General features: G+C 36.6%; 5 protein-coding genes and 2 long non-coding RNA genes across 12 annotated transcripts; 4 read left to right on the top strand and 3 right to left on the bottom strand.

Annotated features, from left to right (window-relative positions):
* Positions 1–12,797: 12,797 nt before the first annotated feature.
* On the bottom strand, positions 12,798–16,718 carry LOC121390904. Its single transcript, XM_041522765.1, has 2 exons — positions 16,360–16,718; positions 12,798–14,365 (listed from the first exon to the last, which is right to left on the bottom strand). Exons 1-2 carry the CDS (start codon positions 16,631–16,633, stop codon positions 13,728–13,730), a joined length of 912 nt encoding a protein of 303 aa, XP_041378699.1. The 5' UTR covers positions 16,634–16,718; the 3' UTR covers positions 12,798–13,727.
* A 25,698-nt stretch (positions 16,719–42,416) lies between these two features.
* On the top strand, positions 42,417–61,124 carry LOC121368288 (protein unc-93 homolog A-like). 2 transcript variants are annotated; one of them, XM_041492953.1, is made up of 4 exons: positions 42,417–42,799; positions 55,889–56,872; positions 57,291–57,558; positions 57,997–61,124. In XM_041492953.1, exons 2-4 carry the CDS (start codon positions 55,967–55,969, stop codon positions 58,218–58,220), a joined length of 1,398 nt encoding a protein of 465 aa, XP_041348887.1. In that variant the 5' UTR covers positions 42,417–42,799; positions 55,889–55,966; the 3' UTR covers positions 58,221–61,124. The 2 variants fall into 2 exon arrangements, with proteins under 2 accessions (XP_041348887.1, XP_041348888.1); XM_041492954.1 differs by lacking the exon at positions 42,417–42,799 and adding an exon at positions 50,499–51,443.
* A 20,858-nt stretch (positions 61,125–81,982) lies between these two features.
* Positions 81,983–86,871, bottom strand: LOC121390892 (G patch domain-containing protein 3-like). The gene is made up of 5 exons (XM_041522759.1): positions 86,535–86,871; positions 85,517–86,121; positions 84,514–84,688; positions 82,734–83,043; positions 81,983–82,495 (listed from the first exon to the last, which is right to left on the bottom strand). Exons 1-5 carry the CDS (start codon positions 86,869–86,871, stop codon positions 82,309–82,311), a joined length of 1,614 nt encoding a protein of 537 aa, XP_041378693.1. The 3' UTR covers positions 81,983–82,308.
* Positions 86,872–88,844: 1,973 nt separating this feature from the next.
* LOC121368287 (unconventional myosin-Ic-like) lies at positions 88,845–222,117 on the top strand. 5 transcript variants are annotated; one of them, XM_041492950.1, is made up of 31 exons: positions 88,845–88,965; positions 161,167–161,406; positions 163,123–163,238; positions 179,917–180,115; positions 182,652–182,732; positions 183,538–183,717; positions 184,254–184,352; positions 184,908–185,021; positions 187,330–187,401; positions 187,804–187,923; positions 188,332–188,399; positions 188,665–188,770; positions 189,713–189,793; positions 190,464–190,601; positions 192,729–192,824; positions 193,222–193,302; positions 203,956–204,061; positions 204,682–204,799; positions 205,401–205,514; positions 206,171–206,247; positions 206,963–207,031; positions 207,594–207,678; positions 208,609–208,768; positions 209,053–209,136; positions 210,002–210,095; positions 211,357–211,427; positions 211,856–211,997; positions 213,269–213,339; positions 216,284–216,384; positions 216,871–216,970; positions 217,538–222,117. In XM_041492950.1, the coding sequence occupies exons 2-31, from the start codon at positions 161,281–161,283 to the stop codon at positions 217,556–217,558; spliced, it is 3,090 nt and encodes a 1,029-aa protein (XP_041348884.1). In that variant the 5' UTR covers positions 88,845–88,965; positions 161,167–161,280; the 3' UTR covers positions 217,559–222,117. The 5 variants fall into 5 exon arrangements, with proteins under 5 accessions (XP_041348884.1, XP_041348886.1, XP_041348883.1 ...); XM_041492952.1 differs by lacking the exon at positions 88,845–88,965 and adding an exon at positions 138,435–138,667; XM_041492949.1 differs by lacking the exon at positions 88,845–88,965 and adding an exon at positions 144,979–145,032.
* A 7,408-nt stretch (positions 222,118–229,525) lies between these two features.
* LOC121368286 (merlin-like) lies at positions 229,526–251,571 on the bottom strand. The gene is made up of 15 exons (XM_041492946.1): positions 251,329–251,571; positions 245,736–245,864; positions 244,685–244,891; positions 243,533–243,684; positions 243,067–243,142; positions 242,575–242,709; positions 242,019–242,093; positions 240,690–240,803; positions 240,317–240,439; positions 238,932–239,063; positions 237,862–237,947; positions 237,171–237,288; positions 236,295–236,446; positions 235,593–235,752; positions 229,526–233,947 (listed from the first exon to the last, which is right to left on the bottom strand). Exons 1-15 carry the CDS (start codon positions 251,425–251,427, stop codon positions 233,897–233,899), a joined length of 1,809 nt encoding a protein of 602 aa, XP_041348880.1. The 5' UTR covers positions 251,428–251,571; the 3' UTR covers positions 229,526–233,896.
* A 3,753-nt stretch (positions 251,572–255,324) lies between these two features.
* LOC121390885 lies at positions 255,325–271,461 on the top strand. Its single transcript, XR_005960278.1, has 3 exons — positions 255,325–255,372; positions 268,021–268,140; positions 270,783–271,461. It is a non-coding gene; the product is annotated as an uncharacterized LOC121390885 (long non-coding RNA).
* A 151-nt stretch (positions 271,462–271,612) lies between these two features.
* Positions 271,613–274,322, top strand: LOC121390877. The gene is made up of 2 exons (XR_005960277.1): positions 271,613–271,843; positions 272,905–274,322. It is a non-coding gene; the product is annotated as an uncharacterized LOC121390877 (long non-coding RNA).
* The last annotated feature ends 14,036 nt before the right edge of the window (positions 274,323–288,358 follow it).

The raw sequence follows: 288,358 nt of genomic DNA, 5'->3' as shown, positions 1-288,358 counted from the left end.
AAAAATATTCCATTGGCTTAAGTGGGACACGAACCCGGGACCTACCAACCTCGAATTCGATGACAAGACAATTACACTACCGAGGAGTTTTGAGAATCGTCCATAATATCTGAACAGTCAGCATAATATTTTAAATCAAGAAACAAAGTTCACTGAAAATGTTTATGACTTATTTATAAAATGTTAAAACGTTATAGCTGTCCCATAGCAGGATTCACGCACAGTGGGATGGGTGAGTTTACGGCTATTTAAAAATTCTAAGTTTGAAACAAAATGTGTCACTGTATAAATTTGGTTTTTTAAAACGCAGTTAAGTCTGGCTTGAAAAATGTATTTATAAAAAGGTGTAGTTCCCTCGAAATGAAATGTCGTCGTCATCATTGTCGTTGTTGTTTCGTGTTGTTTCGTGTTGTGTTTTGTTTTATTTTGTTTTGTTTTGTTTTGTTTTGTGTAGTGTAGTGTAGTTTTGTGTTGTTTTGTTTTGGGATTGTTGTGTTTTGTTATGTTTTGTTATGTTTTGTGTTGTGTTTAGTGTTGTTTTGTGTTATGTTATGTTGTTTTGTTTTGTATTGTTTTGTGTTTTGTTTTGTTAATTTTCTTTCCTTTTGTATGCTGTGTTGTGTTTTGGTTCTGTTTTTGTTTGTTTTGATTTGCGTTATGTTTCTTTGTTATGCTTTCTTTTGTTTTATATCTAGTTCTGTGTTTCTATGCTTTTCTTCCAGCACATAAAACAGGTTTTTAAAAATACTAATACATTAGGACTTTGAAAATCCTTGTCATAGTCATAGTATCTATTTTGTAAACGGTATTATCATCGCCATAACCATCATTACAAAGCAATGTTAAAACGGTAGTATTATCACCATAACCATCATTACAAAGCAATGTTAAAACGGTAGTATCATCACCATAATCATCGTTATCAAACCAATGTTAAAACGGTAGTAACATCACCATAATCATCATTATCAAACCAATGTTAAAACGATAGTAACATCACCATAATCATCATTATCAAACCAATGTTAAAACGGTAGTAACATCACCATAATCATCGTTATCAAACCAATGTTAAAACGATAGTAACATCACCATAATCATCGTTATCAAACCAATGTTAAAACGGTAGTAACATCACCATAATCATCGTTATCAAACCAATGTTAAAACGATAGTAACATCACCATAATCATCGTTATCAAACCAATGTTAAAACGATAGTAACATCACCATAATCATCGTTATCAAACCAATGTTAAAACGGTAGTATCATCACCATAATCATCGTTATCAAACCAATGTTAAAACGGTAGTAACATCACCATAAACATCGTTATCAAACCAATGTTAAAACGGTAGTAACATCACCATAATCATCGTTATCAAACCAATGTTAAAACGGTAGTATCATCACCATAATCATCGTTATCAAACCAATGTTAAAACGGTAGTAACATCACCATAATCATCGTTATCAAACCAATGTTAAAACGGTAGTAACATCACCATAATCATCGTTATCAAACCAATGTTAAAACGATAGTAACATCACCATAATCATCGTTATCAAACCAATGTTAAAACGGTAGTAACATCACCATAATCATCGTTATCAAACCAATGTTAAAACGGTAGTAACATCACCATAATCATCGTTATCAAACCAATGTTAAAACGGTAGTAACATCACCATAATCATCGTTATCAAACCAATGTTAAAACGGTAGTAACATCACCATAATCATCAATGTTTATCAAACCAATCGTTAAAACAATGTTAAAACGATATGTTAAAATCAAACCAATGATAGTAACATCACCATAATCATCGTTATCAAACCAATGTTAAAACGGTAGTAACATCACCATAATCATCGTTATCAAACCAATGTTAAAACGGTAGTAACATCACCATAATCATCGTTATCAAACCAATGTTCACCAAAACGTTATCATTAAACCAATGTTAAAACGGTAGTAACATCACCATAATCATCGTTATCAAACCAATGTTAAAACGGTAGTAACATCACCATAATCATCGTTATCAAACCAATGTTAAAACGATAGTAACATCACCATAATCATCGTTATCAAACCAATGTTAAAACGGTAGTATCATCACCATAATCATCGTTATCAAACCAATGTTAAAACGGTAGTAACATCACCATAAACATCATTATCAAACCAATGTTAAAACGGTAGTAACATCACCATAATCATCATTATCAAACCAATGTTAAAACGGTAGTAACATCACCATAATCATCGTTATCAAACCAATGTTAAAACGGTAGTAACATCACCATAATCATCGTTATCAAACCAATGTTAAAACGATAGTAACATCACCATAATCATCGTTATCAAACCAATGTTAAAACGGTAGTATCATCACCATAATCATCGTTATCAAACCAATGTTAAAACGGTAGTAACATCACCATAAACATCGTTATCAAACCAATGTTAAAACGGTAGTGACATCACCATAATCATCGTTATCAAACCAATGTTAAAACGATTGTAACATCACCATAATCATCGTTATCAAACCAATGTTAAAACGGTAGTAACATCACCATAATCATCGTTATCAAACCAATGTTAAAACGGTAGTAACATCACCATAAACATCATTATCAAACCAATGTTAAAACGATAGTAACATCACCATAATCATCGTTATCAAACCAATGTTAAAACGGTAGTAACATCACCATAATCATCGTTATCAAACCAATGTTAAAACGATAGTAACATCACCATAATCATCGTTATCAAACCAATGTTAAAACGGTAGTAACATCACCATAATCATCGTTATCAAACCAATGTTAAAACGATAGTAACATCACCATAATCATCGTTATCAAACCAATGTTAAAACGGTAGTAACATCACCATAATCATCGTTATCAAACCAATGTTAAAACGGTAGTAACATCACCATAATCATCGTTATCAAACCAATGTTAAAACGGTAGTAACATCACCATAAACATCATTATCAAACCAATGTTAAAACGGTAGTAACATCACCATAATCATCGTTATCAAACCAATGTTAAAACGGTAGTAACATCACCATAATCATCATTATCAAACCAAAATTGAATTTAGCATATATGAGATCGTCTATAAAGTTAAAAACAAACTAATTTAAAACAAAAAGCCGAAAACAATTTGATACCTGTATCGTGTTATAAATGTATAGGCCAAAGGATTTTATTATGTTTTATCTGTTTTAAAAAACCCCACAACCACCACACAATGTAAAGGTCAATACATATTGAAAAACTAGTATATAAATATAAGTATATAAATCCATTCTATTTTATTTTTACCGCAGTTATGAGAAAGACAATATAGATTTGAAAGCTACGACAGCGTAATTGTTTATTTTGTCTGTATAAGATTGACCGTCAATAACAAACAACTGTGGTCAAACAGCGATAATTAATGCTTTTGCCGAATAATAGAACATTTGTAATCCTAAATGTAAGAGTAAACAATTGGCCGAAACGATTTGATCCGAGATATGACATGTACGTTTTGGACTGACTTGTGTTTAACCCCTGGCTGTCAACGAAACGGTATTGTTGATTAAATGGCTATTAAGCTGAGAGTCAAATGTGTTTAATAATAAATTCTATTTTGCATAGTACAGACATCTCGAGGATGAACTTGGTTTTGTTGGTGAAAATAGATACACAATGAAACCCGTGCTGTGCACTAACCAATAAGTGGATCCGACAATGGTCGTCTGGGATATGTTCAAGTTGTACTCTACTAGATGATTTGAAATATATATTTTTATTTTTATTTTTATTTTTATTATTATTATATGTACACATGTATATGTATATGTATATGTATATGTATATATATATATATATATATATATATATATATATATATATATATATATATATATATATATATATATACAGTTGAATCCCGTTGGCTCGAACCCTGTCGGTGCTCGAGAAAGTGTTCGACCCATGGGTAGTTCGACCGAACCAATCGGTCAACCTCGGACATTTCCGTAACATCAGTTAGAAAGTTGAATTAGATACAAATTGTGTAATACATGTAAATGCACTGAAATCAAATAAATAAATGGCAAATTCTTAATCTGTATTTAAATGAATTTATTACTAAACAATTTGAATATTTCAACAATAAAAAACGCAGCACTGTCCACTTTCCAGAAATGTAGTCGTTTTCAAAGTAACGCTTTATGCTGAGGCCCGTCTGTGCACTAATTGTTTGATTGGTATCACGATTCATTTAACAGTTGCAGTAACACTAGCTGTACTTGAAAGATCATTACCGATAGTCGCTTAACAAACAACATGACAAGTGTGGTGACGAAAGGATTGCATGGCTAGTGTTGCGATTCCCCGATTCATCTATGTCTGCGTCGTTAAATAAAACATTTCTTTCTTTCTTTTTATAGTTTGTTCCGCCTAAATAATTAATCCGAAGGTTATAATAACCAACTGTGCAAGCGCAGCAATTGTTAGTCTTGTTTGGTGGTTTACCATAAGGCCAAATAAAAAAAAGAGTTGGTGATCGTCCCCGCCCGTACCTGAAAAATGCGCCCGCCCCTGAAATTATTTTATTTTTTATTTTGTTAAAAACTATTAAAAATGCGTCGAGATAGCAGCAATTCAACTTTCGTAAGCACCGTAACGGGTTAAACCATCACCAGGTCCATCTGGCGGCCAGTGAAGTAATTACAACATCCAGGCGCATGCGCTGTTGACTGCTACTCCTGGTCTCCAGGGTTTTATAAAGTTTTTCACAGAAAAAAAACCCCAACCTCTCCCTCCCCCCTACCCTGATTTGTGTGATCAAAAGGACGATCACCAACTCTTTTTTTTTTATTTGGCCTAATTGATATTTGATGGATCACCAGTTCGAGGGAAATATAGCTATTAACATAGATGGGACCGACAATTTAGTTCGAGCGAAGGCTTATAGTCGACCCTGGACGTGTTCGACCCTTCAGCAGTTGATATAAGGGTTTACCGAACAAAAAACTCGGGACTTCGTTTTTGGTTCGAGCGTTGCGGTGTGTTCGACCCTTCCGAGGTCGAACCAACGAGATTCTACTGTATATATATTTATTTTGTAGAGATGAACACTCACCAGATTTTACGGGACGTAATCAATTCAATATCGGTATATAATTAACGCCTTTATAATTAGAAGGTTTTATTCTGTTTAGCAATAAGATGTCTTTTTACACATACTTTTTCTACAGACAGGACATCACATACAACGGTCCTTGTATAACAGTCGTGGAGCACTGGTTGACACAGAATCTTATTCAGTGAGTCGATCACAAATTCCAACACATCGCAGTTAACACGAGCACTCTTACCAATCAACCAAACAAATTTTTTAGTGACGCCTGGAACCGTAAACCGTGACATTTTTCTATAATGGATGATAGTAGTAGGCTTTTGGTTTTTATTTTGTTTTAAAATTCTGTTTATCTTTTCTTAGTCTTTTGTGTTTTGTGTTTGTTGTTGCTCTCTTTTTTTTTTTCTTTTCTTTTTTTTTGTCTTTGTCTTTGTCTTTGTCTTTGTTTTTGTTTTTATTTGTTTTTGTTTTTCCTATTTGTATGGGATTTTTAAAATGTTGTTCTTTGTTTTGTTTTGTTTTGTGTTAGTTTCTTTTTTCGTTTTGTTTGTTTGTTGTTTTGTTTGTTAGGTTGTTGTTGTTCGTTGTTTTTGTTTTGTCTTTTTTTAGTTTGTTTTGTGTGTATGTTTTTGTTTTTTTGCTGCTGCTGCTGCTGTTCTTATTGTTGTTTTCGTTTTACTTGAGGGGGGTGTCTTTTTTTCTGTTTTAACTGACGAATTGCGCTATTTTACAGGAAATGCACATATATACATTTCGTTAATATGCAGATCATGTTTTCTTCCAATGAGAAGTTAGGATCTATAACTGCAGTTCTATTTTATACTGACAAAAGGCGTTATTTTACAGGAAATGCACATATATACATTTCGTTAATATGCAGATCATGTTTTCTTCCAATGAGAAGTTAGGATCTATAACTGCAGTTCTATTTTATACTGACAAAAGGCGTTATTTTACAGGAAATGCACATATATACATTTCGTTAATATGCAGATCATGTTTTCTTCCAATGAGAAGTTAGGATCTATAACTGCAGTTCTATTTTGTAATAAACTTGACGGGGTTCACTGAATACATTAATACGTAATGTACTATGGTGTACAGAATTTAGATTTTACGATGCGATCAAACAAACCATGAAAAGCTATTTATAAGCTCTTTTTAGAACCATGACATGCAGAAAAAAACCTGAATATTGTATCCACTACTGTTGTCGATATCTCTATTAAAAATAAATCGAAGTATGGTATACAAAGCAATATAATAAATCTGAATGACAAAACCGTCAACCGCGATCAAAAAAGTAAAGTTTGTTTTATTTAACGACGCCTCTAGAGCACATTGATTTTTATCTTATAATCGGCCATTGGACGTCAAACATATGGTCATTCTGACATATTTCTTTAGAGGAAACCCGCTGCCGCCATATAGGCTACTCTTTCCGATAAGCAGCAAGGGGTATTTTATATGCACATTCCCACAGACAGGACAGCACATACCACGGCATTTGATGAACCAGTTGTGGACCACTGGTTGGAACGTAAAATAGCCCAAACTGCAAATGGGTCTACTGAGAAGGATCGATCCGATGACCGACCGCTTCACAGGCGGACACGCTACCGCTTGAGCTACTTCCCGCTCCATCGACCGCGATCGAGACCGTATCTCTACACTATGCAGAGTCGAATGGGCACTTGGCTGAATAGTGGTTGATTCTGTGATTCTCTATCCAGTACCTCGTCTATAAGAGGACAACCACTCTTGAGGCGATCCTTTACTCGACAATACATCGCTCTTGCACCGCCACAAAGAGGACTGCCACCCAGACAGTTTACTAAATCAAAACTGGCACAGGACAGAGCTCATTGTAATAAATATGGCTGTGATGACCTGCACTCACGAATCACTGTCAAAACAGTGGTGATATCAGGTGTTCACGAATTGTGAGTATATCCTACCTCACCGGTAATACTCCGTCACTTATATGTGCAAGAATTTCACCAGAGATGAAAAGGTATGGAACACTGGCGTAACCAGGATTTTATAGGGGGGGGGGGGGGGGGGTGCAACTCACACTATGTATGTATTGATATATCAATATCTATATATTATATGTATGTCGAGGTTGACTGTTTCATACATAATTAACGCTCTGTAGTATGGGGTAATTAAATCCTTTCTGGCCTTACAAATTGTTCCATGCCGTTGCTGGGACTCGAACCTATGACACCGGATCGCCCGCAACTTGCAGACTTGCCACGATACCTTTTCAGCTATTGAGGCATCCGTAAGAAAGGATGCTCTTTAACTCAACCACATGCATGGGGCCTAGAATCTATGCGGTTGATCCCGCTTACATGCATGAAACAGTGGGCAGACCTTGCACTGGCTAGTATGTATTGATGTATGAATATCTATATATTGTATGTATGTTGAGGTTGACTGTTACATACATAGATATTAACGCATTGGCGCAGGGGGATAATTAAATCCTTTCTGGCCTCACAAATTGCCCCATGCCGTTGCTGGGCCTCGAACCTATGGCACCGAATCGCCCGCAACTTGCAGACTTGCCACGATAGCTTTTGAGCTATTGAGGCATCCATAAAAATGATGCTCTTAAACTCAACTATATGCATGGGGCCCACAAGCTTCGCGGTCGATCCCGCTTACGTGCATGAAACAATGGGCAGACCTTGCACTGACTAGTATGTATTGATGTATGAATATCTATATATTGTATGTATGTCGAGGTTATCTGTTACATACATAGATATTAACGCACTGGCGCAGGGGATAATTAAGTCCTTTCTGGCATCACAAATTGTCCCATGCCGTTGCTGGGACTCGAACCTGATGCACCGAATCGCCCGCAAATTGCAGACTAACCACGATCCGCTCTGAACTAATATGTATGTATGTATGTATGATTTTATAAAATTTAATACAGTAAAAGAAAAAGAAAAAAAGGTTTAACTGGGAGGGGGCATGGTCCCAGTGCACACACACACCCTCGCTACGCCACTGGTATGAAATAGCATCAGTAATAATTTTGGCCAGTGGTGTATAAAATACGTTTATACCCATAGTCATCATGTCCGTCTGTTTTGAGGTATATAAAAAAAACCCTGCTTAATGACGCAGTGTTTAAATCTCGTGTGAGTGCGTGTGTTCGTTCTTTCGTGCGAGCGTAGGCGTCCGCGCGCGTGTATAAATCTCTAAGTGGTTATTTTATATTTTATGTATTTTTTAAAATGTCGTCATCGGATGTAAGGCCAATAGGCACTGGATTCGTATCCAACTCAGGATGACTGTACAGTTTCTGCTTGGTTGCTAAGTGCAATATCATTCCATTCCTGACCTGAGCAGACAAACCAGATAGCTGAGGAGTGTGCCCACCACAGCGTACTTGAACCTCATTTGGATATTAGCAATACAATAAATTGAAATGAATGAACGAATATTAAGTCAGCGTGCTTGGACAGTAGTTAGAGGCAACACTGGCCTGTGAGAACATTTCAACATTCAAGAATTGCGAACATTTGTGTAAGGGTTGTCGTAAAGTTTGTTTTGTTTAACGACACCACTAGAGCACATTGATTTATTAATCATCGGCTATTGGATGTCAAACCCGCTACATTTTTCCATTAGTAGCAAGGCACCACAGGCGGGATATCACATACCACGGCCTTTGATATACCAGTCGTGGTGCATTGGCTTGAAACGAAAAATAGCCCAATGGGCCCACCAACGAGGATCGATCCAAGACCAACAGCGCACCACTGTCGTAAAGAAGAAGAAGAAAATGTTTTAGTTAACGACGCATTCAACACATTTTATTTACGGTTATATGGCGTCAGACATATGGTTAAGGACCATACAGATATTGAGAGAGGAAACCCTCTTCATGGGCTACTCTTTTCGATTAGCAGCAAGGGAACTCTTATATGCACCATCCCATAGACATGATAGCACATACCACGGCCTTTGATGTACCAGTCGTGGTGCACTGGCTGGAGCGAGAAATAGCCCAATGGGCCCACAGACGGGGACATTGTCGTAAAGAGACAGACGTATAACTTATGTTAATAAGAGCACAACCTTTAATGCCACTGACCCTAGTCACGTACTTTTTTCTCATTTGCATAATTGATACAGAGAATACAAATAGTAACCATAAACCCGTGACATTTGCCAAAATGACAGTTATATAGTGGGATAGGCACCTACGGCAAAATGAGCAAATCCATCTGTTTTCTTTTTTTTATACTAATTCTAAGAACGATGTTCTGTAGTAGTTATACCCATGGTATATATTGTTACTGAATGGCTACATGTAACACCTATAGTGGCAAGGTGAACAACGGCAGGTGGCGCTGCTACCATGCGCTGTTAGCCAGTCTGCTGTTTTCTGAATGATTTAAGCTTCATTACACATGTGCATAATACAGCAAATTATGACCATCTTCAACACGGAAATAAACTGTATATATTCGGGAGAGGAACAATAGACCGGGAGCCAAGTGATATTTAATTATTGTGAGAGTTCCAAAAGGTTTGAGGTGGTTGAGGTGTAGAGGGACTCCAGCTGACTACAGAAACTCAATTCTTAAGTAAATATAGTGCGGGAGTAAATAGGGGGCACTACTGGAATTACCCCCAAAATGGGATTTAATTGTTGTGAAAGTTCCATCCAAAATTCCTTTGCTACTTATTAGAGGAATTTACATCTCACTGAGCCCAAATCCACAACTTAAGAAAAAATATTTTGCGGGAAAGGCTACTTAAGAAAGACTCTAATTAGTGCTAATTAGGGATTTAATGCTCACCCGATTCAGACAAGATAATGACTTATAGCATCAATGTGAAAGGTGGGTTTTTTTTTCTTTAGAACATGGACATGTAGTATATCAATGGATAGCTTTTGGTGAGTATTGTACAGATAAGTCAATATTATGTATGAATATGGTATACAGAGTCATAAAACATGTTAATAGCCATTTTTAATTAAATATAGTTTTAAAAAGTCTCTATTTTTCCTTCTAAAAACCTATGCGGATTTAGTTTATATTACCTGGTATACAATTTATATATGCCTAAATTATCTCTATTTCTTAGGTAAATTAAGGGAATATACGACATTTTGTATTATAGTGAGCATACTATATTACCTGCCCATAAATATTAGGTGTGCATTTCAACTAAAAGGTTTCGCTCAATATTAACATCATCATCCAATTCATCATCATCAAGGACAAAGGACAAACGTGTGTCTTTGATGATAGAAACATGCCATTTTGCATTTTAGGACATATCTTAGGAAATATTTTTGAAATAGCAACATTGGAGATTTATTCGGTGATTGATGTGGCAGCCATTTTTAAAATGGTCATTTTGGCTGCCATCGAATTTAACATACGGGTATTTATTGCTATATACACACTTAATAACACAGATTTACATATATAAGTCCGTTACACATCATGTAGTACTGCTTAATGACAATTTCATGTTGTTGTTTTTCTTTAAATAGCTAACATAGTTTATACTAGACTAGTATTTCAAGGGCAGCATCAGAATTAATGCCACCAAACACTATTTATTGGAGAACACCTCTTGGTCAATACCGATGCACTTTAGAAACAATCTATGGGAAACCAAATGTGAACTGATCAACACCACACAATTCATCGGGAACATACAAATCCTGATCTAAATTAAGAGCCGTAACCAACAGTGTTTGAACGCAGAAGAAGAAGAGAATGGTTATGTCCACCATATCTCTTTGGGGAAAGTGACTTACATATTTAATTATGTTGCGAACATCGCAGGATTCATATTACACTGGTTAGTACATATGCCCAGTGCACATATTGCAGGCATGAACCTCGTAGGTAATATGAGTCAATGTACCAGGAATAATTTTTGAATGGTATGGTTTTGACGAAGATGAGATTATTTCGTGGCTATATTCCACGATGACCATCAGCCAGGGAGTACCACCCCTGAGAGGAATGTGACTATCATTTCTCTTGTATTCCTGTTTTTGTAACGCTGCCTATTCATCACTCAATGTGTATAGTGAAAACGGAAGTTCGCATTCTAAATCCCAACCAAATAGTCATAATTATCCTGGACCACCCTTTGTATGCCAATGACAAACGTATTGAATGTATATGTCTATTAAGTCATAGTGAATATCACTTAATTGTGTTTCTCAGATGCCTTCATATGCAGATCTATATTCTTGATGGTAGTGAATTAGTGGATGTCCTAGTATATATAGGTTGCAGTTGCCTCTTCAGGATCGACAGACTCCTTTCCCAAAAGTCACTAATGTGACGCATCCCCACCCTCCTACAATAGAAGACATGTATGATTTATACTTCATCAGTCAAAGACTGCTGCAATCATAGAGATGAATCATGAACCCTGTTCCAATTTTGTTTTTCAGTTCTGCAGTTGGAAATAAAAATAATGCTCTGTCTTTATGCATTTGAAAAGCAAACTTCATTTTGCATACAAGTATTTTATCATGATTGGTTTCTTGAAATAACACAAACTAGGTGACTTTCAGTGCATTTGCAAGATTTGGCGAACTTAATGAATAAAATATTGATGTATATGCTGGTGCTTCACAATAAAAACAACAACAACATGATAACCATTCTTTGCTGTTGCTATTGACCAGGAACATGAGGAGAATAATGCTTCTATGAAAGGTGGTTGCAGAGCTGGAGTCATCTATGAAAATTGGTCAAAAGTTGAAATATCCCAGAAACGATGAATAGACCAAATACACACAGAATACATTTCTGAGAAATATCAGGTTGGGACATATGGAAAATATATTTAAAGAAAGCAGCAAATAGATGAGGCATTGAAGTCCAAGCTTTCAATGATATGATGAAATCCCACCTTTCACATTGATGCTATAAGTCATTATCTTGTCTGAATCGGGTGCATTTCACATTTGGTTCAAAGGATGGAACTTTCACAACCATTAAATCCCTAATTAGCACTAATTAGTCTTTCTTAAGTAGCCTTTCCCACTAAATATTTTTTCTTAAGTAGTGGATTTGGGCTCAGTGAGATGTCCTCTACCAAACAGCAAAGGAATTTCGGATGGAACTTTCACAACAGTTAAATCCCTAATTAGCACTAATTAGCATTTGACCTCTTCTTAAGTGCACTTTCCCGCAATAGTTTTTTCTTAAACTGGTCATTCTGAATCGGGTAAGCATACTCTACATTTTACATTTGGTTCCAAGGATGGAACTTTCACAACAATTAAATCCCTAATTAGCACTAATTAGAATCTTTCTTAAGTAGCCTTTCCCGCAAAATAGTTTTTCTTAAGTCGTGGATTTGGGCTCAGTGAGATGTCCTCTAATAAGTAGCAAAGGAATTTTGGATGGAACTTTCACAACAATTAGAATTGGGTTTCTGTAGTCAGTTGGGGTCCCTCTACACCTCAACCACCTCAAACCTTTTGGAACTCTCGCAACAATTAAATCTCACTTGGCGCCCGGTCTACAAAAGTTTGTGTGCGTTGTAATAATATACTTATTTTAGTTAATGGAAAATACATAAAATAATTAACAAGAACAAAACTGGAAGTAAATTTTAATGGCAATAAAACATGTGCTCTTGATTCAGAAAAAACACTATTATTTTACATGAACAATTTATTTCCATTCGTTTTCAATATTTTTGTTCAGTAATAATACTTTTTTAACACGGTTTTTAACTAAGAATATGGGATTGCAATGTCGCTTGTGTCCCTTGTCTGAACTCATGCACTTATTACGCACCGGTACAAATCAATTCCTATTACTGAAAACATTAAAATAATAAAATTGATATGATCTTTTCAAATTGGTGTTATCAATTTTGAATCATTAAAATGAACAGTTTAAATGAAACATGCATTGGACATGGTAGAACTTAAATTACAAAATATCAAATGTTTAGAGTTGCTTGTCACTGACTTAAAGGCCTATTTTCACCTGGTATAAACATTTAAAATCAATGATGAATAGTACCCATTGAATTTGCAACAGGTTATATAATTATTTATTTTTATGATGTAATATTATCATAAATAACGCCATAAAAAAATCGGTCAAACCTAAGTTTCAGAATTAACACGGCGAAGCGTTTTTTTTCAATTTTGTTTTTGTTTAAAGCATGGATTTTTAAATATACATTTTACTGTTGGTGGGCCTGTGGTTTGATTTGGTGTTATGTACCTCGTAAATAATGATTTCTCAATAACAGTGTAAAAGAAGAACTTTTTATTGCCGATAGAAAATTACAAAATTGAATAAGTTACAAAACTGAATAAATTACAAATTTCAATAATACAATGGCAAATGTTAACACACTAAACCATTAAAGTTTTAAACCACAGTGTCACACATACAACTTCAACATATCAAAACAATACATTTGTAGGCCTACAATGCTTAGTCCAACCATTACAACACTTGTTTTAAAACATGTGAAATACACACAAAAATAACCAAAAGAAGCTTTCCATAATTTTACTAGACCATTCTTGGTGGATGCTACTCTTTGTTGTTTACGGTAGGCCGACAAATGAACTGTTTGGGCCAAGCACTGACTGTGGGTAATATATTTTCCACAGACGCAGTGCGGCTACTGCCACCCCGAGTCGTTATTACGACGTCGGCTGTCAGACACATAGCGTAGGTCTTTGCCATAGGAGGCATCCCGTTAAGGATTTGCTTCGCCATTATTACTGGCAGTGCGTCTACTATTTCCTCATCTGCCTGATCTTGCTCTTCACTGCCACGTGTCCCATATAGTGGATCCCAGTTCGAAGTGCAGTTGTCTCCCTTTATAGAAGATGTCACGCTACAGTTCTCGTGCAGATTACAATCGAGTTTGGAAAGGTCTTCAGCTGGCCTTGATCTCTGTGGTGTTGCGGGCGAACCCTTGCCCGGAGCGGGTTTCTGCAACACACTGGCCCAGCTCGGGGCGATCACCTTGTTCTGGATTGGCTCTTCGTTTGTGAGCTCTTCATTTTTAGTGTTGAGCTCAGTCGAAGGGAGACAATCCCATTCCGGCTGCTTCAGCATATCCCAAATCGACTTGCTGATGTGATTAGGCAGAATATTTGTCATGGAGATCCGTTTGAAAAAATCATCCTTGTTGTCATATGGCTGATCATTGGTTGAGTGGCCTGTGGGATATAAACATGTAACTTTTACTAAGTATGATAATAGAAGAAGTAGTGTTACCAAATTAGTTATGAGAAAAAAAAAAGGATGGGACGGTTTGGGTTTTTTAAATTTTCGGTTCGATTTTCGATATTTGGTTCACTGTTTGATTCATTCACGATACTTTCCTCAATAGTACAAGCACGACAGTTATACATAAATTTTTATAAACTATTTTAAGAGCACGACACTTTATTTTTAATGGTCATTTTTAAAATAATTGTAAATATAAGACTATATCTTGACTAGAAAACATATTAGCGTGTTGGGTCTGGGATACTTGGGCAATGTTTCCCCTAGGATTTGAGTTCAGAGGGTTGGCAAAATAATTTGACCTGAACTGAGCACCGGATGGGGGTGACAATGCCAGGGAATGAATGAATGAATGAATGAATGTTTAACGACACCCCAGCACGAAAAATACATCGGCTATTGGGTGTCAAACTATGGTAAATGCAAAACAAATTTGAATGAATGAATGTTTAACGACTCCCCAGTACGAAAAATACATCGGCCATTGGGTGTCAAACTATGGTAATGCAAACAAATAAGGTGATGATCAACATCAATATAAAAAATCAAGATTTAAATAAAAACAGTGTAAAGAACTGTACAAAAATACTGACTTTTACTCAAAATTTCAATTTGTGCTGTATTAGCCATTCTCAAAGAGAATGTTACACCCCTGCACCACGGTGAGGAGTCCGGAGATAGTCTCTCCCGTAATTTTGTTTTGAAAATCCAGTTGACTTTAGATGCATTCTAGAGTACATAATATATTATAAAAGGCTAAAAGAAAGATATATTTCAAGACATATTTCTGTAATAATGTTTATTATTATTTTGATATGTCAAATCTTGAGAAGTAATTTGAAAAAAAAAAAGAGTATGGAAAACTCGATAAGCATAAATACATGTACGTAATATATAGGGCTACTGTTGATTACATAACTAAACACAGGTTACATAAAAAGGTATCACTGATTTTCATTTTGTAAATATAACTAAGCACAAGTAAATGTACATAATACACAATAGTGAATTATTTAATTAGTGTGTATGTTTGTTTTTGTTATTTTTGCTCATATTCAAAGTGAAAAAAAAAACATCTGCAAAGATTAAAAAAACCTACAATCGAATTTGTCCCGATAAACACAAATACATGTACATAATATATAGGCCTACTGTTGATTATTTAACTAAATGCAAGTTATATAAAAAGGTATCACTGATTTTCATTTTTTAAATATAACTAAGCACAAGTAAATGCACATAATATAAAATAGTGAATTATTTAATTAGTATGTGTTTTTTTTTTTTTTTTTTTTTTTTTTTTTTATTATTATTATTTTTTTAATCATGTTGAAAGTGAAACAAAAATCTGCAAAGGTTAAAAAAAAGAACTGCAATTGAATTCGTCCCGATAAAAACTTACGAAAATTAGCGATATTGAATCGTTTTAATATGACGGAAATTGGGCGCCATTTTATAATTAGTGAAGTTAATACGTGTTACGTTTTTAAATTTTGGTTACTGGGACGAAATATGCTTGGCTAAAATTGTTTTTCTATCGGCGGATTTACCACAGAGGTCAGTTCCTATTTTGGGAGGTTACAATTTTTACAGTACCTGCAAAGAAATTCGCAAGTTCAGTTCAGGATCCGAACTGGACTTAGGTTCATCGTCGCATGTCAGGTGAAAGGGAATCGAGCGCTGTGATTGGGCCCGAAATATTTTGTAGGTCATTAGGATTACCAGCAAGGTGCGAAAACGTGGGCCTAAAACCGCGATGTTCGTGAACCGTGATTAACCGTCCCATCCCTAAACAAATCCCCAACCAATTATGGCTACGTAGGCATAATTCATAATTCAGATAAATACTAAAATATTGATAACAATACTCTAAATATCTGAAAATTGGCTAAATTGGTCGATAACCCATCTTATAAATACATACTTGTGACTTCAATCTTCCGTATTTTTTGAATAGGAAGTCTGCATTGCAGTTTGTTTTGCGACGAGAGTTGTTTGTATGAGGGTGGGATGGTAAATTCTGGAATATTCTGGGGCGTGATGATTGGCGGGGCCAGTTGTTTTCGTAGTTTCCTCAGACGTTCGCTTGTTGTTTTCGCATCATCTATCGACACTTGCATTTCTTTTAGTGACATCTTCTTCACTTGACTGCCTGTGTTGATATCGCTGCGAATTATATAAAGTAAGTTAGCTTTCATTCATAGTAAAGTAACATATATCATAAAATGGCGTACAAAATAGTCTGTTAAAATCAAAACTGATTTTGCATTACATAAAAAAACTAAGTTTTTTTTATTAATACGTAATAGACTGTCTTTGAAAAAAGCATAACGAACTAGTACATATACATACATTGCAATAACGTTTGAACCTGATAACCAATATTTATGAAATAACTCAATTTTAAAGAGAATTGAATTGTCTGAAAGCCACTGTCATTTTAACATAAAACATGTTCAATACATTTTTACAACAAAGGGATGATTTCAGTGAAAATTAAAATGGAAATCTGTAACAACAAAAAGTACCCTAATTTGACCCACTAATTGACTCCGTGTACAATTGTTACTGAAATGAGAAACCTGAAATACTCCACACAGTTAGATGTGACCCATATGCACCAACACAAACCAAACAGCGATGTGTTGGGCTACAATATTTCATTGTAGGATAGCATAACACACTGAATCATGATTTGGTTCCTTTATTGTAAAAATGTGTTGGATTTAGCTCAGTCGGTTGAGTGCTCGCTTGAGGTACTTACGTCGCAGGATCGAATAACCTCAGTGTATCCATTCAACTGATTTTTTTTTTTTTTTCGTTCCAACGAGTGCACCACAACTGGTCAAAGGCCGTGGTATTTGCTTTCCTATCGGTGAGAAAGTGCATATAAACGATCCCTTGCGACATGTCAGAATTACAAAATATTTGACATCCAATAGCTCCAGTGGTATCGTTAAACAAAACAAACGTTTTATTGTAAAAAGAAGCCGTATATAACTCTGGTGTAATTAAAACAGTATATGCTACAAAAGTATGGCTATAAAATTATCTAGGTTATTCTTATTTTTATTCTTATTTTTATATTGATGTATTCACTTACAAACTCCATAACATTATTTTTCGTCAGTAAGTTTCGTCTACGACAATGTAGGAGGCTATAAAAGTATCTAGGTTATTCTTATTCTTATTCTTATATTGATGTATTCACTTTCAAACTCCACAACAGCATTTTTTGTCAGTGTGACGTAACATGCTCTTATCTTCCCGCCTGTGGCGATGTTAATTGTTTTAGATGGCTGTGTGCAACTTGGTTACGTAATACCTCCTCGCGACCGTACCCCCTAATATACACTTAGACCAGGTGTGGAGGCCATGTGGCCAGTAGTTACGTAATACCTCCGCGCGACCATGGTATTTCTGGCGAACTAGGCGACAGTAAGTCTGGCCATCTAAGAAAATATACCGTCTCTGGGAGTTGTTGAACTATCACATGATAGGTGAGGTACCGCGTGGTGCCCCCAGGCGATATTCACTGTCTCTGAGATTTTTTGAATAAATAGATAGGATTTTAGATATATCGGGGTGAAACATTGGAAGGCTCCAGGGGAACGTAGTCCGACAGGACTGGTAAATATATTTTTCTGCTCTGTTATATAACCTTGATGTGATTGATGTGACTTTAAATATTTTAATACTGTATTCTACCAATATTCTTTAGACAGTGTCTCCGGTAATCTGACGAAGTAAATTGTAGGCTTCACTGTTCTAATATTTTATACGAGTATTTGGTAAGATAAAGCTTAGCCGGTCATCCTAGAGGACCTAGGCAAACTGTAGGTTATTGTCTTTATTGTGATAGGTACCAGTATTAATTCTGTATTACAAGGTTACTGAATGAGTATTTAAGGGTTAATTAAAAATTAACCAGTTAGGAATAGAGTTGTAATTCCATTATTAATTAAGTTCCCCTGGCAGCGTTTCTCAATTATCAAACGTGTGTGTGTTGTATCACGGTGAAGTGATTAGAATATTGTGTAAACTAGACACCTAGTGATTAACTAATTAAGTGATTAGTTCTGGGTTGTTATTATATTGTTGTTAATTAACTACTGTGGCAAGTACATTTGTCAGCGTAGTGTTAATACAGATTCCAAAGTGTATTGTGTTTTGTTGCGTTTTCTAGTGAACTAAACGTGCTATATACATATATATTTATATAAGATCTTATCTCTGATCATACCTAGAGCCGAGCCACTCGGGTATTAGACTGCCCGATACAGAGAGATCAAATAGATATACAGTTAGGAGAGATATTTGGATAATCGTGTTTTATTCAGTTACGGGTATTATAGGATCCCCGTGACAGTCAGTAAGTTCCGTCTTCCACAATATAGAGCCTATAAAATTATCTAGGTTGTTCTTATTTTTATTCTTATTTTTATATTGATGCATTCACCAACAAACTCTATAAAATTATTTTTCGTCAGTAAGTTCCGTCTACCACAATTTAGGAGGCTATAAAATTATCTAGGTTATTCTTCTTATTATTATTATTTTTATATTGGTGTATTCACTTACAAACTTCATAAAATTATTTTTGTCTGTAAGTTCCGTCTACGACAATTTAGAAGACATGTTTGAAATACATGTTTTATTTAACGACGCACTCAACACATTTTATTTACGGTTATATGGCGTCAGACATATGGTTAAGGACCACACAGATACTGAGAGAGGAAACCCCCTGTCGCCACTTCATGGGCTACTCTTTTTGATTAGCAGCAAGGGATCTTTTATATGCACCATCTCACAGACAGGGTAGTACATACCACGGCCTGGTGCACTGACTGGAACGAGAAATAGCCCAATGGGTCCACCGACGGGGATCGATCCCACACCGACCGCGTATCTAGCGAACGCTGTACCATTGGGCTACGTCCTGCCCCCACGACAATGTAGAAGACAAGAATGTAAATTTTGTAAATACCAAACACTGAGAAGACGTCTGTTGTACGTCTCAGAAATATCATAGAATGGAAATGTTAGTCTACTTGACAAGGTAATTAATAGCTCAACTGGTCTGATCACAACTGACGTCTGTTGTACTTGTATCATTTCTCAGAAATATCATAGAATGGAAATGTTATAGTCTACTTGACAAGATAATCAATAGCTCAACTGGTCTGATCACAACTGACGTCTGTTGTACTTGTATCATTTCTCAGAAATATCATAGAATGGAAATGTTATAGTCTACTTGACAAGATAATCAATAGCTCAACTGGTCTGATCACAACTGACGTCTGTTGTACTTGTATCATTTCTCAGAAATATCATAGAATGGAAATGTTAGTCTACTTGACAAGGTAATTAATAGCTCAACTGGTCTGACCACAACTGACGTCTGTTGTACTTGTATCATTTCTCAGAACTATCATAGAATGGAAATGTTATAGTCTACTTGACAAGGTAATCAATAGCTCAACTGGTCTGATCACAACTGACGTCTGTTGTACTTGTATCATTTCTCAGAAATATCATAGAATGGAAATGTTATAGTCTACTTGACAAGATAATCAATAGCTCAACTGGTCTGATCACAACTGACGTCTGTTGTACTTGTATCATTTCTCAGAAATATCATAGAATGGAAATGTTATAGTCTACTTGACAAGATAACCAATAGCTCAACTGGTCTGATCACAACTGACGTCTGTTGTACTTGTATCATTTCTCAGAAATATCATAGAATGGAAATGTTAGTCTACTTGACAAGGTAATTAATAGCTCAACTGGTCTGACCACAACTGACGTCTGTTGTACTTGTATCATTTCTCAGAACTATCATAGAATGGAAATGTTATAGTCTACTTGACAAGATAATCAATAGCTCAACTGGTCTGATCACAACTGACGTCTGATCACAACTGACGTCTGTTGTACTTGTATCATTTCTCAGAAATATCATAGAATGGAAATGTTATAGTCTACTTGACAAGGTAATTAATAGCTCAACTGGTCTGATCACAACTGACGTCTGTTGTACTTGTATCATTTCTCAGAAATATCATAGAATGGAAATGTTAGTCTACTTGACAAGGTAATTAATAGCTCAACTGGTCTGATCACAACTGACGTCTGTTGTACTTGTATCATTTCTCAGAAATATCATAGAATGGAAATGTTATAGTCTACTTGACATGGTAATCAATAGCTCAACTGGTCTGATCACAACTGACGTCTGTTGTACTTGTATCATTTCTCAGAAATATCATAGAATGGAAATGTTATAGTCTACTTGACAAGGTAATCAATAGCTCAACTGGTCTGATCACAACTGACGTCTATTGTACTTGTATCATTTCTCAGAAATATCATAGAATGGAAATGTTATAGTCCACTTGACAAGATAATCAATAGATCAACTGGTCTGATCACAACTGACATCTGTTGTATCAAGTCTAAACCACGATGGGTTTAAATGTTGAATGTAGTAATACTTTGATGCAGTCAAAAAGGCGGAATGGATGAAAGAATGAATGAATGAATGTTTAACGACACCCCAGCACGAAAAATACATCGGCTATTTGGTGTCAAACTATGGTAAATGTAAACAAATAAAGTGATTATCAACATCAATAAAAAAAAAATCAACAGTTAAATTAAAACACAGTGTACAGAACTGTGCAAAAAAAATATATATATCACCGATAGATACAATTAAAATTTAGAATAAAAGTCAGTATTACGTCGAAATTCCATTCCATCACATTTCGTTGTCCAAATATATCTTTTCGAGTTTCTTTAAGATGAATACAACTCACCAAAATGTGGCGTACTGTCATAGTATACTGACAGTGGTCACATTGAGATGGAGGATCCTTCTTCAAGATAAATGAATGGGTCAATTAAGTATGGCCGATGCGAGCACGACACAAGACTATTTCATCCTTCCTGCACTGCCTATAGGAGGACTGCCACTCTTCCAAGTCTGGCTTGATAGTATGAAGCTTGTTCGCAACCACACCGTCCCAATCATGTTGCCAAATCGAAAAAATAAATTGGTTGATACCATGTTTAAAATCAGTATAAGGCACACCAACCCATACATGCGGCAAATCCAACGCAGACTTGGCAGCAGAATCTGTCTTTTCATTACCCCTGATGCCAACATGGCTGGGAAAAAGGGGGAAGTCAACTAAAAATGAAACAAAATGTCGGACTTTTCCTCGATCTATAGCGTAAAAACAATCGATAATGTTAGAAGTAAACCCAGTGGCAATCCCGTTTTATATTCCACAACATAAGCAACACAAATTAATTTGCTTTGTTCCCAACTAAAAAGCCCGTCTTTCCGTGATATTATATTTTTCTATATGTTGGGGGATTGGGTGAGTAGGTTTGGGGTTCCAACATTATAAAACGTAAAAGACAGTTTACTCAAAAAAATGTCATTGATGCTTAATAAATGAAAGCAATTTGATTCAAAATGTTATAATTAAATAAGAGACACGGAGGAATTTGGATATCGGAACTTTTGATAGTTTTTTAAAAATTATTTTTTATGGGTTACTTGATTAAAAAAAGAAAGAAATCATTTTAATAATTAATAATATGGAAAATATTAAATATTTACATCAGAATAATAATATTTTCCACACGATATCATATGGGCATTATCCATTTGTTATTTTAAAACAAATTCAATTATGCGGGTCGAATATCTTATAAGGAGTGACAGAATCAATTTTGCCTGTGAAAAGATGTAATGCCAGCGTCGTACGCCCTTTGAGTTGTGTATATTCTGTGCACCACGAGTTGCCAGTTTTTCACTGGGATGACACGTGTTAGTCAAATACCACCTGTCAGATGCAGGTAGCCTGTCGGATTACGTTTCCACTTATTTTCAATGAAAAGTCTCTAATATTCAGTGAGGTAACGAAGCTTGTTTTACTAAAAAAGGATGTGGAGCAGAAATAAGTTTCTTGAAAAAACTGAAAGATTATCAAGAAGATTAAACGTGGGACACGCTGTTCATCTTTTTAAGAAAACAAAACTAGGGTAGGTCAAACTTGAATCGATTTTCCGCTGTTACAAGGAAGGACGGAAATGTTTTATTTAACGACGCACCCAGCACATTTTATTTTCGGTTATATGGCGTTATACATATGGTTAATGACCGCACACAGATATTGAGAGAGAAAACCTGCTGTCGCCCCTTCATGGGCTACTCTTTTCGATTAGCAGCACGGGATCTTTTATATGCACCATCCCACAGACAGGGTAGTACATACCACGGCCTTTGATATACCAGTCGTGGTGCACTGGCTGGAACAAGAAATAGCCCAATTGACCCACCGACGAGCGCTTTTGCACTTGGCTACGTCCCCCCCCCCCCCCCCCCCCCCCCCGCTGTTACATGTACTCCAGAGAAGTGGCTTGTGTAATTTTATAAATTGGTGTATTACACACAAGGTGAGACATAAAACAATGTGTCTGTCTACATATTTTGACATGCAATATTTATCATGCGACTATTTAAAAAGGTTTCAACCTACATATTTGAAATTTTTATCTCAAATGAATAACATGCATATAATATCATCTGCACAATATTGTTTTGTTTTAAATATTTTCCAAGTTATTAATCAATAAAGATGGGTACAAGTTTTGTTTTGTCTCTCTACATATTTTGACATGCAATTTTAGTTATGTCAATATTTATAAAGCTTTCAACCTACATACCTGAAATTTGTATCACACATGAATAACATGCATATGATATCATCTGCATAATATTGTTCTGTTTTAAATATGTTCCAAGTTAGTAATCAGTAAAGCGGGGTACAAGTTTTTTTTTATGTGGTGGCCACCTTATATATTAAAAAGGGAAATAACGGAATAATAAACTAGGACTGGGGCGTGTGTATGTGTGTGTTTTATAACTTGTTCTAGTTGCAGCAAATGGATTAATTATTATATTTAGTTCGCACTTACCTTAATATGTTAGGGTGTCTTGAATCGGTTAAAATATGTCTTTTGGTGCCTTGAAGTAACTGTTTTGCTCAGATTAAAACAGTTACCAGTATTCTGCATTCATTCAAACGTATCTGCTGCATGGGTTCGTACGTCGTCTTTACATCAATTCAAATGTTTTTGTCCAAGTGTCTGGTGTATATTTGGTTAAACGACTTTTAAAATACCAATTCCGGCATCAGTTTTACTTTGTTCACGTAATATATTTGCTTCAACAGTTAATTTTTCTCTAGGATTTTTTTCTTTATTGCAAGAACAAAGTTTAATTCAACTTTACAAGAACAGAACATTTCAGCTCACTGCAGTCCGATTCCTACACAGATGTTTTTATTCAATCCTGATAGTGACCGTCTAGAACTACTTTCGTTCACCAAGGAAACGGCGTCGAATTATATATTACAGAGCCAACGTGTTATAAACATGCCAGCAAGCTCGCTCCTGAAGACAGAATATGACCATATGTGGATTAATGTTAATAAAATGGTTTCTATTAAAATGTATCTGTGTTCAGTCTTTAGTTATTTGTTGGTTGTAAAACCTTGCCAGTGTTGTTTCTTGGGTTTTATTTATTATTATTATTTTCATTAAAGGGACCGTCTTGAGTGTACTTCCATTGTAAGATATTTCTGACCAATATAATCCTTTTGGTGAGTAAATTTATTTTCTTGTTTATGTGTTTATTGTCGTCCTAATATTTGTAGTAACCCAAACCGGATTTTATTCACCAATAATGTCGTACGTACGAAATAAATAAATAAATTACGAAGTAAAATGGACTACATACAAACATTAGAATGAATGAATGAATGAATGTTTAACGACACCCCAGCACGAAAAATACATCGGCTATTGGGTGTCAAACTATGGTAATGCAAATAAATAAAGTGATGATCAACATCAATATAACAATTCAAGGTTTAAACAAAAACAGTGTAAAGAACTGTGCAAAAATACAAATACAAATATCACAGAATTTTACGGACACCGAATTTTACTCTAAACTTCAATTTGTGCTGTATTGGCCATTCTCAAAGAGAATGTTACACCCCTGCACCACGGTGAGGTTACAGCACCCGCAGGGGTCAAACATTAGTTCACAACCACAAACACATTGGATATAAAAGATACTGATATTCTACACAGGAAAATGTATTTAGTATGTAATTTTAGCCGTCAAAAAGACTGTTAGTCGAAATCATCATAGAATGGCTTTAAAGGGACATAACCTAGTTTTTAAAGACTAACGCATGTTTTTGACTTTTATACCCGTTTTTGATAACTTAAATCATACTTTACTTGGATTTTATTGTTTAGATTATCAATTTCCGTAGATTCCAAGTGTTTTGGGTCATCCTAGTGTTTTTAAAATCACAAAATGCATTTCTCGTATTTTTAAAAACGCACGTGCGTCTGAGAAGTAACAGTTATGGACTCGAGTTTTAGTCTATTTTTAGAGGGTATTTCACCATTTCAAAGTCACAGACTCATGTTTCACTCAATTGTAACTTTATCCAAATGTGTTACAGGTTTGTAGATTAACTAAACTTAGTGCAAATTTTTACGGGTTGAAATTAGGGTATGCCCCTTTAAAGTTTGGGCAGTCCCTTTAAATTATGTTTTATTTTAATATTATTTGTTTTGGGGTTCTCGTATACTAGTATTATGCTATTTTCGTGTAACAAACTTTCATAATAGTTCTGGATACTGGAAAAGGGGTAGGGTTGGAGAGATGAATTTTACACACATACCCAAACATCCCGAATTTAAAATGATACTGCAGAAAAATATTAACACCACGATAATGTGTTGCACCTATGGTAAAAACAAATCGCTACATACATAAAGAGTAAATCAAAGTTGCATGTCTGAGTGTGAAGATTACTCCCAATATTTTTTGAAATGGTTTTGAGTAAGAGTTTTAAAACTATCACTGAAGCTTGTTTTACTGAATAAGGATGGGGGAGCAAACGAATATTAAAATTACTTTTGGAAACTATGGAAGAAAATTAAAAATACTAGATGAACAAGACATTGAGGCCAGTGTATGAACAGAGCGGGGTCAGGGTATGAACAGGACAGGGAAAGTGTATGAACAGGACGGGGTCAGGGTATGAACAGGACGGGGTCAGGGTATGAACAGGATGGGCACAGTGTATGAACAGGACGAGGTCAGAGTATGAACAGGACGGGCAGTGTATGAACAGGACTTGGTCAGCGTATGAACAGGACGGGGGAAGTGTATGAACAGGGCGGGGTCAGGGTATGAACAGGACGGGGAAAAGTGTATGAGCAGGGCGGGGTCAGTGTATAAACAGGGCGGGGTCAGGGTATGAACAGGACGGGGAAAGTGTATGAGCAAGGCGGAGTCAGTGTATGAACAGGAGGGGCACAGTGTATGAACAGGATGGGCACAGTGTATGAAGAGGGCGGGGTCAGGGTATGAAGAGGGCGGGGTCAGGGTATGAACAGGACGGGCACAGTGTATGAACAGGGCGGGGTCAGGGTATGAACAGGGCGGGGTCAGGGTGTGAACAGGACAGGCACAATGTATGAACAGGGCGGGGTCAGGGTATGAACAGGACGGGGGAAAGTGTATGAACAGGGCGGGATCAGTGTATGAACAGGACGGGGTCAGGGTATGAACAGGACGGGGTCAGGGTATGAACAGGACGGGGGAAAGTGTATGAACAGGGCGGGGTCAGGGTATGAACAGGACGGGGGAAAGTGTATGAACAGGGCGGGGTCAGTGTATGAACAGGACGGGGTCAGGGTATGAACAGGACTGGCACAGTGTATGAACAGGACGGGCACAGTGTATGAACAGGACCGGGGGAAGTGTATGAACAGGGCGGGGTCAGGGTATGAACAGGACGGGGGAAAGTGTATGAACAGGGCGGGGTCAGTGTATGAACAGGACGGGGTGAGGGTATGAACAGGACGGGCACAGTGTATGAACAGGGCGGGGTCAGGGTATGAACAGGACGGGGGAAAGTGTATGAACAGGGCGGGGTCAGTGTATGAACAGGACGGGGTCAGGGTATGAACAGGACGGGCACAGTGTATGAACAGGACGGGCACAGTGTATGAACATGACGGGGTCAGGGTATGAACAGGACCGGGGGAAGTGTATGAACAGGATCAGGGAAAGTGTATGAACAGGACGGGGGAAAGTGTATGAACAAGACGGGCACAGCGTATAAACAGGGCGGGGTCAGGGTATGAACAGGGCGGGGTCAGGGTATGAACAGGACGGGGTCAGGGTATGAACAGGGCGGGGTCAGGGTGTGAACAGGACAGGCACAATGTATGAACAGGGCGGGGTCAGGGTATGAACAGGACGGGGGAAAGTGTATGAACAGGGCGGGATCAGTGTATGAACAGGACGGGGTCAGGGTATGAACAGGACGGGGTCAGGGTATGAACAGGACGGGGGAAAGTGTATGAACAGGGCGGGGTCAGGGTATGAACAGGACGGGGAAAGTGTATGAACAGGGCGGGGTCAGTGTATGAACAGGACGGGGTCAGGGTATGAACAGGACTGGCACAGTGTATGAACAGGACGGGCACAGTGTATGAACAGGACCGGGGGAAGTGTATGAACAGGGCGGGGTCAGGGTATGAACAGGACGGGGGAAAGTGTATGAACAGGGCGGGGTCAGTGTATGAACAGGACGGGGTGAGGGTATGAACAGGACGGGCACAGTGTATGAACAGGGCGGGGTCAGGGTATGAACAGGACGGGGGAAAGTGTATGAACAGGGCGGGGTCAGTGTATGAACAGGACGGGGTCAGGGTATGAACAGGACGGGCACAGTGTATGAACAGGACGGGCACAGTGTATGAACATGACGGGGTCAGGGTATGAACAGGACCGGGGGAAGTGTATGAACAGGATCAGGGAAAGTGTATGAACAGGACGGGGGAAAGTGTATGAACAAGACGGGCACAGCGTATAAACAGGGCGGGGTCAGGGTATGAACAGGGCGGGGTCAGGGTATGAACAGGACGGGGTCAGGGTATGAACAAGACGGGGAAAAGTGTATGAACAGGACGGGGAAAAGTGTATGAACAGGACGGGGACGTATTGGTGATTATTTAAAAGTAAAGTAAAGTAAGTTAATTTAAATCAGTTTTCTGACATTGCATATTATGACATGCAATTTTGATTATGTCACTGTTTAAAAAGTGTAGCCCAGTGGTAAAGCGTTCGCTCGATGCGCGGTCGGTCTGGGATCGATCCCCGTCGGTGGACCCATTGGGCTATTTCACGTTCCAGCCAGTGCACCACGACTAGTATATCAAAGGCCGTGGTATGTACTACCCTGTCTGTGGGATGGTGCATATAAAAGATCCCTTGCTGCTAATAGAAAAGAGTAGCCCATGAAATGGCGATAGCGGGTTTCCTCTCTCAATATCTGTATAGTCCTTAACCATGTGTCTGACGCCATATAACCGTAAAATAAATGTGTTGAGTGTGCGTCGTTAAATAAAACATGTCTTTCTTTTTCTTTCTGTTTAAAAAGCAAACAACCGGTACGTTTGAAATGTCACCACAAATGATATCAGGTGCAAAATATTAATATCATGGTGTACGTACTTTCCAAGTTATTTAGTCGGTAACGAGAGTACACTTGTTTTTTTGTCATCTGATATATTGTCTAGAAAATGGTCAATGTATTAATAATTTCTATTATAAAGCAAACATACACTGAACACAGATTCAAACTCAGATTCAAAACCATCAACAGTTGTGTTGAATTGTTAAAATTAACACACCATTCAAAATAAATGAACAAGATACAAGTTCTGCTTTTAGTTGCGTCCATTTAGCAGTCACTGTTACCCTGCAGTTATAAATAACTGTTCTGTCGTGACAGCTGTTGCTGGTTATTTATATAGTACTCATATTTCAGCGATGCGTGTATTTGATGAAATTTTATATAACATTATTTGACATAAATTTGTGCTCGCTAATTAAGTACGGAGTTTTTAGCAGAGGAGTTCGAAAATAGATCTTCTAAGAACAGTCTACTAGGTGACGTGTTTGTAAGTAATTCAGGAAATTTCTAAATAAACCAGACCCCCACTTCACTGTGTGGTTACTCGGTTACTGCGGGAGTGGACTTTGGACGACTTTTGGTTCGGTGTTTTGTTTATTTGTCACACGAAGTTTTGACATTTTACTGATTAGAGTCAAATTGAAGATAGGGTATCGCAGAAGATGATAAAAAAGCTAAAGAAGCTAAAACTCATATTAAGTTAACAATTAACAGTGAAGTCTAAAAGCAAACAAATGTCATACATATAAAAAAAATAACATAAAATTTAACATAATATATATATATATATATTTTTTTTTTTTTTTTGACATCTACTAACACGATGAATGCATTAATTTTATTTATTTATGAAGATTAGGTTTTTTAAAATTATTATTAGTTTAAAATATTTAACGAAACGTTAATGTATATATTGTATTTCGAAGTAGATACCACAATTATGACAGAAATATCTTATTTATGACTAAATTTGATTATTATAAATATTGAAAGTGCTACGGAAATATTACTACATAAATACGGAATTTTGTTGATTTAGAATGTAGAGTTATGGACTTTTTCCATGTTTGTCTCATGGTTTTTGTGTTGTTTGTTTCAGAATGAGACAACATGATGCAAATATATATAAATCATACACAGTTTATGGAACGAGTTTGGGAATTATTTTATTCCTCAAGCGAACACGAGGGACATAAAACAATTCCCAAATGCGTTCCATACATTTTGTGTGTCACTTAGCCAAATATTATTATTTAGTTCTTACCTACAAACTGTAATGTATAACAAATGTTAAGTATGATTGTAATTGCTACAGAATCGATGTTAATATCATCCCGGTTATGAAAACGCTGATTTACACGCATAGTTGTCATCTATATGAATAAAACAACATAAATCTAGGTACCATTCGTTTATTTGTTCATTAAGGAAGGAAGGAAATATTTTATTTAACGACGTACTCAACACATTTTATTTACGGTTATATGGCGTCGGACATATTGTTAAGGACCACACAGATACTGAGAGAGGAAACCCGCTGTCGCTACTTCATGGGCTACTCTTTTCGATTAGTAGAAAGGGATCTTTTATATGCATCGTCCCACAGACAGGATAACACATACAACGGCCTTTGATATACCAGTCGTGGTGCACTGGCTGGAGCGAGAAATAGCCCAATGGACCCACCGACTGGGATCGATCCCAGACCGACCGCGCATCAAGCGAACGCTTTACCACTGGGCTACGTCCCGCCCCTGTTTGTTCATTTAAGTTAAAAAAAATATATTTTCGTTGATGCAAGCCAGTGTCAAAGATACACCGATGATGGCTATTTCACCAACTGCATCTGCCGGAAGCTTGAAGCTGCTATACAGAATAACTACCTCAGAAGTGTATTATATCAATACTGTTATGGTTTTGTCGTTCAGAGTAAAATAATAAACATTATTTGAGAACACAAATAAACTGTGGTTTAAAATCATTCAAAAGCAACAGGAAATAAGCTTCTAGTGACGTGGGCACGATCTCTATTGGGTGCGTGTCGGAGGGGGGGGGGGGGGGGGGGCACAAGCCACATTTTTATCTTTATTTTATATAGAGTAGGAAAGAAACGTACATTTTCGTCAAGTAGGGGTCCTCTGATTCCTACGGGCCTAATGCGTGCAGATATGTGTACAAATAACACAGGATTCTTCTCCAAACAACAGTTCATGATCATTTCAGACAAGTCAAAATGCCGTAACCTATAAATGTAAATCGTCCAAATGCTGTAATATTTTTGTTTGAATTAAGAACAGACAACATGCATTTTATGACATTTTAAGGCAATATATTAAAAATACTTGCCAACATATAATGTAAACACATATTTGTATTACTGCAATACTGGAATTGGGCAGGGTAGTAATACTTTGATGTGTATCTATTTTAAAGGGACATACCCTAGTTTTTAAACACTAATGCATATTTTTGAATATTATAGCCGTTTTTGATAACTGAAATCATACTTTACTTAGATTTTATGGTTTAGATTATCAATTTCTGTACATTCGAAATGTTTTTGGTTGTCCTGTTGTTTTTAATATCACAAAATGCATTTCTCATATTTTTTAAAACGCACGTGCGTCTGAGAAATAACAGTTATGGAGTCGAGTTTTAGTCTATTTTTAGAGGGTATTTCACCATTCCAGTCATAGACTCATGTTTCACTCAATTGTAACTTTATCCAAATGTATTACAGGTTTGTAGATTAATTAAAGTTAGTGTTAATTTTCACGGGTTGAAACTAGGGTATGTTCCTTTAACATGCACTATTGAATGCCATTGAATAAAATAGTACTTTAAGCTGCCTTACACAATACTTTGCATAAAATGAAACATCCAGATACATGTAGTGTAAATTAAATCTAATATATAAGAGATTTTAATAATGAAATACGCAAATTACTTTTTATATTTGATAAATATTCCCTGGATATCAACCGAAGAGTTTATGAAAATTCGGAAAAACGCTGCAGTAACCGAGTAACCACACAGTGCACTTATTTCTCTTTACATCGCCAAAAGTGTCTCTTTTTAAAATGTATTTTTATAGATAATATTAACTCTGTATTTACAGATACTTACGAATTGTAATTATTAGTTATTATTGTATAGTACCACCTTGTATAATATGTTTTGTTCTACTGTGCGATAGTTGCCCGTTTATTATACTATTTCTGCATTTGAAAAACCATGTATTTTTATATAGATCATATTACTCTGTATTAAAGAAATTTCTAATTATTTAATTAAATACTACACGATATAACATGTTGTGTCCTTCTATGCTAAAGTTGGCAATTTATTAATCTATTTTTGCTTTACTGCAGCATAACAAAATGTTTGTAACTCGCCTCTGAGTGTACATAAAGTTCTATTCTGTTCTGTTCACATCGCTTTCTCACATGAACTAGTTCTATCTTGCATAACATTCATGGATGACAGAATAAAGTAATTTTATATGCATAGATAGTATACCAGTCGTGGTGCACGGACTAAGTGACTAGAACGAGAAATAGCCCAATCGGCCCACCGACGGGGAACGATCCTAGAGCCTTGATTAATTAATCATCGGCTATTGGTTATCAAACATTTGGTAATTCTGACATGTGGACATCAGAGGAAACCCGCTACATTTTTCTTAATGCAGCAAGGGATCTTTTATATGTAATGTTCCCCAGACAGGAAAGCACGGCCTTTGACCAGCTGTGACCGGCCTCGGTGGCGTCGTGGTTAGGCCATCGGTCTACAGGCTGGTAGGTACTGGGTTCGGATCCCAGTCGAGGCATGGGATTTTAAAAAAATCCAGATACCGACTCCAAACCCTGAGTGAGTGCTCCGCAAGGCTCAATGGGTGGGGTGTAAACCACTTGCACCGACCAGTGATCCATAACTGGTTCAACAAAGGCCATGGTTTGTGCTATCCTGCCTGTGGGAAGCGCAACTAAAAGATCCCTTGCTGCTAATCGGAAAGAGTAGCCCATGTAGTGGCGACAGCGTGTTTCCTCTCAAAATATGTGTGGTCCTTAACCATATGTCTGACGCCATATAACCGTAAATAAAATGTGTTGAGTGCGTTCAGCTATGGTGCACTGGTTGGAACGAGAAACAAATTCAATCAATTGAATGGATCCACTGAGGCGGTTCGATCCTGCGATGCAAGCACCTCAAGCGGGCACTCAACCGACTGAGCTAAATTCCGCCCCCTTTTATGATACAGATGCTTAACCGAAAACAATATAATACCTCTTCTTTTTAGTGTCTACATACACATAATTTCGAACGATCTTATTCTTGTTTATATTTGGTTTTGTTAATCGCCGGGAGATTTTGACTTTTGGACTTCAAGGGAGAAATTTAAATCAACTTTTAAAATGCTTTGAATATTTAATATATTTAAGTCTTATCCCCAAAGAAAAAACCATTGTGTTTATAGTTTAGTATGAGTAGCAAAATGTGACTTTGCTGAATGATACGGAAAAGAGAGAATTGAAAAAAAAAAATCTGACATATCCTTTGACAGCATACTACATCCAAAGTAAGCATATCTGAGGCAAACTACGGAGTTGCCTAGTTACCAATCTGCATGCACAAATGCTAGGCAATAAACCGATAGAGAAGCTATGTTATGTTGTTGTTGTTAGAAAACCACAATCTTAGTTATTGACAAAACAGTTTGCATATACGGGTCAGTGAACTATTTCATAACATTTTTTTTGGTCAAAATAAAAAACAATTCTTTTCAACTCCTTTACTAATAAATATTATTTCTTTTGGCTCAATCTAATCAAAGGAACGAAAACAATGAAGACATTCGAGTGAAAAAATTATTTAATTAATGAAGACACTAGTACGAACATAAAAATGCATCAATGAATATTTGATTATACCCCAGCATAAACATAAAAATTAATGAATTAATGAATTATGAATGAAAGAATGAATATTAATTCAATATGAATTAATGAATGAATATTAATCCATTACAAATGAATGAATGAATGAATGTTTAACGACACCCCAGCACAAAAAAATGCACATCGGCTATTGGGTGTCATGAATGAATGAATGATTGAATGGAGTCATAAACCGCACATTAAAGGCATTACGTCATATTTCTAAACTTAAATGTTGTTTTTTTTAATTAAAGGGACATTCCTGAGTTTGCTGCAATTTTTAAGATGTTATCGACTAACAGAGACTTTTTAACGATTGTAATTACGTATCAAATATATTTTCTGCATAAAATATTAGTGGCTGTATATTAAACGTGTTTCTGGTCGTTCTACTATTTGTAATAGGTTAAATTTCATTTTATTTCCTAAAATAAAAATGTTCGTACATACGAAATTATTTGAAGACAAAATCCAGTTTGGGTTTCTTTAAAGGGACTATCCTAAGTTTGCAGCGATTGTAAGATGTTTCCGACTAACAGTGCATTTTGACGACTGTATGTACATATTAAATATATTATCTTGTGTAGAATATCAGTGCATGTATACCCAATGTGTGCTCATGTCTGTAGCAGTCATCATAGGCGTACGGGCTCGCAATTTTTTAGGGGTCCAGGTTAGCTTTTGCCCGAATTAAACCAAAATGCCCGAATCTGCATAACAAAAATAATTCATATTAGCATTACTACCAAACAGGATTGCAAACGAACCACTACGCATTTTTACATAGAATACAACTAATTGTGAGGGTAGAATGATAAAAAGGTATCAGATTAGCACATTTTGGCCGAATAACTGTATAATTTTTGCCCGAATTTGAAGCTTTGCTCCAGGACTAGGGGGACAGTTGCCCCCCACCCCCGTCTCGTACGCTTATGGCAGTCACTGTTCATTTTCTTTGTAATTTATATTATCTTTTTTTTCGTACGTACAAAATTATTGGAAAGTAACATCTGGTTTACGCTGTTACAAACATTAGGACAACAACAAATATCTTGTTTGTGTAAATATTGATTTTCTAAACAGTAAAATATCTTTAATATGTAATTTCGGTCACCTTAAAGGCTCTGTTAGTCATAAGCATGTTATAGGGTGTATACTACCAAATCAAATCCCATAGACGACAATAGTAACTTATGTGGCTAAAACTCCTACCTGCAGCGTATCAATCAACATTAATACCACGGATATAAATACTACCACCCCTCACCCTTAAAGTGAATCAGAAAAAATAGGGGGTCAAGTGCTCATTTCAGAGATAACAGGTAGCGTCTATGACTACCCTAGTTCCACACAAAATTCGAGTACTTTGTTTTACAGGTACCCCATACATGTTTCAAGCACAAGGCTACCTAACACAGTGGTACTAGATGAAATACAATTGCATACATTTTTTGCTCAGATGAAACTTTTTTTTTTACAACCAACACACTCACATTTACCATCAATCACAGGACTTGTGGTGTTAAGTTCTCTATCAAAAGTTGGGTGCACCTCGAACTTTGACCCAGCCGGAAGTTATTTGGTTTAGTACTACCTATAACAATGGCAGCAAGTTCAGGATGGTCCCTTTAAGGGGAGACACACATCCAACACTTCACAACGGTTATCGACCCTGGAGTTGTGCTAACATGTTGGCGTATGTTATTTGACATTGTACCTACAGTTTTGTTATTACGTTTTTATTCTTCGGTAAAACACTCTTTATTCAAAACAAAGGTATATTTTTATTGTTCTTTATATGCTGAAAGTAATAGTTCTGTTCTCTTCTGTCCTCTTCAGTTCTGTTGTGGGTTGTTGTTGTTGTTGTTGTTTTTGTTTGTTTGCTTTTTGTTTGTTTGTGTGGGGTTTTTTTTTTAAAGCTTCCTGATATTGTGATGTATAGACAATTAATAAATCGGAATACAAAACTTCAATGTATAAATAATATCCCTGTATTTCTATAACAACCAAGTTCTTATATAAGATACTTCGAGTATGCATCCCAGTTCTTACAATTTCTAATACATGTCATTGTAAATTATTATATATAATATATATATAATAGAGTTTTGATTATGTTTAGTGATATTGTATTGACAATATGTAGTTATGACACTATATATATATGTTTTGAAGTAAAATTCTGTTTTGAATAATGTATTAAACTGGCCCCTAGAAGAATTTGTAATATCCAAAAAACCAACCGTTGTATATATTGATCGCAGCATTTTTGTTTCAATTCTTGTTTATTCTGGGAACCGAACATACGGGTACTTCGACCCTGGCCGCCATTGTTTAACACGTGACGCGGTGAAGCTTTTGCTTAGTTACCTATGGTTTGATAGTGAATTGAGGCAACTTTCGTCGATCATTTACAGCAGTTAACGGCCAAGATGCCTTCAAAATGGTGTGCAGTTGGCTGCATGGATCATAACATGATGTTAAAAAAATATCGTTTTATAAATTTGGCGAAAAGAAAATAGCATGAGACCAGACGCCGCTTTTGGGTAGATGCACTAAAACGTGACAAACCTGATGGAACGCCATCATGGCTTCCCACACAGAATGTGACTACGTTGAGTTTAAAGTTGTTGCTTTTCGACACTAACCGACACGCAGTGTTCGAAATAAGCACTTGTCCGTTTGTCCTGACAAGTGAAAATCTGCTCGGACAAGCAAAATGTACCTTAGTGGTTGTCCAGTGGACAAGTAAACATTTTCAATGCAGTTTAATTTTGAGAAATAAAAAATACGGTCCTTGTACTTGAATAAAACAAAACAAGTAAAAATATTGCTGGACAAGTAGATTTCTTCATGTTCTTGTCCGATGGACAAATGAAAAATTCTGCTTATTTCTATCGCTGCCGACGTTAATAGCAACCAGAATGATTAAAGCATGTGCAATGATAAAATTTCCACATTATACTATAAATAAAATACACAATTCCATCGACATCCATGAAAAAAAGAAACAGATGCATCTAGTTCTTAATAAAGAGTGTACTCGTTTTATCATCAAATTTGTGTGGTCTTCATTTTTCATTTAATCTAATTTTATAGTAACTTGGACAATCTCTGTACTTTGCCATACTTCGGCTACTACATCTTATTTATTTATTTTTAAATTTTAAAATAAAAGTATATACCATTAAATTACATATATATAATAATTATAATATTATAAATTCTTACTTAAACTTTAATTCTCTCTCTCTCTCTCTCTCTCTCTCTCTCTCTCTCTCTCTCTCTCTCTCTCTCTCTCTCTCTCTCTCTCTCTCTCTCTCTCTCTATATATATATATATATATATATATATATATGGCTTCTCCCCCACCCCTTCCAAGACTGTCCTTGCTACTAGAGATTTTGCCCCTCCCTCACTCCAGATATTGTTTAGACGGACGTGTAATAGCCCAAATGTATAATGTATTAAACAAAAAAGGTATACTTGTATCTCTGCAACTAAAATAATGCACTAATGTGTTTAGCATTTACTTGGTTCAGAGGGAAAATGTATGTGTGCCTTTGTGTCAGAATATATATATAATAAAAGAAAACAAGTGTACAGTATGTACATGTGTATGCAGGACTTCTAGATTATGGTAGCCATACTCCCATGGCTAGTGATATTCAATGATGGGATAGTAAACAACTAATATTACCATGCCAAACGGCTAGTGAAAACAAATGTTGTCAAATGCTGCATTTTAGTCTTATTTTGTAAATATGAATATCCTGTAACAACCCCCCCCCCCCCCCCCCCCCCCCCCCCCCCCCCCCAATCTTAGTGTGTTTAAGCTCCATCTCCCTCTTTAGGTGACATATCCGATTATTACTATTAATTAGTAAAGTTTTATTCACTTAAAGTAAAGTAGGACTAGTGGATTTTTAATCGTGGCTAGTAAATTTCTTAAATTGCTGATCCCATAGCTAGTGAATTTTATAAAAAAAATTCCCGAAGCCCTGGTGTATGTATTTAAAACAATTTTAAAGAAATAATTTTCTTTTACATGGATCATGTAAAAGAAATTATTTCTTTAAAATTGTGTTGTACTATATATATATATATATATATATATATATATATATATATATATATGTGTGTGTGTGTGTGTGTGTGTGTGTGTGTGTGTGTAATCTGCTTCAGCAATTACCTGCAATAAAATAGTCATCTGCCATATCTGATATTTATTTTCCTTTCTGAAAACGCTGTTTGACATGGAGAATAATATAGCATTTAACCATCTCATTCATACATTTTACATAAGTGCATCTATACAAGAGGTAATTTAACCCAGATTAAAAGCAACTTAGGTTAAATATGTGTAGTCTAGCAGAAGGCATATTGATATAGATCAGTTTATTAACAGTCATGATATTTGCCTCCATCTCCTTTCTCCAGTTGTATATTATCAAAAAGTAATTTTGTACGGTACGTATTACTTAAATTTTAATTGCAATAACAATTCCAATACAGCACAAGACTGAACAAGAAAATATCTGCTATATCCACTTTGACTAGATATAAAACAACACCAGTATATATATACTACTCAAAAGAATTTAAGGGTCAGACGATATTTTCGACATTATTTTCTGAATGTCAATTATATTAGCTAGACCATAATGTCACGCATGATATTGTTCCATTTTGACGAAAGTGGGTCTAAGCAACCTATAAATGAATTAAAATCCACTGTCATTGACACTGTCGACTAGTTCTAATGGCGAAAACTTGCTTACATTTGCACGTAAATTAGGGCGAAAGCGAAAGGTCTGCTAAGTGCCCATAACTTGCTTTTTCACAAAGCGCTTCATTTGCACGCTTTGCACGTGTATTCCATGTTCCCAATGCTGAATTTCTCTATAATTGGAGCTTGCGTTCGTGTACGGTGCACACTCCAAATTCGACAATGGTATGACTTCAACTGACTATCGAAGATCGAGGAAGGGCTATTGCTTGGCTTCAGGATGGCAATACGCAAAGAAATGTTGCTCTGAGACTTGGTGTCAGTCAGAGTGTCGTTGGCCGACTGTGGCAACGGTACCAAGCAACGAATTCTGTTCGAAATCGTCCACGTTCGGGAAGACCCCGAAGCACTACAAATAGAGAGGACCGCTACATCACCAATATGGCTCTACGTCAACGCACAACCACTGCACGCCGATTACGTGACAATCTGCGGACTGCGACTGGAACTCGAGTGTCTGATCAAACCATACGCAATCGTCTGAGAGCCAATAAACTACGCTGCCGTCGCCAGACTGTTCGACCACCACTCCTACCACGTCACAGAACGGCCAGACGTCACTGGTGCACGCTTCATCTGCGGTGGCAACGTGTTCAGTGGGGTTGAGTGATGTTCACTGATGAGTCCAGGTTTAGTCTCCAGTTCAACGACGGTCGGGTTCGTGTCTACAGACGTCCTGGGGAGCGCTTCGCTGACGTTAACGTTAGACAACGTCACCGGTTCGGTGGTGGCAGCGTCATGGTGTGGGCGGCATCTCTATCCACCACAGGACCCCCCTCTATGTGGTGGATGGCAATCTGAATGGAATCCGCTATCTGAATGAGATTATCCGGCCGTTGGTTCTCCCAGGCCTTCAGCAGATTGGCGGCGGGGCAGTTCTGCAGGATGACAATGCCAGACCCCACCGCGCCAGGGTGGTAATGGACTTTCTCAGACAACAAGGTATGAAGCAACGATGTGTCGAGTGTATTCGCGCCAGGGGTGGATTCACACACTATTAAACGAATGTTCTAATGTGTAAAATCCATGTTTGACAACCTTCAACTTTGACAGCATGTCATGTGACTTTCTTGTATACAATGACGTTTATTTGTGTTTTTTTGTAAATATGGAACAATAAATAAAAAATTTGGTGTAGTTTACATCATCAATCTAATACACTCTGAAACTTATTTGGTTATAAATTTTTGACCCTTAAATTCTTTTGAGTAGTATATATTAACAATTATTTACTCGGGTACGTTTTTGTGTTTTATTAATAAATATACTATGTTAAACCCTATTATTAAAACATTTGTATGTTTGTTTGATGAGGTAACACTATATTTTAGTAGGTTGTAGACCGTGACATGAAAATAACAAAGAGGAGTTATTAATTGCTCCCCTAACTTAGATTATGGGGGGGGGGGGGGGGGGGGGGGGGGGGGGGGGGGGCAATTTAAAATATTAATATTCACATGCCAAAGGGAGCTATATATTATTCTCCTTGAACTAATCTCAGGGGAGTGATGGGTAGCTAGAGAGACATATAACTCCCCTTAGAGGACAAGGTCTGAGGTTGACTATATTTTATTATTGCTATTTTCTTTTCACCTGCATTCAACCGGTAGCCCATGTAGTGGCGACAGCGGGTTTCCTCTCAAAATCTGTGTGGTCCTTAACCATATGTCTGACGCCATATAACCGTAAATAAAATGTGTTAAGTGCGTCGCTAAATAAAACATTTCTTTCTTTCATTACTAATACTCTAAATATTATGAAAATTGACACATGCCTTATATGCCGGACTGAATGCACGTGGCAAGCATCATGCAAGACTTCAAAGAATTTCATTTAGAGTCATTTTCCTCTAAGATACACACCCCCCCCCCCCCCCTCCCACTCCCACCCCTATATTCGAATACTTGAAAATATATACTATTCGAATATTTCGAATAGTAAATTAGCGAGGGAATATTCGTACCGAACACTAATATATACTAGAGGAAAAAAGTTCCTGTGCATAGTAAAAAGTTGAATAAAATCATAATCGCAAGTTGTAAAATAATAAAATTTTCAGGAGACATGTGCCCAACCATTATGTTGAAAACTTTATCCTCGATATTGCAATCGCACGTGTTGTTCATGTGCCGCACGTGCACGACTCGTAACCTGATTTGCTGATCACGTGGTACAGGTGCACATGTCCTTGTTCATTTTGCAACGGAAAACGGTAGAGGACAAAACCACTGGCTAGAAAAACAACTTTGATTAATTCTAAACGGCGTTGACGTCATGCCACGCCTATCTGAATTTGAACGTCACTGCGCGGTCGGTATGCTCGAAACTGGAATGACGCATAACGAGGTCCAAGACGTTTTGGCGTGCATCGAAACACGATACAAAATTATTGGTGACGTTACCAACAGCAGGGCAACATCAGAGACAGACCACGTTCAGGTCGCCCGCGTGTGACGTCACAAGCACAGGACAACCATATTCGGGTAACACATCTTCTGAATCGATTTCGGGCGGCAACTTTGACAGCCAGAACCATCCCTGGGTTGAGAGTAATCAGTGCCAGGACAGTTCGCAACCGTTTATTGGAGTACAACATCAGGTCGCGACGCCCAGTAATACGTCCTATTCTGCTACGACGTCACCGAAATGCGCGTCTAGCATGGAGTAGACAGCACTTACGATTCACCCGTCGCGACTGGTCAGGTGTGCTATTCACCGACGAGTCCAGATTCCATTTGGACGGTAGTGACGGTCGAAATCGAGTCTACAGACGTGTTAACGAAATGGAGAGACGCCTACGTCTCCTGCCAAACCAGCCGTTGACCTTGAACCAACTGGGTCGTGACCTTCTTCAGGTCTGGAACATCCCACAAGGGTTTCTGAACCATCTGGTGTCATCAATGAGACGTCGTTGTCAGGCCTGTGTGCACGCACACGGTGGCCATACACGGCATTGACATTGTGAACTCACTTTCGACGCCACCCCTGTTCATGACCCCAGAGATTGGTAACGACAATGCCAGACATTTTTTTTTCTGGATTTGGTATTGATCGTAAATAGCAAATAAATAATTTGTCAAATAATTGTGTTGATTTACTTACAAATAAGAAATTCACACCACTTTTAGTAATGCACAGGAACTTTTTTCCACTACCTATTGGATCAGCCAATGATGTGTAAGATATATAAGATAGCCAGTAGCCGTAGTTTACTGTGCTCAGAGGTCTAATGCACAAAGCGAGACAACGACACTGTCTCGGACTATTTGCGAACTCCGAGACTTTCACGTGAATGTCGGAATGCATGAATGTAGACAAGCCAAATAAAAGACCTGCTACAACCCAGGCGTAAATACAATAGTCTGACAGCCGGTTACATTCAGTATAGCTGAAGTTACATTCACTGATGCGTTCTATATATAAGCCTACTTGCGAATAGGGTTAACTGAATTTATACCCATATTTATTATAAAAATTATAAAAAGGGCAATTTCAGTTTGTCGAAGGCAAATTATCTGAGCTCCATTTATCAAAAAGGGCATTTAAAACGGAAGGAAGGAAATGTTTTATTTAACGACGCACTCAACACATTTTATTTACGGTTACATGGCGTCGGACATATGATTAAGGACCACACAGATATTGAGGGAGGAAACCCGCTGTCGCCACTTCATGGGTTACTCTTTTCGATTAGCAGCAAGGGATCTCTTATATGCACCATCCCACAGACAGGATAGCACATACCACGGATTTTGATATACCAGTCGTGGTGCACTTGATGGGACGGGGGTGGGGGTGGGGGACAATCAGATTATGGATTTGAATAAATATTTGTGTTATTTATTTTTCATAATGTTCATAATGAAACTGATTTAATACGACCAGAGTTGATTACAATTTAAATTATGTTTATATATTCACATTAATATATGACCTCACATTTAATGTCCCCCCCCCCCCATTTACCATCTTCCGATGCCTATGTTTTACGAGTTGTTTCCAAATATATCTAACTAGCGAAAACCTATACAATTATTTTTTACTAAAATATATAAAAATATTAAAATGTGTTCGGTAATCTGTTATATAATTATTTTAAGTCATAGATATATAAGACGCGTGATGCCAATGTTATATGCTTTACTGTATATATAACGCATGTGTTGTTTTAATTGAGAGGGGGTATCCGATTGTCTTCGATGTTACGTAAAGGGGACATTTAAATTATTATTTTTTGGCGAATTACAGGTATGGTTTAATAGGCAAGCGCAAATCTAGGATTTTTAAATAGCGTGGCGCTTAATCCTGTGATGGATTTTAATTTTAAAACTTATCACATCACAATTATTCAAAACTATATTAAAATGTTACTGCGAAACACTAATTTCTCCGATTTTATAAAACAGTTAAATCTTCATATATGTTCACCTTAGTAATGATTTGTCCCACAGTGCCACGATATTAATTTCATTAGCAATACTCACCAAAACCCCCAAAATATATCAATAGAAAATATTTTAATGTTTATTGCAATAAAATATTTTCTATTGATATATTTAGAAATGTCTCGGGATTTCCTAGTTTATAAATAGAAATACAACAAACGCTGTGACTAACGTGCTAAAGTCTCGAACTTCGTTGTCGTAGTCACACGTCAAGTCCATGCTTTAAAAACTGGCGATGGCCAATGTCTTGACATATTCAGTCCGGGACTATGAGTTGTTGGAGACTTTCGGTTGTCTCGTTTCATGCATCAGACCCCAGGTGTGGTCAATAAGCGAATTGCATTATTTGCTTCTCAGATCAATTGTATTCCGGGTTCCAATCGATCTTGGCTCGCGGAAGTCCACGGTCGTAAAAACGTTGTGAAGGGTGGGTACACGCGGCATGCGGTTTCAGTTGGTTTGAACCACCTGTACTTGTTTTCATTCGCGTACTGATCTGACACCTGGCTGAGGTTGACGCTGGTGTTACAGAATGTGCAGTGTCATTCGGTGCTAGCGTGACTAGACAACATATAAAACACTATGTCGATGACGGGTAAGTGTATAAATACATTATTAGTGTGTGTGTGTGTGTGTGTGTGTGTGTGTGGTGTGTTTGTGTCTATCTCTGTGCGTTTTCTGTTGTCTCTTTGTCTCTGTCTCTCTCTGTCTCTGTCTGTCTCTCTGTCTCTGTCTGTCTCTCTGTCTCTCTCTCTCTCTCTCTCTCTCTGTCTGTCTGTCTGTCTGTCTCTCTCTCTCTCTCTCTCTCTCTCTCTCTCTCTCTCTCTCTCTCTCTCTCTCTCTCTCTCTCTCTCTCTCTCTCTCTCTCTCTCTCTGTGTGTGTGTGTGTGTGTGTGTGTGTGTGTGTGTGTGTGTGTGTGTGTATGTGTGTACGTACATGTGTGTGCATGCATACATACATATATACATACACATATATAAACATTCAAAATAAATGCTGATACATAATTATTCAATGTTCATATTAATACAAACAGGAGGCTTTAAACATATACTGTGTACATTTACGTCATAATCTGAGACAGAACGTCGATACCGGATCAGCCTGAGACCCTACCACTTACGACATATGTACGCCTCCCTGCATGTTATAGGTCAAAGTTAAAGTTTGTTTCGTTTAACGACACCTCTAGAGAACATTGATTGAGTAACCATCGGCTATAAGATGCCAAACATTTAGGTAATTCTAGCAGTCTTAGAGAAGAAACCCGCTAGAATTTTTTTTTTCATTAGTAGGAAGGGATCTTTTATATAATGCACCATCCCACAGACAGGATAGCACACACCACGGCTTTTGATATATCAGTCCTGGTGCAGTGGTTGAAATGAGAAATAGCCCAATGGGGCCATCTATGGGGGTCGATCCTAGACCGACCGCGCACCAGGCGAGCGCTTTACCACTGGGTTACGCTCCGCCTCCACGACAAAATATTGTTCCACAGACTTGTCAGTCAAACCCACATCAGCGGCCATCTTTACTTATAATCTGCCGCACCCGGTCCATGTATATTAAAAACAAGATACATGTACCTGCGTTGACCAGCCTTTTGCAGATAAAGGGTCACATTTTGATGCTTTCTTTGGTGGCTGTTTACTGTGTTTGTTCATATTCGTATGCGTAACGATACAGTAGCGTAGAACAATGTGTAGGATCTATGTATAGAAGTATATGTACATGTTGATACCACGTGTGATGACAAGACATTTTTGACGACACGAATCGATTAATAAATAACACGAGCTCTTTATCGTCGTCAGTCATGCGTGCTCATTCAGTACAAGGTGTATCTAACAACCTGCAAACGACATGCAAATGAAGCACATTGTCTGGGCGTGGGTCACTTTTGGCAGGCGTCCGTCAGTCGGGGAACTGGTCAAACATGGCTGTTGTAAACCTGTGATTTCGCCAGAAAGTTCTGTCCAAGACAGAGAAGCAGATATGGCATGCATTGTATTATTAACGACAAGCAAATGCTTTTCTAATGTTCCTGTATTATTTATTTATGAAACGTTAAGGGTCTATTCGTGCGACCATTTCACGTTTTGGCGAATGCACGTGAAACTCGGGGAAACGATTGGGGTAGTGATGGGGAATAGGGGTAACTTCGGCCTGGTAACTTCGGACCCGAGTAATCTCGACCAAGGTAATCTCGGACCCCATCGGCTTAGTTAAGTGGAATTCCGATGACATTTTTCTACTGGTCTCGACGGCGCAGTGCCTAAGCAAAAGTCGGTCTTACAAGGATGACAGGTACAGGGTTTGCATCCCGGTACCGGCTCCAGCCCAGAGTGAGTTCTTAAGGGCACAACGGGTAGATGTAAGGCCACTACACCCTCCTTTTTTCTCATTAACACTCTCAATAACATATATCTATTAACAATTAACCACTGAGGTGTGCCATAACAAGTGTGCTTGAACCTTAATTGAATATAAGAACGAACATAGTTGAAATGAAATACGTTTTTTCATTTTATGGCATATGCAGTTCAAACGTTCATTTCAATACGCATATTTCTCCAAAAGTATGGGACATATACCCAGTTGTACATATATTCTATTTCTAGTAAATAAAACAAGACGTTTCAATTTCATATATATCTTTATTTTCTAAACATTTTAAAATATTTTGTTAAGACAGTTTTTACCAGTTGTATTTAAAATCCAGTTTAATAGTACATACTCTAGATATATCTGAGGGACAATTATCATCATACTTTACGCGTCGTGAATACAAAATATATACTAACCAACTACTAGTGTGTGTGTGTGTGTGTGTGTATGTGTGTGCGTGTGTGTGTGTATCTATATATATATCTATATATATATATATATATATATATATATATATATATATATATATATATATATACAGTAGAATCTCATTGGCTCGAACGCCCAATGGTCGAACCTACCGGTATTCTCGAACCAAGAACAATGTCCCGATTTTTTCTCTCTATTAAACCCTTTTATTTTGGTGCTGATAGGTCGAATACCCCTAGGATCGAACAGAAGCTTTCTCTCGAACCAGTTTATTAGTCCGAACTGTAAAATTAAACATATATAGCTCGAACGACTAAGTCTATCCGAAGAAATACAAAAAATAATTTATATTTATTTACGAATTTTTCATTGACCCTTTCACGTCAGTCACAAAGTAAGTTAATATAAATTCGGAAGTGGAACGAATTAATCCTAGATCATATGCCGGCTTCTCATATTGTTTATTTAGCACCTATCGGTAATTATCTTTCTAGTACAGATAATAGTACTACGATAATCGTGATCTGAATGAATCTTGCATATATGTATATATATATATTCCAAACGTATATATCTATATATACATTGTGTATATATATATATATACATTGTGTATATATATATATATATATATATATATATATATATATATATATATATATATATATATTCCAAACGTAAAAGTAAAATCCTGAATAAATAAATGTTGCGTTTTTTTTAAATTTATATGCTTACATCAATAAACTAAAACAATTTGTGATAACATCAAATATTATATAAACGATTAAGCACTATTTTTATTAATCAGTAATCTAGGCATACAGTTTCTAAAAGTAAACTGAAAGTTCACAGATGTCAGAGAATTGTAGACCACATGTCTCATTCTACTGAACGGGTCCATTTAATTTGGAACATGAACGTAGAAGCTGCAGCGCACTACGTGAGCCTTCCACATATTCTCCCCAGTAGTTAAAGATTTTTCTTTGAAGATCCCGGTATTTTTTTTCTTGGTGACGTTTCAGTTTTGACTCGCTCACCAATCAAACTTGCAAGGGTACCAAGCAGGGTAATCAGCATATAAAATGGCATATGTGGGCGACCACGTTTATTTAGTCTGTTGTGCCACCCTTCAACATCATTATTTGTACGGATACTGAGTCCGTAGACGCTCCAAGATGATGGTGGCCAAACAGCGCTCGTGATCCAGGTATTGCCGACATATTCAAACAGGGACCGGCCTCGGTGGCGTCGTGGTAGGCCATCGGTCTACAGGCTGGTAGGTACTGGGTTCGGATCCCAGTCGAGGCATGGGATTTTTAATCCTGATACCGACTCCAAAGCCTGAGTGAGTGCTCCGCAAGGCTCAATGGGTAGGTGTAAACCACTTGCACCGACCAGTGATCCATAACTGGTTCAACAAAGGCCATGGTTTGTGCTATCCTGCCTGTGGGAAGATCCCTTGCTGCTAATCTTTCTTCTTTCTTTATTCAAACAGGGCTTTTAAATTACAGTTCACATACACTAAATGGCCTCTCAATGCATTTTCACCAATGGCTAAATTCGGATTGTTTGATAGGTATTAAAATGCTTATATGCCAAGGATTCAAACATGCTTAATGTGGGCATAACATCTGATTAAAATCAGGAACACCTACCGAATCAAACCATATTAAGAAGGGGACGGGGTATGAGCAGAATAAATGTTTAAAAGTTAATAAACAAAATATACACAACAAAATGTACAATGAATATATAATAATGTTTAATTAAATAAAAAAACTCATCTTAAAATAATAATATCAGGTTGTTTAACAACAAAGTTTCGTTTGCGTATAACCCAGATATAAGTTGCGTTCATTAATACGGAGGCCGAGATTACCGGTCCGAAATTACCTGGGATCGAGATTACTCGGGTCCGAAGTTACTAGGCCGAAGTTACCAAAGTCCGAAGTTACCACGTTCCGTGATGGGTATTTAAAACTGCAATGCTCGCAATGATGCCTCATTTCCATTTCGACGTAGACGAGTTACAAGATGCCAAGACTAAGCCTGCCGAATCGAAACAAAAGAAAGAAATGTTTTATTTAACGACGCACTCAACACATTTTATTTACGGTTATATGGCGTCAGACATATAATTAAGGACCACACAGATTTGGAGAGGAAACCCGCTGTCGTCACTACATGGGCTACTCTTTCCGATTAGCAGCAAGGGATCTTTTATTTGCGCTTCCCACAGGCAGGATAACACAAACCATGGCCTTTGTTGAACCAGTTATGGATCACTGGTCGGTGCAAGTGGTTTACACCCCACCCAATGAGCCTTGCGGAGCACTCACTCAGGGTTTGGAGTCGGTATCTGGATTTTTAAAAATCCCATGCCTCGACTGGGATCCGAACCCAGTACCTACCAGCCTGTAGACCGATGGCCTAACCACGGAATCGAAACATTGCAATAGGCCGCCTCCAGTTAGGTGAATCGCAATCAGCAGTCGCACGCCACATGAACGTCCATCAGAGCACCATTTCACGTCTTTGGGACGGGTACCAGCAGTTTCAATCAGCTGAAGACCGGCCCAGAAGTGGAAGACCTCTCATATCAACTGCAGCACAAGATCGCTACATCCGGGTTCTGCACTTGCGTCACAGAACTGCCACAGCAACGAACACTGCTGGACGCATACCTGGTTTGAAAAAGGTGTCTGCACAAACCATTCGGAACCGACTTCGAGAAGCTGGTTTACGGGCTAGAAGACCGTATGTTGGCCCCGTCCTGCGACGTCAACATCGACATTTACGTATTCGCTGGTGCACGAATGTACAGGGGTGGAACTTGGGGAAACTGGCGGCGAGTATGGTTCAGCTACGAGTCACGTTTCCTTCTACAGCGACGTGATGGACGACAACGTGTTTACAGACGACGCAATGAACGTTTTGCCAACAACTGTGTCGCCCAAGTCGACAGATTCGGTGGAGGGAGCCACATGTTTTAAGGCATTCGTAATTCACACGAAACATGTATACCCTCAGGATAATTCGGAATATTTTCAAATTATTTTCAAATCACTGGCATGATTCTGCAAGTAAGGTTTTGATTGGTGGACCTGAGCTCCAACTGGCTGCTGTTAGATCTACATGTAATAGTGGAGCTAATTTTAATTAGATTTTTGTAGCGCACGCCTGTCTTGGGCACAAGGCCGGCTCCTCCGTCCAGGACAGGAAAGGTGGGGTGAGGGGGGGGGGGGGGGTGAGAAGGAGGGACCGCCTGCACTTGCAGGTGCAAGTGAGAACCAGCAGCCCGACCTAGCCCGAGTACTCTGACTGTAAGAGAGCTAGACGGACATTTGGACATAAATACGCTCTCATTACAATCAGAGACCAAGCTATGTATTTTTTTGGCAATTCCCGACAACCAAAAAGTTGGCAAAGATTTCCGCTCTAATACCACAACAATCCTATGTTTGACGTCAAATACCTTTACATCGATCATTTTCGAGTTAACTGATACAAAAAAATCCACATATTAATCACTAATATACACACTACAGAAAGAAACCCGACAGCTAATGGCTAATGGTGCTATGGAATTTTGAATGGACCAAGAATTATGCCAAAAGAGAAAAAAAAGAGTAAAGTTTGTTTTATTTAACGACGCCACTAGAGCACATTGATTTTTGTATCTTATCATCGGCTATTGGACGTCAAACATATGGTCATTCTGACACTGTTTTTAAGAGGAAACCCGCTGTCGCCACATAGGCTACTCTTTTTACGACAGGCAGCAAGGGATCTTTTATTTGCGCTTCCCACAGGCAGGATAGCACAAACCATGGCCTTTGTTGAACCAGTTATGGATCACTGGTCGGTGCAAGTGGTTTACACCTACCCATTGAGCCTTGCGGAGCACTCACTCAGGGTTTGGAGTCGGTATCTGATTTAAAAATCCCATGCCTCGACTGGGATCCGAACCCAGTACCTATCAGCCTGTAGACCGATGGCCTACCACGACGCCACCGAGGCCGGTACCAAAAGAGAAAAGGTGCGCAAGTTTGATTGAGGAATTTGGGCGCAATTTTGAACGGTCGGTCAAAAAGAAAGTTCCGGAGCTGAGCTAATATAGGTTTTGTCATCAGTGAATCGAGAGTAGCTCGTTAATTAGACCTCTGTGATGCTGTGGTGTCTCCCTAGGTTGCCCATAGGGCCCTTAAAAAGGGCCTGGCCGCTTCTAGTCGTTGCGTGACAATCGGTAGGCAAGGCGCTGTCGTTCCGGGTTTTTTCCAAATCCTGTTGTTGTTGCAGTTAACGACGTCCTCCTCTTCAGTGTCACCAAGTACCAAGTAGACCACCAGCAACAAGTATTTGGGGGTGGGATAGGGTAGGCTGGTATTCTTTTGTCCAGCTTCCCCTGGGTGCAGTGCAATTGTGTACTCGGAGCCGGTATTCTTTTGTCCAGCTCCTTATTATAGTACGTGCTGGGCCATTAAATGGGGGCGGGTGCATTGCTATATTGGGAAGTACGAGAACGAGAACGAGAAAGAGATTTACGTGCACATTCAGAGCAAGCTGTTGTAGCACACGCCTATCCTGGTCACAGGGACCGGCCTTGGCCGGTTCCCTCTGTCCAGGACAGGAAAGAGTTGGGGGGAGGGTTGTAGAGAGGGAACGCCTGCACTGACAAGCAGTTGGTGACAGGCGGGGGGTAATTGGTGCTATGGAATTTTGAAAGTCCCGTAGGATTATGTCAAAGAGGAAGAGGTGCGCGTTTACATGAAGGAAGTTTGGCGCAATTTTGATGGTCGTTCTAATTGAAATAGTGAAGAGAGCCAATAGGTTTTGCTTTTAGTATTCCGAAAGTGGCTCGGAAGTGGAACTTGGGAAGTTGAAACTGCGGCTTTAATGAATGAATGAATGAATGAATGAATGAATGAATGAATGAATGTTTAACGACACCCCAGCACGAAAAATACATCGGCTATTGGGTGTCAAACTATAGTAATGCAAATAAATAAAGTGATGATCAACATTAATATAAAAATTCAAGACAAACAAAAACAGTGTAAAGAACGGTGCAAAAACACAAATATCACAGAATTTTACGGATACTGAATTTTACTCAAAACTTCAATTTTGTGCTGTATTGGCCATTCTCAAAGAGAATGTTACACCCCTGCACCACGGCGAGGTTACAGCACACGCAGGGGTACGGCTTTAAATACAGAGGCCTTTTTGTTGACATTCCGCGGATTCGGGACATTCCGTCAATCGTCGTTTGAGTTGAGTAAGTTTATTGACGTGCCTCTGTCCAAACATGGTTCAAGCACGTCTGTCCCATGTCCGCTATGTCCAGTCTCTGGCACAGCCAGTGGCTGAGCATGGGACGGAGTATTCGTTTGGACTATAACCAGCGTCCGAGACAGACAACCTGTGTGTGTGTGTGGGGGGGGGGGGGGGGGGGGGTGCCTTTATGAATTTGTTTTCATTTTCGTGCTCGTGTCCATATTCAAAGACGCTACCTGAAGTGGCGCAGCAAGGGGAGGGGTACGGGTTCCATACCCCCCAAATGAAACCTTTTTTCCCCACTGTATTAAATTTTATAAAATCATACATACATACATAGTGTGGGTTGCTCCGTGGTATGTAATGTGCTGTTATATCTGTGGGAAGATGCATATAAAATATTCCTTGCTGCTAATCGAAAAGTGTAACCCAAGGAGTGGCGGCAGCGTCTTTCCTCTCTCGTTATCTAGGTGTAGCTGGGAGGGGGCATGACTCTCCCAAACACACATCCCCCCCCCCCCCCATCACTTTTCATATTTGCCTGTCGTCCCATAACACGCATCAAAACTACGTGCCCACTCCCCAGCCCCTAACTAAGTGCATATGTTCGACACCATATAACCTGTAAATAAAAATGTTGTGCGTCGTTAACTAAAACTATGTTTTCCCTTCCTGCCTTTTTACGTTCGCGGTCCTCGAGTATACACCATGCCGAGGTGTTAACTCCTTATACAAGCACAGCTTTTCTTTCGTTTCTCGGAACACTGCTGCATATTATGTGCCTGTTTGCAAAATTTATCCAACCTGTTCTTCGACCGTTCGCTGTTGAGCTGCACACTAATATATTGCAACTAGCGCCACGACCGGTGTTTTCAAGTGTGGGTCAAAGGTGAATGCTGGTCTGATGCAATTGTCTGGCTATCGGCTAAATAAACAAGATATAAAAATAACGGTGTAGTCAGTACTACGGTACTGGTGGTTCGATCGAGTTGGATGCCGAGTGTCGGGTTTGTTTTCATACAAGGACCCCGTGAAGTGTTGGCCGTCTGGTTATAGTGTTCACAAACAGTGATAGCCACGTGTACTTGGCACGGTAGATTAAAGCAATGACAGTGCTACACAGCCCGTTGTCCCCGTACAGGTATGTAATTAGTACTAATTTACTGTCACAGAGCCGAACCCTTCCTGGAATAATTAGGGTGCGGTGTTGAGGTGGGGGGGGGGGGGATGTGATGGGGCGGGGGTCATAGTAAAAGAATAATAATGAAATGAATATGGGGATTTAGGTTTAAACTAAAAAGGTACTTTAAGGAGATGTTCGGGGGCAGCGGCCCCTTGCATCCATCACAAGGTATAACAGCCGTGCTGTCGTACGAAGTGACTGTTGGTAAATACTTCCTACATTGTTTTCATACACTATAAGTATGTGTACTGAGAACATGTATATAGCTATTAGGCTTAATTAAACTACAAGCCAATACTCTTCTTTTTAATTTACTTCGTCTGACAAGGCGGCACGTAGCTCAATGGTACAGCGCTCGCCTGATGCGCGATCGATCTAGGATCGATTCCCATTGAGCTATTTCTCGTTACAGCCAATGCTCCACAACTGGTGTAACAAAGGCCGTGGTATGTATTATCCTGTCTGTGGGATGGTACATATAAAAGATCCCTTGCTGCTAATCGAAAAGAGTAGCCCATGAAGTGGCGACATCGGGTTTCCTCTCTCAATATCTGTGTGGTCATTAACCATATGTCCGACGCCATATGACCGTAAATAAAATGTGTTGAGTGCGTCGTTAAATAAAACATTTCCTTTCGTCTGACAAAACCATATATTATTTCTGTTTTTATTTTTCAACATTTTTATATTTTATATGTTAAATGCATGAATGCGTACATGCTTATATCATTTATAAGACTTGTGTCAGTTTGTTGATTTGGGAAGAAGACAACAATTGCCTTCATAAATATACCCATAAGTGTCCTTATTGTTGAGGCAGAATGCACTCCACCTGTATAGCTGTCTCATTGTACAACCTTATGATGCATAGTTTAACACTGAATTGTCAACAAATAAAGCCAGATACATTTAATGCAAAGATGCACGAATATCCTTTATTTGTAGTAGGTGTGTGAGGTACAAGAATGATCAGGAGTGGACAAAACAACAGCAACCCATTGGGTTATATGCAAGACGATACATCACCAGTCACTTCAGTGTTGGTTGGGCTATTTATGCTATAGTTTAAGTAAGAGTAGTGTTAGCCAATATTTCATATTTAACTTGACACTACAGAAGTCAGAATATAAGAACTCTGCAGAAAGAATGTATTTGCATTTGCACAGGTCAGCTATTGAACAAACATAACTGGCATCCCAGGTTTGAATTCGGCGGGGGATATGTTTGGTTTGTTAATGTTTACAATTTATTGTTATTTACTTAGGTGACACTTTTATATGCCAGGTAGAGAACACATTCATTAGGATATATACCACCAAATCAAATTGAAAAGATGTCATTAGTAATAAACATAATTGTGCATACAGCTGCTATATGTATAACCATTATTTTAATCAACATGTTACCATAAATATTAATACAGTGCACCATATCATCTGACCCTTAAAATTATTTATATAGCAGGACACATCTCTGACTTCTGACTGTCCTACTTCCACATAAAAAAGTTAATCCTAATTTTAGTGGCACTCTGTAAATGTTACAAATACAGTATATAGTAATTAACTGGTACACTGATACTAGCTAAAATCAAATGTACCTGTGTTTATTAAAATAACTGAAAACAAGTATGTGTCTATCAGTAATTATTAGTATAAAATATTAAATAAATGTGATGACAACTGTGTTTTATACTGGTAGCTGATATACTGACAGTGTGGCCACTAAGTTATCCTGTCGTCGGCTATGTTACTAAAGTGTCACGAATTTGCAGTAGGACTGCACTTTAAATATATATTATTCAGTATGCACATGTAGGAGACGTATTAACAGTAACATTTTAGCAGTAACTCAAGCTTTTGTTTTAGGTTTTGGTATACTTAACCTACTGTGTTGTATAATGGTCAAACTCATTCAGTATATTGGTGGTTTACTACATTGGTAACCTTGCAGAAATATAATAAAGGTACGACTGGCTCACGTTTCCAAAATTGGAAATAAATTAGAAATATGTTACATCTGATAAAAACATGCTTCTCATTACTGGCAGGGATTAATAAATAGGGACACAAAGTAAATCCTAAATAATGTCTATAGTTTCAACTGCATAATATATAAAATGATTTCAACACTAGACACTATCCAGAATAAAATGGTTATGAATGTAAAATAATACTACCTGTATATAAAGGCTCCACGAGTCTAAAACTATTGGACTCCGAGTACCCGAGTACCCGACACTTACACTAAATGACAATGAGATTAAGGAATAAAGTAAAATAGCTGACTGAGTTCGAAGACGCAAAGCAAAATTTCGGAGGTATGCTCCCCTATACAATTTTGACAACTAGATGTCCTTAAATACAATTTCCTGCCTTCTACAAGTAAAATTCACCTCCGCTTTGAGATTTACTACCAATAATATGTTTGATTCCATATTATTCCACCCGTCCAGCCCCCCCCCCCCCCCCCCCCCCCGTGTTCCGCCGTGCCTTCCCCAACGTTAAATGTCTCATGGTCTAAGCATCGATTGTACAGACTATCGCACTTTAGATAAGTTTCTATAATATTTCGTGCACCTCCTGCTACAATTGTAATTTACGAAAACGATACCTTAACGTGGAAAAACTTGATTTATTTTTAGTTATCATAGTCACGAAGTATGTTAACCGATGGGCAATGCATGCTATTGTCAGTGTTCACTGATAACTTGAACTTGATCTTCAAATGTGATGTAGCCAGCCGCTGTTAAAGTATACTACACGGCAGAACAAGGGGCGCGCGTTTTTAAATTGCCCCCCTGGAATACTCTCGTCAGACGGCTATAAAAAGGTAGTGCAAAAAGGTATTTCTTTTTAGAGAAAATTTACAAAAGCAGTAAATGCGAATTTCGAAGATAATTCGAAAACGTTAAAGTTTGTTTTTGTTTAACGAAACCTCTAGAGCTAATTGATTTTAACAACCAAAAAACCCCCGAATTATTAAGGCTATTAAATGTTGTTTTTGTGAGAAGGTGGTCTTAAGAGAAGACCTTTACATGTATTTACACACGGAAAACTATCTGATGAAAGATGGTTGTCATACAACGTGCTTACTTTCCTGTCCTGGGCCCCGTTCCACGAAGCGATCTTAGCTCTAAGATCACCCTAAATGCAATGCTGCCTGGTGTCTAGCGCATAAAAGGCCATGGCCTGTTTATAAAAAGTGCATATTGAAGATCCCTTGTTTGTATTATTGGAAGGAGCTACCAAAGCGGTGATAGCAAGTTTCCTGTATTTCTCTTATTCGACATGTTGAACGTGCCCATATATCACTAGGGTTTCGAACACGCCCATCCCGAGTGCGACCTTCCGATAAGATAAGTGGCCTGACTCGGGATGGAGGGGGGGGGGGGGGGGGGGGGGGGGGGGGGGGGGGTGGGGTGGGGGGGGGTGAAAATGGGCAGAATTTTGAAAATAGCAATTAGTAAAAAAGTTAATAGAATAAAAATAAAAAATAAAAAGTTACAAGCCAAAAATAAAAATAATTGACTGCTCGGCCGAATAATTATATAATTTGGAGCATTTTAGAAGGACAGTCCAAAATTAAATAAGAGAAAGAAGAGAGGATCGGACTATTTAATAATATTTAAAAAAAAGAAGTAATTTCGACATAAAATTTTGAACGCAGATCTAAAAGCTTAAAGTCCGATCGATATGTCCACGCGAGTGGCCTCATTAAGGCCGTTTGGGTGCACAGCTTAAAGGGACGAGATGGGTTGCATCCCGTCAAGAAAACCCCTAGATTGACAGTCGATAGACGTTGAAGGTGTAGTGCTGTGCTGAAATACAGATCTTGGGAAGCCGAATCCGTCTGAACGAGAGAGAGAGTATCAGATTAGGGTATAGTCCAGTCGTCATGGGTTGGTATAGTGGTGCGGACGGGCCCGACTCCGGAGGATACGAGATGGTATCACTATAAAGCAAGATAAAGTCTAGAAAAAGAGTAGTAGGGGCCGACCCTGCTTCCTATTTCTTCTTAGAGTGGGGTGGTCAATCTTCCAGTGCTGCTAGGACAGGCTCGGACATGTAGAGACTAAACGCGAACAACCGTTGAAACAACATGTTAGACGACTACTAGCGGTAGTTTAAAACGTGTTGAGGCTTTGTTAAACACTTACCTTTTGTGACACCCAATAGCCAATGTGTATGTTTGTGTTGGGGTGTCGTTAAACATCCATTCAATCATTCATTCATTCATTGTTAAACACATATTTCTTTTTTTACAACTGTAATTTGTACCAATTGGTAACATATATGCATGGTCGTACTAGCATTCCTGAGTACGAAGACTTTGTTAACCTATTTACAAGTTCATAACATAAAATTGAATTATTTCTTCCGGTTTTTTTAATAATTTTACAGATAACATCACATAGCATCAAAGAACCGCCATCTATCTGAAGTGTACCAGACGTGGTTTACGCAGGGTTAAAATTCAAAATGGCCCAAGTGACGCTGAATGACAAACTGGGTTTTGTAGACAGCAGCAGGTCTGAGTTGCCACCGAGGAAACCTCCGTCCATGAAGAAGCCATTCCGCCAGTCTCTCGTCGTGTCCTTCTCCTTCATGTTCGTCTTCGCAGCCTACCTCTCCATCCAGAACCTGCAGAGCAGTCTTAACCACGAGCAAGGACTCGGGGTTACCTCCCTTGCCTGCCTGTACGGCGCCATCATCCTCTCGGGAACTCTGTCGCCGTCTGTCATTCGGCTCATTGGCGCCAAAAGGTCTCTAGTCTTAGCGTGGATATGTCACATACTGTACACCGCCACCAACTTCTACCCGCACTGGCTGACCCTGATCCCGTCGTCCATCCTGCTGGGTTTCAGTTCGGGGCCGATGTGGACCTCGCAGGGCCTGTACCTGACGTCGTGTGGCGAGGCGTACGCCTTCGACCAAGGCAAGAGTCTCTACGGCATCCTCAGCACGCTCAACAGCATATTCTTCACGTGCTACGAATCCACAGATCTGTTCGGAAACATAATCTCGTCGGTGATTCTCACCCGGAGTTCGTACAACGAAACGTTTTTTAATTCCTCCCGAACGTGCGGTGCTCTGAGCAGTCCGGACGTTTCTTCTAACGCCACAATGGCGGTTACAGATCCAGTCAAACATATAGTGTACACCTTGCTGAGTGTGTTTCTCGTCTTTGATATTGCCGGACTCGCGCTGACAGCCGTGTATCTGAAGCCCCTCGAGAAGCGAGGGGAGGTGGAAGACAGGAAGGGGTTGTTACAGTCTGTTGTTTCCTGTTTCACGGCTCTAAAAGACATCCGTCTGCTTCTAGTCATTCCTTTGTTTATGGCGACGGCAATGAGTCAAGGAATTCTGTTCACAGCATACACTAAAGTGAGTACAATGTTAGCCATTTTGTACCACAGTAAGCAAACAAATTCAAAACACACACACACGCAAAAACACACACGCATACATACATACACACACACAGAGAGAGAGAGAGAGAGAGAGAGAGAGAGAGAGAGAGAGACAGACAGACAGACAGACCCCATAGGAACGGTATCTGAAGTGGGGAAGCACAAGCTCTAATGGGGATGGGATGAATTATCTCTTATTTATACAGAGTACAAAACCGTACATTTCGTCTTCGTGTGATCCCCCCACCCGCCCCTCGGAATTAACGAGCCTGTACACGGACACAGATATATACAATATGTATATATGTATTGAAGAAATAATTTTAAAAACTACATATTTGGGTTGCGTTACAGCAAACAGTATTAACCTTTTTTAAAATCTATTTCTTCAGTCTTACATTAGCTGCGCTCTTGGCATCTACAACGTGGGCTACATCATGGCGTCTCACGGACTTGTGACTGCCATCACGGCGCTGCTGATGGGGCGAGTTGCCAAGTACACGGGCCGGATCGTGCAGTTGGTCGTAGCCGTCGCCCTGAACATGGGGATGCTGTTGATGATGTTGTTCTGGAACCCCCTCAATCAGCCATACGCCATGTTCTTCATAATCCCTGTTGGCTATGGAATGTCGGAAGGAATCCTGAGAATGCAGTTCAACTGTAAGTATCAAGAGTCAGATTTTGTTTTAAGCTGGGATCTTTTCTATTGTTAAACATTTAAAACAGTCCGTAGCTCAGTAGCATAGGTGTTTATAAGGAGTGTCGGTCTAGGCTCGATCCCCGTCCACTGGACTATTTCTTGTTCCTGCCAGTGCACAAAGGCCACGGTGTGTGCTATCCTGTCTGTGGGATGGTGCATATAAAAGATCCCTTCCTACTAATGGAAAAAGACAGCTAGTTACCTCTCTAAGACCTTACGTCGTTAAACAAAGTCAAATGAGTGTGCTCCAGTGGTGTCTTGAAAGAAAACAAACTATTAAAAAACATCGCCCCACACACACCTCCCTCCACCCCTGCCATTCTCGAGCGTTGAAATATGTTAAAATGTCTATAACAATGCAGGTGTACATAGTTATGTTCTTTTTAACCATTTTCCAGCTTTCATTGGCATGGTGTTCTTCAAAGCAGCCGATTCTGCCTTTGCCAACTACCACACTTGGAATGCTGTTGCGTTCACCTTGACCTTCACGGCGGGCATGTTCCTAACTCTGACGACACTTCTCTATATTGCCATTGGTCTAATGGCGCTGGGATTTACAGGATACATCATTACTGAGCTGTTAATTCGCAAGCAGACGACAAGTGAAACAAGGGTACCTTGAATAGGCCATGAACGAGAAAATGTATTAAAACAACGAACATATATGATATGTTGATATATAGTATATATTGTAGCTTTGGTCAATCCCAAAATTAGGGTCTGGGAGCATTGTCATAAAAAACATGTAATACTTAATCAATCTGATTGGCTGCACCGGTCGACTGGTTATGGCACAACCGTCATTATTATTTATGTAGCGCTCATGAATAATCATTTCAACTTATTTTCTTGCTTATATCCAATTAAGGATACACACCTCAGCTAGCTGGGCTATGAGCATGTCTGTCCATAACAATGGGTTAGTTGTTAGTGAATAATTTGATTGGTTATCCTTTCTTGTCACATTTATTTAAGGTTGGGAAGGGGAGTGGCATTCCAGTTTTTTTGTTTGATTGATTGATTGATTGATTGATTGATTGATTGATTCATTCATTCATTCATTCATTTATACTTATTTATTGTGCTTTTTTCCCATTAAGGTTCAAGCACACTGTCCTGGGAACACACCTCAGCTATCTGAGCTGTATGTCCATGACTGTGGGTCAGTGGTTAGGTGTTAGTGTTAGTGAGAAAGAGAAGTTGATGTAGCGGGCTTACACCTACCTATTCAGTCTTTAAAACTCGCTCTGGGTTGGAGCTGGTACCGGGCTGCGAACCCAGTACTTATGTCGGATGGCTTAACCACTACACCACCGAAGCCGGTAAGATAAAGTGTGATTTCCTGCTCTCTTGGGGGCGATCATACGAATATCTTATACCGGGACAATAAGCGACTGTCACCCTATTGTATGGCGACAAAGAAAAGAAGAGGAGAATTAGGAAGAGGAAACGGCGGCCCGGGGGTGGTCTTTTGTTTAACAACACCACTAGAGGACTTTGATTAATCATTGGCTATTGGATGTCAAGCATTTGGTAATTCTGACATAGAATCTTAGAGACCGCCAGTTTCTATTCACACCACGGGGCGGGACGTAGCCCAGTGGTAAAGCGCCTGGTTGATGCGCGGTCGGTTTAGGATCGATTCCCGTCAGTGGACCCATTGGGCTATTTCTAGTTCCAGCTAGAAATAGCTTCGGACTTTAACTGGTATATCAAAGGCCATAGTATGTGCTATTGTGCCTGTGGGATGGTGCATATTGAAGATCCCTTGCTACTAATGGAAAAATGTAGCGAGTTTCCTCTCTAAGACTATATGTCAAAATTACAAAATGTTTGACATACAGTTGCCGATGATTAATAAATCAATGTGCTCTATAGGTGTCGATAAACAAAACAAACTAACGAACTATCCTCCGTTGTCCCCGAGAGCTCCCGTCCGCACCGATCGTGAGCTCTGGGTAGACATGGCCCCGTCTCCGTTGGTCTTGCTGCTACAGGGCTCTCGCGTCTTCAAGCCGAATGCACCCACGCCATGGGAGGTGGCCCTTGGGAAGATTCGGCCGAAGTATCACACCAACATCACACAGGAGAGTCACAGCTGGACCACCTCCCCATACGCCCGGAATCTGACAGATGGCCTTACGACAGAACCAACCTTCAGGACTCCATTCCACGAAGCGATCTTAGCACCAAGATCACCGTAACTGCATAAGGTAGTTACGCACTTAAGGTGATCTTAGGGCTAAGATCGCTTCGTGGAACGGGCTCAACACCCCTTTTACTGCTAGCACATTCAGAACCCGGCGTAAAACCATGTGTGATAGAGACTGTTCGTTGGGGAGACGTCTACTGGCAAGCCGTTCCAGACATCATTATGGATAGTTACACCATCCACTAACTGTTGAAAATCGTACTCTGAGTAGAATATCACCCGAGTAGAGCCAGCAACATCGACCAAGTGCTGCTGAGCTTGGTTCTCATTGAGAAGATCTCGTCACCGTAGCACGAACCTCTTCTGGGATCTTTTTTCTCCGTGTCTGGCAGGACATTTCGGACTTTAAACTATTTAGCCAACTGTTCTAAACTTAGGGTTAGTATCAGGGTTTGTTTTGTTTTTGTTATGTTTTTTTTGTTCCAATCACCTTCAAATCTTCGGCTGAGCACTCAAAGTTTATTTTTTTGGCCTCTAACTTTTGCTCTGAACATCGCAGGTTTTCAGGTTTCAGGATTCAGGTTACCAAATACCCATTCCAAATTCCGTCCACCTCAGTCTCGCCTCCCCCTTCTTCCCGGGACTGAGTCAGAGGATATTTTTATGTTTAACTTTTTTACTTTGGAGAATCCGAGGAATCCCCCCCCCCCCCCCCCCCCCCCCCCCCCCCCATACACACACACCTAAATACGGTTTTGCAATGCCTTGCGGTTCGTAGCCCAGTGGTAAAGAGCTCTTCTAGACCTGGTACGTTATCGGTCTAGGATTGACACCATCAGTAGTCAGTTGGATTATTTCTCGTTCCATCCAATTCTCCGCAAATGATGTTACAAATGTCGTGGTATGTACTATCCTTTCTTTGGGATGCTGTATATAAAAGATCCCTTGTTGCTAATCCAGTAGTACAAACTTAGTTTTATGCCAAATAATCGGGGAAATACGAACAAATATAATTGGAGTTACTGCAAACATTATCACGATCAGAAACGCATCAGATATACCGACATTAATAATTTCTGGACAAGAAAATGCCTTTAATATGTAAATGTAGTTGTATAAAGTAGTTTATTGATGGAACACAGCGTAACAAGAACAGACAAATCTGGGTAGTCTCTTTAAATGAGTAAAGAAGACACGGGTTATGTTTTTCTCGGTAGTAAAAAACTGTTGTTGTTTGTTTGTTTGTATATTTGTTTGTTTGTTATAATGTATAGTAAGATCCAGTCGAATTAATAATGATTTATATAAGTCACATTGATTATGAAGTAAATGACGAAAGGCCTATTATTTTCTAAATAAAATATTTTTGACATACATGGATATTTGGTTTTTATATATGCTTCGATAAATTTCAAAAATACATTCTTATAGGCACACACACACACACACACACACACACACACACACACAAACGTACACCTACACATAAAACACACACAGACGCCTACACACACACAACACACACACACGCACACACACACACACACACACACACACTTGAAACGAACATACTTGAAAAGAAAATTGCTAGCCAACAGAGCATTAAACATTTTAAAAATTATTATTAATAAAGACATTCCAAGAGGAAACCCGACACCCCTATTCGAAACACAGTCGCCTTTTGATGGGGTGTCGAGTTTCTTCCTGTAACGTTTGTGCCAGTCTCTAAGTAAGTTGAATGAGTAAACTCGAAATGGACAGACTTGCAGAACTGCATTAGAAATCGCTACAAGTCCCTGTGGATTAAACTAAAGGTCTGTGAGATTTAGGAAGATGTGTGTATTTTAGACACAGTATGTATATATATATATATATATATATATATATATATGTGTGTGTGTGTGTGTGTGTATGTATGTATGTATGTATGTATGTATGTATGTATATAGCCAGCATGATTTTTAAGCTTCAACCATACAATATGATCTTTGATTTTACGTTTGTCGTTATGTAATAATCAGATTATCTCTTTTTGTTTTTAAACAACTGGCCCTTGAGAACGTTTGATTTGATTTCTGCCTCAATAAACTTGTTTCCAGAAATAAAAATGGTTCCTCCTACACTGAAGATTAACGTATAACTTTATAATATTCTGTCTTTGTTTGTGACATTCATAACACGCGTTCATTAAATTAACCGAGACAGGCTGTACTGAAACTATTACACCACTGAATCTGTTGGAATAAACGTTCTCGAATAACTCGACAAACATGTAATATACTCCCGTCTTGATAATCCACATAGTCCAGCGGCTAAGGTCCAAAATTTGAGTGCATCGTTCACTTTTTCAGGAAAGCGTGAAACTTGACATAAGTGTTCTATGACAAGGTGGGATCAGTTTAAAAACAGGACACAATTAATTAACTCACTCTGGTGGCGGCCATTTTTAATTTCAAAATGGCCGCCATCAGCCTCATTTATATTGAAAATCTCGCATTCTAAGGCAGATAGAACCATGATTCCAAAGCCTATACCCATGTTTTAAGGATCTGTAAATTTACTGATGCATCTAAAAGTAGGTCAAACGTCCGCCATATTGAATTTAAAGATGGCCGCCATATATAACACTTTTTAAATAATATTATAAAACTTAAGCAAGATAGAACCATGATTGCGAAGCCTATACTCATATATTATATTTTAAGTACCTGTGTATCAAGTGGTACAAATAATAATAAGTAAATCATATGTCTGCCATATTAGATTTAAAGATGGCTGCCATATGGAAACATTTTCAATGAATATCTTGAAATCAAAAGCACCCAGAACAGTGGTTTTAAAGCTTATACATATATTTTTTTAACTTACAAAAAGATGGTTTCTTCAATGAAGGACCAAGCATGGATTGCTATAAATGATTATTCCCTTATTCCTGAATTACTGACAGATCATGGACTCACTGAATGTGATATAGTGGCAATATTCTTTTGGTATTGCAGTGTAGTACAGGCAGTGTTACAGTCTTGTTTGCATACCCTCAACTATTTAGGCTATATTAGCACACCTCTGTCAGATGTCACAAATCAAGCCAAGGTGTAACTTTAGCATGCTATGTTGAGTCACAGTGTTAGTCTACGACAGACGCCCGTCGTAAAATGTGGTCGTCAAACGTTGGTCGGAGTATGACGTGCACAAAGCTTGCTTCTATTTCATCCTGATGATTTCTTTGTTTTTGTCTAACGACACCACTAGAGCACATTGATTTATTAATCATCAGCTAGTGGATGTCAAACGTTTGGTAAGTTTGACATATAGTCTTAGAGAGGAAACTCGCTACTATTTGTTTTTCAGTAAGAGCAAGGGATCTTTTATATGTACTATCCCACGGACAGGATAGCACATATCATGGCCTTTGATAGTTGTGGTGCACTAGCTAGAACGAGAAATATCCCAATGGGCCCCGCGACGGAGATTGATCCACGACCATCCGCGCATCAAGCGAACGCTTTACGGTTTACCACCACGAGTTAGGGTCTCACGTAACAGTTTTGTTTACATTACGTAATGTAATTTCCACCATTTCACAATAGTAATTTCACTTGAAGGTTAGGTTGACACCCTGAAATGTTCTGTTTCAGGGATTTTATTGCACACATATCTACATTAGGCTGCTAAATACTAATTAGGTCCTACATTTAAAGTAAATATGACGTTATTTGTTAGAGCGATGCCATTAAAATGTGTTCTCATTAGACTAAAGCCGATTAAAACTCGTGTCATTGATTTAAAACCCATATTGAACATGCATCTGTTGTTATATTTGTGATATAACCATGACTACAATGGTAGTATTGCTTAAAATTGTATCTTTGTACAAAGAGTCCATCAAAGATACTACAAAAATTATAACATGACCACACCTAAATAGGTGACTCCACAACTTAAAAGATCATATTCAAGTTTACCTATTTACGGATTGCATTAATACACTAGTGTGTGATTCATCTGTATACGTTTCCTAAAATGTAATATTCAATGCATGAAAAAAATAACGAATTTACTTCTACATAAAAGTTGTATAAAATACTGTCTTTACATAACCTTTTATGACCTTTAATGTACCTTTGTCTGAAAAGGTAAAGGCAGTAAAGGTGATCTTTACACTGGCCTTGACGTTCCTAAAAGGCCCACTTTACAGATAACAAAAGGTGAAGTAAAGATGGCTGTCACGGGGATCCTATAATACCCGTAACTGAATGAAACACGATTGTCCAAATATCTCTCCTAACCGTATATCTATTAGATCTCTCTGTAACAGGCAGTTATACCCGCTGGCTCGTCTAGGTATGATCAGAGATAAGATCTTATATAAAGTATATATTATTATAGCACGTTTAGTTCACTAGAAAACACAACAAAAACACAATACACTTTGGAATCTGTATTAACCTACGCTGACAAATGTACTGCCGCAGTAGTTAATTAACAACAACAAATAATAACAACCCAGAACTGATCACTTAATTAGTTAATCTCTAGGTGTCTAGTTTACACAATATGCTAATCACTTCACCGTGACACAATACCCACACGTGTGATAATTGAGAAACGCTTCCAGGAGAACTTAATTAATAAAGGAATTACAACTCTATTCCTAACTGGTTAATTTTTAATTAACCCTTACTACTCGTTCAATAACGTGTGATAATTGAGAAACGCTTCCAGGGGAACTTAATTAATAAAGGAATTACAACTCTATTCCTAACTGGTTAATTTTTAATTAACCCTTACTACTCATTCAATAACCTTGTAATACAGACTTAATACTGGTACCTATCATAATAAAGACAATAACCTACCTAGGTCCTTTAGGATGACTGGCTAAGCTTTATATATATAGAACAGTGAGCCTACAGTATTACTGCGTCAGATGACCGGCAGCACCGTCTAAATAATATTGGTATAATACAGTATTAAAATATTTAAAATCACATCAATCACATCAAGGTTATACACAGAGCAGAAAATATATAATTACCAAGTCCAAACGGACAGCGATCCCTGAGAGCCTTCCTATGTTTCTCCCCGATATCTCTAAAACCCTAGCTATTTATCATAAAATTCGAATATCGCCTGGGGGCACATCGCAGTACTGAATCTTATCAGCTGAATTTCCACCACTCCCAGAGTCTATATATTTTCTTAGATGACCAGACATTCTGTCGCCAGTCCGCGAGCAATACCCCGATCGTACCGAACTCGCGGGGGTATTACGTAACTACTGGCCACATGGCCTCCACACCTGGACTACGTGCATATTGGGATGCACGGTCGCGCGAAGGTATTACGTAACAAGGTGCCCACCTGGTCTAAGTGCATATTGGAACTGCACACGGCCCTCTAACACAATTAATATCGCCACAGGCGAAAACAAATTTAAGTGCATTGTCCGTCACACACACACACCTCAAAAAGGATATTTCCTCTACTCTAGGAATAGGGAAATATACTACATTAAAACAAAAGGTGCGTTAACCGACGCATCCGGGCATTTATAACACATGTAATAATAAGGTGACTACCAGTAATCACACTGAGTCTCTGAGTCCCTGGTATACAAATAAAATATATAAAAACAAAACAGAAATCAAGAATGTCAACACATTATCATAACGTTCAACTTCGGGACAGGGCATCAGCGATTACATTGGATGTGCCCTTGATATGTTCAATGGTAATTGGGAATTCCTGCAGAAGAAGACTCCATCTCAAAACTCTCTGGTTGGTGGCTTTCATTCTGTGAATGAAAGTGAGCGGATTATGATCAGTAAAGACCACCACTTGATGCAATGCCGACTTCACGTAGATCTGAAAATGCTTCTCTATAGTGGAATAGTTCACCTGGTGTTTGTCAAACTTTTTGGAGAAGAAACTTACAGGATGGTCCAGTCCATTTTCGTCTTCCTGGAACAGCACAGCTCCAGCTCCCACGTCACTGGCATCCACAGCTAGCTTGAACGGCATTCGGTAGTCTGGTGCAGCCATCGCGGGAGACGAGTAGCGCATCTGCTTGAGACGGTTGAATGACTTCTCGCATTCACCTGACCACTGGAACTTCGTTTCTTTCTTTTTCAGTGTCGCACGTTTTCCAGGTTTTCTCCGATAGGCATGCTGTCGAAAGGGTGTAGCGTTGGGTTCCAAGCGCACATCCTGGCTTAAGGTATTGGTAACCGTTGGAAGGTCCTGACATATGGAAACATTGTCTTGTATCAGCGTAGTCAACTTTTCTCGCTGGGGGTTCAAGTCTGCTAGAATCTGGCTGTTGGTTAATTTGATCTCTGCAGTCTTGACGTCATCACAGGAAATTGAGTGACTCTCAATTTGGACCGGTAGTACTGGAACTATCGGCAGTCTGTCAAAATAACCTTTTAGCAAATTGATGTGACAATACCTACTTTTCCTAACCTTATCAGGAGTGTTTATCACATACCCTGTCTAATTAACCCGTTTGTGCACAACATAGGGACCGAAATACCTGTTCTGTAATGAACCCCGTTTAATGGGAAGGTACAGCAGCACCTTATCCCCTGGTTTAAATTCCCGACTCCTAGTCTTCCTATCAAACACTGATTTTATTTTGTTCTGAGCATGGCTCAGTTGCTTTCTAGCCTTCCTATCTCTAACTCTCTTATTCATTAATACTCCCTTGTCCATATCATAACCTGACCTCTGATCCTCCATCTCACCCTCTGTTAACAATGTAGTGCGAGCTGCCAACAAATTTGGATCAGCCCCCTGCTCTAGGATTAACTCTTGTCTATTACAAGGTAAGTCCCCTCTATCAAACACAACTGGTTCATTTAACCTCTGCGGGAGATCAACAGGTTCCACCATATTTAATTCCTCAGTTGACTTATCTACCATTTTACTGATAACCTCATCCACTCCAATTTCATGGCTCACACACGTATCAGACAATTCACAAATATCCTCTGGGTCTCGTGTTACCCTTCTGGACATAGCCCTAGTCTTTACACACGCAGGATATCTAATCTCATCAACCTCACTCTCTCCTACTAGTAAAGGGCTGTCTTTAATTAACAATTGGTCACATTTCGGCTGACAACACTGACTAGTCAAATCATTACCCAACAAAACTCCTATGTTTTCAACAGGCAAGTCCTTCACAACACCCATAATGACTGGTCCCGTCACAAACTTCGAACACAAGAAAACGTTATGTAACCGGACAACCATTTTTTCTCCAGTAACTGAGGTTAAGCAAAACTACGTCCTGTATCTGAATTTTCAATACCAGCTAAACACTTTGACGTTATAAGCGACTGACTACAACCAATATCTCGATAGACTGATATTGCCTTAGGACTCAATTCTTGTTTCACATCACAAACCATACCAGTGGACACATACGGGTTTACTTTCTCTGCCATGGGACTAACCATTAACTCTCTCGCTAACGGAGCTGACCTCACTAAACAGACCACTTGCGCATTATCGCGTTTCCTTTTAAAACAGTCCCCTACAAGATGGTTATCCTTTTTACAGTAACTGCAATGTGGACGAAAAGTTCGTGCATTGGCTGATAATGCAGGTTTATCCTTACTTTGCCCACCAGGTGCATTCCTTGCCTGACTAGCTGACCAACTAGATGACTCTCCCCGATAGTTACTTTCCCGGGAAAAACCTGGCTGAAATTTCTTCTTATCACCCTGTTGTAAAGAGCTACCCTGTACTGCCTGAGCTTTGTGTATTAACACGTAATCATCTGCCACTATGCCTGCCTCCTCTATCTTTTTGACATCACGATCCTCTAAATGAATACGTAAGCTAACTGGTAATCCATTTTTAATGTCCTGTAAGATCAACAACTCCCGTAACTCGGTATATGACTCTACCTGATGAGACACCACCCATTTATCAAACATCCCTGCCTTCTTAGCCACAAACTCACTATAAGACTGACCCTGCGTTTTTCTCAACTCGCTATACCGTAAACGATAATCCTCAGGTCGTAATTCATACGCCCTCAACACTGCCGCCTTAACTAGGTCGTACTGACTTGCTCGCTCATCACTCATTGAATTATAAGCTACGCTAGCCTTCCACTTAAACTTAGACACGGCTAACAATGTCCACTTAGACTGCGGCCAATTTATCTGCTTAGCGGCCCGTTCAAAAAGTTGGAAGAACATATCTACCTCCTGGTCATCAAATACAGGCACTGATCTATAAGCCTCCGACATGTTAAACCCATTTCCGGCTTCCCGTCTAACTTCTTCAGTATTCAACTTTAACTCATGTTCCACTTTTAATTTTGCTAACTGGAATTCTCTATCTCTATCTCTATCTTCTCTATCCCTCTCTTCTCTTTCTCTTTCTCTCTCTCTCTCTCTCTCTCTCTCTCTCTCTCTCTCTCTCTCTCTCTCTCTCTCTCTCTCTCTCTCTCTCTCTCTCTCTCTCTCTCTCTCTCTATCCTCTCTCTATCTTCTCTATCTCTATCTTCTCTCTCCCTCTCTTCTCTTTCTCTCTATCTCTCTCTATCTCTATCTTCTTCTTTTTTCTCTCTCTCTCTCTACCCCTCTCTCTATCTCTCTCTTCTCTCTCTCTATCTAATGCACGTTCCTCTCTTTCGTACTCAAGCTTTTTAAAAGCTAATTGTTGTTCCACACTTAACTCATTTATCTCTATCTCTGGAACAATCTCACTGTCTTCCATAACAGGCCTATCACCAAAAACTTCCTGGATAATAATTGTCTTTATATCACCTAAGGTTTTAGCTGATGTTAAATCAATTTCCCGCTCACTTGCGATTTTAACTAACTCGGCCTTACGTGCTCGCTTAATCTCCACTACACTGAGCGTAGGCCTATCCAGCAAATTCTTATCCATGTTTAGATATGACGCACTTATTATTAATTAATTTTCTAGTGAACAACGTGCTACTTCTGGTTAATTTGTAAAAATAATTTATAAAGCCCCCATTTACAAACAATACTTTTTTAAATATGCATGTCCCGTTTCAGATCCGGGACGAGCGCCCCAATTTTCACTCCTGTCACGGGGATCCTATAATACCCGTAACTGAATGAAACACGATTGTCCAAATATCTCTCCTAACCGTATATCTATTAGATCTCTCTGTAACAGGCAGTTATACCCGCTGGCTCGTCTAGGTATGATCAGAGATAAGATCTTATATAAAGTATATATTATTATAGCACGTTTAGTTCACTAGAAAACACAACAAAAACACAATACACTTTGGAATCTGTATTAACCTACGCTGACAAATGTACTGCCGCAGTAGTTAATTAACAACAACAAATAATAACAACCCAGAACTGATCACTTAATTAGTTAATCTCTAGGTGTCTAGTTTACACAATATGCTAATCACTTCACCGTGACACAATACCCACACGTGTGATAATTGAGAAACGCTTCCAGGAGAACTTAATTAATAAAGGAATTACAACTCTATTCCTAACTGGTTAATTTTTAATTAACCCTTACTACTCGTTCAATAACGTGTGAAATTGAGAAACGCTTCCAGGGGAACTTAATTAATAAAGGAATTACAACTCTATTCCTAACTGGTTAATTTTTAATTAACCCTTACTACTCATTCAATAACCTTGTAATACAGACTTAATACTGGTACCTATCACAATAAAGACAATAATATACGTTTACCTAGGTCCTTTAGGATGACTGGCTAAGCTTTATATATATAGAACAGTGAGCCTACAGTATTACTGCGTCAGATGACCGGCAGCACCGTCTAAATAATATTGGTATAATACAGTATTAAAATATTTAAAGTCACATCAATCACATCAAGGTTATACACAGAGCAGAAAATATATAATTACCAAGTCCAAACGGACAGCGATCCCTGGGAGCCTTCCTATGTTTCTCCCCGATATCTCTAAAACCCTAGCTATTTATCATAAAATTCGAATATCGCCTGGGGGCACATCGCAGTACTGAATCTTATCATCTGAATTTCCACCACTCCCAGAGTCTATATATTTTCTTAGATGACCAGACATTCTGTCGCCAGTCCGCGAGCAATACCCCGATCGTACCGAACTCGCGGGGGTATTACGTAACTACTGGCCACATGGCCTCCACACCTGGACTACGTGCATATTGGGATGCACGGTCGCGCGAAGGTATTACGTAACAAGGTGCCCACCTGGTCTAAGTGCATATTGGAACTGCACACGGCCCTCTAACACAATTAATATCGCCACAGGCGAAAACAAATTTAAGAGCATGTTCCGTCACAATGGCATTAGACAAAAAGGTAATTGGTAAGGAAAGAAAGCCTTTAGATGTGCGAATCCAGGTAATATGGCGGCCATTTTGAATTTTGTCGGCCATCGTGAATTTGACGTCAAATTCTAGGTGGCCCAGAAACTAATTTCAAAGTGCATTGGTTCAGGACGATGAATCCACTGAGAAAACTTTGACAGGAAAAAATGGCAGTTTTTCCTTGGCTGGGAGGAGTCTAACAGGAGTTAAGGGTATTTTCGGAAATTGCTTATTATAACCTTAGCAACAGAAAAAGTACGTGTACCTCAGAACTATGAAACAAGCTTGTTTTGTTTAATGACACCACTAGAGCACACTGATTTATTAATCATCGGCTATTGGATGTCAAACATTTGGTAATTTTAACATATAGTCTTAGAGAGGAAAACCACTACATTGTTCCATTAGTTGCAAGGGATCTTTTATATGAACTATACCACGGCCTTTGAAATAACAGTCGTGGTGCACTAGCTGGAATGAAAAATAGTTCCTTTAATAATTAATAATTCCCGAGTTTGCTGAATGTAAGATGTTTCCGACTAATAACATGTATCTACCATTAAACTTACATATTAAATATATTTTCTTGTTTTTAATATCAGTGTCTGTATATTCAATGTGTTTCTGGTCGTCTTAATATTTGTAAGAAGCCAAAACTGAATTTGGTCTTAAAATAAGTACGAAAAAATAGTTAATAGGAAATAAAATGAAATTTAACCTAGTACAAATATTAGAACGACCAGAAACACGTTTAATATATAGCCACTAATATTTTATGCAGAAAAATATATTTGATATAAAATTACAGTCGTCAAAAAATCTCTGTTAGTAAGTTGTTAGTCGATAACATCTTAAAAATTGCAGCAAACTCAGGAATATCCCTTTAAGCTCTACACAGACAAGTCAGTGACTTAAGTGTGTCGTGTCATACATGAGTGCGTTGGCAGTTTGGTTTATTTGATGTACACTGTGACCTACTTATATGTGTCGTATAACATTAACGCGGAAGTTGGTGCTAATGAACGGGCATTGCTCGCGAGTGATTTCTATAGTCCATGAGCCAGAGGGGTCGATCTGTACCATCTTGGGGGACGAACGCTCATTTCCACGACACTACGTTATATTTGTACAGAAATGCTAAAGGGTGACTATATTAAATAAAAGAATACAAAACTTGGAGGATTTAGAGATAATGGACTGGAGAGTTCAGATACGTTAACAATATTGAAATCCTTTGAGGATTATGGTCTCAAATAACACTTTTTCTATAACGTTACAAAATACAATTCACATAGTTTTATGTTTTAGTATAAATTTAACATAAAGTATAGGGTTAGCACTTCAAATATTCTCTTTAAAGATTCTAATTACAATAGAAGCTCATTTACTAATTTATAAATAAAGTTTTGATGCAGGATGTTTTGTGTAATTACACATTTTATAATTGTTAACAGTGACTTAATAAAACATATTATAAAATATTTATTAAGATGGGCAAGGCAAAAATAAGGGAAAAGCAAGTTAGTGGAATATAAATTTCAGAAATTGAAGCAATCGTGCCATCCGTAGAGGGTTAGGGTCTCACGTAACAGTTTTGTTTACATTACGTAATGTAATTTCCACCATTTCACAATAGTAATTTCACTTGAAGGTTAAGCTGACACTGAAATGTTCTGTTTCAGGGATTTTATTGCACACACATCTACATTGGGCTGCTAAATACTAAGTAGGTCCTACATTTAAAGTGAATTTGACGTTATATGTTGATGCGATGCCATTAAAATTAGTTCTCATACGAGTTAGCACTTGGATATTTGTCAACCACCATTTAGCCTAATACAGACGAATCTATCTTGGGACAATATTGATAGACTGAAGGTGGTTTTCACTGGTGGAGCAAATGTTTTAACTTTTATGTTCTGGTGATGAATGGTACCAATGATAAAACAAAACCCCAAACATTTAGCTAAAGTTGCTTGAAAACAAAATAACCTCATTTGGAGGCTAGCAAGGCAGTAAAAAACACAGATACTTGGAAAACCCATGGTTGGACCGAATTCAGTATGAGTACCAGAGACCATCTGGAAGATTCCTGCCTCAATACATCATGTTCAGAGCCGACGATTTTATTTGAAACTGTGAACCAGAGCATATCAGAATAAAACTACCTTTTAACAAGCCATTGTCTTAAATTATTCAAACAGTTTGCAAAGGCATAACGACGGCTATGTCATTATTATCTTAAGAATGGAATAATTCTTAATGCTGTAGGCATCATATGAAGGTGATTTCAAGGCTTGTATATAGGAATAGGATTATTGCTGAACACGTAGTTAGTTGAGTCCTTGACGTCATGATGTACAACCAGCCTGGTCAGTTTATTATTCTTTTTTCTTTTTTTTACCGGCCTCGGTGGCGTCGTGGCAGGCCATCGGTCTACAGGCTGGTAGGTACTGGGTTCGGATCCCAGTCGAGGCATGGGATTTTTAATCCAGATACTGACTCCAAACCCTGAGTGAGTGCTCCGCAAGGCTCAATGGGTAGGTGTAAACCACTTGCACCGACCAGTGATCCATAACTGGTTCAACAAAGGCCATGGTTTGTGCTATCCTGCCTGTGGGAAGCGCAAATAAAAGATCCCTTGCTGCTAATCGGAAGAGTAGCCCATGTAGTGGCGACAGCAGGTTTCCTCTCAAAATCTGTGTGGTCCTTAATCATATGTCTGGACGCCATATAACCGTAAATAAAATGTGTTGAGTGCGTCGTTAAATAAAACATTTTTTTTTCTTTTTTTTTCTTTTTGTCATATCAGAATATTCAGCATCACTGTTATATAACATGAACCTCGAGTCATGTTGAAAGATGTACTAGCAATGATAGATGGCAATTGATGTCGAATAATGTGCCTGTGTAACGTTCCTGAAGACCATATATTCTTTTGCTCTTTTGGGGGGATTTAAAAAATATATATTTCAATTATTTTTCTTTTCTTTTTTCTTCTTGTTTTTTAATTGTCCCTAGAACATAGAATGGCAGTGTCAAGGTTGGGGTGCTGTGATCTCAATATCTCACAATATTTTTGTTATTACATATAGTATACATACATTGCATGTTTTTTGTTGCTGTTGTTGTTGATTCGGTGTTTTTAAATGTATTATCTGGATCCAAAAAGGAAAGAAAAGGAAAATATGTCATGTATGAAATTAACATCGAGAAAAAAAGGAGTGTGAAGGAGAAAAAAAGTGCGAAGAAGGTATTTAAGAAATAAATATATCTCAATATTTGGTCAATTTAATCCGCTTTTTTGCTGCTTGAAATAAATTATACCACTGTTCCTTAAAATCTTCATAATTACCATTTTTAAATAAGATACATTTTTCAGTTTCCAACTTTTCTTTAATTACAGTTTTTAATGCAGACAAGTTTAATTTTTGTTTTTGTATTTTCATGGCATAAATATAATATTTTATGTTAATAATTAACAAATTTATTACATGTGTATTTATTTTTTAAAGCAGACCCAAAATGGCAATAATGTTTATCTATATGCACTCTTCTATTTTTTACTGTTTGTATTTATCAGTCTGACACCCAATAGATGATGTATTTTTCGAGCTGGGTGTCGTTAAACATTAATTAATTAATTCATTCTTCTACTTGTGCATTTTAGTGGAAATTTACTCGGGTGTTTTCGGGAAACTACGAGCTTCATCAAGGAATTGTGATTACCCAGCTAATCATAGTGTAGGATTATGATTTGCTGACCAATGAAAATGGCTCGTTGTTATTTAACGTATGTTGCATCTGAATAGTTTTAACCGTATTAATAGTAGACGTGTAAAATGTCTCCCCGTCGATGGGCCCATTGGGTTATTTCTCGTTCCAGCCAGTGCACCACGACTGATATATCAACGGTCATGGTATGTGCTATCCTGTCTGTGGGATGGTGCATATAAAAACATCCCTTGCTACTAATGGAAAATGTAGCGGGTTTCCTCTCTTAGACTATATGTAAAAATAACCAAATATTTGACACCCAATAGCCGATGGTTAAAAAAAATCAATGTGCTCTAATGGTGTCGTTAAACAAAACAAACTTTAACTTTTTGTAAAATGTCTCAATATTAGCAACTAAGTAATTATTTAATTATTGGGACTAATTGTTGGTTTCGAGATATATTTTTCTACGTATACTTTTGTATAGAGTACACTGTTATATTTCTTCAAAGCATCTATTTCTGGCTTTGTATGGTTTGGGTATATTTGCGTAGGTTAGATTAGCAAGGGATTTGCTTGCCAAATAAGCTAAAACCGGAACCAATATAAGGGTACCGTTATACTTTAAATAGAGAATAATACACGAGTGACCGTTAGATACCATTTATCTTATAACGAGTTGTTTTAAAATGTATCTAACGAGCGAAAGCGAGTTTGATACGTTTTTAAACAACGAGTTGTGAGATAAATGGTATCTAACGGACACGAATGTATTATTCTATTTCTTACATATCCGCAAATACCAGGTTTTAACATCTTTTTGGACTAAAAGTTATTTACAGCCGTTGCATTTGTAGCGAACTTACACGTCACAGACACATTATTGTCAGGTTAACTATACGTCACAATGTAATCGATTTCCACCGTGTTGCTTTTCACTGGCTGCTTGGCACTGGTGACCTGGTCATCACCTAGGAGCAGCCAGTCGTATGTCATGAAATTGTTAATACACATTCGTGTGTTAACAACCCATGTGTTACCAAAAATAATGCATGGTGTTCTCACCAACGGGTGTGTAAGAATAGGAAGTAACGTCAAGGGGTTTCTTTGGGATGGTGCATATTACAAGTTCCTTGCTACTAATGGAAAAATGTAGCGGATTCCTCTCTAAGACTACATGTCAAAACTACCAAATGTTTAACATACAATAGCCGATGATCAATAAATCAATGTGCTCTAGTGGTGCCGAAAACAAAACAAACGTTAGCCATATATGTAAGATATCAACCCTTCAAGTGTAATATTATGGCATACGGTAAATGACTAATATTGCACTGTTTCCATTCTACTGCAGTTTTGTTTTTGTTTGTTGTTGTTTATAAATTGATGAATATACCTGTTGTACAAATAATTTATGCATTTGTCACCTAATCCTCTTTCGCTAACAGTGTTGTATTATTACCTTTAGTAGCAAAGAAACAAACTGATTTTCGAAGTCCAAAGGTAGATGTTGTGTAGTTTCACTGGTTCAGCAACTTCACCACAGAAGAAATACATATGGTTTTGATACTGTAGACATCAGTTTTATTGTTTAATATTCACATTTCCATTGTGCTTGGACTTTTGTGTGAAAGCGGTCGCTGTGTCAGCCAGTGTGCCCCCCTCCCCCCCTTGCAGCATACGATTTTTTATGATTTTGGTAATGTTTTTTTTTTTTTTTTTTTTTTTTTTTTTTTAAAAGCCGAGTGCACTTGAGTTTGGCATTACTCAAATGTTTCCAAACGTTTTGGTTCAGCAGTAAAATCATTTATTTATATTACGTGTTCACCCCTTAATGTATTCTAGTAGGTCATGCCCCTGGCTATCCAGAGACAGGACCCGGGATAGTGGTATATGAGCATGTTAAAATTATCCACTCCGTATTCTGGTCGTGACGTTTTGGTTCATCTAGTAATTTAATTTCTTGTGCATACTACTTATTAATAATACGTCAACCTTCTGTACGTAACTTATTTAGTTAGAGGTCGTGTGAAGCATAAATGTGTGTGAATATTAAATGGATATTAAGACTGAATAGTTCTGTTTCTGTAAAGATGTATTTCATGTTTTATTTTATTTTTAATGATTTGTCTATTTTATAGCCATTAAAGATAAAATATAAATATAAAATGAACAAATCATTAAACAAAATATATGTATATGTATATATAAAACATGAAATAAAGTTTTACTGAGACAGAAATATTTGGTCTAAATGTAAATGGATATATGCTTGTTAAAATAGTTTCACCTATAATTCAAATAAGGTCTTTTAACAAAGTATGCGTATACCTCAGTTTTAAATGCTTTGACATGTTCATGTGCACGAAGGCTATATACTTTAACCTTTTTTGGAGACAGCTGAAAAAGGATATCTAGATTATATCATCATTATGCAATTTCATGTTGGCCTTTTTATAATGTCCTGTTGGAAAATATGTTTCTTACACACCCGTTGGTGAGAACACCATGTGTTCTTTTTGATAACAAATAGTTGTTTTACAAATGTACGTGTATTAACAGTTTCAAGACACGACTGGCGTATCCTAGGTGATGACCAGGCTCCGTATTCATATACGTACTTAAGTCAATGTATGATATTTATCGACATACTTAAAGTATGTATGTAAGTATCATACTTTGACTTAAGTACGTTTATGAATACGGAGCTAGGTCACCAATGCCATACTTACTTAATCCTCTTCGTGTGCGGTCACACATAAGACCGACACCAAAGAACGCCAATGTTGTCTGTCCGTTGCAAGCTTCGTCATCTGGCCCCAACTCCACCCAAGAGCCATCATCTGCCGCTCCATCTATCTTCTCCAGGTCTCCTTGAGTCTCCCCCTCACTCTCTTACCACCAGGGGTCCAGCGCATGGCCACTCTTGGGATGGAATGAATGAATGAATGAATGAATGATGAATGAATGAATGAATGAATGAATGAATGTTTAACGACACCCCAGCACGAAAAATACATCGGCTATTGGGTGTCAAACTATGGTAATGCAAATAAATAAAGTGATGATCAACATCAACATAAAAAATTCAAGGTTTAAACAAAAACAGTGTAAAGAACTGTGCAAAAATACAAATACAAATACCACAGAATTTTACGGACACCGAATTTTACTCTAAACTTCAATTTGTGCTGTATTGGCCATTCTCAAAGAGAATGTTACACCCCTGCACCACGGTGAGGTTACAGCACGCGCAGGGGCTCTTGGGATGGATGTCAGTGGCATTCTGCAGACGTGTCCGATCCATTTCCATCTGCGGCGTTTAACCTCGAGAGAGATGGGCTGCATGCCTGTCCTTCCATGGAGTTCCTTGTTGGCGATTTTGTTTGGCCAGTAGATGCGCAGAATCCTCCTGAAGCACCAGTGCCATACATCCAATAAAAAACTACACGATGGAAATCGATTGCACTGTGACGTATAATTAACCTGACAACTATGGATCTGTAACGCGCAAGTTAGCTACAAGTGCAACGGTTGTTAATAACTTTTAGTCGAAGAATATGTTAAAATTTGCTTAAAACATGGTTTTCACTCATTAGATACATTGTAAAACAACTCGTTGTGAGATAAATGGTATCTAACGGCTACTCATGTATTATTCTCTGTATACAATACATATAATTCATTTACATGCATTAATGGTTATTAAAAACATGTATAAGAGTACATGTATATGCCTTGGAACCACTGTTCTGTTTTCCTGTGATTTTCAGATATTCGTTGAAAATGTCTGAACATGGCGGACATCCTTAAATCCAGTATGACGGACGTATGACCTAATTATTATACGTACCACTAAATTCATACTCACATATTGTCTGCCTTAGATTTGAAGTATTTATTGAAATGTTTACATGTGCCAACCATTTTTAAACCCAATATAGCAGTCATATGACCTACTTTAATATGAACCGGTAAATTCATAGATCCTCAACAAATGGTTATATCTACCTTAGTCTGAAATTCTTTATGCAAACTGTGCCCAATGACTGCCATTTTAAAATTCAAAACGGTGACCACCAGAGGAGTTATTTTTAGGATACCATTTTCAAATTGATTTCGCTATGCCACAGAACAGCTGTACCAAGTTTCGTGTTTTCCTGAAAACGTGAATTATGGTTCTTTTGATATTGTAGGCTTAGCTACTGACTGTAAGAGGACTGCCATTTTATGGTGCACACAGGTATAGGCTCCGAAAACCTTTCTACAGCTTCCATAACAAAATGAGGACTAAAGGTGCACACAGAGGTGCATAGAATAATATTTCAACAAGGAACTTTTAAGTATTTTACAGAAATATTGCTGAAATTATTTTGAGGGTCAAGCACCTTTTAGAAAATTAACATTTGTAAATGTTGAACATTTTGTAAAAAGTGTACTCATAAAATAATTGTTTTTCCCCAAGTTTATGTGTTTGTTGCTTTTTAGTGCATGTTCATACTGGATATAGTTTGTACAGTGAAACGTGAATTCATCATTATATACTTGTGTGTCCTTGGTAGTGGATTACACCATAAAGCAATGCTTCCACTTCAGTATGCATTAAACTATAGCCATTTGGTGTCTAACATATGGCAGGTTCCGATACTTGGTCTAGAGTATAAAGAAGCCTTTTACCTTCACAAAGGCTGCTTCTACCAAGCAGTAAGGAATCTTTTATGTACACTTTCCCACAGATAGAAGAGCACACACCACAGTCTTCGATAGATCAGCCACAAGGCACTGGCAAGGCCAGAAAACAAACCAAGTCCATCAAGTCTTTCTAACACATAGTCTTCAGAGGAAACCCACTACATTTATAAATTAGCAGCATGGGATCTTTTATATGCACTTTCCCATAGACAGGACAGCACATACCATGGCTTTTGATATACCAAGGCTATTAGGAATGTTATGAGAATTGGGGATGGCACAAGTACATTTTTAGACACATTTTCAATGAAAAGAAAAGGGACATTTGTTTAACACAAGGAATCTTTTATGTGCACTTTCCCATAGATAGGACAGTACATACCATGGCCTTTGAAGTACCAGTCATGGGCACTGCTTGTCTGGCCCATAACGATACCACCCCCCCCCCCCCCCCCCCCCCCCGTGGAAATGAGAGTTCCACTCCAAGGGGGAAAATAATGCGGAATATCCACATAAAAGGACACGTTTCTTGTAAAGATAAAGCTATTAAGAACAGCAATAGTCTGTTATGACATCTAGTATGTCAAAATAACATAAATAGGGCAAATCCATCTCAAATATTTATGGTCACCCACGCACTTTAGTCAAGTCTCAGATTCACTTGAAATGTGTACCAAATATTCCACCCATCCACATGGGCTCTGTATTCCAAGCAGTTTTTGAGAAATGGTCATTTTGCTGACTGTCATCCTGTCTGTGCTATATTTCAAGTCGCACTATCTCAGGACATAATGTACATAGAAACATGAAGCTAGTAGTTTTTAGTAGTTACACTGGATACTTGGAGACAACTGAAGAATCTTAAAATGCCATTTTATGTTACGAGCCACCATTTTTTTTAGACACCACAAACACTATTTTACATTCAGTATTAAACACACTTATTTATTTTTCGTTTGTTTCTCTGTCAAGTCCACCTCAATGCTTTGTCAGTGCTAAAAGCATGCATAATTAAAGAATAAATTACCTAAAAAGACCTATATGGATAATGAAATCTGGTACACATAAACTACAATACCATTAGGTATAAAATGAGACAAGTTTCAGGATTTTAACAATCTACTCTCATTGTTTTCTGGATTTTTCATTGAAAAAACCTCCAAAACGATGCTTCCGATTTCATCAGGATGTTGTTCCATAATTAATCATCATATACTTGTAATATTTAAGATTTATTTACAAAAAAGTTAAATGTGTGTTGGTCTAATGAATATAAATGTTTTTGTTAAATAAAATGGAATTTTAAAGATTTTTCAGTCGTCTCTAGGTATTCAGTATGACTAATGAAAACTGACACGTCTGGTACATATCAGACCTTTATAACCTTTAGATTTAATTCCTGTACAAAATGTTAGATTTCTATCTGCATTATTTGCTCGAGTAATGAGATTTGAAACAGGATAGAAATGATGGCGGCAATTTTCTAGCTAATTTTAAACCTACTATTGTTATAAAATGACAATTTCTTTTTAAAATACTTGGAATACAGAGTGCATAATTTAGATTTATTCATGTAGATGACAGAGGCATATTTGGTCAAGTTTAAAGTGAATCTGAACCCGAAGAACGTGGGGCATTTGTTTATTTGAAATGGATTGACCCTATAGTCCGTCTCATCCTCTTACAAAAATGTTTTTTGGTTAATAATTTTGGTTTGGCTTGACGTAAGAAGAAAAGTAAAAGTCTTTTGGATATAACAAAAACAAAAATACTATTATTATGTGTAATTTGGAAAACAACTTGTTCAGAAATAGGCCTAAATAACGTGTAGTAAATTTCAAAGTATGAAAAAAAGGCGTTCCTTGTGGGATGGAGTATAAATGGTTACAATGTCTGCAGTTTATTTCACCGGATGAATCAAATAAATGTTATTAACGAAAACAAAAAGCCTGATTTAAAAATCCTTTGAAAGCAGCAGAAAACACACTAGGATAGCACTAAAGAGGGGTTAATAATCCTAAATTTTCTGGAGGAGGACCCCCATACCCCCCTCACAGGCTTCGCACATACAGCACTCACCTCATCGAGCAACGCCCTCCACACTAGTTCCATCTGATAAAATGTCGATCCCCCCCCACCCCCTTGACATACTAATTACATGCCAGCTTGGGACTGGAAAAAGAACGAAGTTCATTGATTGTATGATCCAGTGCACCTCACAGGTTTACTTATTATAAAATTGTTAACTATGAGATATATGGTTTAAATCTATTTTACTGTGTACTTTGTATTCCACAAACAAGCAAAAACATGAAATTTCTACTTTCGCTGTCACATAAGCTCCATAAAGCATCTTACAAAATATCTATGTTAAACATTGCACACTTTATTTGAAAAGGATTTCTATTCATACTTGGAAGTCATTCTAAATCATTACACTTACCATTATACACTATACAGCAGACTGGGAACGCGTTATCATTCATGGGAGCTAACTCTTAGTCCTTTTTTTCCTTTTAACCAAACAGCAATATTTTTAATACAAGATACAAATAGCCTTTATTGGAAATGAAAACATGTAATGTTGTCTACAACTTTGCAAAACATATTTTGTCTGGTTTTAACTTTTAATTTATTATAAAGTTAATCTTTAAGGCTATATCTGCTATAATTATTTAATATGACCCATCTCGTGATCAGTTTCGGAATCGTTTTCTTCAGTGGCACAGTACTACAGATGCATACATGTTTATTGCTATGCATGGCTAAAATGCCTACATGGATTTTTTTTCTCGGGTAGATTGTGCACACACGTGGATCTTATTTCTCTTCTTGTTTTCTTTTTTTTTGTAAAAATGTGACAATTGTGAACTGGAATGACTGTTAATTAAGGTGTAAAAGTTTTGTTTTGTTTGCATTTGTCTGTATTTTCCTTTTGTTTAAATACAAATAACCGAAAAAAATAATTACTGTAATTTTAAAAATGCGGGAAAAGTGTTTTTAGACTGGTTTTAACATTCTTAATATCAACAAGGCTGATCTACTTTGCGTTTATATACACGAAAGCAGGTGAATTATTTATTTTGAAATTATATATAATTATTGATAATTCTATAAAAATATGTTGATACTTGAGTGAACATTGAAAATGGAATTGAACTTTAATTTGTTAAAAACACCGACAACATGACAACTTCCTAAGCATACTTGAGCAAAATACCAAGTGTGCCAAATCACAGGACGCGCTGATACCCCGGACTCGGTTGTATATCAAGTTAATTTTTAACATATTGGATCCAATTTTATGAAAATAATTTTGTAAAACATTTTTAAAAACACATCTCTAGTCTACTAATGCCTTTTAGATCTACAAGATTTGATCATGCATGTATATTTTTTATATTTAAAGAATCAAAATTTGTGAATGGTGCATACAATCGGCTGAAATAAATCTGTTGCTGAAGAATTTACAAAACAACAAAAGCTGCAATAAAAATACTTTTATACCTCATGTATTATGTGCAGATGTTTTAAAGTCAGGGAACATTTTGACAGATTTTCTTTTTTTTAATTTTCATTAGTGACAGTCTCTAATCATTTGAAAAATTTATTAACAACTACTATTGGAATTTTATAATTGTATCTTGATCTCAAAAACTTGCATAACATATTGCGATGTGATACTGAACAAAATATTGCCTGGAATGCGTCATACTTTGTTTTTGGCACATATTGGTCCCCTCGAAACCACAATTTGTAGATATGTACCAATACTCATCATGCTTTTAAGTAGAATAAGAAGAACACATCTCTATGACTGTGTTTTGTATTTTGAGTTATTTCTGTATTTCAAGCCGTAAGGATTATTTCTCCTGAGCAGTGTTTCTGTTGGATCGGTCTCATCGGGGTTGTCATAGATACTTGTGATTATTCCTCCTTCATCAGCACGTTTTTGTGCAGCTTTTCTAACATACCTCGCCAGCTTCTTTCCTCGGTACCTAAAAAAATATAAAAATTTGAACTCTGATAACTGAAACTTTGGTCTCTTAAAAACATCAAACTGATGCACTGGCCTGGTGCTTATAAAACTTTTAGTCTAGATTTCTGAAACTATAAAACAATAATTAAAATGTATGGAGGTGCGTCATTAAAAAAAAAAAAAAATATTTCTTTCATTTTTGTTGCTACACCATCTCTGTCACATTATCATATCATGTAGACTAAACGAAACCTTACCCAAATCCTTTTTTGTCCCTAGGATGCTGACCCTCGTTTCCAAGGGCATCGGCTATTCCTGTCACCGTGGTTCCCAGACCTTCTCCTTCTCTCCAGCCCTGATGCTCGAGAATCTTTCGCCCAATTCCCTTCGTGTGCTTCTCAAACTTGCCGATACCTGCTGAAAACCGGTCTGTGTCCTCTGTCCCATCTCGCCGACGCTGTTCCTGACGCAGAGTCAGGTAATCTCGCGCGTCTTTGTCACCGGCGCCGTCTTCGTAGTAACCACTCATGTCCACATTAAGATCATCAGCAGTCTGTTCATCAAAATCTACAAAACCAAAGCAAAATATTCAATACACTTATGAAAATCAATCTGTACTTGTACTGGTACATGTACCTCATACCAAAACCGAAATATACTGTGTATTTCAATTTGGCTTCACATAAAAAAATATATATACAGTTTGTAAAAACATTGTTTGATACATAAATAAAAATAATACTCGCCCATAATGAAAAATATTATTTTGTCTACAGTTTAAACTTTTATTTTTGGGATTAAAGGGTGTGGTATGTGCTAATCTGTCTGTGGGATGGCGCATATAAAATATCCCTTGCTCCTAATTGAAAAATGTAGCAGGTTTCCTCTCTAAGACTACATGTCAAAATTACAAAATGTTTGACATCCAACAGCTGATAAATCAATGTGCTCTAGTGGTGTTGTTAAACAAATAAAACTAACTTTTACTCAGGTTGAGGATTTATCACCTATATTTCTAAACTCTGATAATCGGCATCATTTCCCACCATTCCCCAAGGGCTATGCCATTTTTTATTTCCAATTTTGGACTAAACAATTCCCAATCTGAATGTTTATTATTATTATATACTCAACATTATGTCATTTCAAACATTTACAGTTGAATCCCGTTGGCTCGAACCCTGTCGGTGCTCGAGAAAGTGTTCGACCCATCGGGTAGTTCGACCGAACCATTCGGTCAACATCGGATATTTCCGTAACATCAGTTAGAAAGTTGAATTAGATACATATTATTTTGGTAACTGCAAACTTAAAAATTTCATCAAGGTGTTATATAGCAAAATATCAGAGTGAAAGAATTTATTAGAAATTACTCCGATTGTGTGATGCTGAAGCCCATGTCGGTATTAATTAAATGTGTGGTTGCTGAAGTGATGACAGCTGAGTAACTCACCCATTGTTTTATTTAAAACTGGTCTTGTATACATGTTCAGAGTAAGGCTTCATGCTGAGGCCATTTTGTGCACTAATTGTTTGAATGGTATCACTGTTCATCGAACAGGTACGGTAACACTAGCTGTACTTGAAAGATCATTACCGATAGCCGCTTAACACAAAACATGACAGGTATGGTAAAGAAAGGATTGCATGGCTATTGTTGCGATTCATCTATAACTCGTTCCACCTAAATAATTAATCCGACAACCAACAGCGCAAGCGCAGCAATTTTTGGTCCTTTTCAGTGGTTTTCCATTTGATATTTGATGGATGACCAAGTCGAGGGAAATATAGCTAATAACACAGACAGGACCGATAATTTAGTTTGAGCGAAGGCTTATAGTCGACCCTGGACGTGTTCAACCCACCATCAGTTAATATAAGGGTTTACCAAACAAAAAACTCGGGACTTTGTTTTTGGTTCGAGTGTTGCGGTGTGATTGACCCTTTCGAGTACTTTGAATTATGACATGCCTCATCTGTATTCTTTATTGCAGACAGTGTCACATTTGTCAACTATATATCGTAGAAAGTCGATACCTCCTTCCTGCTGATGCCAGTACTGAGCATCAGTGTAGAACACGAGTCCGCTGCCTCCCTTCTCCCACTTGAGCTCAATGTCTTCCTCAAACAGCCGTTCTTTGTTCCTCTCCTGGTTCGCTGGGTCGCTGTCCACAGCCTCGTGTCTCTCCCACTCCTCACACGTGTCGTTGTCCTACAGTAAACATATTAGTTAAATTTGACCCCAAAAATGTAGAAAACACAAGATGTGAAATGGTTAAAATATATGCAAAATGGATAAAAATTTCATTTTGAAAGAGTACATGATTACAAGCACACAAAAAGTGTTAGTAGTAGTTTTATCACTACGACTTTAAACAGTCATTATAATTGGTTAATTTAATGTTTTGTTTATTAAAGTCTCAAATGACATTTAAATTTTAATTGATAAAATAGCACAATCCCAACATAAAACATACATGTATCATCATCTAGCCCAAACAGCCTTCTTAGACTTGTAAATAAAACATTCAGATTGTAATACATATAGCTAAAATAAAATATTACTTATTAAATACTGTAAAACTAAAAGTATACAAAACTTAATAATAATTTCGTTACCAGATAAAAATTTATAAATCTACCAATATCACTAACAAAAGTAACATTTAGTTACCAGTACATGTAGTTTTATATTTTGGAAAGTAGGCTGTTTGAGAAAAGTATAGCGCTATAGCTATATATGTGCAGAAGTCTATTTAACTGAACTCATTCAAAGTAAGTGGCAGTGGCAGCCACAAATTACAGGCAACTATTTACTAGTACTAGTGCACGATAGGCCCCAGGATTTTAAAATTTATGGGGAATACTTTTTCGATTCCATGCCATGCGATCATCAGAAACCATTCATTGGGATGTTTTTCAGTAATCATGGTTTTGGTGGATTATGCTACATAATAATGGGTAATGGACTTTCAATTCTATGACCTGCTACCAGAAATGATTGTTTCTGTTAATTCAGAGGCCTGACAACGATACTCACATTTCCTGTCTGTGCAGTGTATTGCAACTTGATTAATTTCTCCTCAATGTTTTCAGCCATTAGTTTCCTTGTGTGTTTCTTATCTCTCTTTCTCTTTAATCGAGCTTTCTTCGTATTAACTACAGAATTTTCACCACTGTTTTCACCATCAGCTGTCTTACTGTCATAGCTGTTTCTCTGCTTGCAGTTCTTGGTATTTGTATCTGTAACACTACCCTGACCACCTTCATCATTATGATCATCATCAGACACTGCAGCAGTGTCAATGAGATGACCTGAACCAGTTGTAGCAAAATGTTCAACTTCCTCACTACTGTCTACATATTCAATGTCAGCCCCATAGTCAAATGGAACGTTTCCATATTTACGTTGAGACCTTGTTTTGGGAAAAGAAAGACCAAGTTTTCTTATCACAGATGAAGGAAGTCTACATTGCTTAATGAAGTTCAAAAACACCAGTGTCGGTGTTCCAACATTTCCATTAGGCATAACATCAGGAGGGTGTAGCTCCTGTAATGTTAACAGGTCTTTCTCAGTAAACTCTTGTCTGTCAGGTGGTACAGTTTTCTGTTCATCCCTAGTTTTAAAGGAATCACTGACTGAATCTGGAAAATAAATAAATAAATGAAAACACAAACACACTTTAAAAAAAATAAAAAATAACAGATTGTGTTTTACTTGTCTACTTATTTTTTTATAAAAAATTTCAATAGGAATTCAGTCTTTTATTTCCTCATTAACAGTACACTTAGCTAAACATTTAGTATTCTTTATATATGTAATTTAAAATTACCGACAGTTTGGGCTTCTACAAACATCAAAATGCTATTGAATATACAATGACACTAATATTCTAAACAAGAAAATGTATTTAATATATATTTCTAGTTGTTAAAAAGGCGACATTAATCAATCAGAAATATATTACAACGGCAGCAAATTCAAGTCTCTTTTGCAACTTTTTTTTTTTTTTCGTCAGGGTGAGAATAATGTGAACGCAAATTATTAAAATTATTACCATTTGAAGAAACGCGTATTTTTGTGATACAACAATAACTGGATATTGAATCTCCCTTTTTGTCAAGCCAATGTTTTCGATGATACAGTTTCATTAACGATTTTAGATGAAGTTCGTCTAACTTTATAACACAACAAAACGTTTTTTTCACCGGAGGATTGATTGTGTTGTTTTGTGCAATTTGTGTTTCTGGTCGATGTCTGTAATGAAAACACTTAAATTTTCCACTTTCTATAAATTGTGAAAAATAATTCCTCAAATCTGCCGAATGGTATATTTCAGGTATATTGTTGATAATTGCGTGTGTAATTTCTCTACTTCCTTCTTCTGTTGCCATTTTGCCGTTGACTGGTTAATGGTTCAACTTTTAAAAGTGTACGTATGGCGTAACTTCAAATATAGAACTAGTGTATAAGAAAAAGAAAGAAAATCCCTGCTTGATAAAGCTATTTTTAGCACGAGGATATCTCATAATGTTTCACAGGTAAAAATCACTTTAAAGGCAATGTGATAATTCAAAAAAAGTTCAATAAATAATTCCAATTGTTAACTTTTATTTAATTATCATTCATACCGCATATAAATCTATATTTAATTATGAACTATATATTTGTTATAGATAATTTATATTCATTATTATATTGTAGTGCAGTGCTTCCACTACGTTAAAATACACTCGTCCATTAACTGACGTCAAATATCATATAATCTAGAAATTAGTCATATATTATCTGTTGTGTTTGTCGCTCTCTCTTTCTCTATTTTTTTGGGGGGGGGGGGGGGTTGAATGAAGAAAAAAAAATCCAGTAACTTAATAACGAAATGTCTGGACTGTAATACAAAAAGTATTTAATAATAAATTAGAACCATTTACGTCCACATACATTCATGCATGTTTTTCTAAGAATGTGAATTACATTGGCGTAACCAGGATTTTATATTGGGGGACACATCGAGGGGGATCATTCACTCTATGAGTTATGAAGCGACAGTCAAATGTCAAGAGGTGTTGGGGGCATGACCCAATGTTTTGTTTGTGTAATGTACAAGTAAAATATAATTTATGATAATAAACCAAAACCCCAGCAGATGTATAACTTTCATATCTAGACTTTAGGAATAATAACATTTAAAAGTACAATAGGCTATATCACAGTTACCACTGCCATATTTTGCTAGTTTTACATTTATTTGTGATAAATGACTACACATTAATCAATTCCACACATAATCTTTGCATAAATAATTCGGGAATATTATACATGTAGGCGTACGGGCGCCCATTTTTGTAGGGGCAGGCTGATTTTTGCCCGAATTAAATAAAAATGTTAAATTGGATAACATTTATTCAAACATCTATATAGGGTTGCAAACGAATCGCTACGCATTGTTATATTGTGTGGGTAGAATGATGGACATATACGGTGAAAAGGTGAAAAGGCAAATTAATTTTACCCGAATATTTCTATCTTTTTCCCCCCCAACGTTTTTGTCTGAATTTGAGGATTTGGACCAGCTCGGGGTGGGGTGGGGGGGGGGGGGGGGGGGAACCCTGTTTCGTACATTTATGGGAAAACAGAAATTGTGTTTTCACGCCGTGTAAAGAAAAACCTGGCAAGCTGATTGTCGGTAACTAGATAGGGCCGTCGGAAGCAGATGACTTGCACAAAGACAGCAAACTTGTCGGCAACTAATGTTATTGAATTTATGGAGTGTTTGCCTCGATTTTGACGTGTCCATACCAATTTCGTCTAAACATTCTCCAATTAAAAAATTAAAAAACAAAGAATTTTACTATTTTAAATATAAATTATTTGGTTGTAATTTTTTGAGGACATATATGTATAGTTTGCAAAAGTTAATAAATAATTTTGGCGAAAAGCTGTCGTGTTACATAATTTTGAGAATACCTTTAATATTTTCCACGGCAGTGGATTATGAATTGCAGATATATATGATCGATCGTCATATCCGTAGTTCAGAGGTCAGCCGTTAATAATGGATTAAGTATTGGAACGGTAGATTTATATTAAAAAAAATATATAGGCCTATATTTACTTACTTATACAATGTACTTGCTTATTTACAAACCTACTTATACCTTATTTATTTATTTATTTATTTATTTATTTATTTATTTATTTATTTATTTATTTATTTATTTATTTATTTATTTATTTATTTATATTTTATTTTATTTTATTTTATTTTATTTTACATTTTTTTTACATTTTTTTAAGTTGGTTGTTTTATGGACACGATCCGTAAACGAAACTAATAAAAAGAAAGTAGTAGCATTAGTCATGACAGGGAATCACTCACTACCTCGCTGACTTGTTTTCCCGGCACGCAAACTTTATGAATGGTGTTATGGTTAAATCGCGCAGTGTGCCATTCAGACGCAGTGCAGAAAAAGAAGTTACATCAATAGGTAAGGTTGCCTAAACGTATTATTAAATGTTTTTGATGTTGTTTGCCAACAGCGAGGATTGTTACTACCGTATTTATCCCAGTTAACGCTAATAACCCCACTCAGGTGAAGACAGTAAGTGAAATACAACAATTTGAACATTATTAAAAGTTAAATTGAATTATACAAACTAATAATAATAATACGACGACAATGACCATAACAACTAACATTCTAGAAAAGGTGAAATGAAATAAAATTATTTTGTATGCACCCATTGGTGAGAACATCATTTATTATAAATTTATGATAACACACACCAGTAACACACAAGTGTGATATCAATTTAAAGACATACAGCTCACTGCTCTGAGGTAGCAACCACCAAGCTAAGGGCTACAACTCTAAACATCTTTTATCATTTTGATAAAACGTGACCCCGAATACCTACATGGAGATTCCGGTTGTACGAACATTAACAACTGAATTAATTGTCAAAAATCGGTAGTGTTCGTAAACAAGGATGATGAATGAATTACTTTGCGTGACTCTAGCACCTTAGATGCAAATCGAAAGTGATGAAATTATTTTTTCAAATATAGGTTATCAATTTGTAACCCTTTATCAGCCATTAACACCATTTATATGGATATAATATTATGTGCAATATTTTAAAGAACCAATTTATGTCGCTAATATAAATTTAAACCACAGTAACTAAAATAATTGATTTATTAAAGTAATTACGATTGACGGGGATTTTTATACCTAGGGACATAACTTTTGAAATTCTCACCACTAATTCTGAGATTGTTTCTTTCATTGTTTACAAAAGAATCTCAAACTTGCATACATATTGCTATTATAAACAATACTGATTGATGCCAAAAATAAATTAAAAATAAATTGCAAAAAGCATTTAATGAGCATAAATCATTTTAAGTCTAGATTTTGCCACATATTTAACTAAATACAGTTATGGGCCAAATGTTTTCAGTGTTACAGTTATAAACCAAAAGTATAAATGTAATACATAGTCATGCTAACACTTATGGCAGGAACAACATATGTACTGTGGCCAGAATTAATGATGGTTAATGGGTTTTAAAGCTAATGTCTCCTATTAATTTAAAGCATAATAAAAAATGCACTTTCAATGCTTTCTGTATGTCATATTAAAAATATTCTCCACCAAATAGTTGTTTACCTACCCTTGGGCACCTTTTGATATATTTAGTTTTTATTACATACCCTCAAATTATTATCTGGCAGAAAGTTTGCTACCTTTGGCAGGGGTTGAAAGAATTTGTCATCTAATTTTCAGCTGTCTCCATAAAATAATATAATTAATCACTTTTGGCATCTAGCAATTTAGAGCAAAAGTTAAACTAGTTACCACTGGGAATAAGCATCATACTGTATATTATTTTGTTTTGTTTTACCTGTAATATCTTTTCATCAGGACTTCCTTCTTCCTCCATGAATGATTAAATAAAAATAACACTGTAATTATTTTTGTTTTATTCCAATATATAATAACAAATGTGTTTTATATCAGTATGTGGGGCAAACTACCTGAAACAGTTGGTTTGAAATCATGATTACAACATACTAAAGATAAAAGGAACTGGCTCTTAACCTCAGCCTCTACATAGTATCTACATTTGTACAGGCCTTTTGGAACGGTATTTGAAATGGGTAGGTGGGGTGGGAGGGTACAGTCTCTAGTGAGGGATACAAGCTAGATTTTCATCTTTATATCATCTTTATTTATATAGAGTACTGAGTAGGGAAAATTTACAATATATACTGACACACAATGAAAACGCAAAAACAACTTTTCATTGCAAATAACGACAAACTATTAATGAATTGATGGATTATGTAATATGACATTAATGACTGGTATTCATGAGATACATTCACATGGAAACATGGCCAGTTATCATCAGTAATCAAGTTGCATTCGTAATCGAAAAGTTCAACCCCCCCCCCCTTCCCCCCAATATCAAGGTCAGTATCTGGTGTGTCCACCATTGGCCCGTGAGCATGCGTGAAGACGACGGGGGCAGGATTGGCACAAACATCTCAAATAAGCCACAGAATGTTCCTCAACTCCTCCTGCAATGCCTGTGGTGGTTGGCGGTGACGTACACGACGTCCTAACTCATCCCACATGTGTTCAATTGGGTTCAAATCCGGTGAAACGGCGGGCCAGTTCATAACGGTGATACCGGCTTGTTGCAGGAATGCCTGGATAATTCTTGCAGTATGTGGACAGGCATTGTCTTGTTGAAACAGAAGGAGACCTCCTGGTCTTCGGTGACAGCGCAAAAGTTGCTAGAGAACTGGTCTTAGAATAATGTCAACATAACGTTGGGCTGTAAGGGCATTGTGGAAAATGATGAAATCACTCCTGAAATCACAGTTGATTGCCCCCCATACCATCAGATAACCACCGCCAAACCGATCATGTTCCCTCACACATCCGTCAGCGTACCGTTCATGGAGTCTTCTGTACACACGTGGTCTTCCATCGGCAAAGGAGACAGAGAAACGGGACTCATCTGAGAAAACAATGCTCTGGTAAAAGGCTGGTGGATGATTACCATTCTGGAGAGCAAACTGTAGTCTCGCAGAATGATGTCGCGGTGTCATGATGTTACCGTTGTACGGGTGTCTGCATCTGAGTCCAGCCGTTCTGAGTCGACGGATGACCATCATTGGATGGATATGCCTTCCATGACATCCTATCGTGTTGCTTGCTGTCATTGGCGCAGTTCTGAACCAGTCACGGAGGTGGTGTCGTCGAATCTGCCGATCTTGGCGTGGGGTCGTAACGGGACGTTGACCAGGTCAACGTCGATCACGGACACTCCCTGTCTGTTGATGACGTTCAACAAGTCGTCCAATAGTTGATGGATGGACTCTGAAGGTCCTAGCAACTTGGCTTTGTGAAGTCCCCCCTTGAATCATGCCCAACGCTCGCTCCCTTTGTTCTTCTCCGAGTCGTGGCATTCTTAATGTGACGAGGAATATGACACCGTTACGTGACTTTTTTGTGTCCATATACTGGCATTTCATGTGCATTGCATGCAGCATGATTGAGCATGTAGTGAACGCATTTCACACCATTTTGTGTGTTTCTGCTATTGTATGTGTAACGAGAAAAAACCCAGGATTAAAACCCAGACAAAAGTACCAATCAATGGCTTCCTCTCATAAATTGTTATTTTAAGTCCAATAAATATATTTTTTATTAATCACAACAAAATAGTAAAAAATATCTGTTTTGCGTTTTCATTGTGTGTCAGTATATATTTTCGTCCTCAAGTGAAAGAGGGAGAACAAGCCCCTAGCCCTGCCCTGCCCCCCCCCCCCCCCCCCCCAGTTCCTACAGGTCTAATTATTTTTTATAAATAAATACAAAGACTACATAATGATATTGTCGATAGGACATATTAGTTGTAAAGTGATTGTCAATATGTGAAAACATTATAATATTTTCCAACATTTCTGTTTCTGTGCCTGGCTGTGGACAATTTCGGCAGATGGGTAACATCATACATGTTTTCTTAATAATTAAAAATACATGGTTTAACCAAACACATTAAAACTTGGAGGATAGCTAGTTCAGATAACAAAAATAATTGTGCTAATTTTTGTTTTTTGTTAAATTATTATATCATGCTTTGGTGACAAGGGGATGCTTGTTTTGCAAATTTGCAAAATATCCACTGATGTGTCATGTTTACATCTGTGCTGAACAAGATTTATGATGAAATATTATAACATTTTGAGTGTTTTTCTTCTAATTAGGTCCATTTGCTTCAGTTTACATTAAAAATTAAAAAAGTTATAAAAAATTATGTTTGAAAAATGCTTGTATGTTATCCGAGGTGATAATAGGGTTGCTATAGCCATACAATATATCCAATGAAAGAAACACAATCAAAATCTATATATAGCTTTGTTACGTATAAGTTTGTGATGCATACTTTACCAAAAAGTGCAAAGATCAAAAAGTGGTTTTAGTTGGAAAAGATGTTTAATTTTATTTTAAACCTGTTTTGCTGTTTGTTCTTTTTGTGTGTTTTTTTAAGATAAGAAATAGAATACAGTAAAGTACACTTATAACGAACATGCTTAGAATGAACTGATCGCGAAGTCCCATTTTATTGCCCTATACATTAATAACCAACTTGTACAAATGTTCATTATAAGAGTACTTTACTGTAGTACATTCATATCCATTGGATATTATTTATCTTATATCTCATTTAAAAACATATCAATGTCACTTTCACTCATACGTTTAAGATAAATGTTGTTTAATGGCCATTAATGAATGTAGTACTTATTCTATATTTCCAATATTCACCACACCGGGTATGCAGGTACATGGTTGTAGTCCAGACTGACACTCTGGGGGGGGGGGGGGGGTGTGTCTTATGGGACAAAGTTCCCCTGTCCCCCTGCCAAAAAAATGAGAGACTCTGACTGTACAGGGAACATTTTGTTTGGTATCACGTCGTAATTCGCTATGCAAGTTTCAGATATCACTACACAATTTTAAAACATTAAACAGTAGTTGCTAATAAATTTTAATCTACTATAAATATTGCTAATCAAGATTTTGAAAACATAATGTTCCCTGGATGGAAATTGCACCTTTTGGAATATTTTTAACTGCACAAAAAAAAAAAAATATATATATATATATTCTTGATTATTTTAAACTCTTCTCAATCATAACACAAAATGTGGAAAAGTAAAATGTATTTGGGCCTATGTTTACACTTAGTGAACTTGAATTGTATGTATTGATACATTAGTATTCTTTACCTTTTTTATCAGCAGTATGTTACACCCTTTCACATTAGACCTACAATCCTAGCAGGATCCAGATACCCATGGTTTACTTTTTCACTTCCTAACTGTTTCCAAAGTGGAAGTAAAACCCTTATGTTAAACAGTTTTAAAAAACTAATTACACAGACTATCACAAAGAGAAGAGATAACACAGACACAAATTAATGCATGCCTTCTTGCTATGGTACACTTAAGAGGTTGTGGCAAAATGCCAAACACAAGTGCCTAGATAGATGTCGTATGTCGGCAGAGGAGTTGTTTCATACTGCAATTTGACAAAAGTGTAGAAAGCCAATTAAAACTCCGTAAGAACCCATTCTGTTGTATTGTGAGGAATTTTGTGATGCTAGTACACATGTAAGTAAAACGTTAAAGTGAATTACGTGTATTGGTTTCTTACACACTAATTAACAGTTTTTAATGGTCATGTTTTAAATTTTATTTGATGACTAGATCTATTTTATTTTTGTCAGTGTATAAATAGTACTTATATACATGCATACACATGAGACTTTATAGTTTGTAGGAGCATGTACATAGTAACCTTATTATATGTATTATTTGAATGATTGTTTGCTGGAGTACATTATTTTAGTAAATTATAGTAGTACATTATTACACATTAAATCAGTTTAAATGCATCAATATGGATCATTGCATATTATTTCTCAATCACTTCTAGGGGGGCATAGCTACATTCATTAAGGAGGGCATCGCCCACTCTAGACTTCCACATGTTGCCACTCATCCCAATATTGAATCTTTGGGCGTGTCTATACATGGCCTTAATTATAATTTTAATATATTTAATTTTTATGTACATCCGGGTGCCAGTTATGCTAAAATAAATGTTGATGATTATTCAAAAATTATTGGTAACAGTAATTTGGATGTAATAATTACAGGTGATTTTAATAGTCATAATTCTGTTTGGGGCTCGAAAGTTACGATTGCTTCAGGCCAAATACTTGAAAATTTAATGGATAGTAATGATTTGGTCTTTTTAAATGATGGCACCCCGACTTTTCTCTCAGATGCTTATCACACTTGGTCATGTCTAGACGTCACCCTTATTTCAAGGGGCATGGCAGCTAAGTGTGAGTGGGAGGTGCTCAATGAATTTGGTTGTGACCACCTCCCTGTTAAAACCGTTTTTAATAAAAACTGTCTTTGGGAAGAACCCAATAAACAAAAACATAATTGGAATTTTAGTAAAGCTGATTGGCCACGTTTTGAGAGTATGTGTGCCGATATTAATCCTGAGCAGATTATAAATACTAATATTGATATTTTTAATGATAAATTAATTAAAACTATAATTGATATTGCTTTAAAAACTATACCGGTAAGAGGGAAAAAAGGTAGAATAAACTCGGTCCCTTGATGAGTTGAATTTACTTAAAAAAGAAAGAAAGAAATTAAGAAATAAACTTAAAAAAGATAAAAATGAGGAAAATATAAATAAATTTAAGAATGCTAAATATAAACTTGTCCATACGATAGCTAAGGAAAAAAAGGCCTCATGGGAGAAATTTGTCAGCTCTATTGGCAAAGGCACGACTGGTGGGGAGGTCTGGTCTAGGATCAAAAGAATTCAGGGGAAACCGGGCAGTTTTTCTAATATTTTAAAAAATAGTAAAATATATACAATAAATCAGGATAAAGTAAATATTCTGGGAGCAATATTTAAAAAAAATTCTGCAACTGCTAATTTTTCTAAAATATTTCAAAAACGTAAAATATTTATGGAACAATATAATAAAATTCCCCTGAATTCTAAGTTCCGTGAAAGCGGGAACGATTATGACACTCCATTTACACTCCAAGAATTGCTCAAAGCTTTTCAGCATCGTAAATTTATTTATTTATTTTTTAAACATATGCCTACCAATATACAACTTTTCTTGGAGTTGTTTAATTTAATTTGGAAACAAGGGTACCTCCCCCTCAATTGGAAGCACACAGAAGTGTTTGCTCTCCCAAAGAGGGGAAAGGACCTTACGGGTCCAAAAAATTACCGTCCGATTTCATTGACATCCAGTGTCTGCAAGACCATGGAGTATATGGTTAATATTCGTCTTACCCACTTCCTGGAGCTCAATAAATTATTTACTGAGTTTAGAAAAAAACACTCTACCACTGACCATCTTGTTCGTTTACAGACCGAGGTAAAAAACGCCTTTAGGAGGAAACACAAGGTGGCCGGTGTCTTCGTGGACATGGTCTGGAGGCACGGATTGTTACAAAAAATATATAAAATGGGTGTAAGAGGATCTATGTTTAATTTTATTGATAGATTTATAAATAATAGAAGATCCTGTCTCCTTGACTCGGATGACCCTGTTTCTCTGTCTCGGATGACCCTGTCTCCGACTCAGATGGCCCTGTACCATTAACTCTGATGATCCTGTTTCCCTGACTTGGGTAACCCTGTCTCCGACTTGGATGGCCCTGTACCCTTAACTCTGATGACCCTGTCTCCCTGACTCTGATGATCCTGTTTTCCTGACTTGGGTGACCCTGTCTTCGACTTGGATGGCCCTGTGTCCTTAACTCTGATGACCCTGTCTCCCTGACTCTGATGATCCTGTTTCCCTGACTTGGGTGACCCTGTCTCCGACTCGGATGGCCCTGTACCCTTAACTCTGATGACCCTGTCTCCCTGACTTGGATGACCCTGTCTCCCTCACTCGGATGACCCTGTATCCCTCTCTCGGATGATCCTGTCTCCCTCACTCGGATGGCCCTAACTTGGATGACCCTGTCTCCCTGACTCGGATGGCCCTGTCTCCCTGACTCTGATGATCCTGTCTCCCTGACTCGGATGACCCTGTTTCTCTGTCTCGGTTGACCCTGTCTCCGACTCGGATGGCCCTGTACCCTTAACTCTGATGACCCTGTCTCCCTGACTCGGATGACCCTGTCTCCCTGACTCTGATGTTCCTGTTTCCCTGACTTGGGTGACCCTGTCTCCGACTTGGATGGCCATGTGTCCTTAACTCTGATGACCCTGTCTCCCTGACTCTGATGATCCTGTTTCCCTGACTTGGGTGACCCTGTCTCCGACTCGGATGGCCCTGTACCCTTAACTCTGATGACCCTGTCTCCCTGACTTGGATGACCCTGTCTCCCTCACTCAGATGACCCTGTCTCCCTCTCTCGGATGACCCTGTCTCCCTCACTCAGATGGCCCTAACTTGGATGACCCTATCTCCCTGACTCGGATGGCCCTGTCTCCCTGACTCGGATGGCCCTTTCTTCCTCACTCGGATGGCCCTGTCTCCCTCACTTGGATGGCCCTGTCTCCCTCACTCGGATGGTCCTGTCTCCCTCACTCTGATGACCCTGCCTCCCTGATTCAGATGACCCTGTCTCACTAACTCTGATGACCCTGTCTCACTAACTCTGATGACCCTGTCTCCCTGACTCGGATGGCCCTGTCTCACTAAGTCTGATGACCCTGTCTCCCTGACTCCCTGACTCTGATGACCCTGTCTCCCTGACTCTGATGACCCTGTCTCCCTGACTCTGATGACCCTGTCTCTCTGACTTGGGTGACCCTGTCTCTGACTCGGATGGCCCTGTATCCTTAACTCTGATGACCCTGTCTCCCTCACTCAGATGACCCTGTCTCCCTCACTCGGATGGCCCTGTCTCCCTCACTCGGATGGCCCTGTCTCCCTTACTTAGATGGCCCTGTCTCCTCTCATTCCTCTCTATGTCTGTATCAAAATGACCATATGTTTGACATCCAGTAGCCGATGATTAATAAATCAATGTGCTCTAGTGGTGTCATTAAACAAAAACAAACTTATGTGTATTTCTATTATTGTGGACTGCTGTTCACTGTTTATATTGTTATTTATTTTTAGAAGTCTGCTTGATAAGAAAGTGTTCCTCGGGTTATATTGTTACTTATATTTAGACATCTACTTGATAAGAAAGTCTCCCTCAGGTTATAAAACAGGTCGGCAGACCAGGTGACTTCTTGTACTTGTGTTTCCAACACCACTACTGAAATAATGGCTTAATGCCCAAAGGTCAGATACTGAAAGTGAGCTGATAAGAACATTTTAACTACTACATGTACAGTACACGAACCAACCATAATTGCGTCTAGACGGCGACTCCGACCAAGCTAGACAGCGTCTAGACTAGTTGGGGAAAAAATTGAAAAATTTCTATTAGACAGTTGATTGGTGGTCACTGCGAACGTGCACGAGGTACTTGATTTGAGCCTCTGACCTTTTTCTTGTTGTCAATTGCCGCTATATTGTTGTTACTCTACGCTATGAATTAAAAAAACAAAATTATATATTTATTTCACGTGGGTTTTTTTTCTTCAAAATCGCGATATACGTGTTTACAAGGCATTCGCACTACATTGAAAATAATAACTAAATAATACATTTATACTGACCATTAACCCTTATAAATCGTTTAAAGGGAAACGATTACAATAAGCAAACAATAAAAAGGAGTGTATGGAGAAGGGAGAGTTCTTTGGTTTACTAACAAAAGTGAAATCGAGGGGAAAGGGGGAAAAGAAAGAATAAGCTTGGTTTTGCGTATGTGATATTTGGCAGAGCAGGAAAGTTCATTTCATTTGTGAGGGGGAAGTCGAATCTGTTTTTACGTTTACTGTATTTAAAAAAATAAAATAAATAATAATGAAAACAGAAAGTGAAACCAATAAAATAAAAATGTTTTTAAAAGGATGGTGGTGGTGGTGGTGGGGGGGGAATACTGCGAGTTAGATGGGAAATTAAAAAATATATAAATATTTAAAAATAATAATGTCATGGGCAGCTATGGATGCTGTCTTATTTGTCTGAGGGGAGCAGGTTTCCAGGTCCGTAGGAACAATATCGGGGTGGGAGGGTGATTTCAGTGTCCATAGTGTGAAGACGGGACACAAAGTCATATTTTTACCTTTAACACACACACACACCGGTCCACCTCATTTCCCACAGGCCTGTGATGTCGAATCTGTTCGCCAGTGTTATAATGTTTTAAATTTTATTAATTTTTTTGTTTGGCCAATAAAATATGACATTACGTATACACTATTTGATCCACACTAAGTCTATTAGTATGTTTTATGATACTTTTCCATGTGCTGCCACAAGTTTTGGGGCAAGTAGTATATTGTAGTATTTACTTATTTTTTGTGTGTCTTCGTTAAATTTGTCAAGTCTGCTTTGAACTTGCCCCATGTCCATGTTGGTGTCCCCTACAGTGATTTTAAATTTCATATTAATCAATATATCTTTTCGACTTGACAAGATGATTGGGACGGTGCGGTTGCAAACAAACTTCATTCTGTCACACCAGTCCTGGGAGAGTGGCAGTCATCCTACAAGCGGTGCAAGAAGGATGAAGTAGTCTTGTGTCGTGCCTGCATCGGCCATACATATTTGACGCATTCATGTATTTTAAAGAAGGACCCCCCCCCCCCCCCCCCACCTCAGTGTGAACATTGTCAGTGTACACTGACTGTGCGCCACATTTTGGTCGAGTGTTGTCATCTCAAGCCGACAGTCTATATGTGGCGACAGAAATGTTTTAGGTTCTTTTAAACTCCATCCAGAATTAATTGTAAAGTTTTTAAAACACTTCTATACAAAGTTATACTTACCTTGATTTATGTATTATATTGTACTTTTCCCCCACAGTTCCTTACACAGTGGTTTTACGTAAATATATAAATAATGTTTTCATATACATGTTTGTTGTACTTACCATTTGTGACACCCAATAGCCGATGTGTATTTTTGTGCTGGGGCGTCGTTAAACATTCATTCATTCATTCATTAAATTCGTTAAATTGGTCAATAATAATAAAATGTGCCTACAAAACTATGTTTCATTGTATGTTCATCGCCGAATCTACCAATGATCCCAACTATCGCTAATCGTTGGTCCTTTCCTCTGCGAGCTGCTTTGTTAAATAAATGTGTGTTGCCGTGATTTCCAAAAGGCACATGGATACAGGTTTTATCTGTAGCTGTTTTTGTTGCAGATATATTCTCTCTAGCACCCATTTATCTTTTCATCCACTAACTATACCAATATTACCTGTAAACGTGTACCGTCGATTTGACCAACGATCACAACGATCGCGGGTTACATGTTGTTTACGAACTTTGTTAAATAAATGTGTGTTGGCGTGATTTCCAAAAAGAACTTCGGTACAGGGGCTGTTTGTATTACAGCTATATATATTTTTTCTTTTTCTAGGACTGTCGTTGTTGATATCTCTCTCTACTGTTGTTTGTTTTTTGTGTATGTATAAAAAAAATTTCAATGTTAATCCATACAATTTGATTTGGGGAAAATATTCCGTTTTTTTTTTATTACTATTTTTTTTTATGTCAAAAATATTTATATGCTAATTTTATCCATTCAATTTGATTTGGGAAAACACCCCATAATGAAATATGCCTTTTTTTTTCCCACCAGTAGCCATACCTGAACACTAGTATGTGTTTATACCGCCAACTTTACAAACGATCGCCGGTCTGTGATATGCTTAGTTACATAAATGTGTTTACGTGATTTGCAAAAGGAACCTAGGTTACAGGTTTTATCTGGAGCTGTTTATTTTGCATGTGTATTCTCCACTAGTTGTACCAATATCATTATACATGTATGTTTACCGCCGATTTGACCAACGATCACGAGTCGTTTCGTCTGCGAGCTGCTTTGTTAATATGTAAATGTGTGTTGGCGTGATTTCCAAAAGGAACTTTAATATAGGTTGTATCTAGTGCTAGTGCTGTTATTGTTGCGGACACAGTATAGTTAATTGATTCATACAATTTTATTTTGGGAAAACTTCTTAAGATTTATTTCATCCACGCTAAATCTTTTACTGGTTTATAATATTTTGATTTATTTTCTTCTTTTTTTCAGGCGTTACAATAAGTACAAAAACTAAATAATAAAAGACTACGAAGAAGAATCTGGTATATTTTGGATAAAATTCCATGTCAGTCCCATTTTTATCCAACGTTATATTACTATCAATGGAATAAATGTTAATATCCTAAAAGGTACCGACATAATAGTCCTCATTCTCCCACTTTTCCAGTTACTCTGTTCAAAAGGCCGGAAATGTGACATTTTAACACCTGAAATTCAAACGTTTCTCCAGGCAGCATGTTCAGACTGTGAAATACATTTATTTTCATCTCCCAGGCCAATGAACCGATACCATGCCCCCCACCCACTCTACCCCTTTCAAATACACCTCGCAGTCATTGTTATAGGATATATCCCCCCCACCCCACCCCCCAAAAAATCTAAATATCTCCACTTCAATTTTATTATTTATAAATATGCCCTCCCCCCCCAATGTTAGTACATACCCATGCCTTAGTAGTTGGAACGAGACATAATCCCACTGGCGGGGATCGACCACGATTCTAGACTTAAATGAATGCATCCGAGCAAGGCACAAGACAACTTCATCCTTCCTGCACCAGCAGTAAGAGGACTGCCACTATTCCAAGATTGGATTGGCAAAATGAAGCTTGTTCGTGACCGCACAGTCCTTGCAATATCGAAGCAACAGATAAAAAAAAAAATAACAACAAACAAACAAACCAAAAAACAACAACAATTTTTTTTTTTTTAAACCCGTATTCGAAATCCAGTTGACAAACTTGTTTTTATGTCATAGTCTGCATCTGCACATGCACATGTATGCAGGTGTTCATGTGTATTGCATCGCAACCAGGTGTACGTACATGTGTTCTTACCATCTCTCCATACAGACCACCAAAGCAAGTACAAAGCTACACAGCCAAGAGCCATACAACCATATTGCGTAATGTGTATTCAGTTCAAAGAGCGTGCATGTTCATGTAAAGTACGTAATTCTGCAGTATTGTTCTGCTGGCTAACGCTTGGTTCCTGTGTTAATGGTTATATAGTAGGAGAGGAAGGGGAAATGCGATGGACTGAAATATGCAATACATTTAGTCTCATTCAATCAAACAAGTGTACACTAGATTAAAAGTTTAAAGGGTTCACTGAAAATAAAACTACAGACAGTGGTCTCAAATTTTGTTCGTCATTAAGAACCAAAATTGTTCTGAATGTGTAATTTAAATATGACTTGACCTGACTGAAATTTTAAACGGAGTGCTTTCATAATCGGGTTAGGTCAGGTCATAGGGTTTAACGTGCACATTCAGAGCAAGCTGTTTTAGCGCATGCCTGTCATGGGCACAGGTGCCAGCCACAGCTGGCTCCTCAGTCCAGGACAGGAAAGGGCTGGGGTGGGTGGGAGAGGAGACTGTCTGCACTGGCAGGTGTAAGAGAGTAGCACATCCAATCGGTAGCAGGTGGAGGTGGTTTTGGTGCTATGGCATTTGGAATATCCCGTAGGATTAAGCCAAATTGAATGTAGGAAATTCGACGCATTTTTGAACGGTCCGCCTAAATAGAAATGGGGAGCTATATATATTTTTGAACTTAGTATGCCGAGAGTAGCTCGTTACTGGGAACTAGTTGGTGTTGAGATGTCTCCCAAGGTTGCCCATAGTGGCCCTTAAAAGGGCCTGATCTGTTCAGAAAAGGAAATATTCACTTCGTTTCACACACACACACACACACACACACACACACACACACACACACACCGATTGCCACATTCAGTAAAAATTGTAGGCATTAGGACAAATATTGTTAAAATTGCAACTGATTCAAAATTGTAAGTACAAAAATGCTAAATAAATTTAACAATAAAAGTGTACACAATATTTCAACTCAATATCTTGAGGCATCGGTTGAGTGCTCGCTTGCGGTACTTGGGTCGCAAGATCAAACCACATCGGTGTATCCATTCACCTGATTGGGTTTTTTCTCATTCCAACTAGTGCACCACATCTGGTCAAAGGCTGACATATGTGTTTTCCTGTCTGTGGGAAAGAGCACAAAAAAGATCCCTTGCTACATTAGAAAAAAACCTGTTGTGGGGTTTCCTCTGATGACAACGTGGTGTTTGACATCCAATAGCATATGATCAATGTATTCTAGTGGCGTCATTAAACAATATACTTTAACTTCTAACAATATAAAGTACAGATAAATGTTCATAAAAGGTAAATTTTTAAAGAACACCACAGTAAAAACTAGTAATATAAACAAATATTATGTACTGGCTTCGGTGGCGTCGTGGTTAGGCCATCGGTCTACAGGCTGGTAGGTACTGGGTTTGGATCCCAGTTGAGGCATGGGATTTTTAATCCAGATGCCGACTCCAAACCCTGAGTGAGTGCTCCACAAGACTCAATGGGTAGGTGTAAACCACTTGCACCGACCAGTGATCCATAACTGGTTCAACAAAGGCCATGGTTTGTGCTATCCTGTCTGTGGGAAGCGCAAATAAAAGATCCCTTACTGCCTATCGTAAAAAAAGAGTAGCCTATGTGGCGCTAGTGGGTTTCCTGTAAAAAAAAAAATAGTGTCAGAATGACCATATGTTTGACGTCCAATAGCCGATAAGATAAAACAATCAATGTGCTCTAGTGGCGTCGTTAAATAAAACAAACAAACTTTATAAATATTATGTTGTAACACGAAAATAACTGCGATTTGGCTGAGATGATAAAATGTTCTCAATTTCATGTCGGCTTTTTCTTTGACCTACAAGCCCAAATCAAAACTAAAACAATGTCTATTTCTCAAGCAGCTTGTGCGTCTTGTATCAGGGACAGTTCTAACAGATTGTCTGGGTCACCATAATGGATTAAGTACTAGCCAGTGCGCTGTTCGACGATTAGTCTTTGCAATAATTATTATCTTTTGGATATAAATTAATAAATTAATTGTGCTAAATAATACTAACTACAGTTTTAGGGGTGATTTTTAAAAGTCAATACAATAATTTGAATAAACAAAATCATGGGCTCCGTTTGTTTTGATGTTTGATCTCCCCGAGCAGTATGGTCTAATCGTGTGTGTGTGTGTGTGTGTGTGTGTGTGTGTGTGTGTGTGTGTGTGTGTGTGTGTGTGTGTGTGTGATCAGATGACGCCACACTGTTGCAGCATGCCACCTTCATTGTATGTGACAATCGGTTGAATCGACCGTTGCCAAGTATGCAAATTGGGCCAGTTGTTCAAAAATTAATCACTGTGTAACCATTAGTTAAGAGAAATTATTAAAACCAAATATTAAATGACTTCAAAGAACAATTAAAAAATATATTAAAATTTGACTTAGAACACAATAATAAAAAATATATTAGGTAGGCCTCTGCGAAGCTTCGTATAATCGATTTACCACAATCTAATTAAAATTAGCTCTACTGCATGGTCTCACCAGTAGATCTAACTGCAATGCATGGAATCCCATGTCCAGGTGACATTTCATCTACAAATAACAATTTAAATATCGACCAATTACACTTCACCTTTTATAACGTTATTCGGGAGCATACAAATTCTAAAAATATCGGTTGAGACTATTTATGCAATAGGCGAACTTGTTGGTCTATTTCAACATTGAAAAAATAGGGGGAAAAGTGCAGTAATAAACTCTGGATTGTATACTAGCAGAAACAGATTTTATGTCTATACCATCACATTTTTTGTTTGTTTTTTCATCTTGAAACAAATTTTATATAAAATTTTATATTGAAATTAGTTTCCGGCATACTTCGTAATTCACCCGAATCATTTTGTATACCCTCAGCATAATCTCGAATGTTTTCAAATTCTTTTCAAGTCAATGGCATGATTTTGCAAGTAAGGTTTTGATTGGTTGAATGAAAGGTCAACTGGACATGAGCTCCAACGCGCTGTTGTTGTAATAGTGGAGCTAATTTTAATTAGATTGGGATTTACTAGTGATGTTTAATTCTCCACATGTATCAGTATTTAAAATTTAATAAAATATGCCTCTCCTTCCCCTAAAAACCCCCCAACAAAATCCCTAACTTACATAGACCTTGATCACAGCTCCATTTCCCCCTTATCGTTACATTAAAGGGACATTCTTGAGGTTGCTGCAAGTTTTAACATAGACTTTTTAACGAGTGTAATTACATATCAAATATATTTTTCTGCATATAAAATATTAGTGGCTGTATATTAAATGTGTTTCTGATCGTTCTAATATTTGTACTAGGTTAAATTTCACTTTATTTCCTGAAACGTATTTTTTCTTACGTACGAAATTATTTAAAGACGAAATCCAGTTTGGGCTTTTTACAAATATTAAGACGATCAGAAACACATTGAATATACAGACACTGATATTCTAAACGAGAAAATATATTTAATATGAAAGTTTAATCGTAGAAATATTTTGTTAGAAACATCTTATAATGCAGCAAAGTCGGGAATGTCCCTTTAAAAAAAGACAGTCGTACAACTACTAATCAATGTTACATGTCTGTCCACAAATTATTTATTTATGTATTTATTTATTTACTGATTTATTTATCTTATTTTATTTATTATTTTATTTTCACTATCATTTATATCAGATACATACAACTTCACTTGAAATAATAGCAGATATTTACGAAGTTTTAAAACATATATGAGCTGTTAAACCTACAACTTAGCATGACGTTAGAAACTGAGTAAACGTGGCTGTTTGCGTTGTTTGTTTTGGAGAATTTAGAAGATGACATCTTCTTCTCTACATGAAGATCAGCTTGAAGTAAACATATATCTGTATGTACAATAGTGTTTGGTTACTACTTTGTATTTTGTATTTTGTACCTGAGAACATTGGTCGAGATCGTTAGAGATACCATCAGTACTTTGATACACATTTACAAGCATAGGGAGAAGTCCTATATACCGGGTATATCGATATGGTATGCAAGTATCACACGATTTTATAACGTACATGATTATACATAACAAAGTTCATCAACTTTTCCAAAGTGGTAGACCCATGCAACCCGATACGATCCTAATTTGATCTTTGGTCTAACTTATGAATATTGTATATAACTTCAGGCCCGTAGCCAGCATGATTAATGATTAGCTTGGTAGGGGGATTGAAATTTCATGTAAACGGAACTCATCAAATGCGAGCGCAGATGGCGCGGAGCCGGGGGGGGGGGGGGGGGGGGGGGGGGGAATGTTTCCCCATATATATATATATATATATATATATATATATATATGTACATGTATATATAACCCCTTGCCAAACAATGAGATGACGCCGGTTATTTGGGGACAAGGACTTTTATATGTAAAATCCGAATTTTGTTTTCATTTGAGCGGAACTCTCAATCCTGCGTGGGTGGATTGTCTGGTACCCCGATCCCCCCCTGGCTACGGGCCTGACATGGAACTTAATATGTTTGCTTCAAACATTCAAACGAAGTATCTTATGACTGGTACCTTATGACTGCGCATAATAAACCCTCATGAGTTTATAATAAAGAGACCATCCTGAGTTTGTAGCTATATTATCAAGCTGTCGGCTAGTCTAATATGTTATAGGCTAAATAAAACTTACATCTTTCTTAGGTTAAATAATCTTGCTTTGAATTTAAATAGCTGTATATGCAATACAGTTACATTTCTGACCATTCTTAGGTCGGTAGCAACCGAGACGTCGGAGGGGGGGACTATAGCCCCACTTTTATAAACCCGGTTTAAAATATGGCTTTTGGCCCCCCCCCCCCCCCCCCCCATTTACAGATTGTGCTCCCTCCCCTTCCCCAACTTCAGATATCGTTCCTACAGGCCTGATTCTAATGTTTTATAGACCATAGCTCAAATTTCATATGTATCGTTTAATTTTATTCCAAATAACGAATTTTTTTAAAAATAACTTGGTAAAAAGAAATCCCGACAAGAATCCTGAATGTAATCTGTATAATGCTTTATAAATATTTAAATCATGTTAAATACAATAAATATCTGCATATATACACGCGCGCACACATTAATATTATTTTAGCCTATATCCGATATTTATTGCGTACGAATCCGAACCGATGGTTTGTCGGGCGTTAACCAAATATTTTTTATTTCGTGATAAGCAATAATTCACAAATGTCTCCAATAAGTCTTGTTGGAAGTCGACAGAATTTTCGGGTTCCCTACTGATAGAATAATTAATCATGGAGATATTCACATTCCTATTGCGTGGCCCTCGCATTGTCTATACCGCCCCCCCCCCCCCCCCCCCAACTTGTCCACAGGTCTATTTTTGCGCGATCTCGCGTGAGTTCGCGGTTTGCGTCCTCAAGTTACCCCGCAACGGGCACATGCGCAGTGGAATCTGAAAGAGGTCTATTGGAAAATGAGGGACAAACTATATGGCCAACTGTTAACATTAATAAACAATAAACAAAGTGGAAGACAAAGCAGGGTCACGTGAAGTCTTTCCCACTCCTGGCTACAGTCGCGAGAGACACACTCGGCATTCAAGCTACTAACTTCTCTTCAGAAAGGGTGAATTCCACAGGCACAAACGTTATAACCGACAAACGACACTCTCTGTCTCGCCAAAATGCAGAGCACTCATATGGGGATATAAAAATGCTGATCTTATCCTATTCACACTGAATCGATAATTAAGTCGGTCAATAAACATTGCTTGACTTAACGAGTATATTTCTTTTTTAATTTTAATGTGCGAAGAATATCCACTGGTATTTAGTTTTGATCTCCGATTGGTGATGAGAGTTAATTTTCACTTGAATTATTTTGTGATCTAATTAAAAGCCAATAAATGATCACTTCCAAGATATTATCTCGTGTTAGTTCAACTGTTCAACCTACATACATGTTCAACCTACATGTATGTACACATTAGTACTGGTTTTCTATTTAGGGTGCTTTATTATTTAAACTTCAACCTTGTGTAATCATGTTAATCACCGTACGTACTCCCAGTGCAGTGGGTATTTATATTGTCTTTCTAATTTCCTTCACTGAGCTGAATATTCCTTCGTGAACTGCATCTGATACACTTGATTATTCTCCAAGGTATTCGAGATTCGAAATTCGATTCGATTCGAACATTTTCGAATATTCAATTCGAACGGAAAATTGAGATTCGCAGGGCCCTAATATTAGGCTAACCCAGCAGTGGCGTAGGAAGCTGCCAAAAGGGCGGAGGGAGCACACACACACACATATATATATATATATATATATATATATATATGTCATATAATATCTTACATTTTCAGTGCAATCAAAGTATGTGATATTTTTCAGATCACATACTTTAAGAATTTGATAACTTTGCAAATTAGATGTAAATTAGTCGAGGTCTCGGCACTAGGTTTATTGACATTTAAGCAAACGTACTTGGGTGACACTCCATGATTAACGTATACATTCATACATGTAGTCATCAAATAAAAACATTTCAATGGCAATTTGACACTGAAAGCTGTCCAGCGTTAAAAAAAACCCCAAAAACGTTAGGCATAACTTTATTTTGATGTAAGGACATCCAAAATGATGTCATTCGAGTTTGACATCATTTCCATTAAAAAATACACCGCGCCACATATTCCTACGTCATTTGAATATCTAGTAATGGCGGACTGGAATTAAAGTTGCGTGTACAGTTTACAAAAACACGTTGTATTAAGCTTGAGCTTATATGATAAAGAGATTATTATCCTCGTGTATTTCGGTATCGTCAATATCATATATTAGGAATAAAAATAATGTATTATGCTCGCCAGAGGCTCGCATAATACAATTTTGGTTTATGATATTGACGATACCGAAAAACACTGGTAATAACCCCCCCTCTCTCTCTCTCTCTCTCTCTCTCTCTCTCTCTCTCTCTCTCTCTCTCTCTCTCTCTCTCTCTCTCTCTCTCTCTCTCTCTCTCTCTCTGTATATGCATATGCATATGCATGGATCATCAAAGGGGAGAAACAGAAACTTGGATTCTGTTCCAAGTTTCGTGCAGGGCCGTATTATCCACACGGCTGATTACGCTGAAGCCTAGGAGCCCGTCAATTTTCATTTATTTCTTCTTTTTTGTTTTTAATTAATAATTAATTCTTTACTTTTCTTCTTCTTCTTCTTCTTCTTTTTTTTTTGCTGACGCACTGTAATGGAGTGAAAGATTGAAGTACCGGAAGGGGCTCGAAGTACCTTTTAAAACCTTGAGGCCCGACCATGGTTCGTATAATTCACTACAATACCGTTCGCTGGTATAATGCATTCTAAACAAAATAATATGCTGATGGACACTGCTTGTGGTTCAATCGAATACTAAATGTGATTCCAGTGAATTGCTGCAAGTTGTACTTTCCAGGAAAAAGTTTGTATTTTCAGTTAAGTTTCCCATAAATTAATCACAGACAATTTCCAATGAGTCATAGGGTTTTACCTGCATATTCAGAACAAGATGTAGCGCACGCCTGTTATGGGCGCAGGTGCCTCGGCCCAGGAAAGGAAAATGGTTGTGTTGGGTGGAAGAGGGGGCAATTTTGATGCTGTTGAATTTTGAATATTCCATTAGAGAACAACTGCACAAGTTCTTGAAGGAAAAAAAAAAAGAAATTTGTTTTGTTTAACGACACCTCTAGAGCACATTGATTATTATTTTTATTTATTTATTTACCAAAGATCCAGAGTTTTTTTTCTATCAAATTTAGATAACGTTATTCTTATCGAGTCTTACCCATTGTTGGTCCCAGCACGAGGAATTCACACCTCTAACCCCCCCCCCCCCATTAAAAAGCCAGCGTACGGGCCTGATATACTAGTACTTTCTTTATGTGATAGAACCAACTGGCCTAGTTGTGCCCCATTGCCACCCAATGACACCTATTTTCCCCCACCTTTTACAATTACTGGCCATCCCATATAACACATAGAAAAGAGGGAATTAACACTCGTGCACAGTGTGGTGATTTGCTTCCTTTGAGAGTCTGTATTCGAGACGTCTGGTGTAAAAGAGAAATCTTTTGCATAGTTCGGATTGTGGTTAGGTTGTGGAGAGCATGATTTCATCTGCCTTATTATTTTATTTTTGAACTTACTGTATTAAACACCGGGGGGGGGGGGGGGGGGGGGGGGGGGGGGGAGGGTCCAGAAAGTGAAAATATAAAACAAATATAGCGTGATGAATCCAATCTTCAGACTGCTGTTGTTTCTCCACTCCCGCTGCACTGTGAATTTTGTGTGCTTAAATTATTTTTTAAAATAAAAATGTGGGTTTTTTGTTGTTTTTTTGTTTAGTGTTTTTAATCGTCACAATATTATAAATACTAAACAAAGTCAAAACTGATATATTTGAAGAAAAAGACCCTAATAAAAATACAATAAAAGTAAATAACCCCACACCAGACAAACCTGCACCCAAATTCCTTTCGTAAACCGGGTTGGTAAACGCACAATTATGCATGTACGGTTATTGGAGAGAAATGGCATATTTTATGATTACACGTTTTTCCAAATCAAAATCAAATGAACATGTAAATGACAGCCCTATATAAAACCTGCACTCGATCCTTTTGTAATTGCTGACACGTTTTCAGTTATTAAAAAAAGCTCCTAGACAAAATAACATAGGACCGTTGGTAAAAAAGATAAAAATATATAGCCGATATTGCCACTTTGGTTGGTTCGCATACTGTATTTAAGACTTGCGCATGCAAATTTATAATAATTAAAAAAAGCTTGTCCTACATGTACTTCAGTCTTGTGCTTATAATGTAGTACTTTTTAAATGTTTAAATGTGCTGCACATAGATGTCATTGTTATTGACTCGCCTTGTCGAAGTCATAAGGCGAGATTTACAGGTACATGTATTACTTTTCTGTCAGTAACAGCATCTATTTAGCTCCAACATTAACTTTTCACCATTAACTTAATTACTTACAAACTGCATGCCTGTAGGGTGGATCTTGAAATAGGAGATAAAATTAATTTTATGGTAAATTGTTTTTTTTACCTCCCCCACCCCTCTCTCTCTCTCTCTCTCTCTCTCTCTCTCTCTCTCTCTCTCTCTCTCTCTCTCTCTCTCTCTCTCTCTCTCTCTCTCTCTGTGTCTCTGTCTGTCTCTCTTTCTGGGCGGGATGTAGCCCAGTGGTATAGTGCTTGCTCGATGCGTGGTCGGTGTGGGATCGATCCCTGTTGGTGGGCCCATTGGGCTATTTCTCATTTCAGCCAGTGCACCATGACTGGTATATCAAAGGTCGTGGTATGTACTACCCTGTCTGCGATGGTGCATATAAAAGATCCCTTGCTTCTAATCGAAAAGAATAGCCTGTGAAGTGGCGACAGTGTGTTTCCTCTCTCAATATCTGTGTGGTCCTAAACCATATGTCTGACGCCATATAACCGTAAATAAAATGTGTTGAGTGCATCGTTAAATAAAACACATTCTCTCTCTCTCTCTCTCTCTCTCTCTCTCTCTCTCTCTCTCTCTCTGTGTGTCTGTCTCTCTCTGTGTGTCTCTGTTTCTTCTGTCTCTGTCTGATAGGATTAGATGTTATTTCACAGTTGGTTGCAGTTTTTTAAATATTTATTAAATTAAGTATTTTATTTTAATTTTAAAATTGAGACATTTAATTCTATGAAATTATTATTAATATGAACAATTTTGGTAGCTTAATGAATGAACTTTTATAAGGGCTGGCTGTATTTAGAGATTATATTAAACAAAATTCAACAGCGTAGACTTGGCATAAACAATTACAAATTTGAGTCTTTCATTATTTTTTATTTTTTAAGTGTTTTTTTTGTTGTTTTTTTGCTAATATTATTTTGGTTTTGTAATGTAAAATTATTCTGGCATACAATTGTCTATGAAAAGCAGGTCCAGGCACAGCTATAGAATCATCAAATACAAAATGTCTGCTGTTGTATTTGATAGGCCTACTACTGTATACAAAATAACAATTTAGCATTCTTACACATGCACCCGTTGGTGAGAACATCATTCGTTATTTTTTATAAAATACTTGTTAACACACGTACGTTTGTTAACAATTTCAAGACATACAACTGGCTGCTCCTAGGTGATGACCAGGTCACCAATGCCATACATCCGATGAAAAAACAGCACAATCGAAATCAATTACACTGTGAAGTATAGTTAACCCGACAATCATTTGTCTGTGATGCATAAATTAGCTATAAGCGCAAGGGCTGTAAACAACTTTTAGTCGAAAAAGATGTTAAAATTTGCTTAAAACCTGGTTTTTGAGGATATGTAGGAAATAGAATACTACATTCGTGGCCGTTAGATACCATTTATATTACAACTCGTTTAAAAACTTATTCATCTCACTTTCGCTCATTAGATACATTTTAAAACAACTTGTTGTGAGATAAATGGTATCTAACGGCCACTCATGTAGTATTCTCATGTGTAGCATGTTAGTTATTCATGAAAAATTGATATCACTACCAGTCTGAATGAATTCCCAACATGTTCTATTACACTGATAATAATTAATGAAATTGGAATGTCACAAATAACTGCTCTCAGATTTATAACACTAGTGATGGCATTTGAGTATGTGTGTATCGAAATACACAATATTACATTAATTTGTTTCCTGGCAGTCCAAGTATTTCCCCAGTGATCACTGTAAAGACTGAAACTGCAGTTGACAATATACTGATCACAATGTGTTTAATTCAGCATAACTGACCGTGATTCCAATGACTGTTTGGCCATGATGGGTTTTCAGATCCATACTTCAGAAAATGTTCATATTGTTTATACATGTGTCGGGTTTTGTTCTCAGTCACAGAAAGACGTGATTTTCTGCCAATGTCTGTGTGAGATTGGGTTTGAGATTATTCACTCCCTGACCTGTAGTTAGCAGAGTTGCAGGCTAAATCTGAGACGATGGACATTTGTATTATGTCAGTGTATAGTGATGACTAATTTACTCAGTGAGGGCGAGCTGATTGATACAAAGTCTTTCCTAATGGATATCAATAGTTATGAGTCAGCCATACTCATCAATTTTAATAATCCACAGGATATTTTTTCCCCTCTTTTTCTAATTGGACAATATCAGCTAGATTTGTGGGAATGGCAGATGATTAGGAAAAGTACATGTGATTTAAAATAATTTATGGAAACAGTTTAGCTGTTATTACTTTCAGTAGCAGAACATTTCTGTTAGTTTTATTTGGTGTTTGGCTGTAAGCTTTTCTGTAATTAAAGACTGTCTCGTCCTACAGTTCTGATTAAATGATTTTGAAACTTTATGCTTGTAACAATCTCCAGGGATACAGTTGTGACAGTCTCCATAATGTAACTGACATGTTGAATTAAATATTTTTTTAATTTGAAATGAAATAAAGGCTTGAACATTTTGAATTCGATCATCTTCTACAGTTTTGGTTAATTGGTTCTTAAACTGATACCTTATAGCAGTATTCCCCACAAAACAATAAAGAGCAGACCTCAGTGTGAAAAACATGGAGGGGAGTGATTAACTGGTCCCCTAACTTAGATTATGCTGAGTCATTTAAGGTATTACTATATTGATACCATTTAAATTCACATGCTAAGGGGAGCTAAAATTCAGTAATAGAAATAAGCAAAACTGTTCACTAGTCCACCGGACAAGTACATCTACATATTATCTACTTGCTCTCCAATATTTTCATTTTTCTAAATAAATGTTTTGTTTCATTCAAGTGCAAGAAAAAATGTTTTTTTACTGCTCCAAACAAAACTGTGTTGAAAATGTTTATTTGTCCATAGGACAACCACTGGGGTAAACTTTGTTTATCCAAGCACATTTTCACTTGTCAGGACAAATTACAGACACAAGTGCTTATTTCGAACACTGAAAATGAATACTTGAACTTGTTTCATGGGAGTAATGGGGAGTGAGAGTAAGAGCTCCCCCTTAAATGGTGATGTCTGAAAAAAAAGACTTATACATTTCAAAATTTTAAAATGGAAATAAAAACATTGCTTTAAAGTCAATATTCTCCTACAGTTTTGATTAAAATATCCTGAAACTTTGCAGTCCATACAAAGTAATTTTAAATCTAGAATAAGGAAGGTGCCAAAAAGAGGGGGGGGGGGGGGCACACTTTTATATTTACACACTTTTACACTATTATAAAGCAAATATAAAGCAAAATATCTGAAGTGGGGAGCACATGCCCCCCTGGGCCCCCCCCCCCCCCCCCATTTCCTGCACCAGTGAATAACTAACACATTGTAATAATTCTGTATTAAATTTAAAAAACGAAAAAAAAAACCCAAACATCTGAATAGGATACACCATCTGGTTTTGTGTTACTGAAAATAAACCAGACAGAATTTACACCTGTAGTGATAGATGCTTCCATTTCATTACAAACAGCTAATGGCTGATGATTCAGACCAACCGCTGTGCCTCTTTAGTCAACACGCGGCTAGGTTTAACTATGGTAATAACTGTACTTGCTTACACGGACCTCTGTGGTTTAGTGGTTAACCATCACGTAATTAAAACTGATGGGTTCTGGGTTCACATCTCCGTTCCCTCTGCCTTGCTGTTCTTTACTGAGGTGCCAACATTCTTGTGGGTTTTTCTTGAGCAAACACATTCACCAGAATTTTAAATATACTGATAGAAAGAAATAAGGCAGTCAATCACACATTACATGCACATCTCTGTATTTTGTAAAGTTTGTTTTGCTTAATGACACTACTAGAGCACATTGATTAATAAACCATCAGCTATAGGATGTCAAACATTTGGTAAATCTGACATATACTATAGTCATCATGCTACATTTTTCCATTAGCAGCAAGGGATCTTTTATATGCACCATGCCACAGACAGAAAAGCTGCGGTGTCATTAAATTTGTTTAGGTACTCATTAATTCATTTGTTTGTTTGTGCATTTGTTTGTTGTTTGTTTGTTTGTTGGTTTGTTGGTTCGTTCGTTCATTGGTTCGTTCATTGGTTCATTCGTTCATTCATTCTCCATGCTGAAGTGAATATACTGTGTTATAATTGGACATGATTAATCTCTCTGCTAAACAGACAAGCGTAACAGGTGAGATGTATACCCAGGCAGGATGCTTGAACCACAGTTGGATTAACATCTAAATGATGAACACTTGCCTAATGACAATAACTTTGTATATATTGGCTTTTGTTTCTTTCTTTGTTTTTTGTTTTAAATTAGGAGGCCATGACATGAAAAATAAAGTTTGTTTTGTTTAACGACACCACTAGAGCACATTGATTTATTAATCATCGGCTATTGGATGTCAAACATTTGGTAAATTTGACATATAGTCTTAGGGAGGAAACCTGCTACATTTTTCCATTAGTAGCAAAGAATCTCTTATATGCACCATCACACAGACAGGATATCACATACCATAGCCTTTGATATACCAGTCGTGGTGTACTGGCTGGAACGAAAAATAGCCAGATGGGCCCACCGATGGGGATCGGTCCCGCACCGACCGTGCATTAAGTGAGCACTTTACTACTGGGCTACTTTCCACCCACACACTGTGGTTTTACATAAATATATACAAATAATATTTTCATATACTTACCACTTGTGACACACAATAGCCTATGTGTATTTTTGTGCTGGGGTGTCGTTAAACATTTATTCATTCATTCATTCTCGTTCCACCCCCCCGCCATGACATGAATGAAACAAACAGACTTTTAAAAGATACTTGTAATGATGATTCATGAGAGTTGTTTTAAACTTACAGGTACATGTAGGTAGGAAATACTTCAAATAGCACACTAATAACTCATCATTGTTACAAGTCACTGTGAATAGATAAATATTAATTTTAACTCTCTGTCTACCTTTCACATGTAATGGACTGAATTAACTTTGTATCTCGTTTATAATAATTGTCTGTTTGTTCATAAATTAGCTGACTTAATTTCCTGGTGTCATTGTACTGAAGACATGTATATCAAACAACACACCTGTACTTGCATGCAGTGTTAACTACAACACTTGCAGTCCGAGGTGGGAAAGAAACACCTTCAGCTGATAAGGATGTAACTTTTTAAAGACATTCTTACAACAGGGTGAACATGCATTCGGCTGCAAATGTCACTGAGGTGAGCCACAAAGTGCCACATGCCACGTGCAGATACCACATTCTGCACGTTTATTGTTTTCTGTCTGCAGTTATAAAATGTATTACACAATTTACAGTGTATGGCAGAGGAGCAATGGTGGAGTACTAACTCTATAAACTGGTTAACTATTGTGGAAGTCAGTTCTTACTGTCAGATTGCAGAATTATAGATCGTGCAGTTTGTGAATGTGTGGGTTTTGTTTTAAGAAGTTCAAGTCAAGTGAAATATTAGTTTAAGATTCTAATCTGAGCAAGCTGTTACATGTATATATATATATATAACGCATGCCTGGTGTTGGTGCTGAGTTTAATCTGAGATAACAAGTGTGCTAAGGCTTAAGTATGGTGAAGGTAAGTTATCAACGTACTTGTATGATAATGTATATACTCTAAAATTGTTCTTATTGCTTATCAGATGTGATTATTTGTGATAGATCATGACATGCATGTACATCTACCTATGTCCAGTTATATAATTTAATGAATGAATAACTATATTACTCTCCCCTCTCATTCTCAGTCTATCTATCTCTCTGTCTCTCTGTCTGTCTGTCTGTGTCTGTGTCTGTGTCTGTGTCTGTCCATCTGTCTATCTGTCTGTGTGTGTGTTTCTCTCTCTCTCTTTCTCTCTCTCTCTCTCTCTCTCTCTCTCTCTCTCTCTCTCTCTCTCTCTCTCTCTCTCTCTCTCTCTCTCTCTCTCTCTCTCTCTCTCTCTCTCTCTCTCTCTCTCTCTCTCTCTCTCTCTCTCTCTCTCTCTCTCTCTCTCTCTCTCTGTCTGTCTGTCTGGGCAGGATGTAGCTCAGTGGTAAAGTGCTCACTTGATCCCCATCGATGGACACATTGAACTATTTCTCGTTCCAGCCAGTGCACCATGACTGGTATATCAAAGGCCATGCTATCCTGTCTATGGAATGGTACACATAAAAGATCCCTTGCTACTAATGGAAAAATGTAGTGTGTTTCTTCCCTAAGACTATATGTCAAAATTACCAAATATTTGACATCCAATAGCTGATAATTAAGAAATCAATGTTCTCTAGTGGTATTGTTAAACAAAACAAACTTTAACTCTCTGTCTGTGTATGTCTGTCTGTTTCTCTGTGTCTGTGCATGTCTGTTTATCTCTCTTTCATTCTACTTTTTATCCTTTAATTTTTTACAAAGCCCTTTTTTTGTTGTTCTGGGCAAGCAGCCCAAGCTCTCTACCCGTAATTGCATCTGAGCATATTTATAGGATATTAAACAAGTTTCCATTTCGTATCATGTTTATGTCCCGAGTGAAATAATTTTCAATTGTCACGAGCTTTAGCAAGTGACAATGAAAATTATTTCATGAGGGACATAAACATGATACGAAATGGTAGCGAGTTTAATATCCTATTTATTACCCATAATCGATCTTAATTTATATCACTCATCACATTTTGTTGATGTTCTTGTAAGGTTGTAGTGTGCCAATTGATGACATCAAAAGTGTTACATCCCACTTGGCATTCTAGTGGGATGTATCACTTTGATATGTACCAAGATATTTTTAATAATAAGTCATACCATGTTCACAGAATATATTCGGAGTAGATTTTTTAAAGCTGTTGAAATGTGAAGAGAAAGTTATGGTAAAAATGTGTATATATAAAACGTTGCTACACCACTTTAAGACGTCTCACAAAGATCTAATTTGGTCTAGAACATCTCCATGAGGTGGACTATCCAGGTTACCCAGTTCTTTCCAGATTTGTAATTTAGCTAAGAACAACTGAGATGCCAACAGTGACCAGACTATCAGACAATTAACATTCAGACTTAACAGACATAGTTGTGTTGTTCAGTTATTGGCCTGTCTGGTTTGTTTAATGTTTGATAAGGTGCTCCAGTGGGCAAAACATGTCAAGATCAATAGCACAGAGTAAAACCCATCATCCGTGCTCGTTTAATGTTCTACATATTAGCTTGGAAAGGAAAAGGAAGGTAAGGAATGGAATGTGTTAAATTATACCCCAGAACATTGTTTATAATCATCAATTACTAGGTGTCAAACATACAGTACACCCATTTCATTTTAAAGGTCAACGTAAAATTAATGACTATATAAAAACACATTTCTCTGTTTATAAAGCAAAAGAAAAACAAAATAACAAGAAACAATTTTTTTTTAAAAGATTTCATAATTATTAAGTAGTGCAAACCTGCAATTACTAAGACTTGACAGTATGGAGAATATATATAGACAGCCAAGTTAGCCAGTTGTAAGCAGAAATTGTAAACAATAGGTATATTTTCATCAGTGGCCTTTTCTTTTTTCATTTAGGTCTATCTCTTTTTTTTATTCATTTTTTTAGGGCTGCATTTCCAGCCTTTAATTTCTTTCTTTAATTTTTGTCTTTCAGATTGTAACTTATCATTCATGCCTGTGTAAATCTTAATTTTTAAAATCATTTGTAGACTTTTGCTTACTGAGCTACCCTAATGTTTTGGGTAGACATGTAAGTTATTTAAGAGTGTTGAATAAAATACGTCCCAGCACATGAGTGTGTACCCACAATGGGTGTGCTTGAACATTAATTGGATGTAAGCATGTTAAAGTAGTTTCTTCCTTTTTTGCCCTTTTGATCAGTTTTGGATTGGCCTTCAACCATTTTAAAATTAAGTTAATGTGTGATCTCATGTCTTGACTCCAGTGTTTATAGACATTCTCAGACTGGTACATGTTGGTTGTATTTTGTGATGGACTTGCAGATTTCAATTTTTTTTTTTTTAAATTGAGACTTTGTTCAAGTCTTGTTCAAGTTTATCTAATGGCATTGGACTGTGAAATCATTTAATGGATAGCTTTCTAGGTTTTTTTTTTTTTTATCACTATTCACCCTGGGCGAGTCTTTCAACTAACCCCAGGGCCAAGTCAAGGTCATTTGGAACTTGAACTTTTTGAAGATGTTTTTAACTGCATTCTTTTAGTGGATGGCTTTCTACTTGGGATGATCATTTGACAAGAGAAGCTTTCATTTTCTTATTATGGTTCCATAAATGTGACCTTAATGCAAGGTTAAGGTCATTGGAAGTTCCATTAAAAAATATAATTTCTTTTAATGGATGGCAGTCATTCTTGGTATGATTGTTTATCAAGTAAGGTTTTGAACTGCATACCCATAGACTCCTAAATGTTTTTGTGTTTTAGGGATGGGTTTGTTTTCTATTCTTTATTGTATGTAAGGCCATAAGTCCATATATATACAAGAACTCATATATTGAATCTTCTAAATGTTACCTCAGTGTAATGTGAAGGTCATTTGGAACCAAACATTTTTATTATTCCTTTTAACTCAGAACCTTCTTATTGGGTGGTAAGTACACATGTATCATGAATGTAACTGCAATGTAAGGTCATGGCCATTTTCAAGTTTGTCATATGTTTTGGGGCCTTTATTTATTTTATTGTTTATAACTCTTTTATTGTTAAAATCTTATCATAGATAGCTGCATAACTGGTACATGTTTTCACCAACTGATATAGTCCACAAGTGATTAAACATTTTTTCTGATTGCTTTTAACTCAGAACCTTCTTAATGAGGATGGGTCATAGGTTTTAACTGCACATTCAGAACAAGCTGTTGTATCACATGCCTGTCATGGGCACAGGTGTCGACTTTCACCGGCATCTCCATCCAGGAATGATATGTATCACAGCTACATATAAGATGATGTATCCATTTCTTTGCTTGTCTCTCAGATATAGTTTATTATGTTTCGTTTGAACCGGTATATGTATACATGTAGGTAATTTAGTCCGGTGCAAGTGATTTGTGGTTTATAAGCTGTTCTGTACCACATACCTATAGATCTCCCACACACATATTTATATAAATACATGTAGATCTTGCCAGCCATGGTACTACCAGGTGTGATGGTGTATAGTGGGAGGAGTTAATTTAGTGGACATGGCACATGGCTATCATGCTTGATCAGTGTCATAAACTAACTTAACTGTTTCCTTGGCAGCTAATTACATTTCATATTTCTTGAAATAGCAGCCTGCAAAAAGCTAAGAGCAGCCCATTTTTTTAGCCCAAATGTAGCTGGTAAAATAGAAATTCATCTCCTACCCTTCCTTAAAATTTTTAAAAAATTAAAGATAATTTTTCAAGGATTATCTCATCTGCTGTTCAGTTCATGATTCTCTTATATACATATATATATTCTCTAAAACACACCTCAGAGACACAAATCCCAAACCCTCACCTCACCCTGTGCTGTTTTATTTATGGCTGCATAATTAATACACGTCAATTTGTACTATATTTGATGCTTTGGGACAAGTTACTAAAAGGTGAATTTTATAACAAAAGTATGAACTATTGAGTTGCACTGTTTAAATCTATTTTACTATTTTCTTTGTATAAGAATTGTTTGTAATTTTTTGCAAATTTATCGATGTATAACAGTCACAAATTGTATAAAATCATGTAGCGTAGAGAAGCGATTTTATACTAAATTTGTGACTGTTACACATTGATAAATTTGCAAAAAAATATGAACGATTCTTATAATTACAAACAGCACAACTTATTTAGTTAAAACTACACATAATTCATAAACCAGTTTCTAATGTTTTTTTCCATGATCTGCTTTACGTAATGACATCCCATTTGCAGTGATGACGTCATTTTCTGAGGTGTTTAGTTTAAAATCCTTAACTATGCCGGGTTTCCTCTAAAAATCTGTGTGGTCCTTAACCATATGTCTGACGCCATATAACCGTAAATAAAATGTGTTGAGTGCGTCGTTAAATAAAACATTTCTTTCTTTTTTTTTCCTTAACTATGCTGCACAATTTTATTCAGTTTGTGACAGTTGTACATCAGTAAGTTCATTTAAAAAATGACAAACAGATTTTATATAATTACAAAGACAGGAGCTTGTGCAGAGGGTGGGTTTCGGCAGTCGAACCCTCTCCTTAATCAAGCAGGTTTTCTCCTTTTTTTTCAATACTTTTCTGGGGAAGCATGTCTTAACCGCTCATAAATTTCGCTAGCCACAGTTTAGCCCCCACCCCCCACCCCCCACCCCCCTCTAAAATGTATACACAAGCGCCTGGACACACCATATTTAGTTAAAATACACACAAATCAGCTTTTAGTGTCCTTTCCATGACTTGTTTTATGTAATGACACCCCAGCTGGCATATTGACGTCATTTTCTGACGTTTATCAAAGGATAACATTCATTTTTTCTTTGACATTGTCCATTCAGAAATTTTGTAATTATATTCCCAATAAGAAGTAAAAAGTGTTATTCCTACAAAGTGTCTTAAAAAATACCACGGTTAATCTTTCCAAGCTTTATCCGAAAACAAGGACGCCTTAATCGTGATGCCATTCTAATGTTTTCAGTACATACATTATATAACAAATCAAACAAATTGTTTCACTATTCAAGAGAAAATCATACAAACTATGTTACAATTCAAGAGAGGAATCCATGTGTACATAGTGCGTGGTGCATCAACAGTTTATATAGAAATCAACTGAAGCACTTCCATATGTACTCAATGTGTGATGTGTGATGCGTGTTGCATAATGGATAATACACATGTACGTTAATTCCTGAACTCCACAGTGATCGTTCCAATATAAATTGCACATCACATGCACAATACATAGTAGATACACATGGATTTCTAGCTGGTTTTAATTTTGCTTTAATTATAAAGTTAATTTTTAAAACAGGAAGTCTGGGCAGACATTAACCTTTCCTGTCCTGGACAGACGAGCCGGCCGAGGCCTGCACCTGTGCCCAGGAAAGCTGTGTACTACAACAGCTTGGTCTGAATGACTAGGGGCCTAATTCACAAAGCTCTCTTAGGCTCTGCTAGACAACAAAGCATCCTCTTTGCAAGTCTTTAGCATTGCACTGTGAGATCACAAAGTTGCGAGAATTTAGTGAATTAGGCCCCTGACCTGCAGACATTAAGCAGACTCAGTCTCAGACGGGACACACAGTCTCAATTTATGATTGGTCAGAGTTAATCTTACAATGCTATTTGGGATATCTTCTTGTTAGGCTAATTAAAATAAATTACCATAGTTTTTTGGTGGGTTTTTTTTTGGGGGGAGGGGGTAACAGCAAATTGATTTATTAATCATCGGCTATTGGATTTCAAATATAGGTAATTCAGACATAGTCTTAGAGAGGAAACCTGCAACATTTTCCATTAATAGCAAAGGATCTTTTATATTCACCATCCCACAGACAGGATAGCACATACCAAGACTTTGATATACCAGTCGTGGAGCACTGGATGGAATGAGAAACAGCCCAATGGGTCACCGATGGGATCGATCCTACGATCATAAACCAACTGCACATCAGGCAAGCACATTGCCACTGGGCTATGTCCCGTCCCCACTAGGCTAATTATGACTTAACAAAAGGCTTGTACACATATGTCATGAAAACCTTGTGAAATTTACAAACGTTTAATCTTCTGATGAGCTAGTGTATGTCTAGCTTAACCAAAGGCTTGTACACGTATGTCATGAAAACCTTGTGAAATTTACAAACGTTTAATCTTCTGATGAGCTAGTGTATGTCTAGCTTAACCAAAGGCTTGTACACGTATGTCATGAAAACCTTGTGAAATTTACAAACGTTTAATCTTCTGATGAGCTAGTGTATGTCTAGCTTAACCAAAGGCTTGTACACGTATGTCATGAAAACCTTGTGAAATTTACAAACGTTTAATCTTCTGATGAGCTAGTGTATGTCTAGCTTAACCAAAGGCTTGTACACGTATGTCATGAAAACCTTGTGAAATTTACAAACGTTTAATCTTCTGATGAGCTAGTGTATGTCTAGCTTAACAATATTTCCTGTCTTTATTTTTTGAAACATTCATCTACTTGAGATTTGTTTGACAATTCTATGTGGAAAGATCTGTTAATTTTTTTTATTAAAATTAAAACTGATGGGCAAGGGTGATTATAAGTATATGAGAAATTGATTTTAAAATGATAAGTTGGAGGTTAATGTATAAAAAAAAGTAGCTAATGTTACATACATACTGTTTTATTGTTTTCAGTTTTAGATGTAGTAACAGATATTTGTAGAAAGTTACGTAATTATTAAAAGTTAGCAATAGTGTAGCAGGGCTAGCTCTGGCATTTGCCAAATTCACAAAGTGCAAATTTTCTAAAATAATTGGTGAATTTTATTTTATTTTGGCAAAATAATCTTAGGTAATAACTGATACAATATTTTGTTGAAAAAATAACTAAGTTTCTGAAAATGTTTTACGGTAGTTTAATTGATAATCTGGAGCTAGCCCTGGTATACCGGTAGTGATATATGTTGTTAATGTTAAGGTTAATCTGCTTGCAGGGCAGAACTTCTGACATATTTGTTCATGGTGTTGACAAATACATATGGGTAATATGTGACTAGGTCTCAAGTCATGTTTTTGTAACCCGATACACACACACACACACACACACACACACACACACACACAAACATTAACATAGTGTATATGTAAAAACAGTGTTGATAACATTATCAAATAGTGAATGTGTAAATTAAAAACAAATTCTATATTTTCTCCATTTTAAAGGCGTATAGACCCGAGTTTTAACCCATAAAAAATGGACACTAAGTTTAGTTAATTTACCAACCTGTAACTCATGTGGATAAAGTTACAATAGAGTGAAAGAAGAGTCTGTGACATTAAAACTGGGAAATATCCTTAAAAATAGACTAGAACTCGAATCAACAACCGCTACTTCTCAGACGCACATGCAAAATATAAAAAAAGAATTTTTTAGTATTAGAAACATCAGGTTGACCAGAAATACATCGGTTTTGCTGAAATGGATACTCTAAAGAATAAAATATAAGTAATGTTTGATTTCAGCAGAGTTTGAGATTAACGATATCCCAGGGATACCAGAATTTAATTTTGGATACCAGACTTCAAGAACCCAGTATCCCACCAGGATGTTGGGTTGTTTTTTTAATCCTGCGTTTTTAGTTTTCGCTAAAACAATGAAAGTCGTCATTTACTGGTTAGTTAAGTAAAAGTATTTTCGAGCTCGTACCCAGTCTAATGTTATGCCATAACAATATTCCCTCCAACCCCCCCCCCCCCCCCCCCCCCAACTTGTACCCAGTCTAATGCTACACTGGAGCAATAGCGGCATAGCAATAGACTGGGAACCACTAAGTCGCTATTGTTTTTGTTGGATGTTTTCTCCCTTCAAATTTTATTTGAGATATTGATTCCACATCTACAGAAAATTGATACAGGTAGGTTTATCATCAGTAATGTCAGAAACATATTAATTTATGTCAGTATTACTCAAAAATAAATGCAGCAAATCTTTTTGCCGATAGCGAATATCACGAATTCCACAATTTCAATTTCGTCCAAGTTTGTTACAATGTTATTTATGAATTTCAGTTAAGTGGGATACTAAATTCTCAGGTGGGATACCAGATTTGGAAATGTTAGTATCCATCTGGGATACTGCACCAACATTTTAATCTCGAACACTGTTTCAGTGATTATAAATGGCTCTAATAATAAAAAATATGCTTTAGTGTTTAAAAACTAGGGTCTGTCCCTTTAATTCATTATTCACTCAAATTAATGTTGTGTATACAGTATACAAAGCATACATTATTTACAACACAGTTTATTCTGAATCGTGTAGATAATATGTATACAGTATACAAAACATACATTATTTACAACACAGTTTATTCTGAATCATTTAGATAATATGTATAGTTTCTGAATCATGTAGATAATACGTATACAGTGTACAAATGTACAAGTCCAGAATGCATTGCCTGGTTTACATTCGGAAATGAAACTACCATTATGTTGAAAATTTTGTCGAGAACGAAACACCGTTTTCGATTTTTTTATATGTGGTAACCTCCCGGTAACATGAATGACCATTCTCGACTTATTTAGATGCCTGTGTATATAGTATACAAACCATTCAATATTTACAACACTATCTATTCTGAATCATGTAGCTAATATGTATACAGTGGACAAACCTTAAATTGTGTACATTACTTGTTGCTGTCAGGCCTACACCTACATACACATGATTGCGCATTTTAACTTGAAAACTTTCATTTATACTGAATGATCGACTGATGTAACACAGACAGTGGAATTCTAAAAGCAAATAAAGAATAAAATAATGATAGTGAAAACCCCCAAAACAATGAGGGTTTTTTTCTTCTTCAATTGTGAGGTCGAATGTATCTTGATGTTGCGGTTTGAGCTAATCACCATGTTCGGTACACAAGGACTTTGGGATAGAAACCACACCAAATTCTCGGTTCACCAGCCTGCGCCCTGTGTGTGGAAATACTTTGTCACGTTGGTCAAGCAATGGATTGTTTCACCAAATGGATTAGCAGTAAATAAGGTGTCTTTGCGGAGTTCTTCAGACTACACATGTCAATGTGTTTCTCTCGCTGTTTGACCAGCCTTAATGAACACTGTTTAGAAAGTATTACCAAAGAACGCCATCGTGTGTGCGGATATAATTGTTGTCGAATTAAACAGTTGTCTCTTGCCGATGTCAACAAATCCGGATGGCACTTTTCCAACGGTCCCTTAGTGGTTCACTCTGTTAGCAGTTCTCATTGGATGTTCAAAGACAGGTGTTGTTACTCTAATTATTCTTGGCTTATGCTTCAGTTGATCTTTGAAAAGTAAGTAAAGTGCTTAGCATGTCAATTTCATAGACTCTATGTATCATTTATTACACAAAGGAATGTCATTTTACTTCACGCACCGACAGCCTTAAATAGATTTTTGCTTCCCATGATTGTTTGCTTGGTGCACATATCATCAGTGATCTGTTGAAAGCAAGTAGTATCACAATTTTGATCTTGTTTTTGTTTACTATATAGTGTTCGAGATTAATTTTTTTAGCCAGTATCCCAGTTGGATACTAACATTTCAAAATCTGGTATCCCACCTGAGAATTTAGTATTATATGGCATCCCAGTGGGATACTGGGTTCTTAAAGTCTGGTATCCAAAATTAAATTCTGGGATATTGGGATACCGTTAATCTCGATCACTGCTATATGGCCTGCTGAATTGCCATTATCCAGTTAACATTGATTTGATTTGATTTTTTTCCATTATATATATGCAGGGCTTGAACTTAAGAATTTGTCACAAATGTTTTGGGTTTTTTAATTGCTTTGGTATAACGGCACACCCACGGCAATTTTGAACGTACTTACTGCAATGTTTAAAAAACGTTTGCAGCAAATAAATGTGACTAAAAGGTACATGTTAAATATTTCAAATGTACATGTTAAATACTGAGAGATAATGTACACCAGATACATTCATTTTTGCTGTTATTGAGGAATTTAATAGACGGCAGCAATATTTATCCATGGCAGTTTATGTCGGTGCTGTCATTAAGTTTGAACCCTGTATATGCACTGCAATGTTATGTTTGAATTTACCATTGATGTCTGTATTTGATTATGGTATCTATACATTTGTAGATATATTTTAAATAAGATCAATGCTAAGGATCACTTGACAATGATTCCGTTTTGCCAAGAATATTTTTGACAGACTTTTAATCCTATGTGTGTCAGGTTTCTGTTCATAGGTAAAATTATGTAATACATGTATAATAACACCAACATGCAGGTATTCTTACAATTTTCATTTCAATTCTAGCCAGTGCACCACGACAAGTATACTACTCAAAAGAATTTAAGGGTCAAAAATTTATAACCAAATAAGTTTCAGAGTGTATTAGATTGATGATGTAAACTACACCAAAAATTTAATTTATTGTTCCATATTTACAAAAAAACACAAACGTCACTGTATACAAGAAAGTCACATGACATGCTGTCAAAGTTGAAGGTTGTCAAACAAGGATTTTACACATTAGAACATTCGTTTAATAGTGTGTGAATCCACCCCTGGCGTGAATACACTCGACACATCGTTGCCTCATGCTGTTGATCAGACGTCTGAAGAACTCTTGGGGAATGGCCTGCCACTCTGCCATAAGAAGTTGACCCAGATCATGAAGGTTGGCCGGAGTGGCATGGTTATCCTGCACTCTCCTGCCTAATTCGTCCCAGGCGTTCTCTATTGGGGCCAAGTCAGGCAAATATGCTGGCCAATCCATCCTGGCGATACCTTGTTGTCTGAGAAAGTCCGTTACCACCCTGGCGCGGTGGGGTCTGGCATTGTCATCCTGCAGAACTGCCCCGCCGCCAATCTGCTGAAGGCCTGGGAGAACCAACGGCCGGATAATCTCATTCAGATAGCAGATTCCATTCAGATTGCCATCCACCACATAGAGGGGGGTCCTGTGGTGGATAGAGATGCCGCCCCACACCATGACACTGCCACCACCGAACCGGTGACGTTGTCTAACGTTAACGTCAGCGAAGCGCTCCCCAGGACGTCTGTAGACACGAACCCGACCGTCGTTGAACTGGAGACTAAACCTGGACTCATCAGTGAACATCACTCGACCCCACTGAACACGTTGCCACCGCAGATGAAGTGTGCACCAGTGACATCTGGCCGTTCTGTGACGTGGTAGGAGTGGTGGTCAAACAGCCTGGCGACGGCAGCGTAGATTATTGGCTCTCAGACGATTGCGTATGGTTTGATCAGACACTCGAGTTCCAGTCGCAGTCCGCAGATTGTCACGTAATCGGCGTGCAGTGGTTGTGCGTTGACGTAGAGCCATATTGGTGATGTAGCGGTCCTCTCTATTTGTAGTGCTTCGGGGTCTTCCCGAACGTGGACGATTTCGAACAGAATTCGTTGCTTGGTACCGTTGCCACAGTCAGCCAACGACACTCTGACTGACACCAAGTCTCAGAGCAACATTTCTTTGCGTATTGCCATCCTGAAGCCAAGCAATAGCCCTTCCTCGATCTTCGATAGTCAGTTGACGTCGTACCATTGTCGAATTTGGAGTGTGCACCGTACACGAACGCAAGCTCCAATTATACAGAAATTCAGCATTGGGAACATGGAATACACATGCAAAGCTTGCAAATGAAGCGCTTTGTGAAAAAGCAAGTTATGGGCACTTAGCAGACCTTTCGCTTTCGCCCTAATTTACGTGCAAATGTAAGCATGTTTTCGCCATTAGAACTAGTCGACAGTGTCAATGACAGTGGATTTTAATTCATTTATGGGTTGCTTTAGACCCGCTTTCGTCAAAATGGAACAATACCATGCGTGACATTATGGTCTAGCTAATATAATTGACATTCAGAAAATAATGTCGAAAATATCGTCTGACCCTTAAATTCTTTTGAGTAGTATATATCAAAGTCTGTGGTATGTGCTATCCTGTCTGTGGTATGGTGCATATACAAGATCTCTTGCTACTAATGGAAAAATGTACCGGGTTTCATATCTTTATGACTGTGTCACAATGACCATATGTTTGACATCCAATAGCCGATGATTAATAATTCAATGTGCTCTAGTGTTGTCATTAAACAAAACAAACTTTATACTTTAACATTTTGATTTTCAAAGTTAATGTTTTATTTCCATGCTTCTCTAAATACATTTCTTGTAGTTGTATATATAAAAGCATCTCATTTATACTTTTGTTCATTGAACCATCAAAATGTTGGGTGTAAATTCAACTTGCCAACTCAAGCTCAATCAGTAGAGTGCCTGCCTGAAGTGTGCCTGACAGGTGTGCCTGCCTGAGGTGTGCCTGCCTGAGGTGTGCCTGCCTGAGGTGTGCCTGCCTGAGGTGTGCCTGCCTGAGGTGTGCCTGCCTAATGTGCTTGTACTGTGTTGGAAGACTGACCATCAGTGGACCAGTCCTCTGATTGGGTTTTCCCCATCCTGTCCAGCACCCCCTGACTGGTTTGTCAGAGGCCATGATATATGCTGGTGCTGTTTTGGTGTCACTAAATGCATTTTAGGCTACACTTAAAAGGTATGTACCTAAAAACCAAGGGTCAGTAGCTCAAAGCCCCACCCATGCTTGTTTTATTACTCAGAGTTCACACTTTTCTACTTGGCTGTTCTCATGTAACTGTAATTTAAAATAGTCTACATAAACTGAGTTTTGTTGGTCTGTAACATCCACATATGCACAAGATTGTCGTCTTTGAGCTCATGGCCATTATGTAAAGGTTAACAGACATTTGTATTTATTTGAAGGGTCTATATTATAATATACTGAAATAGTTATTTTCAGTGCTTAAATTTAATAAGAAGAGCATATCTTTAAAAATTATTATGTTTAGTTTTTCCTGCAGTTACATTATTGGAAGGCATCTCCACAATTAGTAATTACCTAAAAATGTAAAGTTGGAAGTGTTTTTGCATTCACCTTTCATCATTTTGCTTTGTTATTTGTTGTGACGACATTTTTGAGGGGAAAGGGTTAGATGTGTGGAACTGCATTGGACCAGTTTCACAAAACATTCCACACCTAGATTTGAGCATTAATGTAAACCTACACATAAGACGATATAGTTTGAACTATACATACCAGTAAATAAATGTTTTTTCGTCTTAGCTAGGGTCTTTCGTAATGATATAATATTATATGTAAAATATATGCCAAACATAATACATGTTCCTGTATTATGTAAACATACGTGTACAAGAGCTAAGTATAAATGTAAACTTACATTTTTTTTTAAAAGGAGAGCAGTGGTTTGCTCCTGCCACTGAGTCACATCATACACTGTACATTCCAATGCCATGGATTTAACATGAGTCTATCCTTGTGCAAATCACAGATTTGGAATCTGAAGAGATAGATTGTGGGTTGAAATCCCACCAAGTTAAAGTTTGTATTGTTTAATGACACTACTAGAGCAGTTTGATTAATTATGGTAATCATTGGCTATTGGATGTCAAACATTTGGTAATTCTGACACATAGTCATCAGAGGAAACCCACTACATTTTCCCTAATGCAGTAAGAAATTTTGTATATGCACTTTCCCACAGGCAGGAAAGCACATACCATGGCTTTTGACCAGTTGTGATGCACTGGTTGGAATGAGAAGAAAACTGATGAGTTGAACAGATCCACCAAGGTGATTTGATCCTGCGACACAAGCACTTCAGGCAAGCACTCAACCGACTGAGCTAAACAACACCCCGAAATATCCCAAAATGTCTATATTACATAATTTTATGATTCCATTGCAATCATAAAAAGAAAAGGGAAAAAAAGAAAATCCGTAAATTCCAACCCTAATCAATGACTTTAAAAAACAATTAAAACAAAACAAATCATTTACTTGAAGAATTTAAATAAAAATAATATACAATTTGGTTTCACTGTCGGAACATCATGTTTCACCATTTGCCATATACCTGTAGTTAACACGTAATAGTGATTAAACAGTCTGCTGGGGGTGGGGGAGGGGCTGTTACATATTCATTTCCCTCAACCTCAGATCTGTTACATCCTAGCTTGTTTTGGCCATGAGCAAATACTGTAACCACAGTTGTAGAAGGAACAAAAAACAAAAAGAAGGTGTGATGCAACAACTTCTTTTCTGTTTTTGTGTGTATGCCAAAACTTTGAGACCACTGCAAATTGATGCAGTGGACAGCTTAGTAGTGACGTGTGAAATTACAGATTGAACAGAACTGTCGCTGCGTGAGACTTACCTGACTCAGTTAATCCCTGAACACACTTTCACAGATGTTTCCCAGAACCTTGGTGCCTGCAAGTGTCACCAGGTGTTTCTCTCTTTGGATCAGTATGAAATTAAAATTAAGATCTTAGACTTTAAAAAATCAGTTACGTTTATATTTTGAAGTTAATATTGATTTTTAAAAATGTTTTTATATTTTGAAATTAATATTGATTTTTAAAAATGGTGGGTTTTTTAGTTTTTTGTGTGTATCATTGAAGTACATTATATATTAAAAAACAAACGTACAATATATTATGACACTATAATTAGCATACTTAATATTCAGTTATATTTCAAGTATGATGTCATGGGGTAGGGTCTTAAATAACCTGGAATGTAAAAAAATAAATAATAATAATAATAAAAAATTAAGGAAAACTAAAATTAAAATGATAATAAAAATCTGAAAAACATGGGGGTTTTTGTGGGGTTTTTTATTTAGTTAGTTAGTTTTTTGTTTGTTTTAATTTTCTTTGTTCACATGGAAATTTGTTTAGTAACTTTTCAGTTGATGTTTTCTTCAGAACTGCATACACTTACAGAATGTGAATGAAGCCCCTACACCTTCAGATGTCGAGTTTCTGGGAAGGGTGTATATATGTAACTGGTGGCTTTCTTTCAATAGTCCTGATAAAACAAAAAAACAACAACAAAAAACATTATCCAAGGGACAACTGATATGTATCTGATATAGCTTTTCAAACTGCTGCTAATTAATGAGTTAAAGGTTAGTTTGTTTTGTTTAACAACACCACTAGAGCACATTTATTAATCATCGGCTATTGGATGTCAAACATTTTGTAATTTTGACATATAGTCTTAGAGAGGAAACCTGCAACATTTTTCCATTAGTAGCAAGGGATCTTTGATATGCACCATCCCATAGACAGGTTAGCACATACCACAGTCTTTGATATATCAGTCGTCGTGCACTGGCTGGAATGAGAAATAGCCCAATGGTCCCACCGATAGGAATCGATCCTAGACTGACAGCGCATCAAGCGAGCGCTTTACCACTGGGCTATGTCCCGCCCCTTAATGAGTTAAGACAGTCTGTAGATTGCTATTTACTAAGACAGTTCTCATATTTAGAAATACGTAATAAAACCGGTCCAGCTGTGCAGTATTAAGTGCTTCATTCATCATGCACTGGCTGGAACGAGAAATAGCCGATAGGGATCGATCCTAGACTGACAGTGCATCAAGCGAGTGCTTTACCACTGGGCTACGTCCCGCCCCTTAATGAGTTAAGACAGTCTGTAGATTGCTATTTACTAAGACAGTTCTCATATTTAGAAATACGTAATAAAACCGGTCCAGCTGTGCAGATGCACACTTGCTGTCAGTATTAAGTGCTTAATTCATCATCATTATTTACCTCTACGAGAAATTAGATTTTTTAATTTCATAGTGATTAATCATTTAGTGCAAAAAAACAGATGCTCTTCCTTCATCAAATATGCATAATATTTTATTTTCCCATGTAATTAAATACATGTTCATGTATTAAATCTACCACATAATACAGTTATAACAAATGTGCCATATAAGAGACTTACACCACAAACACTTATTATGGCCATTAAATGTTATATTTTCATTTTAAAACAAATTTCAAAATGGAGGCAAAGTGAAATTTAATTTTTAATTTTATATTTTCAGAACATTGGAATTAACACACATTAAGCCTTTTTTTTTTCTTTTTTTTTACAAAAAACACAGGGGCAGACCTTTATCTTTGGGGCAGTCCACCACGACTGGTATATCAAAGGGTGTGGTAAATGCTATCCTGTCTGTGGGATGGTAGTACTGGTAAAATAAAAATGTAGCGAGTTTCTTCTTTAAGACTATATGTCAAAATTACCAAATGTTTGATATCCAATAGCTGATGATTAATAAATCAGATATGCTCTAGTGGTGTTGTTAAACAAAATAAACTTTAACAAACAAACTTTATCTTTGGGGCAAGTAGTTATGAAAAATTAGTATTTATTTTTCAATGGTCTATACATGTACCATGTGAAAGTTCATATTAAAAAATTAAAATATGCCCATTATAGCATGTACTGTGGTTACTGAAAACTATTTGACTTTGATGAACAAACATCTGAAGAATGTTTCTGACAATACTGCTTTGTATATGTGCTTTGCATGTTAATGAGTCAGATTCCAGCATGTCTTGTCCATGCTTTCCAGCTTGCGCCGAGTAAACTGTGCGACATAGATTGAGATGCTCTGTCTTCTTAATGTGACGCCGGCAAACATATTGCACATTCATTTGGAGCCGCATCTAAACAGGAATGTGTACATCTTTTTCCTTAGCAGACAAACAAAGGCAAGTCTTAGGAGTTTGTGTCCATCTCTGCAAGTTGACAATACACTGTTTATCTTATCGTATTTTACTTCTCCGCCTGCTCCAGTTTATCAGCAAACCTCTAAAGTGCAAGCTGTTTACCCATTTATAATATGCATGTGTTCATGTCAGAACAAAGTTATTGTTTTTGTTTTTTTGTTTTTGGGGGGATTTCTTTGCTTCCTTTTTGCTTTTGCATGTGTTGTTCATAAATGTGTATCCTAGTGGTCAGGAAATGTGGTTGTCACGTGTAAAACTTATTTTATTGTTCGTATTTAGTAAAAGAGAACTGAAAAAAACACCTTTTTTTTTTTTTTTTTTTTTTTTTTTTTTTGAGCGATGTTTGTCGTCTGCTCCTTTGTTTTTAATAGTCTGTGTAAATCCCATAAGAAGTAGAGATACCAGGTAAGCCTGGTTTATTTAAAAGTACAGTGAAACTCTATTTAGGTTATTTTTGATTTTGTAAAAAAGGACCGTGTAGAATGTCCGGTTTGGGAGGAATTCCGGTTGACAGAGGGTCCGGTTTTGAGAGTTTTCACTGTACTAGAATTCTTAAGCAGACTAATTAAATTATAGTACTAGAGAACAAGAAACCCTCTGGTTTTGAATACGGTAGATGACACTTGCATATAAGACTTACTTCCTGTCTCAGTGGTGTCGTGGTTAAGCCATCGGACATAAGGCTGGTAGGTACTGAGTTCGCAACCCAATACCAGCTCCCACCCAGAGCGAGATTTAACAACTCAATGGGTAGGTGTAAGACCACTGCACCCTCTTCCCTCTAACTAACAACTAACCCACTGTCCTGGACAGACAGCCTAGATAGCTGAGGTGTATGCCCAGGACAATGTGCTTGAACCTTACTTGGATATGTAAGCACGAAAATAAGTTAAAAGTAAGAAAGACTTTATAAACTACATGAATTATAATAATTGTGATCCATGCGTGTTCTTGCCTCTGTAATCTTGTTTCTGTAACAAAATGTCAACAAAATGAAATAAATGAACCAATGAATTCAATGAAAAAATTAAAAACCAATTGTCTATGGAATATATAATGTTTACAATTTTTGACAGAACATTTTACTATTTTGGGGGGCTCACTTGTGAAAGTGATTACTATTTAGTGAAACAATATTTTTTTTTTTAAATAAGTAGAACTGGGAATTGTCAGATAATAAAACTTAAAGGTTAACTTTATAATAAATTAAAGCCAGACAAATAAATGTTTTGCCAAGTTGGAGTCAAATATCAGGAGATGACATTGTGTATGTTTTTATTTCCAATAAAGGCTGTTTTAGTTTTATAATATATATATATATATATATATATATATATATATTAATTTGTCAGCAATGGGAAGCCATGAATCAGTGCCTTACAATATGCTTTTAACTGCATCAAATATATTAAATTACTCAAATGCAACAGAATGTTAGTATTGATAAGGGGTAGTAAAAAACCAGCAAAAAACCCCACCTGCATTAAATTGCTTTATGGCAAAAAGGAAGGAGTGCCACTGAGTTAACGCCCTTGAATAGTGATGTAATTTGATTGATTTTCCCCATGTACAGCTGTGTAGTACAGAAAATGACTAAGAATGACATCATGCATGAATAATGATGTCATCCTTGTTTTCGAACAAAGTATTTCAGCCCTTTACATTGCGACCTAATGTTTTTCCATCTGACGACTAAAACATTTCATACCATCTATATAAAAATACAAGTAGGCGCCATCTGGCTCCTAGATGGAAAAGTTAATATAGAGGGCTGTAGTTTGTAAGATACTTTGCAATGCTTACATGAAAACTAAAGAAAGAATAAAAGTTTGTTTTGTTTATCAACACCACTAGAGCACATTGTTTTATTAATCATTGGCTATTGGTTGTCAAACATTTGGTAATTCTTAGAAAGGAATCCCGGTACATTTTTCCATTAGTAGCAAGGGATCTTTTGTATGCACCATCCCACAGACAGGATAGCACATGCCACAGCCTTTGTTATACATGGTGCACTGGCTGAAACGAGAAAAGAAGAAATAATACTTTCACTCGTTATTGGTATTACAAAGTATACAGTAAACTAAAGTTAAACTGTATAGCTCACACCGTAGTTAATAATTATTATTAAGTCATAGTGGATATTATTCTTTTGCATGCTACAAAATTTTGAAATTGATAAAAAAGAAAAATGAATTTTTTAATTAAAAATGTAATTAATTTTTAAAAAAATTTTTGTTAATAAATACATTGATTAATCTTGAATTTTACATCCAAAATATACCACCAAAAAAAGAAGTAATTTAAAAAAAAAACACTTTATTTTAACACCAAACCAGTGCATGTAATTGAGACATATTTTCATGAAATTACCTCTCTTTTTTTCTCTCTCCAGTTTAGTATTCAAATTATCTTTGTTTTGTAAAATATTTAATGACTTTGCAGACTCACTGTTGTCTTGCTTCCATGGCGGGAAGGTCATTACAGTTTTCGTATTTGTTGGAAACAACAATAGATTTTAAAGCTCATTGATTTGAGAATTCTTAGCTTCAGGTATTTGAATCATTTGTTTGTGTCATTGATGTGTTATCCTATTATGTGTGGAACCCTGACTTTGTGTGAGCAACATGTACTTGATAATGATGACAACACCTAATAATATCTACAACATTAGTGCATGTACACCCAAACTTGTTAACACTAACATCCATTCAGGGTTTCTGCCAGAGGGTAAAATGGGTATGGCACCAAATCCATATTTTTTTAGCAGATTTATTTTAAAGTTAACCTTTTGAAAAAATTAATTACTCTTATCATCACTGTGTGATTTTCTTAACCTTAACCCTAATCTTAACCTATTTTCTTTCTTGGGGAGACCCCCCCCCCCTGTTGACTGGTTGAATTCAATTCTATAACGCCATAATTATACACACAAATTTCTTTCTGGCAGAAACACTGCTATTAGTCTGTTCTTCTACTGTGGCATCTACCCATTGAATCGACTTTGTAACATATGTCACGTTGATGAATTCTGATCTAAAGAATTGATTTAAAGCTTTGTGATATGGAAGATATTAAGAGTATATATTACACCACAGTAATAACCAGTGGTTATGTTTGTGTGACAGACATGTACAATACTGGAGGGTTTTTTAATAGAGAAAAGGAATATTTGTTCAGCAACAGTTTAACCTTTACCTGTGGTGTCTAGCATGCAGTTATTTTGATGAAAGAGAGAGAGAGAGACACAGAGAGAGAGAGAGAGAGAGAGACAGAGAGAGAGAGGGAGGGAGGGAGGGAGAGGGAGGGAGAGACAGAGAGAGAGAGAGGGAGAGAGAGAGAGAGAGAGAGAGAGAGAGAGAGAGAGAGAGAGAGAGAGAGAGAGAGAGAGAGAGAGAGATCCATTGCCAACACATAAGCTACTCCTACCAAAGAAGCAATAATGGATTTATGATATGCAAGTTTTCCATTGACTAGACAGTACATACCATGACTTTTGATGCAACAGTCATGGGATACTGGTTAGGATGGGAGGGGGATCTGTCAAATCTTTTTTACCATTGAGTTACATCCAGTCTTCATCTTTCCCCCTTCATCGTCTTTTTTCAATAGATTTTGCTTTCTGTCCCCAAATTCGCTCATATTTTCCAAAAAGATATTTAATAGAATAAATTATGTTAATATTAGTTATTGCAGTCTGTTGTATTGTATTGTTGAATATTTGTGTTTTAAATGATGAACAGGAACCCGTTCCACGAGGGGAGGGATGAAGTTCAGTGGTAAAGCACTCGCTTGATGCGCGGTCGGTCTCAGATCCCTGTTGGTGGGTCCGTTGGTCTATTTCCTGTTCCTGCCAGTGCACCATGATTGGTATATCAAAGGCTGTGGTATCCTCTCTTGTGTGATGGTGCATATAAAAGATCCCTTGGTACTAATGTAAAAATGCATCAGGTTTTTTCTCTAAAACTATATTTCAGAATTACCAAATGTTTGACATCCAATAGCTGATGATTAATAAATCAATGTGCTCTAGTGGTATTATTAATTAAAATAAAACAAACAAAACCGTTCCATGAAGCGATTTGAGCATTAAAATTATATTATGGCTATAAGATCACTTCATGGAACGGGGGCCCTGCACTTGAAACAAGCTACCTGTACTAGTACTTGAATAGATATAATACTGTGTACTAGTACTTGAATAGATATAATACTGTGTACTAGTACTTGAATAGATATAATACTCTGTACTAGTACTTGAATAGATATAATACTCTGTACTAGTACTTGAATGGATATAATACTGTGTACTAGTACTTGAATGGATATAATACTCTGTACTAGTACTTGAATAGATATAATACTCTGTACTAGTACTTGAATGGATATAATACTCTGTACTAGTACTTGAATAGATATAATACTCTGTACTAGTACTTGAATGGATATAATACTGTGTACTAGTACTTGAATAGATATAATACTCTGTACTAGTACTTGAATGGATATAATACTGTGTACTAGTACTTGAATAGATATAATACTCTGTACTAGTACTTGAATGGATATAATACTGTGTACTAGTACTTGAATAGATATAATACTCTGTACTAGTACTTGAATGGATATAATACTGTGTTACTGACTCCTTTGAATTGGGGGTGAGACATAGCCCAGTGGTAAAGCGCTCACTTGATGCGCGGTCAGTTTGGGATCGATCCCCGTCAGTGGGCCCATTGTGCTATTTCTCGCTCCAGCCAGTGCACCACGACTGGCACATCAAAGGCCATGGTATGTGCTATCCTGTCTATGGGATGGTGCATATAAAAGATCCCATGCTGTTAATTGAAAAGAGTAGCTCATGAGGTGGCGACAGCGGGTTTCCTCCCTCAATATCTGTGTGGTCCTTAACCATATGTCTGACACCATATAACCTTAAATAAAATGTGTTGAGTGTGTCGTTAAATAAAACATTTCCTTTCCTTTCCTTTAAATTAAGCTTTAGAAGTTACGTTGCTTGAAACATTCTGACACTGCAATACCAGAAACATATAATGTAAACCTCCATCTTGGAGTATGATTGTAAAATATTTAGTTCACAAGCTTGGCCTTGGGGGGAAAAGCCACCTTGCACCTGTCTGGTAGGTGACTAGTGGGATTCACACCACATTTCACTCCAGGATATGCAGATAACCCGTATGTTATCATGTACTTTCCAAAACTGATATCATTTCTTAGAAAGTGGCTGATAACAAATAACGAAATCACAGAGCAAACAGCATTGGCTGTATGATCACAGCAGACACTGGAGTATCAAGACATGTGTAATATGCAGTTAGTATTGTTCTCTTCCTATCTTATGTGGAGATTGTAAACCTATATCCCTTCAGGTGTGCAGGTCTATTGTTATGCAGATTATGCAGCTATTCTCCCATGCTCATGTGCTGTATGTTTTGCTTGGATGAAACAGGTGATCTGAATATTTGTTGTGCACATACAGATAAGTCGGACATTAGATTGTAATATTCCACGTCCTACCCAAGAACTGACTTCAAATGAACTGAAAGGATGTAAATTATTTGTGTAATCGATCAGTTTCATGCTGTCGTCTTTTGGATATGTGCACCATTCAGGTGAAATGTTGATTATGTTTTAGCAGAAATGTGATTGCAACATTCAACTTTCCAAATCAAATGTGTGCCATTTACCTCTGGATACATCTGTATACGTATCAGGTAAAAGGTTTTAGCAGACAGTCTTGTCTTGATAAAGAGTTTAAATAATTTATACTCGCTATGTTCATTTCTTATTTTCATGCTTATATCCAATTAAGGTTCAAGCACGCTGTCCTGGGCACACACCTCAGCTATCTGGGCTGTCCGTCCAGGACAGTGGGTTAGGGGTTAATTGTTAGTGGTTAGTGAGAGAGAAGAGGGTGTAGTGGCCTTATACCCATTGAGTCATTAAACCTCGCTCTGGGTGGGAGCAGGTACTGGGCTGCGAACCCTGTACCTACCAGCCTTATGTCCGATGGCTTAACCACGATGCCACTGAGGCTGGTACTCTCTATGTAATATAACATGTTACTTAATAACACTTTATTCATCTAGTGAAAACAGTGTCCACAGAATGTTAACTTATTAAAATTTTAATTTAACATGCAGTTGATAAATTGATGGTATTTGCAGTAATGAAAAAGGACACCTATATATATATATAGGTCATATTATATTATTTTATATGGGTCATATTATGGTATGGCATTGTCTGTCCGTATGTCTGTCTGTTAACTTTTTCTTGTCCGGACCATATCTTGCATACACATGCATACAGGACCATCAAACCTCACATGTAGGAACAACTTGGGATGGCGGTGTGTCTTGTACTATTTCTAGGTCACTGTGACCTACTTTTCACGGTCTACTGCATATAACAGTAAATGCTTGTCCGGACCATATTTTGTATACAGATGCATACAGGACCATTAAACCTCACATGTAGGAACAACTTATGATGGCGGTGTGTCTCGTACTATTACTGGGTCACTGTGACTTACTTTTCATGGTCTACTGCACATAATAGTACATCCTTGTCTGGACCACATCTGACATAGAGGACCATGAAACCTCACATGTAAGAACAGCTTGGGATGGCGGTATGTCTCGTACTATTACTAGGTGACTGTGATCTACTTTTCACTCTCTACTCCACATAACAGTAAATCTTTGTCCTGATCATATCTTGCATACAGATGCATACAGGACCATAAAACTACATGTCGGAACAACTTGGGATGGTGGTTGCTCCAAAACAAACTGTTCATCCATCCCATTGCAATTTCACATAATTACAATTAAATCATACCCGTAACATATTCATTAATATAGATATGGTTTTCCATCAAACTCCTGATGGGCATATCATGTACCTCACCGGTACTCTTGTTCAAATTTATTTTTAGTCTAAATTGAGAATATATGTGTCGGCAGGCCCATAAAACATAGAATAAAAATGTCTGACCTTATGGGCTGTATACTTCATCCAGCATGGTATCTGATTTGTATAGTAGTTTACTACATGTATTATTGGTTTTATTGTAATTTTATGTCTATATAGATGATTTATAGTCACTTGATAGATTATTTTGTCAGTGAATATATATTGCATGTATACATGTTATTTACCAATTTGTCAGTACCTACATGTAGATTTAACCCAATTAAGGTGGAAAACTGTAGTAATTCTACTATCCGTCATTGGCTGATGTGGAGGGGTTAAGTGTATATTTTGCTAAAAAAACAAAAAATGAGGACAGAATAAAACGATTCTTGTAATTTAAGATGACCTGTAGACTTTATAGTAAATTGGTAGCTTTTAGTGGTAAATACCTTCTCCACTTCCAACTCCTCATCACAGTGATATTAAGGAATATACAGTGCAAAGGCTCAAAATTGACAGAAAACAAATGCTGCTCAAAATGCTTCTCTCTTCTTTTTTCTTCTATTTTTAGTTTCACAAACAGGTTTTGCTTTCCATTTCAATGACAGTATTTCAAATATATAAAGAATTCCTCACATAAACCGAAATAATGTAAATCTTATGTTTTTATTCAAATTTGTCTCCACGATGCTGTTTAGAAATGTTACACCGTAATTTTGAGATTAATTTTTAGAACTGCTTGTCACTTTCTAGCATTTACATCCATCTTGAAATTTGGAAAGAAAAATGGATTTCCAGCCAATGCAAATAACAAATCATTTATGTTCTTATGAAATTATTTTGTCTATAATAATGAGTATTTTAATTCATTATAAAATAAAATTCTGCTGTTTAGGAATTTTACGAAAACAAGCTCCATAAGTTTCATTTGGCACTTGCATAAGTGTGATAATTTATTTATTTAGTATTCACCATAAAATCTGTTTTCAGTGAAGTTATAGTTACTAAGTCATCTGCATACCATTACTGAATCTAATATCAGAGATATACTAATGACATAATTTTCACAAACCACAAGTTTGCATGTCCTTATTGACTACTGACATCACAAGTTTGTGTGCACCATGACATATTGCTGTGGTGCCTGCCAAGAAGATATCATGTAATATTTATGCAACTGATTTTTGTATGCCATATGGATGGATGCATGATAAATAGATTATTACATCAGCCTGAAATTTATGATGCTAACTGCAAATAGTTTTATTATCTGAACTATTATGATGTCAAGCAAAATAACTTATGAGGCTGTTTTTTGTTTATATTTTACCCTGACACTAAACTAGAAAATCTAACAAATACACTGGGAGTCCGTCTCAGTGTAAAGGTAAAATTCTAGAACAGTGCATTGTATATATGTATATTGCAGAGGTCATTCAAGTATTGAAATGTAATGTAAGTTGAGAACAGTCAGATTACCAGGAGGTTACAACATGTCAATAAAGTCCAGAATGGTTCTCCGGTACTTGGTTGTTGATAAAACTGGAATTTCTCCAGTGAAGGGTATTTCATTCACAATTTACTGGCTTCTTTTTGTATGAAAAGAAAGTTAAAGTTTATTTTGTTTAACGACACCACTAGAGCACATTGCTTTATTAATCATCAGCTCTTGGATGTCAAACATTTGGTAATTTTGACATAGAGAGCCGAATTTACAAAGCCTGTTTATGTCTTACAAGTGTGTAACTACATACATTTACAATGCTTAAACTCCTGTGTGTGTAACTACATACATTTACAATGCTTAAACTCCTGTGTGTGTAACTACATACATTTACAATGCTTCAACTCATGTGTGTGTAACTACATACATTTACAATGCTTAAACTCCTGTGTGTGTAACTATACATACATTTACAATGCTTAAACTCCTGTGTTTGTAACTACATACATTTACAATGCTTAAACTCTGTGTGTGTAACTATGTACATTTACAATGCTTAAACTCCTGTGTTTGTCTTACAAGTGTGTAACTACATACATTTACAATGCTTAAACTCCTGTGTTTGTAACTACATACATTTACAATGCTTAAACTCCTGTGTTTGTAACTACATACATTTACAATGCTTAAACTCCTGTGTAACTACATACGTTTACAATGCTTAAACTCCTGTGTGTGTAACTACATACGTTTGCAATGCTTCGTTTGCAATGCTTCAACTCCTGTGTGTGTGACTGCACACGCTTGCAATGCTTCAACTCATGTGTGTGTGACTACACACGCTTGCAATGCTTCAACTCCTGTGTGTGTGACTACACACGCTTGCAATGCTTCAACTCCTGTGTGTGTGACTACACACGCTTGCAATGCTTCAACTCCTGTGTGTGTGACTACACACGCTTGCAATGCTTCAACTCCTGTGTGTGTGACTACACACGCTTGCAATGCTTCAACTCCTGTGTGTGTGACTACACACGCTTGCAATGCTTCAACTCCTGTGTGTGTGACTACACACGCTTGCAATGCTTCAACTCCTGTGTGTGTGACTACACACGCTTGCAATGCTTCAACTCCTGTGTGTGTGACTACACACGCTTGCAATGCTTCAACTCCTGTGTGTGTAACTATACACGCTTACAATGCTTCAACTCCTGTGTGTGTAATTACACACGTTTACAATGCTTCAACTCCTGTGTGTGTAACTACACACACTTACATTGCTTCAACTCCTGTGTGTGTAACTACACACACTTACAATGCTTCAACTCCTGTGTGTGTAACTACACACATTTACAATGTCTTACAAGTGTGTAACTACATACAATGCTTCAACTCCTGTGTGTGTAATTACACACGTTTACAATGCTTCAACTCCTGTGTGTGTAACTACACACACTTACATTGCTTCAACTCCTGTGTGTGTAACTACACACACTTACAATGCTTCAACTCCTGTGTGTGTAACTACACACATTTACAATGCTTCAACTCCTGTTTATGTCTTACAAGTGTGTAACTACATACATTTACAATGCTTCAACTCCTGTTTATGTCTTACAAGTGTGTAACTACACACATTTACAATGCTTCAACTCCTGTTTATGTCTTACAAGTGTGTAACTACATACATTTACAATGCTTCAACTCCTGTTTATGTCTTACAAGTGTGTAACTACATACATTTACAATGCTTCAACTCCTGTTTATGTCTTACAAGTGTGTAACTACACACACTTACAATGCTTAAACTCCTGTTTATGTCTTACAAGTGTGTAACTACACACACTTACAATGCTTAAACTCCTGTTTATGTCTTACAAGTGTGTAACTACACACACTTACAATGCTTAAACTCCTGTGTTTGTAACTACACACACTTACAATGCTTAAACTCCTGTTTATGTCTTACAAGTGTGTAACTACACACACTTACAATGCTTAAACTCCTGTGTTTGTAACTACACACACTTACAATGCTTAAACTCCTGTGTTTGTAACTACACACACTTACAATGCTTAAACTCCTGTGTTTGTAAGTACACACACACTTACAATGCTTAAACTCCTGTGTTTAAGAAAAAACAGGCTTGGTTAATTTGGCCCAATGCCTTCATTCAGGGGAAACCTGCTACATATTTCCATGGGATCTTTTTTTATGCACCATCCCACACAGCACATACTACAGTGTTTTTGTTTTTTTTATAGATTCATGGTAATTTGTTGCTGACTTTGCATTTTGTTTTCATATCATTGAAACTCATTGTGTAACAGTGTCTCAGTCAGTGAACTTAATTCATGTAGTAAAAGTTATGGGGATTGTAAAGTTGATAGAGGTTACCAGGTATGTATATTGTGATAACTTGTATATATACACTCATATATGGGTCACAAGACACTGTTTATTTCATTGACTAGATCTGTAAGTATGTAATAAAACGTGTAACCATTAAAACAACGGTAGATAATAACTGAAGTCTTCAAGCCACAAATTCATTGGTTCGGTGCTGTCACTGTTGGTTATAAATGTATGGCATCTCATTTGATTTGTTTAATTCCATGTAAGATACTGATAAATAACAAAAGTATGTATTGGCTTAATTTATAGCCCTTAAGCAAATTTACATTCCTTATTTGTAAATATTTTGCAGCAAACATTGGAATGCCCGTAACCTCCTTTGTAATGCATGAAGAAACATGTGCAAATGGTCTTCATTTGCTTTCAGAAAATATTAAACAAACCATATAATAAGCACAGTGACTCGGTGTTAAGCCATATTAACTTTGTCCTTTTTAATTGCTTCATTTCTTCTTCAGATACAATTATTAAACATGAAATTAAAACAATCACAGCTAATATTGACCCATTGCTACCAGTAATATGGTGAGTCAGTTTACACAAATAGCAAATCCTTTCTTTTTTAATACTTTATGCCTAAGTGCTTCATGATGTATACAGTTTTCTCTTTAGTTCCGTGTCAGTAACCATGAATAGTAATTATTTTTAGTCAGCAGGTCAGGATCCAAATTCACAAAACATTGCAACTTTACATTTAGGGTTAAATGTCATATGTATATAAGTACAGTGTACCAAAAGTTATGTCAGTATGAAAGATGAGATATGGTATTAAAAGAGCAAAAAGCAAAAAAAGATATTTATCTAAATTTCGATTTGTATTATTTGTGCTGCTTATAAATATTTATAACAACAGTTTTAAAATCATAAGTTTATGCTTATGAGCAAAACTAGGATACTAAATCCATTGAATAATGCACACTTATTGTCATCAAGTTAATACTGTGCCATGCATGCACACACGCATGCGTGCATGTACATACGTATGTAAATGTATACCGGTACTCATAAGTTATTATCAGATATACCTACAGTGAAGGTCATATTATTATGTAGTCCGTGAAGTATATAAAGAAATCACTGGCTGCATAGGCTGCTTGTTGTTTAAGATCAGGAAGTGAGTTTTGAACAATAGTGCATGATATTTTACATGTTATTTACCGGGTATGTTTTAGAAGCTCAGTGTTCCGGTCTACAAATCTCTTTGAATCGGTCCATTCTTGTTTTCTAGGGTTAAAACTTTCCAGGTGAGTTTGAAGGAGAGCATGGGTGATCAGTCGAGGTCATTGGACACATGAACCAGAGTGAGTGAGAAAAAATAACACCCGTGCCCCATATGCTAATTTTATCAGTTAGCAGCAAGGTATTTTTGTAAGTTTGACAATATGAGAGAACAATAGCCGATGATAAGATAAAAAATCAATGTGCTCTAGTGGCGTCGTTAAATAAAGCAAACTTTACTTTTTTTTACTATGAAAGAACAGCACATACCACAGCTTTTGTATTGTACACTGGCTGGAATGGAAAAGAAAGAAATATTTGTTTAAATATGCAACACATGCATTTTAAACTATGGCTTTCTGATGTCGAACATGTGGTTATTTTGAGACGTGGGCCTATTCTCAAGTTTAGACTCAATTTTTTAATGTCACATTTGTAGGCATTGCCAGGATGTTAAAGTCTCAAGATGTTGTTTGAGACTTGAGTCTAGACTTTCTAAAAGTTTGTTTTGTTTAACAACACCACTAGAGCACATTGATTTATTGATCATTAGCTATTGAATGTCAAATATTTGGTGGTTTTGACTTGAAATCTTAGAGAGGAAACCCGCTACACTTTTCCATTAGCATCAAGGGATCTTTTATATGCATCATCCCAGACAAGATAGCACATACCACGGCCTTTGATATACCAGTCGTAGTGCACTGGTTGGAACAAGAAGTAGCCCAATGGGACCACCGAAGGGTATCGATACTAAACGATATCAGGCGGGCACTTTAGAACTGGGCTACATCCCGCCCCAGAGAGAGAAATAAAGACAGAGAGTGGGGGTGGTGGGGGGTGGTGGGGTGTGAACCTAGCAGCACCACATAACTTACTCTTGCTCAAAAGCAGTAATGGATCTTTATATGTACTTCCTTATAGACAGGACAGTACATACCATAGTCTTAGTCATAGAACTGGTTAGGATGAGAGAAAAAACCAAAACCATCTAGAGCAATCATTTCCACCACTCATTGCATCTCGGGTGCCTGCTCTAACACTGAGCTGAAACCCACCCACCCTGGCTACAGTGAGACACTCATTACATCTCGGGTGCCTGCTCTAACACTGAGCTGAAACCCACCCACCCTGGCTGCAGTGAGACACTCATTGCATCTCGGGTGCCTGCTCTAACACTGAGCTGAAACCCACCAACCCTGGCTGCAGTGAGACACTCATTGCATCTCGGGTGCCTGCTCTAACACTGAGCTGAAACCCACCCACCCTGGCTACAGTGAGACACTCATTGCATCTCGGGTGCCTGCTCTAACACTGAGCTGAAACCCACCCACCCTGGCTGCAGTGAGACACTCATTGCATCTCGGGTGCCTGCTCTAACACTGAGCTGAAACCCACCCACCCTGGCTGCAGTGAGACACTCATTGCATCTCGGGTGCCTGTTCTAACACTGAGCTGAAACCCACCCACCCTGGCTGCAGTGAGACACTCATTGCATCTCGGGTGCCTGTTCTAACACTGAGCTGAAACCCACCCACCCTGGCTGCAGTGAGACACTCATTACATCTCGGGTGCCTGCTCTAACACTGAGCTGAAACCCACCCACCCTGGCTGCAGTGAGACACTCATTGCATCTCGGGTGCCTGCTCTAACACTGAGCTGAAACCCACCCACCCTGGCTACAGTGAGACACTCATTACATCTCGGGTGCCTGCTCTAACACTGAACTGAAACCCACCCACCCTGGCTGCAGTGAGACACTCATTGCATCTCGGGTGCCTGCTCTAACACTGAGCTGAAACCCACCCACCCTGGCTGCAGTGAGACACTCATTGCATCTCGGGTGCCTGCTCTAACACTGAGCTGAAACCCACCCACCCTGGCTGCAGTGAGACACTCATTGCATCTCGGGTGCCTGCTCTAACACTGAGCTGAAACCCACCCACCCTGGCTACAGTGAGACACTCATTACATCTCGGGTGCCTGATCTAACACTGAGCTGAAACCCACCCACCCTGGCTACAGTGAGACACTCATTACATCTCGGGTGCCTGCTCTAACACTGAGCTGAAACCCACCCACCCTGGCTGCAGTGAGACACTCATTACATCTCGGGTGCCTGCTCTAACACTGAGCTGAAACCCACCCACCCTGGCTGCAGTGAGACACTCATTACATCTCGGGAGCCTGCTCTAACACTGAGCTGAAACCCACCCACCCTGGCTGCAGTGAGACACTCATTGCATCTCGGGTGCCTGCTCTAACACTGAGCTGAAACCCACCCACCCTGGCTGCAGTGAGACACTCATTACATCTCGGGTGCCTGCTCTAACACTGAGCTGAAACCCACCCACCCTGGATGCAGTGAGACACTCATTACATCTCGGGTGCCTGCTCTAACACTGAGCTGAAACCCACCCACCCTGGCTGCAGTGAGACACTCATTACATCTCGGGTGCCTGCTCTAACACTGAGCTGAAACCCACCCACCCTGGCTACAGTGAGACAACCCAGTGGGATTCTCTGGCACTAAACATCATTTGACCATACCAGGGAGAAATTTCACAAAACATTGTAAACCTAATGTTTCACTAAACATTAATCCAGAAGTAAAGCACAATTCATATTACATTGTACTATTAACAGTACAACTAATGTAGCTTGAAGTATGTACATATTTCATTTTCTTTTGTCCTTGAAATGATCCATCATCTGTAATGATGTCATTTTCTGCATGCCATCGATGCCAAACACATGTGACAGGAACAACTGCTAGCTAGTAGCAAAAGTAAACTTAAAGAGTTTTTGTGAAATAGGCTCCAGTTCTTGTTTATTTTCAGACATATAACTTGAACAATAAATACCAATGCTAATGAATTATGTGCATAGTTGTAGAATGAAGTGTGGTACATATACAGAAATATTATTGCATACTAAAGGAACCATGACCAGATGTGGCCCTGTCTAGATTACCATAATTCAGAACTCTTAACTGTAAACACACTCTGATAACTTTCAAGTTAGCTAGCACTTCAGGTTTTAATTCCAACATAAAACAATACCATGGAAAAAACCCAAACACTTTCATGTAAATATACATGTATATGTATGCTAGTCTAAACAGTTTAGGGAAGACATCACATATGTTTTCACCTGGAGAATAAAATAATTTATTACAATTTCATAATGTTCGTAATATCACGCTGATGTAATAATCTTGTGTATACATTACCTTGCATTACGAGTACTTGAGGACCAAAGACATGGGATATTGGGAAGAAAGAAAAGAATGTTTTATTTAACAAGCACTCAACATATACTGATGGAAAGAAATAAGGGAACACATCAAATTGTAGACAAATTTAATTCACTACTAGCGTAGTAATGTCTGTATTTCATACCAAGTTGTAATGTGGGATTGAATGTCTGTGGTGTTGAATGTGCTGCCTATATGTTCCCAGTCAACTTCGGACAATATGAATTGATTTTTGATGCAGTCATTATTTCTTGTTGCTATCTGTGTGATCCTTTATTTCTTTCCATCAGTATATTTTAATTATGGTTACATATGGTTAAGGACCACACTGATTATCGACTAATTACTTCGATATTTGTATAATTGTATTGTATTCTTTTTTCACAGCTCTTTACACTGTGTTTTTTCATTTAAGTATATAATTTTAATTTTAATGTAAATTATCATATTCATAATATTTACCTTTATTTGACACTCAATAGCCGATATGTGCTAGGGTGTTGTTAAAAATTCATTTATTATTCATTCATTCATTCATTCATTTATTCTCATTACTGGTACGTGTATATGTGTATGACAGCTGTGCAACATTTGTGGCCAATCTTCAAAAAATAAACCTTAGTATTATATGACACATAATAATCACACTGAAACATGTCTAACTGGCCTGGAGTTGGGTGGTTAGCATCATTTAACTTGTTCTTATACCCAAAACATTTCTACTCTGTTAGGGCGAGTGTTCATTCTTTCTTCTGTCTTGATAATAAAAGACGCCATGTAATGACCATGTTTTTTTCCCTCATTATTTAAACCAGATTAGCACAGGCCTTTGAAAATTGCGTGGATGATCGTTTCACTTGCAAGTCTAGTTTTGTGTGACCCATTTTTCATTCTTGCCCCCCCCCCCAAAAAAATGTTTTTTTTACAAAAATTAAAACATTTATATTTTACATGATATTTTACATATTTGTAACAGGTTACACAAAATGAAATGGGTTACCTGAATAAAATGTGCGTAACCCAAACTTTCAATTCTCAGAGGCCTAAAGCATATGAATTTAATTGATCTTCATATGAATTGTTTTAGACACCTGGATTTAATTGATCTTCATATGAATTGTTTTAGACACCTGGATTTAATTGATCTTCATATGAATTGTTTTAGACACCTGGATTTAATTGATCTTCATATGAATTGTTTTAGACATCTGGATTTAATTGATCTTCATATGAATAGTTTTAGACACCTGGATTTAATTGATCTTCATATGAATTGTTTTAGACATCTGGATTTAATTGATCTTCATATGAATAGTTTTAGACACCTGGATTTAATTGATCTTCATATGAATTGTTTTAGACACCTGGATTTAATTGATCTTCATATGAATTGTTTTAGACACCTGGATTTAATTGATCTTCATATGAATTGTTTTAGACACCTGGATTTAATTGATCTTCATATGAATTGTTTTAGACACCTGGATTTAATTGATCTTCATATGAATAGTTTTAGACACCTGGATTTAATTGATCTTCATATGAATAGTTTTAGACACCTGGATTTAATTGATCTTCATATGAATTGTTTTAGACACCTGGATTTAATTGATCTTCATTTGAATTGTTTAAGACACCTGGATTTAATTGATCTTCATTTGTCAGTGAAATGTGCAACTGTCACGTCATGGAATGTAGCTTACTAAACTACCATGCATTAGTACCAAATTGCTCAACGTTTTTGTCTGAGTATAGTTGCTGTCTAAATATGCTGCAATTGTTATTGCAATATTTCCCTGGTCATACCTAGCTTGAGTAGTATACATGTTACTTGTTATGAACCATCAGGTACATGTATTACCCTATCAAGTACTCAACAGAGTCATATTAAACATCCAACTGTTGACTGATGGGTAATAAATATTGTTATAACAGCTTGTACACATGTAACTACACATCTGTGAAAAGACCGGCTGATATCTGACTGGCTACATTTCAGATAATATTATATCTTTGTTGGTGCTCATTTCATAAAAGCCACCTTTATTGATTTTGTCAGCTGTTAAGTATGTAGGTTGTCTCATAAATCTCAGATGTCAATATGACTGAACTGAGGGGCTGGGAGAAGTAGATTTGTCCACTCTTGAGATATTGCGCTGCTGTGCCTTGGGTAATGTATTTAACCACATGCAGGCTGCTTACATATGGATGATACAGGTAATGTGAATGTATGCATTAATTTATGTTCATTCATTCATTCATTAATTTCCACTTATTTTCGTGCTTATATCCAATTAATGTTCAAGCACACTGTCTTGGACACACACCTCAGCTATCTGGGCTATCTGTCCAGGACAATGGATTAATGGTTAGTTCTTAGTTGGTTAGTGAGAGAGAAGTTGGTGTAGTGGTCTTACACCTACCCATTGAGTCATTAAAACTCACTCTGGGTGGGAGCCGATACCGGGTTGCGAACCTTATATCCAATGGTCTAACCATGACATCACCGAGGCCGGTGTATTCAGTGTATTTCAGTATCGGTAGGTTATGTACATGGGCAATACATTTTTGTTAAACAGTTGGTGTGCCTTAAAGTTACAGTTTTGTCTAATTACCTTGTTATAACATCATTTACAAATTCAAAATACAAACATACACACAGTTGTTTTTAAACTTGGGTGTTAATCGCTGTCAGTAGTTATTGTTATTTAATTAAAAGCCTCCAATTAACAAACAAAATGGTCTAATAGCATCCATGGAGTGCTAACATGATGACTGATGAAATTTCAGATTAGCAACTGCTGTCAAATGGAGGGGAAGGGGGAGGGGGGTGGTAGAGATGCGTGTGTATACATTTTGCATCAGTTTTGCACCCAACTTCAAGTCACAAAATTCCAAGCTGATTGCTTGTGAAAATTTACATATTGCAGATAACTATTATGCACTTAGGTGCATATTCACCAAACAAACCCCAATGAAAACAACCAAAACATGTAGCAATATTAATCCAGTTTACAGTGAGTCAAAAATGATATCAAAGAATAAAGTGTGATGGTAAAAACAATATTAATGTACATTAACTACATGTATTCTAAATGGTTTATAAAAATCTACTTAAGATTTTTAGATTTAAAATAATATAAATTTTAATTATTTTATTAATTTATTTGTTATTATTATTTATTTTGTTTAGAAGAAAATATTACCACCAATGTTTTGTTTGTTTAAAGGTTGGTCTCACCCTGCTATTTCATATTAATTCCATAGTACTTTTTTTTACTCTAAATCAGGGGCTACATTTGTTTTTGTATTAATTTTTTTTTTTGGTAGGTGAAGTGCACAGCATTCAATTTAAAAACAGAAATAAGGGCACCAAGGCAAACATTTCATTCTAAAGAGAGGCACTGGGTCAGCTCACATTCTGTCAAAATTGACTTCACACTTGTGCCTTGGTCTCTAGCAATGATAATTTTACTATTTATTACATATATATACCACAGCATTTTTCTTGGAGCACAACGACAAGCAAGGAACCTTGCTGTGGTACAGTTCCAACACTGTCTAATGGTTCATTTGTCAGTTTCCACAGTTTCTTTTGATTATTAATAATATAGAATGTGCAATATTATAATGTGAATTTATGTTTTTTCTATTATTGATTATAATCGTAAATTGATCGGCTAGGTTCCAGCAACGTGAAGATTGATTATGAATTATTACCCATATGGGATAAATATCTGATAATTGCAGTTTGCAGATTGTTTCTACAGTCACTGATTGGCTGGCTAGCTAGCTAAAACATTGACATTTGACTGACCTCAGTTTCACAGTGGTTAAGTCATCGGACTATAGGCTGGTAGGTACAGGGTTCGCAGCCTGGTACCGGCTCCAACCCAGAGCGAGTTTTTAAGGGCTTAGTTGGTAGGTGTAAGGCCACTACACCCTCTTCTCTCTCATTAACCACTAACCAACTAACAGCTAACCAAATGTCCTGGACAGACAGCCCAAATAGCTGAGGTGTGTGCCCAGCACAATGTGCTTGAACCTCAATTGGATATGAGCATGAAAATAAGTTGAAATGAAATATGATGTTTGGCTGATTGTTAGATGTGACTAGAGCTTTACTTTCATTCAGTGTTTCCATTCATGAATTAGATTACACACATACATTATACAATATACAGAGATTTACTAGCCTGCTCTGGTGCAGGTGTCGGCCTCAGCCGGTTCCTCTGTCCAGGACAGGAAAGGGGTGGGGAGGGTGAAGTGGGGGCCATCTGCACTGTCAAGTGCAAGGGAGCACCTGCAGACCAACCGTGATTGGTAACAGGCGGAGGGGTGGTTTGGTGCTATGGAATTTTGAGTCCCGAAGGATGAGTCGAAAGAGAAATGGTGCGCATTTATGAAAAGGAAATTAGGCACATTTTTTAACAGTCTGCCGAAATAGTAAAGAAGGGATCTACGTATATAGTTTTGGAATTTAGTAAGCCGAGAGTAGCTTGTTAAGGGGACCTAGATGGCATTGAAATGTCTCCCTAGCTTGCCCATAGGGCCCTTAAAAGGGCCTGAACTGTTCAGCTCGTGGCATGACAACCCAGGGGAGACTAACTAGCAATTGTGTATGTAATTAACAGTATACAAAATAATTAATTTTTAAATACAACCACAGTTGTATTATTTTGTATTGTAAATATTTGGCTGTAAAACGAATGCTGTTGTACCATGACGTCATTGGTATTACATCAAGTATAGTGCTTAGGGTTATGTGACATAATTGGCTGATGGATTGCTTCAATTAGCAGATGGATATTTATATGAACAAAAAGTTTAACGAGACCTGAATGAATGTTGTAAATCCTTGCCAAAGGCTCGTGTTTACAACATGAATCATTCATTTGACAGGTGATCCGTAATTACTTTGAGCTTGTTAGTTATTCTTTCAATCCATAATAAATTGTCATGGAAAATGTGAAAACTAGTTATTCGTACAATGTAGATGATGAAATGCCCGTGAAAGCTGCTAAAATTGAATTATTTGTTTTATGTAGGTAAGGGGCTGTTCAAATATTACATAACACTATTTTTTGTCACAATTAGACAACTTGTTCCCCCTGTAACACATACACGCACACACGTGCACACACTCACACGCACACACACACATGCACATACACACCACACAAACATTCACACTCAAACATACATACACACACACTCATACTCACATACACACTCACATGCGCACACACATACACACACTCACACTCATACTCACACACTCACACACATGCACACGCACACTCACTCATACTCACACACACACACACACACTCATGCGCACACACATACACACCACACTCACACACATTCACACTCAAACTCATACACAAACACACACAGGCTCACACACACACACTCACACACACACACATTCACACTCATACTCACACACACACACACATACTCACACTCATACTCTCACACACATGCACACACACATACCACACACACACACATTCACACTCAAACACACACACACACACACACACACTCACACTCACACACTCATACTCACATACACACACACACACATACACACACACACACACACACATACAAGTCAAGGGATGGATATAATATAATTTTAACACACTTATTTTAGTGTAGTTTTTATGTACATAACTATCATATTTTTTATATCACCTGTTTTAAGGCGTTACCAAACTGTTGTCATAAATAGATTTTGCAGTACTTATGAATGTGCACTAAATATAATGTGAAACCATTCATATCTATCTGTATGGATATTTGACATAACTATACTCCCAACTAAGAAATATGATTCACATGATATAGTGTTAATTGCATTTGCAATGACATAGATGACCGTTCTTCTTCACTTTATGGTACTCACATTTGTGGGGGGGGGGGGGGGGGGGGAGAGATTTAGCTCAATCGGCTGAGTGCTCACTTGAGGCGCTTTCATCGCAGGATCGAACCAACTCTGCGGATCCATTCAACTGATTGGGTTTTTTCTTGTTCCAACCAGTGCACCACAACTGATCAAAGGCTGTGGTATGTGCTTTCCTGTATTAGGAAAAATGTAGCAGGTTTCCTCTTCAAGACTATATGTCAGAATTACCATATGTTTGACGTCCAATAGCCTATGATTAATAAATCAATGTGCTCTAGTGGTGTCGTTAAGCAAAACAAACAAACTGACATTTTGGGCTGTTTGGCACAGACATGCATGTATTCTATATTGTTGACATTGTTAAAATAAGTAGACATTCAGCTGGGAAGATGATTTATGGAGAAAAAACCTCAAACTTTTAAGTTACTTAATTTTTGTGTATGGTATATTGTCGTACCAGCACATTTTAATATTTCTTAAGCAAACAAATTCAGTGCAGCGAAGCCATATGCTGAATAGTAATTACTTGTTATAAATATGCATTTCATGGGGAAAAACTAGCTTCCAAAATCCACCCACATATTCAGCATCAAGCCAGGCAGATTGTTTGATTTTTTCATCACACAGGTATATGCTTTTGAAAACCTCAAATAGGATTCATTAGACATTACACCACCCAAATTCTTTTAATAATGGTAAAATAAAATATAAAAAAGCTGATAACATACAATGTTACAGTGTATTATTATTTAATGTTTATATACATGTTTTGTTGATGGGGGTGGGAGTTTGTTTGTTTATTCTATTCTGTTCTGCTCTGCTCTGCGCTGCGCTGTGCTGCGCTGTGTTGTGCTGTGTTGAGCTGTGCTGTTTTTAATTTAATTTTTATTTAATGACCTATAAAGACAGCTACAGATGGCTGCCTAACAGAGGTGTCTGCTTAAATGAGATTTGACTGTAATCGGTACATGAGTGAACACACTGCAGATTGTTCATGTGACTGTGAACAGTTCTCCCCAGCTAGCCCCATGTGTGTCGGTCCCCATGTGTGTCTGTCCGCATGTGTGTCGGTCCGCATGTGTGTCGGTCTTCCTGATGAGCTTGTGGTGTGTTGCTAGTGGTGTGGCCTCCTACAGCTTCCCAGCAGACAGTCACTGTGGGAGAACACCGCCTGTGTGATGATAGACTGTCACTTGTGTGTGAGACAGAGAGGCCCACACACTATCAGCTAACACACAGGTGGCATACACTCTCACCTTCGTACTAGACTCCAGAATCACACCTATTTACAGGTATGTTCATGTTTTGTGTGTGTCTCCATCTTTAAAGCTAGACACCAGTTCTACGTGTATCTTCAGTAAGATTGTAATACTGCACTTAATGATACCAGTATATTGGTTCATGTACCTGTGTATTACGAGTGTGTGGACTATACTTACCGGTTTTCAAATATTGACTCGTCTATTTAAAATACAACACTGTTGTGGTAGGAAAGGGTATAGATATTGATTAGGTAAACTCCAGTTTAAACACAATATAATATTGTACCCCCTGTTTAAAATAGCATACCGATATGTTAAGAAATGGTGTGGATACTTATAATTCAGGACACCCATGTTTAAACAGTATAATTTTACACTTGAGATAAGAGATAAGGTGCAGTGTAGATATGTGTATTAAACCTTTTTTGGTATAAATGTTTTAAAGGTTTAGTATAGTGGGAGTTAGTCTGTTAAAATGGTTGTCTTTGTCAACGAGGCAGCCATTATTAGTAAAAAAAAAATTACAAATAAAAATAGCATCAGGTACAAAAAGTTTATGAAAACCCCCCAGTATGTACATGGGTATTATGTAAATGTATTAAAAACAGTGTCGTGGTGTGGCATCCTATTGTTGTTTATTACTGAAGGATTGATGGTTAAAGTTAAAGTTTGTTTTGTTTAACAACACCACTAGAGAACATTGATTTATTAATCGTCAGCTATTGGCTGTCAAACATTTGGTTAGGAAAAATATCCGGCCAGTCCCCCCTCCTTTAACCCTAACCCCTAAACCTAACCCTCACCCTCACTCTAACCATAGCCATAACCATAACTAAAAATAATAAAGAGGGGGGGGGGGGGGGGAACCAGGCGGATATTATACCATATTATGCACCATCCTACATACAGGATAGCACATACCATGGGTTTTGATATACCAGTCATGGTGCAGTGGCTGGAACGAGAAATAGCCCAATGAGCCCACCAATGGGGATCGATCCTAGACTGACTATGCATCAGGCAAGTTCTTTACCACTAGCCTATGACCTGCCCCTGGATTTATGGAAATTAAATTTCATGTTTGCTATGGAAACACCACTACTTGACGTAACAAAAAAATTGTTTTAAAACAATGTTTCAAAGGTAGTGGGAATTGAAATAAAATGATGGAATTTTTGCAATCAAGAAAGGAGTGATAAAATTGCTTTTCGCATTACTTGGTTTAGGTATGACATAATTTTATTTTTAACACTCGCACAAGTGCATTAGTATATCACATTTGGTTTGGTCTCATTATGTGTGCATAGTTTAGGCTTGTTGTTTGTTTGTTTGTTTGTTTGTTTGTTTGTTTTGTAATCATATCTTTATTCTTGCACATTAATATGAAACAAATGATTTACAATCATAGTGTATTGGGCAGAGCACTCTTCATTCAGTTCCGTTTTGTTGGTGAGTCATGTGATATTATGGATGTTGGTAAACTTTACACATGTCAGCTAGAGCAGTTAAAAGTATTGCTTGTTTCCTATCTCTGACAGTTCTTAAAGTGTGTATGTGTGTATTTTACAAGTACCTGTACTGGAGTGCACTGTATCTTGGTCCATTAGGCCAGTACCCTACATGATATGTGATAGATGTTCTGTCATCCTTTGGGCTAGTTAACACACTGGGTTTTTTTTTCTTTTCTTTGTTTTCTATTTCTTGTGAGAATCTGTAGTCCAGAACAGAACTTTATTTCACTCAAGCCAGTACACAATGACTTTTATGAAGAACATGTAACATAATTTTTTGTAAGTGACAAAACCCAGTTTACGGGAGATAATAGTTTAATAGATGTATGGACTAAAATAATACAAAAGTATGTCACATTTTGTACTTACTTCTAAATATACTAATATAAAATATGTATAATAAAACACACACACACACACACAGGCATGCACACACACACACACACACAAACACACACAAGCACACACACAAATGATGATAAATGTACTTTCAAGTAAAACGGTTAAAATAAACTGGTTTGTTCATACTGCTTGTCCATTTTCTACTATATAATCACTACCCATCCATTCCCATCCATTCACTCAACCATCCACTATATAATCCATCCATCCATCCATCCATCCAAACCCATCCATCCATCAATTTTTTCACCCATCCACCCCATCCATCCATCATTCCATCACCCCTCCATCCATCCATCCATCCACCCATTTATATTCACTCCATCCATCCATCCATATATCCATCCCATCCATCCATCCATCCATTATCTTCCATGCATTCCATCCATCTATCCATTTATCTAAATGCACTCACCCACCTATCCATCCACCCATCCATCCATCTATCCTTCCTTCCATCCATCCATCCATCCTTCCTTCCTTCCATCCATCCATCCATCCATCCATCCATCCATATATTCATCCATCCATCGAGTGGAAATATTCTTTCAACTATTAGTCCAACAATACATGAAACCCACATAACAGTTTGTACAGTGTATGTACCTAGTGGTTTTGTGAACACAGCAATCTGTTGTTTCTTATCAGTTCTGTATTACACAAATTGTATTGCATGCCTATTAACATTCATGAGTTATTTTCGTCTGACATTTATCAGTATGTGCGGTATGTGTACCTAAATGGATTTTTGTTGTCTCAAAAAGCGCCATATTATTTGACTGATCAATGGGACAAGTTACACTCGGGGATTATTATGACTACATTTGCATGTCATTTTGTGGTCACGCTTTCATACTGCACAGTTGGAGTTAGGTCCGTGTTTCAGATTCCAGGAAGGTTATTACATGACAGACTTGGTGTAATTTGTGTGTGTGACAGCTGTCAGAAAAACATAGTACGTACCTTTACTTTATCAGTTACATGTTTGACTACCTGATTTCAGATTTCAACTTACTGCTTCGACATACACATTCCTGAACTAAACTAAAGGAGACCAACTTTAAAAACCAAAATTTTTTTTGTTGTAGCATGATTCACTGAATGAGTTAGAATCAGTATAGATCTGGATTTCGTACTGTACATTTCCAGAGAACATTTTATTCAGTATTGCATCGTAATTCACTATGCACGTTTCAGAGGTTGCTACACAGTTTTAAAACATTAAACAGTAATTGCTAATCAATTTTCAATTGGCTAGAGTGATGGGGTGTCATTAAACATTCATTCATACATTCATACATTCATTCATTCATTCATTCATTCATTCATTCATTCATTCATTCAATTCTGGCTAGAAATATCACTAATCGAGATTTTGAAAACAAAATGTTGCCCGGTTCGAAACTAAATGAGGCCAACATATCAATGACAAAAAATTGCCTGGTGTTATCTGATTTACGAATATCAGTGTAAGTTGGTGTTTATATTTATTTATAATCAGTACTTTTTTAATTTCCATATATATATTTTTTTTAAATGTAATTAACCAATACATAATTATGTATACTTCTTCTTAATATATCTTCCTGTATGTTTATATAATATACCTATTATGTCCTCTTTGACAGACAGAAGTAACTCCACCCTAATTGTTTGGCTTAATGTATTTTACGATATGTTTATGTAGGATAATTGGGTTCTACTGTTGTTGGTAACTTTGTCCCTTACAGATCTGTCTGGGGAAGGAAGGTCTATAACCATACAGACAGGAAAAAACAGTCATTCAGAATATTCTGTTTTGAAGTTTAAACCCTTTTGTGTGATCAGGGCAGACTGTATAAAAATTTCTGATTAGTTAGACCATCCTTGAAAATGAAGGATGGTCCGACTAATGCTGTTTCTGCATGCTGGGCTGTAAAATACTACACTACACGTGCATAACATACAAATAACTGTACACTTATAATTGATTGCTTAAAAAAAAAAAAAAAAAAATATTGTTTTAGTATTTGGTTTTCATTTAGGATTGTGATAAATCTTGATATGCTCAAGTACGTCCACCATTAGACTGCCACCAATAATTTTTAAAACCCCAAAATAATAATAATAATAATAAAAAAGAAAGAAAAAATTAAAATTTCATTATGAAAATGATACCAGTTTAGTGTTGTGTGATGAAGATCAATATGTTTTACAGGTGATTAGATGTTATGGCATTGTTTTATATAGAGCAGATTCTTGGCTTCTAGAATGTGTTTATACAAATACACTAGCCATGGGATCAGTGATTTTAAAAATGTACTAGCCACAAGTAAAAATTCACTAGCCCTACTATACTTCAAGTAAATACAATTTCACTAATACCGTAATTGGTTATGTCACACAAAGAGGAAGATAGCGCTTAAAAACCCTTGATTTTGGCGGGTGAGGGTGGCAGAGAATATTCATATTTACAAAATGGACTTAATTAAATACAGCATTGACAACTTTTTTGTTTTCATTAGTTGCATGGCATGGTTATTATAGTAGTTATTTACTAGCCCAACACTGAATATCACTAGCTATGGGAGTGGGACTACCATAATCTAGAAGCCCTGAGATTAATATCCTGTGATCTGCTGTATGCGACAAGACTTCTTCTATAAACTATATTATAAAAGGATGGCCTTTAGAAAGAAATGTGAAATTCTGTCTTGTTTCATCAAGCAATAATAGTTGTACATATTATAGAAGAGGGGCAGGATTTAGCTCAGTCGGTTGAGTGCTCGCTTGAGGTGCTTGTGTTGTAGGATCAACCCACCTCGGTGGATCCATTCAACTGATTAGGGTTTTTTCTCGTTCCAACCAGTGCACCACAACTAGTCAAAGGCCGTGGTATGTACTTTTCTGTCTGTGGTAAAGTGCATATGAAAGATCCCTTGCTGCATTAGGAAAAATGTACTGAAGAACCGAGTCAGAATTACCAAATGTTTGACATCCAATAGCACATGTTTAATTAATGTGCTCTGGTGGTATTGTTAAACGAAAACAAGCTTTAATTTTATTATGGAAGATGATACCTTTTCTCTCTGGTGAAGCTCTTATGGCTGATTGTTATCAATAACTGGAGCTTGTTTTGTTTCCAGCAGACTGACCTTTCTAATTTTTTTGCATGGAGAGACAAGGTATCTTTATTGATACTGAAAGGTTTGGTAAGTGATAGGTAAAGTTGCAGGGATAAAACCAAGCTGCATACGTGTAAAGGCTGAAAGTGTCTGTAGATTAGTTATCAACAAGTGAAGAAAGGAAATCTCTTTCTTTAGTAACACCTACACATGTTTATTTACTGTGAAATCCTTTATTTTTGTTGGCTTAAATTTATGTTCTTTTACTGAAATACTCTTCGCTGGGTACTTACATTCATGAAATGAAAAGGTAGCATCATAAATTCGTATTAATACGTATATACTGGTATGTATTATATTTTTGTTGTGTTCTTAAATTTATTGACTGTACTAGTCCACGGATTACATGGAAATTAGACCAGCACAAATAAAAGTGATTTCACATTAATGTACATGTTTAATATATATATATAAAACTTGTGGTTATTATAACACATTATCCACAGTTTCACCAGTAGTAGACACCCAACTACAACACAAGTTTTGGGGGTTTTTTTTAGAGATTATTTGCTAGGTTTTTTTAATCCGTAGTCTCTGATATTACAGGCAAGCAGTGGCTCAGTGAATCGAAAGTGGTGAATGTTTTTTATGGTTACCTTTCAGAAGTTACTGCTCTTATTTGAAATTTTTCACCTGGAATATTTCCAAATGGAGAGGGCTAAGTACTTTTTAATACCTTATTAAAACAAAATTCTATAACTTTTACAGGTTTAAAGCAGTGAAGAAGTTTCTGATGTGAAAGTCCGTGATCTGCCCCTCCTATGAGCATACATGTGAACATGTTGTGTAGAAAGTATCACTTTGTGTGACTTACCGTAGACGATGGAACAAGAGCTTCACAGACGCGATCACTTCGGTGTGCAGGACTTCGTTCTGTTGGAGGACTACACCAACCATGATGCCTTCATCGAGAATCTCAGGAAACGCTTTCAGGAGAATCTCATCTACGTAAGTGCTTAAAGACACAATCGCTAGTATATATTTAATATTTAAATCCACATTATCTAGTATATTTTTAATATTTAAAAGCAGAATCTAGTTTGCTTTTAATATTTAAAGCTGCAATATCTAGTATATTTTTTAATAAAGCCACATTACCTAGTATATTTCAAATATTTAAAAGCAGAGTATCTGGTACATTTTTATTTTTATAGCCACAGTATCTAGTATATTTTTATATTTAAAGCCACAGTATCTAGTATATTTCTAGTATTTGTCTGAAAATGTAGGAAAATACACACTAGCCAGTGGTCTTTTTGGAATAATGTAATCAGGGCAGAACTGCAAATTACATGTAGATGTGACCACAGGAGGGTTGGGAGTCACCGATAGTGCTGACGCGATGGACTTGTCAGTAGGTGTCAGCTTGGTATTAAACTGATAGCTCTCCAGTACAGTTTTAATCTGCAAATACTAACAGTCTAACATACAGTCTATAGAATGAAAGAAGAATGAATTAATGAATTTAGGTTTAACACCTCAGCACAAAACTAGAGATTGGTTATTGGGTGTCAAACAAAGGTCAGTACAGTGAAACTCCTCAAAACCGGACATCTTCGGGACCAAGTAAAACATCTCAGTTTTTTTAGAGGTATCCGGTTTCGAGAGGTTCTCTTCTACACATATATTTTAAAAGGGACCATGAAAAACATCCGGTTTTGAGGGAATTTTGATTTACAGAGGGTCCTGTTTTGAGAGGTTTGACTGTATATGAAAATAATTAAAAACCTACTTCCTCCATGTGGCTACTTTTATTATCAATTTGCAACAAGAAGTCTTTTAAATGAAATTTCCCACTGACTGGAAATACCATAGGTTTTGATTACTAATTGTGAAGCACTGGTTGAAAGTAAACTCTGGAATGGAATTCCATTAATCCATGTTATTCATCACTTTGGTATTGTGGATCTGTTTTATATCAACCTGTCTATATTGCACTGCTTGAATACTAGACTTGCATCGGTCAGCAGTTTAACTATATCATTGTTTTACTAGTCTTCATCAATCTGTATTATGTATCTGTGTTACACTATGTGGGATGTGTTGTCCTGTGTAGATAAAAGATCACTTGCTGCTATTTGATAGGAGTAGCCTTTGTAGTGACAGCATGTTTTTGTTCTCACTTTAAAAAAGAAGTTTGTTTTGTTTAACAACACCAGTAGAGCACATTGATTTATTAATCTTTGGCTATTGGATGTTAAACATTTGGTAATTTTGACATATAATCTTAGAGAGGAAACCTGATGCATTTTTCCATCAGCAGCAAGGGATCTTTTATATGTACTTGTCCACACACAGGAAAGCACATACCACGGTCTTTGTCCAGTTGTAGTGCACTGGTTGGAATGAGAAAAATCCCAATCAGCTGAATGGATCCACCGAGATGGTTTGATCCTCCGAGCACTCAACCGACTGACCTAAACCCCGCCCTGTTCTCACTTTAAAGACCAAATGTTACAATAATGATAATTACGCTATATTTTTACTTTATTTTAATTATTAATTTTTCAACATTCAGCAATAATCCATTTACATGCAAAGTGATAAATAAATGGGGATATATTCATTGTGCATGAAATGTAAAAAAAAAAAAATTAAAAAAAAAAAAAAAAAAAAAAATACCTGGTAATATTAATAATCTCTGGACTTTTTCTTTGTTTTCAGACTTATATTGGTCCAGTTTTGGTGTCTGTGAACCCATACCAACAGTTGGACATTTACAACCAGGCATGGATTGAAACCTACCGCAATGTCAACTTCTACGAACTGCCTCCGCACGTGTAAGTATCCGACACCTCGGAGAGAACTCATTGTAATGTAGTGGTACGATACCTAACCATTGAACTGTACAGTCATTCTGGGCCTGAAGCCTTTACTGGGACGCGAACCCAGTACCTACCAGGCTTAATTACCACGACTGACTGGAATGGCTGTCAGAGCCTGTACTTATACAAAACTTTAGTGTCTAGACTCAGATCTCTAATGATTTAACTAGTATACAGTTCTTTTGGCATTGCCATGGCTTTAAAATCTCTCTATAAGGAAGGAAATGTTTTATTTAACAATGTACTCAACACATTTTATTTACGGTTAATTGGTGTTGGACATATGGTGAAGGACCACACAGATATTGAGGGAGGAAATCCGCTGTCACCACTTCATGGACTACTCTTTTTCGATTAGCAACAAGGGATCTTTTATATGCAGCATTCCATAGACAGGATAGCACATACCACGGCCTTTGATGTACCAGTCATGGTGCTATGGCTGGAGCGAGAAATATGCCAGTGGGCCCACTGATGGGGATCGATCCCAAACTGACCATGCATCAAGCGAGCGCTTTACCACTAGGCTACATCTCGCCCCTCTCACTCTATAAAGTCATAAGTCTAGACTCTAAACATTGTGCAAGTACAGAACCTGGTACCGGAGCATCATTCAGTACTTTGTGTGGCAGCCTAATGTGCTTGTAGTCTAGTGTAAGAAAGAGGTCTACTTTTAAAAAACCCCAACAATATAAAGTACTGAAATGCCTTTTCAAATCTTTCTAAATAATTGCAAGTAGGCTGATCTTTCTAGTATTTAATTTAACTCATAGTTATTTGTTACCACTGACTAAATGGTAACACCTGTGCATGCTGTATTCTGCCACTTACAGTGTATATTTAACAGCAACATAAGGCAGTGCTCTGGTTTTAGGGCTTGAAAATCTAAATATTTCTGCTTAATCTATATTGATGGGGGCGGGACGTAGCTCAGTGGTAAAGCACTCACTCGATGCGCAGTCGGATTGGGATTGATCCCCATCGGTGGGTCCATTGGGCTATTTCTCGTTCTAGCAGTGCACCATGACTGGCATATCAAAGGCTGTGGTATGTACTACCCTCTCTGTAGGATGGCGCATATAAAAGAGTATATTGCTAATTGAAAAGAGTAGTCCATGAAGTGGAGACAGCGGGTTTCCTCTCTCAGTATTTGTGTGGTCCTTAACCATATGTCTGACACCATATAAACGTAAATAAAATGTGTTGAGTGTGTCGTTAAATAAAAGATTTCCTTTTTCTTTTTCCTATATTGATGTTTTTTCTTGATAGTTACCAGAAGACTGTAGTTCCTAAAAATGACAAGTCATGTAGCCCTCTTGATCATATTTTTTACAGAATATATTCTGATATAGAAATTATATCAAAATGCAATAAAATGCATGCACAAATGAATAATGATGTATAAATCTTAAGCCTTGTGTACAAGATCAATTTCTTTTATTAAATAATAAAATATGTATCATGTTCAGACCTTCATAAATACGTTCTTCTGGATTCATTTTTAGCATGTGACATGAATATTATGAATTTTTCACTGCATACATACAGGCATTATTATCACAAGCTTAAAAACATCAATACAGCATCAAGTAACCATGACAACAAATCAGAAGTTATATTTGAAGTACACTGTACTGAATATGACACCAATTCCATTATACAGTACTAATAATATTTTGATGTCAATGAGTTCTAAATTAATTTTACATTCTTTTAGTGGACAAAAGATATACTTAAAATAGTTTAAATTACCTGGCAAAATCTTGTCAGTCAGTAATTACATGTACCATATGTAATTTGCTATTAATTTTTTTTTTTTTTTTTTTATATGGAGTGATTGGGATTATGAATATCATGATTGATTGTCTGGAGATTGGGAACCGAGTTTTTTTTGTTGCACACCTACCAGTATTATAATATAGTACCTGTATCTGTCAGATTAAAAATTGTACATTAAAAAAAAAAACAACTAATGATGTATGTAAAAAAAATATATATGAAACGAAAAACGCATACGAATACCGAGACTGATGACATAATTTTAATCAATGATTTTCTTGCCATCGTATGTGGCCACACATCACATTTCTGTTGAATGTCAAACTGGTATATCAAATAACCTTAGAAAGTTAGTGCTACTTGGTCATGGATGTGAACTCCATACTGTGCAGTGTCCAACAATGTCTTAATTCTAATTACATTAGGCACAATCTGTAATATAAACTTGTAGTGATATAGATTTGGCTAAATGATTTTTATTGAATATTCTGCATGTAGCCAGTCGATCCCAAGGAAATATTTACCCTGAAATCTGTCGCACAAGAAATTTAAATATGTTAAGGGGAATGTAGTTTTAGTTGAGACAAAAAAGTTAATAGTTTATTTTATTCAGAACCCACTAGATTACATTGATTAATTTATCATGAGCAATTGGATATAAAACATTTGATAGTTCTCACACTGTCTTCAGAAAAAACCCACTACTTTTTTCCATTAAGAAAAAGGAATTTTTATATACACTTTCCAGACAGGACAGCACATACCACAACCTTTGATATTAATCGAGAGACACTGGTTTGGATGTGAAAAAACAAGAATGGGTCTACTGAGGAGGGTTAGATCTTACAACCCAAGCACCTCAGATGCGAGTGTGAATAATTTTAACATGCTCATATACCACTAGAGTTTCGAGCATGTCCATCCGGGGCCTGTCTCTGGATAGCCAGTGACTTGCTCTGGGACAGAAAAAAAAAATTAAGGGGACAATTTTGAAATTTACATCCAATAATTAAATAGTGGGCCTATAAAATTTTGATGCACATCTCTAATTAATATAATTAATAAAGAAAATTCTACTCATTAAATTTGGTCGCTAGATTAGACCGGGTGGTCAAAAAGAAATTAGATAGATAGATAACTAGTTTAACATGTTCGTATACCACCAGGGGCCCGAACCTGCCCATCAGATAAGATCGGTGGCCTGACTTGGGATGGGGGGGGTGGGGGTGAAAATGGACAGAATTTTGAAAGTAGCAATTAGTAAAAGAAATTAGTAGGATTAAAAAAAAAGAAGTTACAAGCCAAAAATAAAATGAATTGACTGCTCGGCCGAATATTTATATAATTTGGAGCATTTTAGAAGGACAGTCCAAAAATAAATAAGAGAAAGAGGAGAGGAGAGGACTATTTAATAATATTATAAAAAAAGGAAGTAATTTCGACAAAATTTTGAACGTAGGTCTAAAAGTTTAAAGTCCGATCTATATGGTCCGGGCCAGGGGGGAGGGTAAGTTGGAGGTGGGCGGAATTTGGAATATGAATTTAGTAGTTAGGTCAAAGACCAAAAACCAAAACCAAAATGAGCTACAAACATTTAAGTCCAAACAATAAAATTAGAGTGCTCAACCAAAAAGGTTTTACGGTGATTTGAGCAATTTAGATGGGCTGCCAAAATAAACTGCATTGGACTGTTTACCAAAAAATAAAAAAATAAAAATTTTGAACTGCGGCCAAAAAGTTTTAAGTCCAACTAAGCCCAAAAAAGGAGGTTGCTGTCCTAGGTTAAGGTTGCACAGCGGGATTCATGGCAAGTTTATGGGCTGTTTGAAGTTGAAGTTCGGGAGATCTTTTTGTAGATTCCAGTAGCAGGACTTCATAACTTCCTGGTAATCGCCTTGTAAGACCATCTTGAGAACGCGGTGTAGTGATGCGTTGTCCATGATCAGATTAAGAAGTCCCTGTCGGAACAGCCTGTCCTGCTCCGCCGTCACATACAACTTGTCCGAGTGCTTGGCTCCTTGGATCTGGTACTTCCCTTGGCGAGATGGAAGTTGGCGCCACGATGAATCGCTCCACGGTCCGTTGATCTGTAACTTCTTGGTAAAATCGCCCTGGATAGCTCCACGGTATTTTGCCAGCAGCTTGTAACACACAATCTTCCAAGGGGAGTGATCGGTGGCCGTAGACACTTTCCTCCTCTTGTGTTCATGTTGGACATCTCCCGTGGCAATAGCAACAACTGGAGGCGCTGGTGGACTGGCTGGTGGATCAATAATGATCATATGGCCGGTCTCCATCTGCGTGGGTGCTGGAACAGAAGGTACTGCCACTGTCAGTGGAGCTGACAGCTTTGGTTCCCCCTGGGCCGCTCCTGGCGTAGGCTCCTGTCGAGTCGCTGATGGGGGCGACGACGCAGAAGAGACCGCCCCCATCTTTTTCTCCCCTGATTCTCCCCTGTCGGTCTCGCCTTCTTCTTGGGAGCAGGTGGGACTGCCCCTGGCAGTTGAGCCGCTGGGTTTGGTCCACCCTGAGTAGCCTTGGGTCGCCTCCTTCCTCTACTTGGAAGAGAATAAATGAGAGTGACAACTGCTGAGCTCCTGTCGTGTTGAATGTGATACTTGGAAAGAACTCCAAGCTCACATAATACGGCCCCAAGGGGGGGGGGGGGGGGGGGGGAAGAGAGAAATCTGCATGAGCTGCAAACACAACTTCATAGTTTGGCTGCCTGAAATAGAATGGCACCTCAGATGGACTTTAGTTGACACGTTTGTTATCTGCTGACTTGGATTGATTTATCTTTTCACTAACCAGTACATAACATGCAAGTCATATGAGGTTGAGTGCTCGCTTGAGGTGCTTACGTCGCAAGATCGAACCACCTAGGTGGATCCATTCAGCTGTTTGGGATTTTTTTTGTTCCAACCAGTGAACCACAACTGCACAAAGGTCGCGGTATGTGCTTTCCTGTCTGTGGGAAAGTGCATATAAAAGATCATTTACCATACTGCATTAAGCACAATATAGCGGATTTCCTCTGATGACTATGTGTCAGAATTACCAAATGTTTGACATCAATGGCTGATGATTAATTAATCAATGTGCTCTAGTGGTGCTGTTAAACAAAACAAATTTTAGCAAGCCGTGTGTGTATGTGCATGCATGTGTATATATGTGTGCATGCATGTGTGGCAACTTATGATGAAAAGAAAAACAATGATTAAAATGATGTCATCAATCTGTGTATTATATGCCATGTTGAGTTTTCAGTTTCACCCATTTGGTGTGTGTGTTCAGTGTGTGTGTGTTTGTGTTCACTGTGTGTGTTCGTGTTCAGTGTGTGTTCATGTGTTCAGTGTGTGTTCATGTGTTCAGTGTGTGTGTTCATGTTCAATGCGTGTGTTCAGTGTGTGTGTGTGTGTTTTCATGTTCACCGTGTGTTTGTGTGTTCAGTGTGTGTGTGTGTGTGTGTTCATGTTCACTGTGTGTTCATTGTGTGTGTTCATGTCCAGTGTGTGTGTGTGCAGTGTGTGTGTGTGCAGTGTGTGTGTGTTCATGTTTAATGTGTGTGTTCATGTGTTCAGTGTGTGTTTGTGTGTTCATGTTCACTGTGTGTTCATGTGTTCAGTGTGTGTGTGTGTTCATGTTCACTGTGTGTTCATGTGTTCAGTGTGTGTGTGTTCGTGTTCAGTGTGTGTGCATGTCCAGTGTGTTTGTGTATTTGAGTTTGTGTGTGTATGTTTTTGTGTTTGTTTTTGTGTATGTGTGTATGTGTTAGTGGAAATTGCATTGCGATTATTGATACATGTACCCCTGCAAGTAAGTCCAAATCAGTTAAGTAATTTATTCCTTTATAAAAGGTGCATAGTGGAAACATCATCAATAAAGTAAATTTCCCAAGGGAACACAATATTTGATGGATGTAATATTACAGTAGTAGGTGTATTTTGTTACAGTAGTGGGTACATTTCCAACCAGTAATGTATTGCCATTTAATTAAGCCGAAGAAATATTTCAACTTAGTAATTGTGGTTTCATGATCTTAAAAATATCATTTATAAATAATGAATAAAGTAAAATACCCCTCCCTTTAAAACCCCCAACAAAACCCCCCTGAACCCAAACTAAACCAAATGAAAGCAGGTATAATTAATTACATAACAGTTCCAGCATGGTTATCTGTAAGATTAACCTATTGTTTCCTTTATGAGCAGGTGGTCTCCATACACAGGTTACAATACATGCCCTTGTTTGCAGAATATATATTTGAATTCCCTTTATAGACACATTGTTGTTATACACAGTTCCCTTTACATGTGATGGAGTGATTTCATAAGGATCAATCGCGTTTTGTGGCAAATCAGTGGGCCTGCGATTAGCCCTTACTGACATACAATAATGGCTTTAACGAAAAACAAGAAACAAAATGGTTTATATCGCGTTTTGCACCTGAACTCTTTATATATATATATATATATCTGTCAGCTACATGTATGTTTACACTGTGTATAGATATTCATTTGTAATTATGCCATAGCACTACCGATGTGTTGGCATGACAACATGTAACTGTGCAGTATTATTGTCATCCTAGATTAGACAGACACATGAAAATCGTTAAAAATTTCATTTCAACATTAAAAATATATATATATATATTTCTGTTCATTTCTTTCCTTTTAGTTTATTTCCATGGTTATATCCAATTTGGGTTTAAGCATGATGTTGTGGGCACACAGCAGTGATCTGACTAAATCTAGACTGTTTGTAACAGACAGGTGTTAATGGATATAATAAGAGAAAAATCTTTTTAGTGCCTTATGTCTAATCATCATGTTGTGCATTCTGACTCGAACCATAAGCTAACCTGCTATCATTTTCTAATCTTTATTAACACTTGATCAGATAAAACATTGTTGATTTTCCTGCATTCCTCTGATTCATATAATTATTGTTCTTAAATTAATCCTAATGTAGAAATCAATGGAACCGTTGACGGATTTATCTATGCGTATAGTACTAATGTAAACAGATATAAGAGAAGTTGTTTGTGATATTGATTTTGCATTTAATGGTATTCCTGGTCATTATATCAAGTGATTAGTAAGCCACCATATTATATACAGTTGTGACTTTATCGAGGATTTTTCACCAGGGTCCCATGTCTGATTGGATTGGGGGAAATTAGCACATGTAAATAATACTTGGGATATTTTTGTCAGGCCATTGAATAATGCAGTATACCACTGTTGAATTCATTTCTTGGGAATTTTTAGCATAAAAATTAGGAATTTTCAGTGCCACTTTCATGTGGTAAGGAACCTATGGTCGGACCCACAGAACACCTGGGTAAATCCATGAACACCTTCCTATACATGTACACAACGTATGTTTTTACATTATTGGTGTACATTTCAAAGGTTTTTAGAATTTATTAGTGTACTACATTTCACAGGTTGAAACATTTAATTTTGTACTTGATATTTTTGGGGACACATAATCAGTTGCCTCTTGCTTCAATATACATATATATATATATATATATATATATATATATATATATATATATATATATATAGGTAGGTAGATATTACAGATATTACACCATGGTACAAAAAAGAGTTCTGCTGTAAATATCAATTACAATATTATATTAACATACATGTAACTACATCTGATAACATGTTTTATTGGTGACAACATTTTTCATTATATATCAAAGTGAGTTAAAGATCTTGGGAACATCCCACTCCCATTAAAATACTGACAAAGGCTGAACTAGAAAACATAGGAAATGAGATGGAATATTTCCATGCATCCAAATAAGTATAGTGTCGTAACAGTAACCGTATATACATGTTACCACATAATACAGGTCTGGTAACCAATAGGATACCATGTTATGACACATTTATCAAGTTTACACTTCCCATTATTAGTCCCCTATCAGTTGAACTGGAAGTGACTATACCTTTTATCTCTGTCTGTCCCACATATAGTTTTCCGGATTTTTCTTTCTTTCACAATGCACAATGATATTGAGCTGAAATTTTGTGTACAGCTTTATCATGTACTGTTACAGATCAAGTTTGACTTGTCATGGCAAAAATCTGTTGGGACAGTGAGGGGACATGTATTGCTTTAGCAGTACTCTCAGAATGCTTAAAAGTGTTATTACTATATATAAAGTCCTTTCACGAACAACCTGATACTTTGTTATTCGTGCATATCACTGTTCTTCTAAGTGTACTTGTGTGTGTTTCTTATACACAAACAACCTGATACTTTGTTATTCGTGCATATCACTATTCTTCTAGGTAGTACTATACCAAATAACTTCCGGCTGGGTCAAAGTTCGAGGTGCACCGAACTTTTGATAGAGAAGTGAACACCACAAGTCCTGTGATTGGTTATAAATGTGAGTGTCTTGGTTGTAAAAAATAATAGTTTCATCTGGATAAAATAAATGTGCAATTTTATTTCATCTAGTACCAATGTGTCAAGTAGCCTTGTGCTTGAAACATGTATGGGGTACCTGTAAAAAAAAGTACTAAAATTTTGTGCGAAACTAGGGTAGTCATAGACGCTACCCGTTATCTCAGAAACGAGCAGCTTGACCCCCATTTTTTTCTGATTCACTTTAAGTGTAAGGGGTGGTAGTATTTATATCCGTGGCGTTTATGTCGGTTGATACGTTGCAGGTAGGAGTTTTAGCCGCATATGTTACTATTGTCGTCTATGGGATTTGATTTGGTAGTATACACCCTATAGCACATATTCAGTGCATAATAAAAAATATTATGATTTTGTCATTTTATTTAATTAAACTATACTGGTTGATTAATTAGCCATCACTCGATCATGCAAGTTCACAATGACCTTGACCTTGACAATAATCTCTGTACATGGCTCTGAATGGAGTTTGAATCAAAGTTAGCACTGAAGAAAAGTTGGTTTTGGCCTATAATTCATACTGTAAAGATTTCAATAATTTCTTTTTACATGGTATTTGACTTGCCATATACAACTGCTCTTAAATATGGTATTATATATAGGCAACCTGAACTAAGATTTTAATAGCAATTTATTTTTATATTAAAAATAGCATGTGCCAATAGTGGGTTAATGTCTTTAGTTTCCATTAACATTGTTAATTTTTTATGTATGAAATTCTGAAAACTCAAATTTGTAAAGAAGTTGATTTTTATTGTCATTTTGACATATTTATAGGGTGCTAAGTTATATTTTAGACAAATTTGTAGTTTTATGCAAAATTTAAAGTAAATTTGAAGAAAAACTTTACCAAAAACATAATTAAATTTGTTGTCACTATTGTGCCTTCTGTTCTTATTTGTACATAACAATAAGGTTGTTAAACATATACTTAGATCTCCAGATCATTTTTGTTTCTTAATAATCACTTAGTTAGCTCTCATAAAAAGCATTTTGAGTTTATACTAGATTCAGAACCAATTTTTTCAGATTTGATTATCTGCCTTGGATTAAGTTGATAATTTATTTTATTGTTAAAGCTGTATTACCTAATGTTACTAGCTAAATAAAATGCTGGATTACAGATTGTAGGAATACATCTAATGTACATATTGTATTCATCCGGATTAGAAAACAATGCAAGAAAATAGATGTTCGGGTAATTTTGTCATTTAAAAATAGTTTTTTTCAGTAATTAATCAAAAATAAATGTGTTAAAGCTGCATGATTATTCCAGATATCACAACTATTAAAACCTCCAACTACAGTAGGCTATAAATAAAATATAGTCAGGAATATTGGTGGTTGCCAATGGTTTTGATGGTTCATTATGAAAATCAGCATGGCCGATGGATTTGAAATTCCCACACCTGGTAACTTGAAGACACCCACACCCAGCATACAGGATTTCCTCCCAACACTAATGTTCAGGACATTAAGTCATTACTTCATACAGGTACAGTCATGTTTGTGTTTCCTTCCTCAGACAGTGTATTTTTTTAATACTGATATTTCTTTGATGTGCCTGTTAAGGTCTTCATAATCTAGGGGTCAATCAAGTGCATGTGTTTTAATGGCATTCTTTAAAGGGGTAGAGGTACTCTGACTATCTTTGTTGTCTCTACATATATACCTGAGTACACACACCCAACTGAAAGTAAATATCTTCAGGAGTTTTATTTTAAAACATTTTGTTGTTTAATATGACATATTGCATTTGTACAAAACTATATGCAATATATATGCTTTTTGAGGTGTACATTATATTAGGTTGCACTGTAGAAAAGAAACAACACTTTCAGTGAGGTTGTCAGTTTATGTCAGAATACACCAGATCCTGGTTGTCATAAAGACACATAGCTGGACACTTTTTGAAAAATGTATGTTATCAGTATAGGTAGTACTATACCAAATAACTTCCGGCTGGGTCAAAGTTCGAGGTGCACCGAACTTTTGATAGAGAAGTGAACACCACAAGTCCTGTGATTGGTTATAAATGTGAGTGTGTTGGTTGTAAAAAATAATAGTTTCATCTGGGTAAAATAAATGTGCAATTTTATTTCATCTAGTACCAATGTGTCAAGTAGCCTTGTGCTTGAAACATGTATGGGGTACCTGTAAAAAAAAGTACTAAAATTTTGTGCGAAACTAGGGTAGTCATAGACGCTACCCGTTATCTCAGAAATGAGCAGCTTGACCCCCATTTTTTTCTGATTCACTTTAAGTGTAAGGGGTGGTAGTATTTATATCCGTGGCGTTTATGTCGGTTGATACGTTGCAGGTAGGAGTTTTAGCCGCATATGTTACTATTGTCATCTATGGGATTTGATTTGGTAGTATACACCCTCTAAGTGTACTTGTGTGTGTTTCTTATACACAAACAACCTGATACTTTGTTATTCGTGCATATCACTGTTCTTCTAACTGTACTTGTGTGTGTGTTTCTTATACACAAACAACCTGATACTTTGTTATTCGTGCATATCACTGTTCTTCTAAGTGTACTTGTGTGTGTTTCTTATACACAAACAACCTGATACTTTGTTATTCGTGCATATCACTGTTCTTCTAAGTGTACTTGTGTGTGTTTCTTATACACAAACAACCTGATACTTTGTTATTCGTGCATATCACTGTTCTTCTAAGTGTACTTGTGTGTGTTTCTTATACACAAACAACCTGATACTTTGTTATTCGTGCATATCACTGTTCTTCTAACTGTACTTGTGTGTGTGTTTCTTATACACAAACAACCTGATACTTTGTTATTCGTGCATATCACTGTTCTTCTAAGTGTACTTATGTGTGTGTTTCTTAAAGTTATACACAAACAACCTGATACTTTGTTATTCATGCATATCACTGTTCTTCTAACTGTACTTGTGTGTGTGTTTCTTATACACAAACAACCTGATACTTTGTTATTCGTGCATATCACTGTTCTTCTAAGTGTATTTGTGTGTGTGTTTCTTATACACAAACAACCTGATACTTTGTTATTCGTGCATATCACTGTTCTTCTAAGTGTACTTGTGTGTGTGTTTCTTATACACAAACAACCTGATACTTTGTTATTCGTGCATATCACTGTTCTTCTAAGTGTACTTGTGTGTGTGTTTCTTATACACAAACAACCTGATACTTTGTTATTCGTGCATATCACTGTTCTTCTAAGTGTACTTGTGTGTGTTTCTTATACACAAACAACCTGATACTTTGTTATTCGTGCATATCACTGTTCTTCTAACTGTACTTGTGTGTGTGTTTCTTATACACAAACAACCTGATACTTTGTTATTCCTGCATATCACTGTTCTTCTAAGTGTACTTGTGTGTGTTTCTTATACACAAACAACCTGATACTTTGTTATTCGTGCATATCACTGTTCTTCTAACTGTACTTGTGTGTGTGTTTCTTATACACAAATAACCTGATACTTTGTTATTCGTGCATATCACTGTTCTTCTAAGTGTACTTGTATGTGTTTCTTATACACAAACAACCTGATACTTTGTTATTCGTGCATATCACTGTTCTTCTAAGTGTACTTGTATGTGTTTCTTATACACAAACAACCTGATACTTTGCTATTCATGCATATCACTGTTCTTCTAAGTGTACTTGTGTGTGTTTCTTATACACAAACAACATGATACTTTGTTATTCATGCATATCACTGTTCTTCTAACTGTACTTGTATGTGTTTCTTATACACATATTTGGACACAGTTGATCAAAATTTAGGAGTTTAGTTTTTCATTTAATAAGATATTGTGGAGAACAAAATACCATTCTCGACTTTCTTGACATGTGGTAACCTCCTGTAACCTGAACGACCGTTCTCGAGTTACTTCGATGCCTGATTTTTTAAAATGAAAAGAAAACACTGTAATCCTGTGCACAAGAAGATGATATTTGCTCTCCTTTGAAGTTCAGAAGTAGTTACATGTAATTCTCTTAATAGAAATAAGCAGGTTTTTTGCCGTTGGGTTTTAACTGTTACAGTAAACTTCAAGGCCTTGTTAAATATGTACATGTAGTTAACATAAAAAAGTAAATCATTTGGAGATAATTACTTAGGGTTTAACTTCTCTGTCTTTTTTTTCGTCTTTTTAAAATGTTTTATTTATACTGGCTAGCTTATATTGAGCCTTACATTTGGGCACATACCACAGCCTTTGATATACTACTCGTGGGGCACTGGCAAAAACCCAATTAGAGAATGGGTACCCTTAGGAGGTTTGATCTTATGACCAAAACACCTAAGGCGAGTGCTCTACTGACTGAGCTTGATCCCGCCCTTAAAGCACCATTCTCATTATGTCACTTGCGATTTGTCAGTGCTAGAAAAATCGGAACGCATAAGACTAAAAGTCGTTCCGATTTAGGTGTCTCACAGTGCGATTTGATCGCATGCGACAAATTGGTGTGACTAATCACTTACTGAGAACACCCCTTAAATGATATAAAAGATATCCTGGTATCCTGATGTAAATGATGGCCTGCTCTTAAATGAGATCAATGATGTCCAGACTGGCACAAGCGGTGCATAAACGAAGTGATAATTTTCAGAGGTCTGTTAAACAAACATTTCTTTTCTTTTAGTTGGAAATAGTAGAGGAATTTTTGTTTAATGACACTACTAGAGCACATTGATTTATTAATCATTAGCTATTGGATGTGAAACATTTGGTAATTCTGACATAAAGTTTTAAGAAAGGAAACCTGCAACATTTTTCCATTGTCATATCATGTCAGAGTTTTACATGCACATTCAGAACAAGCTGTTGCAGCACATGCCTGTCCTGGGTGCAGGTGCCGGCCTTGGCCAGCTCCTCTATCCAGGACAGAAAAAGGACTGGGGTGGGTGGAAAAGGGGACCTCCCACGCTGGCAAGTGCAAGGGATCACCAGCAGCCCGACCGGAATTAGGGGCAGTTTTGGTGCTATTGAATTTTTAATATCCCATAGGATTAAGTATGCAAATTCTTGTAGGAATTTTGGCGTATTTTTTAACGTTTCATCAAAAAAAAAGGAAAAAAAAAAAGGGAACTAGCTACATGTTAATTTGAACTAATTTTTCCATTAGTAGCAAGAGATCTTTTATATGCACCATCCCACAGACAGGATAACACATACCACAGCCTTTGATATACCAAAATATCCCAATGGGCCCACCAATGGGGATCGATCCTAGACTGACTGCATATCATGTAACCCCCACCCTACCCCTGCTAGTAGAAGAATTTAAGCCCTAATACCTTTAACGCAGTGACAAGCACTGTACAGTAGAGTTGACTTGTGAAAACAGCTGGTCATTGACTGGACACAAAGGTTTTTGTTTTAATACTCAGACCTTTGTGTCTTGTTTGGCTATTTAATGTTGTTTTGTCAGCAGAAGGGACAAGGCATCAATCATTAAAGTTTATTGCAGTGTACATACATTGAAAAAGTCCCATTCAGTCAGGTGGAACACTATCGCTGGTCAGTGGCCTGTGCATTTGTACATGGAGGTCAGTTTGGTGTCACTTTACTTGAGTAAAGTAGAACATTAAAGTGATACAAATAATAAACTGACTGCCATGACTGTTAAATGAGTTCAGTATAATTGATATTCAATCAGGACCGTCCCCAAACTTATATGTTTCTATAGCATATATCGGTGGAACTATTACCACTGAGTGTGAGTGTTTGTGTGTGTGCGTACATGTGTACGTATGCATGTGTGCATGTATGCACGTATGCATGTGTGCGTGCGTGTGTGCATGCATGCGTACATGCATGTGTGTGCATGCATGCGTACATGCATGTGTGTGCACGATTTATATAAAGGGTGGTAAAGTGCTTCTCCTTTAGCCCTCCTACTCCAATATGTGATATATTTTTTCTTTTCTTTTCTGAAAAACAAATGTGGAATTTATTACAACACATAATTAATGCAAATAATAATAAACCAGTACATTTGTTTTAAAAAACTTATTTTCAAATTCTTGCTTACAATTGATTTAACAAGATGACATTAAATTTCATGTATAAGTATCAGGTACATGTACACGTAGTCCATTTTAATGCTAGAGTGATTCTTGTGTGGTAAGAAGAAATAATACAAAAGATATATGTAATACTGTACAGCGTGTGGGATCTACTGTTTCAAAAGTGGATTACGATTACCTTGTGATTCAGCTGCCCTTGAGCTGCGATTCAGTGTGATATAGGTAGTAAAGTCACTGAATGTGACCCTCTAGTGGTAGGGCCTCGACATTCCTTGTTAAGCTGGGATTCAATGTGATACAGGTAGTAAAGTCACTGAATGTATGTATGTATGCCCACAAAAAACTGTCAAGTCAAATGTCGGAAATTAACGTGTTTATATCAAATGAATGTTCAAGCACGCTTGTTGTGGACACAATGTCCGACTTAGGCCAGGCATTGTACCCAAAACAAGAAGGGGAAGGGGGAAAAGGCTTCTGCAAATTGCAGTAAAAACAATTTTAGGTTAAAAAAAAGAAAAAATCATAATCTGGAAATTTAACTTAAATGCCAAATAAATAATTTATGTGTGGCGAGCCAAACAAAGGAAAATTAGACGCAATTTTGACGGTTCTCTAATAATAAATATTTTAATTAGGACTCCTAAAATTAAATTTTGAACCAGAAGTAAAAGCAGAGTCCTAAAATAGAACCAAGGGGTATCTCTAATGTGGGTTCGCAATTCTCACTCCAAAAATCAAATTCCTACAAGTTATAAAAAAAGATGTAAACTGGAAGTAATCCAGTATACGGTTAATTACTGCCATTATCAAGTTAATAATAATAATCCACTGAATGTGACCCTCTAGTGGTAGAACCTTAGCATTCCTCAGTTTAATGACACACATCTTCATCGTGTTCACTGGGTGTTATTTGAATCATTAAACTAAAAGAAATCATTAATCTGATATAATGAATGTAGTAACAACTAATTTTATTAGTTTTACGAACTAACTGCAAGTTCATTTCTAAGATAAACCTTGGTTTCTATTGTCAGACTTCACTATAAACTCCAATTAAATGTCTTAGGTTTACATCGGTTTCTTGCAGTCAGCCAATTCCAATTTTATTAGATGATTTATGGGTCTGCTGACCTTTTTTCTTTTCTGCTTAGTTAGGTATAGAAACCAAAATGGAATTTATGTTGTATAGATGGTTTAGTGCTGAATTAAACCTTCATTTCCAACTCGTTTTAGCATTTTGTATGTTAATACCTCTTGAACCAACAGAAGTTTCTTTCCCATAGAGCAGTCATCATAGAAAGAAAGAAAGAAATGTTTTATTTAACGATGCACTCAACACATTTTATTTACGGTTATATGGTGTCAGACATATGGTTACGGACCACACTGATTTTTGAGAGGAAACCCGCTGTTGCCACTACATGGGCTACTCTTTCCGATTAGCAGCAAGGGATCTTTTATTTGCGCATCCCACAGGCAGGATAGCACAAACCATGGCCTTTGTTGAACCAGTTATGGATCACTGGTCGGTGCAAGTGGTTTACACCTACCCATTGAGCTTTGCGGAGCACTCACTCAGGGTTTGGAGTCGGTATCTGGATTATAAATCCCATGCCTTGACTGGGATCCGAACCCAGTACCTACCAGCCTGTAGACCAATGGCCTAACCACGACGCCACTGAGGCAGGTGATCATAGAAAGTACAGTGAATACATATTTTTGTTGTGCATGAAGGTATATTTCAGTGGGTAATATTTTCATGTTATGTCTTTTTTGACTAGCATTAATTTTAACCCCCTGTCATGAACACACCCAGAAACATGAGAAAATACCTATAAAAGAGATCTTGCTGGGGGGTTTTAAGTACCTTATGTGGCAGCAGCAGGTGTACAAGTATCAAACCAATCATGTTAAACATCTAACGCCACAATTAAAAAAAAAGTGTTATTAAACAAATATTCCTTTCTTTTATGTAACTGATTCAATTTTAAGCAAAGACTCTAATCCATTCACAGGACTCGAGTACCCGTACAAGTTAGACAATGTAGAGCAACTAGTTCAGCAGTAACTATTCAGCGATAGTACAAGTTACACAATAATCATCTGATTATTCGCTAGTTTCTCTTTTTAATCTGGCCATCCATCACAATACAATACTGAACAATGGCAGTATTTGGCATTTATGTTCAGTGCTGGAATTAAGATGTATAATGCTATTTTACTTTATATTCCTTTGTCTCATTATCATCTTGGGTACTTGGGTCTGGGTTAAGTTTGACCCTCGAGTACTCGAGTCCCAATATTTTGGACTCGTGGAGTCCCTACTTAACACTTATGTTAATCAATCTGTATCATTATCGTTTGTTCTGTAGCTATGCCATTGCTGATGCTGCCTACCGGACAATGAGGGGAGATAACTGCGATGTCTGTGTCCTCATATCTGGCGAGTCTGGTTCTGGGAAAACAGAGGCATCCAAGCAGATTCTGCAGTACATTGCCGCGAGCAGCACCCACTCCACCGAGGTTGACCGCATCAAGGACAGACTGCTCAACTCTAATCCCATACTTGAGGTGCGGATCTTACATCTGTATATATATATATACTACTCAAAAGAATTTAAGGGTCAAACATTTATAACCAAATAAGTTTCAGAGTGTATTAGATTGATGATGTAAACTACATGAAAAATTTAATTTATTGTTCCATATTTACAAAAACCCACAAATAAACGTCACTGTATACAAGAAAGTCACATGACATGCTGTCAAAGTTGAAGGTTGTCAAACATGGATTTTACACATTAGAACATTCGTTTAATAGTGTGTGAATCCACCCCTGGCGCGAATACACTCGACACATCATTGCCTCATGCTGTTGATCAGACGTCTGAAGAACTCTTGGGGAATGGCCTGCCACTCTGCCATAAGAAGTTGACCCAGATCATGAAGGTTGGCCGGAGGGGCATGGTTATCCCGAACTCTCCTGCCTAATTCGTCCCAGGCATTCTCTATTGGGGGCAAGTCAGGCGAATATGCTGGCCAATCCATCCTGGCGATACCTTGTTGTCTGAGAAAGTCCGTTACCACCCTGGTCTGGCATTGTCATCCTGCAGAACTGCCCCGCCGCCAATCTGCTGAAGGCCTGGGAGAACCAACGGCCGGATAATCTCATTCAGGTAGCGGATTCCATTCAGATTGCCATCCACCACATAGAGGGGGGTCCTGTGGTGGATAGAGATGCCTCCCCACACCATGACCTGCCACCACCGAACCGGTGACGTCTAACGTTAACGTCAGCGAAGCGCTCCCCAGGACGTCTGTAGACACAAACCCGACCGTACTTGAACTGGAGACTAAACCTGGACTCATCAGTGAACATCACTCGACCCCACTGAACACGTTGCCACCGCAGATGAAGTGTGCACCAGTGACGTCTGGCCGTTCTGTGACGTGGTAGGAGTGGTGGTCGAACAGCCTGGCGATGGCAGCATAGATTATTGCCTCTCAGACGATTGCGTATGGTTTGATCAGACACTCGAGTTCCAGTCGCAGTCCGCAGATTGTCACGTAATCGGCGTGCAGTGGTTGTGCGTTGACGTAGAGCCATATTGGTGATGTAGTGGTCCTCTCTATTTGTAGTGCTTCGGGGTCTTCCCGAACGTGGACGATTTCGAACAGAATTCATTGCTTGATACCGTTGCCACAGTCGGCCAACGACACTCTGACTGACACCAAGTCTCAGAGCAACATTTCTTTGCGTATTGCCATCCTGAAGCCAAGCAATAGCCCTTCCTTGATCTTTGATAGTCAGTTGACGTCGTACCATTGTCGAATTTGAAGTGTGCACCGTACACGAACGCAAGCTCCAATTATACGGAAATTCAGCATTGGGAACATGGAATACACATGCAAAGTGTGCAAATGAAGCGCTTTGTGAAAAAGCAAGTTATGGGCACTTAGCAGACCTTTCGCTTTCGCCCTAATTTACGTGCAAATGTAAGCATGTTTTCGCCATTAGAACTAGTCGACAGTGTCAATGACAGTGAATTTTAATTCATTTATGGGTTGCTTACACCCACTTTCGTCAAAATGGAACAATACCATGCGTGACATTATGGTCTAGCTAGTATAATTGACATTCAGAAAATAATGTCGAAAATATCGTCTGACCCTTAAATTCTTTTATACATATGCAACCCCTGCAGTTGCCCATGTCAGTCTTCAGTGCCATGGAGGTTTTAATTTTCCATGGCACTTTTTTAGGTGTGGACCATGTTCACTTTTTTTTTTCATGACATGCTTTTTTGTCATAGACATTTTTTTAATTGCATGTGTTGTCACTGGGAGTGGTTCCGGTTCATTGATTTGCCCAACTGCAGGGGTGAAAATGTTCCCAGATTATGATGTCATCCAGGGGTGAAAATGTTCCCAGATTATGATGTCATCCAGGGGTGAAAATGTTCCCAGATTATGATGTTATCCAGTGGTGAAAATTTTCCCAGATTATGATGTCATCCAAAAACTGTGTCCTTTTTTATTGTTATATAAAATTCATAATAACTCACTACATTTTAAGACACAGCAATTTTGCAATTTTGGTCCTGAATCATTTTCATCTCTGCCAATTGTAATATGCACATTATTATGTACAACTATTATATACAATTGGTGATTTCATTTATTACTTAGTCATTGTGTGTAGAGTTTGTAATATGTAAAACAAAATGGATTAAATTTTAAATGAAAGACTCATAGTTATAGCTTATAAATATAGTTAACCATCTGTAGAGAGATAAAAAGTATTTTCTAAAAAACACCCATATTTTTATATCTTATTCTTCAAACATTACTGTTATCATTAAAAATAGTTTACAAATATATCGTTTCCATTATCATTCAAACAATAAGAAAAATGCTTATGTTATTAATTGGTGCACACATTACTGTTATCATTAAAAATAGTTTACAAATATATCGTTTCCATTATCATTCAAACAATAAGAAAAATGCTTCTGTTATTAATTGGTGCATGTACCTTATGATGATGACAGAAATTCCAGAGTATACCATAATGTTATATATATATATGTATCTTTTTGTACTTCAGGCTTTTGGCAATGCAAAGACAAATCGGAATGACAACTCTAGCAGATTTGGAAAATACATGGACATCCAATTTGATTACAAGGTGTGTTTGTCTGTCTGCTTTTTTAATCATATATATGTGTGTAATGAACATAATTATTTGCATAAGGTTTCTACAGAAACTGGAAGATATTATTTAGTTTTAAACCTATAATGTACTGAACATATAGATTATTACATGATCAGGAGTGCTATACAGAATTTATAATACTAGTTTAGAAATACTTTATTCCGACATCGAAGAGTATAAAAACATTTCCAAACGAGTTTCATAAATTTCACATGGTACTCCCTCGAATGTTATAATTTATTTATTATCCACAAAGTGTGCTTTATAACAACCATTAAATCTGGTTGTAATTGCTTCACAATTGAGATTAATAACATTCAGCAATGTCAATTACAGTGACGTGGAATGATGACAGTATCATAGCCGTGACCATCGCAAGCTTGCAGCTGCTATAACAACTAAGTTACGTCAGAAGTGTGCTATAACACTTTTCAGTGTATTATTATAGCCCATGCCATAAAGATAGAGTGGGAAAGTACAATATTTATGTAACTACATAGGTAATAATGTTTTTTATTTGCCCGTCTTTGATGGGTATCCAGAGACTTGGCCCATGACAGACATGCCTGAAACCTTAGTGTTATATGGGCATGTCAAAAATATTCACTCACTCACTCTTTGATTTGTTGTATTATGGTCTTGCATATTCCATTCGTTCATCCGTCCATCCATCTATCCATCAGTTAACTTTTTATTTCTGGGGCATATGTTTCTTATCAATTGATATAGGATCATCATCACACATTACTGCTCATTAAAGTAAATCCTTGTTTCCCAGGGTGCTCCAGTGGGTGGCCACATCCTGAACTACTTGTTGGAGAAGTCTCGCGTCATCCACCAGGCTGCTGGGGAGAGGAACTTCCATGTCTTCTACCAGCTGCTGTCGGGAGGAAGTCCGCAGATAATTGACAGACTCAAACTGACGCGCAACCCACAGGACTACTTCTATCTCAATCAGGTCAGGAAGGGAAGGGAATCGTTGACATCACAGAATATTGTTTATTATGCCATCACAAATTCAAAATTTGCATGATCTGAAAAGAGCTTATGTCAAACAAATGTATATGACATATTTTGGTTTGTGTAACCTTTTTCCTATTATTGAAATATACAATGAGACATATGGCTAGGACTGATAATTCAGTAGAATTTTCAATGAACAGAAAATCAGTTCTGCAAAATATGCATATACATGTAACTGATTCACAAACTAAACGATAGTTCTTGCAATTTGAAGACGCCTGCAGTGATTATTAGCTGCTGAAAGTGGGCAATTGTGCTTCATAATTTGAAAAATGAGAGGAAAAGCTCATTATAAAACATATGTTGATGTCACAATATGTTTTCTTTCAGAGATTGTTTACCGGTATATGCTTTTGACAGCACATAACAGGCAATTTGTGGAGTACTGGTTGGAAACAGAGGTGTTTTTGCTTAATGTTTATAATATAACAGTCTGTATGATGACCTCATGCATTTCTTTTTCCTTTTTAGGGTGACAGTTACCAGGCAGATACAGTGGATGATCAACAAAATTATAAAATGGTGAAAAATGCAATGGATGTTTGTGACTTCTCTTCAAAAGAGCAAGATGTAAGTTGTCATTCACCAGTGTTCTTCTGTGTGTCTTCATACTCAAAATAGTTGTTAAATAAGATTTTTTTTTTTTTTTTCCACCATAAAACTTTTTTTTTTTTTTTTAAATGGTCATTTAGAAAACAAAAAAGACTTTTCTGGTTGGAATATGTTTTAAACACTGAAATAATGTGAAATAATTTAATCATAAATTGAGTTCTTGATCTGTTCACTTAATACTTGTTTAAATTATAAATAGATCAGTTTAAAATGAAAAAATATGTCGCCTTTTAATAAGATTTAATACATGTAGTAAGTTTTACAGTTTTGTCACTTTGACAATGAAAGTTGCAAAATACAGCATATATGTTGTAGTATTTATTTATGTAACTGAATACACATTACACCATAGTGGACTTATTTAACATTGGTATGTTATTCTTTTTTATTATTCACTACAAAAGTTACATAAATCTTGTTCTTATTTCCATATTTATTGAACTGTATTTGATAAAGGTCAATATAAAATTGTTAAAAGTAATAAAAACTTTAATAATGTTTTCTCAATTTTAGGATTTGTTTGCCATCATTGGATCTGTGCTGCATCTCGGAAATCTTGAATACCAGGTGTCGGATGATGGTTTGGTTAAACTTAAAGATGTTCAGCCACTTCAGATCATTGCAAAGGTACAGCTTTCTACAGTGTTAACGGGTGGGACGTAGCCCAGTGGTAAAGATGTTCAGACACTTCAGATCATTACAAAGGTACAGCTTTCTACAGTGTTAAGGGGTGGGACGTAGCCCAGTGGTAAAGATGTTCAGCCACTTCAGATCATTGCAAAGGTACAGCTTTCTACAGTGTTAAGGGGTGGGACGTAGCCCAGTGGTAAAGATGTTCAGACACTTCAGATCATTGCAAAGGTACAGCTTTCTACAGTGTTAAGGGGTGGGACGTAGCCCAGTGGTAAAGATGTTCAGCCACTTCAGATCATTGCAAAGGTACAGCTTTCTACAGTGTTAAGGGGAGGGACGTAGCCCAGTGGTAAAGATGTTCAGACACTTCAGATCATTGCAAAGGTACAGCTTTCTACAGTGTTAAGGGGTGGGACGTAGCCCAGTGGTAAAGATGTTCAGACACTTCAGATCATTGCAAAGGTACAGCTTTCTACAGTGTTAACGGGTGGGACGTAGCCCAGTGGTAAAGATGTTCAGCCACTTCAGATCATTGCAAAGGTACAGCTTTCTACAGTGTTAACGGGTGGGACGTAGCCCAGTGGTAAAGATGTTCAGACACTTCAGATCATTGCAAAGGTACAGCTTTCTACAGTGTTAAGGGGTGGGACGTAGCCCAGTGGTAAAGATGTTCAGACACTTCAGATCATTGCAAAGGTACAGCTTTCTACAGTGTTAAGGGGTGGGACGTAGCCCAGTGGTAAAGATGTTCAGCCACTTCAGATCATTGCAAAGGTACAGCTTTCTACAGTGTTAAGGGGTGGGACGTAGCCCAGTGGTAAAGATGTTCAGACACTTCAGATCATTACAAAGGTACAGCTTTCTACAGTGTTAAGGGGTGGGACGTAGCCCAGTGGTAAAGATGTTCAGCCATTTCAGATCATTACAAAGGTACAGCTTTCTACAGTGTTAAGGGGTGGGACGTAGCCTAGTGGTAAAGATGTTCAGCCACTTCAGACCATTACAAAGGTACAGCTTTCTACAGTGTTAAGGGGTGGGACGTAGCCCAGTGGTAAAGATGTTCAGCCACTTCAGATCATTACAAAGGTACAGCTTTCTACAGTGTTAAGGGGTGGGACGTAGCCCAGTGGTAAAGATGTTCAGCCACTTCAGATCATTACAAAGGTACAGCTTTCTACAGTGTTAAGGGGTGGGACGTAGCCCAGTGGTAAAGATGTTCAGCCACTTCAGATCATTACAAAGGTACAGCTTTCTACAGTGTTAAGGGGTGGGACGTAGCCCAGTGGTAAAGATGTTCAGCCACTTCAGACCATTACAAAGGTACAGCTTTCTACAGTGTTAAGGGGTGGGACGTAGCCCAGTGGTAAAGATGTTCAGCCACTTCAGATCATTACAAAGGTACAGCTTTCTACAGTGTTAAGGGGTGGGACGTAGCCCAGTGGTAAAGATGTTCAGACACTTCAGATCATTGCAAAGGTACAGCTTTCTACAGTGTTAAGGGGTGGGACGTAGCCCAGTGGTAAAGATGTTCAGACACTTCAGATCATTGCAAAGGTACAGCTTTCTACAGTGTTAACGGGTGGGACGTAGCCCAGTGGTAAAGTACTCAGCTGATGCGCGGTCGGTCTAGGATCAGTCCTCGTCGGTCGGCCTATTGGGCTATTTCTTGTTCCTGCCAGTGCACCATGACTGGTATATGGTATCCTGTCTGTAGGATAGTGCATATGCAAGGTGAAATGTAGCAGGTTTTCTCTTTTAGACTATATGTCAAAATTACCAAATGTTTGACATCCAATAGCCGACGACTAATAAATCAATATTCTCTAAACAAAACAAAAAACATTTTCAAGAGTGGAGAACTGTGTGACAACTCAGTGTATTTTTGATAATTAGAAATACAACTTTCTTTGTAAATCAGGGGGAATAAAAGTATTATGAGAGCATAGGGGATTAAGTTTAGTCATAGACCTCTTATAAAGTTAAGCAATATTAAAACAATTTTCTTAGATTTAAAAAAACAAAAATCAAAGACCAACTTTTATACTCAGTATGCACAAAGCTGATTTCATACACCATGAACTTTAATTAACATTTTCAGACTATTACAGTAACTGTATTAATGATTTAGTTTAGAGTTTTGCATTATAAATTTCATTTGTCATTCTAACATGTAAAATGTTATGATGCAATGTGATACCGTTTCTTCATTACGAGTTTTCTTTAATGAAATTGTAAAACTTCATGATAGGGTGATATAAAGTCTCTTCACTACAAGTTTTCTGTAAAATCTTTTTGTTTATAGTTGCTTGGTTGTGATGAAAATATACTGCAGGCCTCCTTACAATACCGGACCATAGATGCAAGAGGGGAAAAGGTGAGACATAAATTTACTACTGTATGAGGCAGAATTTTTCTTTTGACTAAATTTAAATGAAAAAACAAAATGACACTTGTCTCTCTTGACAGAATAGCATTAGCATGATAAAAACACTAACTGAAGCGTCTGGAGAAAACACATTATAAAATGTGATGGAAAAGTGGATTTTAAATGGTCACAACAAGTTCAAATAGATTGTTTTGCAGCAATTAATGAAGTTGTTTTCAAATGAGCTTTGATAAAAACAGTAGATATCAAGATATTTTTGTTCAAAACAATATTTGAAGAAAAAAGTAGGTAGAAAATTATTTTGAAAAAATACAAACCCAAATAATATAAGAGTACAAATGCTTTTAGTTGACAGGTGTGGTTATTTACCTGGCTGTTCATATAATTCAGGTGAAAACCCCACTTAATCAGGACCAAGCGCTGTATGCCCGGGATGCTTTAGGAAAAGGAATATATGACCGTCTTTTCACTTGGATTGTCAAGAAAATCAACGTATCTCTTGCCAAGAGAGTGAGTATAGAAAGTAGATAAAATGTGTGATATCAAACAAAGATGTGTTAAGAGTATTTAGTTACATAAATATTTAGAAAAAAGTAATTACAATTATGTCAACTTCTCATCATATAAATGGTTGCCATTTTGAACTGTATGTTGATATTGGTCTACACTGAGTAATGTTTATACCAGTAATAAAATCTTGTACCTGTAAAATGAATGTAGAAAAACTGTATAGTCTTTTAAGTATATTATTTTACATGCGGATGACTGAACTACCAAGAATGAAAACAGTTTAATGCAGTGTACATCTGGTTTAATTTTGCATTTAAAAATATTTTCTTATTCTGCAAATTAATAGATTCATCTTCTTGAGCTTTTTTTTTTTTAGACATCTTATTTTTCTCCTGTTTCTTTTTTCAGGAAAGGTTGAAATGTTCTTTGATGGGCCTACTAGATATATATGGCTTTGAAATATTTGGTATCAATAGGTGAGGATTACATTATAGCTTGTACTCTAATTCATTTTGCCACACTACGTTTTAGTCGGCTATAACCAATTCAATCTTTAAAACAAATCTCAAATTTAAATTTTTTTTTTTTTTTTTTTAAAGATCTACAATTCTCATTAGTAAGTTTGTTAAAAATGACATTGTTAAAGTAGAACTTAATGTTCCAGGGGTTTCTTTGAATAAATAGTTTAAATTAAAAAAGAATCAATTTATTTGTGATTTACAAAATGTTTTTTTTTTACAGTTTTGAACAATTCTGCATAAATTACTGCAATGAGAAGCTGCAGCAACTTTTCATTGAGTTGACCCTCAAGTCGGAACAAGAGGAGTATGAGCGAGAAGGAATCCAGGTATGAGTTTGCGTAAACAAAACAAGAAATAAAAACAGGAGGTATGGGGATGTGGTTTTGCTTTAATGTATGTAGAAGACACTGTGACACATTTTTTATATATATCAATGAAGCCGGATTTAGCTCAGTTGCAGGATTCAACCACATCAGTGGATCCATTCAACTCGTTCCGACCAGTGCACCACAACTAGTCAAAGGTTGTGGTATGTGCTTTGTTGTCAGTGGAAAAATGCATGTAAAAGATGCCTTGCTACTAATGAAAAAATGTACAAGTCAGAATTTCTAAATGTTTGACTTCCAATTAATTAATCAATGTGCTCTAGTTATATTGTTAAACAAAAACAAATTTGTTATATATCAAATAGAAATTGTGCTGACGTTTATCAAATAGAAACCATGCTGACATCAACTAGACATGGCGTGGGATACAGTAAAGTGATTTGCTATTTGTGATTAACAGTATAACGATAATAATTGTTACTGGTTTGCTGAATTACTGTATTTGATCGGAAATAAGCCCAGGGGGCTAAAATAACTCATTATGAGCTTGGCATGAGGTGGGCTTATTCCCAGACATGGGGCCAGTTTTGTTTAACACAAAAAAAAATCTAAATAAAATGTTTTTAATAATAATTAAATGAACCTGGAAGAAAACAAAAAATGTTCAATATCATATGGGCTCATTTCCGGTCAAATACGGTAGGAACAAATATTTGTTAAATTCAAAGGTTGCAAGAAACCACTTATCCCTTAGTGTTGTTTTTCATTCCGTGCTTTCATGACGCCCAATAACTGATGTATTATTCATTCATTCAGTTTTATTCAGTACCTGCTTTCATGGTGAAGTTACTAGATTTAAAGAGTGGACCAACATATATCCTAGTACTGTTGTATGCTGTTAGACATTACGTTAATTTATGCATTATATCTGTTTGTTTTCAGTGGGAGCATGTGCAATTCTTCAACAATAAGATTATCTGTGATCTGGTGGAAGGGAGGCCATTTGGAATAATAGCCATAATGGTGAGTGTGTCCAAGGGTTAACAGGCACGGCGGAGACATTGGGGAGAGGCTGACTGAGATCGAAGGTGCAAATCAAAGTCTCTAGGGGGTTCAGGGTATATGCTCCCCCGTAAAATTTTGAAAACTAGATGTACTGAAATTCAATTTTCTGCATTCTACAAGTAAAATTCATCTCTGCCTTAAGATTTACTATCAGTAATATTTTTTATTCAGAATTATTGGAGGGCTAGAGCCCCCCACCCGAGCCCCCCACTCCACCCTTCCTGGTTAGTTCATGATGACAGGAAGGAATGTTTTCTTGTCAAGGATCAGTGGAAAACATTTTAACTGTAAATTATAAAACTTTATGCCACAGCTCCTGCAGTTGCCCACAGCAGTCCATGGGGATTGCCACAGAGTTTTTCATTCTCCACTGCACTAGGGTTTTTTACTGTGGACTATATTTTATTTTTATTTTTTTACAGCTTGGTTTTTGCCATAGTCATTTTCTTAATTATTGCCAAAGGAATTTCAATTTCACTTGTTAAATATATCTTAATAAAGACATTGCAGGTTGGATCGTATGAAGTCAACAAATTATGAATTATTAATAAAGAGGAAAGGAGTAGCTTAAATGTTTGAATATTGTTGAATGGGATCACTGTCAAGTGTTGTCTGTCTGGCTCTCTAGGACGAGGAGTGTCTGCGACCCGGTGACACCACAGACCAGACATTCCTGGAGAAACTCTCGCAGACGATTGGAAGTCATCCACACTTCGTTACTCACAAGGCAGCAAACAACGCCACACGCAAGACCATACAGAGAGATGTAAGAAAAATAACACACAGCCACTGTTAGCAAACTACCACATTTTCTTAGAAAACCTCCCAACCCAATTACAAGTCTTAAAATAGTGTCCAGTCACAGTTAACAGATTTCTGAGACTCCAGATGCAATATAAAATATATTTTTATTAATGCTAATGTAAAGCAATTTTTATTACCCTGCACATGGTTGACAATAAAAGGTTACATAAGTATCATATTTTCCCACATTATCTTTATGGCATGGCCATAACAATACATTGAATGTTGTTATGGCATGGTCATAACAATACATTGAATGTTGTTATGGCACACTTCCAAGTCTACTACTCTGTACAGCAACTGCAAACCGGTTTGTGAAATTTACATCATGGATGTATCTCTGATATTATAAATGGCACTGATCGAGTAATGAAAATATAAAGTTTAAATTGAATGACTAAATAAATGGTAGCTGGATGTATGTTTTATTATAATTGAGAACTGTTATTATAAATGAAAGTCAGTGTCTTTGTAACTGATTTTGTTAGTGTTATTAACATTGACTGTGCAGTGATTACATTTAGTTTTAATGTTTATTATATGTTACAGTTTGTGGATAATAATGAATGAATGAATGAATGTTTAACGACACCCCAGCATGAAAAATACATCGGCTATTGGGTGTCAAACTATGGTAATGCAAACAAATAAAGTGATGATCAACATCAATATAAAAAAATTAAGATTTAAAGAAAAACACAGTGTAAAGAACTGTGCAAAAATACAAATCTCACAGATAGATACTGACTTTTACTCAAAACAAGGGGATTTGTGCTGTATTGGCCATTCTCAAAGAGAATGTTACACCCCTGCACCACTGTGAGGTTACAGTACGTGCAGGGGTGGATAATAAAGAAAATATCACATTTGAGTAATTTAAAATAATAATTCCCAAACTTGTTCCATAAATTTCATATGACACTCTTCCATGCAATAATCTGTATTCATTTTATAAAATATTTATCCGTTTATCAAATTGGGGTGGGTGGATAGATCACTTAATATGCTCTGTTAATTTTATAAAACATTTATCCATCTATCAAACTGGGGTGGGTGGGATGTGGTCCATTGGTAGATCACTTGATTGAGGTGTACTGGGTTATAAGATACATCTTGCTCTTGGTGGACTGTTTATTTTCCTGGCCCAAGTGATATATACTGTCTTATCTGTAGAAAAGGAAGAAAGAAAAGTTTTATTTAATGAAAAGTGCATATCAAAGATCTATTTCTATCCTGTCCTTGATAGAGGAACCGGCCCAGGCCAGCATCTGTGCCCATGACAGGCGTGTGATACATCATCTTGTTCTGAATGTCGTGTGACACATTTTTATTTGTGGTTATGTGGTGTCGGACATATAATTAAGGGCAATACAGATAATGAGAGAGGACACGACTGCTGCCATGCATCGAGTTTCTCTTTTGATTAGCACCAATGTATCTTTTATATACACCATCTCACAGACAGGATTGTACCTACCACTGCCTTTGGTACACCAGTTGTGGAGCACTGAACAGTTTTCTTCCTGGTTCATTTAATTATTATTAATATTTTAATTTAAAAAAAATTTATTTATCTTTTTTTAAAACGAAACTGGCCCCATGTGTGGGACTAAGTCCAATTGTGGAGCACTGACTGGAATGAGAAATAGCCCAGTGGGTCCACCAATGGGCATCGATCATCGATCAATTGTGCATCAGACGAGCACCTTACCACTGGTCTATGTTCCAACCCGTCTATAGAAAAGTGCATATCAAAGATCTATTTCTATCCTGTCCTTGATAGAGGAACCGGCCCAGGCCAGCACCTGTGCCCATGACAGGCGTGTGATACATCATCTTGTTCTGAATGTGCACATAAAACCTGACATCTATTTCTACATTTTGGCAGCAGTATTACTTTATTTAGACCATATTTTGAAATAACCATATTATGTTTTACATTAAATAGCCAGAATTTAAAATGCGCTGAAGTGTTGTTCATTTTTAAAGTACTTAGGGTACCAGATTTTACCTGCTATGAATTAATCTGTGACAAACGATGAACACAGTTACTATAGCTGTATTTATTTTCTAATATGTTCCATTTCAGGAATTCCGGTTACTCCACTATGCAGGGGATGTTACGTATGGTGTGAAAGGTTTTCTCGATAAGAATAATGATCTGCTTTTCCGAGATCTCAAAGAGGTAATTGAATTTGAAATTTTAAAGACACATTATTAACTAAAAACATGGAATGTGTCATTATGAATTGAATAACTGTATATTTTCTCCTGTTTATAACCCTTATACAATGTTGTATCAATTCCTGCAGATTTTGTAAATAGAAATGCACTATTTCGAATTCTGTTTGAAACCATATTATTATATATTTTTAAGCTGATTTTTTTCCCCATTTTTGACAGCTTTGTTTACTTTATATACTTTAAAAGATTATAAGTTTTTGCAAATAAATGGAATTTTTATAGAGGTGTTTAAGTAAATTTAAATTTAGAATGTGTTCATTATTATTTTCCCGAATGGTGTGAGTCAAAAATTAATGATGTTAATTTGTATTGTAATGTTGAAGTACTTTGATTTGTAGGCAATGAGTGAAACTGCCAATATTATCACATCTCAGTGTTTCCCCAAAGATGAACTCATCAGCAAAAAGAGACCTGATACTGTGAGTATCCATTCATTATATTCAATTCAATTCAGTTTATTGCCCATTACCAAACAATCTGGTGTCAGCAAACAGTGATAAAAAATTATATAACAACAAAAACAATAATTAATAATAATAACAATATGAATGCACAGACCAGACGGAGACACATTTTTATTATATTTATAGGAATGAAATGACTATATAATAATAAACTATATTATAAAAATAATAGTCAAAAAAACATTTGTTTACAAGTTTGTTTTGTTTAACGACACCACTAGAGCACCTTGATTTATTAAACATCGGCTATTGAATGTCAAACATTATGGTAATTTTGACATATAGTCTTAGAGAGGAAACCCGCTACATTTTTCCATTAGTAGCAAGGGATCTTTTATATGCACCATCCTACAGACAGGATAGCACATATCATGGCCTTTGGCAGTTGTGGTGCACTGGCTGGATCAAGAAATAGCCCAGTAGGTCCACCGACGGGGGTCGATCCCAAACTGACTGCACATCAAGCAAGCTGTTTACCACCAGGCTACATCCCGCCCCGACACTAAGTATCTGTGCTATATTTTAACATAGTAACACCAGATCCCAGGGAAAATGGTGATTTGACCACCAGGCTACATCCCGCCCCGACACTAAGTATCTGTGCTATATTTTAACATAGTAACACCAGATCCCAGGGAAAATGGTGATTTGACCACCAGGCTACATCCCGCCCCGACACTAAGTATCTGTGCTATATTTTAACATAGTAACACCAGATCCCAGGGAAAATGGTGATTTTACCACCAGGCTACGTCCTGCCCCGACACTAAGTATCTGTGCTATATTTTAACATAGTAACACCAGATCCCAGGGAAAATGGTGATTTTACCACCAGGCTACGTCCTGCCCCGACACTAAGTATCTGTGCTATATTTTAACATAGTAACACCAGATCCCAGGGAAAATGGTGATTTTACCACCAGGCTACGTCCTGCCCCGACACTAAGTATCTGTGCTATATTTTAACATAGTAACACCAGATCCCAGGGAAAATGGTGATTTTACCACCAGGCTACATCCCGCCCCGACACTAAGTATCTGTGCTATATTTTAACATAGTAACACCAGATCCCAGGGAAAATGGTGATTTTACCACCAGGCTATGTCCTGCCCCGACACTAAGTATCTGTGCTATATTTTAACATAGTAACACCAGATCCCAGGGAAAATGGTGATTTTACCACCAGGCTACGTCCTGCCCCGACACTAAGTATCTGTGCTATATTTTAACATAGTAACACCAGATCCCAGGGAAAATGGTGATTTTACCACCAGGCTACGTCCCGCCCCGACACTAAGTATCTGTGCTATATTTTAACATAGTAACACCAGATCCCAGGGAAAATGGTGATTTTACCACCAGGCTACATCCCGCCCCGACACTAAGTATCTGTGCTATATTTTAACATAGCCACCAGGCTACGTCCTGCCCCGACACTAAGTATCTGTGCTATATTTTAACATAGTAACACCAGATCCCAGGGAAAATGGTGATTTTACCACCAGGCTACGTCCTGCCCCGACACTAAGTATCTGTGCTATATTTTAACATAGTAACACCAGATCCCAGGGAAAATGGTGATTTTACCACCAGGCTACGTCCTGCCCCGACACTAAGTATCTGTGCTATATTTTAACATAGTAACACCAGATCCCAGGGAAAATGGTGATTTTACCACCAGGCTACGTCCTGCCCCGACACTAAGTATCTGTGCTATATTTTAACATAGTAACACCAGATCCCAGGGAAAATGGTGATTTTACCACCAGGCTACGTCCCGCCCCGACACTAAGTATCTGTGCTATATTTTAACATAGTAACACCAGATCCCAGGGAAAATGGTGATTTTACCACCAGGCTACGTCCTGCCCCGACACTAAGTATCTGTGCTATATTTTAACATAGTAACACCAGATCCCAGGGAAAATGGTGATTTTACCACCAGGCTACGTCCCGCCCCGACACTAAGTATCTGTGCTATATTTAACATAGTAACACCAGATCCCAGGGAAAATGGTGATTTTACCACCAGGCTACGTCCTGCCCCGACACTAAGTATCTGTGCTATATTTTAACATAGTAACACCAGATCCCAGGGAAAATGGTGATTTTACCACCAGGCTACGTCCTGCCCCGACACTAAGTATCTGTGCTATATTTTAACATAGTAACACCAGATCCCAGGGAAAATGGTGATTTTACCACCAGGCTACATCCTGCCCCGACACTAAGTATCTGTGCTATATTTTAACATAGTAACACCAGATCCCAGGGAAAATGGTGATTTTACCACCAGGCTACGTCCTGCCCCGACACTAAGTATCTGTGCTATATTTTAACATAGTAACACCAGATCCCAGGGAAAATGGTGATTTTACCACCAGGCTACGTCCTGCCCCGACACTAAGTATCTGTGCTATATTTTAACATAGTAACACCAGATCCCAGGGAAAATGGTGATTTTACCACCAGGCTACGTCCTGCCCCGACACTAAGTATCTGTGCTATATTTTAACATAGTAACACCAGATCCCAGGGAAAATGGTGATTTTACCACCAGGCTACGTCCTGCCCCGACACTAAGTATCTGTGCTATATTTTAACATAGTAACACCAGATCCCAGGGAAAATGGTGATTTTACCACCAGGCTACGTCCTGCCCCGACACTAAGTATCTGTGCTATATTTTAACATAGTAACACCAGATCCCAGGGAAAATGGTGATTTTACCACCAGGCTACGTCCTGCCCCGACACTAAGTATCTGTGCTATATTTTAACATAGTAACACCAGATCCCAGGGAAAATGGTGATTTTACCACCAGGCTACGTCCTGCCCCGACACTAAGTATCTGTGCTATATTTTAACATAGTAACACCAGATCCCAGGGAAAATGGTGATTTTACCACCAGGCTACGTCCTGCCCCGACACTAAGTATCTGTGCTATATTTTAACATAGTAACACCAGATCCCAGGGAAAATGGTGATTTTACCACCAGGCTACGTCCTGCCCCGACACTAAGTATCTGTGCTATATTTAACATAGTAACACCAGATCCCAGGGAAAATGGTGATTTTACCACCAGGCTACGTCCTGCCCCGACACTAAGTATCTGTGCTATATTTTAACATAGTAACACCAGATCCCAGGGAAAATGGTGATTTTACCACCAGGCTACGTCCTGCCCCGACACTAAGTATCTGTGCTATATTTTAACATAGTAACACCAGATCCCAGGGAAAATGGTGATTTTACCACCAGGCTACATCCTGCCCCGACACTAAGTATCTGTGCTATATTTTAACATAGTAACACCAGATCCCAGGGAAAATGGTGATTTTACCACCAGGCTACGTCCTGCCCCGACACTAAGTATCTGTGCTATATTTTAACATAGTAACACCAGATCCCAGGGAAAATGGTGATTTTACCACCAGGCTACGTCCTGCCCCGACACTAAGTATCTGTGCTATATTTTAACATAGTAACACCAGATCCCAGGGAAAATGGTGATTTTACCACCAGGCTACGTCCTGCCCCGACACTAAGTATCTGTGCTATATTTTAACATAGTAACACCAGATCCCAGGGAAAATGGTGATTTTACCACCAGGCTACATCCCGCCCCGACACTAAGTATCTGTGCTATATTTTAACATAGTAACACCAGATCCCAGGGAAAATGGTGATTTTACCACCAGGCTACGTCCTGCCCCGACACTAAGTATCTGTGCTATATTTTAACATAGTAACACCAGATCCCAGGGAAAATGGTGATTTTACCACCAGGCTACGTCCTGCCCCGACACTAAGTATCTGTGCTATATTTTAACATAGTAACACCAGATCCCAGGGAAAATGGTGATTTTACCACCAGGCTACGTCCCGCCCCGACACTAAGTATCTGTGCTATATTTTAACATAGTAACACCAGATCCCAGGGAAAATGGTGATTTTACCACCAGGCTACGTCCTGCCCCGACACTAAGTATCTGTGCTATATTTTAACATAGTAACACCAGATCCCAGGGAAAATGGTGATTTTACCACCAGGCTACGTCCTGCCCCGACACTAAGTATCTGTGCTATATTTTAACATAGTAACACCAGATCCCAGGGAAAATGGTGATTTTACCACCAGGCTACGTCCTGCCCCGACACTAAGTATCTGTGCTATATTTTAACATAGTAACACCAGATCCCAGGGAAAATGGTGATTTTACCACCAGGCTACGTCCTGCCCCGACACTAAGTATCTGTGCTATATTTTAACATAGTAACACCAGATCCCAGGGAAAATGGTGATTTGACCACCAGGCTACGTCCTGCCCCGACACTAAGTATCTGTGCTATATTTTAACATAGTAACACCAGATCCCAGGGAAAATGGTGATTTTACCACCAGGCTACGTCCTGCCCCGACACTAAGTATCTGTGCTATATTTTAACATAGTAACACCAGATCCCAGGGAAAATGGTGATTTTACCACCAGGCTACGTCCTGCCCCGACACTAAGTATCTGTGCTATATTTTAACATAGTAACACCAGATCCCAGGGAAAATGGTGATTTTACCACCAGGCTACGTCCTGCCCCGACACTAAGTATCTGTGCTATATTTTAACATAGTAACACCAGATCCCAGGGAAAATGGTGATTTTACCACCAGGCTACGTCCTGCCCCGACACTAAGTATCTGTGCTATATTTTAACATAGTAACACCAGATCCCAGGGAAAATGGTGATTTTACCACCAGGCTACGTCCTGCCCCGACACTAAGTATCTGTGCTATATTTTAACATAGTAACACCAGATCCCAGGGAAAATGGTGATTTTACCACCAGGCTACATCCCGCCCCGACACTAAGTATCTGTGCTATATTTTAACATAGTAACACCAGATCCCAGGGAAAATGGTGATTTTACCACCAGGCTACGTCCTGCCCCGACACTAAGTATCTGTGCTATATTTTAACATAGTAACACCAGATCCCAGGGAAAATGGTGATTTTACCACCAGGCTACGTCCTGCCCCGACACTAAGTATCTGTGCTATATTTTAACATAGTAACACCAGATCCCAGGGAAAATGGTGATTTTACCACCAGGCTACGTCCTGCCCCGACACTAAGTATCTGTGCTATATTTTAACATAGTAACACCAGATCCCAGGGAAAATGGTGATTTTACCACCAGGCTACGTCCTGCCCCGACACTAAGTATCTGTGCTATATTTTAACATAGTAACACCAGATCCCAGGGAAAATGGTGATTTTACCACCAGGCTACGTCCTGCCCCGACACTAAGTATCTGTGCTATATTTTAACATAGTAACACCAGATCCCAGGGAAAATGGTGATTTTACCACCAGGCTACGTCCTGCCCCGACACTAAGTATCTGTGCTATATTTTAACATAGTAACACCAGATCCCAGGGAAAATGGTGATTTTACCACCAGGCTACGTCCTGCCCCGACACTAAGTATCTGTGCTATATTTTAACATAGTAACACCAGATCCCAGGGAAAATGGTGATTTTACCACCAGGCTACGTCCCGCCCCGACACTAAGTATCTGTGCTATATTTTAACATAGTAACACCAGATCCCAGGGAAAATGGTGATTTTACCACCAGGCTACGTCCTGCCCCGACACTAAGTATCTGTGCTATATTTTAACATAGTAACACCAGATCCCAGGGAAAATGGTGATTTTACCACCAGGCTACGTCCTGCCCCGACACTAAGTATCTGTGCTATATTTTAACATAGTAACACCAGATCCCAGGGAAAATGGTGATTTTACCACCAGGCTACGTCCCGCCCCGACACTAAGTATCTGTGCTATATTTTAACATAGTAACACCAGATCCCAGGGAAAATGGTGATTTGACCACCAGGCTACGTCCTGCCCCGACACTAAGTATCTGTGCTATATTTTAACATAGTAACACCAGATCCCAGGGAAAATGGTGATTTGACCACCAGGCTACGTCCTGCCCCGACACTAAGTATCTGTGCTATATTTTAACATAGTAACACCAGATCCCAGGGAAAATGGTGATTTTACCACCAGGCTACGTCCTGCCCCGACACTAAGTATCTGTGCTATATTTTAACATAGTAACACCAGATCCCAGGGAAAATGGTGATTTTACCACCAGGCTACATCCCGCCCCGACACTAAGTATCTGTGCTATATTTTAACATAGTAACACCAGATCCCAGGGAAAATGGTGATTTTACCACCAGGCTACGTCCTGCCCCGACACTAAGTATCTGTGCTATATTTTAACATAGTAACACCAGATCCCAGGGAAAATGGTGATTTGACCACCAGGCTACGTCCTGCCCCGACACTAAGTATCTGTGCTATATTTTAACATAGTAACACCAGATCCCAGGGAAAATGGTGATTTTACCACCAGGCTACGTCCCGCCCCGACACTAAGTATCTGTGCTATATTTTAACATAGTAACACCAGATCCCAGGGAAAATGGTGATTTGACCACCAGGCTACATCCCGCCCCGACACTAAGTATCTGTGCTATATTTTAACATAGTAACACCAGATCCCAGGGAAAATGGTGATTTTACCACCAGGCTACGTCCTGCCCCGACACTAAGTATCTGTGCTATATTTTAACATAGTAACACCAGATCCCAGGGAAAATGGTGATTTTACCACCAGGCTACGTCCCGCCCCGACACTAAGTATCTGTGCTATATTTTAACATAGTAACACCAGATCCCAGGGAAAATGGTGATTTTACCACCAGGCTACGTCCTGCCCCGACACTAAGTATCTGTGCTATATTTTAACATAGTAACACCAGATCCCAGGGAAAATGGTGATTTTACCACCAGGCTACGTCCTGCCCCGACACTAAGTATCTGTGCTATATTTTAACATAGTAACACCAGATCCCAGGGAAAATGGTGATTTTACCACCAGGCTACGTCCTGCCCCGACACTAAGTATCTGTGCTATATTTTAACATAGTAACACCAGATCCCAGGGAAAATGGTGATTTTACCACCAGGCTACGTCCTGCCCCGACACTAAGTATCTGTGCTATATTTTAACATAGTAACACCAGATCCCAGGGAAAATGGTGATTTTACCACCAGGCTACGTCCCGCCCCGACACTAAGTATCTGTGCTATATTTTAACATAGTAACACCAGATCCCAGGGAAAATGGTGATTTTACCACCAGGCTACGTCCTGCCCCGACACTAAGTATCTGTGCTATATTTAACATAGTAACACCAGATCCCAGGGAAAATGGTGATTTTACCACCAGGCTACGTCCTGCCCCGACACTAAGTATCTGTGCTATATTTTAACATAGTAACACCAGATCCCAGGGAAAATGGTGATTTTACCACCAGGCTACGTCCTGCCCCGACACTAAGTATCTGTGCTATATTTTAACATAGTAACACCAGATCCCAGGGAAAATGGTGATTTTACCACCAGGCTACATCCCGCCCCGACACTAAGTATCTGTGCTATATTTTAACATAGTAACACCAGATCCCAGGGAAAATGGTGATTTTACCACCAGGCTACATCCCGCCCCGACACTAAGTATCTGTGCTATATTTTAACATAGTAACACCAGATCCCAGGGAAAATGGTGATTTTACCACCAGGCTACATCCCGCCCCGACACTAAGTATCTGTGCTATATTTTAACATAGTAACACCAGATCCCAGGGAAAATGGTGATTTTACCACCAGGCTACGTCCTGCCCCGACACTAAGTATCTGTGCTATATTTTAACATAGTAACACCAGATCCCAGGGAAAATGGTGATTTTACCACCAGGCTACGTCCTGCCCCGACACTAAGTATCTGTGCTATATTTTAACATAGTAACACCAGATCCCAGGGAAAATGGTGATTTGACCACCAGGCTACGTCCTGCCCCGACACTAAGTATCTGTGCTATATTTTAACATAGTAACACCAGATCCCAGGGAAAATGGTGATTTTACCACCAGGCTACGTCCTGCCCCGACACTAAGTATCTGTGCTATATTTTAACATAGTAACACCAGATCCCAGGGAAAATGGTGATTTTACCACCAGGCTACGTCCTGCCCCGACACTAAGTATCTGTGCTATATTTTAACATAGTAACACCAGATCCCAGGGAAAATGGTGATTTTACCACCAGGCTACGTCCTGCCCCGACACTAAGTATCTGTGCTATATTTTAACATAGTAACACCAGATCCCAGGGAAAATGGTGATTTTACCACCAGGCTACGTCCTGCCCCGACACTAAGTATCTGTGCTATATTTTAACATAGTAACACCAGATCCCAGGGAAAATGGTGATTTTACCACCAGGCTACGTCCTGCCCCGACACTAAGTATCTGTGCTATATTTTAACATAGTAACACCAGATCCCAGGGAAAATGGTGATTTTACCACCAGGCTACATCCCGCCCCGACACTAAGTATCTGTGCTATATTTTAACATAGTAACACCAGATCCCAGGGAAAATGGTGATTTTACCACCAGGCTACGTCCTGCCCCGACACTAAGTATCTGTGCTATATTTTAACATAGTAACACCAGATCCCAGGGAAAATGGTGATTTGACCACCAGGCTACGTCCTGCCCCGACACTAAGTATCTGTGCTATATTTTAACATAGTAACACCAGATCCCAGGGAAAATGGTGATTTGACCACCAGGCTACGTCCCGCCCCGACACTAAGTATCTGTGCTATATTTTAACATAGTAACACCAGATCCCAGGGAAAATGGTGATTTTACCACCAGGCTACGTCCCGCCCCGACACTAAGTATCTGTGCTATATTTTAACATAGTAACACCAGATCCCAGGGAAAATGGTGATTTTACCACCAGGCTACGTCCTGCCCCGACACTAAGTATCTGTGCTATATTTTAACATAGTAACACCAGATCCCAGGGAAAATGGTGATTTTACCACCAGGCTACGTCCTGCCCCGACACTAAGTATCTGTGCTATATTTTAACATAGTAACACCAGATCCCAGGGAAAATGGTGATTTGACCACCAGGCTACATCCCGCCCCGACACTAAGTATCTGTGCTATATTTTAACATAGTAACACCAGATCCCAGGCAAAATGGTGATTTTACCACCAGGCTACGTCCTGCCCCGACACTAAGTATCTGTGCTATATTTTAACATAGTAACACCAGATCCCAGGGAAAATGGTGATTTTACCACCAGGCTACATCCCGCCCCGACACTAAGTATCTGTGCTATATTTTAACATAGTAACACCAGATCCCAGGGAAAATGGTGATTTGACCACCAGGCTACATCCGCCCCGACACTAAGTATCTGTGCTATATTTTAACATAGTAACACCAGATCCCAGGGAAAATGGTGATTTTACCACCAGGCTACGTCCTGCCCCGACACTAAGTATCTGTGCTATATTTTAACATAGTAACACCAGATCCCAGGGAAAATGGTGATTTTACCACCAGGCTACGTCCTGCCCCGACACTAAGTATCTGTGCTATATTTTAACATAGTAACACCAGATCCCAGGGAAAATGGTGATTTTACCACCAGGCTACGTCCTGCCCCGACACTAAGTATCTGTGCTATATTTTAACATAGTAACACCAGATCCCAGGGAAAATGGTGATTTTACCACCAGGCTACGTCCTGCCCCGACACTAAGTATCTGTGCTATATTTTAACATAGTAACACCAGATCCCAGGGAAAATGGTGATTTTACCACCAGGCTACATCCCGCCCCGACACTAAGTATCTGTGCTATATTTTAACATAGTAACACCAGATCCCAGGGAAAATGGTGATTTGACCACCAGGCTACATCCGCCCCGACACTAAGTATCTGTGCTATATTTTAACATAGTAACACCAGATCCCAGGGAAAATGGTGATTTTACCACCAGGCTACGTCCTGCCCCGACACTAAGTATCTGTGCTATATTTTAACATAGTAACACCAGATCCCAGGGAAAATGGTGATTTTACCACCAGGCTACGTCCTGCCCCGACACTAAGTATCTGTGCTATATTTTAACATAGTAACACCAGATCCCAGGGAAAATGGTGATTTGACCACCAGGCTACGTCCCGCCCCGACACTAAGTATCTGTGCTATATTTTAACATAGTAACACCAGATCCCAGGGAAAATGGTGATTTTACCACCAGGCTACGTCCTGCCCCGACACTAAGTATCTGTGCTATATTTTAACATAGTAACACCAGATCCCAGGGAAAATGGTGATTTTACCACCAGGCTACGTCCTGCCCCGACACTAAGTATCTGTGCTATATTTTAACATAGTAACACCAGATCCCAGGGAAAATGGTGATTTTGTGAAAATTTATGATCACGATTTCTGGTTTACTGTCCCGAATCAGCGCTTGAATAGTACTTCAGAACTATTAATTAACCCACCTTTTAGGATTTGATCTAAAATAACAAAATATTGTCATTTTCTTCCTTTTTATCAGGTTGAAAGGGCGTCAAAATATTAAATGATACTCTGTCGATATTACTCACATTATAACACTTGAAATGAGAAAGGTGTTGTGTTTTGCAGGCAGCCACGCAGTTCAAGAACAGCCTGTCTAAACTGATGGAAATCCTTATGTCAAAGGAACCGTCGTATGTCCGGTGTATCAAGCCAAATGACTTTAAGAGACCAGGTAGGTTAAGCAATTTTAAACGATTATTAATAAAAATGGAAAATTGTTTTTATTTTAATCACAAAAGTATTATGTAGATACAAATAATATAACATATATTTTTACAGGCTTCAAGTTTGGCTTGTACAAAAAAGATGTAATGTAGCTAGGTGCTTGAATGTCCATTTAATTTGTCAGTTAATATATTGGAATTGTTAATGATACAATATAATACCATTATACTGGTAGACAGTATATAAACATTACATTTTGTCATATATTTAAGTGTTAACGCCAAAACAAAACCAGGTTTAAAAAATGTTGTTAAGTTCATTAAAATGAAATAATTACAAAAACTAAATTTCAGTATTCATTTAGAATGTAAAACAATTTTTCTAATAATCGTCAATATGTTTTGTAATTCCTATTGGAATTGTTAATGATACAATATAATACCATTATACTCATAGACAGTATATAAACATTACATTGTGTCGTAAAATTAAGGGTTAACGCCCCAAAAAAACCACCAGGTTTAAAAAATGTTCAGTTCATTAAAATGAAATAATTCTCAGAATTCATTTAGAATGTAAAACAGTTTCTAGAATAATTGTGGCCATGTTTTGTGATGACTGTTGTAGCCATGTTTGATGAAAAGATTGTGAGCCACCAGGTGAAGTATCTTGGTTTGATGGAGAACCTGCGGGTACGGCGAGCTGGGTTCGCCTACAGACGACCGTACAAAGTCTTTCTACAGAGGTACAATTTCCATATACTTACCTTTTCTGATGCCCAGTAGCCGATGTGTATTTTTGTGCTGAGTCTCGTTAAACATTCATTCATTCTTTCTTTCATCAGAGGTATAAGTTTGTTTCACTGCCTCATCAACTCAACTGCAGAATAAATTAACTTAATGTGAAATCTTTTATTTTTTATGGGCTTAAATTTCCATGGTTGTGCTAGAAAAATGCATTTTGTTTAGTACTTAAATTGAAAAGGTAGTATCATAAATTTGTATTATATGTATAAATGTATTATATTTCTGTTGTGTTCTTAAATTTGTTGACTGCACTAGACCACGGATTACATGAAAATGAGACCATCATGAATAAAAGGATGTCACAGTAATGTCCAAAAACAAAATGTGTTTTGTAGAGTGATCATTGGTGATAATTATCAGCGACAACTTCTACCATCATTGCCACTTTCTTACTGCACCAACTCTTCTCCAGCAGTCTCCTACGTTCAAAGTTATTGAACACCCTGATTTTGTCAGCATCTCTAGAACCGACTGAACAAAAGCCTGAAAGTTTTTATGTAGACCCAGTAATTAATAGTAGATTCTATAATTTGATTTAAGGTACAAGTGCCTGTGTCCTGATACCTGGCCACGGTTTAATGGGTCACCGAAAGATGGAGTCCAAACTCTTGTCACTTATCTCAACTATGATGAAGATGAATACAGAATGGGCAAGTATGTATGTTGTGTTTTCTTTAATTGTGGCAGTCAGTTTTTGTTAGAAATACTCCCATCAAGTGAAAACCAACACATGATTATAGTAGTTAGTACGAAGGTAGTAAAATAATTAACAGTTTTTAAAATATAAAAAAATAGTTATGTACTTTTTATGATGTACAGTGAAACCCATCTAAACCGGATACCCTAAGGACCAAGTAGAATGTCCGGTTTTAAGAGGTGTCCAGTTTAGAGACGTTAAGTTCGGTATTGATTTTTAAAAAAGGACCTTGACAAATTTCCAGTTTTACAGAGGGTCTGGTTTTGAGAGGTTTCACTGCACTCAGCACTTTGAAATTATAGATTGGAGAAACTTATACATCAGTGGTCGTCAGTCATGATGCTTATACATCAGTGGTCATCAGTCATGATGCTTATACATCAGTGGTCATCAGTCATGATGCTTATACATCAGTGGTCATCAGTCATGATGCTTTTGGAAAATAGTTCACAGGTTGCTCATATTCTTAAAATCTTACCTTTGTCAACATGCAAAAACCAACTAGTGAATTTCTAAGGTTGTATTGTTAACTAAGCATGATAACTTGTGTAAGTGCACTGTATCTAGACATTGTTTCATTTTCACTAGATCTATATTGCAATACGTTTTTTAGGACAAAGTTATTCATCCGATTTCCGAGAGTGCTGTTTGCCACAGAGGACGCGTTTCAGCTGAAGAAACATGATTTGGGTATGGCATAATAAATTATATTGTTATAAACAATTGAAATGCATGAACACAAGTCTCTTTTTTTAATGTTGAACAAATACATTTTATTAAATATAATAATTGTAGATTTGAAAGTGTTTTGTGATACCATTCTTTGGCTGGATGGTTAACACCTAACTTCATATGCATAAAAACATTTGACAGTATGCTTCAGTTGGGCAAGTGGAAATCTGTATTGGTTTTTAAACCTTTTTGTCACTACAATTATTTCTTCTTTATTGTGCACCATATACATTTGTTATCTATAGGAGGCTTAAAATTAAAAAATGTATAACTGGTGGTGTTGTGGTTAAGCTATCTGACATAAGGCTGGTAGGTACTGGGTTCGCATCTTGGTACCGGCTCCCACCCAGGGAGAGTTTTAACGACTCAATGGGTAGGTGTAAGACCACTGCACCCTCTTCTCTCTCACTAACCACTAACAACTAACTCACTGTCCTGAACAGACAGCTCAGATAGCTGAGATGTGTGTGCCCAGGACAGCGTGCTTGAACCGTAATTGGATATAAGCATGAAAATAAGTTGAAATGAAATGATGCATTCTTTATATAAATAGTTTCCTGTATGGGTTCATATATAAAAAATAACTCAATATTGTAAAGAATTAATGATTTCATGACATGAGATTTTTTTTCTTGATCTACGTTTCAACGTGTGTATTTTTGTTTTCCATCAGCTACATTAATTCAGACTCGATACAGAGGTTTTGCTCAGAAGAAAAAGTACTTACAGTTGAAAGCTAGTGGTGAGTGACATTAAATGTGCTAACAGCTATAGAACTGATTATGAAATGTACTTTACAGTAAATTGGTTCTGAATTGGAATCAGGTTTCTACATCTAGAAATGTAGAATAATTATTAAAGCTGTAATTGCTGTTATATCATCATTAAAATGCAAAATACAAACACAACTACAGGTTTAATAAACTCATAATCTCACCTCATCATATTATGACATCATTTACTAAATAAATGCAAAATACAAACACGATTATTCTCTTATCATCACGGTCAGGTAAATGGCCACCAACTTTCGTTTTGTTTTGTGTTAGCATTAAGTAGCATGTGGTCATTTGATATAAATCAAAGAGCAAGAAATGCTTAAATACAATAGTGATAAAAATACTGGCATTTCAAATTCACAGTTGGTTAAGTGTAATGTCACTCACTATGGAATTGCCCATTAAACTTGTTGATAGAGTGGAGCCAAAAGCCTATTCTAACTTTAATCACATACTGAATTATATTGGGAGTTGAGATAACAGAAGTTTGTCATTTGTTAACTGTGTGTTTGATATGTTTTTCAGCTATCATATTACAGAGCCACATTCGCAGAATGGCAGCCCAAAGAGAGCTGGAGAGGAGGAGACATGCTGTTCAGTGTGTCAGAAAGTGAGAATATTGTTGTAGATCATATTCTTGTTCAATATTTTAATAATATAATTTCAAAAACTTTTAATCACATACTAAATTATATTGGGAATTAAATATATTATTCAATAAACAAGTGTTATAAAGTCTGTTTGATGAGAAATTCAACATTTTAAAGTCAGGTATGTTCTGTATTTGAGATATATAAATAGTGCAATGTTTAACAATCCATGTAAAACTTGACAGTTCTTGAAGAAAAAAAATCTTAAATCAAATATTTTTTTTAATATTATTTTATAACTATACTCTTAAAAAAAAGTAAGGGAACTTGAAATATTAATGTTAATATCAACTATTAGACTGAGCATACATTTTGACCACAGACATCCTAGTAATGAACGTTCAGGTCTGTTTATTAACACACCGAAACATATTCCATAGTTTGCATATGCATCATGCATTTGCCCCGTACAAGTGTGTGGGATGTCATTCTTGATTTTGAGAATTTCCAGGAAGGTCCATTAATCACTGTGGAACATTATTTCTGTCAATCTTTTTCATTCTGTTGATCATACAGTTGTTATTGTTTTGTTTTTAGTCATTTTTATTGTTTGAATTTGTGATTTACTGATTTAAAAAATGTCAACTTCCAAATTTCACTTCTGACCCCAATCGTCCTTCAAGATCTTTGGTGGTCATAAAACCTACTGTAATACTGTAATGTTTGCCCAATTAATTCACTAAAATCATATAACCATTCTCCACAGCTAATATACCTTACAATTTTGTCAATTGTAAATTCTTATTAGAGTTCCCATGCTGTTTTTTGAAGAGTATATGATTATGTTATAATCAGTAAGAAGGCCCGAGCAAAGAATATTCGGTAAATAAAGATATTTTTATTATACTAATATTTCATATGTATATTTGCACAGTGTTTTCTTTCTTTAGATTCATCAAGGGTTTTATGTGCCGCAAAAAGCCGGAGTGTGAAGAGAACCGTCAGTTCATCAAGTACACAAAGATGAACTATCTTGAGAGACTGCGAAAGTCGCTGCCGAGAAATGTACTCGACAAAAAGTGGTTACCTCCGCCAGAACTCCTCCAGGAGGTAGTCAATCATATATACTTAATGAACAGAGAATAAAGGCATGAATCAGTGTTGTGGAATATTTGTAAACAATAAGCTGAAAATATGGTGCACATCTCCCTGAATTTGAAAGATTTGTGTTTATCAGTATTGAGAAGATGTTTTGAACTTGATATGGTAATATCTTTTGAATTTGGCATCTAAAGGTTGAGGTAAACGGTGGAATAAACACTTTTAGCTGTCAGTTTTAGTGTTGGAAAGAATTCTGGCCATTATTTTAATCTGATATACTGACTTGTTTTCAGACTTCCAAGCTCCTGCGACAGATGTGCATGAAAAACATGGTGTTGAAGTATGTAAAGAAAATCTCTCCACAGAGAAAACGACAGGTAATTGTTTTTGGGTTGGGTTTTTTTTTTGGGGGGGGAGGGGAGGGGACAGGGCTAATGTTTTACAAAAACAGTGCCAGGACCATTGTAAGGTAGTAAAATTGTAGTGCGTATGACTTTGTTGTGCACATTTAGCTGCCATCTGTGAAATAATTTGTGAACACAAACTCGGTGTATCAAGTGATATTTACATATTAGACCACCAAATACATTTCTTTCATACATAACCTGTTCTCTGACCTGTGGCACTTTCCACCTAGTAGAAGTAAGGTTGAAAGGAAGAAGTAGCTACACTGTGACTGTCACAGGACACCCATGGTTCAGTTGAAGATTTTAGCCATTTCATTTGCTGTTGGAATGTTCAGGGCCCATGCTTATAAAACTTTTAGAGTCCAGACTCTAATGACGTCTCACACATACGATTTGTATGGCGTTGCCATGACGTTCACGTCTCAGACTCTATTAGAGTCTCGAGTCCAGACTCTAATGACGTCTCACACATACGATTTGTATGGCATTGCCATGACGTTCACGTCTCAGACTCTATTAGAGTCTCGAGTCTAGACTCTAAACGTTTTATAAGCACCAGTCCAGACCCGTCAACATACAAGGGGAAGTGCTGTAGATCAGAGGTCAGGATAAGTATTTATAAAAAGAAAAAACAATCCGAGTTTTCTTCAGTATGTAGTTAACTTGGTGATTGTATCACATATTTTTTATGCACTAGTTAATGTTTTGGGTTGTTTTGTCTCTTAATCTTCAGTCTTCAGTAGGTACCTGTCTGAAGAATCATTTCTGTTTAGTAGTATTTGGAGTATGCGTCGGAATACTAATCATTCTAAGTAATATGAATGTTTATTTTCAGTTCCAACAAAAGGTGATGGCCGAGAGTATTTTCAGAGGCAAGAAGGAACTGTACAAATTCAGCATCAAAGATGCCTTCATTGACAGTCGACTAGGTAACATTTAATGTCATGATTATAGAGAATAACACATGAGTGGCTGTTAGTTAGGATTTATCTCACGAGTTGTTTTAAAATGTATCTAACAAGTGAAATGTATTCTATTTCTTACATATCCTCAAAAACCAGGTTTTAAGTAAATTTTAACATCTTTTTCAACTAAAATTTATTTACAGCTGTTGCACTTGTAGCGAATTTACGCATCACAGACAAATGATTGTCAGGTTAACTATACATCACAGTGTAATCTACTTCCACTGTGTTGTTTTTCATTGGCTGCATGACACTGGTGACCTGGTCATCACCTAGGAGCAGCCAGTTGTATGTCTTGACACACACATTGTTAACACATGTATTTATGTTAATAACCCATGTGTTATCAAAAATAATGCATGGTGTTTTCACCAACGGGTGTGTAAGAAATTTAATTACGCAATGCCATAGTATGAAACAACTCTTCTTTGAAAGTGTTTTTAAAAGAAATAGTTTTGTGACTTATTACGTAGGGTCAAACAAAATCTTGCAGGTAAGTTTTATCTCATTTCATCCTGCAACCACTGTTTGTATCAGCTGATTATGATGAGTGATTAAAGCAAAATCATAAACATATACTATCCGATTATGACTTTTGACGTCACGTATGCATAGCTACATTACAAAATCGCTCACATAACCTCTAGGTCATTGTACAATGTAGTTGAAATAACAGAAATAATAGCTTATCCTCTTAATTGTTATGGTCTGAAGGATAAAGATAATAAGTAAATAATGACTGTTAAGGCAAGCCTCATGGAATTTTCCATTGTTACCTTCATAGGATAAAGCCAATATCCTACTTCATTAAATAGTTATTCTCTATGTAGTAACCTTGACTATGACTAAAATAACCAACATGTCTGGTTGGTGTCATATTATTATATCACACCGTTGTCAGTTCTTAATATTATACATTGTCAAGTTGTCTTTTTTATTTATTTAAAGCGACATTACAGTAACTATTAATGGAGGTGACTAATGTAATTATTTGATAACATTGGCTTCATACCATAAACTAATACATTCTAAAAACTTTTGTCTTAACACATTTTTCATTTTTACAATCAATGGTTTATGCAAATTATATATTTACAGTATAAAATTAATTATACTAAAAACAGGACTTAAAATAAAATGTCTATTTTATTCCGATATTGTGAATTTAATGATTTCTGATTTTTACTTTATCCATTGTGTGTCTTTTTTTCCATCCACACAACAGCAGCCCACCATGAAGCATTGAAAAACAATGTATTTGAAAAATCGACGAAGGAACCAGGGGAAAAAGTGCAGGTATGCATCCCACACATCTAAAAACTAAAATTTAAAGTCACTTATTATTACTTCTTTGTCATAAATCCTTTTAAAATCATTTCATTGTCCAAGAATAACAGTTTGTTGATCTACCATTTTCATTTCAATCTCAATATCACTAGAAAGAGTAATGGAAAATTGGAATTCTCTTCATTAAAACATATTTTTCAGTCTGTTTAGTATATCATGTTTTTGAAGGAAAGTTTATAGAAAACAAATCCTCCCTTCTGCTAATAAAACAGTGGCGTGGGTTGTAATTTTAGTTTTTTGGATATCCATGTTGGAAAAATGTGTTAAAAAGTCTTTGAATAGATATTACTTAAGCTTCTGGAATATTAGAGACATTCTTATAGTAAATAGTCCAAGTCTGTGACCTCAGTTTAACCTGTGGTATGTATGTGTTGCAGTACTGCAGTGCAGTGACAAAATACGATCGCCATGGATACAAGGCCAGAAACAGAGTGATGATTGTGACAGATAGAAATGTTTATATTCTAAATGAGAAGGACTTCAAGGTGAAGGACAAAGTTCCGTATCAGCTGTTGTCTGGTAAGTGTCGTGAAGTCTGAAACTCAGAACCACTAACAACAACACTGTTACAACCAGGGGCGGGATGCAGCCCAGTGGTAAAGTGCTCTCTTGATGTGCAGTCAGTCTCGGATCGATCCCTGTCGGTAGGCCCATTGGGCTATCACTCGTTCCAGCCAGTTCACCACAACTGGTATATCAAAGGCCATGGTATGTGTTATCCTTCCTGTGGGATGGTGCATATAAAAGATCCCTTACTATTGACGGATCTCAGTCAGACTGCTAGTGCTCTCTTGCACTTGCCAGCGCGGCTGTCCCCTCTCCCACCCATCTCAACCCTTTGTCCTGTCCTGGACGGAGGAGCTGGCCCATGACAGTCGTGTGCTACAACAACTTGTTCTAAATGTGCACGTAAATCCCTATGACATGACACACACAAAGAAAAAATGTAGTCTGTTTCCTCTCTAAGACTACATCCAATAGCCGATGATTAGCAAATCAATGTTCTGTAGTGGTGTCATCAAACAAGAACAGACTTTTAAAAACAAACTATCACAACCACAACCAATAACACTGTCATCACTACCAACAACAACACTATTACAGTGTCACTGTCATAACCACAGCCAATAACATTGTCATTATAACTATCAACAACAAAACTATTACAGTGTCACTGTCATAACCATAACCAATAACATTGTCATTATCACTATCAACAACAAAATTATTATAGTGTCACGGTCATAACCACAACCAATAACATTGCCATTATCACTATCAACAACACCACCATTACAATGTCACTGTCATAACCACAACTAATAACATTGTCATTATCACTATCAACAACACCATAACAATGTCACTGTCATAACCACAACCAATAACATTGTCGTTATCACTACCAATAAACACACTAGCACAACCATCATCATCATTATCTGTCAGCAGCAAAATTAGCACAACTATCACAACTATCATCATCATCATCATTACCAACCACACTTGCATAATTATCATTGATGACTATTACCATAATGAATTATGATAATTATCATCATCAATGTCATAATCAGTGGCATCATCAACTACAGTATTAACATCAGTAATACCAGCATCACCATCACATCATCATCATCACCTTGCATGCACACTTCTTTACAGTTGGTTTACGGTTTAAGATTTTGTATGCTCAAACCTGCTATGTTTACAGTATTGTTGTTCATTTACTGTTTTGCACACTGAATGATCTCACTTCACAGTTTGTTTTGTCACCTCATTGATTCCAGGAATTGTGACTAGTGCTTACACAGATGGATTGTTTGTCATTGTGGTGTCCACAGCAGAGAATGGATCCAAGGTAAATTTTACATTTAAAGCATTCTCAGATATTTTGGTGATTTACGTTTTAATTAACCTTTTCATGTCTACTCTCGAATGACGTAGGTTTCTTCTGTGATATTATATTAGGCCACTGTTTCAGTAACATTATGAACATCCATGTTAGACTCAAGTTAATCATTAGATTCATATACTTGATTTTCTTTATTAATATCATGTTAATTATTAGATTCATTTACTTGGTTTTCTTTATTAATATCGTGTTAATCATTAGATTCATTTACTTGATTTTCTTTGTTGATATGTTAATCATTAGATTCATTTACTTGATTTTCTTTATTAATATCATGTTAATCATTAGATTCATTTACTTGATTTTCTTTATTAATATCATGTTAATCATTAGATTCATTTACTTGATTTTCTTTATTAATATAATGTTAATCATTAGATTCATTTACTTGGTTTTCTTTATTAATATGTTAATCATTAGATTCATTTACTTGATTTCTTTGTTGATATCATGTTAATCATTAGATTCATTTACTTAATTTTCTTTATTAATATCATGTTAATCATTAGATTTATTTACTTTATTTTCTTTATTAATATCAAACTTCATCATCTATATCCTATCTTTTCCTGTCTGACTTTTGCCATAATATATTTAACACTGTTGCTACATCTCAATGTTTCTACCACCGGGATCTTTCATTGTTAATTCCTGACTTATAATAATAGTACAGCAATATATAATTGTATAAATATGTCACAGAACAGCTAATTACATCATAGCATATACACTAGTATTATTATGGGCTTTAGACAATAAAATGGGACAAACATAGTGGTGAGCTGTGTGCCATCATGTTATGTAAGAATTAATGTTTATATTACAGTCTGCATTGATCCCATTCTTAGACTTTGTTAGCTGAGAATATACTTAGTTTACTTAATGTTTCTACATCTTTGAAGTTTGTACAGGAAAGGTTAGGTACTGTGTATGTTGGAGCTATTGTGTTAAGTGTCAGTATTTGTTTATAATCATTTTATTTGAATAATTTCCATTCTTTTATTAATTCATTGCTAAGTCTGTTGGAAATAACACTGGCCAAGATAGTCCCAAGTTGTCCAAATTATCCCTGGTAAACACGGTATTTAAAGCTGTCGGTATTTGCATGATGTTCTGTTCCAGCATTATTATTATCAGTGTCAATTTAATGTTGAATATTTTAGCTGTTTGGATTGTTACACCGTTTTTAAGTTATTTATCGCATGCCTCTTATTGATTTCATTGTGTGGAATTTAGCAGTATATTTATATATGAAATGGGCATATGATGATTTTGGTACTTTAGAAGTAGTACCTAATTTGTATGACATGACCTATTATCTATTTAACATCAAACCTACACAAGTGGCTACCTGAGTGTATTAAGCTTTCACCTAAAGTAAAAGGCAGTCTAAGTTACACAAAATGTTTGTATGACATGACCTATTATCTATTTAACATCAAACCTACCCAAGTGGCTACCTGAGTGTATTAAGCTTTCACCTAAAGTAAAAGGCAGTCTAAGTTACACAAAATGTTTGTCTGTAGCTTCATGTAATATTTATAGATTTGTATTAAGTAGACTATGTCTTATGACATTCCTTTTTAAAATTCTCTTATGCTATATACTCAATTCTAAAATGGAAAAAATAAACATCACCTAAGGTGGGGCATGAACCCAGTACCTCTCAGCCTTGAATCTGATGTCAGACTCACTATGCCATTGAGGCTAGAAGCTGTTTAAAACAGGCTTGACTGTGTGTAATAAAATAACAGTAAATATTCGCTCATACATGTGACATTGCTACTTATTTGTACATATTATTATACAGTGCACGCCATTAAAACAAAAGGATTACTTCTGAATCACATTGAGTTTATCGTCTTTTATTGAATTATCATTATAATTTTATTTTTATTTTTCTCCTTTGTTTATCTAGCATGACTGCATGTCTGTGGTAATAAGTTTTTAAAATCATTTATTGAAAATTACTGTAAAAGGACCAAATTGAAGTTACAGAAGCTGAACAAACAAGATAAATAATTTTAAGTATTTATAAATATATTTCACTCACAAATTAATACAATGTATATTGCTTTATATTCTGCTACAGGTATGTTTTAAATAAGTACACATGTTATGTATATGTTAAAGGCAACGTCTAAAATAAGTCAATTTGTAAAATGACTAAAATTTTCAGGCAGTTTATAAAGTGACTGATTCACTCAGGCAGTTTATATACTGCCTGAAATTTTCAGTCAATTTACGAATTGACTGAAAATTCATCCCATTTATTTCACAGATTAACAAAAAATTATTTTAATCAAAGAAAATAAATTGTTTATTTCTGTTATCCTTTATTGCCATAATAGTAGTAAAACAGCAAATAAATTAAAACAAGCCAGGATATTGACTTAGGCAGTTTTAGTATTAATGAACTGACTGAAAATTTTAGTCATTTTACAACTGACTGATTTTAGACATTGACAGTAACATATATATTATTTTGACTTACAAATTGATATATTGTACTATAGGTATGGTTAAATAAAAAATTATTAATATATGTGACAGTATAACTGATTAAGTTTCGAAATGTTGTTACTATCACCATAAATATAAAATCATTGATATCAGTTGATAACAGTATAGTTGATATTTAAAATTACAATCCCAGGTGCATTGCCGAAATATAAGTACACGTTTTCTCCAACCGTAATTCAAATTATTTAATAATATTCCATAATGTTTAACCTGTGTACAACAATTTGTGGATGGAGAGTTTGGGAGTTTATATTTATTAATGATGATTGGTTACATTCACTTAACATGAATGTGCATGTTACATGCTATGTTGTTTTAATGACAAAGAACAATGTTTTTATTTTCTGTTTTATATTTATATTTATAGGGTGACTTGATTCTTCAGAGTGACTATGTAATAGAAGCTGTCACTAAGATTGCTATGTCTGGAAAGAAGGTTGACGTGGTGAAGATAGCATCAGATGGAAGGTATGAACTAACATTAAGAATATACATAGGTATATAGGCTTCCATTTTTGTAGGGGGCCAGGCTGGATTTTACCCGAATTAAATGAAAATGCCTGAATCTGCACAACATTTATTCATATTAGCATGACTACCAAACAGCTATATAGTGTTCCAAACGAATCACTACACATTTTTACATGGTTTACAACTAACTTTGAGGGTAGAATGATGGAAATACATGGTAAAAAGGTCTCAGGTTAGCACATTTTGCCCGAATATCTGTGTAATTTTTGCCCAAATTTGAGATTTTTCTCCAGTACTAGGGGGGGGACAGTTTACGCTTATGAAAATATATTTAATGATAATTATTTTGAATGACCACAGCAGTTTAACAAAAGTTTAATTCTGTCTCTCAATTTTTAGATATGTTTGTGTCCAGTATATGTGATAAAAGAGTGTGCTGGGGAAAACACATTTACCAGGTATTCTCAATCTCTGTTATTTCAGCATAATGCATGACATGGCAAGCGGCAAGCAAGGCTGTATAGAGTTTGTGAAGGGTTCTACGTACAGCGTTAAAAAGGGCAAAAATGGAAACCTTTCTGTGGTAAGCTAAATTAACTGTTGTTCATTACTTTATGTGTATAGCTTTTCTTTCTTCTGAATCTTTATGTATTCATGGAATGTTTGCAGTGTATCAGTAAGAACTAAATGGATACAAGATGAATTGTTTATAGACAGCAAACTTGTTGTCACAATGTGACTTAATGTTAAGGAGTGTTCAGCTCAATTTAACACTCATTTCTACCAGATTTTACAATTTAAAAAATAATTTCTACTAGTAAATTTAATCATTTGTTTATTATTTTTTTATGGGCATATAGTTGAATATATATATATATGTTTATATTTCAGAGCAAAATTTAATAAATAATTTTGTTGAGAAGCTGCTGTTATGCAACTTCATCAATGCACATTTAATTAAAATTCAACAGTAGTTTTATTTGTAACATAATGTTTTGGGGGGTTTTCATATTCATTCAGTATACCTAACTGCCTCAGAAATATATATATTTTAAATTAGTCATATCATTGTTTTCCCATATTAGATTTCTGTGTGTATAATAACATTTTATTTTCATTTTTAAGTTCTTTGAATGTTATTTTATTGCAGATTGCACCTCCTCTAGGATGAAACATTGGGTTCATAGCAACATTTATTCCACGAAGAGACTGATATTTCATGTGTCACTGACCTGGTGCTGGCACCACAATATAATGTATTACTAGTAACTGTTTCCCAGCAGAATGGACTACGTGACAGTGTAATCTTATCAACAGTTTCTGGTCATACAGTTGTTGGAGAGTGTCCTACCTACACATTTTCCATATGCACCGTTAGCATGGATGATAATTTCAGTGGAAATAATCTTACAGAAAATTCAAAAGTGCTACAAACTTTAGTACACAAATAATAATGTTTAAACCAAGGACAGAATCTGGATGCAAACTTAAAAATCAGTTTGTATAAATGGGTGTATTTAATTTAGATGTCTAAATATTTAATGCTAAGCCAAGTTCCTGCTTTAGTATATAAATTGTGTATGTAGTTTAGATAGCAGCTTCAATTATTTACTGAATGCTAAATCTGGTGTTATTCCTTGATGCCAAATGGTATCGGTTTGTGCCACTGAAGTTGCCAGACATTATAAATGTGATATTGCTGAGCAGTAACAATTATCTGTGTTCTTTCTTTTATAAATGATAATACTTCTTAAACCTTTTCAAATGTCTGTTATCTCTACATGACTACTCATGAAATGCCTTTTTGGACAAGTGTGATAATAAACTGTAATTATTTTATTTTACAATTAAGTGCCATTAGCTTACTGATCGAACTACTACAAATCTAATATTTTATATTCGTTTCTAATTTAATTTTATGCAGGTGTACATTGTCTATAGCAAATACATTTTTTTTTATTACACCATAAGTGTATTAATTGTCACAACCCCACAACATTGTCACCATTATTGCTACCATCATTGCATGGGTTTGGTGCAAACATATTGGTCAAACAACTACTGTATGCTTGCATATTAGATTCAGGTCATTCTGTGCTCAAGCTTGGATTTGGTATCTTCTTGAGTGGATTTGAAGTCACATGACTGGAAGTAATTACCATGGAAGATTGTAATATTTTGATTGGCTGTTAAAGTAGTTAGAGGTCTAGGTCAGTTTAAATATTTATTCGAAAATAAACTAAATATATTCAGTTTGATGTTTTAATGGATATGTTTTAGTGTAATTATGATATACAGATCTATAATATCTTGTCATTGGATTTGGTATCATCTTGAATGGATTTGAAGTCACATGACTGGAAGTAACTACCATGGAATTTGAAAATAGATGAAACGATTTCTTTTGTTTTCTAAGCATTGCAGTTATGAATGTCAGTTTTTTAAGTCGCATGATATTATTTGGACCAATCGAAATATTTATAACAAAAGCATATTTACTGATTGGAATGATTTCATTATGATTCTTTTTGAGGAACTCCCATGGTTTGCTACCAGTTAGTATAATTATAATACCAATGTCTTTCTTGCAGACAGATGTAGATATTGGTTGAAGGTTTTCTTACCAGTTATTCTCTCTTTGTTACCTATGCAGTTTGTCATGGTTTTGTACTGAGGTTTATTGTCAAATTGTATTGTTTTCTTTTGACCCAGCTTAATATATGCATAGATGATAACATATACAATTTTTATATTGTACAGACTACATTCAGATACGTACTGTGCTAAGAATAGTGGATTAAATTGTTTGTTTTTTTAATTGTTGGCAACTTGGTATTGCAATGAGCTATAATATAACGATTTAGTGGTGCTGTATATATCAATGCTATTGGAATACTTAATCATTGTGATTAATGCCAGGCCTTAATTTGTATCATTATTTCTGTTTTATGGCTGCACTACAAATCCAAAACCAGAGGGTCATTTTGTTTAAAAGCCACTTGGGTGACATTAGGGGGCATGCTTGGTGTATTCATGCCTCCACATTGTCCAAGAAAATCTATTTTAATTTGACTGAATGACAGAAGTAATGATAAGAAATCTATAAGATTAAAACCTTATATACCAGCATTGTTAGCATTGAATTGATTCAAAATCTAAACTGGTTTCTAAAAAAACAATTAGTAGTATTGTATATATCAATGCTACTGGAATACTTGATCTGTATCATCATTTCTGTTTTTGGCTGCACTATTTGAACTAAATGCCATGTGTCTGACTGAAGATGGCCACCTTTAGTTCCAGTTATCCATGAATTCCAATTTACATAACTATTGAAGTGTAGTTAGCATTCAGAACTTAGTTCAGGGCCCAATTTCACAAAACATCGTAAGCCTAGTTTTGTAAACATAAATCTATGATTAAGCCACAATTCTTATACTATTATAGTTCAACAAATATAGCTAGAAGAACACATATTTCATTTTCTTTTGTCTTTAAAATACTCCAGCTTCCTTAATGATGTAATTTTCTGCGTGAAATTGATGCCAAACACATGTAAACGCACGTCTGGTATAACTGCCAGTAGCAGATGTAAACTTACGATGTTTAGTGAAATGAGCCCCAGGATCATTTCTGAACATAAGTACATATTCCTGATGGGTTCAGAATATTGCCTCAAATGATTTTGTGCATGTTATTTAGTTTCAGAACAATCTAACTGCATTTAGTGTGTTAATGTGTATCAGATGTATGTATTAACCTGTTTATGTAATTTAGTAATCGGTGATTTATTGGTATCTAGTCAATGATATTAACAAGATCATAACTATTATATATTCAGAGCACAAAATGTCAAGACAAGGACTGGGTGTCTCTTGTTTCTTTGTATACCGCTGGACATTAATTAAACACCACCTAGTTGTGACTGTGTGGCTTATACTTCACAATTAATTGGGAACATTACGGGAATACAAAACACTGAAATTAACGTTCTCTGTATAACAGAGGTTATTGAAAAAGATTGATAGTAGGTGACATTGTTGTTACATCAAAATAATGTATTCTAGAGAAAAAGACAGGCACTGTAAATATGCATGAATTAACTAACCATGCATGGAGCTGGATCACATTGATCTGCTTCTCACAAGTAACTTATTTATGCCATCTCTGTAAATGGGTAAAAACTTTTGATATCAAGTTTAAACTCTTGTTGGTACGGACAATTTCCTCCACAAGCCTTTTGGCTGCTATACAATGCAGGTGGTGTTTAATTAACTTCCAGGTGATGTTTTTATTAGTAGTACATTGACATGTATAATGATGCAAAATCAATTTGTTAATGCATTTCTTCAAAATTATGTGTATGATTGCTTTTTAACTTACACAAAAGTGCTACAATGATTTGGTTCTCCCCTTAAAATGTTTGTATGTTTACATTATTATATATTGCAAAATGTTACATCACCTTCATACTGTGATCATATTTGTTTTATATACAGTAATATATATATATATATATACACACTGTACTGCATATGATAGACTTGTATTCATTATATTCAACATATTACATACATATGTGGTTTAGTATTCATGATATGCATATCTTGACTGTAGTTTACATTTATTGTCAGGTATATTTCATACTGGTACATGTGCTTACAGTGGACAAAGATTTGCAGCATTTATCTACATGTATATAAAAAACAATATATATTTATCAACATGAATTTAGAAAATGTTTTGTTTTACAAATTTAACTATTACATGTATCTATACTTTTTTTCATGATACATGTATCATGATACTTAAGGAAAATGTGCAGGGGTTAAAATTGGCTAAAATTCCTGCCAGATATTCAGTCTGGCAAGCTACAATTTCTACCAGCCCGAATCAAAACCTGCTGAACCAAGCATGACTGACTTAACTAATGTGTGAATATAAATGTTGAATAATTGCTGGTTCAAGTGAACGGCGGACAAAAAGAATCTACCAACCCATGGACATGGTGATGTTGACCATCAAAAACCAGTGGGGTGGCCATATTTCAACCCCTGATGCAATTTGTTAACTAACAATTTTACTTAAAGCCTTACAAAGGCCACTCATTTGTATTCATATTATTTTATATTGCATATATTGGTTGATTTATACATTGTACCATAAATAATACCATTATCAGGCAACACATTTACTTAAACGACTTTAATCTGAAAATTGCCTACAATATAGTTGTTGTAATATGGCACTTTATTTGGAAATTAACTGGTGCTATAGGTAAAGTGGCTTCAGATGAATTTCATTATCAGGAAAGGTGTATTACACAAACATGGTTATTACTTTTGTGTGTGTTAGTATGCATACAAGTGCCTGTGAAAGACTTGAATTTGAATATACACATGTATCCACACTTGCATGCACACACACTATGTAGTTTATATATAAGTGTTTGATTAATATATTATTATTTTAATTGTTAGCAAGTGGTGAGTAGAAAGTTGGCAAAACTAAAATACCGATTACAGAAGTGAAAAATCTGTTTTATAATTTAACCAATCGTCTTTCATGGCTGTATGATACACATTTATGTACGTGGAGTTTTCAAAATGCTGATTTGTATCAGCTGCAACTTTGTGTCTGTCTGTATACAGTGTAGTCTCATTATCTTGTATCAGCTTACAAATATTCGTATTCTCAAATTTCAGTTTAAATATATATGCAGATTATCTATTTTACATGTTTGTTCTTTTTCTTAAATGATTTTCATTTCATCCAGTGAAGCCGGGGGGGGGGGGGGGGGGGGGGAGGGTGTGTGTGTGTATAGAGAAACTGTCTTCGTGTTAAAGTCGGAGACCGTAGTTTCAATCCATGAAAATGAACACTTAAGTTTGGTTAATTTACAATCCTGTAGCACATTTGGAATATAAGGAAACCGTCTATGATCTTGAAACCGGGAAATGCCCTTTAAAATACACTGGAGCACATCACATCACCATAACCGTTATTTCTCAGAGGTACATGCATGTACATTTTTTAAATATGATACAGGCATTCCGTGGTATTAGAAACAAGATGATGATCAGAAAGACTTCAGATGTAGGAAACCTAAACTATTAAGTAATGTCTGATTTCAATAGTCCAAATATTACAAACTAGGGTCAGTCACTTTTAAGTTTTTCAATATAGGAGTTGTGAAACGTTTGGTGATTTAGGACAGGTGGCCGTTTACCGTAATGCAAATTGTCTCAAACATGGGATTGGGGTTGGGTGGTAACCCCTCTCCCCCCATGCACACACAACTAGGGAATGTTAAAGACAAATCATTTGGAGCAGATCCATTTTGATACATTGTCTTTAGAACTGCCCATTGCTAGAGGTGGATTTATTATTTCTTAGTAAGAATATACTAGCTAATAACTTGATAAGCTAATATGATGTAGAATGACAGAAGATGATCAGAATCCAGCTCTGCCTCACCCCACTCCAATCCAATGAGATGCCATCTCAAAGACCTATGAATATAAGTAGGTTTGACCATATTTGTAAAAGTCATTGGATCTATTTTAAATGTGCAAATTGCTACAGATTTGCATCTACCCATCACAGCCTTTGATAATAGTACTCAATGTAGAATACAATCATTAGGCAAGTTACATCCCACTTAATGATATCAAACAGAGAAAACTGTTCTTTTTGTTTAGTACAGAAACCATGTTATTTGAAATGAAAATAATGACAACAGAATGAATGAATGAATGAATGTTTAAGGACACCCCAGCATGAAAAATACATCAGCTATTGGGTAAACTATGGTAATTCAAAACATGAAGTGATGATCAACACCAAAATAAAAATTCAAGAGTCAAATAAAACAGTGTAAAGAACTGTGCAAAAATACAAATACCACAGATAGATAAAATGAAAATTTAGAATAAAAGTATCTCGAAGAAATTGCAACAAAAGTTCTGAATCAAAATGATTCCATCACATTGCATTGTCCAAATATATCTTTTCTAGTTTCTTTGAAATAAGTACTCCACCAAAATGTGGCGTACCTTCGGAGTACACTAACAGTGGTCACACTGAGTTGGAGGATCCTTCTTCAAGATAAATGAATAGGTTAAGTAGGTATGACTGATGCGAGCACGACACAAGACTATTTCATCCTTCCTGCACTGCCTATAGGAGGACTGCCACTCTCCCAAGACTGGCTTGATAGCATGAAGCTTGTTCGCAACCGCACTGTCCCAATCATGTTGCCAAGTCGAAAAGATAAATTTGGTGATACTATGTTTAAAATCAGTATAAGGTACACCAACCCTGGCATGAGGCAAATCCAAAGCAGACTTGGCAGCTGAATCTGCCTTTTCATTACTCCTGATGCCAACATGGCTGGGCACCCATCAAAATACAATATTTTTATTGGCAATGGATAAAAAGACACTTTCATATTACCATCTGAATTAAGGGATGGTCCAGCTTTGTACTGTGTAAAGCTTGAAACACAAAAGTGAGTCGGTAAAAATAATAAATTTGGATGCAATAGAATCCTTTATTTCTTCCAAGGCTTTAATGACTGCCCAAACTTCAGCACTAAAAATCGATGCCGAGTCAGGCAGTCTCATGGAAAGTATTGTGTCTGATGGAAAAACTAGTATAAGCCACAGAATTCCCATCCCATGATCCATCTGTATACACAGGAATGTAATCACGGTACTTGTCCTGAATTTCCATGAAAAATTGCTTGTACACAACAGCATCTGTACGATCTTTCTTCAGATGCACAAGATCAAAATCAATTTTAGGGGATGTAATACACCAAGGTGGTAAAACAAAATATGAAGGTGATTCCCTACTCCCTTTATTATTAATATGGGAGATTTTAATGGTCACCACACTTTGTGGGGATGTGAGGATGTAAATATTAGAGGTAAACAAACAATTGGAAGACTTAATTCTCAAAAATTATTTGCTTTTATTTAATGATAAAAGTCATACATATTTTCATTCTGCAAATGGTTCTTTCACTTCTATAGACTTAACCCTTTGTAGTCCTTAATTTTTTCTTGATTTCTCCTGGAAATTTGGTTCAGACCCTTGTGGTAGTGACCACTTTCCCATTATTTTGGAGAATGATGGACCTCCATTGCTTGAAAGGGTTCAAAGGTGGAAGTTGGCAAAGGCAAACTGGGGTCAATTTCAGCATCTGTGCAGCACTCGTCTGCAACAATTTGCCATTACTGATGCTGATGATCCCATGTCTTTGTTCACTTCCATCTTGAAGGATATTGCAGATGAAACTATTCCTAAGACTTCGGCAGTGCCAAAGCATTTCAATAAACCATGGTTTACTGATACTTGCAATGATGCACTCAAAGAGTAAAACAGGTTCCTTGAGAGGTTCAAACATGAACCTACTGGGGATAACCTGGATGCTTATCGTATTGCTAAGGCTAAGGCTCGCAGAGAGATCAGACAGAGTAAGAAATCATCTTGGAGACATTTTATCTCCAAGTTGATTTAACAAACATCGGTGAAATCGGTCTGGAATAGGATCTGAAAAATCAAAGGTAAGGAATCCAGTAATACAGTTCATCATTTGTCTGTCAGTGATATGGATGTGACGTCTCATCATGACATTGCCAATGCATTAGCAGACAACTTTTCTCATAATTCATCTTCTGCTTTCAGTACAGATGCATTTACATCTGTCAGAACTAAAGCTGAAAAGCAGTCCATTAATTTTTCATCTGAAAATGCTGAAGTATACAACAGGCATTTCTCTATGGAGGAATTGCAGGATGCTCTTTGTAGAGCCCATGATACTTCAGTAGGACCAAATGAAATTTATTATCAGTATTAAAGCATTTACCTGAATCATCTTTGATGGTTCTTTTGAATATTTTTAATAACATCTGGATTTCTGGAGACTTTCCTTCTGATTGGAGGAAAGCAATTATCATTCCTATTCCTAAGCCTGGTAAGGATTCAACTAATCCTACTAGTTATCGCCCTATCACTTTGACAAGTTGCATTTGTAAAATCATGGAACGAAGGATCAATCGTAGACTTGTCTGGTATCTTGAATCCCATAAATCGCTTACTAGATGTAGCACGGTTGATCATCTTGTTCGATTTGAAACATTTTGTAGGGAAGCTTTCATCTATAATCAGCACTTGGTTTCAGTGATTTTTTTATTTGGAGAAAGCTTACGATACCACGTGGAAGTCTGGGATTTTAAACGACCTCCATGGCATGGGCCTTAGAGGTCGACTTCCAGTTTTTATATCTGTTTTTAAGAGATAGATCTTTTAAAGTCCGGGTGGGGTCGACTTTGTCTGACATTCACCCACAGGAGATGGGTGTACCTCAAGGTAGTATCCTGTCTGTAACTTTGTTTTCTGTGAAAATTAACAGCATCACCCAGTGTTTAATACCTGGTGCGGATTGCTGGTTATATATCGATGATTTTCAGATTTGCTATAAATCGTCCAATATGAATATCATTGAACGTAAGTTGCAGCTTTGTTTGAATAAATTTCATTAATGGGCAACTGACAATGGCTTTAGATTCTCAAAAGTCAAAAACAGTTTGTATGCATATCTGCCAGAAAAGAGGTCTCCACTTAGATCCAGTTGTTTCTAGACAAAAATCCAATTCCAGTTGTGGAGGAGACCAAATTTATGGGGGTTATATTTGACAGGAAGTTATCTTTTGTGCCCCATCTTAAATGTTAAAAAGAAGGGCTTAAAAGCTCTCAATATTTTAAAAGTTATTGGTAATACAGAATGGGGAGCAGACCGAAAGGTTATGCTCAGTCTGCATAGATCTCTTGTGAGGTCACAACTTGAAAATGGATGCATTGTGTATGGGTCAGCACGCAAGTCTTACTTGAAGATGCTAGATCCTATACACAACCAGGGACTCAGGCTTTGTCTTGGTGCATTTAGAACATCTCCTGTAGAGATCTTGTACGTTGATGCACACGAACCTTGTTTGGGTGCTAGACGTGCAAAGCTTTCTCTGCAGTATGCTACTAAGATAAAATCATTACTGAAACATTCAACATATGATGCAGTGTTTGATAACAAATATATGAAGTTGTTTGATGCAAAGCCAAATCCTATTCGTGCATTTGGTCTTTACATTAAGCGCCTTTTGTCACTTTCCAACATTGATTTAACCGACACTTTGGAATGACAACAGAACACCATTTCTCACATTATTATTATTATTACATGTCTTGCATATCACAATCAAAATGTCACAAACACAACCACAAAAGAAAACATTAACAAAGTTTTGATTACTGATAAATAAAACAAGATTTTGAACTTTCTCACATTTTGCTGAAATAGACTGGGGTAAAGATAGGAGGGAGGAAAGGAAAACTTAAAGCATATACATGTACAAGAGTATAAGAGTTTTACTATAATTAGTACAAATTTAAGATAAATTACCTTTGAAATAGCATTGTGACCTTTCTATAGATGTAAATCAATGTGCATGCAAAAGGTCATTAAATCAAGCTGCATAAATGTAGAAAACTGGAAAGTCTATTTCTCCATATGAAGATAAAATTATTTTACATTCATTTGTAAAATTATTAGTCAAAAGACAGCATTTGTTTCATGTACCTACTGTATTTAAAAAAAATTTTTTTATATAAATCAAACTATAGCATTTGTTTCATGTACCTACTGTATTTAATTTTTTTTTTTTTTATATAAATCAAACTATAGCATATCTGATGAAAAATGCAAAATTTAATAATACAAAATATTAGTTGAGGACATTCTGAAAAGAATTCTCGCTTGGACATTTTGATAAAGAGAAAGACGTTTTTGTATCACAACCAGACACATCCTGCCTGCAAAGATGATGTTCTCGAGACCACATTTTGATGTTAGTAGTTTAAATTGTTGAGGGAAGAGCTACTGCTCTTACACTCTGAAATTTTTTTTAACTGAACTGTTAAAAACTTTGAAGGCTCAAATTAGAGAATCAGTATTTTTAGTAGGCATTTTCTGCAATGTAGGGACTATGTGTTATATACTCTTCAAAAAAAGTAGGGGAACCTGAAATATTAATGTTAATATCAACTATTAGACCGAACATACATTTTGACCACAGACATCCTAGTAAAGAACGTTCAGGTCTGTTTATCAGCACACCGAAACACCTTTCATTGTTTGCACATGCATCACAGTTGTCCCGTACACGTGCGTGGGGTGTCATTCTTGATTTTGACAATTTCCAGGAAGGTCCATTAATTACTGTCAATCTTTTTCATTCTGTTGATCATACAGTTGTTATTGTTTTGTTTTTAGTTATTTTTATTGTTTGAATTTGCGATTTACTGATAAAACAAATGTCAACTTTCAAATTTCACTTATGACACCAATCATCCTTCAAGATCTTTGGTGGTCATAAAACCTACTGTAATACTGAACTATTGGTTGTAATGTTTGCCCAATTAATTCACTATTATCATATAACCATTCCCCACAACTAATATACCTTACAATTTTTTAAGAGTATATATCCTTAATCCATACCTGTCACACCACACTATTGTTCTTTGTGTAGATTATTTTTGAAGAATCAACACCTGCGAAACAAAGCACTTTTTATGCATTCAGGTCAGGGAATCGAACCCACTACTGACAGAACGTATTCATTGTAAACAAGTATAATGCTTTAGCCCACGAGGCCCAAAATCTGCATCATCAAATAAATATGAAATTTAAGTCTTATAAACCTGATACTAATGATAGTAATTTATTCTGGTGGAAGACAGCAAAGATTGTCAGAAACTAAATCAGAAATCAGAGATTACAAGTTTAGCATGTGCATCATGCATTAATGCCAGCCATCCACTGCTGACAATTTCCTGGCCGAATCGTTCAGGTTAGGTCTGAAAGGATCCTATTTTTATGAGTTATTAGTTTTGTAAATATTTTTTGCCATTTTAACCAATATTTTCATGAAAAAATATAAAATAGTAGTTAATTTAGCAGTCACGTAATTTGTTTTAATGAATAATGGATTAAATTGGAGAATGCACTCGGACGTGCAGATTCATGAAAAATAATTAACTTGTCCCTACAGGGCTCATGAATTATTTTTCATGAATCTGCACCCCCTTGTACATTCTCTATTACTTCTATACCAAACCATGACACTGAAAATGAATATTTAATTCAGATGTCATGATACTGATGTACAAACTAATTAGGTCACATCATACACAATCCTTATGTCACATTATATAAGGTGTCGGGTAGCAATTTATTGTCAAAGCAACTGTTGAACCTTCAGGAAAACATGCACGATTTGGCAAAAATAGTCCTGAAAAACATTGTTATACCGGTAAGTATATGTGCACTTCATCAGACCTCTGAAGAAAAGGGGTGCAAAGAAACTATTTACAAATCTAAGATGAATTCTGTCATGTTTAACACTTGATAAAATAGCATTAGAAAATTCAATGTAGATGCAAACTCTGCAAATAGTATTAAGTACTAGTTAGCACCACTACCCTTTGACAAAAATATAAGCAAACACAACACTAAACAAGAACTTACTTTTAGCCATACTAATCTTCACTAAAATTCATCCCCGTAGCATACAGCAAGCATAATTATATAATCTGTAGCTGTGGGATGGAAATGTGTTCTGAAAAATGTGGAATGACACACATATTGAACAATTACACTTCTTGATGAGTAGAAGAATGAAAAAATGTCTATGTTTATGATCACTTTTAAACATGTGGAAGAAAAGTATGGCACCAAACATACGACACATGCAATTTAAAACTGCATGATTCTGTGTTTCAGTTACATCAATATACACAAATGAACATCTTGATCAAAATTAATGTATTGCACTTCAATGAAATATGATATACGGTATGATTTACATGTCACAATGACCTATAATACAGTCTTACTGCTGTAAGAGAGAATGTGAAATAAACTTGATAAACAATCTCTCATTCAGCAGAGTTGTTAAGAAAAATAAATCACTGACCAGAATTTCATTTTTTTCTTTCTTTTTTAAAGGGACAGACCCCAGTTTTTAAACACTAAGGCATATATTTCACTATTAGAACCGTTTATGATCACCTGAAATCAAACTTTACTTATTTTTTATTGTTTAGATTATCCATTTCCATACAACTGAAGTCTTTCTGGTCATCCTGGTGTTTCCAATACCACAAAATGCATTTTTTATATTTTTAAAACCGCACGTGCGTCCGAGAAGTAACCGTTATGGAGTCGAATTTTCGTCTATTTTTAACGGTATTTCACTGTTTCAACTTCACAGACTCTTGTTTTACTCTGTTGTAAATGTTATCCAAACTTAGTGTCCATTTTTACCAGTTGAAACTAAGGTCTGTGCCTTTGAATAAAAATACATTTCTACCACTATATGAAAAAACATATTACTTATAATTATTATATTATTACATTAAATTAAATGTATTCTTTTGAATCAAAAATAAACTAAAATAAAGACAATGCCTAGTTAACTGATGTAAAATTAACCATGTAATACTACAGAAATCACAAGCACCACTGCATCATTATAAACAAAAAAGAAAGAAGAGAAAAAAGAAGGGATATCTGTTCTAACAGTACCCCAGCAGTTTGATTACCAGTGACTTTTATATTTAAAATTGTGATGTAGTCAGTATATTATAAACCAAATATACTCCCCACAATAATAAAATGTTTTTCTTCTAGTCATTAATAAACAGATTTTGATTTTGTCATGGTTTGAATTTCAAATGTTTTAATGATAACTTAATAAATATAAAATGCATACATTAAAACTGCAACTTATATCCCCATTTTATCACACACACAAAAAAGAATGATGAATTAATAATTTTATGGGAAGAAAATGGATGCGGATGGTCCAAGTGATGAAAATGTTTGTTTTTAAAATATACTCAAGATTGCAGATTTAAGTGTCCAGAAGGTTTGTATTTGCTCCTTACAGCACATTCAACTTTATAAAAAGAGAAAAACCAAAACAAAACCATTGGATATTTTTCTGTGTAATTGTATTTGTATGAATTTGTTTGTAGACAAACTGATAATGTTCAGGATGGGGGAGGGATATATAATGACATAATTATGCTGTCAAACAAATGAACAATCCTGATCATCACTTGGTAATATACATGCACCATAAACAATGTATAACCGAATCATTGAAATATGGTGCAACTCTGCTTTCTCCACTTTCTTTATGAAAAAATATATATATATATAATATTATACATTTTACATACAAGGAGCCATTTTAAACATTAAAAACAACTTCCAGGTATTTACATGCCATTATGCAATGTGTTTGTAACACTGTTGATTCCTCTGTCAAGTAACTGCTACCCTATCACAGATGAATTGGACATCTAACATATCCAAATTTAAAAAGGACTTGTTCTTGTATATTAAAAAAAATCATAACAAGTACCTTCGATTGCTTTTAGTTATTTGTAAAACAAATTTCATGCACCTTGAAGATGACACTATTTTATTTCAAATATTTATAATTACCAAAGCTACTGACCTTGGTATGTTGAAATAAAATACCCGTCCGATTAAATGAAGTATACTACATCAATCATGTGCTAAAAACAATTAGTTTAAAATGTCTAAAACTGTATCCGATTCAATTACATGTATATGTATGTATAAAAATGTGCACTTTTTATATTTTAAAATGTCTAATCTTGCATATTTTATATTTTAAAATGTCTAAACTTGCATATTTTATATTTTAAAATGTCTAAACTTGTGCTAAATACAGGGTCATATGGCAGCTTACCTACTACAACCCAACAAAATTATAACATCTTAAAATATATACATTTATTTTGTAGTACATTATTCAACCAGCAAAATACTTACCATAAGCGACATGTTTTATTGAATTATAGTTATGTAGCCACAAATTAAAAAAATATTTATCTGATCCATTTTTGGCTAAGGCTACCCACTTTAAATGTTCATAAAACAGTTTATGGTAGTGAGTGTAAGCCGAAGAGGAAAGTATCAACAGTGTATATATCAAGTCACACAATTCAATCGACAAATTGTTAAGCAACACTGCCTATAATCTTTACAGAGGTAATGTCAATATGAGACAGCATTCTAATACAGCGGAAAATAATTTACATGCACGATATATCACCACCTCCCTATATTTATTATGGCAGTACGGGAGAATGTACATTTTAATGTGAATAAGGCAACTTTTGAAAATGGTTTTATTTATAACAAAATACAGGAAGGATAAAGCCAGTAAAAATCTACACTGTGACAAAACAATAACAACAATGTCTCAAAAACTGCATAGTTTAAGAACAAAAGCAACCATCATCCATGATAAAGCTGTTAAAAAGCAGCATTTTAAATGAGAAATGTTTGAAAATAAGCAAAATCTGCCTGCAGTAGTTGTAATAATTGAGATTAAAAAAGCCTGATTGAAACATTCACAAACCAATAATAAATAGTACTTAATTTTAACTATTTGACTTTCATTTCAACAACCCCCACATCCTAAAAGATTAAAGAAGCAAAACTGAAAATCATTTTATGGATGTTGTTGAAATAATCAAAAAGAAATTGCACACTGCAAGGCTATTTTATCACAGATATTATGATTGTTTCTTTCTGTACAGTTTCTAAATGATGAATATTTCTGATGTGTCAAAAATATATAATAAAGGTGTTTGTCATACTTTGTACATGTGTCACGAAATCCACTAATAGCCGAATTTCTTTGCATTATTAGAATTATTTATGAAAATAATCATAAGATCATTTTTCTCATTTTGGTGGGATGTTTTCATAAATTTTACCAGAGATCAATTTAACTTGCTTAGTTCAGCCAAATAAGAGTAAAACCACATCAGGAACCAATCAAATAATGTGCTGAATAAGAAAAAATTTGTTTTCATTATCCTCGGAACATAACCTGTCATAAAAAACCAAAAAAAACAAAAACCCCACCCAAAACACAAAAGCCTACAAAAATAGCTAGTTTTTCAACTAGTTGTAGCTCATTGTCTCACCGGGAGGCTCACACTCATGCTAATACACTCACTGCAATGGTCACATTAACACTGAACCTCACTATGATATTCAGTCACAGTGACATACATGTAGCTCCTTGAAAACCTTGCATAAAGCTGCCATAGAGATTGCTAAAACTGGACAGTATTAAATCATGAACCTAATTGACTAAATTCTTGCAATTTTGCTACCTCACAGTGCAGTGTAAAAAGAGTTGCAGAGTCGATGTGATGTTGCTTAAGAGGAGGATTTTTAGTTAGGCCCCAGTCATTACCAGTCGGTCTACTCTGCATAAAATTACAAAAGAAAAAAAAAAGAAAAAAATTCTGGACCATTTTTCTACACAGAAAAAAATCTGAGAAATAACAGCCTCTGTACTACAGTGGACAGATCAGCTAGGTTTAGACTGGTGGGTAAAAGATTCAAGTCCCAGCTACTGTTAAGCTCAATGAGGTGTAGCCCACATATACCCCCCCCCCCCCCCCACCAACCCCCAACCTTCCCAAACCACCACCACCCACGAATTTGACCCACTTTCAAGTTTGATTTTGGAGGTGTCTCTTGACTGTATGACCCCGCATTGAACTGAATTATTACTAGAAGGCACTGTGGATTCTGTAACCTCAGTACGCACACTCTTAAGTATGATTACTGAGAGCTTAAATGGCAGCAAGTGTGGAGCATGACCCTTACAACTACAGTAAAGTACACTTATAACGGACATGCTCAGAACGAACTACTTCATAGAACAAACTGACCGTAAAGTCGCGTTTTATCTTCCTATACATTGATAACCAAGTTGTACAAAAGTGTACAACAAACTACTGCTATAATGAACTAACCATCAGGGTTTCTTCCAGTTCGTTGTAAGAGTACTTTACTGTAGTTTAATACCAATAGGGAAATACTCTGGCTTCACCATTTATGTTTGTTGCATTTCATAATATACAGAAAAAATGTCTAACAAGCAATACAACTTGGTTGTCTGGACTCCGTTCCATGAAGTGATCTTAGCACTAAGATCACTTTAGTGCATAAGGTAGCTATGCACTTAAGGTGATCTCAGGGCTAAGATCGCTTTGTGGAATGGGACCCTGGTATTGTTATGTTACACTGTCAGGTAGCAGTAAATACATACATGAGAAAACTTAGCAACTTTGAAGCTGATCTAGTTTTGCTATGAAACATTTGGCACTTTACTTTGCATCTGCTATGCTGAAGAACTACAACTCTCCTAAGGCATCAGTATTTTTGTACGCTCGGTTTGTTCTGAATGCACACAGAAAGGTGTTTCAGTTGAACTCTCATCTGCTTCCACATCAACTGCTGTTACTTTCCTGTTATTGTTTATTGCAGAAATCACATTCTGTTGAAAGACTCTAGAGTTGTTCTCAGATTCTGTTTTGCTTTGTTTCATAAATCTTCAAAGAAGGCAACTCGGGCATTGGAAGTGCTGGATCCAATCTGAAAGATAAAAATCCAGTTATGTAATATCTGAATAAAGAAAACTGAGGAGGTTAACAATAGTAGATCAAATAAACAATAGTAGATCAAATAACCAAAACACACCAAACAAATCATCATAAAATATTATCATCACAAATGTTTTCCCAAACACAGGCAAAATATTTTAATTATCATATGGAAAAGAGTAATTTATCCTGCAGCCACTGTTTCTACTGGCTGATTATGATGACCGATTAAAGCAAAGTCATAAATGTAGACTAGCAGATCATGACTTTTGACGTCACACGTGACATCACATGCATAGCTACATTACAAAATTGCTCATTTGACCTCTAGGTCATCATATAATGTAGCTGAAATAACAGAACAGCAGCCTTACTAGTTAATGATGTAGGATATCGGCTTTATCCTATTATCTATTTAACAGAACTTCTGTACGTGTCTAGAAAGTGAAACAAAATAATCTTTCAAAGATCCCTCCACTCAATGTTTAGTTAGGAAGCTATTACAGTTGACGACACCATCGTTTTGGCTTTGTACACACTAAATATAACATGTCCAATGGTAATTACTTAAAGTGTTGGGCGGGATATACCTCAATGGTACAGCGCTCGGCTGATGCACGATTGATCAAGGATTGATTCCTGCCAGTGGGCCCATTGGGCTATTTCTCATTCCAGCCAGTGCTCCACAACTGGTGTAACAATGGCCGTGGTATGTACTATTCTGTCTGTGGGATGGTGCATATAACAGATCCCTTGCTGCTAATCGAAAAGAGTAGCCCACGAAGTTGTGACAGCGGGTTTTCTCTCTCAATATCTGTGTGGTCTTTAACCATATGTCCAACGCCATATGACCATAAATAAAATGTATCGAGTATGTCGTTAAATAAAACATTTCCTTACTTAAAATGTTATATTTGATCAGACTTTTCTCTTCCCCACCAATTTTTTAAACTTAAATTTAATATTTTTTTCTAAAATTATGAAAAATAAAAACATACCGAAATGTACATGAAAACATCACTTTCTGCTCAGAACTATTTTGACAGGGGTAAGCAGAACCAGGTTGTTGTTTTTTTGTGGGTGGGGGAATTGTGTTTTTGTGTGTTTATTTTTATTATGACTAAGCACACGAATAATACAGCTGTTTGTAAATTTGAATGATGTCAATATTCGAATAACATCATTTTGCATCTCCATACAATAATAATAAATTAGTTGCATGATGCTTTCATTTTCAGAATGCTGGAAATGTTTTAATGCAACAGTGCTACCAAATGTTTTTTTAAAATTAAGAAAATATTGTACTAAATATTGTAAAAAACAACAACTGAATATGAAGTGAAATTATGGTAAAATATATTTATTTAAAGCCAAACTGATGGTGCAGAAACTGTCTGACATTGACATTAGATATTAACCACAAGGCAACTGATTAATAATAATAAAAATATTTAAAACCCTGATCCATACATACTACTTCTTTTAATTAGCAGCAAGGATCTTTTATAAGTACTTTCCCATGAGAGCATATATTATAGCCAACTACTGTCACAAACTTCGAGGCTTGCAATCCTTATATTGCTTCACAAACTTAAAACGACTTGAGATTATTTTAATATTTTAGGCCTTGTGCATACCTTTCTCAATGTGGAGTACTTCGTTTCTCCTTTTTGTATACTTTCTTCATGCAGTCTGTCTAAGTCGGTCTGTTTTTCTTCCACCTTTAGCACTTCAATTTCTGTTTTAAGATCTTTTAGCTGTTCTTGAAGGTTTTTACTCTTTTCCATGTATTCGACTCTAAATGATAAACACAATTAAATGTATACAATACTTTTTTAAAAATAGTGGAAATGAATGAATGAATTAATGTTTAATGACACCCCAGCATAAAAAATACATCGGCTATTGGATGCAATATTGGAAATGATAAACTACACGTTGGCTGAAAAACACATACTAAATGTACAGTGTACAATTGCCATTAGAGCAGAAACCAGAGGCCATGGCATTGGTTAAGAGTTATATTTTCAAAAGCCAAATGTGATAGTAAGTACAGAAAGAAAAAAATATCACATTTTCTATTCATATTTTAATGTCCTGTTCAAAAAAGAGAGGGTTTTTTACATTTATTTTATTATTGTTATCTGAATTCACTAAAAAAAACTTCACAAGCAATGGTTATTGATTTACAGAATATTAAGGTGTGCATGTAGTACTATCACAACTAAGCAGTGATAGCAAAGAACTGATAAATAACAGGTGTTGTTTGCCATCTACCAGATACTATCTACATTATAATTTCGACAATTTAAAGTTCGGAATTATTTGTGAGAACCAACCTTTCTTTCTCAATCTCCAGTGATAACTGATCCATATCACCCATCACTGGATCACAACCTAAGCCCATTGAACTATCTGTTGTTGACAGAGATCTTGATCCAAGCCGCAAACTGGTGAGATCTGGACTTAAACCAGAAAATTGCGTAAAACCCTGAAAAGAGTGTTAATATAATAAAAATTTGTTTTAACACAATCCACATCCTTCTTGAAATTTTAACTTTGCTGTTGTTTGGTGTTTGTCTTTCCATCTTCTGATCAATGTGAATTATCACTGACCTGGGGACAACACTGCTGAATTATGACTACATTTCCCTTATACTCAAACTGTGTATTCGAAACTCTGTTCTGGTGCAGAGAACATGTTCCTATACATTTCTAACAGGCAAGAACATATTTGTGTACGTATTCCCATTTTCAAATCCTACACTACCTCGCATACTGGTGCGACAAGAATTAGTTTTCAGCTGTTAGCAAATGCAGTTTCGAATCCACAGTAAGGTTATGTGTCAAGGTCAAGCTCAGGAGTTCTGGTGCCTCACTATGTTCTGGAGCAGAGAGTGCACACAGATCATTTGGTTGGTTGGTTTGTTGGTCAGCACTAACTGATTGATCATCATTCAACTTGCAGAGTTTATTTATTATTCATTTCTTCCAGTTATAGAGCTCTGCCTCACTCCTATTACATACATGCCCCATCTGCATCACAAATCTAGTTTTAACAAACAAGTTAAATTGTGGACTACTTTCGTTTTCGCAAAGAGTGGGCATAACCAGTACAGGTTGTCAGCCCTTGATACATTATGTGACTTACAACTACTTTTAGTAACATATCACATAACCCAAATATATCCCAGTATGTAGCAAATACAACATACATGTCCTATACCAAAGTTGATTTCAGGTCGGGTCAAATCTAACAGCTTGTCTTTAGCAAATTTTTCTGCAATGCGTGCCTTCAATAATTCATCCTTCATTGCATCAGCCTCTTTCGCCCTGTAATAAAGAAGCAGAAAAAACCCCATTGATAACACAAATCAGTGTATTTTTAACACACCACCACATAACTAAAAACACCACAAAAATCAATTCTGATAATATCATTTATATATTCTACTTATTCACATTATTTTTCATATCGTACAAAATAATCAGCATTGTAATTAATGCATACAATCCAGCCATGTTTTTTTATACACATCTTCGCTCAATTGTTACTATGTTGCATATCCTGTATGAAAGTTATGGAGTTCATTTGATACTGACTTCACAAACTCCAGGAAAGTGGGCAGAAAGCAGACAAAATACAAAATAAATGCCTATTTTAGTCATATTTGTCAAGCTGTGTATTAATTATTTTTATACTGTTCCCCATGTTATTTCAGACAAGATATGTAAATTACATGTAAATTATATCTATTTATATATCTGAGACATATAACGTACATAGGAATACATAACATGAAAAACATAAATCTAAAATAAACAAATATTAAGTCTGATATTCAAAGCATATCTAGCACAAAAATAATCATTAAATTTCCACAATGCAGACACCACCAGCCATACCTTCTTTCTGACTCTTCCAGCAGCTTGGAAGCAATTTGTTCAGCTTCTCGCGCTCTGTGTTCCATTAATATTCTTTCTTCCTCGGTCTATAAAACAAATTATCATCCATTAAAGGCTTTTGTAGGCGATATCGCTGGCAATACAATGAACTGCACTAATTAGTCTGAACATCTACACTAATCTACCAATGACCGTAACCTTAATGTCCAACTGAACTACAGAAATTATTATAGTCTGGACATATACACTAAATTACCAATGATCTGAACAGTAACTATTTTAAAACAGCAATTATCTGAACACATGTATTTAAACAATTAATGTTTTGAACCAAACCAAAATTATTTTCTACATAAACGTTAAATAATTTAAGAGTGGTCTTTCGGTTTATCAGGCATTACCAGATGTTGACAACTTCTTTATTTACTCATTTCTTTTCCATAAAAAGTCACGATAATTTATTCCTAACTTCGGCAGTTAGTCTTTCGTCCCATGTATTTGTTACCTACAGCCATTTTAAAATATTTTCACCATAGACAAAATGTTAATCTTTGGTAATTTGAGCCTGCCTACAGCCATTTTAGACCTGGTCCAGTAACTTTTGTAACGAGTAAAGTTTAAAAAAATATATATATTCCGTCAACTGACAGCACTAATTTTATACACTGGCAAAAGACTACCTTCAGCAAAGACCACCCTATACAATTACTGAATTAGATTCAGTAGTATGCTTAACAGATAGCAACCATCAAGTTACAGTGAAGTTTACTGTTATAAAAAGAAAGTATCTCAACATATTCTGACCTATCCTGCTCTCCAATATTACTATATACGGTGAAACCTGTCTAAACCAGACCCTGAACAAACCAGAATCCTGTCATAACTGGCCACATTTCATGGTCACGAACTTTCTAAATTCTACAATGCAACCTTCTAAACACCGGATCCCATCTAAATCAGATAAATATTAGGTCCCCAGCATCATCCGGTTTAGACAGATTTCACTGTAATAATCTACCGAATGACAAAGAGAAGTGCATAAATAAACATTCAACATGGAGGATCTCTACCTTGATGGCTGACAACTTGATCCGGTGGACTTCGTTATCTTGTTCTTGTGCTCTCTCCCGTAACAGGGATGCTTCCTCATCCATGATCTTTACCTTCTCTGCGAGCAAATCAGCCGTCTTCTCGGACCTCAGCTGATAAAAATAAAACTCAATTAAATTCATATCAATATACTAATTACTTATCTCTGCTAGCAACAAGTAAACTATGTCAATATCACAGTAATACATCATATGTACATTTCTTATCTCAGCTGTCAACAAGTATACCGACTTCTATTTGACTAATTATTAACCCGTCCTGGACAGAGACCATAGAGAGCCGAGATGCCCAGGACAGCATGTTTGAATGATACATTGTATGCTATTTAAATGTAAATTGAGAAAAATAAAAACAAGCATTCTGAGAGTACTGCTAAAGCAATACATGTCCACTACTGGACCCAAAACATTTTGTATCTCCTAACTCTATGAAAAGTGGGTAAATTATCATGTAAGTTAAACTTGATCTGTAACAGTACATGATAAAGCTATATACAAAATTTCATCTCAATATCTTCAGGCATTGCATCACAAAATTCTGGTAAACAAATTTTCATATCTCCTAAGTTCAAGGACCATAACTCTGTCATAAATGGGTAAATTGTCATGAAAGTCAAACTTGATCTTAACAGTACATGTTTAAGCTATACACAAAATTTTAGGTGAATATCTCAAGACATTCTAAAAAAACACATTCGGAAAACTATATTTGGGACAGACAGACAGATGGATGGACAGACAGACAGAAGGATGGAGATAAAACCTAGAGTCCCCTCCGGTTGGACCGTAGGGGACTAATAAAAGGAACTTGAAACTACTGGAGTTTAATGAAGGTCTATAATTAACGAGCTACTCTCGATCCACTAACGAGCTACTCTCGATTCAAAACCTATACTAGCTCGACCATTTACCTTTTGACCGACCGTTCAAAATTGCGCCAAAATTTCCTCATCAAAATTGCGCACCACTTTCTCTTTGGCATTAACGGCTCCATTCAAATTCCATAGCACCACCCCCACCCGCCTGCTACCGATTCAATCAGGCTGCTGGTGCTCCCTTGCACCTGCCAGTGCAATTATCAGCAAGGGATTTTTGTATATGCATCATCCCACAGACAGGATAATACATACCACGTCCTTTGTTACACCAGTTGCGGAGCACTGTCTGGTATGAAAAATAGCTGAATAAAATTCCCAAGAAGATGCCATATAAAATTGTTTAGTGGGTATCACTGTATCTGGTTGTAGTATTTAGTTCACAGAACATGATTTACAAGTATCTGACACTTCCAGAGAAGTGTATTAAGACCACCATTCTTAAGTTAAAAATTAAGTGTCAACACTTACTAAAGCTTCATGTGACAATCTAACTTCTTCTTGTAACTGAACAAATTTTCTTTCCAACTCTTCTTTATCTCGCATGGCTTCCTCTCGTAGCTGCTTCTCTTTGGCTAACCTGGCTCTTTCCAGCTGTAAAATAAATAAAGGTATTGGTTGCTCAATAAAGAATTCAACAACATTACAGCCAAAGTTAAAAAAAAATTTGATGTAACCACACATGACTAAAAAAACCCAAACAATTATTGATATTACAAACATACACTTGATGGTAATTTGTATTATATATTTGAAAAAAATGACTTCCTTTCATAAACTGATAATGCAAATGAAATCATAACTAACAGAAATTAGTTTTTAATTCTTAATCTGAAACAGGTACCTGTTTTCTGACTTTTTCATCCCTAGCCTGAGCTTTCATTTGTTGAATTTCCATTGAATCCGGTTTCCGTCTCCGCATATACAATTCATGATTACCAACACACAGCTCCAATATCTGTCAAATGTAAACACTAATCAAAAACAAGTACTATAACAATATTAAAGAGACAGTAAACTCAAACATGAGCATGTTGGTAAGATGCATACCCGGATCACCAATACATACTGACACTTTAACAAATGAAAAATGCATAATTTTATAGTTAATAAAAAAACATGATTATTCCTGCTAACTGGGGGCAGCCATTTTCTTTTGTTTCCAGTGCGTACAGAATTATAGCTTGCAGTGAGGTGATGTCAGCTCCGACCTACTCCTGTATGCACAGTGTAAACAAACGCAGTCATTTATGACAAGGTGCTTCGCTTTTATCAACCTGACTTGTAAAACAACATAAATGACTTGATAATATAATAAACTATTTAACTAAATATATTTCAATTTGAATTAATAGAACGAAATGGGGTTATAGTATTTTTCTCTCTTAAAAAATCCAAAGAAAAAATGCATATTATTAGACCTATGGAGCAAAAATGATCACTCACGATACCCAACTGATAATTTTCTTTTCTTTGGGACTACGTAATTGATCAGTTTTGTAATTTTAGACTTAATCAAAGGTTTTACAGAATTATTTAAAGTAATAAAGCAGGACGGCTGATAATGTGCATTACCATTTTAGGGGTGGCCGGTTATCACACAATACCCTGTGATTTTAATAAAACAGGCACATATTTTTTGTGTGTCTGGGATGGATATTATTACAGAACACTGCGATGCATCTGCAAAAATCAGGTACATTTTGTTTCTTCAGTTCTAAGACTAATTCCTGACAAACACGTTAAGTATTATATAACCACCAGCTCGCCAGAGGGTGTATTCACTGGGATGGTAAAAAATGGCTGCGCCCATTATATATAATAGCCATCACACATAACTGTTTTATTAATTAACTATAAGATTATATTTGTTGATATTAATCAACAATGTGCATTATATATCATTGAATATGCATACCAGTCCAAAAGTCTTGCGCAAGCATTCCTTTAACCAGTCTTTTCACCAGAAGTAAACTTTAAAACTAAAACATAACATTAGTATATTAAGAAATACTATAGACTGACATTTTTGTTCACTAAAAACAACTTGGTTACAAGATTTTCAGTAAAATATCTCAAACCAAATTTAAGGACTTTTTAAAGTAAAAGTTAAATATAAGGAGTTCTTCACTAGAGTTGAAGCTATTATGTCTCCATTTTGAAACTTACTTACCAATTTGTTTATCCTAAGTTTTGGTGCATAAAATGAGAAATCTTTGGCTCCTTTTTTAACATTTTTGATAAGAAACTGAAATAATAACAAAAAGTAATTACATTATTTGTAAAGTATGTTGAACAGACAGAGATACTGAGATCACTGTTAATACTTAACATGCAAAACACAGCTGGCTGTTTCTAAGCCTTCTCATTAAAGGTAAAACTTTTGACATTAGTTTTTTTTTTTGGTGAGACTTTTTTTTGGGTTTTGGCACATATGCAGATGGATAAAGAGACATTATAAAACTTCAGTGTTTGGTTCCTAGTACTTAATCACCTCAGACTAATTCTTTGCCACTGAGTGACATCTTGCTCCCAAAATGGGTGATACACTACAATTATACAAGCAGTGCCATGTTTCTAAGAAAAGATTGTTAAAATTTTAAAGGGGTAAATTTGTCTTTGTGCTTATTTATTCTTTGAATAAAGACTAACATATATGTAATCAATAATAAAAAATGTTTAAACATCATACCCCATAAAGTTGATTACATTAAATTGATAATACTTGCCTTTTTGTCCTTAAATGAAATGTTTTTAATTTCACTCCATGGAAATGTTATTTTTGGAGCTAGTTTATTGTCTCTTTCATAAACATTAATTCCTATTGAATCAACACCAAGCCAAAGATCGCTTCCTTTCTTGTTCTGAAATAGTTTAAAATAATGTAAAATTATTTTTAGAAAAAACAAAAACAGTTGAAACAAATATAAAATTGTGATTTAATATTGACATTTAAAAAAAGAAAAAAAGAAAAACAATGAATTATTTTAGCAAAGGCATATTATTTAACAATGTTCAGATATATTTTTTCATATTGGCTGAAACAGACCTTCTGGTAGGTATTTCAAATGTTAAATAAAATAAACAGTGTTTCACCACAATAACTGTCATATTATCTACTCATTTTTCAAATGTTTTGGCATGTTAAAAAATATAGTTACATCTGATATTTGACATTATTAACGCACATATTTTCTGAATGCAGATAAAATGTCACCAACCTTTATTAAAAAGTAATTCACACCATACATTTCAAAATCTTGTGCTATTTTTAGGTATTCTATTTCTGCTTCATCCCTGTAAAAATAGAAAGTTAAAAATAATTAAAACAAAAATGCATCGACACAAAGTATTTTTGCAACAGATATCCCGGGTTATATTTTGCCAAAATACCACAAACAAATCATATATATTTAATCTCAAATGAAACTGGCATTTTTGTTGTTATAAATATATATTTAATTTAAAAACTATGAGCAGAGAATATTGCCTCATTATCAGATTAGTTTTTCAGTTTTGGTTTGTTAATAACCTTGCACAGACTAGATATCCAAGCAATACATTTGCCTTCTTATCGGGTTTTGATCTGGTTATATCACTTAACATTAAAGTGCCATGAAATAGCACTTTTGACATATTCTGAGTCGACCTAACAAATATTTTATCATCCGGGTAAAAGTGTATTACCGTGTCATGCCCCTCCTGTCAGCGTACCACACTTTGATTCGTTCCTCCCACATCTCGGGTGTCATCTGGTATTGGTCAATCACTCGCTGGGGTAACAAGTCCTCACTTGCCAGCATCCCAGGCTTGTACGTGAACTCATCATAATCACCATACTGAGAAAGGATCACATTTAATTAATTTAATAAAATTAATCTGTGATAATAAATGTCTTTGTACTGGGAAAAAATGACTGTAAATAACTGAAATACATGCATAAACAAGCTTATCCCAGATCTCAGGATTTCAAATTTATGAGATTTTTTATTATTTAAATTTTTGTTCTGTGCCCTATGATCACTGGAAACCATGGGGAAACCGTTTTTCAGTAATTACAGTAATGGTGGGTTATGTTACATCCAGGTAACAGACTTTCAGTTCTGGGATTTTGGCTACACACTACTGGAAAAAATAGTTTCTATGAAATCTGGAGGCCTGTTATCCTGTAAAAAGTTAAATTATCCAAAACTTGCTAAACCCTATTAAATCAGTATACGCTGAATACAATTTTGTATAAATGAATCACTTTTTAACAATTTTTTCAGGCACATATTTCAAAAGTATTTTGATTTTTTTTTTTGTTTAGTTTTTAGGGCATTTTCTTCTAAAACTATACCATTTTAAGCGACAGTCTCCTTGTATATGATTATCCAATATGCTAGTATGTTAGTTAAATTGTATTATGTTATTATTCTATAACTTACCCATAATATCCATGTTATAAACCCATGTGATATATATCATTATTAACTTGATTAATAATGTTTTGCTGTCAATGGGTTATTTGTTTACAGCAAAAGACTTGTATACCTGAGCGTAACGTTTTGATGAGATTTAAAGTGTCTGACATCATATTACTGGTGAGGCGACTTCAGAACTTTACCAAATATTGAATTAAAATGTTACTTTATAAGTGTTATAGGATAAACAGAATTTGCTACTTGTGTTTTTTAATATGTAAAATATCAACCTCGTCTAATTAATCGGAATTTGTCTCAGCAGAGCCTTGACAAATACTGATATTTCACATACTAAAAAACACTTGTGACGATTCCTTTAAATATATTACAGTATATAGGTTTGATTTATTGTGAGACGACAGTGAGACTGCCCCACCTTGGCCTGGACAGCGTACGAAGCCAGCAGAACGGAGGCCTCTGGAGGGCAGTAGATGTCCATGTCGAGGATCGACTGCTTGACTTGCAGGAAGAACAGGTGCTGCGTGATCTCCTGAATGAGCTCCTCGCTCACGTCCTCCGGGTAAAACTTGGCCAGGAATAAAAACTGAATGGGAATCTCCTTTCCTACGTCCTGGTCCAGTACCTGAAATAATTCAAATACAGATGAAGTATTCATTACAAATGTTGTTATATTGTGCATAATCAATCAATCAATCAATTAATCAATCAACCATTAGACTCGTACTTACATCCACTGAAGGTAGAAGCATGACTATCTTGGGCATATCTGCTGAGACTCCCCGGTGGATGTATTCAAGACAGGTTGTGCATAATTATTATGTCCTGCTGATTTAGTATAATCAATCAATCAATCAATCAATCAATCAATCAATCAACCATTAGACTCGTACTTACATCCACTGAAGGGAGAAGCATGACTATTTTGGGCATATCTGCTGAGACTCCCCGGTGGATGTATTCAAGACAGGTTGTGCATAATTATTATGTCCTGCTGATTTAGTATAATCAAGTAAATATGTGAGAATGAATAGCTTAAAACATATACACGTATGTAAACTATTGCGCATGTGGTATTCAGAAATCAAGAGTACTAATTGGAATGGACTGAATAAAATGTTTAATGACAAAGGTAACGGGTAATCAGTGCTCTAAATTACAGAAGACAATATGCTTAATATGTAAGCCTATACATTAAATGGCTTCATCAAACTAAGATTTTATTTCTATTCCATCATTAAGTGTTATCTATATCTAGTGAGCTATGTGGTGCAAATGTATCATAGGTTTAAACAATTGTATTCCTACACTGTACTTTTGTTAAAGGTTACTGTGTATGTAAACAACAAGTATATAATGCTTCCAGACATCTAACTTGTTTCACCTTTGACTATAAAATGTTTGAAAGCACCACAACATATTCAGGTAATACTAAGTAGCCTATTAAAGACCTAATCAACATGGCTTACCTTTTTTTCAAACTTTAACCAAGCAATATATCCTTTAGAATCAACATGCTGCAGCCCGAAGTACCATGTCTCACGCAAGCCAATGGTTCGACAAACAAGATCAAACAGTTCCTTTCCTGTCGTCTTGTTCTAAAAAGAAATGTATTCAGCATGACAAAATGTGTACATAAATCAGGGCTCAAAATAACGGGCTGCAAAAAAGCAATCCATTTGTTTACATCTCACAGGTGAAATAAACAAAATTATCCCACCAAAATTATAGGTCATTTTTTAAGAGGCAAATGCATGCACGATTATCTCGTCTGCTAATTACATGTAGCTCATGATTCATCCCAAAACTTTCCTCATTCCAGGCATTTGGCAGGTTATTTTTGTTCCTAGCAGGACATATTTGTTTTGACCTGCTCTTTAAATATAAATAACAACATATTATTTGGCACCCACGATAAATGATTGTAATGATGAACACTACCACGTCTGTTGTTTTCATCAGCAACGATATGCCTAACAAAATTAAAAGTTTCTAATATTTTATTAGGAATTGCTAAATAAACAAATAACAGTAAGTAAAAATCACCAGTTATGACCAATTAAATCTACAATTGATGACAAAATATCAGATGAGAGTCAGTGGACACAAAAGACAGTATGATTGTTCTGATCACATGACACATTTCAATGTCTTTTTTGTAGTTTTTTTTGCCGAAATGATAAAAATTAAATGTTTTCATTGTTCATTGTGTGTTTCGAACATACAAATGGATATTGGTAATGTGCAATAGAGTGTTGAAAATACAGTTAAATTACGTAACAATAACTGTCATAAGCTACTGAAGTTTTTCATCAATTGTGTTTCCGTACACATTGCAGCTTGTTTCTTTGATGTTCAGTGTGCAGACCGATTGACGATTTTTAGGGTAAAAAAAGTGTACATTTTGAAATAGCAGAGCTGGGTGCTGTAAATTATAGTAGGATGCGGAAAAATAAAGAAGGACGCAGAAAAATAAAGGGGAGTGGTCAAACATTAAAGGGGGGTATAACACGAAAGCAGGGCGGCAAAATGCTGTGAAAATGTATATTCTACGACAATACAGGATACGCCAGGGCTCACCCTGGATCAAAAATACCTGTAGCCAAAAGGTATTTTTATTAGCCATAATGAAAATGTCTTAGACAAAATTGTTTTATGCAGTACTGAATATTTATATATGAATATGAAAATGCATCTTTTTCAGCTAAGGCTGTGGTATGTGATATCCTGTCTGTGCGATGGTGCATATAAAAGATCATTTGCTACTAATGGAAAAATGTAGCAGGTTTTCTCTATAACACTATGATAAAATATTTGACATCCAATGAAACAATATGCTTTAGTGGTGTCGTTAAACAAAACAAACTTTTTGGGGGGGTGATTGTCAGGCACTTGTCGTATTATTGTATGAGACGGCCCCAGATAGATGGAATGGCTGAGTGGGCGATCATGTGACGCTACGTGACAATATACGTTGGCAAACTTAGAATTCTGCTGTCTGAAGTTTGCCGAAGCTTAGCTCAATGTGGGTGCTGTTGGCTTTTTTTCTGTAGTGTGTGTATCAATGATTAATATCTGATTTTAAATCAAGGAACTCGAAAATGATTGATGTAAATGTATTTGATGTCAAACATAGGATTATTGTGGTATTAGAGTGAGAACCTTTGACTACTCTTTCGTGGGCAGCGATTGAAAGAAAATTACATAGCTTGGTCTCTGACTGTAATGAGAGCGTATAACCTTTCAAATGTCCATCTAGCTCTCTTACAGTCAGAGTACTCGGGCTAGTAATCGTATTGTTTAATATCCACAATGATGTATCTTGACATGTGCAACAGTCTCGGCTGATTGTCAAGCTTGACCTATTATATGCACACTGACAGCAGCCAACGGAAGTTTTCCTAACGTTCGCTATGTGATTGGTTCCTGATGTGGACATTGGGTTTAATGTGAAGCATAAACCAGTCTAGCGGACGTTGTTTTTTTTTGCTTGGTCTGGCTGAACTCAGCCTACTTGTCTTGTGGCCCTGAACTTGCATGTATATTGAAACCGACACGCATTGTTGGTCCATTTTTATTACTTTGGTTCAAAGACTTTACAAAGTTAAAATAACAAGCTACAGATCTTTCAGACTTTGCTTTCATACATGTTCAGGGCCGTAGCTAGTTGGGGGGCAAGGGGGGCAGTTGCCCCCCCCCCCCCTCCCCCCGAAAAAAAATCCGGAAAGCATTATAGAAACTTAAAGAAAATTCTCTTCTTAACTGTTTAAGGAGTTTTAGACTATTAACTACTCAGTTGCCCCCCCCCAAACAAAAAATCCTAGCGACAGCTCTGATGTTGCTGTTAAAATTAATAACTTTGATTATTAAAATAAGCAAACATTATTATGCTGTATTCTGGATGACACTGCTTCTCAATACCGGTCGCGAGATTGCTATTAATTACGCTAATTGAATATTTGGTATTTTTACTATATTTCAGGTGATGGATAGATTATGTAACCATTTGTTCACATCAGAAGATAGAAAATGGCTTAGCTAAAATTTTAGCCACTGTCGAATTTTATTAGCCATTTTTTGTAAAAATTAGCCAATGGCTAATCTGGCTACTGACAGTGCGAGCCCTGGTACGCGCATGGCTCGTTCCATCGAGTGGTACTAACTAAACACCCATTAACTCCAACCAGAACCCAAAAGCCTGTGTTAAATACTGGCAAGTAATGTTCATACAGGTTTATATAGTTTACTATCTGTGAGGAGCTTTACCGACGGCAATAAAAGTGCAATCAGTGACGACCCCAACCAATGGCAGTTTATATCTCGCCGAGGTAACAGGTCATTTCACCCCGTTACTAGATCGCCTGCGTCGTTTTGACCCGGGTCCATTCGTACTTTAACTGAGTCGGTTCGCCCCCCATGTAGGGTCGTTTTGCCCTTCTTTTTTTTTGTTAATAAAAACATTTATTCATTGCTTTATCATACATATCGGGATTTTTTTTTGGGGGGGGGGGGTTACACACTGCCGTCAATAACCACAGAGTTTTATCTAATAGTAATATGCGGATAATTTATACTAAAATTCGAGCAGATCTAATTAATTTTTCTTTTCTTTTCAGGTTGAAACATCTGCTGAAAATAAAACATTTCTTTTCTTCATTTTTATTTGTTCCATCTTTTTTAATATATATTACACTGCCCTCACAACGTACACATAAAATAGGTGAGTAGGCCTAGTCTGATTTCGCCCAGTTCCAGGTGACAGAAAGTAAACAGCTAGATTGCCAAAGACAGAAAGCAAACACATATAAAGATTTATTTAGCTTACTTATTAACTGGGGGCAAAACAAACGAAAAACTCATAATTAATTTCTTTCTCTTTTTTTTGCAGGTTTGTTGTTGTTTTTTGGGGGGGTTTCAAAGGTTTTATTGGGTGTATACTACCAAATCAAATCCCATAGACGACAATAGTAACATATGTGGCTAAAACTCCTACCTGCAACGTATCAACCGACATAAATGCCACGGATATAAATACTACCACCCCTTACACTTAAAATGAATCAGAAAAAAATGGGGGTCAAGCTGCTAATTTCTGAGATAACGGGTAGCATCTATGACTACCCTAGTTTCGCACAAAATTCGAGTACTTTTTTTTACAGGTACCCCATACATGTTTCAAGCACAAGGCTATTTGACACATTAGTACTAGATGAAATAAAATTGCAATTTTTTTTTACCCAGATGAAACTATTATTTTTTACAACCAACACACTCACATTTATAACCAATCACAGGACTTGTGGTGTTCACTTCTCTATCAAAAGTTCGGTGCACCTCGAACTTTGACCCAGCCGGAAGTTATTTGGTTTAGTACTACCTATACTGATAACATACATTTTTCAAAAAGTGTCCAGCTATGTGTCTTTATGACAACCAGGATCTGGTGTATTCTGACATATACTGACAACCTCACTGAAACTGTTGTTTCTACAGTGCAACCTAATATAATGTACACCTCAAAAAGCATATATATTGCATATAGTTTTGTACAAATGCAATATGTCATATTAAACAACAAAATGTTTTAAAATAAAACTCCTGAAGATATTTACTTTCAGTTGGGTGTGTGTACTCAGGTATATATGTAGAGACAACAAAGATAGTCAGAGTACCTCTACCCCTTTAAAGAATTCCATTAAAACACATGTACTTGATTGACCCCTAGATTATGAAGACCTTAACAGGCACATCAAAGAAATATCAGTATTAAAAAAATACACTGTCTGAGGAAGGAAACACAAACATGACTGTACCTGTATGAAGTAATGACTTAATGTCCTGAACATTAGTGTTGGGAGTAAATCCTGTATGCTGGGTGTGGGTGTCTTCAAGTTACCAGGTGTGCGAATTTCAAATCCATCGGCCATACTGATGTTCATAATGAACCATCAAAACTATTGGCAGCCACCAATATTCCTGACTATATTTTATTTATAGACTACTGTAGTTGGAGGTTTTAATAGTTGTGATATCTGGAATAATCATGCAGCTTTAACACATTTATTTTTGATTAATTACTGAAAAAAACTATTTTTAAATGACAAAATTACCCGAACATCTTTGATTCAAACTCCATTCAGAGCCATGTACAGAGATTATTGTCAAGGTCAAGGTCATTGTGAACTTGCATGATCGAGAGATGGCTAATTTATCAACCAGTATAGTTTAATTAAATAAAATGACAAAATCATAATATTTTTTATTATGCACTGAATATGTGCTATAGGGTGTATACTACCAAATCAAATCCCATAGACAACAATAGTAACATATGTGGCTAAAACTCCTACCTGTAACGTATCAACCGACATAAATGCCACGGATATAAATACTACCACCCCTTACACTTAAAACGAATCAGAAAAAAAGGGGGGTCAAGCTGCTCGTTTCTGAGATAACGGGTAGCGTCTATGACTACCCTAGTTTCGCACAAAATTCGAGTACTTTTTTTTACAGGTACCCCATACATGTTTCAAGCACAAGGCTACTTGACACATTGGTACTAGATGAAATAAAATTGCAATTTTTTTTTACCCAGATGAAACTATTATTTTTTACAACCAATACACTCACATTTATAACCAATCACAGGACTTGTGGTGTTCACTTCTCTATCAAAAGTTCGGTGCACCTCGCACTTTGACCCAGCCGGAAGTTATTTGGTTTAGTACTACCTATAGTATTTCTATCTTGTTTAAATAACTAATGTCGATATATTCATGTTATTTAATAATTATAAACCCTGCTGTTAATTTGTTAATAATTGGGGCGAATCGACTCACTTTTGGGGCAAAAAGACTTGGTACGAATAAGATTTAGAACGAACCAACCCTGGGTGAACTGGTCTTATTAAGAACGAACCAACATAGGGTTCGCAATGGTTTTAGGGCGAAACGACCCAGATTCTCTCGCTGACGGCAATTGTCGTCGTCAAGTTCGAGCCCTGTAATTAAACTTTTAATTACTTTCTCATATGGCATATTTACTGACAAAACAAATAACCTCTATATCAAACTCCAGTTCTGCATCCATCGTCGTTATTCGCACAGGGAAACTCTTTGAGCTCCCTTTGCTGGGTTTTTTCATCGATACCAGTGGCATGTTTGCCTATTTTTACGACATTTAACGTGGTAACCTGGGGGTAATTTGTCTAAACCAACTGGTCATAATGAAACACCAAAAAGTTGGTTTCTCAAAATGTTATTTCATTCTGATCACATATTTTATCTAAAAAAAACAACTGCAAACTTTAACCGGAAGACGAAGTTAACCGGATGTATACAAAGAAGAAAATGAAAGTGATATCTAAACAGTAGTTCTGATCGAATTCTAAGCGTGGAAAGGAATTGCGTATCGTATTTTTTATGATAACACACACTAATAACAAATATACATGTGATAACAATTTAAAGACAATCGAACTCGATTGCTCTGTGACGTTTAAGTTAGCCTGAAAATAAATACTCTGTGATGCTAACTGGGTGATTATCCAACTTGGGGTCAAATGTTTTCAATCGTAACGGAGTTGACAGGTTCATCAAATATCGTTTTTAAAGGGTATTTTATCATTATTCCGTTATCTAGCTCAGTGGTAGAGTACTCCTCTGAGGTGTGATGACTCATAGGATCGATTCTCCTCATTGGACCCATGGTATGTATACTGTTCTGTCTGTGGGGATGTATATAATAAAAAAAATCCCTATATTAATCGAATCCAAGGACTAGACATATATACAGCTGTCTTATAGGTCAGTTTTGAATTCATTTCCAATGAAATACGAAATGTGATAATTTGAAAATGTTCCTTAATTTGAAAATATAATTTATTTATGGATTTCAAGATTAACTAAGCTTCATAACTCTATTTTTGTTTTATCTTATTAGGACATATGCAGTGCAAAGATGCTCATATCAATAAACGAACGGATTCGAAGTATTGGGAGCTCATACATCAGGATTCACAGAGACTAGACCAAGTCGACTTAAAGTTACAGTCTATGGTTACCATATTATAACATCATGTACAAATATGAAATTCAAAACTATATTAAGGTGCCGTTTTAACGTGTTCGTAAGTATTTTTGTTGAGCACAAAACATATTGTACATTTTCTTTTCTGTAAAAGAAGGATATTGCACACAATCTGACGAACAATAATAGTAATAGAAAACTTTATTAACGTCAAAAAAATAAAAGAACAAGTTGACAACTACTCTACAATTCAGTAGTAACAAAGGGCCTTTGTTGCAAGCGACTGGAGCGTAACGCGCCGGAAATAATTTAGTGGCTAATTGGGACCGCTTAGCACGATGAAAATCAAGGGCAGATAAGTATGTTTCTAATAGAGGCTATATAGCTTTATCATATACTATTACAGATCAAGTTTGACTTTCATAACGATTTACCCATTTTTGACTGAGTTTTTGCCCTTGAACTTAGGAGATGCGAACATTTGTTGTTTGGGTGTGGGGGGTTTTCAGAACGATTTACCTATTTTTGACAGAGATATAGCACTTGAATTTTGGCGAAACTAAAATTAGTTTTTCCGGACTTATTTTTGCAAAACCTCAATATATTGAGCTGAAATGTGTATAGCTTTATCATGTACTACTACAGATCAAGTTTGACTTTTATGGCAATTTATCCATTTGTTTTACATAGTTATAGCCCTTGATCTTAGGAGATATGAAAATGTTTTTTTGTTTTTTTTAATTTAGTGCCTGAAGATACTGAGATGAAATGTTGTATATAGCTTTGTCATGCACTGTTACAGATCAAGTTTAACTTTCATTGCGATTTACTCATTTTAACAGAGTTATGGCCCTTGATCTTAGGAGATATGAAAATGGGTTTTAGTGCCTGAAGATACTGAGATGAAATGTTGTATATAGCTTTGTCATGCACTGTTACAGATCAAGTTTAACTTTCATTGCGATTTACTCATATTAACAGAGTTATGGCCCGTGAACTTAGGAGATACAAAACATTGTTGGGCACTGTAGGGGATATGCATTGCTTTAGTACTCCTAGAATGTTTGTTATAGATATAATATACACTCCACATTCATTACTATTCATTATTATAATATGCATTCCACATTAATTAGTATACATGTACATATAATGTACACAGCCTATTCATTATTATACATATAATCTACACGCCAGGTCAGAGGCGGATCTAGGGGGGTAGGGGCCCGGGCCCCCATAAATTTTGCGATAGTTATAATTTTATTATGTATTAATTTTCATTTTTTATGACCCCCCTCAAAAACCTCCCCCAAAGTTCCCTTGGCATTCCACCTCATTTCACTGCCCCCCCCCCCCCCCCAATGGATGTTCTGGATCCGCCACTGCAGGTGGATTACCATACACTTCAGATATATTTTATACACATAATCCACTCCACATGTTTTATTATACACACGCTTTACACACTTTTCTTTTATTATACATACAACCTAAATGTATATAAATGTATTCCGCATTCCACAAATATGACTATATATATGATCTACACTGTACATTAATTACTATACATATAAAACGGAATGTGTTGTCTAGATTATGTGTATAATAGTGAATGGGGAGTGTAAATTATACGTATAATAATGAATGTGAAGTGCATATTACATATAATAATGAATGGCGAGTGTAGATTATATGAATAATAATGAACGGGAAGTGCAGATTATGGGTATATCAATAAATGTAAGATGTAGATTATAAGTATAATAGTGAATGGGGAGTGTACATTAATGTGTACTAATTTATGGGTAGTATATAATATTTGTTTAATATTAAACGTAGTGTATAGCATGTGTATAACAATGAATGGGGAGTGTATATTATACGTATAATAATTAATTGATAGTGTTGTGGTGTGTATAGTAATGCATAAGTAATGTAAGTTACATGTATAATAATGAATCAATCTGATTAAAGTTAGCTCTACTGGTCTACCAGTAGATCTAACAGCATTGCGTAGACTCCCATATCCAGGAATAGAATGGAATGGGAAATTGTTTAACATGCACATTCAGAGCAAGCTGTTGTAGCGCACGCCTGTCCTGGACACAAGTGCCGGCCTCATCCGGCTCCTCCGTCCAGGACAGGAAAGGATTGGGGTGGGTGGAGGAAGGACCGTCTGCAAGGGAGAACCAGCAGTCCGACCGTAGTCGATAACAGGCGGGGGCTGGTATGGTGCTATGGAATTTGGAATGTCCCGCAGGATTAAGCCAAAGAGAAACGGGGCGCATTTTGATGAAGGAATGTCGGCGTAATTTTGGTGGTCGTTCTAAAATAAAAGGTAGGGAGCTGCGTATAGGTTTAGATTTTAGTAGGCCGAGAGTAGCTCGTTAATTAGGACCTGCGGCTGATGAGGTGTCTCCCTAGGTTGCCCGTAGGGCCCTTAGAAGGACCTGATCTGTTCAGATCGTGGCATGACAACCCAGGGGAGACTCGACGCAATTGTGTATGTATATTGCAATTGTGTATGACTGGGAGCTAAGGTCGGCGAATCCTGGTGTTTCCCTTCCCATGTCCACATGACATTTCATCTATAAATAACAATTTAAATATCAACCAATTACACTTCGACTTTATAGCGTTATTCGGGAGCATACAAGTTCAAAAAATATAGGGCGAGACTATTTATGCAACAGCCGAACTTGTTGGTCTATTTCAACATTTAAAAAACACTGGATTGTATACTAGTATAAACAGATTTTATGGATATACCATCACGGTTTATTTTTTTCGTCTTGAAACGAATTTTATATAAAATTTTATATTGAAATTAGTTTCCAGCATACTTCGTAATTCACCCAAATCATTTCGTATACCCTCGGCATAATCCCGGATGTTTTTAAATTCTTTTTAAATCATACATTCCCAGTCTGGAGCTCGTCGCGGTAAGACGTGTTTGTTTCGCTTGTGCACACTGCACGTACTTTCGCGGCTCGACTTGGGGTGCTGGGATGTATGCGGCCATTGGAACTGATTGAACGCTGGAACGCTTCTCGTTTCGACAGTCTGCACCACCAGGTTGGATTCTTTTTTAGCGAGATTCCTTGCCTCCACGTCATTTCTCCGTCTGACTATGTTGACTCTTTTTTTTCGTGACTCGTATGACGGCCATTCTGTAGAATGCCACGGTTGTTCGCGTTTAGTCTCTACATGTCCGAGCCTGTCCTAGCAGCACTGAAATATTGACCGCCCCACTCTAAGAAGAAATAGGAAGCGGGGTCACAAAATTATGTGATGAAATTAAATTATTAGAAGATGAAAAGATTATTAATTTAGAACAGATTGAATCTAAAAAGTTTGAATTACAAGAACTAAGAAAACAAAAACTTAAAGGACATTATATAAGGTCAAGAACAAAATGGATCGAAGAGGATGAAAAACCAACAAAATATTTTTGTAATTTAGAATCCAGAAACTACTTTAGTAAACTAATTTCAAAAATAAAACTAGAAAATGGAACAATAGTTAAAGATTAGGAAGAAATCCTAAAAGAAACTAAAGCTTTTTACTAAAACCTCTATTCAACTCCACCTGGACAAAATGATAATGATATTAATATTATTGATAATGATATTATGGAAACACTTGCAAATTGTAATTTTAATATCCCGACAAACGAAGATGCAGAAATATTAGAGGGGGAAATAATACATTCGGAAGTATTAACGTGTCTTAAAAAATATGAAAAATGATAAGAGTCCTGGTTCGGATGGGTTTACTGCCGAATTTTTCAAAATTATCTGGATATATAATGGTCATTTTATTGTTCAATCTATCAATTACAGTTATGCTAAATGTTCAAAAGTTAGGAATCATAACATGTATCCCTAAACCAAACAAACCTAAAGCATTTCTAAAAAAAAACTGGCGACCAATAACTCTCCTAAACTGTACATATAAACTGGCTTCAGGTTGTATTGCAAATCGAATAAAAAAGGTTCTTGATAAAATAATAGACTCAGACCAAACAGGCTTTATTAAAGGAAGGTACATTGGTGAAAACATTAGATTAATTTACGATATTATGCATTATACCGAAGAACAAGATATCCCTGGTTTACTATTATTAATCGATTTCGAAAAAGCTTTTGATTCAGTATCTTGGTCATTTATCAATAAAGCCTAAGACATTTTTAACTTCAAAACATCAATGAAAGCATGGATTAAAACACTATATAGTAACTCGGTATCGAGAGTAATTCAGAATGAATTTCTTTCAGAGCCATTTAAACTAGAAAGGGGCTGTAGACAAGGCGATCCTTTGTCTGCTTATATATTTATTTTATGTGCTCAAATCGTCGCTATCATAGTAAAAAACTCCAATAATATAAATGGCATCACTATAGATGGTGAAAAATATATAATATCGCAGTATGCAGACAACACAAGTTTTATTTTAGACAGCTCGCCTGAGTCCCTGCAGGGTGTTCTATCTGTCCTAGATTATTATACACAAATATCTGGCCTAAAAATTAACTACACCAAATCAAAAGCTATTTGGATAGGTAGCAAGAAATTTTCAAATGAAGTTTACCATCACACTCGATGGAATCTAGAATGGGGTAATGCACAGTTTAACCTTCTCGCTATTAACTTCTCCGTTAACCTAGAAGAAATTATTGATTTAAATTATAATCCCAAGATTATCGAAATATAAAAATTAATGAAGCTATGGTCTATCAGAAAACTTACTGTTTTAGGAAGAATTACAGTCCTGAAAATGTTAATAGTTCCTAAAATAGCATACCTACTGAAAACATTACCCAATCAAAGCGAACGTTTGCTAAAACATATAAATACATTATTTTTTTCCAATTTATTTGGAATAGCGGCCGTGAACAACTTAAAAGAAACTTAATAACGCAAGACTATAAAAATGGTGGCATCAAAATGATAAACATAAATAATTTTATGACCACTTTGAAAAAGTTCGTGGATCCGATGGATATTTTTAAATAACCCAAAATGGACCATTTTGTTCGAATCTTCTACAAGTATATCAACACTTGATTTAATTATATATGGCGACCATTTTCTATACTGTAAAAAAAATTCAATTAAAAATACATTTTGGAGAGACACATTGGCAAATTCCAATAAACGTAGATGATATTCTCCAGATCAATATCTGGTTTAACAGTAAAATATGTATAAATAAAAAGCCATTTATACTAAAACATATCTCAAAAGATATTATCTTTATTAACGATTTGTTGAATGAACAAGGAAACTTTGTAACATATGAACAGTTCATAGAGAAATACGACATAACTACCAATTTTCTGGAATATGCTTCAATGCTATAAAATCATTCATTTACAACCTAGATAATTTAAATGATAACGTTTTTATAGCATTACAAAATCCTGTTCTTCCATATAACTTAAAGGTTTTGTTCAAAGATCAGAAAGGTTGCAAACATATATATCATTTACTGAACGCTCAAACCACCATTCCAAAATCACAAATAAAATATTCTAAAGAAGGATGTATCTATGATTGCGAAAAATATTACATTCTACATTTTAGATCTGCCAAAAGCACAGCGTTATCTTGGTTTCAGTATAAAATCATACACAGAATTCTTACAACTTACAAATTTCTAAATATGATTAATTATACTGATTCAAATGCCTGAAGTTTTTGCAACAAATCACCTGAAACCATACAACACCTATTATTTGAATGTAGTTTAGTACATTCTCTGTGGGAAGCAATAGAAGAATGGATTAGAAATGAAACTGGAATTAATATTACTCTAAGCAGAGACATAGTTATGCTAGGCATGATCAACATCAAAAAAGGTAATTTTGTAAATTGGCTGACTATCAACATAAAATATTATATTTACAGTATGAAAATACAAAAAAGAAATTTACATGTCAATGCCGCGAAAAATATTCTACAAAATAATTTTGAAATAAAAAAATATATTTATTATAAAAATTGCAACTATGAAGCACTTCATAAGCAATGGACACCCTATAAAACACTCTTTGAAAGAATTTTTAATTAAAAATAATGCTTTGAAAGTTCACTCTCTCAGTATCCCCACAACTTCTTTACACTTGTCTACTGCTGTTGCACCCCCCCCCCCCTCTCTCTCCCTCTCTCTCTCTCTCTCTCTCTCTCTCTCTCTCTCTCTCTCTCTCTCTCTCTCTCTCTCTCCTTTTCCATCTTATAAATATCATAGAAAACATTAACATATTTAAATAGCATATTTTGTTTAGATACTATTGATTAAATATGTACTCTGTAAGGCAGTGACCACGGCTCCCCAACTTGTTCACTGCCTATGTTCTGGAGGTAATAAATCTTTAAAAAAATAAAATAAATAAATAAAATAAAATATATAAAATTAATTAGATTGAATAATGAATGCGGAGTGTATATTATATCTATTATAATGTATGGGTAGTATAGATTATATCTATAATAATGAAGGGGGAGTGGAGATTATATGTATAATCATGAATGTGGAGTGTATATTAATATGTATAATAATGATAATAAAAGGATGATGATGATAATAATAATAATAATAATAATAATAATAATAGATGTAGAAATATATGTATTCTAATTAATGTAGAGTGTATGTACTCTGTAAGGCAGTGACCACGGCTCCCCAACTTGTTCACTGCCTATGTTCTGGAGGCAATAAATCTTTAAAAAATAAAATAAATAAATAAAATAAAATATATAAAATTAATTAGATTGAATAATGAATGCGGAGTGTATATTATATCTATTATAATGTATGGGTAATATAGATTATATGTATAATAATGAACGGGGAGTGGAGATTATATGTATAATCATGAATGTGTAGTGTATATTAATATGTATAATAATGATAATAATGATGATGATGATGATGATGATGATGATGATGATGATGATAATAATAATAGATGTAGAAATATATGTATTCTAATTAATGTAGAGTGTAGATTATGTATATAACAATGGATTACACTATATTAATGAATGGCGAGTGCAGATGATGTGTATAGCAATGAATGAGTAGTGTAGTTATGTGTATAATAATGAATGGGGAGTGCAGATTATATGTATAATAATGAATGTTGAGTGTTATATGTATAATAATGAATTTTGGGGGTAGGTTATATGTATAATAATGAATGTGGGGTTTAGATTATGTGTATAATAATGAATGGGTAGTGTAGATTATATGTATAGTAATGAACATGGAGTATAGACTTAATACTAAAAGATGTGTAATAATTAATGTGAATTCCAGGTTATGTGTATAATAATGATCTATTTATTATCACGCACTAAACTTAATAAATTGTGTAGTATCAGCTCACTGTTCCTAGGCTTGTGCAGTTTTAACAGTGTTTAACGACACCACTAGAGCACACTGATGTATTAATAATCGAATATAGGATGTCGAACATTTGGTAATTTTGACAGTCTTAGATTTAGCAAATCCACTACATTTTTCCATTAGCAGATTTTTTGTATATGCACCATCCCAAAGTCATGATAGCACATACCATGGTCTTTGATTTACCAGTCGTGGTGCACTGTCTAGAACAAAAAAATGCCGATTGGGCCCAACGACGAGGATCAATCCTAGACCGACCGCGCGCATCAGGCGAACGCTTTACCCCTTGTGCATCGAGATAATCATGAATGTATACGTTATAAAGGTAAATTGTATACATGATTAGTAACGTTACTTACAACTATAGTATAGATCTATGGCTAATGTATATTATTGTTTTATACACCAATAGTCATATATGCAAGCCTGGAAATAAGTGTCCGGTCACGGTCATTGTCCGGTACGTATTTGTGATTTGTCACGATTTGACAGTCGCGTATTTAATATTAGCGGTCATCTTGTCCGGCACAAAAACTGCTATTTTTATTTTGTCTTAGCCGATTTCTCTATATTTTGAGAAAAAAAAGAGAGGCATATTTTGAATATTTTCCGACTAGTGTGCACGTGCACGAAGCTTACATTAGTTTTTATGGTAACTAAATACAAACGAGAAGGTATTTACGTTTCCACGAGAAAAAACAACACACAAATTGTTTTTGTCTATTAATAGACACGCCTAATGACCTCACCTCGGCGAATCATTGGTTCAATGGTTGACACAAACGGCGTGATAATTATAAGCGTCTTTTAGCACTAAAGTTTACCTTTAAAATTAACTGACAATTAATTGATTCCGATTATAATTATTTAATGGAATGTTATTGTACCTCTAAAACGGAACGGTCACACATCGGTCATTATTAATATTATTTTGGGGGAAGAGACACCTCAACCGATTACTACAGCTGGTGTCTATTAATAGAGCGGGGCCGCGTTGCACACCAAAAACCCCACTGTGAACGCTACGCATTTCTGCTCAACTATGCACAACGAATAGATCTGCACGCAAACATATTTAAATACAAGGAAGAAAACACCCAAACGTACTACTAAAAAAATTTATAACTTTTATTTCCTTGACGAATTGGCAGAAATCGCGTCTCGCGAAATATGTCTGCTGCACTTACGCTGCTTATACGGAACGCGGGTCCGATCAGAAAATCGTTAATCGGCAAATGTGTTCCGAGTGACCCGAATAGCCGACAGCACGAAAATTTTGCCCCCCCCCCCCCCCCCCCCGAGCGAAGTTAATTATGTCAGTAAATAACATAAAATAACAAATCAACAGAACACGTCTTATACTTTATACGGGTCAATATATATTTAAAAATAATAACAATAAAACGTGAAACCGAGAATATAGTGACGTCATCGCCCGTGCATGCACAACGGATATCACGTGGTGTCCGTAAAGGTAAAGAATTTAGAACATCTTTTTTTGATAAAACTACAAGTGTAGCAAGTACAAGTAGTAGTACGTGTGATACTAATGTCGGTAGCGAAACATCAGATTCATCCCCACAAATTACCAGCATTACAAAGAAGCAGGTTACGATCAACAACGTTGCAAAAATGGATAAATGACGACTTGGTAAAAACTAATGCATCCGTTTGGTTAAAACACGAAACAAATTCTAAAGGTGAGGTGACCGTAATGAGGTGTGTCGTCTGCACACAGTTTGAGAAAGAGATACGGTGTAGTAGAGATTTCACTGACGTTTGGATAAGAGGGTCTACAAACATGCGCTTATCAAATGCTAGAGACCATTCTTCAACAAACTACCATAAACATGCATACAAACTTTACGTCAAGGACATGAACGCTAGGGGTGAATGTGTTGAACATCTTCACAATGTATTTGAACCAGACCCCCAACAACAAACGCTTGGTGACAGCTTTTGTAGTATGACTAAAGTACAAGAACTTCAACAAATAAAAAAATTTGAAATAGCATATTTTATTGCCAAAAAAGAGCTCCCATTCTCTGTGTATGAAGATTTGATTAAACTGGAAACTTACATGGTGTAGATATAGGTGATCAAGCTTACACTAAACCGTAAACAATGTGCAGAATTTGTGGACATTCATGGACAGTTTATAGCATCAAAGCTGCATGATGATCTTTCAAAAGCCAAATTCTATAGTGTTTTAACAGATGGGAGCACAGACAAGTCTGTTACAGAAAAGGAAGTTGTATATGTACTGAATTTTGATCCTTATTCTAAAAATGATGAAATTGAAGTGAAGCTTTCATTTCTTTACCTAAAAGATGTCAAAAAGGGAGATGCACCTGGAATACTTGGTGCAATTGAGGAGAGTTTTTCACTCACTGGGTATCATGCCAAGTGAACTTTATTCAAAGCTTATTGGTTTTGGTGCTGATGGTGCATCAGTCAACAGTGGTAATAAAAGTGGAGTAAAAGCACTTCTGGAACAAAAAGCACCATGGCTAATATATACATGGTGTGTGGCTCAAAAATTAGAATTGGCCCTGAAAGATGCCTTAAATACTACCGTATTTCAAAAGGTGGACAATATGCTGCTGAGGTTGTATTACCTTTACCATAAATCTCCCAAAAAACTACAGGAACTGAAAACTTTGCACAATTTAGTCAAAGATACATTTGAATTTGAAGAGGGCTCTCTGAAACCAAAACGTGCTTGTGGTACAAGGTGGATTTCTTTCAAGTTGTCAGCACTGCGGATGGTCCTGGATAAATATGGTGTTTACATGCAACATCTACAGCACTTAGCTGGTGACAAAAAATGTAAAGATCATAAAAAGATATGTGGTTATCTGTGTGAGTGGAATTCTAGTCGCATGCTTTGTATGTTGCATTCTTATTGATGTCCTGAAACCCAGCAGCTATATATTGTCCAAAGCATTTCAAGAAGATGTTATTGACAGTGTTGGGAGTTCTACATAATATTAAGTGTTCTGAAGAATCTCTTGATCAATTGTTAACTAGGTCTTTTGAGGATCTTCCTGCTGTTCAATTTCTGTTTGGAAAGTTACAAAAGACTGATTCAGTGTACACTTATCAGGGGATAGAATTCACTAAAACAAGTTTCTGAAGGCCACTGAAGATGTAAAATCAGCAAAGAATACCATTATAAATGCTGTACAGTACACTGTGCCATGGATTCCAGACTAAAGGGGTGCCAGCAGTATACAGCTGAATAATGTTGCCACTATATTAAACACTGAACACTGGAAATCAAATGTTGATGTGGCAGGTGTAGACTTTACGGATGTCAATGTTACTGAACTGATAGAGAATTTTCAGCCTGTATTGCTGAAACAAGGATTTTCTCCAGATGCCTCTCTCTCAAAATATTCTAGAGGAATGGCACGACATGGTCAGGTACACACTGGACTTTTTACAGCCACATAAAAGTTGTTACAAAAAAACCTGGAAAATTTTGTTTAACTGCTCTAAGTCCACTAAGTGGAAGAATATACTGACTTTCATTGAACTTTTGTTTTCTGTACCAGTTTGTAATGCAAAACTTGAGAGAATGTTTTTCTCGCTTAAAAAGAACAAAGAGTCATAGCAGGTGTTCTTTAGGTGAGGACAGGTTAACAAATATCCTACGAATTGTTGAGGAAGGTCCCCCACTGGATCATTTGATGTAAGCCCTGTAGTTTCATCTGTGGAACCAGGTGAAAAGGAGGAGACCAAATCAGAAGAAAAGGCAAATGTACAAAAAGAGACCCCCAAAAGTAAAATACCAGAAACTAGAAACTGAAAGAAAGGAGATTAGTGGATCTGATTCGGAGTCTGGTGACACAAGTGAAAGTTTTAGTGATAATGAAAAAATGTATTCTGTTTATCTGACAGTAGTGACAGTTCAACATTTGAAGGTTTCCTGCCTACGGATATATAACATGAACGATATCATAAACTAGAAACTAGAAACCGAAATCAGATACAAGTCAAAGTTATGCTGACAACATTGTTTCTTATCTGATTCTGACAACAGTGGCTGCTTAAGATTTGAAGGTTTCTTACCAAAGTGATATTGGCAGTTGTTGATCTGAATACAATAACAATGACCATATAAGTAATTTATCAGTCATACTATAATTTCATGCATTTATTAATATTACAGGATTAATAAAAGATAAATAACATTCTAAAATTTGTAATAATTGCTTTCGATATTTACACACTGGCATGCAATTTGGTGACAGGTACATTTTAATTTGTGACAGGCACAAACTGACTGATATAGGACAGCTTGACAGGCACGGTCCAAATAATTATTTCCAGGCCTGATATGTTAAACGTAGCCCAGTGGTAAAGCGCTCACTTAATGCGCGGTCGGTTTGGGATCGATCCCCGTTGGTGGGCCCACTGAGCTATTTCTCGCTCCAGCCAGTGCACCACTACTGGTACATCAAAGGCCGTGGTATGTGCTATCCTTTCTATGGGATGGTGCATATAAAAGATCCTTTGCTGCTAATCGAAAAGAGCAGCCCATGAAGTGGCGACAACGGGTTTCCTCCCTCAATATCTGTGTGGTCCTTAACCATATGCCCGACGCCATATAACGTAAATAGAATGTGTTGAGTGCGTCGTTAAATAACTAATTTCCTTCCTTCCTTCATATATGTTACTAACATGCACCAAAATTAAGTTACCAATGTTTGATTATTATAACAAATTTCTTTTTTCAACGGAAAATCGTTTGCAAGATCGTTTAAAATTCGCTTTTCGTCCTTTATCTTTCAGATCGTCTATAACTTCTTTTACTTAAAAAGTTATACATGTTTTAAAACAAACAATGGTTGTCAATATCGGATCCCTGATCTTAAAAAAGAATGTAGGAATGATGATGGCCATACAATTTGGAACTTAACTGGGGTAGGGTGGGCCTGGAGTAATGCTTGTTGGTTTTAAAATATGAACTTGTTTAAGACCAAGCTTTGCAATGTTATCTCCACATGATTCCTGTCATATTAGTCGGAAGTATGCGAAGTAAGGGATGGGTGAGGAGATTATGGGATCCATCTGATCACCACACATAATGAGTTATTATTTTTATTCTCCAAATTTACAAGGGTGGATCTAGAAACGTTTTAACTTCCATGAGTCCACCCCTGATTCACACACCCATCTAGTTTTGCCACTGAGATTGATATCAACTTTTACAAAGTGCACAGGCCATACAAACATAACAAACACTATAAAAATATAATTATGTGAGTGCTTGAAACATTATTATAGCCTGGTGGAGTGCATGTTATTCAGAGGGAGTGCATATTATACATATAATATAGACTGGGTGCGTGTATATTACATGTATAATATGCACTGGGGAGTGCTTATATGTATAATCTTGATTGGGGAGTGCAAATCCAGGGGAGTGCAAATTATAGTAACAAAAATATATCATTTTGCAATGTGTAGGACTTTGTGTTAAAACATTGAACTGAACTGGTTTGACTCTTTTGGTAGCGTGTTTATGTAAATTATAGGGGATCATTGGCTACCGGAATTTTTTTTTTTAATTATATACTTGAAGATAAATTCATCATGCCAAACGAAAATTTCAACAATACGTTTTTGATTTAAAATATTTGGTTTGTAGGTAAAGGCCGCCAATTCCTCTGCTATATATATATATATATAGAATACTGGTGGTTATCATTAAAGGCTTGAAAGGTGCTCAATACTTTAAGAGAGAGTAGAGCATGCAATAAATATATACTCTTCAAAAGAAGAAACGCAAAACCACATTGTCGTAACATTTGGAGAATTGATTTAATTATTGAATGGTGAGTCCGATAATTACCAAATGTTGCAGGATTGTTCACAATTCACTCTACTCCATTGTGAGTAAGTGATAGGACACACCACCAAGGTCAAGGTCATCTGGAGTCAATACCGGGTGTGGCCTCTGCGTGTGTTGACAACTGCCTGGCACCGCCTGCCCATTGAAGCAACCAGAGTACGGATGACGTCCCGGGGGATGGTGGCCCACTCGGCCTGCAAGGCTGCTGCCAGCTCGGGCAGGGTCTGGGGCTGTGGTTGTCGCTGTCGGAGGCGTCGGTCCAACTCGTCCCATAGATGCTCAATTGGGTTCAAATCCGGTGATATCGATGGCCAAGGAAGGACATTAATGTTGTTGTTCTGTAGGAAAGCCGTTGTGAGACGTGCTGTGTGAGGCCTGGCGTTGTCATGTTGGAACACTGCGTTGGCGTTGGCCATAACTGGAACGATGTGTGGCCGGAGGATCTGGTCAATGTAGCCCTGTGCTTTCAGGTTGCCCTGCACGTGGACCAGGTCAGTTCTGCCAGTGTGTGAGATGGCTGCCCACACCATGACACTACCCCTGCCGAATCTGTCCACTTCCTGCACGCAGTTTGCCGTATAACGTTCACCACGACGCCTATACACGCGACATCTTCCATCATGACGTCGGAGCAGAAATCGGGACTCGTCACTGAACCACACCTGTCTCCATCGCAGTTGAGGCCATTGTCGATGAATCTGGCACCACTGCAGTCGGAGTCGACGGTGTTGTGGTGTTAAGATGACACCTCGAACTGGACGTCTGGCACGAATTCCTACCTCACGTAGGCGGTTCCGTACGGTCTGGTCGGATATCCTGCGCAAACCTGGTATTGCTGCGGCTGTGGAGGTGGCAGTAGTCAATCGTTCCCGAAGGTGGCGTACCCGGATGTAGCGGTCCTACCCGGGGGTAGTGACCCGTGGTCGACCGGATCTAGGGAGGTCACGTGTTGATCCATGTTGCTGGTAACGGTCCCACAGTCTGGAGATGGTGCTTGGGGACACATGGAATGCCCTGGCAACGGCCGTTCTGGATTCGCCTGCGTCTAGTCGGCCGATGGCATTGTTTCTCTGCGGTTCACTGAGACGTGGCATGTCCTGGATTGTCAACTGTCGGCCAGATACAGAGGCCAGGCAAGCGAACACCCTGCACTTTTATACTGTCGGTGTTCATGTTGCACGTGCAGACAACGCACGTGCAGTGGTGACATGGTTTGCACGTGGCTGCGTTTTTGCGAATATTCACATTTTGGAACTTTATTGTACAGTAGCTGCGTTTTATCGAATGTAACCGTGGGAATGTGTTTGGGACATGCAATGACCTTATATTCACAAAGCATGAACCGGTAGGAAACATAAAATCGGAGTTATAACCCATTTGTACCCTTTTGCATTTCTTTTTTTGAAGAGTATATATATTGCACTTTTGTCCTACGCTATTACTCCGAGTTTCACGCCCTTCGACGATCTTCAGTCAGCTATCTGAAGATCGTCGAAGGGCGTGAAACTCGGAGTAATAGCGTAGGACAAAAGTGCAATATATATATTTATATATATATATATGCCTAATGCGAATAAAGTTATATTCATTAATTCGTATACTGTTTGTACATTTTTATTGTGTAGGTGGTATTTGTCATTTGATCCCTTGCGCTGGATTTCAGCTTGGGGTTTAATTAACGCCACAGCTTTGTACAGGTTTGACAAGGTGAACACTTTACTCACTAATCCTGTCCATGTGTCTTTTGGTTACCTGCTCTTTTGAGCCGGACGCTGCATTACATTCGAACATGGAAAACATGTTAGAAACTTCTCTTAAAAATTAGACATCTGTTTGAAGACAATTAGGAAACGTCTTCCACTTTACAAAGGTAAATGTACCCCATGACTTTATATCAAATATAATTCTTGAAATGACATAGTTTTAATGAAATATGTTGTGCTAATTATTATCTTGAGAATACAAAAAACCAACCCTACCCCCCCCCCCCCCCCCTCAGTTTGATCGGCTATATATGGCCGTATATATCAATATTTAACAGGAAGCCATTGTTTACTTTTTATTTATACATAATTATATTTGCGTACAATTTATGATTAGATTCTTTGATTTTTAGTTTTAGTTTTTATACCAAGTAAAAGTTGATATTGTTTTAATAATATACAATTTATAGAGAACGTCTGATTTCTTATTTTAAACACTGACACTAAACCAAACTTAGCACTAACACTAACACTAAACACTAAACACTTAACACTTAACACTTAACACTTAACACTTAACACTTAACACTAACCACAAACAGTAAACAGTAAACAGTAAACAACCTGTTGGCGCTGTGTTAACTATGGATAGGCCCTATAGTCTTTTCTTGGTCCGTGTTATTGTGGTTGTTAATGTTTTGATATTTGCTTCCTCATACTACACAACAATTGTAAACATACTATTTCAGATAATATTATATTACTGAGAACACCAATTCAAGGACAAGGTCGGCAGTTATTAAACAAGACCATTGTTGCTGAACTGATCTCACTATGATCTTCCTTCAGTCATCGGGTGGGTGTTATTGGTGAGTAATATATTTTACAAACCAGTGTGATACATCTTGATACATCTGTCAACCGTTCATCTCCATATAAATATGTAGTGAAAAGGATTATTTTACAATAGTATCTCATAAAACCTATCTAAGCTTCAAAAAAGTGCATTACATAGAGAATAATACAAAAGTGGCCATTAGATACCATTTATCTCACGAGTTATTTTAAAATATATCTATCGAGCGAAAGCAAGTTTGGTACGTTTTTAAGTAACAAGTTGTGAAATAAATGGTATCTAACAGACACAAATGTATTATTCTCTTTCTTACATATCCTCAAAAAACAGGTTTCAAGCACATTTTAACATCTTTTTCGACTAAAAGTTATTTACAGCCGTTGCACTTGTAGCTGACTTACGCGTCACAGACACATGCATGTCAGGTTAACTAACCGTCACAGTCTAATTGATTTCCATCGTGCAGTTTTTCATTGGAGGTATGGCATTGGTGACCTGGTCATCACCTAGGAGCAGCCTATGTCATGAAATTGTTAACACACGTAGTGTGTAAACAACCATGTGTAACAAAAAATAACGCATGGTGTTCTCACCAACGGGTGCGTAAGAAAAATAATATAATATATAATACTAGTAATACTAGTAATAATAATAATAATAATAATAATAATAATCATATCAACATTAGCAGCAGCAGTATTATTATCACAGTGTAACCATTGAGGTTGACTGATAACACAATGGGTCTAACAGATCGATGGTGTCGTGATTAAGCCGTCGGACATAATGCTAGGTACTGGGTTCGCAGCCCGGTACGGGCTCCCACCGAGAGCGAGTTTTGACGACTCAATGAGTAAGTGTAAGACCACTACACCGACTTCTCTCTCGCTAATCCATTGTCATGGACAGAAACCCCAAATAGATGAGGTGTGTGCCCAGGACAGTGTGCTTGAACCTTAATTGGATACAAGCACAACAGTTAATAAATAACTGAATGATTGTATGCTTTGTGCAATTTAGGCGAGATTGAAGATGAATTTCATAATATATTGCACATTTTCAGGATTACAGAGTTTTATATATTGATATAAATTATTATAGAATCCATTCATCTGTTTATATTAATGTGGTTATTATCTACTAATAACGTCAACGAATAATGTAAGTTAGGAAAATATTTATATGGCTAATAGACGAAAGTCTAGTTATAAAATTTACACTTTTCGTTTTCAAATTGTTTAGTGTTGTAAACACATCTTCTTACGTTCTCCTTGTCTGTAAATTGTTATTATACACATGCATGTCAACCGATGAGCGCTAAACACTCGAGGTTAATCAAGAATTGTAAATTCTATTTCAATTTGGATTTAATGTGACATTCGATTGGCTAATCAATCCATTTACGGCCATAAAACCTGCGTATCACCTCGGTGGATCCATTCAACTGATTAGTTTTTATTCTCGGTCCGACCAGTGCACCACAACTGGACAAAGGCCGTGGTATGTGCGTTCCTGTTTGTTGGAAAGTGTATATAAAAGATTTCTTGCTGCATTAGGAAAAATGCAATCTAATTAAAGTTAGCTCCACTATTACATGTGGATCTAACACCAGCCAGTTGGAGCTCATGTCCACCAATCAAAACCTTACTTGCAGAATCCTGCCAGTGATTTAAAAATAATTTGAAAACATTCCGAATTATCCTGAGGGTATACGACATGTTTCGTGTGAATTACGAATGCCGTAAAACATGTTTTATTTTATAAAATAAATAATTTGTAATGTAAAACTGAAGACTGATTTTTTTATTTTATTTTATATATATAAATAAATAAATAATTTTTAATGTAAAATTGAAGACTGATAACCCAGCCCGTACGTATTGGTGTGGTTCGCCATACTGCGGCCAATAAAATAGATTCGCCCGATATTTTTAGAATTTGTATGCTCCCAAATAACGTTATAAAAGGCGAAGTGTGATTGGTCAATATTTAAATTATTATTTACAGACGAAATGTTACCTGGACATTGGGGACTACGCAGTGTTGTTAGTTTTAAATCACTGGCAGGATTCTGCAAGTAAGGTTTTTATTGGTGGACATGAGCTCCATCTGGTTGGTGTTAGATCCATATGTAATGGTGGAGCTAATTTTAATTAGATTGACTTAGTTGATTGCTAGATGTTAGCAAGTTTCTAAATGCCTGGTTCATTGCTACAGAGCTGGTAGCCCGAGTACTCTGACTGTAAGAGAGCTAGACGGACATTTGGACATACATACGCTCTCATTACAGTCAGAGACCAACCTATGTATATTTTTGGCAATTCCTGACTACCGAACGGTAGGCAAAGATTCCCGCTCTAATACCACAACAATCAGAGTACTCGGGCTACAGAGCTGGTAGCTAAAATGTAATTCATAAAACTATGTCAAACATGCTGCTCCACAGTTGCCTAATAAGCATATTGGCACAGTCCAATCCTTGACAACACCATGTCAGTTTCTTTACACACATGTCCATTTCAAATGTAATGTTGGTAATTTTGTGATAGGATAATAGTTACATCTTTATTGAACATTCAATATGAGTTGTGAGTTAAATGTAGCAACAAAAAAGCAGAAAGTCTAATTATTCGCAAAATTAAAATTTATTTTCAGCGCAAAAGTACGAGGAATTTAAAGATACACTCGACGCACCCCAGAAAGATGTTTGCCATCTACACATCCGATAACACGAGGGAACTGTCCTATTTGGAAAAGCTCGTCCTTAATTCTTTGAGTCTCGGCGTTATTTGGAAATTTCACAAAGTCATCTATTTTCTGTGCTAGGGAAGTGGATACACGGTGGATCGATCTGCAAGATGTAGATTGTGATATATGTAGAAGATCGCTAACAATGATATGAAATGTTCCAGACACAGTATTGCAAAGCTATGAGGACTTGCTGATAGGGTAGACGGTAGTTTCGTCTTGTTTCGTGTTCAATGTCCACGGAAACACGATCCCTCAAACTACGTTCCCGTCGCATTATTCGTCGTAACTCCGCCAACTGCAACATTCTACGTGCCATCTTGACTGCACGACGTAATACAAACAAGTTAGCAGCTTGCTAATGAGTTAGAGGCACTCCCGATCGACTCTAGACTTAGCGAGCAACTTAGAAGCTTGCTACCGTTAGAAGGGTTTTATGAATAACACTTAGCAACAAACTGGAGTTAGAAGCCAGTTTAACAAGTAACTAGGCTTAGCAAGCTTTTGTGAATTTGGCCCCCGTTGTTTTTGCGTCGCCAGTAAAACTCAATATGCGACAGTAAAACCAACATTAACAACCGCAAATGGTCAAATATAACATAGTATGGGCAACTCGGAGTGAGTTTGAAGGTTTACACAGTTTGACCATTAATGACTTCGATAAAGGGCTAACAGATATTAATATGCTCCGAAGTTAGTTAACATTTTATAAAGTAATATGCATGCAACTTATGCACGCAAAACACTAGTACTTCGACTGTGTGTTAAATAAAACACCATGGACTTATTACGTAGTATACACCATTTATATTCTTTGGGTCATGACTGTAAAATGTTATTAAAATATTGTTGAAACCCACACACAAAACTAATGTCACGGATGCACGGTACTACTGGGTGCTTCAGCAACAAACGACCACAACTGAAATGGCAGAATTGGTAGAAGAATTCTCAGAACGGAGTAGCAGGTGAATAACGGGGAAATGTACACACACACACACACACACACACACACACACACACACACAAAACCCCAACAACAACAGCAAAACCCTCCTCCAAACACCCCCCCCCCCCCCCCCCCAAAAAAACAAACCCCAAACAAAAAGCTAGTGATGTGAGGTAGTTTCAAAGTTTGGATGAGTTATTTAGATAGATAAATGAAGGGCGGGACGTAGCCCAGTGGTAATGCGCTCGCTTGATGCGCGGACGGTTTGTGATCGAACACCTTCGGTGTGTCCATTGGGCTATTTCTCGTTCCAGCCAGTGCACCACGACTGGTATATCAAAGGCCGCAGTATGTGTTATCCTGTCTGTGGATTCCTTGCTGTATTAAGAAAAATGTAGCGGGTTTTCTCTGACATCGTGTCAGAATTACAGAATGTTTGACATCCGATAGCCGATGATTAACTAACCAATGTGCTCCAGTAGTGCTGTTAAACAAAATACACTTTATTTAGATAAATGACGTTTCATTTGTACAAATATTCATATTTATGTACTTACACCTCTAGCATATAATATTCTACATTTTCAGTGCAGTCAAAGTATGTGATCTTTTTCAGATCACATACTTTAAGAATTTGATAACCTTGCAAATTAGAAGTAAATTAATTGAGGTCACGGCACTAGGTTTATTAACATTTAAGCAAACGTAGGCCTACTAGGGTGACACTCCATAATTGACGTATGCATTAATAGTCATCAAATAAAAACATTTCAACAGCAATTTGAATATCTAGTAATGGCGGACTGGAATTAAAGTTGCGTGTGTATATATATATATATACTACTACTACTACTACTACTACTACTACTACTACTACTACTATGCGGTTACAAATAACTATCGTTCATTGATCATTCACGTTGAGTATATATTATACTTTTAATACATATAAACAAATAATAAAATTTAATAGAAACAAACTAAATGGAATCCGAAACTTGCAAAAAACTACGTAAGTTTTTATTTTTTATATAGATAAAAATCTACTGAATAGTTTGTTTCTATATTTTCTGTCAACAGATCTAGTGTCTTCTCAGAAACATCAAAACTGCTATTGAGAGCGAAATGGGATACTTTCAGAGAATGTCTTTGATGGATCGTCACAATGTTACGAGAAGTGAATGACCAACAATGAATGACCAACAAAGAACTATCTGAAAGCAGCACCAAAATGTTACCATGGACTGAACCTGGCTAATGCATGGACTAGCTAGACTATATTTAGTGAGGTATCACAATGTAAGAGAAGACGACTGGTAATAACCTAACAAGGACATGGCCATTAAGTATTAAGAATAGTATCTCATTAATTTGATTTATTTTGGAAAATACCTAGTAGGTGTAAAATATATATTTATAAATACCTCGTATGGATTATTACGTCAGGAGTATCCTATGTTTTTAGGTCAGTGCCCACAGTTTAAAAACCTAACTGGTAACTTCCCCTCTAATTCAGAACTAATGTAACGTTTTGCCGTGGAATTATACTACATTTAATATGGTTGGTTCATCAGCATATCAGCATAATATTAAAGAGGCTCAAAATATTATTATACGGCTCTTTGATATTTACTTCGTTATGCAAATGGTCTTGGGATACAATCGTCTGTATTAAGATTTAAAAAAGATTAATTGATAGTCAAAATGGAAAATACTACGGCTTTTAATATGCCAGTCGTGAACCATTGTTCGAAAAAAATCAAACCCTAGTACTGATGGCAGAAGTAAGGGCACTTCATTGCGTAAACTGTCAGATTTTTAACCCATTATGTTCTGTCAATAATAACTCATAAACACGTGCGTCAAAGCAATAATGAATTCAGGATCGTTAATTTAAAAAAAGAGCAAACTTATGTTAGAATCAGTAGATGAACCGGTCCATAGTAGATGTATTTAAAGGAAAGGTAATGTTTAGCGACATCTCTGTACAATTAGAACTGCTTATATTAGATGTCAAGCGTGTAACTGCAATGCATTGTTTGCAAAGTAAAGAAATAAATCCGCAACAGGCACATTAATTATTGTTACCAATTCGAATCTAAGGATCAAACGTTTGATTATATGCAGTTTACCGCACAGACTTAGCACATGACCTCTAATATACCATTTGTAGAGTTGGAAGGACGAGGGATTATTTAAGATTCCGTAGGTTTTGGAATATTTAAAACGCGTTCTAATGTTGATTCACAGCCGTTTCATCCGACTAGCAGGTTGAGCAGAAATGGTTTTGCTTCATTTTAGAAAAAATATGTTTGCAAACTTTAAGGTTTTAAAAGGCTTGTTAGTGCAGTCGTTTATGTAAAATATGGGTATGTTTTCCTTTTTGGTTTAGGGAGAACAAAACCGAATTCTTCTTGTGTTGGATGTTGTGGTCTTGTTTTAGCTAGTTTACTGAGTGTTCACTAATTAAATATTGGTACTAAACATTTATTAAAAAAGTAAAGTTTGTTTTATTTAACGACGCCACTAGAGCACATTGATTTTTTATCTTATCATCGGCTATTGGACGTCAAACATATGGTCATTCTGACACTGTTTTTTTAGAGGAAACCCGCTGTCGCCACATAGGCTACTCTTTTACGACAGACAGCAAGGGATCTTTTATTTGCGTTTCCTATGTTGAACCAGTTATGGATCACTGGTCGGTGCAAATGGTTTACACATACCCACTGAGCCTTGCAGTGCATTTACTCAGGGTTTTGAGGCCGGTGAAAACATTTATTAAGTCAATTATAATTTTCTACGTGCTTACGTCTGAACAAATACCCGCATTTTGAAAAATGAACCAGGGATATGTATCTGTTTGGCACACACACACAAAAAAGAATGTATAGACTGGTCTCCAATGATACCTTGTCCCTATACAGTACAACATATTCCCCGCCTTGGTTGTGTATGCAAACAATAATGTTTGATATTGTGTTAAAATCAATAATGAGACAAAATGTGTTTTAATATTTGAAATAAATATCGTGTTTGTTTTCCCAAAAACATTTACTTAGTAGGCCTATTCCTAAATCTGTTATTTTTAGGACATTTATTTTTATTTTTATCTAATTTTTTTAATCACCAAAGAAAGAAAAACACTTGTGATTTACACATATTTTTTAAATTTCCTTTTATATAAATGGTTAACTCTTAAATTTAGATTAACACCTGTAATCTTGTTCTATATGTTCTGTTTATAATGTGGTTTCTTTTGTTTTCATAGGGGGAAATTAAAATGATGCTTTTATTTATTTTTTCGCAAGGTTGTTTGAAATATGTCAAATTCGTAGCTTAGTGCAGTCAGTGTAATATAAATAAACTTAAATATGAATGCAATCACAAAATAAGATATTAATTATGTACTTAAATTTCAAAATTAGTTTAATAGCATAATAATAATGTTTTATTGATTGGAGTGTGGATTTTTATCTAATGACTGTATATAGTTACTTGAAGTATTAGTAACTAGTGAAGCAGATGTATTATTAGTAAAAACCGGTAGAAAGCTGCCTCTCCCTGGTAGGGCCCAACATGGAGCGCCAGCTATATAACGGCCATTTTGTTATAATGATAATTCCAAGGGTTGCTTTACATGCATTTGCCGGCAAACAAACACTCATATGATATCTTCTTTAGTTATTACATCATATTTAATTATGCATATTAAATAGACTGTACAGAATTACGAAATTGACATACCAAAAACAAAAACAAAAACATTTATGTAATAATCACTAGGTGATATGAAATTAAATGTAGATGTCATATTGTTTTAGCCAATCAGAAAACAATGAAATCACGTTAGAAATAGAATAGATGACAAGAGAGGGCATGTGTTAATTAAAGGTGACAGGAAACCATTAAAGTAAAGATTGGATGGACTAACATACAAAAAACGATCAGGATCTTGCTAAATGCGCACAGTCCTGTGAAAACATTTGCCCGGTACTTCTTTATGAAATTTACATTCATGATTAGTTTCTATCTACAACGAGCTAGTTTGAACCTTAATTGAATGTAAGCACGTTAAACCATATCTACAAATCTACCTTCTTGATTAGACTATTAATATTGCATTGCTGTTTATGGAAGCTCGATACTTGTTTTGGTGTGACTTTTTCAGACGCGCTTCTTGATACTAGTACTTGGGTTTTCTTTTACCTTTTGGTAGGTCTAAGTACTAGAATCTTTAAAACACATATCCCATTGAATTATGACAATGTGTGACAATTCAGAACATTTCTATTGATTATGAACATAAGTATTATTATTATTTGAACATTTTGTTTGGTCACTGAACTTGTCTTTACATTTTAATATTAACTGCAGACTGAATAGTTGGAAATGTTCTAATAAAATTACTAGTAAACACTCTCGGATCACCACGCGGTCATACACTGGTATATATACCGACAACCGCGATGTATTTAAACGCAATATACGGTATAAAATGGCCGTAGGAAGGATGTTTGAAGATGAGGGTGAGTTATTTGGAGGTGTGGAGGAATTCTCCCCTGCAAGCTAGTATCTTATATTTATATGGCATCAAACCTAGTGCACCGGCCTCGGTGGCGTCGTGGTTAGGCCATCGGTCTACAGGCTGGTAGGTACTGGGTTCGGATCCCAGTCGAGGCATGGGATTTTTCATCCAGATACCGACTCCAAACCCTGAGTGAGTGCTCCGCAAGGCTCAATGGGTAGGTGTAAACCACTTGCACCGACCAATGATCCATAACTGGTTCAGCAAAGGCCATGGTTTGTGTTATCCTGCCTGTGGGAAGCGCAAATAAAAGATCCCTTGCTGCCTGTCGTAAAAGAGTAACCTATGTGGCGACATAGGGTTTCCTCTAAAAAAAACCCCAAAAAAAACAACTGTCAGAATGGACATATGTTTGACGTCCAGTAGCCGATGATAAGATAAAAAAAATCAATGTGCTCTAGTGGCGTCGTTAAATAAAACAAACTTTACTCTTTTTTTTCAAACCTAATGCCTATTTCTCGCTCCAGCCAGTGCACCACGACTGGTATATCAAAGGCCGTGGTATGTACCCTGTCTGTGGGATGGTGCATATAAAAGATCCCTGCTGCTAATCGAAAAGAGTAGCCCATGAAGTGGCGACAGCGTGTTTCCTCTCTCAATATCTTTGTAGTCCTTAACCATATGTCTGACGCCATATAACCGTCAATAAATTGTGTTGAGTGGCGTCGTTAAATAAAACATTTCTTTCTTTCTTTCTTTCTTTCAAACCTAATGCGGAGAACAGTTTTAGATAATGTGTTGGCCGTTCTAAAGGTTACTGTTATTGATTTATATGATAGGAAAACTAATGTAATCATACAATCCTGAAATGTACACAATCTCGCTTCGCACTCTCCTCAATTATATAATTATTATGACAAATATTTCGGAAAACGGTGTTAATCACATAACTGAATAATTAATAATTAACTCGTTCAAACACCATGGGGGGACGATAGCGGGTTTCCTCTTTCATTATCTATGAGGTCCTTAACTATGTATATGATGTCATAATTATAACCGTAGGTAAATTGTCTTGAACGTGTCGTTAAATATAACATTTCTTTATTAATTTAAAGTTAAACAGCTGGGTCTGAAGATATACATAGATCTTACATTTGCAGAAACGAGGGCACTGGAATAAATAATGGTATTCGTCACCTTAAGTTGCTGTTGAAAACAGGGGCATACTTTGTTTTGGTTCTCTGGTAAATAGCAAAGATTTTGTATAATTTATAGGCAATGATCGTTATCAACTCAAAGAGTGTTCTTCCTAAATACAATAAATTGTAAGCTCGATTCTTCTTCGTGGGTTTTCTCATTTCAACCAGTGTTTCGTTACAGGTATAAATAATTATACTGTGGTATATGTGCTGTGCTACATATAAAAAACACACCAAAAAATTGCCGTGGATAACATACTAAAATTACAAAAATTACTGATACGCGAATAATGTCTCTCCTAAAATTACTGATACACAAATAATGTCTTTTTTCTGCAACTCTCCCCCCACGATTTATGGCCATCGATAGCCAGTCGTTTAATGCTCCCAATAGCAACTGAAAATATATTTTCTAGTTATTGCTGAGTGGAAATAAGTCACGAGACAATGATTTTGTTTGTTTGGGTGGGTTTTTTTTTTTTTTTTTTTTTTTTGGGGGGGGGGGGGGGGGGGGGGGGGTGTTGTTCTTGTTTGTTTGGTTTTTTGGGGAGGGGATACGGAATTAGGAATTTGACATACCCAAAACAAAAAATAATAATGTTATGTAATAATCCCTAGGTGATGTGTCATATTGTTTTAGCCAATCAGAAAACAATGAAATCACGTTAGAAATAAATTAGATGACAAGAGAGGACAGGTGTTAATTAAAGGTGACAGGAAACCATTAAAGTAAAGATCGGATGGACTAACATAAAATAAACTATCAGAATCTTGTTAAATATGCATAGTCCCGTGAAAACATTTGCACGGTACTTCTTTATGAAACTTACATTCTTGATTAGTTTCTACCCACAACGAGCTAGTTTGAACCTTAATTGAATGTAAGCACGTTAAACCATATCTACAAATCTACCTTCTTGATTAGACTATTAATATTTGTACATCGGGCGTGTTCTTGGTTGCATTGCTGTTTATGGAAGCTCGATACTTGTTTTGGTGTGACTTTTTCAGACGCGCTTCTTGATACTAGTACTTGGGTTTTCTTTGACCTTTTGGTAGGTCTAAGTACTAGAATCTTTAAGACACATATCCCATTGAATTATGACAATGTGTGACAATTCAGAACAGTTCTATTGATTATGAACATAAGTATTATTATTATATGAACATTTTGTTTGGTCACTGAACTTGTCTTTACATTTTAATATTAACTGTAGACTGAATAGATGGAAATGTTCTAATAAAATTGCAAGTAATCACTCTCGGATCACCACACGGTCATACACTAGTATATACTGACAGCCGCAGTGTATTTAAACGCAATTTTTTTTATACGGTATGCCGTAGGAAGGATGTTTGAAGATGAGGGTGAGCTATTTGGAGACGTGGAGGCATTCTCCCCTGCGAGCTTGCATAACTGAATTATTAATATTTAGTTTTTAACTGGTTCAAATTAGCCCCTTGAGTATGTAAATTCAGTTGCTAAAAGTGTATATTCTTATATATAATAATTTGCTGAAGTGTATACCCTTAAATGATTAATAATTTGCTAAAGTGTATATTCTTAAATTATTAATAACTTTAGTCGTATAACAGGTATTACATTGTTTAGCTTTAAATGTAAGAAAACAGGAAAAAATATTTGAATTTGACTAAAATATATCAGTGTGCAAACATATTATTTGTTTTCAGACTTAATATCGCTGAAATCACTCCCATATTTCCCATACTTATTTGACTACATGTTGGTACAAATCACCAACCAACTCTAAAAGAATAACTTTTAAAATCTATAAATCCAAGTTGGCGCTATAACCGCAACGTAATTTTATCCAACCACTATCACTTTATCCGTATGATCAGCGTGGAGCGGAGCCGAGCCGTATTGTACCCTGACGTGCCGTCCTGTCTCGTGCCGTGCAACCCTGTCCCGTGCCACTCCATGCCGTGCCTCGCCTTGCCTTGCCTGACAATTGTTTTTTAACCGTGACAATTTTGGCATGTTTCAAAGAGGTTTGATCTGTATACTGTTTACTTGATTATCTTAGCTTTAAAAGCATAAAGATTGCTTATATTGTTAAATAAAATGTAAAACATTTTGGGTTCATTCAGTTAAATCCTTGTATTACCATTTAGATAAATTTCATGCGTTTTTGATTGGTCAATAACTAATACCACACGTATACCGTGTGATTTGCGGGAAGATACAGGATTTGCGGGAAAGTAAATAAAATATTTTCTGCTGTGTACATGTCATATGGTTTGCTTGACTGAATGTACGAAAATACAAACTGGAATAGACCGACCATATTTTTTCCACCGCGATCAACACGCCTCACTGGATAAATTTGTTGAGTCTTGAATTCATTTTGAATGGGAATACCACAAATCGGAAAATTTTATTTTTTAAGATATTTTTCTGCCCCTTTTGTCCCAAAAATGTAGTTATGCAGTTTTTCGCTTATTAAAAGCCTGTCTTCGCTTGGGTTTTGAAGCCGATAAGCAACCATCTCGCGTAGTGTAGAAATAACCATGTTTTTCTTGTTACTATTGACAGAAAGAAATAAATGGTTTATTTAACGACGCACTCAGCACATTGTATTTACGGTTATATGGCGTCAGACATATGGTTAAGGACCACACAGATATTGAGAGAGGAATCCCGCTGTCGCCACTTCAAGGACTACTCTTTCGATTAGCAGCAAGGGATCTTTTATATGTACCATCCCGCAGGCAGGGTAGTGTATACCACGACCTTTGATATACCAGTCGTGGTGCACTGGCTGGAACGAGAAATAGCCCAATGGGCCCATCGACGGGAATCGATCCCAGACCGACCGTGCTTAGAGTGAGCGCTTTACCACTGGGCTACGATTATTGACAGAGACATAATCTAATGTATATAAAATTATATCATTAAAATAGGGACATTAAATTCAATGTATAGCGCGATTTTTATTTTTATTTTTAGTTTATTTGTGTATACTGTAATAGTCTAACCGTTTTGATGCGGTATGGGTTTTGAAACGGCACATCCAGATAACTTCTGAATGTCCAATATTTTTTTTTAAAAACCCCAAAACCCCACACTTCAAAACAACTGGAAACGGTGTGTGGTAGTTCATAAATTTCATATTAATAATATACGTCTTAAATAACACGATTAAAATAAATAGCCCTATTGTCTCATGTAGCCCAGTGACAACATAGTCACTATTTGTACATTGATAAGATGGAGTAAATTTAACAGCCGTCATAGGCGTACGTACGGGCTCCCATATTTCTAAGGGTGCAGGCTGGTTTTTGCCCGAATTAAACGAAAATGCCCGAATCTGGTTAACAACATTTATTCATATTAGTATATTACCAAGCAGCTATATAGGGTTGGAAACGAATCGCTACGCATTTCTACTAATTTTGAGAGTAGAATGATGAAAATACACGGTAAAAAGGTCTTAACACATTTTACCCGAATATCTTAATATTTTTTGCCCGAATTTAAAGTTTTGCTCCAGAACTAGGGAGGCAGTTGACCCCTGCCCCCTGTCTCGTACGCTTATAACAGCCCTTCGAGTGTTTTTCTTTGTTGATTATTATTATTACTACTATAATTAAAAATAAATGTCCACTTCATATTTCATGTTAAATAGATATTATTTTAAGATGTAATATAAACTTGAACGTTTAATCTTGACCCAGTATAATTGTATGCGGTGCATATAAAATGAGCACAGGGGACTCATTCGGATATCCATAAAAGTCGATTAACATATGGGTGGTCTAATTGTCTTGTGTTTATTTAATAAATGTATTGTGTTAAATGTATTTCATAATTTTTGTATTAGATGGAAATTAACTGTTAAAGTGACATTCCTGAGTTTTCTGCAATTTTTTAAGATGTTATCGACTAACAGAGAGTTTTTAACGATTGTAATTACATATCAAACATATTTTTCTGCATAAAATATTAGTGACTGTAGAATCGTAGAAATATTTTATTAGTCGGAAACATCTTACAATGCAGCAATGTCAGGAATGTACCGTTAATACAGTAAAAACTAAAGTTGTTGTTTTGGGGTAAAACAAAGTCGTAGACCTCCTGTGTGTACTATAGATAATAGCATGTTAGAGGTAACGGATTGTTATAAGTACTTTGCATTGTATTTTTCAAATAACCACACATATTCGTTACAAAGAAACGTATCATGGAACAAGCCACAAAGGCCACGTTTTTTCTTAAATCCCGAATATGTAACCTCAGTTTGCCTGTTGATTGCCAATATTAACTTTTTGACCAAACCATTTTATCTATTTTATTATATGGTTGTGAGATATGGGGTTTTGATAATTGTTCTATTATTGAAAGTGTACATACTAGGTTCTTAAAGGCATATTGTCACAGACCACTGACCTATAAAATGGCCAAACAAAGTATTACCTGAAAAAAATATTGGATCTATCCCTAAATGTACTTTATTCAACCATTTACGTAACCACCATATTCCATTTATTACGGATATTTTATACAAATAATTGAATTATGGCAATGGTCCATAATTAAAATAACTAAACTTGCGGAGAGGGTTGACATGGATTTCACTCCATCATGGTTCAGTTAAGGTGATGCGATAGCTAGATTTGGTTTCCAAAAATTAATGTAATTTTCATTTATTATAAATTTTTAGAGAAATAAGGTCCTTAAATCCATGACAGTATGCCTTTAAAAAGTATTCTTGGCGTAAAACGCAGTACCACCTACATTGTATGTACATGTATATGGCATATGGTGAGCTTGGAAGATTTCCACTTATTATCTACGTGAAAACTGGAATGATTAGTTATTGGTGTAATATGGTAGTAACGTGAATAAAGTATCTCTTAGAATATATATGACATTACTATCTGATTATGCTAATGGAACATATAGATATAAATTATTGAAATTTATTGAAACTATTTTTAATAAAACTGGATTTAGTTTTGTATGGTTATCGCAAAATTATGTTTACTGCGGTTATTTGAGTTACGTTATTTTAGAGAGACTGAAGGACCAGTTGGGCCTATTTGCAAACATGGAAAGATATTGTTTATCATTCAAGCAAATATATTAATTACAGAATTTTTAAAGACAGCATTAACTTGGAACCTTATTTATTGTTACTAAATACTGTAAATACTAATGGCTTATTTTCCACGATTTGTGTCTTGGACAAAATTTGGGGGAAATCTAACGGTAATTAAACGTAGTTGTTAACACTTTGGTTCGGATTTTAGGGAGTTCGTGGATATCCTCCCCCGTAAAATTTTGAAAACTTGATATCATGAAATGCAATTTCCTGCATTCTACAAGTAAAATTCATCTCTGCCTTAATTAAGATTTACTACCAGTAATATGTTTGATTCACAATTATGGGGGAGGGGGTGCTCCGCGGTGCCTGTAATTGTCATGAAAATATTTTAAGTAATAACTTGGCATGCTTTCTGACTGGTTCTAAAGTTAGTATAACCCGACACATTTTTTTTTGGCTGCGAGTGTTCAATCCCCCCTCCCCCGACACGATTACAGAATAATCATGAATAATCATGAACGTTTAAACCACACAAGATAATAAGGTGATAAAAGTTGTCCACCCTTTGTTTACAAATCGTCTGCTTTTGAAATTAGAATGTTGACTCTGTTCATACCCAATCAGCTAACATAAAGCTGCAAATATCTTGCATAGTTATTTGTTATATACTCTTCAAAAGAAGAAACGCAAAACCACATTGTCGTAACATTTGGAGAATTGATTTAATTATTGAATGGTGAGTCCGATAATTACCAAATGTTGCAGGATTGTTCACAATTCACTCTAGTCCATTGTGAGTAAGTGATAGGAATCTGAAGTCAATGACATGTGCCTGCACCGCCTGCCCATTGAAGCAACCAGAGTACGGATGACGTCCCGGGGGATGGTGGTGCCCTCGGCCTCAAAATTGGCAGGGTCTGGGGCTGTGGTTGTCGCTGTCGGAGGCGTCGGTCCAACTCGTCCCATAGATTTTCAAATCCGGTGATATCGATGGCCAAGGAAGAAACATTAATGTTGTTGTTCTGTAAAAGCCGTTGGCAGGCGTTTGTCATGTTGGTTCTAAAGTTGGCGTTGGCCATAACTGGACGATGTGTGGCCGGAGGACTGGTACAATGTAGCCCTGTGCATTCAGGTTGCCCTGCACGTGGACCAGGTCAGTTCTGCCAGTGTGTGAGATGGCTGCCCACACCATGACACTACCCCCGCCGAATCTGTTCACTTCCTGCACGCCGCATAACGTTTTCCATGAATTGTCGATGAATCTGGCACCAAGTCGGAGTCGACGGTGTTGTGGTGTTAAGATGACACCTCAAACTGGACGTCTGGCAAACGTTGTGGTCGGATATCCTGCGCAAACCTTTGCTGCGGCTGTGGACAGTAGTCAATCGTTCCCGAAAATGTAGCGGTCCTGTAGTTGGTGATCTAGGGAGGTCACGTTATTTAATGTTGACACATGGAACTGGATTCGCCTGTCTAGTCGGCCGATGGCATTGTTTCTCTGCGGTTCACTGAGACGTGGCATGTCTGGATTGTCAACTGTCCCAATACAGAAAACATATAAGTGCATTTGGAACTTTATGTACAGGTAGCTGCGTTTTATCGAATGTATAAATTGTGTTTGGGGGACATGCAATGACCTTATATTCATAGCAATGAACCGGTACAATAAAATCGGGTTATAACCCAGGTACCCTTTTGCGTTTCTTTTTTTGAAGAGTATATATAAAAAATACAATAAGTGTTTAGGAATTTGATTACATGTTTTGTTATTATTATATATTACAGAATTTAATGGCATGTTGTGTTATTAAAATATACTACAACTCAAAATGTGTGTGTACTTTGTTTAAAAGTTTGATTGTTACTGTAATTTGTGTTTATAAAACAGATCTAAAAAGTAATAAATTTGTCACGCGGATTTTTGACAGGGCGTACGGGATTGCACATCCCTCCCAAAAAAAACCCCACATAACTAGTGGTATTCATATATCTCCATAACTGCTGCGGGTTTTCACTATATATGGTGTTACGTATGCCTAGTGTGCTGTTTGATCCATTTCGAATTTTCAACCAATCTGATTAAAATGAGCATTTCTGGTCTACCAATAGATCTAGTAGCATTGCGTGGATTCCCATGTCCAGGTGACATTTCATCGATAAATAACAATTTTAATATCGACCAATTACACTTCGCCTTTTATAGCGTTATTCGGGAGCATACCAATTCTAAAAATATAGGGCGAGACTATTTATGCAACAGGCGAACTTGTCTATTTCAACATTAAAAAACAGGGGTGGGGGGAAGTGCAGTAATAAACACTGGATTGTATACTAGTATAAACAGATTTTATGGCTATACCATCACGGGGGGTGGGGGAGGGGGGTTCGAATGAAACGAATTTTATATAAAATGTTATATTGAAATTAGTTTCCAGCACACTTCGTAATTACCCGAATCATTTCGTATACCCTGGGCATAATCCCGAATGTTTTCAAATTCTTTTCAAATCACTGGCATGATTTTGCAAGTAAGGTTTTGATTGGTCGAATGAAAGGTCAACTGGATATGAATTTCAACGGGATGCAAATACTAATTTACCAGTGGGGCTATTTTAGTTACATTGTACAATGTTTCACTTAATTGGGGTGAGGTGTGTCTGAAGTAATGATTGTTTGGTTATAAAATATGAACCTGTTTAAAACCAAGCTTTGCAATGTTATCTCCATATAATTCCTGTCATATTAACCGGAATTAAGGGAAGCAACGTGTGGGTGAAGAGATTCTAGGACTGATCCAATCACCACACATGCTGAGTTATTATTTTTATTCTGCAGACGTACAAGGGCAGATCCTCATGTGATTCATATACTCAACATCCTGGTTTAGATTCGCCACTGAAATTTATACCAACATTTACAATGTGCACTGGCCATACAAGCATCAAAACACTCCACAAATATAATTATGTGAGTGTTTAAAAACGTATTATAGCCAACGTGTAATGGGGGGAGTGCATATTATTCAGAGGGAGTGCATATTATACATATAATATAGACTGGGGGAGTGAATATTACATGTATAATATGCACTGGGGAGTGCAAATTCAGGGGAGTGCAAATTATATGTGACACCGGAATGCGAAGATTTGCTACTAGCAATGGGGCGGGGTGGGTGGTTGGGAAATACCAAGTCTCATTCGCTTATGACATCGAGGATTAATTGGTTCAGCCAATAATTTTTTGTTTGTTCAAGTGTCATTTTTGTCTAGCTGAAGAACTTGAAGAAATCCTATATTTAACATTTTGTGCCTGGTTTCTATTTTGTGTGTGTCCCCCCTCCACTCCGTTATTTCGGGTTACACAATCTTCTGACTGTGTAATACAGAATTAATCAACTGTAGATATTTGGAAATTAATGTAATATGTAACTATAAATAATATTTCGATTACTTGTTAAAAATTCCATAGCTTACGGGCTAGGTAAAAATTCAGGATAGGCTACACTTACGGACATCTGTCTTAATTTCTCTGGAAACTGTCCATGATGGGAGTAAGTTCAAGTGACTGAGGAGGGAGAGACCTGAAGTTTATGCAGGTACATAGTCAGGCTCACGAACGGACACACGTGCATATCACTGGAAAATAATAAAGTAAAGTAAAGTAAAATAAAATAAAATAAAATAATGGTGATGATGATGATACTAATAATATCGTCAATTCACATTACATGGCATGTCGCCTGCACTCTAATCCGCTCCATCCATCTCTGGAGCTCCGTGTCTTGTGTGTGTAGCCTATTCTGAATTCTTACCTAGCCGTAAGCTATGGAATTTTTAACAAGTAATCGAAATATTATTTATAGTTGGTTTAAACAATATTTATTCGCAGATCAAATTTGGGATTGGCCAACAGGCAAGTGCCTATATTACGGCATCTCCCTACATTTAACAAATATACATGTTATACATCAAGATGGCTAGAACAATATTACAATAAAGATAACACGGATAGTTATGGGGGGTGGGGGTGGGGTGGAGGTGGTAGAAGAGAGGAAGGTGGAGAAGAAACAAAGAATAAATAGCAAACAGTTAGAATGGTTAAATGGTTAATTGATCTCGAAACGCTTACTATTAATAACTATCTTGGACACTTAAATTAGAATCCCCAAATAGTAAAGTATGACACTTGAGATTATAATAGTTCAGTAAATGGGTATTGCGAGCTGCAGCGTATGTTGGACAAAAACATAAAAAAAATGTTCAGCATCTTCAACTGGGTGCCCACAAGTACAAGAAGGGGTATCTGTTACATGTCGTATAAATTTGTGACCATTCAAATCACTGGTACCCAAACGGAGTCGGCTATGTAGAATCTGTTGCCTTCTATCACCTTCATTGAAATAGGATGAACAGTAGGGTCGTGTTTGTTCATTTGTATTTTAAATTTTTTTAGTGAAGAATAATTTCTAATATCAGGCAACAGATTATTCCATAATTTTACTGCTGAAAAAAAGGAGTTCGAAAACAATTTTGTTCGATAAAAATATGTTTGTAGGTTCTCCGCATTACGCGTATGGTATTCGTTACGTTCTTCAGCAGAGCGAGGTTAATATAAAAAAAAGTTGGTAACATGTTATTTGAAAGTTTATAGATCATACAGAATTGGTAACGTTTCCTTCTTTCCGGTAAAGGTATGAAACCGGTTTCTCTATATAACAATTGGTGAGATGTTCCTCTAACAGCACCACAAATTGTACGGAGAGCATCTAATTGAGACTTTCAAGGATGTTTGCCTGATAGAGGGTATAGTTGTCCCAGATGATGTCTGCATAGTCAAATAAATGATCTGTATATTTTTCTAATGCCCTTCTAGATAATCTAAATTTGAATGAACGAAGACAATTTATAATTTTACTGGCCTTATTCACAATATCTTTTATATGACAGTCCCATTCTCCAGATTTTTGAAACGTTAGACCCAAATGTTTATGAACCTCAACCTCAGATATCTGAACATTGTTTAAGAATAACCTAGGATTATCGGTGTTTACATTTTTACGACTGAAAGTCATTGTTTCAGTTTTATTAGGACTAAATTTTACTAACCATTTTTTGGCCCATCTATTAATACACTCTAAATCTGTGCTTAATTTTTTTACAACATGCATTACGATTTTCAACAGTATCATCAGCAAACAGTCGTATATTTGAGGTGATATCACTTACAATATCATTTATATATATCAAAAACAGAATTGGACCGAAGACGGAACCTTGAGAGACACCTGCAGGGACAGTCTTGATATGAAAAAACTGGTTCTGCAGTACTATACACTGTTCCCGATGGAATAGATAACTTTCAAACTATGCTAATAATTTTCCTTTTATACCAACATTTTCCAATTTGTAAATTAAACCATTGTGCCAAACTCTATCAAATGTTTTACTTATATCACAAAATACTGCTCTAACTTCCTTTCCTTCATCCATAGATTGACAAATAAAGTGATACAAATCCAGAAGCTGGTTTACGGTTGAATCATCTGGAATAAACACAGATTGAAATTTTTTTATAATGTTGTTAGTTCTGAAAAAGTTTAAAATGTGTTTAAAAATGCATTTTTCAAAACGTTTAGAAATATTACTTGTTAATGAGATTGGTCTATAATTTGAAAGTTCGTGAATACTACCTTTTTATGAATAGGATTTACATTTGCAAGTTTTCATACAGATGGA

Source organism: Gigantopelta aegis, chromosome 3, assembly GCF_016097555.1.
Source record: "Gigantopelta aegis isolate Gae_Host chromosome 3, Gae_host_genome, whole genome shotgun sequence".
Taxonomy (NCBI): domain Eukaryota; kingdom Metazoa; phylum Mollusca; class Gastropoda; order Neomphalida; family Peltospiridae; genus Gigantopelta; species Gigantopelta aegis.
The sequence above is the reverse complement of the archived record's forward strand: the minus strand, read 5'-3'. Positions and strand labels throughout refer to the sequence as shown.

Excerpts from the sequence above, each read along its gene's own strand:
- LOC121390904 (XM_041522765.1), bottom strand. The coding sequence starts at position 16,633 with ATGAAAGCTAACTTACTTTATATAATTCGCAGCGATATCAACACAGGC. Across the intron at positions 14,366-16,359 it reads ACGGAAGATTGAAGTCACAA|GCCACTCAACCAATGATCAG; the intron begins GTATGTATTTAT and ends TATATCCCACAG.
- LOC121368288 (XM_041492953.1), top strand. The coding sequence starts at position 55,967 with ATGGCCCAAGTGACGCTGAATGACAAACTGGGTTTTGTAGACAGCAGC. Across the intron at positions 56,873-57,290 it reads TGTTCACAGCATACACTAAA|TCTTACATTAGCTGCGCTCT; the intron begins GTGAGTACAATG and ends CTATTTCTTCAG. Across the intron at positions 57,559-57,996 it reads CCTGAGAATGCAGTTCAACT|CTTTCATTGGCATGGTGTTC; the intron begins GTAAGTATCAAG and ends ACCATTTTCCAG.
- LOC121390892 (XM_041522759.1), bottom strand. The coding sequence starts at position 86,871 with ATGGCAACAGAAGAAGGAAGTAGAGAAATTACACACGCAATTATCAAC. Across the intron at positions 83,044-84,513 it reads CTGGCATCAGCAGGAAGGAG|ATTTTGATGAACAGACTGCT; the intron begins GTATCGACTTTC and ends TTGGTTTTGTAG. Across the intron at positions 82,496-82,733 it reads AGGGACAAAAAAGGATTTGG|GTACCGAGGAAAGAAGCTGG; the intron begins GTAAGGTTTCGT and ends ATATTTTTTTAG.
- LOC121368287 (XM_041492950.1), top strand. The coding sequence starts at position 161,281 with ATGGAACAAGAGCTTCACAGACGCGATCACTTCGGTGTGCAGGACTTC. Across the intron at positions 188,400-188,664 it reads GAAATATTTGGTATCAATAG|TTTTGAACAATTCTGCATAA; the intron begins GTGAGGATTACA and ends TTTTTTTTACAG. Across the intron at positions 204,062-204,681 it reads AAATGACTTTAAGAGACCAG|CCATGTTTGATGAAAAGATT; the intron begins GTAGGTTAAGCA and ends TGACTGTTGTAG.
- LOC121368286 (XM_041492946.1), bottom strand. The coding sequence starts at position 251,427 with ATGCCACTGGTATCGATGAAAAAACCCAGCAAAGGGAGCTCAAAGAGT. Across the intron at positions 239,064-240,316 it reads GATTGTCACATGAAGCTTTA|CTGAGGTCCGAGAAGACGGC; the intron begins GTAAGTGTTGAC and ends TATTTTTATCAG. Across the intron at positions 233,948-235,592 it reads AGTACTCCACATTGAGAAAG|ATTGGATCCAGCACTTCCAA; the intron begins GTATGCACAAGG and ends TTTATCTTTCAG.